Source organism: Giraffa tippelskirchi, chromosome 3, assembly GCF_054371585.1.
Source record: "Giraffa tippelskirchi isolate mGirTip1 chromosome 3, T2T-mGirTip1v1.2.pri, whole genome shotgun sequence".
Lineage (NCBI taxonomy): Eukaryota > Metazoa > Chordata > Mammalia > Artiodactyla > Giraffidae > Giraffa > Giraffa tippelskirchi.
In genome coordinates, this window is record NC_137277.1 from 178,175,423 (window position 1) to 178,432,699 (window position 257,277).

Sequence of the window (257,277 nt, forward strand, 5' to 3'; positions counted from 1 at the left end):
AGGCAGCCTGGGCACTTGTATTCCTCACGTGGGAACTGCATTTGGGCCTCTAATTATAAAAGTAACAGGAGATCTAAGACTGGGCACTTTTTTTTTTTCAGGCAAGGCTTTACTGGGGCCCCTAGGGCAGCAGCAGGCAGCATCAGGGAGCAAGAAGAAGCAACAGGTTTCCTTGCTTGCTTGCTAGCTCCCCCCACCCGCCACCACCCGGGGGTGGGGGGTGAAGCTTGTTCCTTATATGGGGTGAGGGTAGGTGTGTGTCCAGGGCTCTGGTTGGAGGGTTGGTTTAGGTGTTTTGTCCAACCTTTAGGTGGTGTTGTTGGGCGCTTCTATTATAGAAACAGCAAAGGACCAAGAAATAAACCCTATCGCCAGTTCTGTGTTGCTGCTCCCCAGCCAGGAACCTTTCTGTGTCCCCATTTCCCTCTTAGTAAAATGAAGAGTGTAAGAAAACAAAGTACATCAACTCTGTGGCTGCAGCCATGTCCAAAAAAGGAGGAGGGTGGGATCAGATGAGGTCATGGGTGTGGCAGCATTTCATAAAATGCAGAACAGGAATCACAAACTCAGATGCCTACAGAGGTCAGGAAGGTGGTGTAAATGAGTGGATTTATATTATAGTTATATTAGTTTGAGTCAGGTACTTCGCTTATTTTTAAAACTGGATTCTTTTCTTTTACTTTCATAAGGAAATATGTCCTCCCATCTTTCTTCAAACACACTGCCATCTTCAGGCATCTTTAATTTTCTCACTTTGTAATAGAAATACAGTGTGCAAAAATTTTTCATTTGCCTCTTTATTATAAGAACCATAGCACCAGCATGATGATAAATAGCCACTAACACTTAGGTTCATAATCTGAGAGCAATAGGCTGTGAAAGGCAGAACTCACGCCCCACCTAAAGGCGGTGGCCATTACTCAGCTCCATGAGGCCAGGTAAAACCAAAGGAGCCAAATCTTCCTCTTTTCTCAAGAGAAGACAGAAATCTGGAGTTTTATGCAAAACTGCCCCAGCTTTATAAACTGACTGCTAACTCAGTCTATTTTTTTTAATTAATTTAGTTTTTTATAATTTTATTTTTTTGGTTGTGTTGGGTCTTCACCACTATGCAGGCTTTTCTCTAGTTTTGGCGAGCCGAGGCTACTCTCTAGTTGCAGGGGCTTCTTATTGCAATGGCTTCTCTCGTTTCAGAGTATGGGCTCTAGGGAACAGGGCCTTCAGTAGTTGCTGCTCCCTGGCTCTAGAGCACAGGTTCCGTAGTTGTGGTGCATGGGCTTAGTTGCTCCGCACCACGTGGAATCTTCCCAGATCAGGGATGGAACTCGGGTCTCCTGCACTGGCAGGCGGATTCTTTACCATGGAGCCACCAGAGAAGCCCTACTTAATTGATTTAATTAAAGAACCCGCCTGCCAATGCAGGAGACATAGCAGACTCAAGTTTGATCCCTGGGTCTGGAAGATACCCTGGAGAAGGAAATGGCAACCCATTCCAGTATCCTTGCCTGGAGAATCCCATAGAGACAGGAGCCTGGTAGGCTACAGTGCATGAGTCGCAAAGAGTTGGACACGACTGCAGCGACTTAGCACACAGCACACATTTACTTTTTGGCTCTGCCTTGGCATGCAAGATCTTAATTCCAAGAAGAGCAATCAAACCCATGCCCCCTGCAGTGGAAGCACAGAGTCTTCCACTGGACCATCAGGGAAGGCCTTTGGTCTATTTTTAAGACAGCAGTAAGAGCCATCCTTGTAAAATGTGAGTCTCAAAATGGCTCCTGCAGAAGCCCCAGGCCCCAGGCTCCATAGGATCTATCCTCCTCCCTCAGGCAGCCTTTATGTCTCAGAGCTTGTCTCAAGTTTCTGCCTCAGGCTGTTCCCTCTGCCTGACTGCTCCTCCCCTATACCACTTAGTCCCTCACCTCCTTCAAATCTTTGCTCAAAATTCACCTTCTCAGTGAGAGCTTCCCAGTCCACCCTCTTTAAAACTACAAACCTCCCCCAAACATGACATTGCTAATTTCCCTTTCCTTGCTCTATTTTCCCCTCAGCACTATCACCTTGCAGCATACCATACCATTTATTTCTGTGATGCTTACTGTCTTCCCTGTAAGCTCCCCAGAGATCTTATCTAGTGCACAATAAATATTTGTTAAGTGAGTGGATTACCTCAATGATTAAAAACACCTTAAAGGTGAATCAGAACATACAGCTCTTGAATCAGTAGCTGTAAAAAGGAAAAGGCAGTCACCCTTATACAGTGGGAAAGGAAGGGTTTTGGGACACATCTCCTCTCTAGGAGGTTCTGGGTAGGGTGCCCATAATTCTTTGGTGTGGAGGTTTGAAGGGGTTCAAAGAACACATATCGCAAAATATAAGGACCTCCTCTTGGCACCCAACATCAGCAGGGCTGGAAAAAGTTCAGACATCCCTTCATCCCTCCCACCTTTTACCCCAAATCAGGATGCCTCAGTTTCCATCTTCTGAACATCCACTCCCCCCAGCAAGGAAAAGGAGACTGGAATGGGGAGCAGAAAAATGTACAATCTTCGCCAACAGATATTTATTGAGCTCCTTATGTATGCCAACACCAAAGAGGAGCACACAGAGGTATTTTAGTTAAGTTCCCAGCCCTCAAAGAGCATCTTGATGACCAGGGGAAAGGGAAAGGGGACAGGGAGAAGTAGGTGTTAATCACAGGCCTCTCTCCTCTCTTTGGTGGTCTTGGAAGTCAGGGGGGTGCCCAGAAAGGGACAACTTGGACAAGTGTCCAAGACATATATGCACAGGCCACACATGTACAAGACACATGTGCAGAGCCCACCCAACTACAGATCCCGTGTACAAGACACGAGAAGTGTATGTGTTGCACGTGGGCGGGATTCACATGCTGAGTCCAAATGTGCATAGACCACATGGGTATGACACAGGAACTGCCCCTCCCCCAGCCAGGTTGGCTAGATGGTGGGAGGGCTGCAAGCCCCAGTCACCTAGGCCCCTCAGGGTTGGGGTTGGTACTGGCCCTCCGTGGCCGTGAAGAAGTCCTCTAACACGCTGCGCAGGTAGTCAAAGGTGGGCCGGTCCTCCGGGCGCTCCTTCCAGCACAGCATCATAAGCTGGTACAACTCCTCCGGGCAGTTGTCAGGTCGTACCATGCGGTAGCCTCGCTCCAGGTTCTGAATCACCTCAGGATTGGTCATCCCTAGAGGTTGTTGGGAGAACTGACATCAACGCTCCAGGCTTTGGAAGCCCATAGGCAGGGTGGTGGTCAAGAAGATATTTGACAACAGGTATGGTGTGAGCACCAATCCAAAGGGATCTTGGTCTTCATGGATGATAAGGATGGTAAGGCTATACTGGCAGTACCTACAAAAGGTCAGTCATGCCACTTGGAGTGTCTGCTATGGCTTAAACATGCAACAACACACACGTGTTTGGCTGTGAGGCCTTGAGTGACCCACTGCACCTCTTTGAGCCTCAGTTTCCTTATTTGAAAAATGGGATAATAGAAGCTCCTACCTCCTAGAGATGTTGTGAGGATTAAATGAGAAAGTGTGTACGCAGCCCTGACGATGGTGCCTGGAGGAGGAGACGGAGCATAAAGAGCGCCTGTGATGATTATTATTTGGTGGGGAAGGATGGAGCAGGATGGGGGCCCACAGCCAGGACAATGGGGAAGTTTCTCCAGCTTTGGGAACATGCATATGAAATGCTGCATCAGGAAGCCAGGTGGATCCTGGGCCTTAGCCAGGCAGACCCTGCATGAGGCATAGAAGATTCACTAGACCCCTTTGTGACCCAGAAGAAGTCATCTTTGGACCAGTTCCCTTGCTTTGTACTGATCCTGGCCCCACCAGGGAGGCCCATTACATGTGGACGCAAAAAAATGCTGCTCTGGAGAACTGAATGGTCTCCGCAGAAATAGGCTCCCTGTTTCTAAATTACCTGTGTGGCCTCTGGTTTCTCCTTCACTCTCCTGAGAAGAGACGCCTAACTCCTAGACGTCCTAGCAAAACAGTAGTTTCACTCCTACAAAGCTTCAAACTGTAACCTAGTCAACAGAGACCTCTCTTCCCCAGGCCTTGCCCCTGGGGAGCCTCTAGCTATGTGTCCCTCACATTTAAAAATCAGGGCACAGAAAGACGTAGGCTAGGAAATGACACTCGTGGATCAAGTCAAGGGTGCAAACCAATTGGCTACACCCAGCCTAAATATAGCCCACAGACAGGCCCACTTTGGCTTGGCTCCTTATTGTGTTTTTAAACAATCTGAATCATCACCAATATTTGGAAATGGGCAAATTTTCCTAAAACTCCAAGCTTTGGCTTCCCTTGAAAAAACACAGCTCTGTTTTTTGGGCCCCTGTGTCTTAATAGCAACCATCTGCTGGCGCAGACGCAAGTTTACCCAGGTCCCCATTACTCCCCATAGTCTCCCTGACCCTGAAACTATGCGTCAGTTGCCATTTATCATTGTGCTTTCATTGCCTTTTTTCTTCTAGTAGAAAAATCCTCTAAGAGAGCAGTGTGAGCTCTTGGCAGGATGACAGGAGTATGTTTCTAGCCCCAGTGCTGCCCTTGAACTCTTTGATGGGGCAAGTCCAGACCAGGGAAGGCCTGGATACTCACACCTAATTCTAAGGTGTTTTTACCTTCCCAGGAGCAAAGTTCTGTGCACACTGCTCAGGATGTGCGAAGCTTCTGCCAGTCTGGCCACTGGGCTGCACACCCTCCAGACCCTGTCTTTGTGTTCTGTTTCCTTTCCCCATAGTTTTCTAGCAAGTTCCTTCCAAAAAAATTCCATTCCTGTCCTGGCTGAATTCAGCGGTAAAGAACTTCGTCAAGGAGATACAGCGAGGAGTGGAAGAGGGGAATTGGTTGTTTACACATCTCTGTCACTCTACACGGAAGGCTTCAGAGGCAAAGGAAGTCAGTATTTCGTGAGCATCTGCTATGAGTCAAGCTCTTTCAAAAATAATCTTGTTTCTCATATCATGAAACTGAGGCTCAGAAAGGTAAAGTCACCTGCCCAAAGTCACTTGCCCAAAGTGATTAATAATAAAACCTAACACTCTTGAGTGTTTCGTATGGGTCAAATACTGTTCTAACCTCACGTTTTACAACTGGAGAAAGAGGCAATAATCTGATCAAAGTCAAACAGAAAGCATCAGTGGCAGATCTGGTAATAAAAAGCAGGCCTCTGGGAACTTCCGCAGCGGTCTAGCGGTTAAGACTTTGCTTTCCAATGCAGCAGCTACAGGTTTGATCCCCGGTTGGGGAACTAAGATCCCACATGCTGCAAGGTGTGGCCAAAAACTATAATAAAGAAATAAAACTTGGAAAAAAATGAAAAAAGAAAGCAGGCCTCTTGCTTCTCAGACCAGATCCTCTTCTACCTACTAGGCTGCCTGTGTTAGAATTAAAGAAAATTGCTGGGATTATTGAAGGACGAGAGATTCAGGGACAGAAACGGAAGCCAGACCTAGGAGATGTGGCTCCCGATCGGGGATGCACGAGTGCCACCCCTAGGAGGATGGAGGGGAAGCAGCTGGAAAGGTTCATATTCTGAGCCCAGAAAGAAGTAGAAAGACATCAATTTGCTGCCCTTCCCCATCACCCTTTCAACTCCTGCCTGGACCCCGACCTGGGTAAGGGATGCGACCATGAGTGACAATCTCCGTCAGCAGGATCCCGAAAGACCACACGTCCGACTTGATGGTGAATGTCCCATAGTTAATGGCTTCTGGTGCTGTCCACTTAATGGGAAACTTGGCACCTGGAGGGAGGGCAGTGAGGTCACCAGGGTCTGCCAGGCCAGAGCTCGGAGACCTCTGACTTCCCTCATATCCGATACCTACCCTCCCTGGCTGTGTACTCGTTGTCCTCAATGAGGCGTGCTAGACCAAAGTCTGCAATCTTGCAGCTCAGGCTATGGGACACCAGGATGTTGGCAGCCCTCAAGTCGCGGTGGATATAATTCCTCTCTTCAATGAATGCCATGCCCTCTGCAATCTGCAGACCAAGTATAGGTCATCAGCCCTGAGCCAGACATCTGGATCCCATTGCCCTGTGCCCATGCTCAGCCCCTCCCCAGTCTCCTTACTTGGGCTGCCATGTCCAAGAGTTTGTTGATAGTCAGCTTGATGCCTTCGGAGGTCTTGAGAAAATCCACCAGGCTTCCTGTGGACAGAAGCAAGAGTTGCTGACCCAAATTGCCCCAGGGGAAAGCTCCCAGACTCTTCTCCCCTAACTAGGGGTCTAGAAGCCATGTCTGTTGTGTGGAAAGGATGAGTAAGACCTGAAAATGGAGGAGTGTGTGTTCAGAGTAAGCGTGCCTGAGATGTGTGATGCCCTTTTCCTGGAGACTAAGATGCCACTTGGAGGGGTCTGCAAGCTTTTTGTCTCCAGTGGAGTGGAACCTGAACTCCTCAGCCAGGCATCCAAGACCTGCATAGTCCACATCTGCAGTTTCTTCTCTTCCCTCCACTCATGCCTCTTTTACGCCATCTACCCTAGACAATTGTGAGAGTTTTCTCATAGACCAATTGGGTTCCCACTCCAAAGTCTCTCTGTCTCATTTCTTCTGCTACAGATTCTTTTTGGTCATGGCTCAGTTAGACTCTTCCTTTAAAAAGCCTCTCTAGATCGTACCAAGAATAATAAATTGCACCATCATCTACCTGCTAAGACTTTCCTATGGCATAAACTGGTTTTCCTAGGGTGCATAACTAAAGCAAGGTTCCTCTGATAGTCAGATTCTTGTTTTGTCCATCAATATTCCCAGCCCACAGTGCATGCATACTCAGTCACTAAGCTGTATCAGCTCTTTGGAACCCCATGAACTGTAGCCCGCCAGGCTCCTCTTGTCTATGGGATTTTCCAGGCAAGAATACTGGAGTCGGTTGCCATTTCCTCCTCCAGGGGATCTTCCTGACACAGAGACTAAAATTGCTTCTCCTGTGTCTCCTGCATTGGCAGGCAGATTCTTTACCACTGAGGCACGTGGGAGGCTCCTCCCAGCCCACAGTAAACAGCAATAAATGTATGCTGAATATATTAAAATGGAGTATGAAAATAGGTATCATGAGGGAGTGAGCGACCATCTTTCTGGCAGCAGAGGGTAACAAGGAAAATACCAGGGATTAGAGTGGCTGGAACAGAGCTAGTAACCACTGGCCCTTCTCAAGAGATTAAAACCTTGTGTGAAGATGACAACAACCTGAATGTCCCCATTTGAGTGCTGAATTAGTCACTGAGACAAAACCTCACCCAAAGACAGCAAATATGTGGATAGACACTGTCATTCCTCCATTGTGTCCATGGCAGATATTGCTAATCAATCCCAGTGCTCACTTCCAATGAACCTCAGAATCCTTCTCAACACAGAGCTTCAAGAAACTACCAATTGAAGGTGGCCTGCTATTTGCCATTTTCAGAATCCATTAGCCAATTAGCTTTTTTCCCTTCCTGAAAGAGGGACAGATTTTATACTCCCCAAGAATCAAAGCCAGATAACAACAAACTTACTGAGCCATTACTATACAGCAGGCACTGTTCTAACTGCTCTATATGCATTAGCTTTCACCCTCACAAAGATCCTATAAGAAAGTTACTATTGCATTACTATCACCATTTTACAGATGAGGAAACCATGGCAGAGAGAAGTGAAGTGATCAGCCCAAGGCCACACAGTCTTCAAGCCAGGATTCCAACCCAAGCAGTCAGAGCCCTTAATGACTACTACTTTCTGGATAAGCCTGTTTAGATTTCTGCTGGTATTCTTGAGGGAACTGAGCACCAGAAGTGGGACAGAGACATGGCCCAAAGCTGGACCTAGAAATTCCTATTTATTTAAATTCCCCTTCCTTGGGCTCTCAATCTGTCCAACAGTGGACGAAGGGACTGGGAGAGGCTCATCCAGAACTGAAAAAGAGGGCCTTGGAACAGATTGGACCTCCCAATGCTGGGGGCAGAAGAGATAGAAAACGGGCTAGGGACCTACTCATCTCCTGAGATCAAGCATCCTTAGATCAAGATAAGCTTTGAAGAAGGAAAACAGTACTGCAGGTGAGGGAAAATGGGGGTTGAATGGTTTTCCAGAACCTGAGAGAGAGGCCTGGCATGCTGCAGTCCAGGGGGCTGCAAAGAGTGGGACACGACTGAGCGGCTGAACAACCAGAGCCTGCCACCTCAAGCTGGGCTCCCAGATACGGTTCAAACGGCACACCCTCTTCTCCACACACCATCTTGTCGCCCCTGAAGGTGAGTCTTTGAGGGCCCAGCAAAATTCCTCTAGAAAAACCTCAGTGCAGAGCCACGCATATCTCCTCCCCACTCTCGGAGCGGGCAGAGGACACGGCAGCGCCCCCAGCGGCCGCGCACGACAGCGGAGCCCACCGTTCTCCATATATTCCGTGATGATGTAGATGGGCTCCTGGGTGACCACCGCGTAGAGCCGGACCAGCCGCTGGTGTTGCAGCTGCTTCATGAGGTTGGCCTCGGCCAGGAAGGCATCGGGGGACATGCTGCCCTGCTTCAAACTCTTGACTGCCACCTTCGTGTGCCCGTTGTAGTACCCTAGGGCAGGGAAGGGTTGGGAGAGTCACTTCCAGCCCATGCACCCAGAGCCAGGCAGCTGCCCTGAAACAGGGTGCTGTCGTAGAACTCTCAGGACCTCAGTAGACGCCTCCCCTCCCCACCTGCCCGCAGTCCTGGAGGGCCTCACTCACCCATCCACACCTCTCCGAACTGGCCAGCCCCTAGCCGCTCCACCAGCTTCAGCGTCTCCCTGGGAACCTCCCACTCATCCTCCCACCACGGCTTCTGGGGCTTCTGGGTCTGGCAGGGGCGGCTCAACCGTGTGCACAGCCCGTCCGAAGCATCTATGAGGTCCAGGGAGGGGCGAAGGGCTGTCAATAAGGCGGGACTGGAGGGTGGGGGGCTCACTCAGTCCCCACCTGGGGAAATGGACAGGCAGGGGAGGTATGGGGCTGTCACCTGATCCCCGGGGCTACAAGGTACCGCCCCTCACCCACTTGGGTGGGGGTGGGGGGAATGAAGGAGCATGCTGAGAGATGGGCGCGGGGGGGGGGGGACCCTTGAGAAGAACTGGGGGAGACAGGCTGATAGGGTAGGGCCCAGGTGAAGAGTCCTGCCACGCTCACTCATGTAATGGCGGACCAGCTCGTGCAAGCCGGGAAAAGTGATGCGGGGCGAGATGTAGAAGCCGCCTTTGTCCAGGTTACGGATCTTGTAATGTTTCACCACTTCTCCCTGGGTCTGGTCGAAGTCCCGGACCGACAGTGAAAACGATCCTGAACGAAAGAAGGGATGAAGGAACGCAAAAGACGAGTAGGAGTGGCCTCCAGCAAGTCGCCCCTCCGCCAACGCGGCCCTCCCCCCCGCGGGCTCCTCGCACCCCGGACCTCGGCTAGCGGCCCCAGCCTGCGGCCCCCTCCCGACGCCCCGCAGCAGCCCCTCCGCTCACCCGCCGTGCTCTCGCTCTCCCGGATCAGGAAGGAGCCGTGCGTGTTCCCCGGCGCCAGGAGCTGCCTCTCCGCGTCTTTGCGGCTCAGGGTCTTGAAGAACCAGCTGCTCAAGGCAGAAGAGAAGGCTTCTTTGGTCCGCTGGTCCGTTCTTTCTCCATCACCCTCATTCACCGCCACCACCCCTAGCACCTCTCCTCTGCTGCGAGGTCCCTGGATCTGCATCCCACCATTCCCACGACGCGTCCCCACTCACGGTTCGGGCTCCAGGCTGTTCGCTTTGGCCACAAAGTTGAAGGGGATGAAACCTTCCTGGCCCGTGGTCAGGGACTGCGCCTTCCACCACTCGCCGTTCCTGCATGACCGCGGCAGTTAGCATGGTCTGCACAGCCTCGGACTCGGCTGGAAATCCCCCGTCAGAGCCCCCAGTTAGGCCATGCTACCCCACCCTCCAGCTCAGCACTCCGGAGCCTCCCATTTTTGTCTGAAGGGCTCCCATTGCAAGCCGGGACCGCAGGGGTTTGATACTGGAGATACCCCAGGATGGGCAGGGCGAAGGGGGGCACTCACTGCTCCAGGATACGGAGCTGTTCACCCTTCTCGAAGCCCAGGTCTCCGTCGTGAGAAGGCTCATAGCTGTGCAGGGCGATAACCAGGTTGTCTGTAAAGACAGGGGCAGTCAGGGAGAAGACTTGTGGAGCAGACTGGGAGCGTGAGTTCAGGCGTTAGATGGCAGCGGACAAGACTGAGAAGGAGGAAGGACAGGTGGAAAGTCGGGGAGAGGGGAGGAGACGGAGGCTGACAGCCAAGGGTCCACAGGCCATGTCTTTCAGGCCCTGCTGGTTGAGGTCACCTTGCAGTGGAGAAGCTGGGGGGTTGGATCCCTCGTAGGTGACCAGTGGATCACGCACTTCAGAGCCATTCCGCATGGGCAGCTGTGGGCATGGGATGAGAGAAGTCAGAGAGCTGGAGACTGGGTGAGACCCTGGCTTGCCTCCCCACCCTCCTGCTCTCCTTCACTTCAGCTTGGCTGGATCTTCTCACTGAATTTGCCCACCACGTGCTGTGTGACCTTAGAAGAGTCCCTTTCCCTCTTTGGGGTTCTTTTCCTTTCTGTGTGGCAGGGGGGCTCGCTGTCATCTCCAGGACCTGTAGGGATGATCTGTTCCTTTCTCCCCACGCCTACATCCCACCCGACTCCCTCACCAAGCCCCCTGTCTTGCCTCTTACCGTGGTCTTGCTGTCCAGTGGGACTATGGGGTAGTGGCAGTTTTCACATACATCGATGTTTTCCATCCAATCATCTTCTGGGTTTGAGCTGCAGCTACAGCCCATGGTCCCTGGGGGAATGGAAAGGGGGCTGAAAGGGCTCCCCCAACATCAGACATGCTAGGGCCTAGCCCTGGGAACTTCCAGAAGTGCCCGAGATTGTCAGCCCCCCAGCCGCCATTCTCCAGCCGCAGAAAAGCTGAAATGGGGTCCTAGCTCCCAATAAAGTCACACGTGGCCCCCTGCTGAGACCTAAGGCCCGCCCTCCCACCTGGGCTGGGTAAACCGCCACAGGCACCTTTGTTAGTCTAGTTGCCCACTTCCTGCCTCTCCCCCCTCCCACTTTCTCAGCCCATCCCCCAAGTTGGGGGACTACCTACTAGAGATCACATACACTTCCTCCAGCCCTAGGGGAGACCTGAGTTTTGATCCTCCCCTACCAGTGGGGTGTTTGTTTGTACCTCACCTCCTAATTACAAGTCCCCCCTGCTGCCGAGGACACTGAATGAGGGAACTTTTCTCCCGGTCAGCCATCAGGCCTCTGCTCCCCCAAAACCCCCACAAAGTCTGCTTCAGAGGCTTCTTTCTGCTTCTCCCTAGCAGAAAACCCCTCAGCGGCCCTATTTGCCATACATTTTTTAGTATTTGTTTGCTTGTTTTAGCAGTGGAAACTTTTCGTCAGATGAAATCGAGCGGAACCCCATAGATAAAGCAGGTAAAAGTGGAGCTGTTCTGCCTGAAGCAGAGTGGGGACCTCACCCCCAAGTCCCCAGGAGTCCCTACAGTACCTCTTCCCCCAGGGCTGGTCCTCTGGACTGCCTGGAAATACCAGTCCTCAGATAAATTAATTCATGCATTCAAGAACCTTTACTATTAAGATCAAATCCATCTCCTCAGTCTGTTCTGCTACACACACACACGTACACACACACGTACACACACACACACGTACACACACAGAGTCTGTCTTCTGAGCTCCTCTTCCCCAAAAAACTCACACTCTTCTTATAACATGCCTTTGCATGTGTGGTTCACCTGCCGTGGAATACTCTTGCCCATCTATTGAACTCTAGCTCAACCTTCAAGGCTCAGCTCAGATAGCACCTTCTCTGTGAAGCCTCCCCAATGCCCAGCACTCTTTGTTCCTACCACATTCCACTCTCACTAACCACAATCATCAACTTCCACTGAGTGCCATGATGACACTAATTTATGTGTCAGCCCCCCTGCCTTTCCTACCCGCTTGGTGAGATCAGGGATTCAGCAAGAGCAGAAGTTGTGTTTTATTTGCCTGAATGTCCCATCACCCAGGACAATTCTTGTTAATAAATGTTGACTGGTATGTGGAGGGTTAATGCACAGATTCTCCCATTTGCAAAGGTCTTAGAAACCACCAAGTCTAGCCTCAGATTTTAGATGAGCAAACAGAGGACCAGAAAGTTCTTCTCAAACTCAGACAACTATTACGGGCAGAACAAAGCTAGAGCTGCTAATCTATGCTGAGGTCAACTAGAAGTGGGGAGTGGTGGCGGTTTTTTAGTTAATAAAGACTTAAGGACCTATTCAATTATAACTCAATTAAAGAAAGGAAAAAAAAAAAGCTTCAAGGATAGTCCCTGGAGTTATGTTCAAATTCTGGGAATAATACTCATTGTGCCACTTTGCTGAAATCATTCTCCTCACTCTGCCTTTTCTGTCGACCGGGAATTGTCATCCCTTCCTCAGAAGCTTAGATAAATGTTGGCTTGGTTTAGAGCTTAGAAAGATTTCCACGAGTGCCCATTCTGCCCTACCAACCCCTGCTTTGAAAAGTGGAAGAATGTGACTGGTAAATAATCCTCTTGGCTTTAAGCTCACATTTCTTTTTTTTTTTTTTAATGTAATTTTTAGTTTATATTGGAGTGTAGTTGATAAGCTCATGTCTCTTAAACTGAGATACTTATAACCTTTCATGGGTACCGGAAGTCACGGGTGTGTATCTCTCAAAGCATGAGTGTTAAACACATAGTTAAACCTTATTCACATAGTTAAACAAACAGATCTACTACAAATAAAGGAAAATACAAAATGTGCATGAAGTTTTAAGCCAAATCAAGAGACTTTCAAGGAAAGGTGTTTGCGAATATACTCTTCCCCCTCTACTTTAGGAGTCCTGGGGAGACATTTGAGAAATCTTGCTCAGCTCTGTGGCTGCACATGGCTTTTGTATTTTTTTGATTGCTAATTTTATTATGGCTTAGAACTGATTAACAGCAAAAGCCTCCAGAAAAGAACTGTTTACATTCTGGAACCAGCCTCAGATGAACTGACTGTCTAGGGTCTGAGGTCCTGAGCGACCAGTTTTTTGTGATAGTCAAACAGCCCTTGGAAAACCATCAGTTGGCTGTATTATACAGAGAACACCAACATCAGATAAGGTGTCAACTTAGATCAGTAAGTCCCTTCTAGGCCTGACATTCGCAGAGGAGTTGGAAAGGGTAAGAGCAAGATGAGAAAAGCTTGGGGTTGAGAAAATGGGATGAACTGGGGTGCAGCAGTGAGGAGAGGCTAGTAGACAGGCAGAAGAAATCTATGCTGAATCTAGGGCTGAATACTGCACATGGTCCAGGCTAGGGTCACATGGGGAGAGAAGAGGAGCCACCTGGCCTTGGGCGAGGGTCCAGGAAAACATGCAGGCAGGACCCATACCCTGGATAAATCTGGACCTGCCAGAGAGGACAAGATGATGTCCCTAAAGACTGGGACCAGGTAAAAAGAATGAAATGTTGCCATTTGCAGCAACATGGATGGACCTACAATTATGACACTTAGTGATGTAAGCCAGGAACAGAAAGACAAATATTACATGGTATCACTTATATACAGAATCTAAAAACTAATACAAATGAACTTATTACAAAACAGAAACAGACTCAGACTTAGAAAACGATCTTGTGGCTACCAAAAGGGGAAAAGGGTGGGGGAGGGGAGGGATAAATTAAGAATATGAGATTAACAGATACACACCACTCCATATAAAATAAATAACAAGGATTTACTGTATAGCAGAGGAAACTATATTTAGTATCTTGTATAACCTATAATGGAAAAGAATCAGAAAAATATATATATGCATAACTGAATCACTTTGCTATATACCTGAAATTAACACAATATTGTAAATCAACTATACGTCGATTAAAAAAAGACTGGGGCCAGGAGTGAGAAAAAGTCAAGCTGTGTTAAATTAAGGAAAATAGTACTTGGTAACTCTGTTGGGTATCTGACCCTTAGTGTTTCTTCTGTGACTTGTTTAGTGCCCCTGGAGCCCTCCAGCTTCAGGTTTCAGGCCCTGCCCTATACAGAAGTGTGAGTTTTGGAGTATAATACCTGGCAGCAATCAGAAGACCCCAAGATCTGGCAGTGTCAGACATAATTCTGGTGAGTGGCTCCCAGCCACTGGGAGCTACATGCACCTATGAGGCCCCAGAATAACGCTGAAGGCTTGCAGGTGATTTGTTTCTCAGTTTGACAAATTGCATTATTGTTTCTTCAATGCATACTTGGGGTTCCCAGGTGGCTTAGTGGTTAAGAATCTGCCTGCCAATGCAGGAGATGCAGGAGACACGGGTTTAATCCCTGGGTTGGAAAGATTGCCTGGAGGAGGAAATGGCAACCCACTCCAGCATTCTTGTCAGCAAAAATCCCATGGACAGAGGAGCATGGCAGGCTACAGTCTGGGGAGTCCCACAGAGTCGGACTCAACACAGGTCAGACTCTACTGAGCGACTGAACACACACACACACACAATGCATACTTAGTTAAGTCTCTGATTAAAATTTGAACTAGAAACAACAAAACTAGTACCTAACTGAGGTAGTTTAGTCAGCAAAACCCTCAAAATCATGAGAGCCATGGGGAAAGGGGAAAAGTACAACAGGGGAAGGGCAAGTAAGTCCTTGGAGGGAAGAGTTTAGAAGCAAGAGTGTAGGGACTTCCCTGGTGGTTCAGTGGTTAAAACTCCGTGCTACCAATGCAGGGGTCCTGGGTTCCATCCCTGGCTGGGGAACTAGATCCTACATGATGCAACTAAGAGTTCACATGCTGCAACTAAAATCCCAAGAGCCACAACTAAGATCCAGTGCAGCCAAAATAATAAATAAATAAATAAATAAATAAATAAATAAAAGAAGAAGCACTAGTGCAATTCACCAGCCTCATTTTAAAGGTGGAGATGGTGTCAGATCAGAGGAGCTAAGTGGTTTTCCCAATAGGGCGTGAGGGCTCTTGGCAGAGGTGGAATTCCAATCAGGCCCCTACTTCCTCTATCCAAGTATTCTGCTCTGTCCTTCACTTCCTGGCAAGTCTAAAGAGGGTAGGGACTCCTGAGAGGTGATGGAGAAAATGGAGCAGGGAAGGAGGTCTGATAGAATGGAGTTTACTCTCCATCAGAAATGTGACATTGCGCTGTTAACAAGCCTTTCTCTCTAAGACAATTCTCCATCTATCTCGAATGCATGTCTTTGGTTTATTTATTTTTCAGTTTTTTGGCTGTGCTGGGTCTTCGTTGCTTTTTGCTCAGGCTTTCTCCAAGTTGCGGTGAGTGGGGGCTATTCTTCCCTTCTATGTGTGGGCTTCTCATTGCAGTGGCTTCTCTTGTTGCAGAGCATAGGCTCTAGGCGAGTGGGCTCAGTGGTTGTGGTACGCGGGCTTAGTCACTCCTCAGCATGTGGGATCTTCCAGGGCCAGGGATTGGACCTGTGTCCCCTGCATTGGCAGGCAAATTCTTATCCACTGCACCACCAGGTATGTCCCCTGAAATTCATGTTTTTGAGTGTACATTTCCCTGGCTGGTGAATACAAGTTTGTGCCTACCGAGGCACATGAATCACTGAGCATCATGCTATGTGTACATACCCATGGGTGTGTAAGAGTCCATGTATGCAGATGGCTGTACGATGAAATGGGGGCCTGTATGGTTTGTACAGGTCCCTATGTAATTGTGAGGTTATATATGCATATATTTATGCATATGCAAAATGTGGGTCCCATTCTAGTCTGATCAAACCAGGTTAATAAATGAGGTTAGCAAAAAGAAAATAAAAATTAAAGCTTAATATAAATTTCTCATTGAAAGTAAGAGAGGAGAGGAATGAAGAAAGAAAGAAAAAGAAAGAGGAAGCAGATCCAGAGAATCGCCAGGATTCCCAGAATCAGTAACAAAGGCAGATTCTGGGGTGAATGAAAGAGGACATTCTTTCCTCCCAGCTCAAGAATTCAAGGTCAATAGGAGGAACTTTGTAGATTCTAGACCTGCTCTGACGGTGGGTGTCTGTAATGTTCTCGGTCAAACTCAAGATCTGTCCACAGTCCAGAGTGCTTTGTGCCGGTTATAAAGGGCCACTCCTCCCTGGGGTTTCAAACTTGGAGAGTGGAGCAAGGGCTAGATTTCAGGTCCCATCTCTCTTGTCTCTTTTCACAGAGCCCAGCACACACAGTGCCTGCTCATCATTGTTGCTGTTTAGTCACTGTGGTGTCTGACTCTTTGTGGCCCCATGGACTACAGGCTGCCAGGCTCCTCCATGCATGGAATTTCCCTACTCATACTCCGTGTAGAATTGATCAAAAATCCCAGATTTCAGGAAGTTCCTGGACCAAATTTTCTGATCCCAGCGTTGTTTAGGAATCATACCACAGTGAGCTCTATTTTGCACTTCTCTGGTGGTCCAGTGGCTAAGACTCCACTTAGCAGTCAATGCAGAGGGCCTGGGTTCGATCCCTAGTCCGCGAACTAGATCTCACTCGCTGCAACTAAAGATACCTCGTGTGGCAACTAAGACCCAACTCAGCCAAATTAATTCATTACTTTTTAAAAACTAAGAAAACCTGAATACAGTATGAACTTTAGTTAATAACAAAGCATCAGTGTTAAAACAACAACAGTGAAAAAACATAACAAGCTCTGATTCCTGCCAGCTTGTTCACTTTTATCAACTCCATAGACATTGTCTCAACTGACTAGGCCTAGAATGTGTTTTGTCCCCTTAAAATAAAATAAGAGACTTTCCCTCCACCGAACTGTAAACCTATTCATTTACTGAACATTCTGTCCAAAATGTATGCCAGCTTCTTGTCCGAGTTTCTTGAGCCAACGGTATGTCAAGAGCAGGCAGGGTATTCCACTGACCCAGGCCACTGCTGTACTCTGGGCCACATTGTGGCAAAATCTATCAGGATTAATTTAAAGCATTTTCTTGGCCTTTTTCTTCGGTCAAGATTTGATTATTGGTGAAAGTGCATATGTTCAGTGAAGAGCCTGGGCTGTTGGATGCCCATGCTGAACCCTCATCACAGTACTCAAGAATCAGGGTTGACAGGCATGGCAAGTAATTTCTAGTGGGTAAAACAGGGATGCATCCTGAGTCCCCTCCTTTTTCATGTGTTCCTCTTTGATCTAATACCAGTTTGGAATAAATTCTGTGAGTTCACGGAGTTCACAAAAATAGAGAAGAAAAAGATGAGTCTTCTCTTACCTGCAAATAAGATGGATTTAGTCTCATTAACTGGGAGTGATTTGAACACAGAACCAATTCTCCTAGTTAGTTATTGCCATAAACAAGGGCAATAGAGTGATTATTCTAAAGCTTGTATTTTGGGTAGAGGTCCTCCAACTAGTAACTTATATATATTGAGTAATTCCTCTTACTGAGTCCCCTTCCTTATGTACCTCTGTCTGTGTTTTGCATCATGTGGGTTTTATCAGGACAAAGAATTACTTAAAATTTGGCAATCCACACCACTCTATTAAAGTTTCTGGAAATCTGCCGATCAGAGAGGTTCAGGTCACCATGTCTGTGTCATAGTCACCCAAGTTCATTCCCAAGGCCTCCCAGTCATTCACTGACAGAGGGCTTTTGGGCATGTTACTACACCTGTCTAAACCTCCCTCAGAGAATTTCTGGGTGGTCCAGTGGTTAGGACTCTGTGCTTCCATTGCAGGGGGCACAGGTTCAATCCCTGGACCCTGGTCAGGGGACTAAGATCCTGCATGCCTCGCAGTGTGGCCAAAAAGAAAAAGAACATAAACCTCCCTCGGTTCCTTTATCTTCAAAATGGAAATTAAAAATGGACCTGCGACCAGGACTGTTGTGAACATAATATGTGATATATAGATGTCCTCATATAATAAAGTACTTAACATGGTACATAGTAAGGACTAAGTAAATGAAAATTGTTATTTGAGGCCAGCATGGGTATTTCATGACCCCAGCCTTAAACATATTCATTTTCCTTTTTGATTTTTGGCACTTCCACAGACCATTTTTCACGTTTAATATATTTACCTCAAATGAAAACTTTGCTACCATAAATGGAAAACGAGTAAGTAACACGGTAAATCAAGTGTACTTTAACTTTTTTAAAAAGATGGAAAATTAGTATCACCAGCTATAAATGGAAATCAGTATATATTAAAATAAACACATGGTATAATACCTAAATTCACATTTGCACACGTTCATTCATGACCCCCTAAGATCACTCACCTGCATCAATGATGCGGTATTTGGGGAAATGCCGCAGTGTGAAACAGAGCTCTGAGCTTAGGCCTCACTTGGTAGGTTAGAGGAGGCATGACTTTCTTACTTGGCCAGCCTACGACTACAATTTAACAGGTATGTCTTATGTGCCAGCCTCTGATCTAGAGTTGGGGACACATAGGTGAACAGTCAGAGAAGTTCCTGTCCACTTGACTCTGCCCTCTGTGACAGAGGCGGGTGCCCTTCTGGTGGGTCACTCTATTTTCACAGCAGGCAGTAAGATCTGTCTTTAGCTCACTGATCAGTAATGTCTGGGACTCCTGACAACACTAACAACACCAAACAATACTGTCCAGGAAGCAGCATCTTAAAATCACCACATTGCCCATTAACCAAGTTAACGATATTTAGCTAAAACCACTGAAAAGGTGAGGTAGATCTCCACACAGACATGGAAAGATGTTCCAGAAATAACATGGCAAGTTAGTCACAGGACAGAATGTAGACTATAAGCCTATTTGCATTTATTTTTTAATATTATATTTATTTACTTGTTTGTTTATTTTTGGCTGCACTGGGTCTCTGCTGCTGTGTGCAGACTTTCTCTAGTTATGGAGAGTGGGGGCTACTGTCCATTTGCCCAGCGCATGTGAAAGCAAACATGTACGTGGACACAGGGATAGAACCTGTGTCCCCTGCATTGGCCGGCTGATTCTTAACCACTGGACCACCAGGGAATCCCCCTATTTGCATTTGAATTTGGATACCTAGGGGATTCTTTTCAGCCAGACTCTGTGCTAAGCCTTCATTTGCATGACTTCATGTTATTCTTATAATAATCCTATCAAGTAAGTGCTATTATTATCCCCATTTCACAGATGCAAAAACTGAGGCCCAAACAGAGTAAAGCTATTTGTCTGAGGCCTCATAACAAATAAGTGATAGAAATAAGTAGCTGAACCTCAGGCTATCTGCCTCCAGGGATTAAACTCTTAACTAATATGCTTTTCAGTGGCCACATAGGGGAAAATCTGGAAGGATGTACACCAAACTGTTCACAGTGAGCATAGCCCACGAGTGAGATTGGAGGGAGCTGCATTTCTTGTATTTCTGTATATGTCTCTGTACTGTTTAACTTTTTTTTAATATTTATTTATTTTATTTAATGGCACTGGGTCTTAGTTGCGGCATGCAGGGTCTTTAGTTGTGGCATGTGGGATCTAGTTCCCTGACAAGGGATCAAACCTGGGCCCCCTGCACCAGGAGCACAGAGTCTTAGCCACTGGATCACCAGGGAAGTCCCTACTGTTTAAATTTTTAGAAGCAGCCATGTGCTAATTTTGTAACTGAAAAACAGAAAACAACCAAGCCCCCACCAATGCAAAAACTCTGGTAAGAGACACAATCCTTTGAGAAGAATCAACCTTACAGCTGTCCTTCCACTGCTCCCCTTTTCTCTGGGGGTGCAGGCAAGGAACTTGGGATACAAGAAAAAAGGTTCTGCGACCACTAAAGTCTGAGAAACACCGGGTTAGACAAAATCAAACAGCCACCTTCTCTGGGGAGACTTTCAGAGTTTCCACAAGCTAACATTGATAGTAAATTTCACATGGGACACTTCATATCTGAGACCATGTTGATTTGGACCCAGAACTGTTTTCTTTCCGGGCGCCTCGTAGGACTAGCATTCTTTAGACCAAGCATTGGAAATATAGCTCCAGATACCTTCCAACCATCACCTGGATGGAGGCCCCACTCGCCTCCATCCCACCCACGAACTCAGCTCCCCTCAGCATTGCTTTCATGAATTGAGCTTGGCCTTGAAGTCATCAGCTTGTGGGTGTGTGCATGGATTTATAGGATCCCACTGTGGTGTTAGAGAAGACTCTTGAGAGTCCCTTGGACTGCAAGGAGATCCAACCAGTCCAGCCTAAAGGAAATCAGTCCTGAATATTCACTGGAAGGACTGATGCTGAAGCTGAAACTCCAACACTTTGGCCACCTGATGCGAAGAACTGACTCATTGGAAAAGACCCTAATGCTGGGAAAGATTGAAAGCGGGAGGAGAAGGGGACGACAGAGGGTGAGATGGTTGGATGGCATCACCAACTCAATGGACATGAGTTTGAGTAAGCTCCAGAAGTTAGTGATGGACAGGGAGGCCTCGTGTGTTGCAGTCCATGGGGTCTCAGAGTCGGATATGACTGAGCGACTGAACTGAACTGGACTGAACTGATGTGTGATGTATATGTGGTCCCTGACTCTGCCTCTGAACATCCATGCACACCTACATTTTCCAGTTTGGGCTAGGGAGGGAAGGATCGATCGTGTGTGTGTGTGTGTGTCTATGTGTCTGTGGGAAGGTATGTGTGGGACCCTCCTCCAAGATAGACTCTGTGGCCCAGCCTAGAGTTCTCACACCCACTAGAACACACAGGAAACAAGCTCATTTGCAAAGCTACACCACAAGTGTGAAGGAATGGGCTGCCCACTGGCCTGCCAAGGTGCTGAGTAGGAGTAATTCCGGGTATGGACAGCCCCCCTGCAACACCCCCACCACACACACACCCTTGGGTACACCATTTGCAGGAGAAGTGGTTGCCTAACCTCTGTTAAGCACCTACTGCATGCCAGGTACTACCCACAGCACATCACAGCCATTTTCTCTTTGATTTCCCACCAGCACTCTCTGGTGGGAAATCAAAGAGGATTTATTATTGCCTCTTTACCACTAAATCAACTGGAGTTTGGAGAAGTGAAGTCATTTGTTCAAGGAAATGGCAGAACCAGAAGTGTGCCTGGGTCAGCCTGACTGTGAAATGCATGTCCTTCGTGCTACACCAAACCCGCTGGCTCTTTTGTGTTTGGTCTTGCCCTGAGGTCTCTGGCCTCCTGGGATCCAAGGAACAACCCAGAGACAGTGACCCTGGCTGCATATCCTAGGTACTCTGCAAAATGGGCCTTTGTTCTTCTCAGAACCGCCTGACTCTTCCAGGAAGCCTTCCGATCACCCAAGGGAAGCCTCCTCTCGACCTCCGGAGCTTCCGCCCATTCTCATGCTCCATCACTTGGCCCTTTTTGCCTTTGAGAAGTGCCTGTGTCCCGGAGCCTTGAGGGCGAGGGACCCTGAATCATCCATCAGCACAGCCTGGGGTGGGGGACGGCCGATGCCGGTCCAGCGTCTGGAGGAGTCTAGAGAAGACCCAGCTTGTTTTCCAGGCCCCACAAGAGGCTGCAGGCCTTGGAGCTGGGGACGAAAGAAAGACTGCGACATGGGTGACTTGTTGGAAACTGTTTCAAGAAAAATTCCAGTGGCGGTGGGGGAGGCAGGGGAAAACCTGGAAAGTGTGGCTCAGGTGGGGATTTACCCCATGAACTGCAGGCTGAGAGCTAAAAGTGAGGGGGTGGACAGGGAACTGAATCTGCCTCCCTGGGCCTCCACCTTTCTGGGGTCTGAAGCAGGAACCAGCAGGACCCACTGGCCCTAAGCAGCCAGCAGCAGGGGCGGGGGTGGGGGGCGGGAGGGAGCAAAGGGAAGAAGAAAGGACATCCTGTGGATACTTGGCAGGGGCAGGAGTGGCAAGTTTCCAGATGGAAGTCCAGACGGTCTTTGCCCAGGGCCAACAGCACCCCTGTCCAGAATAAAAATAGCCCTTCCTCTTCCCTTCTCCCATCACCCTCTCACCCCCCAACTTCCCGGAGTCCTGTCAGATACTTCCGCCCCAGGCCCCATCCTAGATGATAAATGTCCCCTTGTATGCCCATCCATTCCCAAAGGAAGACCCCCTCCTCTCAAGCAGTGTGGGTAGAGGCTAAAGTCACTTCTCACGTGTCTGTCCGGATGCTCTGGGTGATTCCCCTTGCTCTCTCAAGAGAGTCTTGTCATTGGGGTCTGCACCAGCAAGTGGAAGGACTCTTGGGACTCTTGACTCAAGCCTGTCCATCACCTTGCTCCAGGGGGGAGTCACATCCTAGGCCATCACCTCTTCCTGGGTCATCACCCTCTCTGCCTCTGCCTTGCTGACATACTGTGGGAAGGGAGTGCTTTGCCCAATCTGGGGCTCAGGAGGCTTATCCATCATGGGATGAGGGGCTGGATGTAGGGATTTCTGAAGACCCTTTCAGATCCACAAGAAAAAACCTCCCAGTGAGGTGGGCGCTGATGGCAGGCAGTATGGCGGAGGCAGGAGGCAACAACTACACAAGAAAGAAGCGATCTGGCTGTTCAGCTTGCCTCCCACCTGACCTCCAGGTGTTTCTGACCCAGCCTGAAGGACTGCTGCATCCCGGGGGAGCCTGACCCCAGGCCCAGCTGCAGTCTTCTGCTCTCAGGTCCCACACCCAGCCCTTAGGCCCCGGTTCCCGGTACTCCTTACCTGCCCAGCCCAGGAGCCCCCTGGCCCCATTCACATGGTCTTCCTGGCCTAGCCCTGCTGCCCAGACACAGCTTCGGCTCCCCTCAGTGTCGTAGCCACCGGCTGTCTCCCCGCGCCCACGTCCCACCCTGACTTCCTGCCTCCTCCTGAAGGCTCCTCAGCCAACCGGGCCCCAGCAGCCCAACCGCAAGCCTCCAGCACCCCAAGCTTCCTGCTGCCATCGCCCCCTGCCTCTCAGCCCTCAAGGGTCCTTTCACCCCAGTCCAGGCCCCATTCACCCCGAAGGTGGCACCTGCAGGTAGAGGAGGATATTGGATGGAACTTTCTCCGCTCCCCCCCAAGGGAGTACCTGGACCAGAGATTTGAGGGCCGCCTTGAAGCCCCAGTGAGCAGGAGGCAAGTAGACACCCACTCAGCTTTCAGTGCAGGGCAAGCTGCACGGATGTCAGTCTGAGGGCCAGGTGACCCTTGCATTACAGTCAGAGGGCAAAAGTAACATCACCTCAGAGTCGGGGGGAACAACATCCCTGTAAAATTGCTGGAGAGCAGATACGATGCTAGATAGTCAGATAGATACCAGGAGCACACAGCTGCTAGACACACAGTGGAACGACAGCTATGCCATCTCAGGGCATGGGGCAAGAGCTTTATTATTTGCAGAGGGGAGGCTAACACCCCTCTTACAGACAGTCCACTGGACAACAGGCTGTTCAAGGAAGCAGACAGGACAACCCGGTGTCTTTAAGGGAGCAGAGTCACAGCCTCTTTTGTGGGCAGAGGTTCAGGACAACACCCCCTAATTATGGTTGGAGAGTAGGCAACCCTTCTAACCCAGGTAGAGACGAGGCCACAGCCCCTGTCAGAGGCAAAGGCCTGACACCACCTCCTGCAACAGGTGGGAGACAGAACAAACACTCCTGCCCAGGTCCCCAGTGCAGGCGACAGACTGGCGGCACTTTCTGTTACAAGCAGGAGGCAGGGACCCTGTCACAAGCACTAAGCAGGCCAACAATCTCCCTTTCCCCAGGGGCCAGGCTGAGGGTGGCATATGTCAGAGGCTGAGGGTCAGGTCACCAGTGTTACGAGGAACTCTAGGTGGCCTCGCTCAGGCCCAAGAGGTGGGCCTTGACCCCACCCATCAGAAAACATGAACCTGTTGCCACCGCCTGAGCCTGCACTGAGGCAGCAGGTTGGGGGAGGGGAAGCCCACAGAGCATTGTTGGGGTTTGTGAGGTGGAAGCTGATGCTGTATGCACCTTCAGCTGCTGCGGAGAGAAGGGGGAGACAGGAAATGGGTGGGGGGAAGAGGAAGCCTGAGTTGGAAAGTCAGACAAAGAGGGTGACACAGAAACAAAAGTTGAGAAACACGAAGTTTTTTTTGAAAAAAAAAAAAAAAAACAAAGAAAACAGCCCTACAGAATGACACAGAGCCCAGAGTCCTGGCTGCAGGCCCCAGCTCCCCTTGCTATGAACCTGAGGACTTCACAGTCCATCTCTGGGCCTCAGGACCACAGTAAGAACACGACTGGGGCTAGTGATAATAATGCACATTTTATTGAGGACTTACTGTACATTATCTCACTTAAGATGTATCTAACTACTTGTGGAGTTGGATTTCCATTTTAAAGATAAAGAGACAGATGCAGGGGTTAAGAGACCTCCTCCAGGTCTGATAGAATCAAAGTTGCAGCTGGCACTGAACCCACGTCTACAAGATCCTGCGTTCTTCAGCTGCTCATCTACATTTATCTGAGTCACATTCCATAGGGGTGATTTAGCTGTTAAGCTCTTTTCTAGTCCTGATCTTGATGAGACAGAGCGATAGAAGTGGAGCTGTGGGGGAGATGAGGATCCATCAGGGCTTCTCTACCCGCAAGGCCAGCCTCCTCTCCCGAGGTAGAATCTCTGGCCCTAGCAACCAGGAGACAGTGAACCCGGGCCTGAATAAAGGACTGCAGAGACCTTGATGGGAAACAGAGATTTACTGAGGAGACTGGGGGTCTGTGAACTCCTCCCCTTCCTCCAAACCGCCCTCCTCCCCCATCCGGGCAGTAGGGCCCCAGGATGCTGGCGCTTTAAGCTCCCAGAGCGCTGAGCATCTCCCCAACTCTACCCCGACCCTTCTCCAGGTGCTGGCTCCTCTGAGGCGCCCCTCTCTTCCTTCGTCCCGGTTGGGCTGGGGAATGGGTAGCGGGTGGTGCAGGAGACAGGCAGGGATCCCTTAGCAGAGGGTGAAGCGCCGGGCGCTGATGTTCATGCGCGTGAGGCCCAGGTGCCGCAGCGGCGGGGCCAGGGCCAGGCCGGCCCCGGGCTCCAGCTCCAGCTCCATCTCGGCCTCGTTCAGCAGCTCTTGGTGCAGGTGACAGACTTGGTCCACCTTCAGCCGGTGCAGCTGGGCCCGCAGCCTGAGCAGCTGCCCTGCCAGCTGCCGGTCCTGTGCCTGCATCTCCCGCTGCGGCCGAGAGGGGGCGTGAGCCCGCCGAACCTCCATTCTTCCCTTCCGGTCAACGCCCCGGGGGCTTTGCCCTGGCTTTGTCCTTCCCACCCTCATACCCGGGCTCTATACAGCCCATCTCATAGGTCTTGCTCTAAAACCAAGCTAAACAAGTACAAGTACCTGGGGCCTGATCTTAGATCAACTAGATGGAATCTCCAGTCTGGAGGCTGGACATTTTTATATTTGCACATACTGGATTAAGAGCCACCTAGTTAATACTGGCTTCCTCTGGGGACAACGTGGTTAGTGCCTCCTTTGTATCTTTGGGGTATAGCAATTTGCAGAGGAGACTGGGAGGCCATGCCTTCCCCAGCTCTCCCTGGTAGCCCCCAAGGGCAGGACCCACTCTGTCCTCTGAGACACAGGAGCACAAGGTCAGTAGACTGATGGACTCCTTCTTCAGCAAGGCTCCCTAAATAAAACACTGGACAAGTCCATTCCTGGCTCCTCAACCCTGGGACAAAGCCACAGGAGAGGGCAGTTGCTGGAGGCAGGGTCATTCTCATCCCCTCCCATACCCGGGGTCTTGGGCCCTGAGGACTGCCCTCAAGGCCCTCTGCAAGGCTGCCCACCCCACCAGACTCACCAGCTCCCGTCGGAGCCACTCAAGGGCAGAGTCCATTGAGTCGAATCCGCAAATGACCCCAGGTCCCGCAGGCTCGGGTCTGGCTTGGGCCCTGCGCCAGGCCTGGCTCTGGACCCGGGCTGTCCACTCCAGGTATGAGGGCCGCCGTGTCTGCAGCTGCAGCTTGGCCGTCAGTGCCTTCACAGAGTCCAAGCTCTCTGCTTCCTCATCCTCCTCATCTTCTCCCACTGCCTGGAATTTTAATGGTCCCAGGGACATGGTAGGAGGTGAGCAGCAACAGGGCAAGGCTGCAGCTCTGGGGTTAAGGAAAGGCTGGCAGTATTACCCAGGGAGAGGTGGGAGAAGCTGAGAGTGAAAGAAATGTGCCAGAGAGTGTGCGATGGTGAATGTTCAAGGTGGGTCAGGGAGGCTTGAGTGTCAGGGTAAGTAGATGGGTGTGGGAAGCTGAGTGTGCAAGGGCTGGGATTTTCCTGGACTGCTATCCCAGGAGCCACGTGATGCCCATCCGGGTGGGGGCAGGAGGAGCCCTGCGCCTCTGGCCCCTTGGATGAAATTTATTGTCTTTGCCCAAAAGGAGACACCCAGTTCCCAGAAAGGAAGTTGCTCCAGGATAAGAAAAGCATCGTCCATACCAGAGTCTTGGCCCTCTTCCCAAGACCCAAGTTAAGGGATTGGGGAGGGGATAGGAGGCTGACAAGCTGTCCCCAGTCCTCACACATGATCGTGGCCCTTCAGCAAAGGAATAGTGTCCAGATCCCCAACTTGGGAGTCAGGAGACTTGGGTTCAGGTGCTGGCTCTATGGGACCTTGGACAAGTGACTGACTCTTTTGGGACAGATCAATGATTTCAAGCTATATTCTAAGGAACTTTAGGTTCCCTTGGAGATCACACAAGGACTGTGTTTGGGGTAAGGGCAGAGCTGTGGATGGGCTCCTCGACCTTCCTGTCCCTGCCCCTCCCAGGGCTTCAACCAGAGCATTTCCCTTTTTAAAACTTTGTATTGAAATATAACACACACCCAGAAAAATTTACATGTCATAAATATATGGCTTGATGAATTCTCCCCAACTGAACACACTGATGTAAACAGATCAAGCAAAGGAGTATTACCATCACCCAGGAAGCTCCTTTGTGTTGCTGGTCTAGAACAACTCTCCTAAGGGTAATGTAACCAAGCATAGGTTGCTCATGTACCTACAGTTCAGAAAGCCAAGCTCTGACAGGGTGTTTGCAGCAAAGTAAGGGTTTATTGCAGAGGGCCAAGCAGGAGAGTGAGAGACAAGTCTCAGATCCACATCAACTTGGTCTTTGAGTGTTAGGTTTTTGTTTTTTGTTTTTAAAGGGGAAGAACTGGACTTCCCCAGTGGTCCAGTGGTTAAGACTTCCACTGCAGTAGGCACGGGTTCAATCCTTGGTTGGGGAAGTTCCGCATGCCACGTGGTATGGCAAAAAGAAAGAAAGAAAATAAAATAAAAAGGGGAAGAACAAAGAGGCTGGGATTAATCATCACCTTGTGATGTTTCTGTGACATTTCTTAATAGTAGTTTCAGAGTCAGAATGTCTCTGGTTTATGATTATCTGGCCAGGTGGCCCATGGCTGGGGGCTGATGAGCTGTTATCTCATCTTGTCCTAGAGAAACAGCTTGAATTTGTATGTTAATGATGATACCTAGGAAAGTAATTTCAGTACATTAATGATATTGACAACAGCAATTTTAGACATCTGACTCTGTGGGGTTATTTTGTTTGTTTGGTTGGTTTTCAGCCTAGGCACAAGGCATGGGGGATCTTAGTTCCTCAACCAGAGTCTTAAACACTGGACCACCAGGGAGTTTTCCGACTCTGGTTGATTAGTGTTCATCTAGCACAGAATTGAAGTCAGTTCAGTTCAGTTCAGTAGCTCAGTCATGTCCGACTCTTTGCAACCCCATGGACTGCAGCACACCAGGCTTCCCTGTCCATCACCAACTCCTGGAGTTTACTCAAACTCACATCCATTGAGTTGGTGATGCCATCCAACTATCTCATCCTCTGTCTTCCCCTTCTCCTCCCACCTTCAATCATTCCCAGCATCAGGGTCTTTACAAATGAGTCAGTTCTTCGCATCAGGAGGCCAAAGTATTGGAGTTTCAGCTTCAGCATCAGTCCTTCCAATGAAAATTCAGGACTGATTTCCTTTAGGATGTACTGGTTGCATATCCTTGTAGTCCAAGGGACTCTCAAGAGTCTTCTACAATACCACATTTCAAAAGCATCAATTCTTCGGCACTCAGCTTTCTTTATAGTCCAACTCTCACATCCATACATGACTACTGGAAAAACCAAAGCTTTGACTAGACAGAGGAAATAAAAAAGATGGAAAAGTTTTGGATAGAGATATCAATCATAAACTCAGTAAGGGAACTTGGTTTCTGGGGAACCCAGTTTCAATAATACTGCCCCAATTTTTGACAGCCTTGATTAGTTTTGCCTTTTTGTATACTTTCCAGTGTTTCTCAGTCTTTAACATGGATCCTAATCCCCTGGAAACTTATCAAAATAGACTGCCCCATTCCCAGAGATTCAGATTCAGTATGTTTGGGGTAGGGCCTATAATTTGCATTTTTAATGAATTCCCATCCCAGCTGATGCTGCTGGTCTGGAATTTTACAATTTATACTCTTTTATATCTAGTTCCTTTTATAGAGCGGTTCAAACTTTGTGTTCATATTATGTGTGTGTGTGTGTGGGGGGGAATCCACTTATGATTTCATTATTTGAAAGAAAGGTTTTGCACACACACAAAAGCCTGGAACCTAGTAGACCAGAAGGCTCTTTAAAGGCAGGCGTACCTCTTGTTTTTCTTAGTGACCAGCACTTAACACATTGTAGGCATCATCGTTTAAGAAATAAAAGAATATTTGGATGGATGGGTCTTCCAGTAAATAGATTTAAACTCTTGTAATTTACCAGCTTAAGTGTGTCTCTTACCAGACTGAAAACCCTGTGAATGGAAGCTTCCTCAGCCACCCTTGGGTCTCTAGGGCTCAGCTCAGTGTATAGGCAATTCCCCTTTGGTCAAGGGATGGAGTGATGAGGGATGGAGCTCCAGAGGGCAGAACTATACCAGAAGTGGCCCCCGTAGAGGGCGCCCTCAGGCAGGGACTGCCAGCTGTGGTGGGGGAGGGGTGCCAGCTACACAGCTGCTTGCATTTAAGGTGGACCCAGGGATTTCCCCACCCAGCCTCAGTTGTAGGAGAGGATGCAGACACTTCCTAGTTTCACACTAACCCTTTCTACCCCTCCCACCAGGGTACAGGAGAAGAGACGGGTATTTTTCTTCGTTTTTTAAATCGGTGGGAGTGCCAGCACCTTAAAGATTCTTTTTTTTTAATTAATGCCTCCTGCGACCCAGGCAGGAGGTCTTAAAGGACTTTGGCAGGATTTTTCTCCCCCATTTCACAGATGCTGAAATTGAGGTTTCCCTAACAGGTTCTAGTCCCGGGGTCCTCACTAAGAAGAGCTAGCAATGGGGTGGGGGTGGGGGAATTCCTGTGAAACTGTGCGATCTCTTCCTCCAAGGGGCCTCCTTAACAGCTGTCCTGCCGGCGTCGCCAGCTGCCCAGCCAGTTCCTGTCCCTTTCGGAGCCCGCGCTCACCCCGCCTGACGCTCGGAGTCAATCCCTGCCGGGCGTCAGGCCCGTCGCTGCAGGAATGGAGTTCGCGGAGCTGATCCGCACCGGCCAGGCCCAAGCCGAGCTCCTGCGGGGCCCAGAGGAGCCCCCGCTGCGTGGCACGCTTTGCATCACCGGCCACCACCTGCTGCTGTCGCCAGGGCCCCAGGCGACTCCAGACCTGTGGCTGCTGCTGTTGCGTAACGTTGACTCCATCGAGAAGCGGTGAGACGTGGCGGGGGCGTCCCCGTAGTCGGGGAGCGCGTGGCTCGGCAGGGAGAGGGGAGAGGGCTAGCGCAGTTGGAGCTGGTGCCCCGCTGCGTAACGTACAATCCTAAGAAACTCCTTTCTCCTCACCCTGGTGGGGGTCAGTGGACATTAAACCTAAGCTTGTGCATTCCCAGGGTCGCGGGTGACTCGGGCACCATCACGCTGCGCTGTAAGGACCTGCGAGTGTTGCAGCTGGACATAGAGGGCGTGGAGGCGACGCTGGACATCGCCCGCTCCATCGAGGTACGCCAAGGATGCGACGGAGGCACTTAAGTTGCCCTATCCCGTAACGGGAGGAGTCAGCAGGGTTTACTTCTCAAGGGGGCTCAGCATCCAGGGTTGTCCCGGAGCGGAAGGGGATGCAGGGTGGTCTGGAATGCGTAGAGAGGCAGGAGCTGCGGGACGGAGGGCTGGATTCCGATCTTTTCCAGATTCCTTGACTTCCTTCCCCAGGCGCTGTCCTCCCTGGAATCGGTCATCACCTCCTTTCCGTTCTTCTACCGTCCCAAAGGTTTGAGGTTGGGCGAGGCCTGGCACTTCCACCCTCCCGAATGTTACTACAAGCGAGTAGCTCGCGAGGTGGGCACGGTCGTGCGGGGCTGGGGATGTGGAAGAGCCAGGTCTGGAAGGGGCGCGGGGATCGGGCACTCATCGGGTGCCCTGGACCGGGTCTTCACTCGTCTCTGTGCCGCAGACCAACGCGTGGCGGCTGAGCGAGGCGAACGAGGACTTCAGCTTGTGCCCCAGTTACCCCCGCGCGGTGATCGTGCCTGGCGCCGTGGACGACAGTGCCCTGGCGCGTAGTGCCCGCTTCCGCCAGGGAGGCCGCTTCCCTGTGCTCAGCTACTACCACGCTCCCAGCGGAACCGTGAGCCCCGCCCCTCCCCAGACCCCACCGCTAGGACCCTCTGCCTCCCTGTTTGGCTCCACTCTGCACTGGCCGGCTCTTCTGTGGTCCCGGCTCCAGCCCTGATGTGGCCCCGCCCCCTCGGCTCTAGCTTGCCTTCACCGGTGCTGACTCCGCCCCTCTCCCCAGTTTTGAAGTCTCTCCTGCCTCTGGCTCCGCCTCCGGCTGGTCTGCCCCCACCCCCTGAAGCCTCTTCTTTTGTCCACCCGTGACCCGCCCACGGCCTACTCTCGGTCTCTTCCCACTCTGGCCAGAACCCATCGAGACCCGATTGGAAGCCCGTCGGGTTCCTGAGCTCCATCCCGCCTGCCCCAGCCAACTCTAGATCTGCTCCAGCGTGTAGACCCGGCTTAAGGGATGCCCTGAGCGAAGTTCCTGAACCAGGACTGGGTGGGTACAGTTTCTGGAGCTGGATCCCTGTCTGCAGGTGCTGCTACGTGCCGGTCAGCCCCTGACTGGGCCCCAGAAGCGCCGTTGTTCTGAGGACGAGGAGCTGCTGAGAGCTGTGCTGGTGGGGGCTCGGCCTGGGGCGCGGGGCTTCATCGTGGACACGCGCTCGCCCCAGGCCGCCAAACAGGCCCGTATGACTGGCGGGGGCACCGAGCCCAAGGCTGCCTACCCTGGCTGGAAACGACTGCACCGGCCCCTGGAGAGGTAAGGGGCTTTCTCATGCCCTCCTAGGTTCTTTCCTGCAGGACTCTTCATCGATGGGGGTGGGGGCCTGGCGTCTTCTAGGAACTTCCAAGACTGTTTGGTCTTTCCTGGTAGCCATCCTGCCAGGTGGGCATGGCCACTTGCAGGCACACACTGACAAAGCTCTTTCCTCTCTAGGCATCCCAACTTTGCCTGGAAAGAGAAATCTCTTCTTGACATTAAACTGAAATTTGTCTTCCAGGAACAACTTCATCATACACACACACACACACACACTCATTCTCTCTCTGCACTGGTTCCGGCCCTGCCCTGAGGGCTGTACCCGCACAGTTATCTGTTCCCACTGTCTCCAGGCGCTGGTAGTACCAAGAGGAGGTCCTGAGGGACTTTTGTGCTTTGAGGGGAGTGGACTGCTCCCCTGTCCTGAATACAAAACTGTTTATTCATTTATTTGACCGACATTGACCCAGCACAGAGGCTGAGATGGTGACCAGCCCAGACATGGCTGGCAGATCAGCAGTAACGGGGCAATTAGAGTTCAGTGTGATAAGTAGCAGCACTGGAGGCGCTCCCCTCTTAGAATAGGTCATCCTAAGAAAGCTTCCCTGAGAATAGGGTGCTTTAGTGAGATCTGAAACACGGGAGGGGTAAGCCGGAGGGTGGGAGAAGGACATTCCAGGTGGAAGGCCCTCCAGGTGTGTAGGAGCAGGCAGCCTAGTCAATTGTCCTGTTTTGAACTCAGGTGGTGCTAGTGGTAAAGAACCAGTCTGCCAATGCAGAGATGTGGATTCCATCCCCGGGTCGGGGAAGATTCCCTGGAGGAGGGCATAGCAACCCACTCCAGTATTCTTGCCTGGAGAATCCTATGGACAGAGGAGCCAGATGGGCTACAATTCATGGGGTCGCAAAGAGTCAGACACAACTGAGCGACTTTGCATGCACAGCACAGTGCGGTGGGAGTGTGGAGTGTGAGGTGGAGGTAGGGAGGCTAAAGGGGCAACCCGGGCCAGAGCAAGGGTCTTGAGTGCCATGATTATGGGCTTAGATTTTATCCTAAAGGCAATGGGGAGTCACTGAAGGCTTTTAAACAAGCCTGAAAAAAGTACCAATTAGATTTTCTGGCAGGAGGTTCCTGGTGAGCTAGAACAGAACAGTTCCTGGGAAGATTCCAGAATCCAAAGAGTATTCTGAACCTCTTGTCAGACTGGTTCTCCCAAAGGGAGTACTGTGTAGCTCCCATTGGGCTGGGGTGCATCAAGGGGACTGTGACACCTTCATCAAATTGGGAGTTTCCCAGAGCATTCTTTCTGGAGCTATTAGTAATTGCCCTCCGTTCTCCCCCAGGAGCATATTGGATACCTTCCAACCTGGGAGGGTCATCTTTCAATGTCTTTATCTTTTTGCCTTTTTATACTGTTCATGGGATTCTCGCAGCAAGAACACTGGAGTGGTTTGCCATTCCCTCCTCCAGTGGACGTTTTGTCAGAACTCTCCACTGTGACCCGTTGGTCTTGGGTGGCCCTGCATGGCATGGCTCATAGCTTCATTGAGTTACACAAGCCCCTTCACCATGACAAGGCTGTGATCCATGAAGGAGAAGGGGGAAGCACAGAGGATGAGATGATTGGATATCATCACTGACTCAACGGACATGAACTTGGGCAAACTCTGGGAGATAGTGAAGGACAGGGAAGCCTGGCATGCTGCTTGGGGTCACAAAGAGTCAGACATAACTTAGCAACTAAACAACAACAGAACATTCTGTTTCTCCAGGAGGCAATGCTATGACTATCCAACCGACTAGGTTTCCCCAAAGGGTCTCCTCCGGCAGACTGGGGAATCCTCAAAATTAGGGAGTCACTTCCATCATATTAGGTGGGTTCTCCAAAGGATCCTGTGTCCCTCTTGTCAGATGGGCTCCTCTGAGGGCTCTGAGGGCTCATTGGCCTGGAGCCCTCGTTCCAAGGCTGTGCTCACCAGAGCTTTAGGCTGGAGGAACAATGACCAGACTCCCACTTGTGCAGGGGGCGGCCCCTACAGGAGAGCTTCGTGCGCCTGGTGGAGGCCTGTGGGGACCTGGAGCAGAGCATGGACCGCTGGCTTAATCGACTAGAGAGCTGCCGCTGGCTGTCACATGTGAAGGAGACTCTGAGCACTGCCTGCCTAGCAGCCCAGAGCATGGAACAGTAAGACCACCACCCTACAAGATAGGGAACAGGGCAGGGTGGGCAGGGCTCCATGCCTGGATGCGAAGCCATGTCTCAGTAAGCAAGCAAAGGTAGCCTTCAAATGGGCCCATTCTATTCCTGACCTGGCCACTCCAGGCAGGGAAGAACAGGCCACTGTTAATGAGCCCTGGGCCCACAGGGAAGGGGCCTGCGTCCTGGTGCATGGGGCTGAAGGCACGGACAGCACCCTGCTCATCACTTCACTGGCCCAACTCATCCTAGACCCCTTGAGCCGAACCATGACTGGATTCCAGGAACTGATAGAGCGAGAGTGGATCCAGGTGAGTGGCCACCCAGCCCAGCCCTACCCCCCTCTATCCAGAAACTCCACTTCCTCATGCCCATCACTCTGCCCCCTCCCCAGGCTGGCCACCCCTTCCAGCTGCGCTGTGCTCACTCAGCCTTCTCCCACGCCCGCCCCAAACACGAGGCACCCACCTTTCTCCTCTTCCTGGACTGCGTGTGGCAGCTGGGCCGCCAGTTCCCGCTGTCGCTGGAGTTTGGGGAGGGGATGCTATTGGCGCTGTTTGATCATGCCTATGCCTCCCCTTTTGGCACCTTCCTGTGCAACAACGAAAAGGAGAGGTGAGCTAAGGGGGTGTCCAAGTGGGCCAGAGGGCAGGCACAAGACGGGGGCGGGTACCTACTTCCTTAGAAGACATCTTTGGGAATTCCTTGGCGGTCCAGCGGTTAGGACTCAGCACTTTCACTGCTGGGAGCTGGGTTCAATCCCTGTTCAGGCAACTAAGACCGCCCCTCCTCTCTCCCCTCCAAAAAGAAGGTATCTTTCCCTTTTGAGTTTCACTTTTAGAAAAACCGTGTGTCCTCTCCTCTCCTGCCTCCGGATCTCACATGTTCCCCTAACTTCTCCAAGGCTAGTGAGTGGGTCCACGATCACTCCTTCAGACTTACCCACCCTGTCCACAGCCAAGAACCATGCACTCCTAGCTTAAAAACGAGGACTGAAGGGGGAAATTGCTGCCAAAATCGTTTCTGGGGCTCTCTACCACTTTGCAGGGTTGATTCTAGTGAAGCAATGGATTGGAGGTTGAAAGCTGAGCCAAATTCTGGCTGATCATTCACCTGATAGATGATCAAAAGCAACCCTGAGTCTGTTTCATCAGTAGCAAGGAGGTGATCATAATAGTCACCATAATCTAGAGGTGGGCTATATGTGTGTGTGAGAGGATTAGCTGAGTTAAAGCATAGAAAGTGCTTAACACTGTGCTTGGCACAGTGGGCACACAAGTGGTAGTTACTTCATTTGGTTGACTTGTTGCTCCCATTAGCCATCTTTCTTTCATCAGACTGAGACAAGGGGAGGGAGGGTTCACTCCTCTCTGAGGAGGTAGAGATCATATATTTAGTTATCTTTTCTTGCCCAGTGGTCTCCCCACCATGTTGTCTCCACCAACTCTGCTTATCCAGGTTAGAAACTTTTTACCTCTCTCCCCATCCTTCATATTCAGCTTTTCTTCTAACAATTTCTTATCTCAGTCCTTTCCCATCCAAGGCCCCTTCTACTTCCCTAATCCAGACTTTCCTTTCCATGTAGACCATTGGAATAGCTTCCTCACTGCTTCTAGTATCTTCACTTTCATCTATTTTTTTTTTCTCTTTTAAACTCATCAGTCTAGACCTATCAGTATTCACATTGGGCCCTTTCCCACTTTCTTGCTTTTGCTCTTGTATTTCCATGTTTTTGCACACCTGGTGAATTGCTGCTAGAAAGTGAAAGAAAGAATTGCTGCTAGGCCCAGCTAAAATGGCACATTCTTTTTTAAATTTTTTCATTATTCATTGGGCTGCGTCAGGTCTTAGCGGCAGTGTGTGGGATCTTTGTTGCGTCATGATCTTTTGTTTGTGGTTATGGCACGTGGGCTCCAGAGCATGTGGGCTCATAGTTGCAGTGTACAGGCTTAGTTGCTCTGTAGCATGTAGGATCTTAGTTCCCTCACCAGGAACTGATCCCACGTCCCTGGCATTGAAAAGCAGATTCTTACCACTGGACCGCAAGGGAAATCCCTCAAATGGCACATTCTTAATTAGCCTTCCATGATCCTTTCAGGCAAAGATAAGCAGAACTCTTTTTAAGAACTAGGACTTTGCCTTGTTCCTGCTTTATTGTAGTTCAGGATCTGAATCCCAGTAACATTTGCAGGAGATGTTATCACTGCCCTGGGGGAGCGGTCACCCTACTAACCAGGGCCCCCACCCAGAATCCTAGAATACATAGTGCAGTCTGGAAGCTCATGGTCTCACTCCCTCCAGATGCCTGTGTGAAGTGAGAACTCGAACACACTCCCTGTGGTCTGGGCTCAGTCAGCCAAAAGAGCAACGAAAGCTCCGGAACCCGCTCTACGTCCCCAACCCTCTGGCTATCTGGCCCTCAGCGGAGCCCCAGAGCTTGCGACTGTGGCAAGGTGATCCTCCTCCTCCTCCCTGGGGGAGTTCTCGCCTCTGCTCAGCTTCCTTACCTGTCCTCCTCCTCCTCAGGCCTGTTTCTGCGCGGGACCCATCCGCCTGAGCCTTCAGAGGTAGCGTGGGAGAAGGTGTGGCAAATAGTGACAGATCAGGAGAAGACAGAAGGCTCTCAGCCAACAGATTCAGCCTCTGAGCCTGGACCCTAAGTACTGGTCCTTAGATGGTGGTTGAGATGTTCCTGGAACCTCTCCAGGCCCCTCAGCACCTCTGGATCTTGGAAGACAGTGCCTACAACCCAGCCCAGATCCACGTTTGAAGTATCCAAAGTGTAGGCGGAAGGTCCAAATAATAAAAGCATCCATGATTGGTATCAGCTGGCTGGGGTGTCACTGAGAAGGGAAAATGATCAAATATCTGACCAGAAACCATTTTCCAAACTAATTTATTTCATAGAGTCCAAAAGCTTCTGTGACCCTGGCTCAGATGGAGATCCAGCTTCTTTGTGTGTGTGTGTACAGCCGCATGGCGAGGCTTGCAGATCACCCGCGCCCCCTGTAGTGGAAGCGCAGTCTCCTAACCACAGAACCGCCAGGGAATTCCCAGAGATCTGGCTTATTAAGCTTCAAACTCAAATTCAAAGTACTGTGGGTCGAAGTAGTGGATGCGGACGTAACCATCTTCACCGCCACTGCTGTAGCTGGAAAGAGACAGCCAGGGCCCACTCAGAGGCCTGCCCTTTGGGAAGCAGGCCTGGGGGACAAGACGTGGGAAAGGAGCAGAGGTGGGCAAAGCAGGGCTGGGCTCAGCTCCCTTCACCAGGCCCTACCTCTTGCCATCAGGATGGAAAGCAACACTATTGATAGGTCCGAAGTGACCCTTGACTCTTCCAAACTCTTCTTCAAAGGCCAAGTGGAAGAACCTAGAGGAAAAAGCAGGGTGGGAAGCAACAGTTCATTCAGTCTCCACCTCCTACCAAGACACGTCAAAGGGAACCATTCCCCAAACAAAACTATAAAGCAGGGAAACTGGGATAAGGGGGAAATGAATGCAAACAAAACAAGATGAAGTTGGGAGAAGATTGGACCCAAATGTCTTCCTTACTATGTGCTGGGCAGTGCTCTTAAGAGCTTCACAACTATTAACTTATATATAATTTGCACAGTGTTATGAAATAAGTATAATATCACTGTCCCCATTATATAGTCAAGGGTGACTGGGCACAGAGAACTCCAGTGATGTGCAGGGCCCAAGAGCTCATGCTCTCAACTGCTGTATCAGACACTTGTCACAGGAGGGCCCCCAATCTGGCTGCACTCCCTGGCAGTCAATGAATTAAGGAAAGTTTCCTCAGTTATACGGTTTTTGGCCATCATGAGAGACACTTCAGGATGTTTCTGTTTGGAAGCGCTCCTTCCCCCTTTACCTGGCCTCGAACTTGCCAATCCTGGTGGAGGTGGTGGTTACATCCATGGCTTCCTGACCACCGCCCAGCACCACCTGAAGGGAAGAAACTAGATGGGCCCAAAGGGCAGGCAAGTCCATTTCCCGTTTCTTCCCCCAACCCTATAAGCCTTTAGGATCTCCTGCATCAGACTGGGAAGATATTAAGGGTAAGGAACAAACATCCCTCAGCCACCTCCTGCCCTGCCCCTGGGGCTTCCCCATCATTCACGCTTGTTCCTGCTGAGATCTCCTCTCTGCCTGACACTATTTTCTCCCAAAGCTCTTTTCTTAATTGCTAGACAAACAACCAGATCCTGGAAACATTCTGAGTCTTTAGCAGGAAGCTCGGGTGGGTTTCCTTACATGATCGTAGTTGGGAGAGAGGGCAGCTGAGTTGACAGGTCGTTCTGTCCGGAAAGTCTTCTGGTGTTCAAGGGTTGTGGAGTCGAAGAGCTAGAGAGAGAAGGCAGGGGAGATGTCTGTAAAAGGAGTCTTCTTGGGGGAAGATGAGAGCCATGCGGGAGGGTGGGAGCAGGCCCGCCAGACCCCTTGCCCAGGCTCACCTTGGCAGTGTTGTCCTTGGATGCAGTGACGAACATGGTCATATCCCTGGATAACTGGATGTCATTGATCTGCCGGGAGTGCTCCTTAACATTCACCAGTACCTCCCCAGACTGCAGACAGAAGAGGGAGGCTCTGACCAGCTCCATTCCCACTACCCCAGGGTCAGCCAGGATTCTGGACTGTTTCTCGTCCCATGAAGGAGAGGGGAGGTCGGGTTGGGCCTGCCTTAGTATCCCCTGAAGCAACATTTACTCCCACTACCAAGCCCAATCTGGCCCAAGTGTGCAGGTTTCATAAACACTGCCAGTCCACCTAGGAAAACACACACTTATGGTGACAAATTTACACACCTATTAATCATCATGTAACAGTAGAACAGTTCCCATTTAATCCTTCTTCCAAAGAATACTGAATGGCTACTATTTGCCAGAGGCAAAGGATGAGATGGTTAGATAGCCTCACTGACTCCATGGACATGAATCTGAGCAAACTCTGCAAGACAGTGGAGGACAGAGGAGCCTGGCGTGCTGCAGTCCACGGTGTTGCAGAGAACTGGACACAACTTAGTGACTGAATAACAACAGCAACGCTATTTGCCAAGCATTGTGCTAAGCACTTAACAATGCTTATTTTTTTTAATCCTCACAACAATCCTGTGAAATGGGTATTTTAACAGAATTTTATAAGGAAGAAACTATGGTTCAGACAGGTGGTGTGACTTGAAGATCTCAAAATCAGCAAAAGGCAGAACCCACTGGCACCTCCTTCCCTCGCAGGGTCTTGGTCACAGTTCATGAGGACCGATGCTCATCCAGCCTTTTTTCAGGTCTTCTCAAAGGGCTCTTTCATTTGATTTCCCTTCCTACTTACAGAACCTGCTAGACTATGTAGAAGAAAGAGTTTTAGAGTCTGCCATTAAAAGTACTTCTCTGTGGGAGTTCGCTGGCGGTCCAGGGGTTAGGAATCCATCTTACAATGCAGGGGATGTGGGTTTGATCCTTGGTTGGAAAACTAATATCCCACATGAAGACCGAGAGCCACAGCTAGAGTTCACACACTCTGGGGTGCCACCACCCAGACCCGATACAGCCAATATAAAATCAATCAATAAATATTTTAAAAAATAAAGAGAAAACCTGATCATCTATAACCATTTGAAGATTCCCTCCTGCCTAAGGGAAAATCACAGCTCCCTTATCTCTGGACCAGCAATCTAGTCCTGGTCCCCTTCCCCAACACCACATTCCAGTGAGACCAAACTCCCATTCCTGAAGAATCTGCCTACTCCCTTAACTCTGTGCCTCCGCACACACTGCTCCTGTGTCTGTGGAATGAACCTCTCTTCTGGCTTGAAGCTCCATTTATTCTTCACAGGTTAATGTACATGCCACCTCCTCTGTGACAGAAGACACTTTCTGTACTTGGTTGAGACCGCAATAGTGGCACAGCTCACAACCTGACCCATGTGCTAGCTGTTTGCTAGCCTGTCTCCCGGAGGGCAGGGTCCATGTCTGAGTCCCTTCTTAGTCCTCAGAGTCTAGCATGGAGCCTGTCACTCAGTGGGGGTAGGAAAACACTTAATTGTGATCACTGATAACATGTCCTGAGTACTCTATGACAAGTTTTTCAAATACCTGAGGTCATCTGATCCTTGAAACATCTTACAGATAAACAGGCTCTGTTAAGTTATGTAATACAACCAAGATCACATACTTAGAAAACAGTGATGTTTGTGTGAATCTGGCCTTCGCCCTTAACCCCCGGGCTCATCCTGCCTCTCACAGAGAATCATTCTGATAGGTGTAGGCCTCACCCACCTTGGTGGTGGTGGTTGAGTCGCTAAGTTATGTACAACTCTTGCAACCCCATGGACTGTAGCCCCGCCAGGCTCCTCTGTCCATGGGATTCTCCAGGCAAGAATACTGGAGTGGGTTGCCATTTCACCCACCTTACCTTGGCGCTATACTGGTTGAGCTCTCCACCTTCGTGGCCTGCAATGATGCACTCTCCCAGAGGTCCCCAAACGGCACTGGTGATCTTGGAGTCGTTGCAAGGGATCCTCATGTAGGGCTCGTTGCTGTCTGTGTGGGGCAGCACATATCAGGCTCCAGGCTCTGGAGCTGTGCCCTTCACCTCAACCCCAGTCCTGAGTCCCAGCCCCGGCTCACCGATCTGGCTTGGATCCCGCAGGTCAAAGAAGCTCACGAAGCACTGGTAGCCCATCTGCTTGTCTGTGGAGAACATGATGATGTTGCCCCCAAAATCAAAGCCACAGGTCCGGACTGCTGAATTGGTCTTGAGCAGGGCCAGCTGCTTCCCTGGGAACAGGCAGAGTCTGGGTTAGTCCCTGCCCCTGCTGATTCCGGGAGGATGCTCTCTACCCCTGCCTATCATCACAATGCACTGTTCCTCCTACACTGGTGACTCTAAGCCCCCCACCCCATCTTCTTCTTCACTGCTGTGCTTTGGCTCAAGTCTTTTAACTTCTCCACACAGTCCCTCCTCAGACACCCCACCACTGTGGCACTCACAACAGACTACATTTTATCTGTCTCCACCTCTGTGGAGAATGTGCTTCTCCATAGCAAAGACCTGCTCTAATTTCTCTGCATGTCACCAGTGCCAAGCAAAGACCTGGGAGAGATCTGGGTACCCAGAAAATATTTACTAAATGGAGCGGTTTAATAGGCTCCCCTGTCTTCTGTCTGTTTCTGCAATGCTCCCCACTGCTACCTGGGCTTGCTAAAGCTAAACATGCTTGGGGACTTCCCCAGCAGTGGTTAAGACTCTGCCTTCCAATGCAGGGGGTGTGGGTTTGATCCCTGGTCAGGGAACTAAGATCCCACTTGCCACAGGGTGTGGCCAAAAATTAAAAAAAAAAAAAAGAAGAATTAAACACGCTCTTCCCAGCTCAGGGCCCTCCACAGCGTGCCACGTCCTACAGAACAAAGTCATGTTCCTGAGTTCACATTCAAGGCCTGTTCTGGCCCTAGCCTGCCTCAGCTTCTCCACTGCTGTCTATTTCATCCCCCAAGCAGCAGGAACTCCCGCCAGATCAGATGACTCGGACATGACACTCGCTGTGCATGGGCCACAGTGATCACCTCTCGTATGACACTTACTTTGGGAAACCTTCCCAGGCTGATCCCATCCCCATTTCAGGCCTTCAGTTGCCTCCCCCTTGGCTTTCACAGTGCACTGTGCTACCTCTAACAAGGCTTATAGCTCACTGGAGTGCCTCTTTTCGCCTCTGTCTTCCTTATTTTCTTGTCTCTTTTTCCCTAGACTGGGAACCATCTCTGGATTTATCTCTATTTCCCCAGAACCTGTTGGCCTCAATAAATATATTGTAGGTCCTCACTGTTTGCTGAAAAAGCGAAGGATCCAGGCTTACCTGTTTCACAGTCCCAGAGACGACAGCTGTTGTCAGCTGAGCCGGTGAGGACATGCTTGGTGTCCCCTGAAGAGGGTGTTAAGAAGCATGACAGAATTCACCTAAGCCCTTGTGCTCTTGGAAGGCCAACTGAATCATCTCCCTGTTCAGCACCAGAGAGCCTTTCTTCTCTTATCCTAACCTCCTCATTGAGAACTGGAAACTGTCCTAAATGTTCCTCGAACTAGTGAACAGACCAAGGAGTAGGAGGTAGGTAGCATCATTCTCCAGACCCCACCAGAGCATCCCAAACTCCCAGCTTCAAGTCAGCAGCTTCTCCATTGCTGGCAGACCCTGGGAGCACAGACTCAGAACAAAGATAAGGATACAGTCAGCGTCCACACACCACACAGCTCCAGTATGGCCCATGTAGGTGCCCAGTCTCTCACCATTCACAGAGTACCATACATTGACAATCTGGAGGATCAAGGACAATGTGACAGGATGACAGGCATCACAGGCAGAGCCATGGCCTATTTTGCCCCAGAAGCTTCTAGCCAGGCCAGATTCTGCCCTTCCCTGCTGCTCATCTCTTGGGGAAGGGCAGGTTGCTGGTAAAAAGACCAACTCCTGGATTCTCCTCCTTCTTGCAAAAAAGTCTCCATCATACCAGCCTTTCCCCAGACTCCTAAACCCTTTGAGGAATAAAAGGTCAAGCTGAGTATCAGCCTAGTAAAACAGTAGTGTTTTGGTGTTCTGTCCAAACGGGAGCAGTTGGTAGGAGGGAAACCTGGGTTCCAGTCCCTGCTCTGCTACTATCTCACTGTATTATCTCAAAATTTGTGCTTCTCCTGTCTGAACTTCAGTCTTCCCATGTGTAAAATGGCCAGGACAATAATGCCTTTTTCAAGGGTAGCTGTGAGACTCCAATAAAATAATGTCTAAGGAATTTAAACTGTAAGTGTCTAACATTAATATGGTACTCACAAACACTCCTTATTCAAGTAAGCTCCTTACTTGAATAATCTCATTTAATCCTAAAGACAACCCCACGAGGGAGGTACTATTGCTACCCATATTTTGTAAAAAGGGGCACTTAAAGTTTATAATGGTTAAATGTAATGTTCAAAGTCATACTGCTAATGAACGCAGGACTCAGGATTCAAATCAGGTCTGTCTGGTTTCAGAGCCCCAACGTTTAGCCACTAGGGTTAACTTTCTCCATATTTTCTCCATATGGAGGTGCCTCAAAAGGCAGTACTCAGAGGGGCTGTTTGCAGTGAGTGAGTGGCAGGAAGAGGAACGACTGAAATGATACCAGGGACACCTTTAAGGCCTCTATCCCTCGCCACCCCAGGATCAACTTGCCCCTTCTCCAGGTGGTCTGTTCCCCTATCCTTGTAGAATAGTTTTGTTCTTCCCCGGAATGAGCTGCTCTCTGTCCCATGAGCAAGCTGACCCACGTCCCCGTCCCCTTTCCACAAGGTCCTTTGCTTTTCTTCTCCCTGGCTACTCCCTCCTCCTATCAACAATGGAGTCCTTTCCCACCTCGATCGGTGTAATGCTCACGCCCTCCAAACCCCGGGATGATCTCTCCCTACTTCTCAGAACGGGGCACTCCTTGGTTCCTCTAGCAGCAAAACTAGCTTGTCCACCCTTCGCCCCGGCAGAATGAACTCGCCCGCTCCCGGGCCCCCTCCGCACGGTCCCGGCGGGCCCGCCCTTCGGCCGACGCTCACAGGGTCCTTGGCCACCGTGAAGAGGAGGTCTCCCTCGCGGTTGTACTTAATCTGAGTAATGGACCGCTCATGGCCCTGCAGCAGGATCGGCTTCTGTGGGGACAGGACGGCAGTGTCAGCGCCCAGAATTGGCCCCTGCCCCAGCCCGGACCCCCACGGCAACACCTTTAACACAGGGTAACTCACCATCCCGGCGGTGACGCGAGGAAAGCGGCAACGTGAGTAGAACCGGAAGAGGCTTTGGCGCCACTTCCGGATTACGAGTCTCCGCCCTCTTCGTTCCCGGAAGTGGAGAGAAGCGGCGTTGCCATGGCGGCGACCCTGGGTAAGCGGGCCCCGCCCCTCCCCTGGCTTCCAGACCTCTACCCGGAGTTCATGTCTTACTCCACCTCCGCCACCTAACCCCGACCCCTGCTACAACCTCGAACCTGGACTCCAGGATCTATCTCCCCGGCTTCCCGGGGCCTGTCCTACCCGGCAACCACACCTGGGGATTCGGAGAGCAAAAAAAGGATATGGGAGCGGCTGGGTGGGAATGGGAGGCCGGAGGGCTACGGCCGTCTGGTGGGGCGGCGGGGCATGTCACTCGTATCTCCATCCAGGGCAGGTGCTGGCTCTGGTGCTGGTGGCCGCTCTGTGGGGTGGCACTCAGCCGTTGCTGAAGCGGGCCTCCTCCCGCCTGCAGCAGGTTCATGAGCGGACCTGGGCCCGGCAGTTGCTGCAGGAAATGAAAACCCTCTTCTTGAATCCCGAGGTGCGTCTGTGAATGACCCCTCTCTAGCGGGTAGCAGCTAAGAATTTGGTCTCTGGAGTCAAACAGATCAGGGTCAAAATCTGCACTCCACCACTTACTCGCCAGAAGCTCTTGGATGAGTCTCTTGTCTGTCTTGAGTCTCAGTTTTGTCATCTGTAAAATGGGGATAATAAGGGTAACCATCTCATGGGGGCAGTTGTAAGGATTAAGTGAGGCGAGGCACATAAAGCACTTAGCAATGGGCCTTGTACTTATTATAATTAGGTCTCAAGTCTATGATGCTCTGAGCCACTATTAATATTTTATTATGGTGATCCTTTCAACAGACTTTTCCAGACGGAGGGCTTAGGGCTCAAATTGGCCCTGGGGAGGAGGGGATAAGGAAGAATCTAGAGAACTACTTCTGAGCTCAGTGCTGCCAGTCTCCGTTAGTGGGAAAGGCAGGACATAGACACAACCGCCTCTCAGGGCTAAGGGCTTTGAGTGAGGTACAGATAAAGTGCTGCGTGTGAAAAAGGAGAAGAAAAAAAAAAGAAAAAGAAAAGAAAAAACAAAAAAACAAGTAAAAAAAAAAATAAGAAAAAAAAAAAGTGCTGCGTGTGAGTTCGGAGGAGGGAGGCTGGAGCTAGGCGACTGAGGGAAGGTTTCTTGGAGAGAGGAACACTGGAACTCAGGGACTTGCAGGATGGGGAGGATAGAAACCAGCCAGGCTGAGGGGGAGGGCATTCAGGGCAAAGACATGGGGTTCAGTCAGTGATGTTCCCTCTGCCTTGAAGGGTCCTTTTCAGATGGCTTAGGCCCTAGGCCCTTATAGCTAGCTACCTCTCCCTCCAAGGAAAGGCTTATCTCCAAGCCCAAGGAAGGCAGCCCTGCTCAGTTAAGCAATCACACTGACTGCAGTTTTCTTCTGTTTCCAGTACCTGATGCCCTTTTCTCTCAACCAGTGTGGCTCCCTTCTCTATTACCTCACCTTGGCATCAACAGGTGGGTCTCTGGCTTCGAACTGCTATGCTTAGGGTGGAGGGAGGGTGTTTTAAACATCTTGTTGCCATGAGTGAGGGATTGGTTCCATGTTGCACCTCTTCTCTAGGCAGTAGGGTATGGTGGGTTGGTTATGAGTATGCTGCCAGGCACAGGGTTGGTTGGAAGCCTGGCAATCTTGTGCAGCAGCAGAGAAAGAAAGAAAGTTCCTTTGGCTGTGTGAAGGGTTTTCATTTTGGTGTGTGCACCGTGCAGTTTATGGGATCTTAGTTCCCTGACCAGGGATCAAACCCAGGCCCACTGCAATGGAAGCACAGAGTCTAACCACCACAGCAAATTCCCCAAAGGCTGCCTTTGACACTCTTGCTTCCACTGCTTACTACCTGCCTGACCTTAGGAGAGTCTCTTATTTGAACCTTGACTTCATAGCACTGAGAAAATTAAATTCAGTATTGAGAAGCATCCAGAGCAGTACCTGATGCACAATGGACTGGAGGAGCTCAATAAGGATAAATTTCCTTTTCCCTATTGTTGTGTGCCCTCTGCTGCATCAGATACTGTTCTAGTTTTACACATTTTAAAAAATTCTCAGCCCAACCTTATAAAATGGACATGATTGTCTCCACCAAGGCAATGAAGTGACAAAACTTTGGGCAACTTATTTCATCTCTTAAGTCCCACAGCACGTCAGTGCAGAAGGATGCGAAGCCATCTATTACTAAAGTTTATGCTTTTGAACTTTGCTATGAGAAGTTTTTGCTATAACTTTGCTATAACTCACCTGGAGTCTCACCTGGGCCCCCCCAAGGGATTTGAGGGGAGTTTGGACCCCAAATAGCCCTGGGAAACCCTTCAGAAATCATGGGAAGGGATAGGCCGACCTCCAGATCTGCCATGTCAGCTTCAACTAGCATCACTCCACTTTCATCTGTTTTACATTTTGGGCTTCTCATAAGGCTTCATTTAAAAGAAAATTTGAAAGCCTCTGGCACTCCCTGCTGCCCAGAACGCTGAGTGCTCTGGACAGATGCCTGCAGTTAGCCATTTACCAAGTTTTGAGCAAATTGGAATTTCAGCATCCTCTTATCTCACCACTTACCCTGCCTGTATCCTTTAAGGTCTACCATTCTAATAGTCAGAACAGTGGTCAGTATTTATTCAGCCAAGGATATACACACAGTATCATATTTCATCTTACCAGAGCCCTTTTGTGAGATGATGCTGTTATCTTGCTATCACTGTTTTTCAGGTGGGGAACAGGCTCAGAGTGTTTGAATGACTTAGCCAAGATCACATAGGGAGACCTGGGTCTGCCTCACTCCAGTGTCCTGTTCTTCCCTCCCACCATGCTGCTTCCCTCCCCCATCTACTGTTGCAAACTAGTCTTGAGCAACCACTGCATTCTGTGTTGTATAAGGTTAAGGAAAGAGCTCTGAGTAGGTGGCAGTTGTGTCAGTTTCTTGGATGGCTAATACCAGCCATGGCAGGGCCTCACAGGGGATGAGCAGCTGCACAGTTCTCTCCTCCTCTACCTGGAGCAGGTGAGGCCTGGGAGGGCTGGTAAAGAATGTGCTGAGGAGCCAACGTGCACAGCTTCCCTGGCAGTTAAGAGTCTTGCAAACAAGTAACTCAGCTTCTGATGTATCCATTAGGTTTTTTTTTTTTTTGGTATGTGTTTTAAGAACACAACATAAAAGCTGTCTTCTTAAAAAGCTTCAAATGTACAAAATTTAAGTGTAATAAACTTTAAGTTAAGAGTATTGTTAACTCTGTTAAGTCTTTTTGAAGTTTCGTTTGTTGAAGAGCTTCAAAACTGAGCAACAGATCCTGGACTGTGGTGACCTGTACTTAAGGCCCAGCCCTGTCCTGTACCTGTTCCTACCTCTGATGTTTTTTCTCTTAACGTAATTCCATGAGGCCCAAGCCCGAACTGAAACGGAAACAAAAGTGCTTCACCTGCTGTTTTGTTTTGTCCTTATCCATTTAGTTCTACACCCTTTGGAATCAGGCAGACCTCGGTTTAAATCCTCAATTTGCCTCCATTTATGTGGTGTCTTTGAGCCTTTGTTTCCATTATGATGCTAATGTGCTTCTTGCATTGTTGTTATGAAGATTGATTCGATGTGTACACAAAGCACCAGGCATATAAAGTGTGCTTGATAAGTGGCAGCTGTGTTTGGTGTTACTGCACTCATGCTACTGCATGCTTTAGGTTTTGGGTACCTGTCTGTCCAGATGTCCTTGAGATCACAGTAGTTCTCCTTGAGTGCAAAGACCTCATCCTTACCAGCAAACCAAGATGGTCCCAGACCTTGTAGTTTAGGTCTTCTTGCTGGAATCCTGAGGGAGCACTGTATTTGAAGTCGGGAGACCTGAGTTTGAATCCTGAGCTTTGCTGTGACTTTATCTGAAAAATGGGGTCATGAGACACCTTTTTTAAAACTGTCTTGATGATGTAAGGAAAGTGTTTTGTCCCTAGAAAGAGGGTTTTGTTTTTTTTTTGCATCTCAGAGATTCTTTTCATTCTGATCATTCAGATCTGACCCTAGCTGTGCCCATCAGTAACTCTCTGGCCATCATCTTTACACTGATTGTTGGGAAGGTCCTTGGAGAAGATATTGGTGGAAAACGTAAGTCAGGACACTGCAAGTTCGGGAAGCCACTACTTGGATTTTGACACCCCTGGGTTAGTTTTTTCCAGAGTCGGCTCCTGTGACCAGGTGAGGAGAGGCTCTTCCCTCATCCTGCCCTTTCCTTTGTAGCTCTCCTGCTGCCTTGTTGCCATCAGAGTTCCCTTCCCCTGGGTAGTTCCCATCTGAGTCCTTCCCTCAGCCCTGTGTCAGCTCCTACTGGCATGGCTAGTCTCAAAGTTCCTCAATTCCTACCTATTATCCCAGGAGCATTTGCTGGCATGGTGCTCACCGTGGCAGGAATTACACTCTGCATCACAAGCTCAGTGACCAAGACCCAAGGGCAACCGTCTGCACTTTGAGTGAACCAAGGCCATCTCCAGCTCTGCTATCTCCAGGAAACCCTTGGGCTATGAGGTAGAGGCAGTGAGCCTGGGAATTAGCCCTCCCACCCCCAGCCCCAGCCCCAGCCCCAGCCTCAGCCTCAGCTTCCTCACCTCCTGGGATAATAACTACCTCATGGATCGTAATAAGAGAACAAGAGTAAAAGGGTTTTGTAACTTTCAAGTGCTGTTCAACCACTCAGACTTAGCACAAGAGACTTCACCCTCACCCTCAACAACCCTTGTGCCCCAGCAGCACTCTCTCTGCTGTCACGTCAGGTCCCCAGACCCGCCACTGTTACTATGGCCTGACCTGGACTATCCCAGCAGCTGGGTGGTGGACTGCAGAACCCCAGCTGCAAGGAGAAGGCCAGCTACAGCCTGTGAGCCAGAAATGCAAACAGGAGGCCTCCAGGGCTCAGCCTTCACTGAGGAGGGAACTGAGGGGAAAGTGCGTAAGAATGGCAGATGATGTGGGGGAGAGGAGCTGGCTATTAGCCTCGCCCGTCCCTCCCGTGAGGTGGGTGTAAATCCTCAACTGCCTGCCCCTCTCAAACGCCTGTGGGCCCCGGCACTGCCCAACTCCAGCATGTGGAGCGATGCTGGGTGAGCAGTTGTTGTTGAGTCGCTAAGTCAGTTGTCTGTAATAAATCTGTAGTAAACAGATGGAGGTTAGTAAGTATTCTTTTATTGTGACAGACCTGCTCCCATGTTTGTGGTCTCTCCCCCAAACCCAGCTGGCTACTCCTTTCTCTGGCCAGAGACTCTCATAAGGAAACGGCCTCTGTAGCTGGGGCTTCTCTGCTTCGAAAGGAAAGGAAGATGGGGGTGTAGGTTTACGAGCAGAAGAGCTGGACTGAAGGGGTTGCATCATACCATGTGAGCCCAGAGGAGATGCTGGGCCCTTGAGAACAGGCTCCTGGAGGCTGAGAATAAAAGGTGACTGCAGAGTGAAGGTCCCCAGTTCCTGGCTGGAGCTCCGGATCTCAAGATGGTGGAGCAGGCGTCAAGCTGAGATAGCCGGTCCAGCCCCAGGCTCGTTTTCCAGGAACAGGGCCTCTTCCACTATCTGTGCTGCCCGCTGGAGGAGGAAGAAGGCCACAGAGAACGGAGCCATTAAGCACCCCAGTCCAGCCTCCAGCCTTTAGCCTGGGGTTTCCCAGCCCCAGGAAAGGAAGAGACCAGAAATCTGGATCTACCATCTCATTTAGCATAGGAACTCGGGCTCTGAGAAGGTTAGATTTATTCACAGTCACAAGGGAGAATTGTTTCTGGGACCCAGGGCTGTTGGATTCCAGCTCAGAACTCTTGTCCCAACATGTGGCCTCCAGGGACTTCCCTGGCTTCCAATGCAGTGGGTGCGGGTTTGATTCCTGGTTGGGGAACTAAGATCCCACGTGCTGCAGAGTACAGCCAAAAAACAAACCATACAAGCAAAACAAAACCCAACATTAGGCTTCCAGCCCCAGCCCACCTGATCCAAGGGCTCCTCTGTCTGGGTGTCTTCATCATCTGCTACTTCCCGGGCTCCTGCCGTCTCCTTCCTTGGGTGGGGAGCCCCATACACTCCCTTGGTTCCTGATGTGGAAGGCAAGAGACCAACGCCGAGGCTGAGGAGCCCTCAGCATTCTTTCCTTAGACTTTCTCTATCAGCCCCCTCCCCTCCCCCTCCCCTCGCTCATGACCGCAGAGGATGGAGGTTAGTTCAGGGGCAGGCCTTTGGCCCCCATCCCCAACCCTTCCAAATCCCACCCCTGAAATGTCATGGCTTTGAGTTTCCACGTGCTTCTTTTCATAAGCCAGGTCCCCGTGAAAAGGCAAAGAACTGGCTATGCACATGAAGGAGTAGGAGACAGTTGTGCTGAAGTCAAGACCAGCTCTGAACCTGGGCCTTCTGCCCCTATGGAACTCCCTCACTGTCCTGTGTCATCCCCAGCAGGCACCGTCCTATGTCACTGTTAGAGGTTGGCTGAGAAGGCCTTGAATTCTGGGGTCCCCTCACCTGATAGAAATGAGAGCGTGGGGAGCATGCTTCTTGGCTCAATAGCTCGTTGGGGTCTGGCATAGAAAGCAGATGGCTCGATTTGTCTGGCTTCATTTGGAGAGGACTGGCTTGTCTGTGCTCTATGGCCCTGGGCCTGCAGAGGGAACGTTGAGCTTGGGCCATGGTTGTAGGTTGTCCTTACCTTCTCCACTCCCAGTCCAGGTGTGAATGCCTCTGATGCCTTTGGGAGCCTGGGAGAGGAGAAGCCATCCATCTTCATAGCCTGCATCTTCCCTCGCTGCTCCCTCTTCCATCAGGCTGCTTTATCCGGGGACATAGTAGATGATGCCTGGTATTCTAAATGCCCAGTGAAACCAGGTTGTATCCTCCTACCCTCAACTCACTGGCTCATCTCTTGGGAGAGCTCAAGCCTGAGATAAGATGGGAAGCTGATAAGCATTTTGGACCCTGCTATGCCAAATATGCTGATTTTCCCAGCATCCAATCTGGCATCAGGTCCAGCAGCTCAGAGTCCTGAAGATCTTCTTAGAGCCCAGATAAGCTGGCTTTCAGACCCAGTTCTGGTCTGGCTGCTGTCTGTAACTGTGTTACCCTGAACAAATCACTTCACTCCTCTGAACTTCAGCCTCTCCTCTGGAAAATGGGAATAACAATCTTTATTTCACAAAATTATTGAGAGGATACAGTACAATAAGGTCAGAGCCTCAGCGGGAAGCTAGTCACTTTCTTCTTTCCCACCCCCCACAACCCCCTGCGTCACCTACCACATGCTTGTGGGGCCTGGACTTTGGACCTGGGGGATGCCTGCAATGACAAAAGAGAAGGCTTATGGGGGCAGAGCAGGACATGGAGTCAGGGTGGCTTCCTTTGCTCTAACCTGCCACCCCTCCCCCTCATACATACACACCAGCAGCCCCTGGGCAGTGAGGGGCTGGGCACCAGCAGCTCCAGATAGGGGAGGGCCTTGAACTCATCCTCTCCAACGGCCACATTGTAATGGCCGCTCACCAGAGCCTCCCTTGCTGACAGTGGGAGCCCATCCAGGGTGCAGAGCCTGGGAGAGAGAGGTGAGTACATAAGGGCCAGTGAACAAGGTGGATCTTGATATTCAGCAGACTGTGAGGGGGTGGGTACAGCTCTTCCAAGGTGCCCGGTGGCTGCTGGTCCTCCGGGCACCAGGGCCAGTCCCCCAGGCTCCACCCTGGCTCCAGGGGCTGGGCCGGAAGGGCCTCTCCCCCTGGCACAGAAAGAAGTCCCCTTTGGGGAAACATACTTTCCTTTGGCCTTTTCATCCTCCAGGACAGCCAGAACTAGTAGGGTGGCTCCCTTTGGGGACATTCCAGTTTCCGTAGTCCCCAGACTCACTTGCGCACAGCCCCGCTCTGTAATTTCACCTTCTCCATCAGGAGCTTCAACACTGCTTCCCAGTCCTCGCTGGCAGCTGGGGACAGCTTCAGGCTGAACGGAGGACTTAACAGGTCCCCATTCCTGAACACACTGGGACAGAGAGCAGCCCGGTAAGGGAAATGGTCCCCAGAACTCCTTACATGTGAGAGGATGAAGGATGGTGCTGGGGCCAGAAGACAGTCTAAGACCCAGTGCACAGGTCCCCCTTCACCCAGTAAGCATGTTGGACTTTTTCCATCCCCACCAGTCACCAGGGGCTCCTGGAACAAATACACCCACTTTTCCTTGGTCTCACTGAAACAAAAATCTATGCCCCCGCCTCCCCGACACAGGCACTCACTGGATGTAGCAGGGCGAACTTGCAGTTAGCTGCCGTCCAAGGGCCCCTTCACACAGCTGCCGAGTCACGGGAGGACCCTGAAACCCATCAGGTCCCCAGATCAGGAGCACGTTGAGACCTTTGGTCAGGGGTAGGTCAGTCCAAGGTGGGTAGGGTGAGGGAAAGGAACCAGACTGGGGTGGAAGAGGGGTGAAGGAGGGTGGGACTGGTCACACCTTTTACCACACGGTGCTTCTACCTCCCTAAGTCACATTCTTAACCCCCTCCCATCCGTCTCTTTTATAGTATCCTCTTTCCTTTGAGGACCACAGCCTGGAGATGAAAGGTTGCAAAAGGTACAGGGAATAGCATTTTGAAATCCTGCACCCTGGGAAGGCTAGCAGCTGGCTCCAGAGTAGGTGTGGAGAGCGGCAGATCCTGCTCCTGCTGCAGATCCTGCTGCTTCCGGGGCCTCTGACCTCCCAGACCAAAGTGGGAGCTGTCCCAGGGGAAGGGGAGAACAGAGGGCTGGGGGCTGGCCTGCCCCAGTACTCACTGCCAATCTGCTGCTCTTCCCACTTGGATCCTTCCCTCCAGGGGGTAAATAGCTGAAAGGACAGAGAGGTCACAGGTCATCTGGGGGAGCCAGGGGACCTCAGCAGCCCAGCAGCTGCCAGAGGGCAGGGCTGGGGCCCAGCTCACCAGGTCTCCTTTCCCAGTGAAACAGTCTCAAGTCATCTCAGACCAGAAACAGATACTGACACTTGAACCTGCCTTAGGCCCTGCATGTATCAGGCTGCACATCCAGTCTGGGGTCTCAGGCACAAACAACATAAAGGTCAAAATCCTCCTGTATCTCAGAAATGTTCTCATTCACAGGGTATGTGATTTCATCTCATTTTGTATGAGACAGAACAAGGACTCCCTAAGTAACATGGAAGTGACCAAGCCCAGATTCTAAGTCTGTCTAGCTCCCAACTCCTGGCTCCTTACATTACAGCGAGCAACCTCTCAGCTCACTGAGAGTGGAGGAAGACTTGGAAGCCAGATCTGAGTTGGAAGCTCAGACACTGAAATTAGCTCCCATCTTGGAAAGCACAGCCACACCCTGTAAAGGGTGATCCCAGCCTACTGGAGAGCATGGGATGCCTATGGATGGATTTAGAGTATTTGGTGGTGGTGGTGACGGGGCTGCTAAGGATCTAATCATGAAGAGCCTTTGGAAAAGGGGGCTCAACTAGCATGAGAATGTCATTCTTGCCATGGTTTGGTCCTGGCTGGATAGGCATGATCATCAGTGTCAGACTCTTGAACTGTGGCTCCACTTGTGTTGTCCACTCCTAGGCAGCTTAGGACTATCTTGATTTGCCCTTCCAAAGAACAGGGATAAGACCATCCGCCTCACAGGACTGTTAATGTCCCATCAGTGAGCCACATAGTCAGTACTGAACACTTGCTGTTGCTGCTGCTATTACCTCCCTCCCCAGCCTCTTTGACCAGCCCCAGCCCACTCACGGGAGCTTGTGGAAATGTTCAAAGCCAGCAGCCACATACAGCCCTCCATTCTGCAGGTCTGCCAGGTCGGTGACAGGGTGGCCATGACAAGGGGTGTAGAGAGCACGCACGGCCACTGGGGCCCGCACAGCCGATGTCACCTCAGAGAGGAAGGTCTCCAGGGTAGGGAAGCGGCGTTGAGTCACCACCAGCTGGCGGCCTGGGGAGAAGGGGTCCCCGTTTCGGTACACCACTACCCTCTTGGCTGCTGGACCGCCACCCACCATTGTGTGTCCCTGGCTAGAGACACAGAGCTGTTGCCAGGCAACTAAGGCAGGGTTGGGAGCAATGCCAATCAGAGGTGGAGTCCTGCCTTCTCACCCAGGAAGGCCGGAAGAGCCTGCATAGGAGCATCTGTCTGCATGCAGGGTTTCATCCAGTCTGCTCTTGGTAGGGCCGCACAGGAGTAGGGTGGGTCTGGTCATTAGGTATGAAGAGCTGGGGATCAGTGAGAGGGGCAGAGGCAGAGATCACACTGAAACACAGATGTTCAGTATAGGGTCGGGGCAGGGATTCTCAAGAGCCTCCCTACTCTGTAGCTCAACAGCTTTGGGGGACTGTTCCCCAAGGATGCTAGTCTGCTCCTGGGCTGTGGCTCCCGGCCAGCTCTGGAGAGGATGCCCCAAGTCAGCAGGAAGTGAACAGGAGGTCCCATAAGTTTGTCCTGACCAGGGGCAGAAGATAAATACAACCAGGCTCAGAATCTAACGAAAACCTTTATTCTCCATCTTTATTTATTCTCAACCTTTATTCTCCAACTTGACTTGCCCCAGGTGGCTCCCTATCCCAAAATGTGAGGTGGGCCTGTTCATCCACGGCAGAGGATGAAAGTAGCCTCCTACCTTCTCCCTCTACTGGTGCCAGCTCTGTGCTCCAGCTTCTCTTGGCCTCATTAGCCACCAATACCCAGGGACAGGGGCAGGAGGTACAACTGGAACCAGCGAGCTAGGATGAGGTCCTGTCTCCCTCACTGCCCTTTCATAGCATTGCCCTTTGGAACCTAGTCCTCCCTGGTTCCCCAGGGTCTAGTCTGCTGGTCCTGTTTTCCACTGTCTGCCCCTCCAGTGATCCTCTCCTGTGTGGTCTGACCCTGTGGACCGTTTCTCAGGTGACCTTGATCTCCATGGTACAGTCCTCTGGTTTTGCCATCCTTCATGGCTAGATTCACTGGAGGGTCTATCTATGGAGCTTTTATCACTGGGGGTCTGGCCCTTGGGTGGCTTATTCTTCCAGAGATCCAGGCCACCATGCTCTGCCAAAGACCCAACCCAGGTGACATGATCCTCTGAGACGCCCAACTCTTGTGACCCAGCTCTTTGAGAATCAGGCTCTTTTTGGCATGGCCCCCTGGGAGAGTTGTCTTCAATGTTTGGGTCCTCACGGAGTGTGGGCAGCTGTGTCCTGGCCTTTCCAGGACAGGAGCCCTTAGATTTGAGCCCTTTGTGGGTTTCATCCTCTAGAAGTGTTGTCAGCTGTAGGTAGGTCTCTCCAGAGACCTCTTCTCCACAGTCCGGCTCTTTGGTGAGCCTCTTCCCTGTGGCCTGGTATTCCAATGGTGTGGGCAGCTGTGGTCCAGGCCATCTGTAGCATGGGTCCCTGTACTTGGCCCCAGCAGTGGTTTTATCTGGAGTGGCCAGTCTTTCTGTGAATTTGTGGGGTTGTGATCTGAGCATCCAGCAGGAGGCATCCACACGGCCTGGCTCTCCAGAGGTCCTGCCTCTGTAGAACTGGTCTTCCAGTGGTGGGCCTGGTTGTGATCCAGCTTTTTCACAGCTCTGTCCCCCATGATCTTGGCACAAGCTGGGCTCATGTCTGTTCTGGTTCATTTCTGGGGATCTCAGTGTTTGTTTGAGAACTAGGTACTGTTAGAGAAAAGAACAGACACTGTAGCAGGCAGGTCTGCTTGGGCCTGGCAGGAGGCTTTTCCCTAACCCCCACCCTTGGCCCTAAATGTGCAAAAAAGGCTCCAAATTATGCCTACCTCCTTACGGCTATTGATGGCCTGTTGTAGCCACAGTAGCTCCATGGCCAAGTGGCTGCGGTGGTACTGGAGCTCCTGGAGCTCAGTCTGGCTGTGGGACAGCCCTGGACTTGCAGCTTCTGTGAAGGAGAATGAAGGGACAAAGCCTTGAGGGGACAGACACTGGGTATTGGCTTAGCCTTAGACCCTGGCACCCTCTCCCTGCCCACCCATAAGTTGCCCCCAACCAGACAGAGGGAAGAAAGGGATGCAGGTTATCTAGCACAAGCCTTTCACTTTTCAGATGGGAACGCTTAGGCCCAGAGGGCAGAGGCTTGCCCTGATCTAGGTAGAGGTGTACCTGGGTTCTCCAAACTTGACATGTCTCTGGCCTCTTCTTGGCTCCGTTTCCCAGCCCTCCTGCTCTGTTCATCCTGAAGCCAGGGGCTGTCATCTCTGCAGGGAAGACTGCTGGAGTTTGTGAAGCTTTCTCCTGACTTCTTCAGTATCATCTCCTCCCAGATGGCCTCTTTTTCAGTCTCTTTACATGGGAAGCGGCTCCATTGCTCCTGCTCTGGGTTTGGTGCCCTCTCTCTGGCTTTCCAGGTCTGATGGGATTTTGCCTTCTGAGAAATCACAGGTGTGAGAGCCCCGGAGGCTAAACCCTCCAAGGATCTGGACGTTCTAATTTAGCATACCAATTGATGAGGACTAAGGATCGGGGTGTGAGGAGGTGAGTCTGCTGCCTTTTCCATTAAGAAAAGCTTGTCAGCAGGTAAAAAGGAATCGCTTTGCCTACGTCCCTCTTTCTCTTCTACCTCTAGGGTGTGTAGTACCTTTGGGAGAAATCGGGGCCTGGGAATCCAGCCCTCGGTCCACTGAAGCGTGCCCAGATCACCCTCGATCTCTCGTACAATAGCCTCATACTCAGCTCGAAGACTCTGGAACTGGCGTCGGACCAAGAAGCCCCGGATGCAAGCCTGGAGTGGAGAACGAGGGAAGAGAAAACCCTCATCACAGCAACATGGGGATATCTTGGGGAACGCTCCTGGAGAGGTCATCCGCGTGACTGCAAGAGGGGACCCGGCCCCAGGGGAAGGATAGGTGACGCTGTGCGTTGGGGCTCCGGGGGTTCGAGGGAGTGTGCTGGACTGGATCCAGCACAATTCTACGACTGAAGGCCCTTCCCACCCTTTCCCTGATCCCGTAAGAGCTTCTGGTGGCAGTGGGGGGTGGGGGGGGGCGCGTGAGGATCCGTGGGGTCCCCACGTTCTTCAGGCCGGTGGGGTGGGTCGGTAGCTTCGGACGTGGGCACGCGGTCAGGTTACTAGACGTGAGAGCCTCATCTGGCCCAAAGGTCCCACCCAGTCCGAAAACCCGTGGGGGGAAATCACAAGGCTAGCCGTCCGCCCCGCACCTGCAGCGCCGTCACCTTCCGAACCAACCGCTCCCGCTCCATCCGGGCGCAAACTGACCCGCCCGGCGCCTGCGCAGTGCGTCACCGGCCTGCGCTGCGGGCCGATCGGCTCAGGCCCCGCCCCGCCTTCTCCGTGGCCCTCTTTGGGCTCCAGCCAGGACCAGGCGCGACCCGGCGGTGTTCCTGGAGCAGCTCCGGGGAATGCAACCGCCCGAGCGGGACCTCCCAAGCCAGAAGTGTGTTGCGCAGGGGCGCCCCTGCCGAGTAAAAGGCGCAATAAGAGAAGATACAGACCGCTTTCTTTCCTTCTGGTTTAATTCTATTCAGTGCCCCCCTCTCCCATAGCACCTGGGGGGGCCCGCGAAACACTCGAGTCCGTAAAAAAGTCACAGTTTGAAAGAAATGAGAAGGGACAGTCAAGGCCTGGGTCTTACACCTACACCGCTGACGGCTCCTCAGGCTCGGCGTTCTCGGCCAGGTGCAGCTTCTGTCTGTGCGGGTCAAGGACTGTGATGCTCTGGACCCCAGATCCTTCCAGCCCCAGCCTGCACAGGCTTAGTTTCCCCAACTGTGCAAAGGGGCGGGGTTCAGGGACTCTGGGGGTGGTCCGTGATCTAGGGTTGCAGCCCTTGCTGGCCCCTCTTGCCAGGTGCCTTACCCCCTTCGCTTTTGGTTTAGATCATGCAGGTGTGTGTGCACTACTTCTGTTAGGACTAGATGCGAGATAATATAATCAGTAAAAATAATTGTTCAGTGCTGAAAGAATAGGGAGACATCAGACAAGCTTTGTCATAGATTGGTGTCAGCTAAAGTGCCTACAAATATTTTGTTAAGTAAGTAGAACATATTCCCTGCAACCACTATTCTTTCACCTGACATTTGGGGAATTCTTTCTGCACCCTCTACCAGGGTAGGGGGAGTTTGTGGCTAATTCTGTAGGTCTGAAAGGGGTGAAGATGTTGGTTATCTGTAAATACTCCTGCAGGGTGGTGGGAGGCGGAAGCTGATTTTATATCTGGGAGGGAAGGACACCCACTGTCAAGTCCCCTAGAAAGGATACATAGAATTACTAAGATCTTCTAGCTGTCAACAGAAAGAGAAAGGGGGGTTTCTGTAAGGAGGGGCACCAAGCCAAACTCTGGATGTTCTGGGGCTCATCTTCTGGTGGGGGTTGAGAGGCCCAGAGCTTTTGCCTCCATGCACCCCCAGTTTTTCACCTAGGGGCCAGGAATGGTCTTGGAAGCATGTACCCTCCCACCCCCTGGTGCCCTCAGGAACCGAAGCCCCCAGCCCTGACCCACATTGCTAAGCAGCTGGTCCAGGTTGCGGTCAGCCATCGTCTTCTTCTGCTCCTCAGGCAGCCCGTTAGTCACCCCGTCCTCTTCCTCCTCCTCTTCTTCCTCCTCTCCACACACATCTAGGCTGAAGTGCAGCCGGGCCAGCTTCTCCTGCATCTCCCGCACGTGCTCCAGCTGCTCGAAGGAGCATTCCTTCCCTGGACAGTACCTGTCAGCTCTGGGAGCAAGCTTGGGACCACTGTCCCAGCCTTGCCCCCCAGAGACCCAGCCCTCCGGCCCCACCCCCAGGACTCACCGAAGGCCTGCAGCCGGCCTGAGTGGAAGTCATTGAGCAGGTTCAGCAGGCCCCCTTCCATTTCATAGACGTCGGTCACCTCGGTCAGGAAAGAGTGCTGCAGGGGGGTGCCTGCAGAGCCGCCTGCACCTCCTGCCAGCACGGGGCGGCATTTCTCCTTGCCTACCCTGAGTGAGTGAGCATGGCCATGGTCACAGGGTTGGGGAAGCCAGGTACCCCCAAGGTCTTTTGTGCCATCTGTCTATGCACAAATTCATCTTTCTATCTATCCATCAACATAAGTGGATGTTTGTTCTTCTGACCCTGTCTGGGGCACTAGGATGCATTAAGGGAAGCGAGTGGATGAAGGGGGTGAGGGTGAGAGGTCAAAAGAAGTCGTTTTCTTCCAGTGGTACAGCCAGAACCACGCCTGGAGCAGGGCTCTTGGGTTCCTGTCTCACCCCTCACTCATTCCTCCTGTGATCACTTGTCCTCACTGGTCCTCAGTGAATTTGGGGACAGTTACTTCCTTATTGCCATGAGAGCCATTTTACCACTTCCAAAAACATTTTTCTGCCCCTCTTGTATATAAAAACCATTTTTTGAATTTTCCATTGCCCACAGGAGAACATTGAACGACTTTCCCAGCTTGGCCTCCATACTTCTCCAACCGCATTTCCTACTATTCCTGTCCCAGCCCTGAGCTTCAGCAACGCTCACTTGGCAGTGTCCAAACATGCCTCTCAGGCAGGTGGTGCCAAAGGCACAGGGAAACATAGTAATCAGAGAAAGAATGTGCGTTTAGTGGGAACACTATAGGGTAGACACATTACAGGGTAGGAGGCAAGTTTTCAATCATTAAAAAAATTAAGTGGAGAACTCAAATTGTTTACTTGAGTATCCCCTCACCATTTCCTGCCCCATGACACTCTGGGACCACCAAACCACTTAGGATTCCTGGAACCTTGCAGGCAATATTTTTCTTCCATACTTCTGCCAGGCAGGCCCCTCAGCTTAGAACAGTCTCTGTCTCCAGTGGGCCCAACAGCCTTCTCTGACTCACTTCCTAGAAGTTTGCTCACTCCCTGCTCTGAGGTGCATCATCACACTGGGTGATCCCTGTGACCCACCTGGTCTTTTCCCAACACACCTGAGAGTAGGGACTGTGTCTGAATTCTCAGGGGCCGTTGGAGGGAGGGGGAGCCCCAGGGAAGGCATGGATTCCTGCTTAGTAATTACAGGCTAAGCCCCCCTTTACCTTGCTGCCCACAGGGCTCAGCCCAGAGTTAGGGTCCCTCCCTCCTTGCCCTGCTTCCCATCTGTACCTACCTCTTGAACTTGGTCCGCTGTTTGGGGGATGGCAGATGAGGGAGTCCCAGGGCCAAGGAGCCACTGTGGCTGGTGGGCACTGGGACCCTGCGTAGTGTGCCTGGGGGCTGGGCTGGCTGGGTCAAACAGGGCTTAGGACTCCTTTTCTTCTTCTTGTCCTCCATTGGATGCTGGCTAGGCCTCAGGCCCTGGGAGGGAGGCAGCCCCACTGAGGTGGTGTGGGCAAAGCCATCCCTCCACCCAGCTATCCCCGAGAACTGCAAAGGATGGCCCCAGGACCTTCTAACTGTCCTCATAAGTCCAGTATGGGCAAGGCCAGGTGCCAGCACCTACTGCTGAGATCACAGATGTGTATTCGAAAGACCCGTGGCCCAGTCCACGTCTCCTCTGCCCTCTAGCTTTAGCCTGAAAACCTAGGTCCTGCCTGAAAGGACTGGACCAGACACTATTCTCGGGCTGCAGCTGCAGCTCCCGGGGTTCCCTGTCCCTGTAGCTGAGGGGGTGGAGCCGGCGGAAGAAATGTAGGGGGAGACAGGGTGGATGTGAGCTGGCAGGAGCCCAGCTGGGGATTAGGGTGTCTAAATTAGACTCCGGTTCTATTTATCAACTGCCTGGACAGACCCTGACAAACCTCAGCATGGAAGGGGATCAAGACGTGCATAGGATCACCTGGGAAGACCCCATGTCGGACCCCTAGAGGATGGGCATCAGTGGTTGAGCTGGCAGGGCTCAGTCCCCGCACTTAGACACTAGCATCCTTTCCCTTCCACCCCACCCCCAACGGTAAACACCAGGAGACTCCCATTAGTTCCCTGGGACAGACTTCTAGCTGCTTCACCCTCCCCAGTCGGGAAGTCCCCTCTTGGCTGCAGCTGTAGTCAGAGAGGGCCGGGTGGTCCGGCAGGGCAGCCGGCAGCCTAGGCCTCCAACAAAGGCTGCGCCGACGCTTGCACCGCTCGGCCTCCCTCCCGGCCCGCCCCCTCGGCTCCAAGTCCGCGGAGGTCCCTCGGCCTGTGGTCTGGAGGCCCTTTACGGGGTTTCCCCAAGCTGCTTACTCCCAGCTTCCACCACTAAGCCCGACTCTGCACTCTGGGGTGGCGCCTGGGGCATAAGCATTTAAATTGGCATGAAGCCGGCTGGCACTGAGGGGGTGTGGTGCTGGGGAAACAAGCGCGTCAAATGCCTGGCCCAGCAGCAGCTTAGTCCAATTAGAGACGCGAGAGAAGAATTACAGCGGGAGGCCCAGCTCCCCAGGAATGCGTGGTGGCGACCTGGGATCTATTTTCCACAATCAGTCTCAAAAGCCGCGTGCCAAATGGATCTCTCAGCTCGGGAGCCAGGATCCGAAATGGAGCGAGAGACGAGAGTCATTCCGCCTCTGCACCCACCCCCAAGGGGGAAACTAACCTGAAGATTCAGGGTCTGGAGTGATGCTTCCGTGCCGGTTCCCTCCGCCTTCAGCACTCTCCAGTTAGGGAACGGAATGGGTGGAAGCTGAGCTCGCAGTAGGTAATTTGCATTTAAAGAGAAACTGACCTTTTATAGAGTGGGATGGAGTAAGATGGGAGGAGCATCTCCACATTTATCGTCCCTTTCACTCGACTTCACGTCTCCATTTGAATTAAGGTGATGATATTGGTTATGTGAGGACAATCCAAAAAACCCTTTCACTGCCCATCAGTTTAAGAGAGAAGCTACAGTCCCTTGCAAAATGGTGGAAGCTTTGTCAGAAATGGAGGAGAGAAGGATGTGGGGAGCTGGGAGAGAATGAATGAATGTGTATATATATATATATATATATTCATATAAAATACATAAAAGATGATGCTGTTAAAGTGCTGCACTCAATATGCCAGCAAATTTGGAAAACTCAGCAGTGACCACAGGACTGGAAAAGTTCAGTTTTCATTCCAACCCCAAAGAAAGGCAATGCCAAAGAATGTTCAAACTACCGCACAGTTGAACTCATCTCACATGCTACCAAAGTAATGCTCAAAATTCTCCAAGCTAGGTTTCAACAGTAGGTGAACTGAGGGCTTTCAGATGTTCAAGCTGGATTTACAAAAAGGTAGAGGAACCAGAGATCAAATTGCCAACATCCACTGGATTATCGAAAAAGCAAGAGAGTTCTGGAAAAACATTCACTTCTGCTGTATTGACTATGCCAAAGCCTTTGACTGTGTGGATCACAACAAACTGTGGAAAATTCTGGAAGAGATGGGAATACCAGACCACCTGACCTGCCTCCTTAGAAACCTGTATGCAGGTCAAGAAGCAACAGTTAGAACTGGACATGGAACAACGGACTGGTTCCAAATTGGGAAAGGAGTATGTCAAGGCTGTACATTGAAACCTTGCTTATTTAATTTATATGCAGAGTACATCATGCGAAATGCCAGGCTGGATGAAGCACAAGCTGGAATCAAGATTGCCGGTGGGGGGGGGGAGAAATATCAATAACTTTAGATATGCAGATGACACCACCCTAATGGCAGAAAGCAAAGAGGAACTAAAGAGCCTCTTGATGAAGGGGAAAGAGTGAGAGCGAAAAAGCTGGTTTAAGACTCAACATGCAAAAAACAAAGATCATGGCATCCAGTCCCATCACTTTATGGCAAATAGATGGGGAAACAATGGAAATGGAAACAGTGACAGACTTTATTTTCTTGGGCTCCAAAATCACTGCAGATGGTGATTTCAGCCATGAAATTAAAAGACACTTGCTCCTTGGAAGGAAAGCTATGACAAATCTAGAAGGCATATTAAAAAGCAGAGATAGTACTTCGCCGACAAAGGTCTGTCTAGTCAAAGCTATGGTTTTTCCAATAGTCATGTATGGATGTGAGAACTGAACTGTAAAGAAGGCTGAGCATCAAAGAAATGATGCTTTTGGATGTGTTACAGAAGACTTTTGAGAGTCCCTGGGACTGCAAGGAGAAACCAGTCAATCCTAAAGGAAATCAATCTTGAGTATTCATTGGAAGGACTGATGCTGAAGCTGAAGCTCCAATACTTTGACCACCTGATGGGAAGAATTGACTCATTGGAAAAGACCCTGATGCTAGGAAAGATTGAAGGTAGGAGGAAAAGGGGACGACGGAGGATGAGATGGTTGGATGGCATCACCGACTCAGTGGACAGGAGTTTGAGCAAGCTCTGGGAGCTGGTGAAGGACAGGGTTGCCTGGCGTGCTGCAGTCCATGGGGTCAAAAAGAGTTGGACACAACTGAGTAACTGAACAACAACAAATATGAAACACAAAAAGCAGCAGCAGAAACTGCAAGAGAAGACAACCATCTTTCAAGTGAGTCCAGGTCCCCTATTTTGCATTTTATGTATCCTTGTAACGATCCTGAAGGAAGGTACTCATTGTCCCGTTTTACTGAAAGTCAACAATACTCTTGTGAGGGTAACACCACTCCCTCCAGAGCACCCATTCTGGTAGGCGATGGGGGTGTATTCAGACATTCATGAAATGACAAGACCAAGCCTATCCTCTCCCCACCCTCAGGCCTAGGGGGCACGTTTGGGGAGCATCAGGTCAGAGCAAAACCAGTGCGATTACCCAGCACTTGACACCAGCCCCTAGGAGGGAAACCTGAGTGTCTGCTGAAGGCTGAGCCAGCGCTGCTGGTGCTGCCCCAAGATGCCAGATCAATGGGGCAGCTATTAAAAGACCAGTCAGAGGCTCCCAGCTCAGGTCCCTTGAGAAGCATCTGATTGATGCAACAGGAAGCTGCCCTGTAGTCTCAGATAACTGCCCCAGGGCCAGCACACCGCCACTGCACCTACCTACCCCCACCCCCCCTCACCCCACTGAGCAAGGAGCATCTTTCTTGGGCCTGGGCCTCACTGAGTTCCAGAGGGGTGGGCACCCTTTCCAAAGGCACCTCATCGGGGCTCTTTCCCAGGTGCTTCTAACATCTAGACGGCTCCAGAAGGGAAGACATTAAGACTTCTTCAACAATCAGTGTGGACATATAAGCCCGTGGAAGCCTGGAGGGAAGGACACTTGTCTCTGCCATGTGGCAGGTATTCATATGTAATTCTTTGGGCCAGACCAGCCCAGTTGGAGAGAACAGGATGCTGGGTGAGGTACCAGTAGGATGTCTCCCTTACAGGAATTTCAACTTTTACACCTTGCCTTGGGGTGGGTGAACAGGAGTAAGAAACACATCCATTCATAAGCATTAATGGTCTGGTCTTGCAGCTTCTGGTCTTGGAATGGAACGTATGAAATCAAAGGGACCTGGAGGTTCCTGTGTATTCTCTTGGGTGGGCCAGTGCCAGAGATACAACCCATGGTGGACAGCCCCAATGGCAATGGTGACAGCATCCACTCATCTTAATCTGGGCCCTCGCTAGTTGGCCTATGCCAAACTCTCTCGTCTCTCCACTTTGTGCCTTCCTCATAGACTTGACTGATTTCGTATTTAAACAACTTCAGTGGTTCCTTCTCTCAGTCTAGCCCGAATTCCTTAACCTGGCAGAGGCTCATGGTGGTTTGGCTGGTCTCATTTCCTCCCAGTACCCTCCAGTATACCTGCTTTGTCAAATCAACCACTTCCTCACTAAATGTCAAACTTCCACTTGTCTTTTGGGTCCTAAGGCTCTTCTAGGATCCAACTCTATCCCCTTGGTGAAGGGAACAGGACCTCTTCTCTGCTCCCACATCACAACCAACTTTTTACAGAAAAGCACCTAAGGTGCATCTAAAAGCACCTTTCCCCCTCACTAGCCCATGAACTCTCAGAGGCCAGGGACAAGTTTTGATGGGAAAAAAAATCATATATATATGATGAGCATCATGCCAACTTTGCCAAGGGCTCTGCTCAGGCAGCTGAAGTGAATCTGCTAGTGCCCTAAGCCTGCGGTGACTGCTGGAAGGCAGGGGGGCACTCTGGAAGGTGCGCGATACCAGGGTAGAACCAGAGATGTCACAGATCTGGACACATCAGTGATGGGCAGGGTGGATCCAGAAGTAGCAAAGGACCACGAAGGTTGGAAAAGAAAAAGTAAGGCAACAGACTCTTTATTTAATGTGGTTTTAAAATACATCAAGTCCCTGGCTGTTGTGAATACTAAAAGGAGACAAAAAAGCTGTCAGCACAGCTTCAAACAAATCTGGACGGCCAGGCTGGGCCATAAGGGAAGCAGTTACAGGGACAGAAGGCAGCACCCCTCCCCCAGGCAGGTGCCTGGCTGTCCCTAGGGTGACCTCCTCTGTGCTGTGCAAGGTGGGAGGGCTGGAGCAACAGCAGAACTACCTCAGCAGGCCTGGGCCCTCCCCTACAGACACCAGGGTGGGGGTGGGGGCGGGGAAATAACCATTGTTTACAGACCTAACATTCTCTCATAGAAAGTGCCTGAGCGCAGCCCATGGTCCAAAAACCTCACAGAAAACAGATTTTTACAAAAGTGCTGCTGACACCTCTCAGAATCTGGTGTACATGAAGCTCTCAGCTGGACAAGACCCTGAACACAAGTTACTGTCAGCAGAGCCTCACCTGCAGTGGTCCCCTGTAGGAAAAGCTAGCAATCTAAGAAACCAACACAGCTCTTGGTCATGGGCATGAGACCTGCCCCAGTGAGGAAGGAACTGGCCTTCATTCATGGATAGGCCACCCCTTCATCCGGCCCAGGACCCTGGCTGGTGTGGGCAGCACCCAGGAACCTGGGCTGACTTTGGAAGGCAGAGCAAGCAGAGCAGCTGTAGTGACTGAAAAGATTTGGTCAACGGAGAGAATGGGACCCCACCTACAGCCTGGCCAGGATGGCTACAGGACGGCTGAGCTGAGAGCAGAGCTTCTACCCTGCATGGCTGGGGCCACCTTGCTCACCAAGCAGCTAGACTTGGCTTCTGAGGACTGTAACTTGCCATACCATACTGGGCTCTGGCAGTCCCCTCCCTGCCAACACTATAGGCTTCAAGAGGTAGCTGAAGTGGGGCAAGTGATCCTTTGGGCCACTGCAGGCCTCCCTGCTCTTTGAAGGGGGCAGGCAGAAACTTCTGCCTCTTCCCGTGCTTCCTTAGCCCAGTAAACCCCGCTGGCAACTCTTCTGTTACTCAGCAGAGCAGGATCTCAGCCAGGGGTGGCAAATAGGTCTCAACACTCACACTGGCTGCTGGGGGAATCTTGAGAAATGAGGGTGTACCAGGAATGTAGCAGGAAATTCTTGGAAGCAGACTAGTGGTACCACCCATGGATGAAGAGGGGAAATGGTGTGTCATTCATTTGCCATCTCTGGTCTAAGTCCTAACATAATTCAGGAGTACTTCACACTCTTTATGAACCTAATCACCTGAGGGATTTAAGAGCTGTTAAGAGCGGGCTATTTGTGGAAGATGAAGGGAGCTATAAGACAATGAACTAACTTCAAGGAAATACAGCAAGAAACAAAAACTCATCCACTCAATCCATCTTGGTCTATGGATTCCACAGCTACAGTGAAGCTGAGGCCCAGCTGGAGATGGGGTTATGGTACTCCCAAACCCAGCATAGCCCTGCTTCCTGATGCAAGACTCATACATTCTGCTGTCCCAGAAGTGTTCTGTACAAAGACTGGCTAATGCTCTGGCAAGTTTGCAAACAGTAGGTCTTTCAGAGTACAGAGTAGCATGTGTGAGGAGTGGGAGTCGGGGTAGAGAAGGAGCAGACACAACTATCTGTAGCCATTCTGCGGACTTCTGGGGCTCAGTCAATGGCTGAGTCTCTTTCTTATCCATTAGCTGTTGAGACCTGGGGGCTCTCACACAGGAACAAGTAGGATGTCAAGGAGGGCATATCTCAGCTCTTATTAGGTGGGTTAACAAAATTTGGGCAAATCTCAAAGAAGAATGCACACTGTGGGCATGGATATATGAAGCAGACTCATCAAGCCAAGGGGACAGTTGGACCCGGGGCCCAGCATCTGCTGCTTGGAGACAGTGGTGATGGCATCAGCGGTGGCCACCAAGGACTGAAGCCACAGGTAAGCTTGTGGCAAAGCCATGGGGACCCTTTCCTTTCTCTTACTATAAACAATCTGACTTCACCAAGCAGGAAACCTAAGCACCTATGTGGCAAAGGTGCCAGGGAGGGTGCTGAGGGGGGTGGGGTGCTAGAGGCCAGGAATCCAGGCACCACTGCTATAGCACCCCTTCCTCCTCAGAAGATTCTCAATACAAACAGTTTTGCACTGTCATGTGCAAAACAAAAACAAAGGAAACAAAACCCCAAACCTTCAGAAAGAATCCTTTGGGTGATCTCTTGTCCATCATTTGTGCAGGCTAGAGAGGCACCTGTGAATGATAAGGCTACTGCGAAGCATCATTGGCCTGGTCCTGGTACCACCAGCACGCAGGGGAAGCGGCACCTGAGGGGCTCCCTACCAGCACATCACCCTGCACAGAACATGCTCCAGGTCCCTTGTCCTAGGCAGGGAAGCAGTCCGATCACCAGCTCCAAGTGCTCTGTCAACGCTCTGCCTGGAGACCCCTTTTCCAGGTCAAGGGAAGCAAAGGAGCTTCCAGGGGAGCTAGGAGAGCTGGAGCTGCCCAAGCCCCGCTAACAGGAGAAACACAGTCATGGCCTGGGCATGTCACCTGTCATGAGCTCTGAAGGGCAGGGAGGGAGGGGTGAGCCTCACATCAGGCAGGGAAAAGCTCAGACACTTGTCCTGCCAGCTTACTGTGACGGCAGCTCCCCTTTAAGACGCTTCAGCTCACAGAAGAGCCACTGACTTGATGTGTACATACCCCCACCTCTGATGCAAGCCCGTTTTACACTTACAGATATATAAATGTATGAGGCCTTGCACATATGCTGTATGTATGCAAAACTGACCCATAAAATCCAAAACTGCAAAGTCAGACGTCAGCCAGGTCAGAGCACCCTGGGACTCAGCGGTGGGAGCCTTGCACAGGCCGGGCCTGGCTGAGCGGCTCGCTCTCTTCCCAGAGTGCCCCCTGGCATGGGCACCCTAGGCGGTGATGGAAGTGGGTTCCTGGGGCCCCGATTGGCGTGAAGGGTCTGTGCTCAGTGCTCCGGGGCAGCAAGGAGCTTCTGTGGCCCTTGGGGAGCTCGGTGTTTGAACCCTGGGCCCCTCGCCACCCTGTTCCTTCGAGGCATTGGCAGCCTCCGCCCTTCGCTCAGGGCCATTGTCAGCGAGGGGAGCCTGGCCTCCAGCACTCAGGTCCTGCACCCTCTTGTTCAGGTCATTGCGCTCCGACTGCAGCGCCCGGCACAGCTTCTCCAGCCGCTGGATTTTCACCTGCAGGCCCTCCAGCTCTTTGTCCCGGAGTGTTTTCTAGGGAGAGAAACGGGGCCTTCAGTTCCATGTCATCAACCACCCACCACCGCCACTTGGTAGAAAACATTCACTATTCACACTTTAACAATGCTGGGCACTGGCCAGAGTCAAAAGCTGGCCCCTTTCGAGTAAACAGTCCTGATTTATGCTGAGACATGGCTGCCAGTCAGAGACAGGTGTGGTATAGAGAAGGGGCATGGCTTGGACATGATGGATTCCTCCGTTTATTCACCAGATGGCCTTAGCAAGTGCTTGGCTTTTGAGTTTGTTGCCTTATCAGTTAGCCTGGACTACTAATGTCACCTCACAGATCTCGAGAGAGCTCAATGAGCTGGCGCATCCACACACTCAGCAGGGTCTGGCACGCAGCAGCTTCTCCATCAGTTACTTTCTCCTCATTCACCTCAAGCCACAAAATCAAATTATCTGCACAGCTCTGCATGCCAGCTGCACACACACTGGCACCCCTTGCTTTTTCTGCTGTTTCCTCCTTTCTTCCATTTGCTCTCTTTGCTTCCACTACAGACCTATCGCTAAGCTCACTACCTCCCTTGAGGAGACAGCTGGTGCCTCTGGACTTGGACAGACATGCGCATGAATCCCAGCTCCACTTGGGGCTCACTGCATCCTTCTTGGTAGAAAGTACAAGAAAGGGCCAAGGACTTCACACACCCCCAGCCCGGCTGCACACCGTACTCAGCCCACCTCCTCGGCCATCTCAAGCAGGGCCTTGTTGCTGCTCTCCCACCGGGACCGGTACATGGTGGTTTCTTTTTCCAGCTTTTTGATCTTCTTAGTCATCTGGGTTATGTGACACATAGAAGGAAATGGTCAGGGGGTCAGGCTATCTGTGCATCTGTGTCTCCAAGGTAGGAAACCGTCCCAAGGGGGCGAGCTCAGTGCTTTCTGAGCCACCCCAGGGTGTATCCAGGTAAATACGGCCCACTCTTCCCCACCCATGGTATCAATCACATATTACTATAAACAGCGCCATATGAAGCACTCCAGGGATGGGGGCTTCCTGAAGGCATGCCTAGTGGTCAGTTTAGAATGAAGCTGCCTGCACCCCCATAACCACACCCAATTTGGACCACGGTTACCTTTTCCATCTCCTGTTTGAATGTGGTGAACACCTCACTGCTTTTGGAAAGAGTGTTCTGGAACTCCTCAAACTTCTCAGTGTATAGGGCAAGCTGGGTGAGAGAGAAGCCCACAACTGAGACTGGGCTTTTCTGGAGGGCACTTCTGGTCAACACACTCAGACCCACCCTTAGCCCTCTGACCCAACAATTCTGTTGAGATATGTTTTCCTTAAAACAAACACCACATATTTGGAAGCATATAATCTAAAATGTTAAGCCTAAAAAGTAGGACTGGGGGTGACATATTTCCTGTAATGTTCATTTTCAAACTTTTCTTCCAGAATGAAGTCTAATTTACATAATTAAAATCATCTATTCTGTCTCTGCCTCCTCAAAAGGAACACAACACTTTGGACCAGGAACAAGTCCTTCTAGCTTGCCTACCCACCTGGTCACCACCATACAGGTGCCAGCCAGGCCCAGAGAAAACAAAGGCTTGGCAAGGTCACACTGGAGTCAAGGTGGGCCTAGAATGAGGGTTCCATTTCCTCCCCCTAGATGGGGCTCAGCTTGGGGACCGTGGAGGCACAGGGGGAGACTAGTCTTACCTGCTGTTTCAGGTGGGTCTCTTGCTGCTTCATCAGCTCGCACATCCTCTGGGACTCCACAGCCTCTTTGAGGAGCTATTTCCGAGACAGGACCCCAGATTCCATCAGAAGCCCCTAGAGGCTGCATCTGGACTGTTTTAGCCATGTGTACCATGACCCCCCCGGAGGCTTCCTGCTCTCAGATGGTTTCTGAGCTAGCAGTGCCCTGGCCTAACCAAACAACCTCTCCCAGGCACACTTAGCTGTGAGCTGAGCCAGAATCCGACCCACCTCCTCCCAGAACCCCCACCCCTGGGGCCTGAGCCTCACAAAATCCTTCTCCCGCTGGTGCCTCTCCTCTGCCTCCTTCAGCATCTCCTGGGCCTGCTGGAGCTTGGCGTCCACCAGCTGCTGCTGCAGATCCTTGTGTTTGAAGACCTTGTCGATGTGCTGCAGGAGAGCATTGTCGGCAGGGGGTGTGTGGTTTCCATCTGTTAGGGGCTTCTCCTGGGGAGGCCCAATAGCTACCGGATGCTCCACATGCAGAGATCAGGGCACTGCCCAGTCTCGCACTTCAGTGTGACATGCTGGACTCCTATGTGTCCCATAGGTCGTGGGCCCCAAGTCCCTGGAAGGTCTACTTCCCTACCTCACCTTGTTTCTTTCCCACTGAGTCGTCTGGCATGAGCGCAGGGATGAGATCACCTCCCAGGAAGCCAAGTAACAGATAAACTCAAACCTTCAGCCTCATTACTCCACTGGACTGAGAACCTGCACTCTTGTAGCCCAACTCCCTAGTAAATGGGAGTACCAGGGGGAAAGGAGAGGGAAGAGGAAGAGGGCCCTTCACTTGGCCCAGAGAGGTCAAGTGACAGTGTGCAGAGACCCAAAGAGAGGGATTCGAGTGCTTGGGACAGCAGTCAACACCAGTCAAGGGAGGGTTGGCAGGGGCAGCAAAGCAGCAAGTAATTGGAGGGCACAGCCCCTAGAGTTGATCACTGAACACAGTTCCAGCTCCTACCCTGTGATTCCAAATTCTAAAATACTCTGAAAACTGAAATTGTCTTAAGTAGGCAGAAAAATTTGACCCATATCACTGAAGGGCTAATTATAAACCTAGGTGAGAATACTCACAAGTTTAACTATATAAACATTAATGTGTCTGATTTGGGGTGCTGCCACCAACCCCTGCTGGGGTGTGACAAAATACATGATCCATGAATATAACTCCAGTCTAGAACATGGACAGTTTTATTCCAAAAGACACCTGACCCTACAGTTTAGGAAAGGGCACTGTGGATCCAGTTGTGTGGTCACAGGCAAGATTCCTCTCATCATCTCAGTTCCTTATCTATATCCCTCCCGAGGTAAGAAGGGAGAATGGGTGAAGGGATGAAGCCTGGAAAGTGCTGCCTGGTGCTGGCACCCACCCAGACTCCTCAGTCCCCTGGCGACCCCTCACCTCCTCCCGCAGCTCATACTGCTCAATCAGCTTCTTGAGCCTTTCAGCTAGCTCCACGTTCTCCTGGCGTAGCTTGGAATTGCGCTCATTGTGCTGTTCCATCTGCAGCTGGATGTCATTCAGCGTCACCTGGAAGTGCGAGGTCACTTCCTTGCGTTTCTCCTCCTCCTCTCGGGCCCGCTGCACGCCTTCTTCCTGGGCAGAGAAGTCACCCCCAGCTCCATCATCCACCGCCCCCCAGCCTCATAGGGCTCTCCCACCAGTCCAGGGATGGTCTTTCCCAGTAGCCCTCCCTGCTCTCCCAGTGAGGAGTAGCCAGGCTCTAAAGAGATGTCAAGCAATGGGGGCTTCTAATGGACCCTCTGTAAACAGGTGACATCGAGCCAGAGACTCCCTAGAAAAATGTAGGTATACAGGTAAGTGCCTTTCTAAAGAAATCTAGATCTCCTGAAGCCTACTTTTCCTGGCCTCAGAATAAGTTTGGGAGATCTGTTAGTCTCAGTTAAATGTGCTTTTATCTGTGACCGCCCCCCTCACCCTGACCAAGTAGTTAAAATTCAGTAATACCCAGGGTTGGTAGGGTTGTGCAGAATTAGGCACTTGGACACTGTTGGTGGGAAGGCAAAATCTACTAAAATTAAAATTTGGTACTCTTTGACCTAGACATTTCACTTCTGAGATTCAGCCTATGGATAAATCCTATATAATTAGCCAGGGATGTATATAAAAAGAATTTTCACTGTAGCGCTGTATCTGTAACAGTAAAAAATTGGAAACAACACAGAACACACTAACTAGGGTACTGATTAAATGCAGTATATCCATATAATGCCACTGTTAAAAAGAATGAGACAGGCTTATATAAATGATAGGGAAAGATGAGGCATTGAGAAAATGGAATAGGCTGTGAAACAATACATGTATAATAATTTCATTAAAAAACAAAACAAAACTATGTTATATTTTATATTCAGGAAACTTAGAAGGCTATGCTTAAACTTACATATAAGTAGGTTTGTTTCCCATTAGTTTCTACTGGGGCTGGGGTTGAGGATGGTAGGCAATAATTACCTTTGATTTGTTAGACTTTTGTCACCTTTTACTCTCTATCACATCTATATTAAATTTATAACATTTTAGAACAAACAATAAAACTGAGCAAAACAAGTTGCAAAATATATTTACTGATGCAAACTTTTAAAGAACCACAAAGGGTGTATTTAATGATCTGGAGGTCACAGTACTGACCAAGCCTTAATCAGACTGACCCCACCCTAGGAGAAGCACAGCAAGGACAAAGGCCTGAGTGACAGCCCTCCGGGAGAAGAGCTGCTCCCCTGGACTCGATGGAATGGAGAAACCTGAAGCCCCTTGTCTGGGTTCCCTCAGCACCTTAACCTCTACCTCACCTAATACAAGTGCACGTTAAGTGGTCAAGCAGCTCTAAGGCACAGCGTCACTGAGGAAATCTCTTTCTATCCCAAAGCCCGTGCTACTTTTAGGGGGAAAGCTACTGAAGACGAGTGAGGGCAAGGAAAGCGGATGGCCCACCTTGAGGGAGCGGTTATGGCGCTGCAGCTCGCGGCAGAGGCTCTCGAGCTTGCTGCGGGCCAGGACGGCCTTGCTGTGCTCGCCACGCAGGTGGTCCTTCTCCTGCACCAGCTGGCTCTGCTTCTTCTGCAAGAGCTTCATCTGCTTCTGGGAGTTCCGGTGCTCTTCCAGCTGGAGACAGTGACAGAGGAAGAGCCCCGTGGGGACTCAGGGTCTCCAGAGTTGACCCAACTCCAGCCATCACAGCTCAGGCTAGACACTATGAGGGTGCTTCACACACTGCCCCCGATAACCCCAAGGGCCCCATATCAAGAATACAGAAATGGACGCCGAGGACCAAGCAGCAGAGGCTCACAGCCAGCAGATGCCAGTTTCTCACCAAGCTATGACTCCAGATTTAAAGCTCGTAAGACTCCAACCACAACATTCGCCCAACTCTCATGACAACCTGTGTCCACAGACCAGCCCACCTGCTACCCTCTTCCTTATATACAGCAACAGACCCTGATTCCCCATTTCTCTCCTCAATATGATTCTGAGTATCATGTTGGCCTTTTTTCATTATTGACAGACAATCCTTCTGCTTCCTGGCCTCACAGACTTTCACCTCCTTCTTAGACCCTGTCCTTTCCCAGCAAAGCTCCCCTCCCATGAGCCTATTCAGCGCCTTAGGAAGAAATATAATGCAATTTGGGGTAATTAAAATTGTCCCAACCTCCCAGGGCAGGGAGGGTGTAAGAAGGGGAAGCACTGACCAGCTCAGCATACTTCTTGCACAGAGCCGCGAGCTTCTCCTCAGGGGTACTCAGCGTGTTTAGAGTCTGCATCAGTAATGTGATCTCCTTTCCTGCAAAGCACAGGGAGCAAAGGCATGTACCTCCTTCTCTGCAGGCCCCCTTTGGGTCTGGGCCCACTATTCTCGCCTATCAGACTTTACATTTCCATTTGCTGACCTGGCTGCCTTCCCTGCTCCTCTGTGTGCTTCAGGAGCACTGGGGCACACTCGGTTCTGCCCACCAGTATAGCCCCAGTACCGTCCTGAGTGCCTATCACAGAGGACACACTCAACAAATACTTATTCAGTGAAGGACTGAGGGAGTTCCCTGACAGTCCAGTGGTTAGGATTCCACGTGTTTACTGCCAAGGGCGCAGCTTCAATCCCTGGTCAGGGAACTAAGATCCCACAAGCCACACAGTGCAGCCAAAACAATCAATGAATCAATCCACCAATTACACACAGATCTTAAAAAACAAACAAAAACAAGAGTCTCTATGAAATCTCAGAGGTGAGCACCAGGAGTGGGAGAAGGAAAACTGCCTGCTCTACCTACAGGTGAAAAAAAGGTAGCCCACCTGTGAATTCAGTGCTGCTTCAATGCAAAGAAGGGTTTCCTTGATGGTTCAGCGGTAAAGAATCCGCCTGCAATGCAGGAGACCTGGGTTTCATCCCTGGGTTGGGAAGATCCCCTGGAGAAGGAAAAGGCTACCCACTCCAGTATTCTGGCCTGGAGAATTCCATGGACTGTATAGTCCATGGGGTTGTGAAGAGTCGGACACAACTGAGCGACTTTCACTTTCAATGCAAAGAAAGCCCTTCTGAAAGGGGAAGGACACAAAAGGAATAGGTCTCCTTAAGAACACTGCACTCCAGTCAACAGAGGCAGCCAACAATGCACTTTAAAATGACTATACCCCTGCCAATAAATAAATATACCTTTCAATATCTGATCAGATTAAAAAAAAAACCCAGACCCTTCTTTAAATTAGGATAACAGGGAGGGGATGGGTGAGTAGTGATCCCATAAGATGTGGGTATAATATCACCTTTGCTTCTTTAACCCACTCACTCTCCATCCTCACCCAAGTGACTCCTCCACTGCCTGTGCCTGAGTCAGAGGGGGCCACCATGCACAGCACTGTGCCAGGTTCCTGAAGTGTCAAACCCTGGAGGCTCTGAGAGACCAATGCAGAGAATGCAAATCGTTGGCATACAGGCCAAATCCAACCCACAGATGGGTTTTGTTTGGCTCCTATCCTATTAGTTGCCAACTGTTACAAATCTAGAGATTTCACATAAACTCTATATTTCTGGCTAAAAAAAGCAGCCAGCTACACTTCTAACATACTATCAACTCACTGGGACCAGGTGGCAGTCAAGCCTTTGGATAAAGGAAGCATTCTCTTGGTCTCCTGGTGCTCTCTGGCTAAGCTTAACTTATCTGAGTTTACAACTCTGGTCTAGTCCAATTCTCTTATTGTGTAGAGAAGTGAAAACTAAGAACAGAGAGGAGAAACGTCTTGCCTAAGGTCACACAGCAAGTTAGAAATGGTGATAGCACAGCATGCCTACTGATGACTCCTGCTTTCCATCTTCTCAAAGAGTGTATTGGACTTTGGTTTCCACTTGTTCCCTTAATGCAGTGAACAACCACACACCTCTACGTGATGCCCCACTGTCCCAGCTTTGATTAGACTATGTGGTTTGGCAGCTCTGGAAGTCAGGTTTCTTCTGAATCCTCACAGAGCAGGCTAGCCCAGGAATGTCAGGTCCAAACTCCCTCCCCTCACAAGCAGCTGCTCTCTGCTCACCGAGACCCTTGGCTTTCTTCTTCTCCTGTGGCCTTCGGTGGTCTCGGTCTACGACCTCATCACTGGTCCGGATCTCATCCGGGCCCGGCTCCCCCTTGGAGATTTCCTTCTCACCATTGACTATTGGAGTCTCTGGCTCAGGCTCCCCATTCCTTGAGGCATAGGTCCGGGACTTCTCTGCATCTTCGGGTTCAGCAGGCTCACCCTGTGCCACATCCTCGCCTGGGCCCCCCTGACTGTTGTCCACACAGTACGTACTGAGGATGTCTTCCAGCTGGCGGCTCAACTCCTCAGAGACATCACGGAGGGCTCCAGACTGAGCACTCTTGGCTTGTGCTCCTACAGGAGAGGATGAAGGGCAGATAGGGAAATGAGATAGTTAGGCTGCTGGTTGGGATTTTTCAGGCCCAAACATACTGGTTTGGGTTAAATGTTGCCTAAATTCTCTAAGCCTCAGTTTATTTCCCTATAAGCCAATGTAACTAAAAAGAAATCAAGTGAGCAGACCATCGAACACACAGGGGTGCCATCATGCAGCAGGAACTCTACGTCTAAACTCTAAGTCTAGTCCATTCCCTTCTCCACCCTGCCAGTGTTGTCTCTTGCTATTAAAAAAGTTCCAGGGAGTTCCCTGGAAGTCCAGTGGCTAAGACTCTGGGCTTCATGGGGTGGGGGGAGGTTCCATCCCTGGTAGGAACTAAGATCCTGCAAGCCACCGGGTGTTGTCTAAAAAAAACAGTTCCGGAGGAGACAGTGCTTTGGGAAATCCAGTTTTCGCTTTACCTTCTTCAAGTAATAAATCCTTCCTTCTCTGGGAGAGGGAAAAAAAAAAAAAAGCACCAGAAATGCCTCAAGTATAAACATCAGTTACCCACTGGTGAATGAGGTGTTTCTAACCTGGATTTGCTGGCTGGGAGTCTCATCTGACTGCCAACCTCAACCTGACTTAATCCTGTCAGAGCCTTGTTTGGAGGTCTGCCCCTGTGCTTTGAATGGGAGGCTCTATCCACTCCCCAGCGCCTGGTGGGGGTTGCGCAGACTCAGCGCTGTCCTCTTCTCCACATTTCCTCTCTGCTGGGTAAACACTGGCCTGGGCCTCTAATTCCAGAAGCTAGACCAGCACACCACAAACTCCTCCCCCTGCGCGTTGGAAAAGCAGAGCTGGCACACACCCTGTGCCTTCCCTGCAGCCTGGCTGGTGGAACCTTCAGCTTCTGTCGCAGGGGCCGACTGGCTGGGCCGCCCCTGGGCTCCCTCAGGTCCTGCTTCCGGTTGCCCCGGAGTGTTTTTGGGGTTGGAAGTGTTGCCTGATTGCTTGGCAGGGCCATTCTTTTTGTCTTGGTTCTTCATTGTAGTTTGCAATGTCAGGTTAGAAACAGATCCTACAGAAACAAACACATTGCTATTTTCCAGACTTGAAAAGGTCTCCTCAGCCTGGATCAGAAATCCCAATATGGGGGGGGGGGCGCAAAGCTGGAAACAAACCGGCAGGCCTTTACCGGAGGGAGTCAGCGGTTCTCCCAGTCTCTGGTCAGTCCGGTGTGCCCAGCCAGGCCTCCTTTTTCCAGAAGCCACTTCCCGGCACAACACTGGCCCCTCACCACAGGCCGCGCGCGGGACAGGCTCAAGGCCCGGGACTGACGTGGCGGGACGCAGGATTCCCGGTCCCTCCCCGCCCCCCAGGCCCCACGTGGGCGCACCCCCGTCGCGCGCGCGCGCGCAGCCACCCACGCCCCGCGCGCCCAACAGCCGCGCGCGCTCGCGCGCGCCGCCCGCGCATGCGCACAGGCCACAGCCCTGCGCCCCCCAGGCCCGAGCCCTCAGATTGAACCCGCGCGATTCCTCGCACCGGCCAAAACCATCTGAGACCACAGACCCTCTGCTCACTTTGTTCCCCTTAGCCGCCGCCGTTCGCACCCCCACCGCCGACACCTCGACGGCTTCGCCCGCTCTGGCCTCGCACCGGAAACCCTGGATAACTGCTGCCGGCAGAGCCTCCTGCTAGCGCCGCAGCCAATCAATAGCCGGCGCTAGCGCGGGGCTTGCTGGGAAAGATGAAGCGAAGGCGGCCTCCGAGGAGGGTGAGTTGGAAAGGCGGGGGAGGGTAAAGGACTACGCGTCCCTCCATGCATCGGGGCTAACCCCCGACTCCCAAGATGCAATAGGGCTCCAGTCCTCGGAGCCGCAGACCCAGGAGGTCCGAAAGGAGCTAGTCATTCCTGCCCAAATACTCACGTCAAGACTCTTGTGACCCCATAGACTGTATGTAACCTGCCAGGCTCCTCTGTCCCTGTGAATATTTATGACTGTCTAGGAACTCTGAGGAGTAGGGGGAGAATAATGGGCTGGGCATCAGACCTATATTCCGGTTCTAACTTCATCACTAGTTTGCTGTGTGACTGGGCATTCTTTTCCCTGCCAGGGCTTCAATTTCTGTATTCAAATAGAAGTTTTTAATATATATATATTTTAACGTTAGTTTCCCCAGTATCTTAAATACTGTACCTTTTGTTAGTCCCAATTTACAGCTGAGGACCATAAGACACGGGTTAGGTATCTTGTCCAACGTCATCGCTAGTGACTGATGAGGGCAGATTCAAAGCCAGGAAGTTTGGCACCCATCCTAACTACTGGACTACTTGCCTTACTCAGAATAACCACCCATGGTAGGCTTTCCTTGAAGATGAATCAAGATAACTTGGAAAATAACTTATTTTTCCATCTTCATTACCAGCTCCAGTCGCTCTTTGGGAGGTACTGATGGGGCCCTGCAAGGGGAATTTTGGCCTCAGCAGATTCCTGAGCGTTTTCTCTGCCTGGCACACTGTCTACAAAGTTCCAGTTGCACTGGGGCTAAGGAGGAAAGAAAGCCAAGCTTTTCTCCTTGTGAGACCACAAGACAAATGTGAGACGGACTGCAATACTTGATCCATTTGTGTATTAGATAGTGGAATAAAAGGCAACAACCTGTGTGCCTGGATTAAATGCCTAACTGGTATGGCTTCTGTTTCCAGCCAGTCCTATCCATGCCCTCAGCCTTTTTTGTTCCATCTATACTTTTAGTATTTCCAGGACTTCCCAGATTTTTGTAGGTGCTGTTCTACCTTACACAATTCCCTTCTTGGCAAAACAAAATCTTTTGAGGCCCACCAAACTAAAAGGCCACTTCAGAGCCTTTTCAGTTCTGTGCAGTTTATTTTAGCTCTCTAGGTCTGGACAGAGTTCTATTCCAGCATTAGTGGGGAGGTGTTGAGATTATTTGCTTACGAGTCACTGAACATCACAAGAACTGTTGGCTAAAAGCTCTAGTCCTAAAGCCTAGCATCAATCTGGGGGCTGAGACGGCAGAGAATATTTTTAATTATTTTGCAAATTGGGCATTGTTTTAGAGGTCTTCAGTTCAGTTGCTCAGTTGTGTCAGACTCTTTGTGACCCCATGAACCGCAGCATACCAGGCTTCCCTGTCCATCACCAACTCCTGGAATTTGCTCAAACTCATGTCCATTGAGTTGGTGATGCCATCTAACCATCTCATCCTCTGTCGTCCCCTTCTCCTCCTGCCTTCAATCTTTCCTAGCATCAGGGTGTTTTCCATTGAATCAGTTCTTCGCATCAGGTGGCCGAAGTATTGGAGTTTCAGCTTCAGCATCAGCCCTTCCAATGAACATTCAGGACTGATTTCCTTCAGGATTGACTGGTTTGATCTCCTTGCAGTTGGAGAAGACTCAAGAGTCTTCAACTGTCACGACAGTTCAAAAGCATCAATTCTTCGGCGCTCAGCTTTCTTTATGGTCCAACTCTAACATCCATACATGACTACTGGAAAAAACATAGCTTTGACTAGATGGACTTTTGTCAGTAAAGTACTGTCTTTGCTTTTTAATATGCTGTCTAGGTTGGTCATAGCTTTTCTTCCAAGGAGCAAGCATCTTTTAATTTCATGGCTGCAGTCACCATCTGCAGTGATTTTGGAGCCCAAGAAAATAAAGTCTGTCACTGTTTCCATTGTTCCCCATCTATTTGCCATGAAGTGATGGGACCAGATGCCATGATCTTCGTTTTTTGGATGTTGAGTTTTAAACCAGCTTTTTCACTCTCCTCTTTCACTTTCATCAAGAGGTTCTTTAGTTCTTCACTTTCTGCCATAAAGGTGGTGTCATCTGCATATCTGAGGTTATTGATATTTCTCCTGGCAATCTTAATTCCAGCTCATGCTTCATCCAGCCTGGCATTTTGCATGATGTACTCTGGATAGAAGTTAAATAAGCAAGGTGACAATACACAGCCTTGATGTACTCCTTTCCCAATTTGGAACCAATCTGTTGTTCCATGTCCAGTTCTAACTGTTGCTTCTTGACCTTCATACTGATGTCTCAGGAGGCAGGTAAGGTGGTTTAGTATTCCTATCTCTTTCAGAATTTTCCAGTTTGTTGTGATCTACACAGTCAAGGCTTTGACATAGTCAGTAAAGCAGAAGTAGATGTTTTTCTGGAACTCTTGCTTTTTCTATGATCCAGTGGATGTTGGCAATTTGATCTCTGGTTCCTTCCTCTGCCTTTTCTAAATACAGCTTGTACATCTGGAAGTTATTGGTTCATGAACTGTTGAAACCTGGCTTGGAGAAGTTTGAGCATTACTTTGCTAGTGTGAGATGAGTGCAATTTTGCAATATTTTGAACATTCTTTGGTATTTCATTTCTTTGGAATTGGAATGAAAACTGACCTTTTCCAGTCCTTGGCCACTGCCGAGTTTTCCAGTTTTGCTGGCATATTGAGTGCAGCACTTTCACAATATCATCTTTTAGGATTTGAAATAGCTCAACTGGAATTCTGTCACCTCCACTAGCTTTGTTCATAGTGATGCTTCCCTAAGGCCCACTTGACTTCTCATACCAGGATGTCTGGTTCTAGGTGAGTGATCACACCATCGAGGTTATCTGGGTTGTTAAGATCTTTTTTATATAGTTCTTCTGTGTATTCTTGCCACATTTCTTATCTTCTGCTTCTGTTAGGTCCATACCGTTTCTGTCCTTTATTGAGCCCATCTTTGCGTGAAATGTTCGCTTGGTATCTCTAATTTTCTTGAAGAAATCTCTAGTCTTTCCCATTCTGTTGTTTTCCTCTATTTCTTTGCATTGATCTCTGAGGAAGGCTTTCACATCTCTGCTTGCTGTTCTTTGGAACTCTGCATCAGATGGGTATATTAGAGCTCTTAAGATGTTAAAATATTTTTCCCTAGTTGGAGAGACTTCAGGGCAGTGCTCTTCCCCACCCCTTAGGCAGTGTCTACCAAGTAGCATTGAGAGGCAGTATTGCTATAATGGTAAAAGGTGGAACTCAAGCTCAAAAAGGTTTGGAATTCAGGTCTCTCAAAACCAAGGCCCTCATTATTTCCAGAAAAGCATGTGGGAAATCGCTTGAGGTAACATATGAGTCAGGCTTTGATAGATTTCCATAAGAATAGGGTGTTCTAGGCAGAGATAAAAAAACAACAGAACAAGGTATGCATGGGGTGAGAGGAGTGATGTACGGAGAAGGGTCAACAGTGGCCTCCAAGGGCCAGCTGTGAAAGTTGCTCAGTCGTGTCTGACTCTGCAACCCCATGGAATGACTATACAATCCATGGAATTCTCCAGGCCACAATATTGGAGTGGGTAGTCATTTCCTTCTCCAGGGGATCTTCCCAACCCAGGGACTGAACCCAGGTCTCCTGGATTGCAGGCTGATTCTTTACCAGCTGAGCCACAAGGGAAGCCCAAGAAAACTGGAGTGGATATCCTATCGCTTCTCCAGTGGATCTTCCCAACCCAGGAATCGAACCAGGGTCTCCTGCACTGCAGGCAGATTCTTTACCAACTGAGCTATCAGGGAAGCCCTGCTAGGTAATGAGTAAAACACAGGCAAGGAATAAGAACATTTGATAGAAAAATGGGTTAAAAAGTTCCTTTTTCCTTTGCTATAAGAGAAAATGGGACTAACATTAATATCTGCCAGGTAGCCCACTGGTAATGGCAGTGCAGTCACAGAACTCCTGCAGATTCTCTTCAAGCAGAAACTCAGGCCCAGGAGTGCCAGATATTTGAGGGTGGGGAGGCTTTTTTCTCTCTCTAGTTGTGGCGCACACTGGCTTCACTGGTTGCCAAGCACGGGCTCTAGAGTACAGTCTCAGTAATTGTGGCACATGGACTCTCTATTTGCGGTCTGCAGGCTTAGTTGCCCCACAGCATGTGGGATCTTAGTTCCTGGACCAGGGATCAAATCTGCATTGGAAAGCAGATTCTTGACCAGTGGGCCACTAGGGAAGTGCCAGGTATTTTTAATACAGCTGCAGCTTTTAATGTTGGCAATGAATTAAAATGTAAAATGTACTCAAGCCAACCAAAACCCTCCTTTTGAGCTGTATCAACTTTTGGCTACTAGTCTAATTGCTACATTAGGAATTGATGTAAACCAAAGTGAGTAGTTTGTGAACTACTTTGGGCTCAGTAGGCTGTGAAGTAGTGATGAAATGATGTTAAAATCTTATAGATAAGAGACACAGATGCATAGAACAATTTTATGGACTCTGAGGGAGAAGGTGAGGGTGGGACGTTCTGGGAGAATAGCATTGAAACATGTATATTATCATATGTGAAACAGAACACCATTCCATGTTCGATGCATGAGACAAGGGCTCAGGGCCGGGGCAATGGGATGACCCAGAGGGATGGGATGGGGAGGGAGGTGGGTGGGGGGTCCAGGAAGGGGAACACATGTAAACCCATGGCTGATTCATGTCAATGTATGGCAAAAACTATTACAATATTGTAAAGTAATTAGCCCCCAACTAAAATAAAAAAAAAAAAATCTTATAGAAACTCTAGAAAATGCAAACTAAACCAGAGTGAGACAGAACTCCCATCAGTGGTTGCTGAGCTTTAGGCAGAAAGGAGGGATTCCCAAGGGGCATGTGGTGATAGGTATGTTCACTATCTTGATTGTGGTGATGGTTTCATGGATGTAGATTTATCAACACTTAACAAATTGTTCATTTTAAATATGTTTACTGTATGTCAGTTATATTTCAATAAAGCTGATTTCAAAAATTCTTTGTAGCAGAAGCAAGCTGTTACAACTCTTAATTCCACTTGTTAGGCCACAAATTTAAACACCTTCACTTCATTGACTTCCAAGAAATCCAGTCTAGGATCACTCCAAAGAACACAATTTAGAACTTTGCAACAGGTTTTTATTTTTGCTTTATATCTATTACAGTGTTTGAAACCTAAAGAAATACATTTTCTCTTCAAATTTGGATGTGTATATAAATATCATTTGTCTGGACTCAGCACACTCAATGCCATGGTTTCTTGGCCTATATCTGCTCTGAAATTATCAAGCTTTGTCTGTCTACCCAGGCGCCCTGAGAACATGGAAAACAATAGCTAGAGTTTATAGTTCTTAAAAGCAAAGTAAATTTGGAGAGAAAAACCAGTGAGGAAACAGGTTTGATTCACCTTCCTAGGGTCTGTAGCTGGGAACCCAAGATGTTTTTGAGGGACATCTGCTCTGTCTTGGGTAACTGGGGCCTCACACCTTATTTGCTTCTTTAGTGGTCCAACCAAAGGCAATTCCCACAAAAACTGGCTGAAAGAGCCAATACCCAACTCCAGGGCTTCAGGATTCTCGCCATGGCAATTTTCTCTTCCCAAACCCAGAGGCTGAACACCTGACCTAGGTAGGGATGCAGGGCTTGAATTTAGCAGAGGGGTTCAGGTATGTGCTAACGTGTACAGCAGCAGTCAGGCTGGCCCAGAAGTAGTAAGGTGGGCCCGAACACACTGAAGGCCTTTAGGATACACTACACAAACCTTTTTCCTGGGGTGTTCTGGGTCCAAAATTTAATGGTGCTTCTTCTAACTCACAGCCAGGTTTGATTCTGCACATAGCCCAGGCCTGATGCAAAACGCCCTCTCAGGGGAAAACTAACAGCTTTAATTTACAGACTTATTTGGTTTGTACTGACCTCAAAATTCTTCCCTACCATGGTCTTCTTCTGGAGGTGGGGCTAGGGAATAGTCAGTGGGATGACTGAATCCTTTATGAAGGCCTTGGCCAAAGAACAGCTATTGCCTACCACATGGATCCCTGCAGGGCCCAATTCTCAGCTTGCTGGCTTAACAAAAAAATACAAAAGTTAAAGACAGAAAAAATACTGGACAAGATTGGTCTAAAATGTGCAATCCTAAAATAGCTGTGGAAGAAACCTACTCTGAGCAGTTTCTCAAGTCTCACATGTACTTATTTCTAGGATAGTCCTACCTGGAAGGTGTTGCTAGCCTTTCCTATGGTTGTGAGCCTTTCCTATGGTTCGTGCGCTGAGCCTTGCACCCTTCCCCAGCCTGCCAAGGAGGCCCCCAGGCAGCACCCTATGGGTCCCTGTAGTGCCTGCAGAGACCTGCAGAATCTGGCTCCCGGCCTTCAACTGAGAATCCAGAACCCAAGCCCAAAAGATGTATCTACTGAGGAATATTCAAGATGATGGAAACCAAACTAAGTGAGTCTTGGGGAGAAGAGACGTGGCCTGAACAAATGAGCTGAGAGGCCTTCAAAGAAGGGGGCATGTGGGAGGAGGAAGTACTGACAGGCATTCATCTCCTTCCCTTCTATTTTGCTAGAAACAGGTAACTATATAGGGGAAGGCAGGCAGACATGAGAAAATGGAAGTCCAGTTCATTCTGCTAGAGTTTTCATATTAAACTGGTCTGGCTTGAGGGCAATGGAAAGTCAGTGCCCAAGAGCCTTCTTTTGCTCTTCCCTGACTAAGCATGGTAGCAGCTATAATCTGTGTAGTTCAGCTCTAAAAAAAATAGGGCTGTTGGAAAGTCTTCCAAGGGAAGAGAGAATAGGAGTAGATCTAGGGGTTCTAGGTAAAGGGGAACACAAAGGGCCCCTGAAAGCTGAAGTCATCAACACCTGTTCCTTGGAAGGGTCCTTTGTACTCACTGCCTCAAGTAACCAGGCTGGCCAGGTGAGGATGGAAACTCTGTGGTTCTAACAAGGTTGCAGCCAATACCAAGGCCAGCCAGTCACTGGGGATAGCTCAGTCTTCTAAGACCAGAAAAGGTCCTGTTAATACTAGCGAAGATGGGTGGGTGTGGGATGTCCAGAAGGGCTGGCAAAAACGAACAGCTGTTCAAAACTACTTGAACACTTTAGCTAAGAAAATGGCTCCTTGTCCCCTTACTTGACACCTAAACATCACCAACCCACCAGAGATCTTAAAATGCAAATAGCTGTGTGCTGAAACGTTAACCTTCCAAATACACATTTTCTCAGGCTATTTCCTACAGCAGGCTGGGGAGCCCCTCCGTCCCTGTAACATCCAATCAGAAATCTGTCAGAAAGCTCTGCCTTCACCTGGGCCAGGGTCTGCCGTCAGATGAGGGCTGTCCATGAAAAGTGGCCGTCAAGCCTGGGCTAAAAAGAAACAGTATTTTGCTTCCCAAGATGAACAAAGGAGAGGGGGACACAAAAGATGATGTTACCGTCTCTGGGGGCTGGAAGAACTTCACCTGTTAACTGAAAGGGAGGTCAGAGGAATATAATGGGAAAACACAGTCTGAGGAAGACACTAAACAAAGGAAAGCTCCTAGAGGCCATGTTTATTTGATGAGAAATTTGTCCTCATGTTGTGCTCTGGGAGACACGTCAGCCTTTGGAGTCCTTGGAGAAAGCAGCCTTCAAGAAGGAGCTGATAATCAGAAGAGTCTTCTATTTAGTACATGGCCCAGATGTGAAGCAAAAGTAGGAACAATTGGGGAAGGCAGGATGTGTATGTCTCACAGTAAGACTCTGGCCCCAATGTCAGGGACTTAACTATTGCTAGAGATACAAAAAGTAGTTCTTATTAAAATGCTCTGGCTGTTGGGCAACGTCACGGGGTGGGGGGTGACTTTCTTTTGAACTGTAGTAGGAGTAATGGAGTCACCAGGCCAAGTGAAAAGGGTCCTGCCCCTTGCCTACCAGGGAGAGTGGGGCTTGGTAATTATCATGCCCAAACTGAAGAGTAGCATCTGACTCACTCAGGTGGTATGGCACTGCTATCACTTTTCAGTGATAACCACTAATCCCAACCATTTTTCTCAGAAAATGCCTCTGGAGTTGGATCTCAATACTCGAAAAAGAGGGCAGATTCAAAACCAAGGGGCAAAAGGACCTGAACTTTTTATCTATAAGCAGAGTGGCACAGATTTCACCTGAGCCAGAGGTGGGATACGCAGGAATGGGAGCAAGAATGGCATTGTTTCTGGGGAAGGGAAAATATAGCTTGGACCAGGGCATCTCCAACTGATCTCTGTGGGGAAGCAGCGAAGGGCAGACAGAATGTGCCTTCAGCTCCACCGCTGGCCTACACTTTAGCCAACAACTTCCTCCACTCACTCCATCAGCTGGGCTTTACTTCATTACTATGTAACCCACTGACGCATACAGGCAAGCCAGTGAGGCACTGCAGTAGCTCTACTCAAAGGGAAAAGGCAAGGCATTGGGATTGTAAGTGTCACAGGAAGGGCAATATCCAAACCATGTATAGGGATCCCAATCCAGAAAGATATCAGTCACTCTCAAAAAAGTCCTGAGGCTGCTGTATCTCTGTAGTAAGAGGAGAGGCAGCCACCTGTGATAACTTACGTGGACAAGGGCATGTGAGACTGACTCTGAGGAGGCAGACTGCTGTCTGGGTTTCCTGATGCAAGCAGGATGCTCAGCAGTAAGGACTAGAGTGGTAGACTTCACCAAGCCCTGGAGCCCTTGCTCCCTTCAGGTACTGGGACAATCAGACCAGGCTGACCTGCGATATAAAGGCTCCAGAGCTAAGGGTTTGTCCAGGTGGTGGCCTGGTACCCAAGCAGACAGATCAAGGTCAGGCTTCCTGAGCAAAAGAGCTTCCACATCTCTTTTTGGTCTTCCTCACGGTATCCTACTTACAGAAGTTACAGAGACAGTTCTTCCTCTTGAGACCAATTAAGATTGACCTACCTAATATATAGAATATAAAAAAATACAGAACTTTTTGACATTCTCTCCTTTGGAAGTAAAATATACATGATCCAACTACAGAAGAGGAAGAAGGAGAAGAAAGGCCAAAGGCAAGGATACCCTGGCTATCCCAATACATGACACTCACTCCAACCTCCTTTGCAACTTATGGGTCACCGGAGCAAGGACTTTCTCCTCAGGAGAAAGCAAGGACCACAGCCCTCTGTCGCGTGCTTAGGAGAAAATACAGCTACCTCAGAGGTTCATTTCAACTCTGAGGGGAATTTTCAAGTAAACAAATGAAGTCAGGTCGCACCACTGGAAGGTGGGTAGGAAACATGGGATCAGTAGCGACACATGGGAAGCCCTGTCTGAAGGCCTGTGTTCTTCCTTGCTCACTCCCACTGGTGTACATGCCCCAGGAGAGTGAAGGGGATCTCCCAAACTAAAGAGGTCTGGGCAAGGGGTTAGAAGGAAGGAGGGGCCTTTGTCTCATGGTGACTTTCCCCTCAGTCTCTAGTCCCAGACAATGCTGGCAGCTGGGTTTCCTAATACCAGGAACTCATGGCTCTGGGAAAGAGCAATCGTAATACAAGAAAAAATGTGCAAAAGAAAAAAATTAAATAACTCAATCCAAGCATACAAGATTAATATTCTGTCAGAGCAAGAACACTTTGTTTTGGATTTCTCCCCTCCCCTCCCACCCCCCCACCTCTGGAATATTCCGTCTGCTCAAGTACCCAAGATAAGAGTTACACAGATCAGGGCAGAGGACTGGGAAGGATGAAGGAAGATAATAGGGAAGGAAGTCACCACTAAAGAAGAAAAAAATAAAAATTAAAAAAAAAAAAGGTGCAAAATTGGTTACCTCAGTCCTCCTTTGTCTACCCCTGGGCTCCTGGGTTAAAGACATATGTGCAGCCAAAATATAGTGTAAGGAAGAAAAACCCAACACGTCCCCTTCTTGTCACAAAACCCAAACGTGAGCCTCAGATGGTTCTGTCTGTCCAGAGGGTGCTCCCTCCAGGGAAGGGGTCGGAGCAGGTCAAGAGCACAGTTTCCAGGGCAGCAGAGGTGTGTGGTGGCTGATGGTGGGAGGGCTGGTTTCCCGCCCACCAGAGGGCTGCTTTTCCGCTGGTTGGTGGTGCTTCCCATCCCCTCCCCTCCCTGGAGGCAGACATTATAGCTGGAAGCCCTCCATGGGGGCCTCGGGCTGCTGGAAGATGAACTGCTGTTGCGTCTCATCCACTTGGGGAGCCAGGCTGCTATCATCATCTTCTACGCCAAAGTAGTGCTCGATGAGGTCAAAGGCCTTCTGGTAGATCTCCTGGTTCTCATGGCTCTGGAGAAACTCAATTTTATCCAAGCCTATGATGGCAAGAAGGAAGCAGGGAAAAGAATGAACTTGGAGTGCTTTAGTATGGGTCCATAAAACGTGAATGTATTTTTTCCTTCCCTGAGGTATATTAGCATTTATAAACACAAGTAATATGGTCAGGTCTCTCTTTGATCTGAAAGAGCTGTGATCTTTACTTAAAGTTACATAACCCCGGGCCGGAGGTAAGGGACGGCGGCTGCGCTTTGTTGGAGCAGCCGTGAAGAGAGACCCCGTGTCCAAGGTAAGAGAAACCCAGGTAAGACGGTGGGCACTGAGAGAGGGGATCAGAGGGCAGACAGGCTGAAACTACAGTCAGGGACAACTACCCAGTCTGATCACATGGACCACAGCCTTGTCTAACTCAATGAAACTAAGCCATGCCGTATGGGGCCACCCAAGATGGACAGGGCATGGTGGAGAGGTCTGACAGAATGTGGTCCACTGGAGAAGGGAATGGCAAACCACTTCAGTATTCTTGCCTTGAGAACCCCATGAACAGTATGAAAAGGCAAAAAGATAGGACACTGAAACATGAACTCCCCGGGTCAGTAAGTGCCCAATGTTACTGGAGATCAGTGGAGAAATAACTACAGAAAGAATGAAGGGATGGAGCCAAAGCAAAAACAACACCCAGCTGTGGATGGGACTGGTGATAGAAGCAAGATTCGATGCTGTAAAGAACAATATTGTATAGGAACCTGGAATGTTAGGTCCACGAATCGGGGCAAATTGGAAGTGGTCAAACGAGATGACAAGAGTGAACATTGACATTCTAGAAATCAGTGAACTAAGATGTACTGGAATTGGTGAATTTAACTCAGATGACCATTATATTTACTACTGTGGGCAGGGATCCCTTAGAAGAAACGGAGTTGCCATCATAGTCAACAAGAGTCCGAAATGCAATCTCAATGCAATCTCAAAAATGACAGAATGATCTCTGTTCGTTTCCAAGGCAAACCATTCAATATCACGGTAATTCAAGTCTATGCCCTGACCAGTAACACTGAAGAAGCTGAAGTTGAACAGTTCTATGAAGACCTACAAGACCTTCTAGCACTAACACCCAAAAAAGATGTTCTTTTCATTATAGGGGACTGGAATGCAAAAGTAGGAAGTCAAGAAACACCTGGAGCAAGAGGCAAATTTGGCCTTAGAGTACAGAATGAAGCAGGGCAAAGGCTAATAGAGTTCTGCCAAGAGAATGTGCTGGTCATAGCAAATACCCTCGTCCAACAACAAAAGAGAAGACTCTACACATGAACATCACCAGATGGTCGACACCGAAATCATATTGATTATATTCTTTGCAGCCAAAGATGGAGAAGCTCTATGCAGTCAGCAAAAACAAGACCAGGAGCTGACTGTGGCTCAGATCATGAACTCCTTATTGCCAAATTCAGACTGAAATTGAAGAAAGTGGAGAAAACCACCAGACCATTCAGGTATGACCTAAATCAAATCCCTTGTGACTATAAAGTAGAAGTGAGAAATAGATTTAAAGGACTAGATCTGATAGACAGAATGCCTGATGAACTATGGACGGAGGTTCATGACATTGTATAGGAGACAGGAACCAAGACCATCTCCAAGAAAAAGAAATGCAAAAAAGAAAAATGGCTGTCTGAGGAGGCCTTACAAATAGCTCTGAAAAGAAGAGAAGTGAAAAACAAAGGAGAAAAGGAAAGATACCCATTTGAATGCAGAGTACCAAAGAATAGCAAGGAGAGATAAGAAAGCCTTCCTCGGCGATCAATGCAAAGAAACAGAGGAAAACAATAGAATGGGAAAGACTAGATATCTCTTCAAGAAAATTAGAGATACCAAGGGAATATTCATGCAAAGATGGGTTCAATAAAGGACAGAAATTGTAGAGACCTAACAGAAGCAGAAGATATTAAGAAGAGATGGCAAGAATACACAGAAGAATTGTACAAAAAAGATCTTCACGACTCAGATAACCACGATGGTGTGATCACTTACCTAGAGCCAGACATCCTGGAATGTGAAGTCAAGTGGGCCTTAGGAAGCATCACTACGAACAAAGCTAGTGGAGGTGATGGAATTCCAGTTGAGCTATTTCAAATTCCGAAAGATGACGCTGTGAAAGTGCTGCACTCAATATGCCAGCAAACTTGGGAAACGCAGCAGTGGCCACAGGACTGGAAAAGGTCAGTTTTCATTCCAACTCAAAGAAAGGCAATGCCAAAGAATGCTCAAACTACCGCACAACTGCACTCATCTCACATGGTACTAAAGTAATGCTTAAAATTTTCCAAGCCAGGCTTCAGCAACACGTGAACCGTGAACTTCCAGATGTTCAAGCTGGTTTTAGAAAAGGCAGAGGAACCAGAGATCAAATTGCCAACATTCGCTGGATCATCAAAAAAGCAATAGAGTACCAGAAAAACATCTATTTCTCCTTTATTGACTATGCCAAAGCCTTTGACTGTGTGGATCATAAAAAGCTGTGGAAAATTCTGAAAGCAATGGGAATACCAGACCACCTGACCTGCCTCTTGAGAAACCTGTATGCAGGTCAGGAAGAAACAGAACTGGACATGGAACAACAGACTGGTTCCAAATAGGAAAAGGAGTACGTCAAGGCTGTATATTGTCACCCTGCTTATTTAACTTATATGTAGAGTACATCATGAGAAACGCTGGGCTGGAGGAAGCACAAGCTGGCATCAAGATTGCCGGGAGAAATATCAATAACCTCAGATATGCAGATGACACCACCCTTATGGCAGAAAGTGAAGAAGAACTAAAGAGCCTCTTGATGAAAGTGAAAGAGGAGAGTGAAAAAACTGGCTTAAAGCTCAACATTCAGAAAACAAAGATCATGGCATCCAGTCCCATCACTTCATGGCAGATAGTTGGGGAAACAATGGCAACAGTGGCTAACTATATTTCTGGGCTCCAAAATCACTGCAGATGGTGATTGCAGCCATGAAATTAAAAGACGCTTGCTCCTTGGAAGGAAAGTTATGACCAACCTAGATAGCATATTAAAAAGCAGAGACATTACTTTGCCAACAAAGGTCCGTCTAGTCAAGGCTACTGGTTTTTCCAGTAGTCATGTATGGATGTGAGAGTTGGACTGTAAAGAAAGCTGAGCACCGAAGAATTGATGCTTTTGAACTGTGGTGTTGGAGAAGACTCTTGAGAGTCCCTTGGACTGCAAGGAGATCCAACCAGTCCATCCTAAAGGAGATCAGTCCTGGGTGTTCATTGGAAGGACTGATGTTGAAGCTGAAACTTCAATACTTTGGCCACCTCATGCAACGAGCTGACTCATTGGAAAAGACCCTGATGCTGGGAAAGATTGAGGGCAGGAGGAGCAGGGGACAACAGAGGATGAGATGGCTGGATGGCATCACCGACTCGATGGACATGGGTTTGGGTAGACTCAGGGAGTTGGTGCTGGACAGGGAGGCCTGGCGTGCTGCGGTTCATGGGGTTGCAAAGAGTCGGACACAACTGAGCAACTGAAATTAACTGAACGTAACCCCAAAGGAAAACAACTAAAATGTCAGTTATTAATCAGTGGTTTAACCTGGGCAAACTGTTAACCATTCCGAATCTCTTGGAGATGAGTAGTAAGTCAATCCAGTACCCCTAACAGAACTTGCCAAGGAAACCATAAACAAAATAAAAAGCTAACCTGTAGAATGGAAGAAAATATTTGCAACTGATGCAACCGACAAGGGCTTAATTTCTAAAACATACTAACAGCTCACATGGCTCACTAAGAACAACAGAAGACCCAACCCATCAAAAAATGAGCAGAAGACTTACACAGACGTTTCTCCAAAGACATACACATGGCCAAGAGGCACATGAAAAGATGCTCACCATCACTAATTATTAGAGAAATGGAAATTGAAACTATAATGAAGGTATTACTTCACACCAGTCAGAATGGGCATCATCAAAAAGTCAACAAGGGAATTCCCTGGCAGTCCAATGGTTAGGACTGAGCGGTTTCACTACCAGGGCCGTGGGTTCAACCCCTGGTCAGGGAACTAAAATCCCGCAAGCCAAAAGATATGACAAATAAAAAATCAAAAACAAACCAAAAGTATACAAATAATAAATGCTGGAGAGGGTTTGGAGAAAAGGGAGCCCTCCTGTACTGTTGGTGGGAATGTAAACTGGTGTAGCCACAATCGAGGTTCCTTGAAAAACTAAAAACAGACCTACCATATGATCCAGTGATCCCACTCCTGGGCATATATCTGGAGCAAACTAATTTGAAAAGATATATACACTCCAATGTTCATAGCAGCACTACTTACTATAGCCAAGACATGGAAGCAACCTGAGTGTCCAGCAACTGATGAATGGATAAAGATGACGTGGTGGATATTTACAATGGAAAATTACTCACCCATAAGTAAGAATAAAATAATGCCATTTGCAGCAACATGGATGGACCCAGACATAATCATACTAAGTAAAGTAAATCAGACAAAGACAATTATCATATGATATCACATATGTGGAATCTAAAAAAAACTGATAGAAGTGAACTTATTTATAAAACAAAAAGAGACACACTGACATAGAACACAAAATTATGATTCAGTTCAGTTCAGTTCAGTCGCTCAGTCATGTCCGACTCTTTGCAACCCCATGAATTGCAGCACGCCAGGCCTCTCTGTCCATCACCAACTCCCGGAGTCTACCCAAACCCATGTCCATCGAGTCGGTGATGCCATCCAACCATCTCATCCTCTGTCGTCCCCTTCTCCTCCCGCCCTCAATCCTACCCAGCATTAGGGTCTTTTCCAATGAGTCAACCCTTCGCATGAGGTGGCCAAAGTATGGGAGTTTCAGCTTCAACATCAGACCTTCCAATGAACACCCAGGATTGATCTCTTTTAGGATGGATTGATTGGATCTCCTTGCAGTCCAAGGGACTCTGAAGAGTTTTCTCCAACACCACAGTTCAAAAGCATCAATTCTTTAGCAAGGGGAAAAGGTGGGGAGGGACAATTATGAGTTTGGGATTAGCAGATACAAAGTGTGTGTGTCTGTGTGTGTATGCACACGTGAGTTGCTCAGTAGCTTCCGATGGACTGTAGCCTGCCAGGCTCCTGTCTACAGAATTTTCCAGGCAAGAATACTGGAGTGGGTTGCCATTTCCTCCTCCAGGGGCTCTTCACGACCCAGGGATCAAACCCGCATCTCTTGCATTGGCAGGCGGATTCTTTACCATTGTGTCACCTGGGAAGGCTTAGATACAAACTACTATTAACAAATTAGATGAACAAAAAGGACCTCCTGTACAGCACAGAGGACTTATCTAGTATCTTGTAATAAGCTTCTTTATAATGGAAAAAACAAAAGAAAGGAACTTGCTACAAACTCAGCTGAAACATGCCTTCCAGCTCCTTATCCTATTATCAATTCTGGAGCTTTATTTTTGCATCTGTACCATAACCTACTTACCGGGTACAGACTATCACAAAGAGAACTGATCCACTGCTCCTCAGAAGAGATGGAACTTGTGGGATAAAACTTTGCATTCAATGGTGACCACACACCCTGACATACATATACTACTTCAGAGGTTCTGAACTAGAACTTATGGTTCTGAACTTGACTTATGGCAGACATTAGTTTGGGGAGAGGGCACATACCATAGGCTTCCTCAATGAGGCCACAGTAGGGATTGACCCCTGAGCCACTGCGCTTGCCCTCTTGCTCTCCAAGCCGAAGGATGTTCTCCAGTCCATTGAGGGCCACTTGCACGATCTTTGAATCCATCACAGTCAGCAAGTCGCACAGGGGTTTGATGCAGCCCAAGGAGACCAGGTACCTGAAGGGCAGAGGCCAGCTAAGTTCTAAATCAAGACGAGATAAGGGAGGTGCCAGGCCGGTGCTCTGGGGTCCCTGGGTCTCCTTCACACATATCAGTGCTCTCAGCAATTCACTCTGCTTGAGCCCGCATAAACACGCAAGCTTCATCTCAGTCTCTTCACTCTCTCAATACCACTGGTTTAGTGCATTTCCATGTAGAAGGCTGCCACAGATTCCTCCTCCTGGTCACTAATGTGTTCCTGCAGCAGTACTACCTACTCTGAAACATCATTTCCCTGCTTAAAATTTTCACAGTCCAAGCTCTACTCTCAATATAATCAGGCTCCTAAACTTTTTTAGCTTCATCTCACATGATTCCCTTCCAAGAATACTACATTCCAGTCAAACATGTGAAGGTCTCTAGGTTTCTGATTTTTGTACTTATGCTTTTTCCTGTCCAAAATGCCATTCACAACCCTATATCCTCAAAAGCTTAACTCAATGGCTATCCTTTCCTCCTAAGGTTTTATAATATGTTGAATATACTCTCCCTTCCTAAGCTACAAGCTGAAGGCAAGGCACTTCTTTAATTCCCACCACTCCAACTCAAGTTCATAATGGAAAGCAGAATCAAAGAGCATCTTCACACAAAATAGCTTTCCTATTTACTTCTCCCAAGTATCATTGCCAAAAATGATTTCCCAAGGAAACTGCTCTGAATGAGCCATTGCATGGTTCTCTTTCATTTGTATGAGTAATTGTGAATTATATACATTTAAATTCTCTTGTGGGTAAAAAGAGGCAGAGGAGAGATGGATGTCTGTGTCGTAAGTGTCCATGCTCTAGGAGGGAAAAGAGGCTACACTCTAGCAGCTTATCAGTTAAACCCTACTGAACAGGGGCAGACCTATCTCAGCAAAGGCAGTTTAGAGATCATATGTAACATAAGCTGAGTGGTAGAGTACACATATCACTCAAACAATGGGAAGGACTGTGGTACCTGATTTGTTCAGGGGTTCCTCCTGATGTGGCATTGGTGATGGCCCAGGCTGCCTCTTTCCTTGTACGGAACTCTGCTTTCTGAAGGATTTCAATCAATACAGGGAAGATGTTTGCATCTATGACAGCCTGAGAAGAATTGGGGGTTCGGGGGTGGGATATGGGGAAAAAAAAGTCACTTAAAGGAGAATAAGCAAATCCAGAACACAAATCAGCTAAGATTTAGAAACATTCCCCTTCCTCATAGTTCTCCTTTGTCCTCATATACGTAAGGTGGTGCAGAAGAACCTGGCTTCTGCTCCACAGAATCTTTGACCAATAGCATACATTGATCCCAATTTCAAAAGAGAAACAATTTTTTTCATCTAGAAGGCAATATCCCACAAAGTCTCATGATCCCAGGCCTTTCTACCACCACTCCCCAACCTCCCAACTGCTTGTTCTACCTGTATCTGAGCCCTGTTGCCAGCAGTGATATTTGAAATGGTCCAACAAGCTTCCTTTCGGATTGACTCCTTGGAGCTACTCAGGAGATGGAGGAGGCAAGGGAGGGCTGAACAGTTAAGAATGACCTAGAACACCAAAAGCACAGGCAACAAAAGACAAATTAAGATAAACTGGACTTAATCAAAATTTAAAACTTCTGTGCATCGAAGACATCTTTCAACAGAGTGAATTACACTAGTCACAGAATGGGATAAAGTATATTCAAATCTTATATCTGATAAAGATGAATATCCAGAATACATAAAAAACCAAAAAAGCTGAACATAGTTTAAAATGGGCAAATGATGTCTCTAGGGTAGCTATTCTTAAAAAATCCAGGCAATCCAATTGTTGGTAAAGATGTGGAGAAACTGGACCCTGGCACATGGCTGGTGGGAATGTAAACGGTACAGCCAGCGTGCTGAACAGTGTGGTGGCTCCTCAAAGTCTGTAAACATAGAACTACCCCATGACCCAGTAATTCCACCTCTGGGTATACGTCCCAAAGAACTGAAAACAGGGGCTCAAATAGAGATTTGCATGCCAATATTCGATGCAACATTACTAACACTAGCCAAAAGGTGAAAGCAACCCAAATGTCTATCAACAGATGAATGAATAAACCAAATGTGGCACATGTATACCAAGGAATACTATTTAGCCACCGAAAGGAATGAAGGTTTGACATACTAAAATATGAAATGAACTCTGAAAACGTGCTAAGTAAAATAAGTTGAAACAAAAGAACAAATATATATGGTTTGGTTTATGTGAGGTTTCTAGAGGAGTCAAACTCCCAAGAGACAAAAAGTACTGTGGTAGTTGCCAGGGGATGAGGGGAGGGGGAAATGGGAAGTTATTATTTAACGAGCACAGAGTTTCAGTTCCGAATGATGCAAAAGTTGTGCAGATGGATGGTTGTGATGGTTAAATAACAACATGAATGCACTTAATGGCACTGTACTATACTTAAAAACAGGATATTTTAAGTTATGAATATTTGTTTACAAGTCGTGCTCACACACACAAAGAATGATCTAGAAAATGAGTGTGGGTTTGAGTGAGATTGCTCACCTCATTTTGAAATTTGTTAAGAATCCCACAGAATTATGCAGACTACTGAAGACTCAAAGAATAACCAGCTCTCCAGCCTGTGTATACAGAAACCTTGCATACTGCGCCCTCTATGGAGGTATTAGTAACAGAGGACTAACATGAGGTAAACCATGGGATCCCAAAGGTTTAGTTAGGAAGTAGGGGTGAGGGTCCATAGATTTTAGTATTTCAACGGTACCATAACAGAAAAGCTGTTAACAATTCCTTTACAATGTCCCAGGTGGTAAGTCAAGTTATTCCATTTAGTTTTTCTTCAATAGCACCCAATGGATAATGACTTGCTTCCAATTTATATAAAAAACGAAGGCAACCAAACTGCCCATAAATCATACGGAAAGTGGGAGAGTTGGAATTTTTCCTTTAAGCCTATGCTTTCTTGCCTAGATCACACCGCCTCCCACCAGGACTAAAGTCTACAGCAGGGAAGGATTTTGCCAACAGACAGCTCTCCTCCACCTCCTTACCTGGGTCTGGATGTCATCCCCGGTGACGATGTTACCCACAGCTCTCAGAGCAGGAGAAGCCACTTTGTTATCATTGTGCCTATAGAAGAGGGTGATCTGGTCAGTAGAGGGCCAGCACCAAGCATTCAGCTCTGCTGAATGCACCAAGGCCTGCAGCACTCATGGGTCCAGACCCTTGCACAGGGTAACAGACTGCCAACTGCAGTTCTGAGCTTGGAATCTGTACCCTTTCTAACTGGGATTACTCACATGAGAAGCTCGACCAATCTCCGGCAGACTCCAGAGTCTATGACTGCCTGGATCTTCTCATTGGGGCCATCAGACAGATAAGAGAGGGCCCAGCAAGCATCTGCCAGCAAGTCTGAGTCGCTGCTGAAGAGAAGGCGAGACAGCACGGGCAAACAGGGGGAGACCTATTGGAAGCAGAGAGGGATTCATAGAGGGACACGGTTACATCACCTCTACCACTAACCCTAACATGTTCGAGCCCTCCTCGACTGAGTAAGTCTAAGACCCAGAGATTTCTACTACATTAAGCCATCAGGCCCACATTTTCACTTTACCACCCTGGCACATGAGATCACCTACTTCACTGATGATTGCCTCTTTCAGTTTCCCACGGATCGAGACTCTGAGGGTTCCCCAAAGACTTGAAAACTCCCATGTCAAAATTCCTCCATATGAAGGAACCTGCTATTACTCAGGAACTGGTAAGAAGCTCTCTTACCTTTGCAAACTCTGGGGGTGGGTTCTTCCCTCGGCAGAGGTTTGACAGGGCCCAGACCGCATTCCGGGTCATTGTCAGTCGTGTGGACTTGGTAAGGAGTCTGAAGGAGACAGAAAAGCCAGATCCTGAGCAATGATGCCCTTTGCATAGAGCTGTTGTCTATGAACCCCAGGAGCACATTCAATCAGACCCCTACGACTCTAGTCGCCTCACTGTATTTTCCTACCCATAATTTAAATGAGTTAGTTTGGTCCAGGAGGCCAATCTACATCTTCATAGGGGATTAGGACCAGCTGTGGTTGTTAAGCCCATGGCTAATAAGGACGGAGAGCTGGACCTTGAATAAGCATGCTAAATGAAGTTTTAGTGTGAGGGCTTTAGCTATGCAGTACAGATTGATTTTCTGTGACAGGCCCACAAATGAGTTCTAATAGTAGCTTACGAGGTTGTGACTTCTCAAGAATAACTCCTTCCTCTGCTTTGGTTTAGATGTAGCTCTACTTTAAGGGCATGGAGGAAGGGATGGGAGCATCCATATGACCCTGCATGGGGTCTTAGATCTGTGGTTTACAACAGAGGTCTCCGATGTACCTGTGCATAAACCCATAGAAAGTCAATGAGTTTTGCAGAGAAGGTTAGGTTTTTCTAGATGGGCTATTCCTTCCTCTCTCCTCTGGCTCAGCAATGAGCCAAGTATGACCAACAGGAGAGTCTACAGTGCTGTGAAGCTAGAAGCACAAGAACAGACCAGTGGCACAATCTTCCTACTCTCAAAAGATAACCTTTTACTCTGTCAATCAGAATGCACTTTTAGCATTTTGGGATTTACTCATCATCTTAAGGTAAACTGTCCCCCAAAGATCTGCTACCTGGCTGCCCTACAGATGCCCCAGGTGCAGATGATAGTAATTACTCACGTTAACAAAGGATTGAGGATGGAACAGTTTAAGACGTAATCTCGGCAAACGGAGCTGTCTCCAGCTATGTTTCCCAGTGCCCAGACTGCCTGAAAAAGGGAAGATGGAACTGTCACCCACAGAGCCTAGTGGCTTCTGTGAGTACTTCACACTCACAACTACAGAGTGACACACAGCAGTAACCAGCACGAACATCCCATCAAGCCCTGAAATACACCAAACAAGCTCAGGTACCCTCCTTGTTGACATTCTTATTGAGTTCCTGCTCTATGAGGACTTTTCCTCTGAGAATTCCTGGGTTTGGGAGGGAAAGCAGGCTGCCACTGTACTGCAGCCAGAGAAGCCAAACCAAAGCCTCCTTATCCTTACCTCCTCATCCCCCATAAAAGGAGAAAATGATGGGAAACTTGCCTTCTTGTACCCTCATAGGACCAACCCTATATGTATTAATAGAGGAAAAATCCTCAGTACCACTCCACTTCTAGTCAACCAGTAAAACTCCAGCGGAAGAAATGGAAGTAGGGTTTTTATGATCCATAGATGTTGAGAAATGGGTACTGTGGTTTCTTTTTCCCAACACCACCTGACACCCAACATGTGGAGTTTTCTTCTACATCAATTCTCCGATACCGTGTCAGTGAAAAGTGAAAGTCACTCAGTTGTGTCCGACTCTTTGTGACTACATGGACTATATATAGTCTATGGAATTCTCTTAGGCCAAAATATTGGAGAGGGTAGCCGTTCCCTTCTCCAGGGGAATCTTCCCAACCCAGTAATTGTACTGGGGTCTCCTGCATTGCTGGTGGATTCTTTACCAGCTGAGCTACCAGGAAAGCTGTGTCAATTCAATAGGTAGGGGCTCAGTCCCACAAGACTGGCCTCACTTAGATACTAGCTGCAACTCCCAGGTGCCACCTATACTTCTTACCAACTGGCTATAAATTCAGGAGTTCCACATTCTGCAATGATTCACAGAACTCAGGAAAACTGTACTCATGTTTACCAGTTTACTCTAATAGATACAACTCAGGAAGAGCTAAATAGAAGAGATGCAGAGGGCAAGGTATGGGGCGAGGAGCAGAGGTTGCACAGAACTCCTGTGCCCTCTCCAGGCATGTCACCTTCCCAGCACAGTGAGTGTTCACCACCCCAGCAGCTCTCTGAATCTCACTGTTCAAGACTTTTTTATAACCCAATATTTACTCCCTCTAACATCCCTAGGGAAGTTGGGGAGGAGGGGTGGGAAGAATGGGGGCGGAGCGGGGCTGCACGTTCCTATTCTCTAATCCCAAGTTTGGTCTTTCTGGTGACTAGCCCCCTCTTCCTGAAGCTATCTAAGGCCTCACCCTGAGACATATCATTAGCACACACTCAGGTGTGTTGCAAAGGTGCTCTTTAGGAATAACAGAAGACGCTTGATCACTAAGAAAATCCCAAGGTTTTTAGGAGCTCTTTGCTCTTAACCTCTTAACTGGGGATAAAGGCAAAATATATTTTTTTATTATACCACTGACATCATCAAGAATTAAGTCAAATTTGGGTATTACCTGTTCCTGTACATCCTCAAAGTCCGAGTTAAGCAGCTCTATAAAAATGGGGACGGCCCCTGCTTCAATGACAATTTTGGTCTGCTGAGAGGTTCCAGAGGCAATGTTTGTTAGAGCCCAGGCAGCTTCAAACTGAAAGTGAGATTAAAGCCATGACTGAGAGGTCATTCCAGACAGAGCAGCTGTGCCTACCAGCTGGCTCAGAGCAGTTAAGTCTCCTGCCCTGACTTGAAAAACAAACAAACAAACAAAGCACACAAGCCTTTCCCTCTTCTCCTTTAAATGAAAGGAAGAATTACGGGCAGTGACATAACATAATAGGAAGACAGAACTAGGTTTCCATGGTCCTAGGTCTAGTCCTGCACTACCACAGCCCCCATGAGTCCTTGGGCAAGCCATGTTTTGTTTTTGTTTTTCCTAGAGGCAAAGAGGAAGAGAGCTTGAAAAAGTTAGGAGAAGGAGAAAGAATGAAAGAAGACTCATGAAGAGTAGTGAAACCTGGGAGCAACACCAAATCTTTACTATTCCCCCCACCACCTCAATTGGTTGTCGTTGTTGAGTCGCTAAGTCGTGTCCAACTCTTTTGCGACCCCACAGACTGCAGCCTGCCAGGATCCTCTGTCTGTGGGATTTCCCAGGCAATAACACTGGAGTGGGTTGCGGCAAGCCATGTTTTATTTACTGAACTTCACTTTATTCATTTCTGAAACCAGGATAAAAGTGAGATGGGTCTCTCAAGGATCCTTTCAGTCAAGTTTCTAGTAAGTTCTAGTAGAGTGGCTCATTACTCATTTGTGAGAAGAGAGGCCCAGAGAAGCAAAGGGGTTCACTCCAGAATTAGAAATGGACTAGAACGTTTTATGTATGTATGTGTACATACATACATGTATATATACTTATTCTATATCATAACCTCTGAATAATGAATCTGTCATATTCTGGTATCTTTCCTCTGAGCCTGTTTTCGGGAAGAGTTTGTGGCTCTCTTGCTTGAGGTCAAGTCCTCTGAGGTAACAGCATCTCCTTAAATGTTTCATCCTCAGAGATGTGTCTGTAGAAGCATGCCATAGCAATTTCTTGGCAAAAGGGCGTTCATCTGGCACCTCTCCACCCCAGGCCTCACCTGTAATGTACAATTCTCATTCCTCTTCAGAAACTCCACAAACCGATCCACCACTCCTGGAGTGTTGATAACTTCGTCTATTGGAGGACTGGGCTCTGGGAGAGGGACAAAGGAAAGAGAGAAGTCAGGAGAAGGGCTGGCTGATGCATTCACTGGGGTCAGTCCACCATCCTTCCTAAATACTCCTGACCATCCTTATAAACACTCCCAAGCTTCCTTTTGGTGAGGTAGTTTTTAACAATAGCAGGTCATTTTTGAACTATATCAAATAGTTGAGAATTTAGTAAAGCCAGTCCTAATTTAAGTACGCTCACCTTTGGCTTTCTAAATCTAAGCAAGTAAATAACCTTACTTAACTAAGCAAGCAAGAAAGTAAGGGAGAGATGACCAAAGTAGGTGCAACACTAAACACTTCCCTTCTAAGGTCAGCATTCTTTTCTTGGGAGGAAGAAAAGTCCTCCCAAGGTCAAAGGACAAAAGTCCTTGGGAGAAAAGAAAATATTTTTCCCATCATACAGCAAATTTTTACTGAGCAAAAAATGTGTGCCAGACGTGGTTCTGGGTACCAAGAATACAACAGTGAACAAAACCAAAAGTCCCTGTCCTCACAGAGCTTATATCCTAGTGAGAAGAAATACTGTTATGTTTGAAGGTAGTAAGTGTAATAGGAAATAAAATAGGTAGGGCAAGGTAAGGAGATTAAAAATGCTGCAGGGGGTGGGGGGAGCTGCAATTTTAGATAGGGTGTCAGAGTAGGCTTTGCTGAGAAAGGTAGGATCCAACCACAGAAATGAAGCAGCTGTCACACAGATTGTTGTTCTTTAGTTGCTGAGTTGTGTCTGACTCTTTTGCAACCTCATGGAATATAGCCTGCCAGGCTCCTCTGTCCATGGGATTTTCCAGGCAAGAATAATACTAGAGTGGGTTGCTATTTCCTTCTCCAGGGGATCTTCCCAACCCAGTGATCAAACCCGCTTCTCCTGCATTGGCAGATGGACTCTTTACCACTGAGCCACCAGGGAAGCCCTGTCACACAGATATCTGCAACTAAAGGGTATCAAGCAGAGGGAATGCCCATGCAAAAGGTAAGAATGTGCCTGGCTTGTCCAAGGACGCCACAGCCAACAGGGCTAGAGCAGAATGAGTGAAGGACAGTGGTTGATGAGGTCAGTGAGAGAAAGCAAGAGGCTAAGTCATGCAGGGCCTCTCTGGGGAAGTCTAGGCTTTGTACCTTTGGAGAGCAGTTTCCGGAATTTCTGTGTGGTTGCTAACTGCAGGTCAGGATCATCAGAAAAGAGCATCTCCACCATCTCTCTTGTGATCACACTCTCCTAGGACATAAAACAGGTTCATGACTTTGCAAACCAACACTAGAGCCAGATATAAGCCCATAATTCTGTTTGGCATCCTGCTTTCTAAAGACTTGAGGGCAGGGCTTCCCTGGTGGTCCAGTGGTTGAGAATCTGCCTGTCAATGCAGGAGACATGGGTTCAGTCGCTGCTCTGGGAAGATCCCACATGCTGAGGAGAATTTAAGCCCCTGTGCCACAACTACTGAGCTTGTGCTCCTAGAGCCCATACATACTCTGTAACAAGAGAAGCTACTGCAATGAGAAGCTCTTATACCCCAACCAGAGAGTAGCAGTCACTAGAGAAAAGCCAGCGTATAGCAATGAAGACCCGGCACAGCCAAAAAAAGACTTGAGGGCAAGAGGAAGGCACAATAGCAGGCTCAGATGTTTAATCCATAGCTGCTTCAAGATGGAACATTTAGAAGTGATTCTTAACATCTGAGGCAACTGAAAGCTCCTCTTAAATGTTTCCTCTGGTGTTTTCACCAGAGACAAATACCTGTTGACTCCTAAAGCTGACTGGGTATTAGGTTGATGCAAAAGTGATTGCTGTTTTGCATTGTTGAACTTTGCCACTTGATATTGGAATACATTCTTAAATAAAGAAATGTGGTTATGTTATACATCACTTTAATGCGCATTTATCACTTTGTTTTTTTGCTAATGACTTATTCAGTTCAGTTCAGTCACTTAGTCGTGTCCGACTCCTTGCAACCCCTCGGACCACAGCCCGCCAGGTCTCCCTGTCCATCATCAACTCCCGTTTTACTACTTGTTGTTTACTTTATATTTATTTTAGACTAGAGAAATGATGTTAGACAAAAAGCAAATTTGAGTGATTTTCTTATTTGAGTTCAAAATGGGTCATAAAGTGGTGGAGACAACTTGCAACATCAACAACGCATTTGGCCCAGGAGTACAGTGCGGTGGATTCAAGAAGCTTTGCGGCCTGGTGCTTGCCAGGAGTCCACACCACCAGCCCCTTCTGTCCTTTGCTGCTGCTAATGACAATACGATGACCTACTCAACTATTCGAAAACTATTTTTATGTAATGAATGTGTGCTTCCTTGTTTATAAATGTCCGATTTTTTTTTTTAAAGAAGTTTTGCAAAGGAGATGAGAGCCTTGAAGATGAGAAGCGCAGTGTCCAGCCATTGGAAGCTGACAACACCAATCAAAAGGATCATCGAAGCTGATCCTCTTAAAACTAACTACATGAGAAGTTGCTGAAGAACTCAATGTTGACCATTCTATGGTCATTTGGCATTTCAAGCAAATTAGAAAGGTGAAAAAGCACAACAGATGGGTGCCTCATGAGCTGACTGCAAATCAAAAAAATAGTTGTTTTGAACTGTTGTCTTCTCTTATTCTACGCAACAACAATGAATCATTTCTTGATCAGATTGTGATGTGCGATGAAAAGTGGATTTTCAACTGGTGACCAGCTCAGTGACTAGACCGTGAAGAAGCTTCCAAAGCCACCTTGTACCAAAAAAGGATCATGGTCACTGTTTGGTGGTCTGTTGCCTCTCTGATCAACTGTAACTTTCTGAATCCTGGGGAAACCATGACACTGAAAAGTATGCTCAGCAAATCGATGAGATGCACTGAAAACTCCAATGCCTGGAGCAGGCATCGGTCAACAAAAAGGGCCCAATTCTTCTCCATGACCATGCCTGACCGAACATCGTACAACTAATGCTTCAAAAGTTGAACAAATTGGGCTACGAAGTTTTGCCTGTTCACCTGACTTCTCACCAACCAACTACCACTCTTCAAGCATCTCTTTTTCCAGGGAAAATGCTTCTACAACCAGCAGGAGGCAGAAAACACTTTCTAAGAGTTCGGCAAATCCCGAAGCACAGATTTTTATGCTACAGGAAAAAACAAACTTATTTCTTGTTGGCAAAGACCAGTTGATTGTAATGGTTCCTGTTTTGATTAATAAAGATGTGTTTGAACCTAGTTACAATGATTTAAAATTCACAGTCAGAAACCGCAATTACATTCGCACCAGCCTAATATGAAAGGGCCAATGGAATAAAGAGATTAGCATGGTTGTTGGTAAAGCTACTAGATGATGTGAATGGCTCAATTTCTGTTCTGTAGAAGCAAGTACTTCTCAAGCTTGCCTGAAGCACGTGCAAGGGTCTTACCCCAGTGGTAGAGCTCACATAGGAGTCCATAAGAAGACTATCGAACATGGCGGCTTCTTCATTGATCAGCTCCACGTTTCTTCGTTTAAAAAGCTGAAAGGAAAGAGAAGAAATGGTGTACGGAAACAAGGAAACAAAGAATGACCTAATGTTAAATTACGGCATGACTGTCAAGGAAATGCTAGCATATGAGAAAATGCCAAACTTGATCTACTGATATGGAAAGATATTCAAGGGCTTTATTTTCTATGTTACATCTAATTGTTTATATTTTTGGAGAACATTTTTATAAGCAAATCTTTTAAAATTTCTGTGCCCTTTGTATAAAAGGGCACAGATATACGTATATATAATATATATATACATACACCCTATACACACACACACACACACATACGCCCTTATACACATATATATAAAAGGCTTCAAAGAAGAAAAATAAGGGTGGGTAAAAGCAGGTTAGCATCCAGACCTGGGCAAGGAACCAATTTGGTGGTGATGTGTGGCAGAGTACAGATGATGAAGCATTAATACAGTCTCACTATTAATTACAGTTCTAGAGAGACTTACAAAGAATGAACTCAGGAAATAGAAGGCAGCCCAGAATGGCTGACAAACTTCTTAAAGGGCCAGGCTTCGGACTGGGCCTTGAAAGCCAGGCCTAACAGTGACTACTAAGTAAAAACAAGGGGTTAGCAATAGAAAGTTATACTGAAGACAATTAAAATGATCCAAGTTGTATGAAATTATGGAAAAGGAATAAGGGACAGCTCTTTCTCAAAGCTTCCAACATTTCTTCACAACAAATGAAACTGGGTGAGTGGCCCACAGAGCAAAGCTACTTTCCCAAGCAGAAAGTGAGAGTGTAAGGTGGAAGGCAACCATGGTGGCTAAGCCACCTCCCTAAAGAGCACATTTGAGAACACTGAGGTTAACACACTTGTTGCTCCCGTTTCTGCTTCCGGAGCTGAATGCCCTCTTCCTCTCTTCTTCGCCTCATTTCCTCAGGGTTTAGGGCATTGTTCTTGTAACTCTTCATTCGATAATTGTCTTTCCCTGGGCTCGCCATGGTCTCTGGAAGAAGGGAAGATACAAACACACTGGCAAAGGCTCTTAAAAGGACAGCATTTTCTGCTCTCTGGCTTCTTTCCCCACCCACCCTCCCCTACTCAGGGGGACTCACAGCTTCCCAGTGAAGCCTGATAATCTCAAAAACTGCCCCTGAGATCTCTATTACCACCCCCACACCAACAACACAGTTTCCTTTCATCATAACAAGTTTATTAAATAAGTGCTGTTATAGCAATTGATACAAGCTTAGTAGTTAAAAGGTGTAGGCCCTGGAGGCAGATTGTACAGATTCAAATACCAGCTCTTCCCTTTTTAAATTTGTTTATTTACTTGGCTGCCCCAGGTCTTAGTTGCAGCATGTGGGACCTAGGTCCCTGATCAGGGATAGAACCGGGGCCCCCTGCCTGGGAGCATTAAGTCTTCAGGCACTGGACCACCAGGGAAGTCCCAGTACTGGCTCTTCTACTTGTTAGCTGTGCAACCTTCAGTAAGTTTCTTTAACCTCTGTGCCTCAGGAGCTCATCTTTTAAAACACAGAGCTGTTAGAAGGATTGCATAGCTTAACACATGTGAAGTACTACTTAGACCGAGAAGGAAATGGCAACCCATTTCAGTATTCTTGCCTGGGAAATCCCATGGACAGAGAAGCCTAGCGGGTTACAGTCAATGGGGCCACAAAAGATTTGGACACAACTTAGTGACTGAACAACAACTACTTAGAACAGCACTAAGCATATGGTAAATGCTCACAAGCTACGATCACTTCCATGACTAGAGAAAAGTTATATGACTTGCTGAATAAATGCAAATATATTTAACCTAGCAAGGTGAAATATAGTGTACCCAATTCAGTGGAATACCATGTATATATATATATATATATATATATTTTTTTTTAAGAAACTCATATGGCCACCCCTCTACTTTTTGAAGAAATTTAAAATTTTATTCTGTAATATTTGCTACATACAAAAAAGATGAAACATGCTAAGTTACCAAGCAAAATAATACAATGAGCATCTGTCAACCTACCACTAAATCCAAGAACTAGATTAATATACCTGAATCTAGTAGTAAGGTCTCCCCCATCCCAGGCTCCTCCATCCCCATTCCAACTCCAGCCAAAAGAAAACTGCTGTTATGAATTGTCATTATCTCTGCTTTCATTTTTATGAATCACATATATGCACACCCCTAAATACTGCACCATACTATGTTCAATCTACTGAGAATTATACCCCCTCCTTTGGATTTCTAAGATTTACCCATGTTTTTGCATGAAGCCTTATTTCATTAATTTTTCCTATGTTATATTATTTCACTGTATAAACACATAATCATTTGCATTTCCCCAATGATTAGTGATGTTAAGCATCTTTTTCATGAACCTGTTGGCTATTCGTATGTCTGCTTTGGAAAAGTGTGTATTCAGATCCTTTGCCCATTTTTACTTGCAATATTTGTGTTTGTTTGCTATTGAGTTGTATGAGTCCCTTATCTTGTTGTTGCTGTGGAGTTTTTCAGTCGTGTCTGACTCTTTGTGACCCCAGGAACTGTAGCACACCAGACTTCCCTGTCCTTCACTATTTCCTGGAGTTTGCTCAAACTCATGTCCATTGGTTCGGTGGTGGCTGATTTGAAGATGGTTGGATGGCATCACCGAGTCCCTTATATATTTTGGATATTAATCCCCTAATAATCTGAGATTTATAGTTAGGAAATATTTTCTCCCATATATTGCCTTTTCATTTTGTTGACCATTTCTTTATTTTTAATTGTTTGACTCTGCAAAAATCAGAAGGCACTAACAGGCAGCCACCCAATTCCCATGATGCCCTGAGTGAAGACATGTCAGCTTAAATATATGACAGGCTAAAATCCCACTACTTAAGTCTCCAAGCAGTGAGAGAAGCAGCCATCAAATGCTGACCTTTTTTGGCAGGGCGGGGGGTGGGTGCTGTGCAGAAGCTTTTAAGTTTTCTAGTTTAAGCTTTCTAGTTTATAGGTACTACTTGTTTATCTCTGCTTTTGCTGTTTGTGCTTTTGGTGTTATATCACCCCCCCCACCCCAAATCACTGCCAAGACTAAGGTCTTTTTTCCTGTGTCTTCTTATAGGAGTTTTAACGGTTTCAGGTGTTACCATCAAGTCTTTAATCTATTCTGAGTTGGCAAATAACAACTTGGACTTCACTTGCCAGGCCTTCTGAAATAGTCTGCAGGACACGCTTTGAGAACTCCTGTTTTAAGGCATGAATTGCTGGGTACAGGCAGGTAAATGTTAAACTTCATCAGATAAGTACCATGTTGCCTTCCAATATGATGCCAATTCATATTAGCTTAGTAATACACAACGAGCTCCCATTGATACACATCCTATTACTCAGCACTACCACTTTTGCCAGTCTACTGAATCTAATGTACTTCACTAGGATAAAGATTTGCATTGCTAACAGGGTTATTAGATTTTATGTTAATTAGCCATGTTTCCCTTTCTGTGAAAAATGTCTGTTTATGGTACATCGAATATTTTTCCATTGAATTACTTGTCCTTTTCTTATTGATTTATAGTTCTTAAGATATTCTAGTTATTAACTATTTGTTGATTATTCATATTACAAATATCTTCTAGGAATTTGTATCTTTTCATTTTTTTTCAATTTTCACTTTATGGAGTTCTTTAACAAGTTCTTAACTATAATGTAAGTTTTGCTTTAATACTTAGCTCCTTCTGTGTGTCTTGTTTAATAAATCCTTTCATGCTCCCAAGGTCAGAAAGATACCTTCTCATGTCTTCTGAAAGTTTTAAAGTTTGCCCTTTACATGCCAGTGTTTCATTTGCCTGAAATTTAATTAACTGTATATAAGCCTTAGGAAGTTAATATACAGTCTGAACATTAATGACGTAGGTACACAAGTTAGGGAAAAAAAAGTAGAAAGGAGAGAGAAATCTTACAGTAGAGAGAATCAACAAAGGCAAAACTTAGATCTTTCAAAAGACTAAAAATAATCAAGTCTCTGGTTAGATCTCTCAAGAACAAAAGAGGACACAAATTTTAGAAATGAAAAAAGAACATAACTACAGATAACTAAAAAGATAAAAAAAGGGAATATGAACAACTTTATGCTAGCTAAAATGTTTGAAAAGACAAACTCCTAGAATAGTATAACTTGCTAAAAGTGACTCAGAATATCTAACTAGCCTTGTAACTATTAAATATACTGAATCAGTACTAGAGAATATTTCCACAAAGAAAATGCCAGGTCTAAATGGTTTTACAAATGAAATTAAAAAAAATTTTTTTTTTTTTTGGCTGCAATATGCAGCTTCTAGGATTTAAGTTCCCTGACCAGGAATCAAATCCAGGCCCTTGGCAATGGGAGCTCAGAGTCCTAACCACTGGACCACCAGGGAATTCTCGAGTTTTACCAAATTTTTGAGTTGTTTCACTCTTACATATACTTCCTTCTGGAAAAAGAACATTCTTCTGATAACAATACCAAAGAAGGATAAAATGAGAGAAGGTCCTATAATTTTCCTGTATCGCTTATGAACAAGGATGTGCATGCTCACTTGCTCAGTCGTGCCTGAAGCTACAAAAATTCCAAATAATACTAGCACAAGATAGGGGAGAGAAAAATTAGGAGTCTGGGATTAACATATATATATACTACCATATATAAGGTATGTAAACAACAAGGAACTACTGTGGAGCACAGGGAACTACACGCAATATCCTGTAAAACCTATAATGTAACCTATAATGGAAAACAATCTGAGGGACTTCCCTGGTGGTGCAATGTCTGGGACTCCGCACTTCCACTGCAGGGGACATGGGCTCAGTTTCTGGCTGGGGAACTAAGATCCCACATGCTACATGGTGCAGCCAAAAAAAAAAAATCTGAGAAAGAATACACACACACATATATATAACTGAATCATTCTTCTGTACACTTGAAACTAATACATTGTAAATTAACTATACTTCAGCAAAAAATAAAATTAAAAAAGGATAATGAAATAACATCATTAATTGTACTTTAAACTTTTTCAGACAAACAAAAGCTGAGAGTCCGTCTCTAGCAGACCTGCACTGTGCACAGTCATGTATGACCCGTATGATTCTTTGCGACCCCATGGACTGTAGCCCACCAGGCTCCTCTGTCCATGAGATTTTTCATTCAGGAAAACGGGAGTGGGTTGCCATTTCCTCCTCCAGGAGATCTTCCTGACCCAGGGATCAAACCTACATCTCCTCTATCTCCTGCACTGCAGGTGGATTCTTTACCCACTTAGTTATCAGGGAAGCTCTAAGACCTGCACTAAAGAAAGTCTAAAGTTCTTCAAGTAGAGGGAAAATAATACCAGAAGGTAACTCAATCAACAGAAAAGGAACCAAAAAGAAATTCTGGATTTGAAAAATATAATAGCTGAAATGAAGAATTCACTAGAAGGGTTCAACAGCAGATCCGAGTAGGCAACAGACAGAAGTAGCAGGCTTGAAGATAGAAAAGTTGAAATTATACAGTCTGAGCAGAAAGGGGAAAATAATGCAGAAAAATGAATAGAGAGCCTAGGGATCCATGAAACTCCAACAATCAAATCAAAAAATAGGCATTATGGGAGTCAAAGAAATGGGATGTAAAGGGGAAAAGAATTTTGTAGAAATAATGGCAAAAAAAAGACATCAATGTACACAGAGAGATACTCAATTTCAAGGAGAAAAATTCAGATCTACATCTAGAAACATAATCAAACTATTGAGAGCCAAATACAAAAGGAAAATCTTGAAAGCAGCAAGGAAGAAGTGACTCATCACATATAAGCGTTTTTCATCAAAAAACCATGAAGTCCAGAAGGCACCGAGATTTTTAAATTTATAGATATTTAAAGTGCTGAAAGAAAAAAACTTTCAAAGAATTCTGTATTTGACAAAACTGTACTTCAAAAACAAGGGAGAAACTAAGATACTCTCAGGTAAAAACTGAGGGAATTTGTTACCACTAGACCTGCTCTATAAGAAATGCTGAAGGCAGTCCTTCAAGTTGAATGAAAGGACATTACACAGTAACTTGAAGCCAGAGAAGGTAACTACATGGGGAAATATAAAAGCCAGTCTTCTAGGATTTTTGGTTTGTAAGGCCACTTTTTATTTTCTACATGATTTAAGAGAAAACAGGACTGCTCTGGTGGTAGAGTGGATGAGGATCCCCCTGCTAATACAGAGGACGTGGGTTTGATCCCTGGTCCAGGAAGATTCCACATGCTGCGGAGCAACTAAACCTGTGAACCACAAATACTGTCTGGGTGCTCCAACTACTGTGTGCCTAGAGCCTGTGCTCCTCAACAAGAGAAGCCCCTGCTCGCCACAAATAAGAGAAGCCTGCGTGCAGCAAGGAAGACTCAGCGCAACTAAAAATAAGGAAATAAATTATTTAAAAAAAGACATGCATAAAATAATAATGAACAAAAGTTTCTGTATGCTATTGAAGTTAAGTTGGTGTCAATTCAAACTACATTGTGATAAATTTGGGATGTTAAATGTAAAGCCCACAATCTTTCTCTCTCTATATATATACACACACACACACATATATACACACACACAAAATAAAAATATACACAAAGGAAATGAGAAGTGAATGAAAATAAGTCACTACAAGAAACCAATTAAACACAAAAGGCAGTAATACAGGAAGAGAGGGACAAAAAGGTATAAGAAAGAAAGAAAAAAGAACAAAATGGCAGAAGTCTTTCCTTATCAATAATTACATTATACTTTCTTTTTTTGGCAGTGCCAAGTGGCTTGCAGGATCTTAGTTCCCTGACCAGGAATCAAATCTGGGCCCCCAGCAGTGGAAATGCAGGGTCCTAACCACTGGACTTATTGCCAAAATTCAGACAGAGTGCCTGATGAACTATGGACAGAGGTTTGTGACATTGTACAGGACACAGGAATCAAGACTATCCCCAAGAAAAAGAAATGCAGAAAAGCAAAATGGCTGTCTGAGGAGGTCTTACAAATAGCTGTGAAAAGAAGAGAAGCGAAAAGCAAAGGAGAAAAGGAAAGATATACCCAATAGAATGCAGAGTTCCAAATAACAAGGAGAGATAAGAAAGCCTTCCTCAGTGATCAGTGCAAAGAAATAGAGGAAAATAATAGAATGGGAAAGACTAGATATCTCTTCAAGAAAATTAGAGATACCAAGGGAACATTTCATGCAAAGATGAGCTCAACAAAGGACAAAAATGGTATGGACCTAACAGAAGCAGAAGATATTAAGAAGAGATGGCAAGAATACACAGGAGAACTATACAAAAAAGATCTTCACGACCCAGATAATCACGATGGTGTGATCACTCACCTAGAGCCAGACATCCTGGAATGTGAAGTCAAGTGGGCCTTAGAAAGCATCACTACGAACAAAGCTAGTGGAAGTGATGGAATTCCAGTTGAGCTATTTCAAATCCTAAAAGATGATGCTGTGAAAGTGCTGCACTCAATATGCCAGCAAACTTGGGAAATGCAGCAGTGGCCACAGGACTGGAAAAGGTCAGTTTTCATTCCAACTCAAAGAAAGGCAATGCCAAAGAATGCTCAAACTATCACATAATTGCACTCATCTCACACGCTAGAAAAGTAATGCTCAAAATTTTCCAAGCCAGGCTTCAGCAATACATGAACTGTGAAATTCCAGATGTTCAACCTGGTTTCAGAAAAGGCAGAGGAACCAGAGATCAAATTGCCAACATCTGCTGGATTATCGAAAAAGCAAGAGAGTTTCAGAAAAACATCTATTTCTCCTTTATTGACTATGCCAAAGCCTTTGACTGTGTGGATCACAACAAACTGTGGAAAATTCTGAAAGAGATGAGAATACCAGACCACCTTACCTGCCTCTCGAGAAACCTGTATGCAGGTCAGGAAGCAACAGTTAGAACTGGACATGGAACAACAGACTGGTTCCAAATAGGAAAAGGAGTACGTCAAGGCTGTATATTGTCACCCTGCTTATTTAACTTATATGCAGAGTACATCATGAGAAACGCTGGGCTGGAGGAAGCGCAAGCTGGAATCAAGACTGCCAGGAGAAATATCAATAACCTCAGATATGCAGATGACACCACCCTTATGGCAGAAAGTGAAGAAGAACTAAAGAGCCTCTTGATGAAAGTGAAAGAGGAGAGTGAAAAAGTTAGCTTAAAGCTCAACATTCAGAAAACAAAGATCATGGCATCTGGTCCCATCACTTCACGGCAAGTAGATGGGGAAACAGTGGCAGATTTTATTTTTCTGGGCTCCAAAATCACTGCAGACGGTGACTGCAGCCATGAAATTAAAAGACACTTGCTCCTTGGAAAAAAAGCTATGACCAACCTAGTCAGCATATTAAAAAACAGAGACATTACTTTGCAAACAAAGGTCTGTCTAATCAAGGTTATGGTTTTTCCAGTGGTCATGTATGGATGTGAGAGTTGGACTATAAAGAAAGCTGAGCACCAAAGAATTGATGCTTTTGAACTGGAGTGTTGGAGAAGACTCTTGAGAGTCCCTTGGACTGCAAGGAGATCCAACCAGTCCATTCTAAAGGAAATCAGTCCTGAATATTCACTGGAAGGGCTGATGCTGAAGCTGAAACTCCAATACTTCGGCCACCTGATGCGAAGAACTGACTCATTGGAAAAGACCTTAATGCTGGGAAAGACTGAAGGTGGGAGAAGGGGATGACGGAGGATTAGATGGTTGGATGGCATCACCGACTCAATGGACATGAGTTTGAGTAAACTCCAGGAGTTGGTGATGGACAGGAAGGCCTGGCGTGCTGCAGTCCATGGGGCCGCAAAGAGTTGGACACGACGGAGAGACTGAACTGAACCACTGGACTGCCAGTGAACTCCCAAGTAATTATATTATACTTACTGGGCCCTGGTGGCTCAGATGGTAAAGAATCTGCCTGCAATGCAGGAGACCCAGGAGATGTGGGTTTGATCCCTGCGTCAGGAAGATCCCCCGGAGAAGGGAATGGCTACCCACTCCAGTATTCCTGCCTGGAGAATTCCATGAACAGAGGAGTTAAATGGATTAAACTCTTTAGTCAAAAGGCAGAGATGGGCAGCGGATTAAAAAACCAACAACCATGATCTACTACATGCCGTCTGCAAAGACTTACTGTATATCTGAAAACGCAAAGAAGTTGAAAGTAATGGGTGAAAAAAGATATTCATGCAATGGTAAGCAAAAGAGAGCTGGAATGGCTATACTAAATATTAGATAAAAATTTTTAAGTAAAAAACTGTTACAACAGTCATAGTAAAGGAAAAAACAGTTCTACAATAACATTTAGAGACTTCAGTACACTACTTTCAATAATGAATAGAGCCTAGACAGAAGATTAATAAGGAAAGAGGACTTTTACATATATAAATCAGTTAGATCTAAAAGACACATAGACCACTCCCACCCAACAAGAGCAAAAAACATCTTGCCAAGTATGAATGCATGGAATATTCTCCAGGATAAACTGTATTAAGGCACAGAGTCTCAAGAGATTCTAAAAGATTGATATTAGACAAATTATCTTCTTTAACCACATGGAATGAAACTAGAAATAAACAGTAAAACAAAACTGGAAAATCCATAAATATGTGGAAACCAAACAACAGACTCTTAAATAAGTTGAAAGACTCACACTTGCTGACTTCATAATTTACTATAAAGTTACAATAATCAAAACAGTGTGATGCTGGTGTAAGGATAAACAAGAGAACAGAATTGAGAGAGAATTCTATAATCAGGAGAAGAGAATTGAGAGTCCAGAAATAAACTCATACATCCATGGCCAGTAAACTGATTTTTAAAAATATTTTTATTTATTTATTTGGCTGTGCTGAGGCATGTGGGATCCAGTTCCCTGACCAGAATCAAACCCAGGCCCCCTGCATTGGGAGCATGGAATCTTAGCCATGGGACCACCAGGGAATTTCCCCAGCCAACTGATTTTTGACAAGGGTATTAAGTCCATTCAATGGAGTAAGAATAGTCTCTTCAACTGGTGCCGGGACAACTACATGTTCAGATACAAAAGAATGGAATCAGATCCTTAGCTTACACCATACACAAAACAAAACTTAAAATGAATCAACAACCTAAATACACAAACTGAAACCATAAAACTTTTACAATAGAACATGGGTAAATTTTTATGATCTTGGATTTTGCAATGGATTCTTAGCTATGACATCAAAAGCACAAGCAAAAAAAAAGACATTAACAAGGAAGTAAAAAGACAACTTACAGGAGAAATAACTTTCAAATCTATCTGATAAGGGTTTTAATATTCAGAATATATAAAGAATTTCTACAACTCAACAGCAAAGACAACTCAATTTGAAAATGGGCAAATGGGGGCTTCCCTGCTGGGCCAGTGGTTAGGAATCTGCCTCCCAATTCAGGAGACACTGGTTCAATTCCTGGTCCAGGAAGATCCCACATGTTATGGGGCAACTAAACCCATGCTCCACAACTACTGAGCCCACGTACCATAACTATTGAAGCCCGCTAACTCCACTCCACAAGAGAGGTCACTGCAACAAGAAAACCACACCACCAAGAAGAGAGCAGCCCCCTCTCTCTGCAACTAGAGAAAGCCCCTGTGCAGCAATGAAGACCCAGAGCAGCCAAAAAATAAATGAAAAATTAAAAAAAACAAAGGATAAAAAGTAAAAATAGGCAAATGGGACTTCCTGGTGGTCTAATGGCTAAGACTCCGTGCTTCCAATGCAGGCGGCCTGGGTTTGATCCCTGGTCAGGAAATGAGATCCCATATGATCCCATGCATACTGCAACTAGTATGTGGTACAGCCAAAAAGAAAATAATAGATAAAAATAAATATTTTTAAAAAGACATTAAAAATAAATGAATGGATTAACAAAATGTGGCATATACATATGATGGGATATTACTCATCCATAAAAAGGAATGAAGATTTGACACATGCTACATAATTGGGCTCCAAAATCATTGTGGATGGTGACTGCAGCTATAAAATTAAAATATGCTTGCTCCTTAGAAGGAAAGTTATGACAAACCTACTAGACAGCATGTAAAAAAGCAAAGACATCATTTTGCCAACAAAGGTCCATACAGTCAAAGCTATGGTTTTTCCAGTAGTCATATATGGATGTGAGAGTTGGGCCATAAAGAAAGCTGAGCGCCAAAGAACTGATGCCTTCAAATTGTGGTGTGAGAGAAGACTATTGAGAGACCCTTGGACTGCAAGGAGATCAAAGCAGTCAATCCTAAAGTAAATCAACCCTGAATATTCATTGGAAAGACTGATGCTCCAATACTTTGGCCACCTGATGAGAAGAGCCGATTCACTGGAAAAGACTGATGCTGGGCAAGACTGAAGGCAAAAGAGAAGAAGGCGGCAATGGATGAGATGGTCAGATAGCATTACTGACTCAATGGACATGAATCTGAGCAAACTCTGGGAGACAGTGAAGTACAGGGAAGCTTGGTGTGCTGTAGTCCATGGGGTTGCAAAGAGTCGGACACAACTTAGCAACCGAACAACAACACTGAAGAACCCTAAAGATAGTATGTTAAGTAAAACAAGCCAGGATAAAGGATAAAGAAAAGGATAAAGATTACATGATTTCACTTGCATGAGGTACCTGGAAACTTATAGAGACAAAAAGTAGATTAGAGATTATCAAAGTAGACTAGAGATTATCAGGTACAAGTGGAAGGGAGAAATGAGAAATTATTGCTTAATGGAACAGAGTTTCTGTCTGGAGTGATGAAAAGCCTGGAAATGGATGGTGGTGATGGTTGTACAACATTGTAGATGCAACTGATGGTGTTTAATAATGATTAAAGTGATGAATTGTGTCACATTTTACCACAAAATTTTTTAAATAGCAGCATATCTCCTCCAATTAAATTAACATATAATCTCAGTTAGTTGGTTTTTTTTTTTTTAAGATTTTGTATTTGTCTACTTGTATTCATTCATCACAGGGCTGATTATACTCTTTTATTTTCTGAGTTCCTGATATTTTGCCATTTGGGAGCCTTACAAACCCAGGAGAGATCAACATTCCTATGGCTAGCTAATTCCTACAGATAACATGTCTAAGAGCAAGCCTTTGTAAAGGAACCAGCCCACAGTCATACCTCCTTTATCTTGCCTGTACACCCAGGAGGCAATATTCCTCTGCTTCATCCCATGGCCCCAAAAGTAGTAGGTAACTAGAGACTACTCTTATAGCCCAAAGCCCTCCAGAATTATTCAAATTGGCCTATACTAAACTGTTTATTCTGCCCTGCTTTCACTTTCCCTCTGAAACTGCAATAAAGGATCTGGCCTAAACCTTCTGCTTGCTCGTGCCCCTTCTGCCCCCTGACCACCCTGGTGTTTTCCTCTGTGACCCTGTGTGGCAAGTGGTAACCCACCTCCCACAGCCTGCGGACCCATAATAAACTTCCTCCTTCTAAGCCTCATTTGTGTTTCCTCCTGTGGCCTCAGTGACTTTATCATATCTTACTCAATATTTACATTTTAAAAACAACCTCATTATTTAAAAAACTGATAAAAGTGAAGCCGATTATGTTGAAACATGAGTAGAGGAAGCCTTATTAAATTGGTCTTCCCTTTATAGTCATTTTTCATCCTTTAAATTTCTAATCTGAAACAGTTACTAAAAGTATTGCAAAAGGGATGAAAAATAAATTTTAGAGGCGCACAGAAGGGGACAATTAACTCTAATATCACTTTTTGGGGAGTGGTTTGGGGTGACCATGATGAGAGCTTAAAAAGAAATCTCCCAAAGGTAAGATCAGGGCTAGTTCTTTGAGCAGGAGACCACCTTCAGGGTTCAAGTGCAGTAAGAAAGTACATTAAATGTGAGGGCGGAGGGGAAGTAGTCTGTTAAGAGAATCTGAATGAAAGAGAAATCAAAATGCAAGCAGTTGAGGAGAGAGCTGAATTCTGGAGCTAGAGATACTGAGGAAATGAAACTTCAGGAAAGGTGCCTCTGTTCATTCTGGAGAGCAGCGAGGCAAACCACAGCAGCAGGAGAGGGCTTATGATATGCAAGTTTCTACATCCACTTAGCAAAGCCCAAGACAATTTCTGTTAAAAAAAAAAAAGTTCTAGGGGAATGCAGTGGCCTCCCCTTGGGGTCCCTGATCACCCCTATGCCTGGAGACTAATAGGCACAGGACAAATTCCTAAAGGCTCCACCATGGACTGCTGTCCCCCAATACCTGACACGTGGTTTTTCATGACTCTGAGCCTGAGCTCTCCCAGAGGGCTGTCTTTTCCTTCAAGCAGAGCTGACAGTGAAGCTGAAAGAAGAACTAGGCTGTGCTTTAGTCACCATGGTGACAAAAAACTATCACAAATATTTGCTTATGACTTCACTGGAGAAGCCAAACAGGGGAAGTTAGATTGGAAGGAGGAACATTTGCAGAAGCACATCTGGAAGCAGCAACCAAAGGAATGCTGGACTCTCATTCAGGGACTAGCAGGCAAAGGGGCTTTTTTCATCATGCACTCCTTTACTTGCTGAGCCTGGGTCAAGAAATCCACACTACAAACATACCTTTTCAAACATCTGACTGTCTCAGGTAGACTTTGAGTTTTCTTAGTTGAAGAACTCTCTGAATAGGTCCCTGAAATTGCACCTCTTGTTTCTAGGAAATAACTGCTACTGTTGCCATGCATTTCCTAAGCTCTTAGAACCAAGGAACTAGCAAGAATAATACAAAGTAAGTGTGGACTCTGTTATGGCCTGAATTGTACCTCATCCTCCACCAATTCATATGTTGAAGTCTTAAGTCCTAATACCTCAAACTGTGACTGTACTTGGGAGACAGTTTTTTAAAAAAATGAGGATACTGGAGTAAGGCCCTAATTCAATATGACCAGTGCTTTTATAAGAGAAGATTAAGATACAGATGTACATAGCAGGAGAACACCATGTGAACATGAAAACAGCTATTTGAAAACCAAGAAGGGTCTCAGGGTTAGTCAATCCTGCTAACATCTTGATCTTGGACTTCTAGACTCTAGAACTAAGAGAGGATAAATTTTTGTTGTTTAAGCCATCCAGTCTGTGGTATTTTGTTATTCAGTCTTAGCAAATTAATACAGGCCCTTATTGATACACAAATAACCTGAGTCTAAGGTCACACACTAAGGGAGTAGCCAGATTATTGCAGTACTCCATTTAATCAATGGTATGTTTAAAATTTTTAAGATTCATAAAATTTTAAAATTATGCGTTTTCTCAGAAAAAGACATAATACATATAGCCAACAGTCCTGTGTACAGAATGGGAAAGACACTACTACACCTTAAAACTCACATCCTGGACAGCCACTGGGTCTAGGACTTTCCCAATCTATGTCTTACATTCATGGTCTGTATTTAACACTATGAAGCAATCATTCAGCCTTTTAAAATTATTTCTTAGGGTTAAAAAAAAAATTATTTCTTGGGAAAATTTCCTGGTGGTCCAGTGGTTAGGATTCCATGCTTTCACTGCCAAGAGGGCGGGTTCAATCCCTGCTCAGGGAACTGCTGCTGCTGCTGCTAAGTCGCTTTAGTCGTGTCCGACTCGGTGCGACCCCATAGATGGCAGCCCACCAGGCTCCCCCGCCCCTGGGATTCTCCAGGCAAGAACACTGGAGTGGGTTGCCATTTCCTTCTCCAATGCATGAACGTGAAAAGTGAAAGTGAAGTCGCTCAGTCGTATCTGACTCTTCGTGACCCCATGGACTGCAGCCTACCAGGCTCCTCCATCCATGGGATTTTCCAGGCAAGAGTACTGGAGTGGGGTGCCATTGCCTTCTCCAGCTCAGGGAACTAAGATCCCACAAGTCTCTAGGTGTGGCCCAAATAAATAAATAAAGTGACTTCTCTTGTCCTGGTGCTAAACTGAGTGAGCACTTCTCTTTGTGGAGGGCAAGTTTCCAATAAAATATTATTGTACCGTCTCAGGCACAGAAAATGAGCTAAACTTAGTGTCTCTTCCTTCAAGAATGTAAGAAACCTGATTCTTCCCAGACTGAAATGGCTTTTCTCAGCTTAGGTACCTCACTTACTTCTCACTATGAATTCTCCATCAAATATGCACTGGCTGAGCTGCACAGCTTACAGGATCTTAGTTCCCCAGCCAGGGACTGAACCCTCAGCCACGGCAGTGAAAGTGCCAAATCCTAACCACTGGATTGCCAGGGAATTCCTAAGGAGTTAATGATTTGTAACAGGACAGTTATAACAGGACAGCAGGGACTGTACTCACATTCAATTTTTACAACATTGCACCAGACAAACAAAATTTAATTTCATCAAGAGCTAGGGGGAAATCAGCTGTTAAACAGCCCTTCATTTGCGGACAATCAAATAATCAAATAAACCCCAGCATTATGCCTCTCTTTTCAAAAAATGTTTCCATTTACAACATCTAATTGACCTCTACCACAACCAATGAGAAATATTAGTCAATTGGAGCACATCCACTTAACAGCTAGGAGATCAGGTTCAGAGGTGCTATGACTTGCACTGGATCATTTAGCTATTAAACTGTGAAGCTGGGACTGAGACCTAGACTCTCTAATTTCATAGCCTCGTTTCATCCAGGCTTGAAGAACTGCTTTGTTTCAATTCTCTGAAAAGACACATAATTCTATTCAATTTGGCTCCTGACCTTAGACTAGGTTCTATCCACCTTGATCTATTTACTCACTTTAAGAATTACTGACCAATGACTAATTTCCATTCAATTTTTATCTTGTTTAAAAAACAAAAACAAAGTTACTGGCAATCAATTCTCTAATAAGTGCATAAGAACTAGTACTAAAGACATGTGCATAAGAGATCTCCCCCCTCTACCCACCATATGACTTTTAGAAACTCAACTTCATAATATAGGTTTTTCTTTTGTAGTGAGTTCTTTTCCTAAACCACAAATCCAATCAACCCTTCCAATCATAAAATCCACCCTTCCAATCATAAAATCTAAAGTACATGTGACCCTTTGTGAACACCTGTACCATTGGAATTCATGAAATCAAAACTCCTCCGAAGTGTATAAAAGCTACTATGATGCTGGGATTGGAAGGGTGGGAAGATAACAAGTGATAGATACAGAGACTAATAAATGCAATCATTTTTTAAAGATGTTCTAAACTCACATGGCCCCGTTTCTTATCAACGATGCCGTAAGAAAACAACACAGACTGGCTTAAATTTTGCCTGTCTTCTTGTTGGTCTACCTAGCAGATAACTATGGTGAATGCCTATAAAGTTGATGGTAAAATTTTGGTACTTTTAAAAAATTACATCATTATTTCAACATTTGGTCACTTTTAATCTACAATGTCCCTGTCCTCCTTTCCCCCAACCCTTTTGCTTACTTGTGTTACTGACTCTGAAGAGACTGGTTGCCTTAACAAATGCCCCACATTCTAGCTTTGTGTCATTAATTTATACCCTTATGCCCTGTTTTTCCTGCAAAAGGGAAGTTAGGTCTAGAGATTAGAACAGATTTAAGTTACAAATATATTTGGGGAAGAGGACTTTCCTAGTGGTCCAGTGGTTGGAAATCTGCCTGCCAGTTAAACCCCTGCTCCAGGAAGATTCCACATGCTGTGGGGCAATTAAGCCTGGTGCTGCAACTACTGAAGTTGGCATACCTAGAGGCAGTACTCTGCAACAAGAGAAGCCACCCAATGAGAAGTCCACTTACTGCAACAGAGTTCACCACAACTAGTAGACCTGTTCACGGCAACTAGAGAAAAGCCAGAGCAGTGACAAAGAGAAAGCAGCCAAAATAAATAACAATTTTTTTTTAAAATGTATTTTTTTTTCTTTTTGGCAAGAACACAGGTGATATTTTGTGCTGCATACCACATCACATCAGGAGGCATCTAATGGCAGGTTGTCCAGGTGATACTAAATCTGATGGTAATCAGATCTTTCTTCTTGAAAGTCATCTACATACCCTAACTCTCCATTCACATACAATTAATGTAACATGTTTCTTGAATATTACACATTTTACATATAAGATATAACAACATAATGAAATAACCAATTTTAAAAAACAGGCATTGCCGGGCTTCTCTGGCGGTCCACTGGCTAAAACTCCGTACTCCCAATGAAGGGGGCCTGGGTTTGATCCCTGGTCAGGGAACGAGATCCCACATGCCACAGCTAAGACCCAGCAAAGTCAAATAAATGTCAAAGAAAAAAAGGCGCTGCCAATACTGTAGACTCTGTGTGCTTTATTTCACTCTTTTAACTCCTCAAATCTGACTTCCATTCCTTTTACTCCAAAGAAAAACCACTTTTATCAAGGTCACCTACAACCTCCACATGGACAGAAATTTCTGTCCTCTTTTTTTAATTTTAAAAATAATTTTATTTATTTACAGCTGTGCTGGGTCTTCATTGCTCCATTGTGGGCTTTTCTTTAGTTGTTGGGAGTGGGGGGCTACTCTCTAGCTGCAGTGAGTGGGTTTCTCATTGAGGTGGCTTCTCTTGTTTCTGAGCACAGACACTAGAAGCAACTAGGCTTCAGTAGTTGCCCCCTGGCATGTGGGATCTTCCTGGATCAGAGATCGAATCCATGTCTCTCGCACTGGCAGGCAGATTCTTTACCACTGAGCCACCAGGGAAGCCCCTCTGTCCTCTTAACCCCTCCATAGTAGTTACTAATCCCTTCTCTCAAAATACTCAATTTTCTTGGCACCACTCCCAACTCATCCAATATTCTCAGTCTCTCTTGATGGCTCCTCCCTCCTACATGTACATACTAGTATCCATCTTCATTCCCAAGGTGATTCCATCCATTCTCATAACTCCCAAATTTACGTCCCCAGCCAAGTCCTTTCTCTTGTGCTACAGACTCACATATGCAACGACCTACTGATGCTTTCAAACTGTGGTGCTGGAGAAGACTCTTGAGAGTCCTTTGGACTGTAAGGTGATCAAACCAGTCAATCCTAAAGGAAATCACCCTGAAAGTTCATTGAAAGGACTGATGCTGAAGCTCCAATACTTTGGTCACCTGATGTGAACAGCTGACTCATTAGAAAAGACCCTGATGCTGGGAAAGACTAAAGGCAAAAGCAGAAGAGAGTGGCAGAGCATATTCATGCTCCCATGCTGACTCAATGAACACGAATTTGAGCAAGCTCCAGGAGCTAGTGAAGGACAGGGAAGCCTGGTCTGCTGCAGTCCATGGGGTCGCAAAGAATAGGACATGGCTTAGTGACTATACACACACACACACATCAAAATCTTCACTTTGGTATGCGAAACTAACAATTTCTAACTCCCCCAACAGCAAGAGTATTTACAAACTACTTAATCCAAACCCTAGGTTAAAAAAAAAAAAAATCATCCTTGATTCCTTCTCTTCTCACATCTCTGATCAAATCTACTGACAAATCCTGAATGTATCTTGAATGTACTTATATCTCTCTCACCCCTTCCCTAGTAGCTCAGCTGGTAAAGAAATCTGCCTGCAATGCAGGAGACCCCTGTTTGGCTCCAGGGTTGGGAAGATCCCCTGGAGAAGGGATACGCTACCTACTCCAGTATTCATGGGCTTCCCTGGTGACTCAAACAGTAAAGAATCCACCTGCAATGCAGGAGATGGGTTCAATCCCTGGGTTGGGAAGATCCTCCAATCCTCTGGAGGAGGGCATGGCAACCCGCTCTAGTATTCTTGTTTGGAGAAACCCCATGGACAGAGGAGCCTGTGAGGCTACAGTCCGTGGGGTCACAAAGAGTCGGATATGGCTGAGAGATTAAGAACAGCACCCCTTCCCAAGTCACCCTTCCCAAGTCATCTCTTGCCTGGCAACTACAACAACTCACCCCCAATCCAACACCACAAAACAAAACCAGACTATACCACTGCTCCCATGTAGAAGTAAAATCTTCACAATTTAAAGCGCTGCCTATATCTTCATCTCATCTCATTCAATTTTTTACCCTCAGTCATCAAATGCTCCTGTCACAATGGCTCTCAGTATTCGGAAATTATCAAGCTGTTTCTGGACTCAGTCTTCACATTTCCTGTTTTCTTTCAGCCAACAATTCTCTTCCCTAGCTCTTAGAATTGCTAGGTCCTTCCCCTGTCACCACAAAGTAAGCGACTCCATTTTTGTCAGAACACCTGTTTTATTTCCTTCATTACACTATTTACAATCTGTATCTGTTCTCTTCCATAAGCTGTGTAAGTTCTACAAAAACTTTTGTTGTATTTCCAGTATCTATGCTATATACAAGTGTTTGCTGAATGAATCACTGTTCAAATACCTACTCAATACTTACTGAATACCTACATTGTCCCAGACATATGGTCTAGCCATAACAGTTGCTTAACACGTGTTTGCCATCAAGTTTAAGGTAAGGGAAGAAATGTACAGCAAAGGAATCTTCGTTGGGACTGGGGGGAAGCAGATCTTCTAAAAGCAGAATTAAAAAGACTGCTTCCTAGAAATCCAGAAACCATAAGTTTCCTCAAGAATGGGTCTGAAAATGGAATGGGTCTGAATGGAAATGCTCTGATGGAAGGACACACACACACACACACAAATGAGAAATAAGCTTAAAAGAAAAAAGATTTCAGGACACAAATGACTCAGAAAAAGACATTTTAGACAGCTACATCCAGTAACCTTGTCAGAATTCATTGTATTTGACTTTCTAATTTGTCACTGACAGTCACCTTTGCCTTCTTGAAACTCTACCCATGATTCTGATGGCACCACCCTCTACCAGTTCTCCTACCTTTCTAACTATTTCTTCTCCGGTTTCATAACACCAATCCCTCAGTGTCAGTGTGTATCTACCTTTAGTCCTCTTCTCAGCAGAAGCAGCCTCCTTTCCCAAATGGTCTCCCTTAGCTTCAGTGTCCACTTTTACACCAAGTACCAAATCTCTAGTGTCACAATCTGTCAAGTGTATTTTCAAATGCCTAACTGGCTAGCTCCACCTCACTTTCTGTCTCCTTAAACCAGTTACTTCCCCTAGCTTCCCTAGTTCAGAATTCATGCCATTACCATTCACCTAGTCTTAGTGTCACTCATGAACTTTCTATTCCCCTAAGATGACAGGCTGGTAAACTGATTTTCACTTGTACCAAAGATTCTGTCCTTAACTAAACTCTATCCAGGCTCCTCTGAACCCTTTTTAGATGAAGTTCAACCGTGGCCTATTAAGATGTGAATAAAAAACACTAATAGTTTCTAACAGCTCAAGGTCACATTGTTAGATGACCCCAGCCACACTTAAAAGTGCCTGCTGGGAAACTCTCAAGGCTGCTGAATGAATTTGCTGTTTCAGCTAGCATCTGAAAATAGGGTTCCTGTTTCCCAGGCTCTGTGGGAGGACAGGAGACTACTTTCAATAAGCACCAGTAGCAAGCCCGGCTGGGTTTCATGTGAACCACCTCCCCTTCCTTGCATTTTGTAATTTTTCATTTCCCTGACTGTATGGAGTTCTCTCTCACTCCGACCCTTATTCCCTCATCCTTTTTTTTTTAAAGTTACCTCTGTACAAATCAAAGGTGAAATCAGTTCACACTTTTCCTTATTGCAATAGTATATAACTGCTTAAAATCTGTCCTTACCACTTTAACTAGTGTCCAGCTTTGTTTATCTGTGACACCTGTTACCATAAATTGGTTCCCACTGACAACCATCAATGACCCTGTTTTAGTACAACTTATCACCTCTCATTTCCAGATCATTAAATCTTTGAGATTAAGAATCTATAGCACAGCGCACAGCACATAAATACTCTCAAATATTCAACATTTTTAAATTTTAGTTTTCCAAAAGATCTGAAGTGGCTTACAATAAATTCAACAAAATAAAAATACCAAACCCCAAATCTGGAAAAGGAATATACACATTTGTATAGAAAATGAGAAAAGATGAATGTAGATAAGCAGAACCCAAGAATCATTTAATTATTAAAACTGACTTGCATTTTGATGTGTCAGCTACCTGTCAGCCAAACTAAAGCAATTATGAGTGAGCACTTACATAATTCTTATTATCCATGACTGTGTCCTTTGAAGCACAAAAGTTTAAAATTTTCACTAAGTCTAATTTATCTTTTTTTGGGGGGTGGGGAGTGAGGGGTAGCTTGTGCTTTCAGTGTCATATCTAAGAAAAGGCTGTTAATCCAAAGTCATAAAGATTTACTCCTATGCTTTCTTAAAAGTTTTATAGATTTAGCTCTTTACATTTTGTAAGTCTTTGTTTTTTTATTTTTTATAAATGTATTTATTTTAGTTGGGGGCTAATTACTTTACAATATTGTAATAGTTTTTGTCATACATTGACATGAATCAGCCATGGGTTTACATGTGTTCCCCTTCCTGGACCCCCCACCCACCTCCCTCCCCATCCCATCCCTCTGGGTCATCCCATTGCCCCGGCCCTGAGCCCTTGTCTCATGCATCGAACATGGAATGGTGTTCTGTTTCACATATGATAATATACATGTTTCAATGCTATTCTCCCAGAACGTCCCACCCTCACCTTCTCCCTCAGAGTCCATAAAATTGTTCTATGCATCTGTGTCTCTTATTCCGTCTCGCATATAGGGTTATCGTTACCATCTTTCAAATTCCATATATATGCATTAGTATACTGTATTGTTGGTTTTCTTTCTGGCTTACTTCACTCTGTATAATGGGCTCCAGTTTCATCCATCTCAGTAGAACCGATTCAAATGTATTTTTTTAACGGCTGAGTAATATTCCATTGTGTATATGTACCACAGCTTCCTTATCCATTCGTCTGCTGATGGACATCTAGGTTGCTTCCATGTCCTGGCTATTGTAAACAGTGCTGCGATGAACATTGGGGTACACGCGTCTCTTTCAATTCTGGTTTCCTCGGTGTATATGCCCAGCAGTGGGATTGCTGGGTCATATGGCAGTTCTATTCCCAGTTTTTTAAGGAATCTCCACACTGTTCTCCATAGTGGCTGTACTAGTTTGCATTCCCACCAACAGTGTAAGAGGGTTCCCTTTTCTCCACACCCTCTCCAGCATTTATTGCTTGTAGACTTTTGGATAGCAGCCATTCTGACTGGTGTGAAATGATACCTCATTGTGGTTTTGATTTGCATTTCTCTAATAATGAGTGATGTTGAGCATCTTTTCATGTGTTTGTTAGCCATCTGTATGTCTTCTTTGGAGAAATGTCTGTTCAGTTCTTTGGCCCATTTTTTGATTGGGTCGTTTATTTTTCTGGAATTCAGCTGCAGAAGTTGCTTGTATATTTTTGAGATTAATTGTTTGTCTGTTGCTTCGTTTGCTATTATTACATTTTGTAAGTCTTTGATCCACTAAGTTAATTTTTATGTGTAAGGCAGGAGTCCAACTTCATTCTTTTCCATATACATACTTATTCTTTTTAGGCATTATACATAGCAATAGCATGTTAGGGTAATCCTGTGATTAACACAAGTCCTTGCTTAATGAATTTAGCACTGAGATGCCTTCAAAGTTTTTGTGACAGAACCAATCTACTAAACTAACAAATTATTGCTGTATATAAGTTCCTTTCATGTGTCATGCTACTTATTTCCATGTCCTGCTAGGACACTTCTGTCAGGCACCAAGGCAGGCAAGGATCATGATGCTCCTGCTGAAAATTACACATCTGTGTCCTCATTGCTTGATGTGAATGAAGCACTCTTTTCAAGTCCAGTCCAGAATGTTTTCCAAAGCTTCTAACCATGGTGGAATATTTTTATCTATTAAATCTGGACTATAAGTCAAGATATCCCTTTTGAAAGTTCTTTCAAAATGCCAAAGTCATCTCTAACCTCTACAGAGGGTATGTTCCCAGGGAAAATTCAAATTTGATTGGTAATGACTTAGTAATAATTCACTTAGCTTTTAAGTCTAAGCTCATATAAAACTCCCATTTTAGAGGTGAGAAAATAGAGGCACAACTTGCAGAAGGCCCTAGATAATAGTAAGTGGGATACACTAATCCAGATCTTTCTGACTAAAGTCAAAGCTCTATTACATATATTCTACTTAACAGCATACTAGCCACAGGGAACTCCTTTGTTATTTCTTGGAAGAAATGTCAATGTTCCTCCTTAGATTCTACCACCCTAACCATTGCCTATCTAAATCCATCAATGAGATGTGGTCCAGTTCTTGCCAAGATTAGGGAATACAAATATCAGAAGATACCAACACAGATACTAACGGAAGTAGAAAATTGTAGGGACTGGCAGGTAGTTAGGTAGTCATCTGAAGGCTGTATGCCACTTTAAAGGAAAAACAAAAACAACCATTTGAATTAATCCTCCCACTTCTGGTGTAGGGCTTGAAATCTATTTTAAAAATTCAACATTATGTGAATGGGTAGACTATCTCCAAGGGTTTATAATAGAAATACTTAGGCTGAGAGAAGGCAGCTGTGCTGGATGGACCTCCAGCAGGCACACCAGGAACAGACTATCTGATTTCTGGTCTGCTATTTAACAAGTGTGCAACCTTGGGCGTCACTTATCTGGATCTCAATTTTCCTACCCTTACCTTCTCTACATCAGAGTTACAGTGAAGGTCCTATAAGAATACACACGAAACTGCTTTGTGAAAAATAAAATACTATTCTGGCAAGGTAGGACTGGGTTTGGTAGTAGTTTTCCAAACTTCTGGAATTTCTCTCAGAGCTCTATGACCAAGCAATACTGCAAACAAGAAAACAGTACTGAAACAGTCTGACAGAATGAGGCTCTCAAGGGGTTATCTGCAAGCCTGTCAGAACTGCTAATCACCAAGACAATGGGAGCGACTTCTCTATAGACAATTGGATTAGTCCATAATGGAGCCATAATAAGGCTGCTCATATTCTGGCAGATCCTCACAGGACTGGGCTGAAGAATGATCACTCCAGGAAACAAAGCTGAATCTATAAACCAGGAGGTCTGGCTAAAAGATCATGTGGGAAAACTATTTTTTTGTACACAAAACTAATATATTCAAAGCTCGAGACCTAAGAGAAGCATGGCACTCTGAGGTACTGAATCAACCAGACAGTTGATAGTCCCAGTTCTCTAGTCCTAATTCTCTCCTAGCATTCATTTACTAGTCCTTTTAGCCCTTGAATCTATATATATAAGTGCAATGCTCAGACCTAGGAATGGGGAAGTAAGGGGTGGCGAGAGATACAGGTGAGGTCTACGATAGCTACAGGCTCCCCTGGTGGCTCAGTGGTAAAAAATCCGCCTGCCTATGCAGGAGAAGTGGGATGGATCCCTGGGTCAGGATGATTCCCTAGAGAAGGAAATGGTAATCCGCTCCAGTATTCTTGCCTGGGAAATTCCATGGACAGAAGGAGCCTGGTGGGCTACAGTCTATGGGATCGCAAAAACAGTCAGACACGACTCGGCAACTAAACAACAGGATAGCTGTAGTCCAATTTCTCCAAAAGAAAATTTCCAAATATCCCTTGTAGACTGTGCAGAATCTAAAGGTTCTTACCTTCCTAGGGACACCCCACTGCCACTACCACTAGCTGCCATAAGAAACTATAATGAATTACTTAAAAGCAGGAAAACCAAAGCACTCACCTTACACTTAAGTCAATGCCAAAACATTCACTGAATAACTCTCAAGTACTCATACTGCTCAAGAAATCAAGGGGGGAAAAAATCCAAATGGTTAAATCTCTCAACTGACTCATATAAACAAGTGATTTATTATTCACTTAATAAAATGTATGTGCCAGGCACTCTGCTAAAGTTTCTGCCTTCGGGAAGCTTTACAATCTAGTTTAGTTTCATACCATCAAGAACCAAAAAGGACTTTCCTGGCGGTCCAGTGATTAAGACTCTACAGTTCTTCTTCAATGAGCTCAGGATCAGAGAACTAAGATCCCACATGCCAAGCAGCAGGGCCAAAAAAAAAAAAAGGAATCTAAGTGTGCAATGACATCACAGGGTGGAAGTGAGAACTATTTTTACTGTATGGTGACCTCTGAAGTGGTCTTTGAAGGCTAGATGGTTATTATTTCTGAAGGCAATTAGGTGGGGAGGGAGAGCAGTTCAAAACTAAGAGATCAGAAAGCCCAAGGCTGGTTGGAGGAACAAGACCAGTTTGGTTAGAGAGATATAAATACAAAGGTCCACAAGCAGAGTGTTTCTGAGACAACAGTGAACTGCTGGTCCCTGTTCTGCAGCACTGCACCCCTTCATCCCCAGTCTTCCAACAAGGAGGGTTCTGCATTACCTGTGGGAGAACTACACAAATCCTTCTGATCAGGTCTTCATTTCAACCTTTGGTTAATAGGAGAAAGAGCTTTTCCAACAGCCATTCTGACAAGTTAAAAGTAGGATTTCTCTAACCTGTATATATTAATCCAAAAAGAAGGAGCTGGCTTTGGAATGTGATCTTCTGAGGCCCTGTGTACAAAGAGCCTGGGACAATGTTGGGAAGAGCCAGACTAAGAGGCCACACAAAGGGAATCCTCTCTGTCCTCATTAGACGTACTACAGACAGACACTCAGTGTGCCCCTCAAACCCTGTCAGCTCCTTCCAATATGATATAATGAGATAGAGCACTGATTTGGGAGTCAGCTGAACGGCTTCCCATCCCAGCTGAAAAACCATGGGCAAATTACCCACTACTTTGAATCTCTGCTTCTCATTTTAATAATAAACTTTATAGCCCCATATGACTGATGAGGTAATGTGAAAGGGTCTAGGGCCTAAATGCTGAATCAGTGGTATTTCCTTTTTCATCCTAGATCCTACTCTGAAAATCTTCAATTCCCCATGAGGGCAATTTCCCGGAAGTTAGAGTCAAAAAGAACAATTCTATTTCCTTGCTCTCCATTAATAGATGATTTTTCCTCTTCCTTTCTCCTAACACTGTAGCTCCTTTCTCTTAATCTTTACCTTCTATTCCATCTTCATTCCTTCCAAAGCTAGGCTGTAAGAACCAATGAGCCAGATTTTTTAAAAAGGGCTGGTTCTCATTTACCTCACTGCAAAATAAGCAATTTTAATCACGTCTCATTACAATTATTGCTTCTTTGGAAGATTTAAAAGCTGATGACTTTCAAATCCACATCTGCAGTCATACCTAACACTCAAGGTGTTTCTTCTACCCATGTTACATAAGCACCTCAAATGCTTTAAACAAAATTTTTTTAAGTCAGCATTGTCTCCATAAACCTGCTCCTCATTCATTCTTTATACACTTCATTGACCACAACACCTTATTTGGATTGCTGGAATCAAAAGAGCACTGAAATTAAGAATGTTTTTAGTATATATAACCTCAAAATATATTTAAGCAACAAAACCTGAATAAACTAACATGAGGGGACTTCCCTGGTGGTCCAGTGGCTAAGCTCCCAATACAGAGGCCAGGGTTTGATCCCTGGTCAGGGAACTAGATCCCACATGCTACAACTAAGACCTGGCACAGTCAAATAAATAAATAAATATTACAAACAAAAACCAACATGAGACTACTTACAACCCTTATTAATCTCACTCAACGTTCAAATGCTTTGCCAGAAAAGATTAATAATATTTGACTATACGGGGCTCTACCCCAGACCCTGCTGGAGGTGTTATACACTCAAAAGGGTGAAACTGGTTAATGAGAGAGGGGAAGAACTTAGATTTTACAATGGTATGTGGCCCTCCAAAGCTCAACCTTTATCAATAATGCTTTATTTCCTAGTATCTAATTTTTCTTGCTGGATTTTCTTGAGTATGCCATGAGCAGCACTGACACTGACTTCATGAAAGGCTGACAAAAAAAAAAGTATCTAAGACCCGCACTACAAAGCTTTGGCAAACAGATGGCCATGACTGGGGGACTTTCTCTTGACTGATGGCTGAATTTTGAAGTCATATGACAAGAGGTGGTCTGAGCAATGAGCATGCCTGTTATGTGGATGTTATTTATGTTTGATCCCCAGTGCTTTTGTATGTGACATGGGTTTTGGCAATTAAAACTTTACATTTTATTATTTAATCCTACAAATTAAAATTTGTCCCAATTAATTACGCTAAGTGCTAAAAACAAAGAATGTTAACTATATGAATGACTTTCTAGCAGCTTGTTAAAAGTTATTTTCTCATATCAAGCAAAAGTTAAAAAGTTTACTAACAATAATTTCAGAAACTGACTTTTTCTACTGTTTCACTTTTGCTGCAAAATGAACAGCTTTAAATAATTTTTAAAGTTTTGATTAGTTTGTTTCTGTATTTATAAATACTAATTTGCATATGCAATTTGATATAACTTATAAGTAATTAAATCAAAGTTACCCAGCAAATACAGCTATAAAATTTAGCTAAATGTAAATAGTCTTTTAATTTAACTTTAACCTAAAAATCTTGTTCAGTCACTTTTAACCTTGCATTGAATATAAAGTAAGTTTTATGTTTACTCTTTTTATGTATAAAGCATAGACATACTTACTGCATATAAAAAACCATAGAGTATATCTGTGTTTTAAAATTTCCTGGGAGGGATGCATTAGGTAAAAAAAATATCTAAGAAGGCTTCTTAGGAAGGTGACAATAAATGGAAAGGTTGAGAAAACACTGATTAAAGGGATTAAGGATCTGTACCAGTCAGTATCTTCTCAGCTTTTCAAGACAGAATCTTGTGAGTCACCCTTGACAACTCTTTTTCCCGTATCCTCATTTCCAATCACTAAGAATAGTGGCTTTATTTCCTAATTATTTCTGGACTCTGTCTCTTTTTCCTACTGCCATTACCCTAACTCTGATCTTCATGATCTCTTGCCTAGGCTTTACAAGAGTCTCATTAATCTGCTTCTTTTCTCTTTATTTCAAACTTCTTGAAACAGTTTGTCTCTCCTCTCTCATCTTAGTCCACTCCAATCTGCTTCCATGCTGTCAAACTGTTTTTGTAAAAGACACTGAAGGAGTGCATGATGCTAAATTCAATTTCAGTCCTTATTTTGCTGGTCCTCTTGGCAGCACTCAATTCTGACAGCCATTTCCTTCTTCCTAAAACTCTTCAGATGCCCCTGGTGATCCAGTAGTTAAGAATCCAACTGCCAATGCAGAGGACACAGGTTTGATCCTTGTTCCAGTAAGACTGTGCATGCCTCAGAGCAACTAAGCCGGTGCACCATAACTTCCGGCCCACTGTCTGGAGTCCATGCTTTGAGAGAAGCCATGGTGATGAGAAGCCTTCACGCTGCAACTCGACAGGAGCCCCCACTCTCCGCCAACTACAGAAAGCCCGCTGGCAGCAACGAAGACCCGGTGCAGCCAAAAATAAATAAAATTTTATAATAAATAAAAAAAGTACTCTTTTCCATTGGTTTATGAGACATCAATCACTCCTTAACTTTCTTCAAATTATGGCTGCTGATCCATTTCTTCCTGCACATTAAAGGTTCTCTTGTCAGCCCATCTCCTATGATACACATTTTCCATAGGTACTATCAGTGATTCCCGCAGTTTCAGTCACCACATAATAAACAGATGATCAACCCTCTATCTCCAACCCCAAGCCCCACTCTTGAGTTCCAGACTTCTCTATCCAGTTGTTTTTTGGACATCTTCCCTTGGAGGTCACAGAGATTGCTCGAAATGTCTAGATTTAAACTCAACTCAGTTAACAGCAACCCTATCCACTCTGCTGCTCAAGGCAAGAGGCCCAGGGGTCATGCTTAATCCCACCCCTGTCCCCCAACCACTTTCAGCCTCCAAATGAAACAATAACCAAGCTTGGTAATTCAAAGTTTCTACTGTGATCAGAAGACGACTGCTTCTTGACAGGAAAGCTATGACAAACCTAGACAGTGTGTTGAAAAGCAGAGACATTACTTTGCGGACAAAGGGGGACAAAGGTCTGTATAGTCAAGGCTACAGTCTCCCCAGTGGTCCAGAGCTGGACTGTAAAGAAGGTGGAGTGCTGAAGAATTGATGCATTTGAACTGTGGTGCTTGCTGGAGAAGATGCCTGAGAGTCCCTTGGACAGCAAACCAGTCAGTATTAAGGGAAATCAACCCTGAACACTTGTTGGAAGGACTGATGCTGAAGCAGAAACTCCAGTATTTCGGTCTTCTGATGCTAACAGCTGACTCATTGGAGAAGTCCCTGATGCTAGGAAAGATTGAGGGCAGAAGAAGAGGGTGTCAGAGGACGAGATGGCTGGATGGCATTACCGATGCAATGGACATGAACTTGGGCAAACTCGGGGAGATGGTGAGGGACAGGGAGGCCTGGCATGCTGCAGTCAATGGGGATGCAAAGAGTCAGACACAATTGAGTGACTGAACAACAACATTCTCTACTGTAACTATCTCTCAATCTCTGTGAACATCTCTTGCTAGGACTACCATACTACTTAAGAACTAACTACTGGGACTTCCCTGGTGGTCCAGTGGTTAGGAATCCGCTTGCCAGTGCAGGGAACTCGGGTTTCATCCCTGGTCCAGGAGGATCCCACATGCCGAGGCCCATGAGGCACAACTGCTGAGCCTGCACTCTGGAGCCTGCAAGCAGCAATTGCTGAGCCTGTGCACCCAGAACTGGTGCTCTGCAGCTGGAGAGGCCACCACAATAGGAAGCCTGATCACCACAACTAGAGAAAGACTTCGCTCAGCAGCGAGGTCCCAGCACAGCCAAAAATAAATTAAAAACAAAACAAAAAAAACCCCACCAACTACTTAAAGAATCTCCTGGGTAGAATCTTCTAGCAGTCTTAATTTATTCTCCCCAGAGCTTTCAAGTAATATAAATAAATAAATTTGATCATGTCACTTCTGAGATTAAAACCTTTCAATAGCATTTCACTGTCATCAGGCTAAGGTCTAAATATCATTCCCCAAAATGCTACCAACCACCAAGCCTACCAATCTTTTGCTTGTGAAACCATTTCCACCCTGCTGCTGACAAATCACATCCATAGGTCAGGTCTCATTAGCTTAACGCTTTCCCTGACTCCCCTAGGCTGGGGTGGATTGCTCACTCAAAATGTTTATTCCATAATGGTCTCCAAAGTATGAGATACAAAATCAACTGGGACATAGGAAGAAAAGCATACATGTATATTTTTACTAATATATGATATAATATGTACTTATACATTAGTAGGGCTTACCTTTATTATATATTAGCCTATTAATACTCGCAATTTTTATCTGTTATTATATATTAGCCTATTAATACTGGCAACTTTTATCTGCGGGTGAAGAAGTTCATTCACATTTATCATACTGCATCACACTGTGGTTTGCATCTCGTTAAGTGGATTTATAAGATAGTTGGTTTTAACTAAATTAACATTTACAAAATAAACAGCATAGAGTTCTGTCAAGAAACTGAATGGAAGATAATGTTAATGATGCAACAAAGAGGAACAAAGAAACAGCAGAGCTCATGTCTCTGGAAGTAAACGATCCTAAGTACCAGAATTTTACTTGCCACATCACAATAAAACAACACAAAATAACATAATGACCAGCTAATCAGATCTAAGGAAGCCAAAGACTTAAAATTATCTTAAAGATTATTTTTTTTTTTTGGCCACACATCAAGTGGGATCTTAGTTCCCTAAGGGATTGAACCTGGGCCACTGCAGTGTAAGTCCCGAGTTCTATCCAGTAGACCACTCAAAAATATTTTTTAAATACACAGAATATGGTAAAATACATAGACTACTTGAGACAGTTTATAAAATACATAGAATATTAATGAAGGCAAAACTTATCAATAAGACAGGCAGTTTGGGGGCTATATTTGGCCTCAAATATTCTTCTATTTTTGGTTAGCTTAATGTTTTTAGATTCTGTTTCTTAAAAACATTTATTTATTTATATTGAAGTAGATATTCTTAGATTTATCTGTTTATTTACTGGTTGCATCAGCGGCTTGCAGAATCTAAGTTCCCCAAACAGGGATTGAACTCATACCCCTTGCAGTGCAAGCTCAGAGTCCAAACCACTGGACCACCTGTTGATTTCCAAGATATTTTTAGATTTTAAAAATTAGCTTGCAACATCTAAAAATGTTTAATCTATTAAGAAATCATATTAAAATTCAGATTTCCAACCTCTGGGGAAAAGGACTATGGAAAGACCTGGGAAGTTATGCAATAAGGCAACATTAGACCTACATTCTGTAATGGCAACAACTGGCTGGAACTCATCAATCAGTAGTTGGCCTGTCAGTTTCCATTTGGTTAATTTTTCTCAATTACCCATTAGAATTTAAACTCTAGGATTTCATTAGAAAAGTATACTTTTGTCTGCTTCATTCACTGCTATATTTCCAGGGCCCAGAACAGTAGCTGAAACACAGTAGGCATTCAAGAAACATTTGCTGAAATTAATGATGAATAACTGCTGCCTGACTCATCATGTTTCTGACAAGTGTTCATAATATTTTTGCTTTCTGGGCTTCCCCGGTGGTCCAGTGGTTAAGAATCCACCCTGTAATGCAAGGAACACCGGTTTGATTCCTGGTTTGGGAAGATCCTACATGCCGTGGAGCAACTAAGCCCACGGACCACAACCAATAAAGCCCGCACACAAGGAGGAGTAGCCCCCACTCACCACAATTAGAGAAAAGCCTACATTCAGCAACAAAGACCCACCACAGCCAAAAATAAACATAAATAAATCTTAAAAATATTTCTGCCTTCCCCTAAAAGACAAATTGATTACTCTTTTATATTTAATACAAGGCCCGACACATACTAAGTACTTTATTTGCTCACTGAGTGACTAATAGCAATTAGTTATCATTTACTGAGTACTCATGGTGTGCTAAACACCATGCTAAAATGCTTTACAAGCACTCGCTCATTTAATCATCCTAACACTCCTATGAGGCAGATATTATTATCATCCCTGTTTTAAGCGATGAGGAAAATTAAAAAAAATTAAAAATAAATTAAAAAAAAAGAGATGAGGAAAATAAAGCTCTGGAGATTAAGCAACTGGTTAAAGCTCTAATGCAATTACAGAATGAAATAGCTGTAACGCAAGATAAAATATGAAAAGGACTATATGAAAGGCAAGAACAAAGTGTTACAGAATTCAGAAGAATAGTACACTTCAAGTTTGGAAGGCATAAGGTACATATTTCGGAAAGGTCCCCGAGGGAGGTAGCCTTTAAACCAGATCTTGTAAAAGGTGCAAGATTTCTATAGGAAAAGATGGGTTGGGGAAGAGATTGCTTTTGTCACTTTCTCTACCAGGAAAGCTGAAATCCATACCTGGGAGGTCGTCTGAGTGGAATGCAGGATATGTGGATAAATATTAAATGGAGTCAGTAGGAAGGCCTTCAATACCACACCCTAGGGGTTATGATTTTATCCTGCAGACAATAAGGAGTCCATGAAGGTTCCTAAATTAAGGAGTAGGGTGACAAGATCTAATGGGTGTTTTAGCAATATTGCTGCAGCAGTAGTTGTGGTATAGGACGTTACAGAAGAGATTTAGAAAGTTCCTGAAATAATGACACCTTTACAACTTACAGTATTTTCTAACATCTAGTATTGATACTTCACTGATACTTCATTAACCACATTAATAAACAGTATTATATTTTCACATCAAGGAGCCTGAGACTCAGCAAGTTTAAAGACCACAGAATTAATAGTCTTTTTGGGACTATGCTCTGAGAAAAACATACACAAAACAATTTAGGGATGATGGAAGACATCAGTAAGAGGATCATAGCATCCAACAATTGCCAATAAAGGAAAGGAAGAAAACAGTAAGGAACCAAAGAAGGGTAAGATTTCTCTTATGCCCTAGTGTCTGGACCAATGGTCTGACCATTAACAAAAAATGCAGGAAAGGTATCCCACGCAGGAGAAGTGAGTTTGACGCTGGTGGGACACTTAGTTTAGTGCCTTCTCTGTTGCTGTTATGAACTACAGGGTGGGTGGGGAGGCAAGGCTGGAAGGAAACTAAGAAATGTTCTAAATTACTTCTTTACCTGGAGGGGTTATCAGAAAGGTTTTGTTACTTGCAACAAACTAGAAGCAAACTTCAGTATCCTACAGGCCAATGGCAATGACAGTTCCAAAAACATCACAAAGAGATCAGATTCTTTCCCTCTTGAAAGTGAAAGTGAAAGTGAAGTCGCTCAGTCGTGTCCGACTCTTTGCAACCCCATGGACTGTAGCCTACCAGGTTCCTCCATCCATGGGATTTTCCAAACAAGAATACTGGAGTGGGTTGCCATTTCCTTCTCCAGGAGATCTTCCCAACCCAGGGATTGAACCTGAGTCTCCTGCACTGGAGGTAGACGCTTTACCGTCTGAGCTACCAGGGAAGTTTTCCCTCTTGACCCTCACTCTTAGAACTGCCTGCTCTTTATTTATAAAATCTGCCTCATGAATTTGCAGCATTGTGAATGGCAATTTCAGAGTCAGAAAAGGGCTCCTTCCTTTCCAGAGGCAGAACACAGTCCTTAATAGCCCATATTTTGGTTAGAACCATACTGCCTGAGGAAGTGATTCTTCTATTTACTAGCTCTGACCTTGCATTATTATTGAACCTCTTTGTACTTTAGTTTTCTCAACTAGAATGTGAGAATCTGAGAAATAAATTAGTATTACAGTACTTACTGCCTAGAATATAGCAAGTTCTATAGAAGTATTGGCTATTACTATACCTTTCCCATTTCTTTTTTTTTTTAATTCTCAAACTTTGGTGAGATACCTGGGTTAAAATATAAACTGGCAAAAATGAATAAAACTTGGCAAATAAGAAAGGCTTTTTCAGAAGTCCTCCAGGCTTTCCTTCACACCTAATTAGCCAAAATCTGTATCACCTGCCTATGCCTAAATCAATCACTGTCTAGAGAGATAGAATTATGATTGATTTACAGTTTATATCAATCAAGACTAGTGGGCTATATCAATCACCCCGGGGCTGGGAAGGTGCTGCCAGATTCCCGGTTAGCAGGATGGTAGGAACCTGATAAAAACAATCACTGTCTGCCAAGACTTAGTCTTGAGAGTCTGTAGTCTCTGCTAAGGAGGGTTAAAACAAGTAACTTCCAGAGCTGCAAGCATCACCCCCACAAAATTCCTAATAGCAATGAAATAACTACAAAGGTCTGTTAAGGCTAGTGAAGTCTGGCACAGAAGAAACAATATAGTATATAGGCCAGAGCTTGAGGAGAGTATGCCGGTCAGGCAGTGAAATACAGCAGGGTCTAGACATGGAGGTGTGACGTAGGCTGTGTTATAAGTGTCCCCAGTCCTAGGGCTTAGATCACCAGCCTTGGACTAAACACCAAATCTTCTCAAAGCTTGTTTACGCATTTATAAATGGGGATAACCAAAACCACCTTCCCAGGTGGTGCTAGTGGTAAAGAGCCTGCCTGCCAATGCAGGAGACGTTAAGAGATGCAGGTTTGATCCCTGAGTCAGAAAGATCCCCTGGAACAGGGCATGACGACCTACTCCAGTATTTGTGCCTGGAGAATCCCCATGGACAGAGAAGCCTGGCAGGGCTACAGTCCATAAGATCGCAAAGAGTCAGACACGACTGAAGTGACTGAGCACGCACACAAAACCATCTTGGATTTGATGTTAGCATTAAATGTAAGGATACATTTCACTCTGTGGTATAAGGATCAGAAAACAAAAACAACCAACCCATACATAACAAAACAATAACCCACAAAACCCATATAAAACATCACCACCAACAGCTGAGTATTCAGAAAGACAAAGTGCAAGGTGTAATGGGGTGTTGGGAGGGGCCTGAAGTGGAGTTGCAGAGAAAAAGGGGAAGCTACCTGACTCTAGACTAAAAATCCCCTTCAGGACCCTGGTCAGGTTTTGCTACTCTATTGAAGAACTTCCATCTCAAAGTGTACCAGAAAAAGACTAACGTGATTCTACTTAGAGGTTTCTCTGCAGCAAAATGGGTAAGAATCTCACTTCTGGATTTGCTGTAACTAGTGTGTTCTATTCTCTGAAGCGGTTTCCCAATCTGTAAAAATTGAGTAAATCGTGGCCAAATTTACTTTACTGGGCTTAATAAACTAAATATTAGCTCCTTTCCTTTTGAAGGAGCAGTGTTGCTGAAACTGAAGGCCAATACAAAATCTATAACATAAAAGTCCCTAAAATTTTTCATTCATTCATGAAGTTGCAGTTACAAAGACAGGCCTATCAGCCTTAATGGAGGATTCTGGAAACCAGAGTGCTTAAAAGAAAGGAACAGACATAGAAGGTGAAAGAGAATCTGTTTTGATATTTATAGAGCTCTTGTTGTGCTTGTGTGCTCAGTCGTGTCCAACTCTTTGTGACACCATGGACTGTAACCTACCAGGCTTTTCTGTCCATGGGATTTCCAGGTAAGAATACTGCAGTGGGTTCTCATTTCCTTCTCCGGATCTCCCTGAACCAGGGATTGAACCCATGTCTCCTGTGCTTCCTGCACTGCAGGCAGATTCTTTACCCACTGGTGTAAGCCATTGGGGAAGCCCTACTAGTCTCCAGACACTGTGGTATCTCATTTAATTCTTAAACACCTGGATAACACTGTCCTCTCTCTCTCTCTAGAGATGAGGAAAGGCAGGCTCAGAAAGGAAGGAAAATAACATTTATTGTGAACTGTGCTAGATGTTTTCCATATGCATTACTGCATTTGACATTTAAGTGACTTCTCTGGATGAGAGCTAGGAAGTAGTAGGCAGGATTATAATACCAGATCTGATTCTAAACTCATAACAATGCAGCTCAAGGGAATAATTTATGTTTCCTCAGGATCAGGGATCTTACAAAACTCAATTCTAGAATCTCCTTTAGCTCCCCACCCCCAAAACACCCACAATAGTTGGGGTTAGCAATTCACCTTGGAGTTATTCAGTTTCTTTCAGATTAAAGATTTCAAAGTGGGCCCACTAGCAAACAAAAACAAAACAGCTTTACAACTCTTGCCTAGGATTAAAAGCTTTCTTTCCCTCTTTTCCAGCCCAACCACTAGAGGGCCAGGCCACAAAAAACAGCAGCTATAAACTAGAGCTCTGGAGTGATCCACCTGGTTTTAAGCCACTTACTGTGTGACCTTGCCTAAGTTACTTTACCTCCCTAAGCCTCAGTTTCCTTATCTGGGATAATAGTAGTATCTCAATAGACTGTGAAAATTAAATAAAACGTGACATGTAAAGCAATCAGAACAATGCCTGCACAACAGGAAGAGCTTAGCAAATTTAACAGCTTTTATTGCTGGAGAAGAGGTACCACTGATGGTTCTGTCCGTTAAGTCCAAAGACTTCGCTATCGTAATCTCTCTGAGCACTGGCTTGGCTGGCTGGAGTCCCTTTAGAAAGAGCAACAGGTCGCTCCTTTTCTGCTAATCAGGGCCAGGCCCAGAAACCTAAAGTCCCCTACCTATACATGACCAGGAGGTCTTGGCATTGGTTTTCTACCACTACGAAGGCTGTCACTCTGAACCCAACCGAACCACCCCATTTCCGCCTCGGCTCGGGAAGTTCTCCAGGCCTTCAGCGGCCCAGGCTGCTTTTGGCATGGCTGCCCCTGGTTACCAGGCCTCGAGCCGGATCGCCTGGCGTACCTTCGCCAGAGGACTTTCTCTCTCAGACGTAGGCAGGATTTCCCTAAGTTCAGGGGAGTCAGTGAATCCAGTTAATAGGCGCGTCGGTCAGACACACGCCTGGAGAGGGCTCCCTCTGCGTCGCCCGGGCCTGCCACCCGGAGCCCGGCCCCCAAGCCCAGGCTCGGCACAGACCAGAGGGTCGGCCCCTTTCTAGCCTCCGGGAACGCGTGCGATCCGGCCCAGGGCCACCACGTGGGGGTTCCAGAAGTGACAAGGTATTCCCGGAACCAACCCCCAAAGACTGCTCCCCGCGTGGGCCCTAACCCGGCCCCAAACTGGCCTGAGCGGCAATCCCGGCCTGGCTTCTCCCCTCAAATCTATTTGGAGGAGATTCAGACATATTCTACAGCCTGGAGACAGGTTCTCGCCAGACTCCAAGCCCCGAGACTGTCTCAGCTCAAATCCCCAATTGCCTGGTTTCCTTACTCACCCATCGCGGCTCCGCTCGCTTCTACTTGGCGGCGGCAGCGGCGGCAGCTTCAGCGGCAGCTTCAGCAGACAATATGGCGGATCTGCAGGACGGCAGCCCAGAACGGACAAACAACTTAACATTCAGTCCCAGGAAGAAACGCGCTTTCGGCCCCAACGCCTAGTTCACACAGACGAGCTCGTTTAAAGAGACCGCAGCTGCTAAAGGCGGGGAACTGGGATGAGATATGAAACGAGTGGGTGGAGGAAAACTGGGAGGGACACCCGCTAAAGAAAGTTAAGCTGCTTAAGATTTCTCAGCTTCTTCTCCTACTATTTCCTCTTTGTAGTGAGGTCTCCTCCCCTAGAAACTTTTTCTTCCAGAAAGGTATTCCTTCCTTTTGTATTAATAGTTAAAACCATGCATAGACCCTGCACTGGATATGAAGGAGTTATCCGGCAAGGTAAAGTGACTTGCCCAAGGATATAGAGATAAGGAAATGAAGAAATCTAAAGTAAACCTGATTACAATCCTATTGGGAGATAAGTAGAAAAATAACACTGGTGCCAGGCTTTGTAGTTGACAGAGCGCTTCATTTATCCCTACTACCAGCTCTCTGAGGGCAGAGGTCGGTTCTGTATCCTTTATTACTGCCCTTCAGCACCTAGCACAATATCTGGGACAGGGTATGTGCTCCATAAATATTTATTGAATGAATAAACAAACGAATGAACAGATCTGTGAGTTACACAAAACGAGGAATATGATCTCGTTTTTTTTTGAGATGAGGGAATTGAGGCTCTGAGGTTCAAGTGTCTTTTGTTGTTGTTGGCTGCACCCTGTGACATCTGGGATCTTAGTTCCCTAACCGGGGATCGAGCCCTCATCCCCTGTAGTGGGGAGCCTGTAATCTTAACCACTGAACCACCAGGGAAGTTCCTTATGTGCCTTTTGAATCATGAAATTTATGGCTGGTACACGTTAGACCTCCCTTTTTGCATAATCGCATTCCAGTCCTCCTGTTCCCCACCTCAACACACAGAGGAAGGCTATGTCTTTAAGTCATGGATCCCAAGAAGGAGCTATCTTTCGGGAGCCGAGGTCCTGTCACAACAAATTGCCTTCTCTAATTGTGTACCCAGCCCATTGAGGGAAGCAACTCAAAAAGCCAGTTCTAGGACTCAGGGTCAGGAAAGGGTGAGTTATCTTTCTCTTCCTATTGCCACTGCTCAAGGTCAGACCCCTTCATTCTCTGCTGGTCTGTTTTACCTGTCTCCACACTGGTCTCCTGTGTCCAGGTTCTCCCACTTGCACCCACTATTTGGCTGTGGTGAGTCTTAGTTGTAGCACTTGGGATCTTTAGTTGTGGTATGCAGAATCTAGTTTCCTGACCAGGGATCGAACCCAGACCCCCTTCATTGGGAGCTCAGTCTTAGCTACTGGACCACCAGGGAATTCTCCCACCGCACCCCACCCCCCCACCCCGATCTCTTTAAAAGCAGAGACCTTATCATGTCAGGCTGGTCCTTACTGGGTTCTTGGGCAACTCCCCACCAGGCAATCCAGGCTCCATCCATATTTGGGGAAACACATTTCCCCATTGTATGTGCCTATCTTTTTTTGTGCCTTTCCATACGCTTTTTTTTAAAGTATTTTTGTTTTATTTATTTATTTATTTTTGGCTGTACTGGGTCTATCTTGCTGGGGGCCAGCTTTGGTTGTTGCAAGCAGGGGCTTCTCTTTGTTGTGGTGCGTGGGCTTATCATTGCAATGGCTTCTCCTGTTGTGGAGCACCAGCTCAAGGGCCACAGGCTTAAGTTGCTCCAAGGCACGTGGAATCTTCCTGACCAGGGATAGAGCCCACGTCCCTGCATTTTCAGGCAGGGTCAGCCTAGGTCCTCTTTGCTCCCTAGTGCCCTGGACACACATTTTCCTCAGCACTTGGCACCCTAAGTTGTTCACAAGGTGTCTCTCTCTCCTGGTCGTCTATGGAAGAGACTGTATCTTCCTCATCTTTGTCTCTGTCCCAGTGCCTGGCACAATGCCTGACTCAACCAAAGCACCAAAAACATTTGCTGCAGTGTCTGTCTTCTATGCACCACCAAGGGAGCGCCAGTGTAACTTGTGGCTGAACAAGGGCTCAGGGGACATGCTCAGACTACATGTCTATAACTGTGTCTCTTCTCCTGAGCCCCTGAGCCCTCCATCCTGTGCTCCACAGGAAGCCAGGAGGGCTTCCAAGCGGCTTCATTTCCATTCTTGCCCTTGGCCTTGCTCACATCCCCTCCCTTGTTGTTCAGTTCCTAAGTCTTATCTGACTTTTGGGACCCCGTGGACTGTAGGTCACCAGATTTCCCTGTCCTTCACTGTCTCCCAGAGTTTGAGTCAGTGATGCCATCTAACCATCTCATCCTGTCGCCCCCTTCTTCTCCTGCCTTTAGTCTTTCCCAGCATCAAGGTCTTTTCCAATGAGTTGGCTTTGTATCAAGTGGCCAAAGTATTGCAGCTTCAACTTCAGCATCAATCCTAATGAATATTCAGGGTTGATTTCCTTTAGGATTGACTGGCTTGATCTCCCTAGTTTACAGCCATTGATCCTCCCTGATCCAGTCCCTGCAGACCTTTCCAGCTCCAACCCACCTCTGCCCCTCTTTCCTTTCTTATCTTTCCTGTTCTAGGAACCACATCTTGCTTACCTTCCCCAGATATACCAGAATGTTCCAAATCTCTTTGCTATTGCTCTGCTTGAAGCACCTTTACCTCCTCTTGTCCCCCTGCAAAGCGGCTGATACAACTCAGACTGTCCCCTCCTCCAAGAAGTCCAGAGAGCATTGTGTTTCTCCCATGAGCTATTTTGTACCTGGTAACTGGATGTCGTGACATGTTTTTTCCGTGTCTTGGCGTCTTCACCATCTACCATGGTATCTGGCACAGAGCAGGGTCTCAGCAGCTGCGTGCTGAGAATCAGGACGTCACATCAGGATAGCAGTGTCATCTTGCAGAGGGTTTTGGGGGCCCAGCTCTACTACTTCCTAGCTATGTTATCTCGGACAAGTCACTGTAGCTCCCTAAGCTTCTATTTTTCACCGATAGGAGTAAGAGCACCTACCTCCTAGGGTTGTCATAAAAATGGGATTAAGGACAGCCCTGTGCTACACAGAGGGCAGCCTCTGGCATACAGCAGCTACCACGGCTACCTTGATCTCTGGTGTTTCCTCATCTTTTCTCCATTGGAGAAGGCAGAGTTCCTAGGACCCCAGCAGCACACGTGGGGCTTCCTGGCCCAGAATCTCACCTCTGCTTGATCGCTGCCTGACAGGCAAGAGGGGAAAGAAATACAAGACACAGGCTTATTGGGAGTATAAAAATAGGACTTTTTTTCCTCATAATCACATCAATTATCAAAGAAAGAAACAGTATGTAACAAAAATACAAAGCTCTGGTGGATTTTTTTGTCTGGTTTTTTTTTTGCCCCTCACCCATCCCTCCCATACAGCTGCTTCCCAGGGAAACCCCTGGCTACAGCCTGAATGCTGTCCCTGGGTCGCCCTGGGGCTCAGGAGAACCGGTGGTCTAGGTCTCTCTGGGAGTTGGCCGAGTATGAGTAGGCCTTGCCCAATACCAGGCGGTCCCGCAGCAGCTTGAAGAAGGCGTAGTAGTTGCTGAAGAGGATTAGCGCCAGTGAGATGGTCTGGTGCCACTTGTCGGAGGACATTAAGGAGTATAGCTGGTAGACGATGACCGCGCCCTCCAGCAACAAAAGGATGTTCAGGATCCGCAGGGGTTTGCTGAAAAAGAACTGTCCAGGAAAAGAGCAGGCATGAACTGCAAAGTAGGCACCAGAAATCTGCCTCTTGGATGGGGTTCTGGGTGGCCAATGAAGGGGTCAAGCTCTTGGGGCCCCAGGCAGATTTGGGTGGGGAGTCGGACTTCGTGGGGTTGGGTATGGACCTTGTCGCCTCTCTGCCTTTATTTGTGGGCTGCTGCCTCCCTGGGACTTCCTGGTGGTCCACTGGTTAAAACTCCACCTTCCAATGCAGGGGGCATGGGTTTGATCCCTGGTCAGAGAATTAAGGTCCCACATACCGTGGGGTAGAGCCAAAAAAAAAAAAAGAAGACTACATAGTTGCTTCCTACATAGTTGCTTCCTACATAGTTGTTTAAGATCCTGATCAACTTCTACCTTTTCCCAGAAGCTTTCTTGAGAGGTCTGGCTTGTCCTATCAAGCCTTTTTCTGGTTGAAAAGCAGTATGTGACCTTCTGGGTACTGTCAGGCCTGCACAATGTAGTATCTTACGACAGAGATGTGTAAAGTTATTATAGACTCCACAGCCTGAGTCCTTTACTACTGTGTGTGCAGCATTCCTCAGCTAAGCCAGAAGCTTCTAGGGAACACGGACACATATCACTCTTACCTGATGTCCACAGGACAAGGTAGAATATAGAGGACTAAGAAAAATTTTCTGATTAATTTAAAAGAACGATCAATGTCCAGGGATCATGATTCTGTAGGGGCCAAGGTACCTAAACCTCAAGAGCTAATTATAGGATGGGAGGAGGAGTGGCAAGGAACAGGAGTCCAAGAGACCAGCAAGCCAGACTCAGCTCTGCACCTGACAGTTGCAGGACCGTGGGCAGGTCCCCTCCCTATCTGGACCTCAGGTTTCTCTACTGGGAAATAAAGAGATAAGCCCAGATCTATGGTTTTTCAAACTGTGTTCCTTGGAGCCCCAGGTTCCAGGGGGCTCTTTTAGAGCTACTGCAGTGTTGAGCAGGACATGAAGGGAGTTCCAACCCTTTCAAGCAGAGCTGCACTGTGAGGTCCTATATACTGAACTTTAGTTTGACTGTGTTGGAAGAAAGGATTCTGATAGTAAAATAAGTAAATGAAATTCACCAGCCTAGATGATTTTGAGCAGCCCTTTCCATTGTGCTGAGTCTGTGAGTCAATACCATTAGTTCCCAGGTTTCCCAGTAAGGTATCCTTGGAACAAGTTAAACTCTCTTGAGTCAATTTCAATACCTGAAAACTGGGACAGCCCTGGTACTTCTCTCTTACACAGGGTTCTGATGAAGCATGAACGGGAGGGTACATGGGAAGTGCTGACCACAGGGCCTGGCACACAGTAAGAATGATGACTAAGGATTTTCACCACCAAGAACCAGTCCTTTCGTTGTATTATCTTCTCCATCCAAAGTTTTCAAAGATCTGGTACCAAGTGTGCTGTAGTGATAAGTGATCATCTGTATGACTGTCCTTGTGCACTGCACGTGTGCACTGTCTTCTTTTGGATTTGGGAACTATGGAAAATAGCCTTCTCTTGCTATGACGTCACCTTTCTGCCCAGCTGACCCTCCTGCCCTCTAGATCAGGCACCGCCCCTCCTTCCCAGCGGAGGAAACTCACGTGGAACCGGAAGTGGGAGACGTCGGAGGGAATGGCCACGTTGTAGTGGCCCACTGCTTTGTAGACGTTCTTGCTGTGCTTCACCAGCACTCCCTGTGGCCACATGCATTCTTCGGTCCACCTGGAGGCACAGTCCAACAGAACCCCTTATGTCCAGCTCACCCACAAGAGGGGATGCGGACAGACTGGGCATGGGGGGACCACCAGGGCTCTACTCTCATTTCTATCACGTAGATACAATGACTTTCCTTTTCTGGGTCTTAGTTGCCTCTTCTGTAAAATGGGTTAAGAATCACGAGAAATTCACTGCACTGGAGTCAGAAGATTTAGGGCTGACATTCATGTCCCCGACAGATTTCAAGAAAACCCTTTTCCCTCTTCCCTGGGGTCATTTTCTTCATCTAGCCTCCCGTCAGCCTCACCTCGAGCCTCCGGGCAGTCCACTGCACAACTGCCCAAGTGGTCTTTGTAAAACACCAAGCTGAGCCTGACTAGTTTCTCCTCAAAACCCTTTGAAGGGTTTCCGGTGCCGTAGTCAAGCCCCAAGGGTGTGTTCTGGCCTCCGAGGCCCTGGAAGGGCCCCCACCACACAGCGCCTGCTCAAGCCACACAGAACTGCCTCTAGTTCCTCCAGCATACCTGACTGCTCCTGTCTCTCCATCAGGGTGCCCACTCTAGCTGCAATGCCCTTCCTGACACCTTATCCTTCTGGCAGGCTATATGTCATCCTTCAAAACCCAATATCCTTCAGAAAGTCTTTGTCAAACTTCCCACAGAGTTCAGCATCCTTTAAATGGTCCCTGAAGCTACTGCTATTGGTCTGCTTTCCCCACTGTGTTGTCATTTATTTATTTCCCTGTTTTCCTCACTAGTCTGGGAGGGCTGAAGGGAAGGGATGGCATCCAGTTCAGGTCTGTGTCCTCAGAGCACGCCACACAAGAGGCCTGGCACAGAGAGGCCCCCACAGGGCATGTGAAGAAGGTTGTGAGGCCAGTGAATTTTCTTCCATTGTTCTTTGAGATCTCCTAGGAACTCCAAGGGTCCTGGGCCAGTGAACTGAGAATCACTGTCTCCAAGAAGCTCAATCTCATTGAGCTATTGATTCTTTCATTTAAAAAAGTTATCATGTCATTTTGCAGGTTTGATCCCTGGGTTGGGAAGATTCCTTGGAGTAGGAAATGGCAATCAGCTCCAGTATTCTAACCTGGAAAATTCCATGGACAGAGGAGTCTGGAGGGCTACAGTCCAAGGGGCCACAAAAGAGTTAGACACCACTGAGTGCGCACACACACACACACACACACACACACACACACACACACACACACCATGTCATATGTAACAATATGGATGAAACTCACAGAGAATATGCAGAATGAAAGAAGCTGGGCCCAAGAACATCTAATGATTTACTTTATGTGAAGTTGTAGAACAGAGAAAACTAGCCTATGGTGAAATGAAGTGAAAGATGGTTGCCAGAGAGAGGGGGTCCTTGGGAAGGGCCAGAAGGAAATTTTCTGATTGACTGGAAATGTTCTGTATCTTGATAGAGGATGGGTTACATGGTGTGCATGCCTTTCATCAAAACTCAAAGAGTTGTGCACTTTTTAAGACTTATACATTTCAACTGTATGGAAATTTTACCCCCCCCCAAAAAAACCAACTATACACAAAAAACACAAAAAAATCTGCTGTGGACCTATCACAAGCCAGGCATTTTGCCAGGAGTGAGGAGATGGCCAAGTGCTTGACAGACAAGGACCCTGACCTCCAAGAGCTTTAGTCCTGGAATGATGGGCAAGTAACCAAGCAAATACAGCAGAAAGTGTTAGGTGCAATGCTCATGGTTCTGTGGGGGTGGGGGAGCGCAGGCAGAGCAGGGACGCTGAACCTATCCTGGAGGGGGTCAGGAAAAGGGTTCCTGGAGGAAGCCATGTGCTAGAGGATGAATAGGAATTAAGCAGGAAAACAAAGTTGGAAAGGCCATTCAAGGCAAAACATGTATCAAATACAAAAGTCTGGGTATAGAAGTACAGACAGAATTTGAGGATCTGAAGAGACTGGATCTGGCTGGAGCAGAAGATGAGTCAGGTTAGGGGAAGAAATGAGGCAGAACAGGCTGGCAGGAGCCAGTTCATCATGAGATGCCACGTGAAGGAGCTTGGATCTTACCTGCAGACCATGGTGAGCCATGGACAGGTTTATCCTTGTATTTAGCCAGGTGCTATCTTTCTCTTTCCACCTCCTCTCAGAACCTTAAGCTAAGCCATGCCCCACTTCGGCCCATTTGGCAACACTCATCCGCTTTCTGGACCACTTGGATAGAGGAGGGACCTTGAGTGGCATGGAGGGCCAACATCAGGAGGCTGAGCCTCTGTGGCCTCCCTCTATAAACCTGTCCTAGGGGCCTCTTCTCTGCCAGGCCTCATGCTAGGCCCAAGACTCAGATGTGATACAGGAGTGGTCCCAGCTTTTGAGGAGCTTCCAGTCTAATGGGGGAATACAGACAGAAAAATTAGTATAACTGCAGTGAAAATACTATAAAGAAGGGCTGTAGAAATGCCAAGCCCCAGGAAGGATGGGCCAGGCTGAGGGGAGGACAGCCCAGCCCCTCAGGGCTCCTGAGCACGGTGACATTGGCTTCTGATCTGAGTGCAATGTCATCCTGCAGCTGGGCCTCTTTCATCCCACTCAACCTAACTCTTCGTGTACATGGTTATCACCCGCACCAGCCTGGGTACTCCTCAAGGGATCTTATCTTAGCTCTTTCCTCCTGCAGCTCTACTTCCTTGGCCAGGTTATGTCATCAACTAACAAGCACCATATCCTATTAATCAAACTGAGGTTTCTAAGGCACACCTTGGAATGGGCCCCTCCACTGTTCAAAAACCTTCACAGCTCCCCTCTGCTTAGAGGTCAAAGTCCAAGCTCCTTTGTCCAATACACAGCACCAAGCCTGGGATGGATTAGGTAGATGCAATGCTTGCTGAAAGAGTAGATGAGCCAATGACTGGATGGACGAGTCCAGTCCTGGAGGGAAGTAATGAATGAATGAATGCGTGAACAGATCAGCCAATGAGTGAGTATGTAAGTCAGCAAATGAGAAAGGCGATGAGTCTATGAATTTACCACCTGCCCCCTTCGTATCTCCAAGACACTGCAAGTTACCCAGGGACAAGGGGCATGTCCTTCCTGGGCCCTGCCATATTCTACTCTGGCTACGAGGCTTAGCATACAAGACATGCTCAGTAACCATTTGCTGACTGATGAATGAGCTGATGGCGAGGGCAGGGGGGAGCTGGGGTTGGGCAGAGAAGGGCAGACTCACGGATGCTGCAGCACGTTGGAGCACAGCGCCGGGTCCACCTTCTGCCAGCAGCCCAGGTGGGCAGCGGCCTTGTGCAGCAGGTCGCAGTAGCTGGCAGGCAGCAGGTGCTGCATGAGGATCACCGAGGTGCTGATGGACACCAGTAGGAAGAGCTCGCAGGACCAGCGCTTGTCATAGTAATGTGTGTTCTGGAGGAAGTGGGAGGTGAGTGAGACTGCAGACACCCATAATGGCCTCACGCCCTCCCCTTCCCTGACTCCCTCTTTCCTCAGAGATCAGGACAGCCCTAGACAGACCTCGGGGTGGCCTGAGACCAAAGATCAAACACCTAACAAAGGCAGCTTTATCATGCGCTTAAACCCTGTGCCCACTACTCAGCTTTCTCTTTCTTTTTTGGGGGGTAAGTAGATCTATTTAGAGAGAAATACACTTCACAGAGTGTAGGCCAACCTAGAAGGCAAGAGGCCTCAGTTTTCTACAAAGAAAAATTACTCTCACTCTGAGCCAGAGGACAGGTCCTGGGATTCAACAGAAATGAGCTCAAATCTTGGCTCCACTGCTTAGTCACTATGTGACCTTGGGCAAGTCACTTTACTTCTCTGCAGCTGAGTCTCCTCATCTGGCAAATGAGGATAAAAGTAGCCACCTTTGAGAGGTGTGAGGAGGATACTACTACTCAAGAAAGCTCTAGCATGTTGCCCAACAGACGTGAAGTCTTCTCAACCCCCAATCCGTCAGTGCAGCCCATCTTGGGAGAAATGCGACAAGCCGGCTAGGGATGTGCCTTCCCAGAAGGCAGCACAAGCCAGAGGGAGCACAGGCTTTTGGAGTCACCCAGATCTGGATGAATCTGGCTTTTGGACTTAATGATAGAGTGGGATGCTATGACGTCCTGGGCCGAAACAGCCACACTGGAATACAAAGTGACTCCTTTCTGTTTTCAAGTATCATGAACAACCATGCCGTGTGTCCCTCACTGGCTGGGTAACCTTATGCGGGCCACGTTCATTTGGCAAGCCTTGTTTTTTCCACTCTGAGATGGAGGCATGAGGGATTGACAGGTATGTCCTGCTATACATTTAAAATGGATAACCCACAAGGCCCTCCTGTGCAGCACAGGGAACTCTGCTCAATGTTACATGGCAGCTTGGATGGGAGGAGAGTTTGGGAGAGAAGTGATACATGTGCATGTATGGCTGAGTCCCTTTGCTGTCCCCCTGAAATGGTTGCATCATTGTTAATCCACTATACTCTAATACAAAAGAAAAAGTTTAAAAAATAATAATAATAAATAAATAAATAAAAGGCAGGCAGTAGTCACTCTGGCCCTCGAGAGAACAGATGGGAAGCTCATCAAGAGCAGCAGCCTCGTTTCTGCGAGCAGGAGGGCTCCCGGAGCACAGGCAGCAGGTGAGGCCCCAGGCAGATCCCTCCCCTCCCTGGGTTAAGCGACATACCTTCACGAACCAGACAGGCACAAAGGCCACATAATAGGCACTCAGCATGGCGCTGACCAGCACCTCCTTCATGCGCCAGTTGAAGTCCATCTTGAGGAACTCCACCTCGCTGCGGATGAGGCTGGGCGACAGGCAGCAGGCATGGGTGGGCATGGCATCGGGGCCGTACAGCTGCTTAGTGTGCTGCTTCCACGTCTCCCGCAGCGTCAACAGGTAGTCCCGGCTCCGCGCCAGGCCGCTGACCGCCTCCCGGGGACCCACGGAGGCCACGTGGCTGAAGAGGTTTGTCTTGCGGAGGTCACAGTTCAGCTGCAGGAATGGAATGTACATCCCAAACCTGCTGGGGAAGACAGTGGTGAGGGCAGGCCTGGCCATGGGCCAGGATCCCAACCCTTAACCACCCAGGGAATCTTCTTTCCTCTCTGGGCTTTAGCTGTCCTGGCTGCTCCGAGGGGAGATTCTCCCTGTCCTTCTAGCTAGCCAGCCTCCCAGCCAATGATCAGTCACTCAACACCATGTTAGCCCTGAGCACGAACAAGCCCTGTATGGAGCGGCGGGAATACTGTAGGAGGCAAGACCCGAGTCTCAGCCCTCCGAGTCTGTTGCTGTCCAGCAGCAGTCATAATAGCACACATTCCCTGGGCACATCCTGTGCTCCAGATACTACACGAACTGCTTTACACGCACTCTCTCCTCCTTCTCCTAACTCTGTGTTAGTGAAGTTGCTCAGTCGTGTCCGACTCTTTGCGACCCTACGGACTGTAGCATACCAGGCTCCTCCGTCCATGGAATTTTCCAGGCAAGAGGACTGGAGTGGGTTGCCATTTCCTTCTCCAGGGGATCTTCCTGACCCAGGAACTCTGTGTTAGGTACTGTTATTTTGTGCCCTTTTCAGCAGAGGAAGCTGTGGCTCAGTGAGGTGGAGTGGCTTTGTTAAAGTCACACAGTTAGTAAGGAAGTAATAGAGCTGGGATTAAAATCCGGAACTGTCTGGTACCCGAGATCAAGACAGACACTCAACAAATACTAAAAGCAATTCATTAATTAAAAATGTACATGGTACAACAAAAGAGAGGTAGATGTGGCCAAGGGTGCCTATAAGGGCAGCTCTTAAGTTTACAGAGGGGGACAGTTTAGGAACAGTATCTGTTGTGTGTCTTTTATATGCTGGGCACTGAAATAGGCCCTTAAACAGTATAAACCCCTTCCTCTGAGGCATAACCTTAAGTTAAGGGATGGAGTGTGTGGCTAAGATAATTTAAGGAGAAAATTAGACAGACTCTTAGCTAGGAAGAGTAGATAACTAAACCAGGTAAGTGCCAAGCACAGCACATGGAATGTCCTCATAGGTGCTCTTTGCAGGCATTCTTTGTTTTAGCTTATGCTATGCTACATCACTTCAGTCGTGTTGGACTCTTTGCAACCCTATGAACTACAGCCCACCAGGCTCCTCTGTTGATGGGATTCTCCAGGTAAGAATACTGGAATTGGTTGCCATGCCCTCCTCCAGAGGATCTTCCCAACTCAGGGATAGAACCCATGTCTCATTATGACTCCTGTATTGGCAGGCAGGCTCTTTACACCTAGTGCCACCTGCCAAGCCCTTAGGGCCTCTCCATTTCCCCAGGTCCTCAGACATAGCTCCAGAAGGGTCCCTGGGCTGCCAATGAGAATTCTACTCTTTCTTATCTATAGTAATGTTCTCTTTCTTTATTCTGAACTTCCAAGAGGGGATATAGTGTTCTTGGGCACTCACACAATTAGCCTCTTTGGGTTTTCCTTTCTGATCTATCTAATGGGAATGCTACTATTTTCCCTGCTTTAAGGTTCAAGTAAGATAACAGATAGGGCTTCCCTGGTGGCTCAGATGGTAAAGAATCCACCTGCAACGTGGGAGACCTGGGTTCGATCCCTGGGTTGGGAAGATCTCCTGGAGGAAGGCATGGCAACCCACTCCAGTATTCTTTCCTGGAGAATCCCCATGGACAGAGGAGCCTGGCAGGCTGCAGGCGATGGGCTCGCAAACAGTCGGACATGATTTAGCGACTAAGCACAGCACAGCACAAGATAACAGAGGATTTTGGTCAAGAGCATAATCTTTGGGATCAAACAGGCCAGTGTTAAAACCCCAGCTCTGCCACTTACTAATGCTGTGATTTAGGGCAAACGATAAACGTCTATGAACCTCAGTTTCCTTAACTTGCCTTAAGTGACATAGCTTGTATTGATTCTCTATGCTCAGTCAGGCATTATGCTAGTGTTTTCATAATACTCTTTAATTGTTAATTTTTGTAACAATGCCCAGCATGGTGTCTGGCCCAGAGTAGAAGAGCAGTACAATTTTGTTTAGACAAGAAAGAGGCCAGTGGTTCTGTGGGACAGAAAAGAACACTGAAATGAGATTCCCAAAACACTCCTCAGGATACTCGGTGGGAATGAGGGGGTGGGCACCTACATGAACACACAAGGGCTCAGACTCAACCTTAAGGACAAGTACTTAAGAATTGTCCTGGCTTTGCTGCTAAGAAGAAGCGCAGATACAGTTACATTATTTGATAATAGCAAATGGCTGCCCTGACAGGTCAAAAGTTAGAAACATCTTCACATGCAAGATGGCAGTTTCTCTTGCATCCTCTCCATCCAAGATGTGACAGTATCAGTGTAGAAAGTAAATAAAGAAAACTAGAAAATAAATCCATATCAGCAAAAAGAACAGGAGTGGGGGTTATCAGTACATAAGTGATTCTGACAAATTTAGATGTCAGATGGAAACATGTTGACAAATGGGGAAGGAAGTCATCATCTACAGCAGCACTGTCCAACAGAAATATGAGAGTCACATATATAATTTTACATTTTCTGGTAGCCACATTAAAAAAAGAAGAAATTAATTTTATACTCTTTTATTTAACCTAATATATACAAAATATTATCATTTCTACATATAAAATAATTATTTATGATATATACATATGTGATATATATGAGATATTTTACTTCCTTTTTTGTTTTTCTGTGATAAGTCTTCAGAATCTGGTGTATATTTTACACAAATAGTACATTTCAATTAAAACTAGGCCTATCTTAAATGTTTAATAACAATAGGCAGCTAGAAATGACTAAACTAGATGGCGTAGGACTAGATGTGTCATGAGAGGGCTACATTGGGGGCAGGAGCTGATCTGTCCAGAGTGACCCAACAGAGACTGGCTTGAAGTAGGCACCTCTGATCAACGGTAGAAGTGGGAAGCAGGGCTGAACAAACTGGATTAAAAACGATCTGTATTCATGAGTCATTCCCTTTATAATGCTGCACAACTTACACAACCCATCCTGAAAAATTCTTCCTTAAAGAAACTGAATAAACTGGGAATTGAGGTCTTCAATGGGGGCTGCTACTGCTGCTGCTAAGTCGTGTCAGTCGTGTCCGACTCTGTGCGACCCCATAGACAGCGGCCCACCAGGCTCCCCCAACCTTGGGATTCTCCAGGCAAGAACACTGGAGTGAGTTGCCATTTCCTTTTCCAATGCATGAAAGTGAAAAGTGAAAGTGAAGTCACTCAGTCGTGTCCAACTCCTAGCAACCCCAGGGACTGCAGCCTACCAGGCTCCTCTGTCCATGGGATTTTCCAGGCAAGAGTACTGGAGTGGGGTGCCATTGCCTTCTCCTCAATGGGGGCATTCCAGAGTAATACCTCTCTCCCCTTTCTCGTCTATGGGGGCCCATAGCCTAACAACTAGCACCTTACTCACTTGTCCTAAAGCAAAGTCTACCAGTCAGTGTGCCCTGCCCACATACTCAGAACTCCTAGTCAAACCTCCCACTCAGGTATACAATGGCAGAGGGAGAAAAAACGCATTCCAAGCTACACAGTCCTCCACTTTTTTTTTTCAGGTAAGAAGTGGATTTACTTCGAGAAAAACACTCCACAGACAGAGTGTGGGTCATCTCAGAAGGCAAGATCAGCCTCCACTCTTAAATGTAACCAGACAACCAAAGAAACTAACTACACTTAGAAAACTAGTGGCAAGAACAGAAAAACTGATTCCGTGGAAAGACAAAATTGAAGGGACACAAGAGATTTTAAAAACAAGAACAGAATGCTAAGAGAAAAGATCAATCAGAAAACAAGAGGCCTCAGAGATGAAAAATAAGATTGCTAAAAAAAAATCTCGATAAAAAAGCTGGAAGATAAAGTTGAGAAAATCCCCCTAAAGGCAAAGTAAAAAGAGAGAGAGAAAGACAGCTAGAGAAAGGAGAGAAATCAAGAGGGGAGGGAGGAAAGGAGAGGAAGAAAGGGAGAGAGATGAAAAGTCTGATGGACAATATAAGAGAAACAGATGACCAATCTATGAGGTCTACCATCCGATGAAGAGAAGTGTTAGAGAGAACAGAAAAAAATGGAAGGGGAGATATTATCAAAGAAATAGTAGAAGACAATTTCCCCGACTTGAAGAGATGCCCAAACCTCAGGGTTAAAAAAATTCCTAAAGTACTGATAAGATGGAACGACAAAAGGTCCACATCAGACACATTCTTGTGAAATTTCAAATAATCAAAAGAGAAACAGAATATTTTTAAAAGCTTTTGAAAGGAAAAAACAAGTCTTCTACAAAGTAACTGGAATCAAAGTAGCATCAGATTTCTCATTAGAAACACTGGCTGCTAGAGACAATGCAGCAACATCTTCAAGATTCTGAGAGAATATGAATTTGAACTTGGAAATCTATATTAGGCCAAACCATCAATCAAGTATGAGGGCAGAATAAAGATATTTTTAGACATGCTAGGAAAAGAATGTATATACCTCCCACATACCCCTTGTTAAGGAAATTACCTGATAATGCACTCCAGCAAAATAAGGGAGAAAACCAAGAAAGAGGAAGACATGGGATCCAGGAAACAGTGGATCCAACGCAGGAGGGCAGCGAAGGAAAGTCCCAGGCTGAGAGCTGTACAGCAGGCCTAAAGAGCAGCCACTCCAAACTGGAGCAGGAGGAAGGAGGGCTCCAGGAGGGATGTCTCTGGGGGGAAATAAGGACTCTAGCAACAGGTAGCATGACTGACAGGCTGGATAAACTTGAGGATATGTTGAAGGCCCATCATTCTTTGGTTAATGAGAAAAAAGAAAGGCAATTAGAAACGCCAAGAAAAATAAAAGCTATATGAGAAAGTTACAATCTAAATATGAAGCTAACTAAAATGTGGCATGATTTCAAGCAATTGATGGAATGTAAGAAAAGAGAAACCATTTGCCCTTGACACTAGGAACATTCTTTTTTTAAGAGGCCCAATATAGAATTCAGTAACTACAGACAAGGAATATCTTTCTATGCACACTACTCAGTCCTGCAGTAACAGCTTCATACTTGTAATAATATCAACGCCACTTATTCATTTTTAATCTTTAGTTAGCCCAAAGAATGGAAGACTTAAAATGTGGCTATGTAGGAGAATGTGAATGTCCAATGTGACAATATAAGAGTACAGCTGCCAGGAAGTGATAGGAGGAAGAGGGGAGGAAAAGCTGATGGGTAGGGCTCTGAATACATTATTCTTACACAAAAGGGATTAAGAAACTGACTACTGTTGATAGAATAAAAAATACTGGCATACTCGTATTATTGAAAAAGAGGACCAATAGGAAACTGAAAATAATAATAATTGTCAAATACTAACAACAGCATGGATAGAAGGTGAATTAAACCTTCATCTGTCATTGCAAGAAATTGGTGTACATGTGCATGTAGGAGTGTGTATGTGTGTGTGTATGGTATGCTTGTAAATACAGAACATTTATTTCCAGGATATATAAGAAACCAGAAACACTGGTCGTTATCTCTCAGAAGGGAAACTGGGTATTAGCTGGGAAAGAGGACTCAAAGGAAGGATTTATCATTCTACATTCTTTTATACATTTTGCAATTTTAATGATGCAAATCTATTACCCTACTACAAAATCAATCAATATTTATAGAAATAAACAAAAGCACAAGGATATTAGAATTATGGAGGTGACTCAAAAAACACTTAAAACCAGAAACAGTGAAGGAGGTTGTCTATGAGAAGTGGGACTAAAAATCTGGAGGGTAGAGTTATAGGCTGTTTTCCATCATAAGTTGTTTTTAGCTGCACTGCACGGCTTGCAGGATCTTAGTTCCTCAAACAAGAATTGAACCTGTGCCCTTGACAGTGAAAGTGCAGTCCTAACCACTGGACCACCAGGGAATTCCCATCATCATCAGCTTTTTAGCACTACTGGATTTGATCATACATCTAATATACTTGTCTCATATCAATAAAAACTCAAAAAGTTAAATAATATAAAATAAAGCAAAACATGAACACTGGGTGACATTTGAGTAGTGTCCAGAAAGGGTCAAATTAAGGCAATTTTTAACATTTCTTTCAGTACAACCCTGGAGGACCATTTGTTACTATATATCTAAAATGTAAAACATGCCTTTTGGTGTAGTAATTCTACTTCTGGGAATCTGTTATACAGAAATATTGGATAAATGTGCAAAGATGTACGCAGAAGAATGTTCCCTGCTTCACTGTTTTCAACAGAGAAAAGCTAGAAACAACTCAAAAATCCACCAATAGAATCAAAAACAAAACAAACTGTGCAAAGTCTATTCAATGGAATACTCTGAAGTGAAGAAGTAAAGTCGTTCAGTTGTGTCCACCTCTTTGCGACCCCATGGACTGTAGCCTACCACTCTCCTACATCCATGGGATTTTCCAGGCAAGCGTACTGGAGTGGGTTGCCATTTCCTTCTCCAGAGGATCTTCCTGACCCAGGGATCAAACCCGGGTCTCCTGCACTGTAGGCAGACGCTTTACCATCTGAGCCACCAGGGAAGTCCCATGGAATACATATAGTGCCATGGAAAAATATCCACCTTATATGACCATGTGAAAATGTAATAAATTATACAATATCATGCATAGAGATTAATCCCCTTTCTGTTTTTAAAAAACGTATGTGTGTGTACTTGCACAGGAAAAATATGGAAGGACACACTGCAAAATATGGTTTTCTAGAGGACTGAGATTATGTGGGGCTTTCATTTTCTATGTTAAAAGCCTCTGTAAAGTTTAATATTTTTATATGACACACATATCTCTGACAATTAAAACCCAGTTATAACTAAAGCAAGTGTGACTGGGCTCCGGTCATGACAGTGCCCTTTTGGTCATGCAGGGGAGAGAGAACGGAGTGTCCAGCTCTGAAAAGTTTCCCAGGGAACAGAGATGGACTGGCCTGAAGAAGTTCATGACCCAGAAAGCCCAGGGGTTGGGAAATGACTGTGAATGCCCCGGCAGCCAGGAGCCTGCCCCAGGAACAACCAGGGTGGAGATCTTGCCAAAGCTCTCCTCGACTTCAGGCCAGGAAGTGGCAGGCCTGGGCTTCTCCCAGGCACTGTCTTCCCATCCTCAACAATCTGGGTTCTTGCAAGATGGAGGAAGAGGGTGAGCAAAGTAGACACCCAGACAGACATACAGGTACGCATGTGAAGACAGACATGCATGCGCACACATGCTTCATTCACAGACATCCACACAGAAACATGCACACACACACAGACCTGGGGGAGGCACCAAGAGGTTACACAAACACTAAGATGCACAAAGAAACAGAAAGAAGCAGAGAGAGAGGAAAGGAAGAGAGAGCAAGACAGAGCCCGTGCATCCCTGCTCTGGAGCTGTGGGCGACACATCCAGTTCTGAGCCCCCTTCTGACCTCCCCACTCGATGGCACCTTGGGGAAATTAGGCCTGCCGTCTCAGTTTCTGCTCCTGCAAAAGAAGACTAATCATCCCGATCTCAGCGCGGTGCTATCAGACAGTGTCAGAAGGTTCTGTTGCTGCCTGCCTGTGTGTCGGCTGGCTACAGGGAGCCCAGGGCCCAGCCTCTCTCAGGGCAGAGGTCAGAAGCAGGTGCTGGGCAGTGAGGGGTGAAGTGAGGAGTACTCACGGATAGCAGAGGAACAGGAGGTTCAGGAAGGAGTAGGTCCTGAAGAGGTGAATGAGGGAGCGGCACAGACTCCAGCCTGTTGCCGTGAGAACGGTGAAACGGGTGAGGAACAGCAGGATGGAGCGAAAGAGGGTGACCTTCCCCCTCTGAGAAGCCTGGGTCAGGGGAGACAGGATAGGATGGGGCCTTGGATGGAGGTCATAGGGGCTGTGCCCAAATCCCACCCAGCATGGCCCATGATTCCCCCCTTGCAGGGTGGGCAGAACCTGTCAAGGCAAATCCTTTCCCTGGACGCCCAGGCAACTCCAAGAGCCAACGGGATGAATACTCTTCAGCCGAGTTCAAAGGGAGCCCCCAAAGAAAAGCCTCACGGATCAAGGGCTGGGTATGCCTCCGTGGTGCCCCCAGGGGGTAAAGGGGAGTCCCAAAGTCCCCGGGCCAGCCTCTGGGACCCAATCACCTCCTTCACGATGGACCCAATGAAGCGGCGGCCCAGAACGATGGTGGTCACCATCAGCAAGTTGAAGTCGATCAGGTGGAAATTCTGTTGGGGGCAGAGGCTGGGGGTCACATGGGCCCCCTGCCCGTATATGGGCTTTTCACATACCCACCTCCCCCTACCCAGTCCTTTCCATTGGGACTGTCCCCACTCTCTGACCTTCACAGGCCTCCAGCTGAGTCAGACCAGGAAAATACCTAGAGGAGTGGAACAGGACCCAGAGGAGGGAAGTGGGACAGTCCCTGGAGACAAGAGAGTGGTGTGTGAGCCCTCCTGCTCTGCTCACCTGGCCCCTGTCCCGCTCCTGCACAGAGCTCATTCCTCTCCTTGAAATAACCATGTATGCCTGCTTCCCCACAGGACTTAAGACTCTGTGCTCCTTGACACAAAATCTGAGTCAGATTCATCTCTGCTGCCCTTAAGATGTATGGTGTGGTGCTGAGCACATTCGGGTGAGTGTTCAGAAGTCATCGGTTCCTTTTTACACCTCCCATGCCCAGTGCGAGGCCAAACACACAGGGTGTGGGTGAGAGATACTAAACTGAAACCAAATGTGACACACATACACACACACACACACACACACACACACACAGAGCAGGGCCTAGCTGGGCACCTACCAGGGAGGTGTGGGAGGGTGGGTGGGAGGGCGGATACCACCACACTGTCTTGTAGATGTTGATGTAGTGGACAAAAAGGGCTATGAGCTGGCAAAAGAAGAGCTGCAGTTCAAACAGAATGCTGGCCTGGACTGGCAGCTCAGGGATCTTGCAGTGCTGCAGGGGCACGACCGTCTGGGTGGCCAGTGGAGGGCTGGAGAGGCCCGTCCCCGAACTGCTCCTGGGGGTGAGAGGGCACGACATCAGGAGCTGACCGGAGAACCCTACCAAGAAGGGCTTCTGAGGCACAGGACCGTGGGGCAGGCTCAGAAAAGCAGCCCACAGCAAGGATGGATGGAGTTCTCCTACTTCTGCCTTTCAGACAAAGAAGCTGACAGAGCCTTTGCCTATCCCTCATCTTATTCAGGCTTTCCAACATTCCCCAGAAAGGAAAGGAAAGGTGAGAAGAAGGGGGCCCAGAGAGGGGAGACAATTGTCCAAGCCACCAGTGAATTAGGAGCAGAACTGTAAGTGGACTCTAGGCCTTTGGGTTTATTACACTATGTCCCAAGGTATCTGTCCCAGGGACCGCCCTCACCCAGGGACTTTTCTGCTGCTCCCTGCCCTTTAAGCCCCCATCTGGCATCTGGGGTATCACATCCTAGAGCTCAGTCAGGGAGAGCTCGGTCCAGACTGCTCCTCTGAGCCCACAGGGAAGTGCAAGAGACAGCAAGCAGTTTACCTGGTGCGGGAACGGACACTGGTGACTGATGCGCTGGAAGTGTGGCCCCCACCCGAGCCCCCAGAGGATCCTGGCTCACACAGTGGATTTCGACAGTAGGATGTCCTGTTGGGACCTCTTCGTCCTCCTGCGGGGCTCAACATAAGGTAGATCCTCAAGCCAGAAGGCATATATCAAGGATAACAACCTGGTGTCTCATTTCATCACTCAATCACAGAGACCCATGATTGGTTTCCCCACCTACCTCTTCAAATACATCTCCTACCATTCTCTGCCTCGACCCATGCTTCAGCCAGCCTGGTCTTTATCTCCTTGAGCAAACCAAACTTACTGCTACCTTCTGCGCTTGCCGTACTCTCTAGAGAGCCATTCCCTGCCATTCTGTAGATATCTGCCCCCTTAACTCTCTATTTTATTTCCATTTTTCTTTTCACAGTTCACTTCTCATCTTATTCATTTGTTAACATATTTACTGCCTATCTTTTCCACTGGAATGGAAGGTGAGTGAGGTCTGTCTCTTGCACTGCTGTATCCCCTCCTTCTACCACAGTGCCCAGCATAAGAGTTAAGTGCTCAATAACAACATGTTGATGAGGGAATGAATCCAGCAAGGTAGATTACTCAGATTAGTAAATTCAGTTTACACAGAGTAACAGGTGGTATGGGGGTCTGGGTCCTGTGCTCTTCGAGCCGGTATACACAGCTCCTTTGGGATACTACTACAAGTCCCTGTAGGCTTAGGATTCCTCCAAGACCCAAGATCTGGCTTAATGGGCATCCCGAACTCTCACAGTCAGGATGCAGGGCCTGAGCAAGTGTCAAGGGAGAACTGCATGGCCGTGAACCTAAAACATAGACCTACAACTTCTTTCTCTTGGCTGAGCAATCTAGCCCAAGCTCCCAGGTCCTGCAAAAAGCTCCTGCACAAAGCTCCTAGGCACCACCCCAGTCCCAAAGTTATGTGTGTGCTCAGCCACTTAAGTTGTTTCCGAAAGTAAATGTGTGTGTTCAGTGCGACCCCACGGACTGTAGCCTGCCAGGCTCCTCTGTCCACAGAATTTCCCAAACAAGAATACTGGAATGGGTTGCCATTTCATTCTCCAGGGGATCTATCCAACCCAGGAATCAACCCTGTGACTCCTGCATTGGCAGGCAGATTCTTTACCGCTGAACCACCTGGGAAACCCAAAGTTAAAGCCTTGTTCATACCTCCTCACTACCGCACAGCAGCCTCCACAGACACACACACCCCTTGCCCTAGCTTCTCGGCCTGGAAGCTTTTCCCCATCGTCTCCAAAGTTCTTGTCCAGGAACTCTGCCCACAACCAACCCCAGCGCCAAAGCTTTGTTCATGTGCTACTGTACCTGGGTTAGAAAACCCCACACAGGCACCCTCAGTCCAAATGCTCTACCCACACCCACTCTCCTCTCTTTAGAAGCTCTGCACCCACATATAGCCTCTCAGCCAGAAGCCCCGCCTACACACAATTGTCAGCTCAGAAAACCCGCCCACAAGCCAATAGAAGCTCTCTCTGCCCAGAAGCCCGGCTCCAGAGTGGGCTCCCTTCATCTGGAAGGTCTCCTTTCCACCCCACCTCTCCAGTACAAAGCCCGTACTGCCCAGAAAATTTGCCCCTGCACCAGGGCCTACAGGCTAGAAGCTCCGCCCTTAGCACGAAGGCCACGCCCACCTCCAGCCCCGCCCCACTCTAGCCCGGGACAGTGGGTCCTCATCAAAGCCCCCAGGAACCTCCGTATTTTAGAAGCCCCGCCCACCCCTCCAATGTCCCGCCCCCACAACAGAAGCCCCACCCGCAAAACAACAGGAGGGGGCGGGGTCCCCCTGGGCCCAACATCCCCTCCCCCTCCCCTCGCCGGGATCCTGTCCGCGTGGGGGAGCAATTAGCAGCCTGGCCATCCTGATCCCGGAGCCCGCCCGTTCCCGGGCCAAGCCGGACCCGTGCCGCTCACCCATCTCCTCCCCCCGGCGCTCTCCGCTTCGCCGCCGCAGCTCCTGCGGGCAATATGTCGGAGGCGACGGCGGCCGGGAGAGGACTAACCGCCGCAGCCCAGTCCCCGGGTATCAGCTGCGCGCTCCCGCCTCGCCGCCAAATTTGCATACAAGGCGGGCTAGAAGCTGGGAGCGCGCTTCTTAAAGGGGCCGCCCTGGACAAAGGCAGTGCCGCGCGGTCTTTGTCTCGCGGTCTCCCACGCCCTTCCTGCAAATGCTGTTGGAAAACCCGAGAGGGAGGAGAACCTATCTCCATCTCTTCCCTTGCCTGCCTTCTCCTAGCACCTTTTCAGGGCCGAGGGAGAGGGCCAGAACCTCATCTTGGTTCCTGCATCCATGAGTGGTCCACTGGCTCCTCAAACTGATCGCATCCCAAATTGGGCTTTCATCTTTCTCTTTGGCCTTACTGCTCTTAGTCCATCCCAGTCAAAACTTGGGAGTCATTTCCCCCTTTTCCTTCTACCTCCATATCCAGTCTTCCACCTAGTCTGCCTGACCCACAGTTCAGTTCAGTCGCCCGCCCAGTCGTGTCTGACTCTGCGACCCCATGGACTGCCGCTCGTCAGGCTTCTCTGTCCATCACCAACTCTCGGAGCTTGCTCAAACTCATGTCCTTCGAGTTTGGACATCGAACCATCTCATCCTCTGTCGTCCCCTTCTCCTTCTGCCTTCAGTCTTTCCCAGCATCAGTGTCTTTTCTAATGAGTTAGCCCTTCGCATCAGGTGGCCAAAGTATTGGAGCTTCAGCTTCAGCATTATTTCTCACTTCTGAGAATATGTGAGGAAGAATATCCCTCTTTCACCACATTAGTTCAAATCCTGATTCTGCCAGTTCCAAGACTTGGAGTCCTGTTTCTTGCTCTTTACTGGTAACTTTCACCTTACACGGCTTGGTAAGGATTAAATGAAATAATGCATGCAGAACAGAGTCTGTTTTAATAAATGTTAGCCGTCATTACTATTAAGATGTATGGCAAGCACTTAACACAGAGGGAGCTCTCAATAAATGAGCTGTTACTAGTAATTGTTATGATTTCTTCCCTCATAAGACCTCTAAGTTGTCTCCATCATCTGGTATCTCCATCAGTTAGCACCGTGTTTGGCACATAATAAACAACAATATTCAATTAATTAAATGATTTAGGTATTTAATTAATAGAAATTCACAAAGCTTACAGTTAAGTGGGAGGAGATGGGTATAAAAAATATAGTAAAAATCATTAGAAAGGAATGATTGCGGTGGAGGAAAACAGGAAAGGGGGATGGGAGGTTGCAACTTTAAATACGGTAGTCAGTAGGTTTCACAGAGGTGACTTTTGAACAAACACTTGAAGGAAAGAGTGAGTCAGTCATGTAGATATCTGGAGGAAGGGGGCGGTCCAGGCAGACGGGAAAAATCATTGGAAGGGCCCTCAGGTACAAGCACCGAGAATGCCTGATGTGTTTAAGAAACAGCAAGGAGGCCAATGTGGCTTGAAATGGAATAGACATGAGAGTCAGACATGAGAAAGAATGGACCTGTGGCTTTTACTCTGAATGAGATGGGAGCTACTGGAGGGCTTGAACTTTCTTTTTTAAAGAATCATTCCACCTGTCCTATGAGAATAGACTGTAGGGCAGAGGGGTGGAATCAGGCAGTGATCGTAGCAAGAGATATTGATGGTTTGTACCAGACTGGGTGAAATGAGTCATGGTTGGAGTCTGGATTTGAAGGTAAATTCAAGAGGATTTGTTGACAAATTTGGATAGGTGTGCGAAGAAACACAAATAGGTGTGCGAATGGAAGAGAAGATAAGGATTGCTCCATGGTTTTTAGCCTAGGCAAATGGAAATATGGAGTTTAACATATATACGTCTATTAAATTATAGAGCTATATTAATAACAAAGAGGCCTTCCTTTCTGGGGAAAAAGAGGCTTAGGAAGGGAGATCAACCGCATCACAAAGCAGGTCACAAAGTAGGGTAGAAACCAGGGCTGAGATTTCTTTTTCTAGCCAAAGAAATTCTGGTTAGAAGAGCTGGTTCTGAGTACTGAATTTGATGTGTATCTTGTTAGTTACTGAATCCCCAACACCTGGCAACCACCTGGTATGTGATAGGCATTTATTTGGGATCAGTTCAGTTGAACTGAGGTAGTGGCAAACTAGCTCTTTAAAGGAAGCCAGTTAGGAAGGGAAGCTAAATGATTTTGGGAATATTCCATAGACAATGACTGAAGCTGGGCCATTCCCGGGAACTCATTTTAACTCTGGTCAATAAACATTTCTGAGCATCTATTATATGTTGGCCACCGAGGATACAGAGGTGCTGCTCATTAGTGGGAGAGAAACAGAGGAGAATCAATAAATTATGACCCAATGTGATAACAACAGCAGTATGTACCAAGTTCAGAGGTGGATGGAAGATGACTAACCTTGACAAGGGAGGTAATCAAGGGAAGGTTTCATAAGAGATGACATCGGAGCTGGTTTCTGGGAATAGGAGTTTGGCTGTTACATTCCTTAGGGTGGAAGCAATAGCTTGAGTCTGGTAATTGCCTTACTGGGGCTGGTGGCAGGGGAATGTCTTGCCGTGCATCTACTATGTGGAAGGTACTTGACTTTGTACATGGCAAATACTCAGGAAACGTTTGCCGAATTGATTTTTTTAAAACATTTAAAAATTTTATTTAGTTTTGTTTGCACTGGGTCTTCATTGGTGCTCATGGGCTTTCTCTAGTTTTTCCTCTTCTTCGGGGTGCATGGGCTTCTCATTGAAGTGGCTTCCGTTCTTGTAGAGCATGGGCTCTAGGGCATGTGAGCTCAGTAGTTGCAGCTTATGGGCTCTAGAGCAGGGGCTCAGAAGTTGTGGTGCACAGGCTTAGTTGCTCTGTGGCATGTGGGATCTTCCTGGAGCAGGCAAATTCTTATCTACTGTGCCACAGGGAAATCCTGCTGAATTGATTTGAGGGCGTTCATTCAACCCAGGGGAAGGGGCTAAGAGCATTCAAATGTACCACTATGCATGCAACCCATTACCTGTGGCTCCTGCTCACCTTGTAAAGGTCGACTACTTATTTTACCTGCCCAGCATCCATTCCTCTATCTTCTGATATGAACACTGATTTTCCCTTGGGAATCTACCCTTCCTCCCACTCTCTCTGTCCATGAGCTTTAGGGTGGCTGCTTTAGTCTGCAGTTCCAGTGTGTGCAGATGCCCCTGGCCTGACAAATCAAAGCATTCCATCCCTGCCACATCAGGCTACAGTGACTGGCTGGGGTGAGGGTGGAGGTATGTCAGTGACCCAAGTTAGGCCAAATGAGGTGCAACCCTAGGACCTTTGCCACAACTATTGGGAGATAAAATTTCCTCGCTGTGAGATGGCTAAGGAAATAGAATATAAACTTGAAGTTCTTGGTGGTTATCTTGCCACCTTTCGGGGAGAACTCAGCTGACAATGAAAGAAACACGGAAAAGACAGAGTCAGGAGTCATTATCTTAACAGCATCATTTGATCCAGGTATATCTGAAGTCTTTATGGACTTTTCTGTTACAAAAAACCAGTTTGGTGTCTGACAATTGCTACTGAAAGAATCTAGAACAATATACACTTCCATCTCAGCATCTACTAGAAACATCTAGGGCCTTAATCCTTTTACGTTTGCCTCCTACAGGCTCTGTGGAGAAAATAACCATACGATGGCAGGATGTTTGTTAGGTTTTTGTCCTCTAGATCTGTGCCCACACATCTCAGCTGTTTTGTGACCCTGAGGCCCTCACTTGCCTCCTGTATGTCTTCATTTCCTGATTAACTTCCTCTCTATTGGCTCTTCCAGGAGTCTTGAGTTTTTGAGGAAATGCCACTGGCTCTGGGCCAGCCATGTGTCATTGGACGTCAGGAGTTGGGATCTCTTCCTTGGTTCTGTTATTCTGGAACCAAGGTTGGTATGTCTGTCCTCAAGATCAGTAGTTTTCGGCCTGGATTATGCAGACCTCTGGGGGTCCTGAAACCACAGCATAAAACACAATACTGCTTCCTGGAGGGAGTGTCAGTTTTATTCATAGCAATGTAAGGCAGTATTTTCAATATTAAAATATAGTTATCCAGAGCACCTTCTCTGAGCCAGACTTACATGGAATCAAATCCTGGCTCTACCACTTATGAGCTGCATGACCCTAAGAAATTACTTAACCTCTCTGTGCCTCAGTTTCCTCAGTATAAAGTGAGGATACTATAACTCACAGATGTAGAGAACAAACTAGTGGTTACCAGTGGGGAGAGGGAAGAGGGGAGGGGCAAGATAAGGGCAGGGGATGAAGAGGTACAAACTGCTATGTATAAAATAAATAAGCTACAAGGATGTATTATACAGAACAGAGAATGTAGCCAGTATTTATAACTTTTTGGGTACGCTGGGTCTTTGTTGCAGTGTGTGGGCTTCTCTTGTTGTGGAGCATGAGCTCTGGAGTGTGTGGGCTCAGTAGTTACAGCACAGGCTCAATGGGATCTTAGTTCCCTGACCAAGGATAGAATCCACATCCCTTGCATTGGAAGGCGGATTCTCAACCACTGGACCACCAGCTAAGTCCCTGCTTATAATAACTTTAAATAGAGTATAATTGATAAAAATTTTGAATCACTATGCTCTATACTCTAAAGGAATATATCATAAACCAATTACATTTCAATTGAAAAAATATCAGTACCTATTTTAGGAGATTATGGTGAAGATCAAGTTAGACAGTGTAAAGTACTTAAAACATACCTGGTGTATAGTAAATGCTATTTAAGTATTACCTATTATTAAAACATGGATATATTATGAAGTAACAAGATAACTAATGTGAATTTAAGACTGATGACTTTTGAAGAAATGTCACCTAAATTTCTGCCTCAGTTTCCCAGAGATTTGTCCTTTTTGCCAGCAAGAATACTTACACCTAATTTTTTTTTTTTTTTACTACAAGAGATCCAGATGTCTTCATGTTCTTTTAATTTCCTGGGTTATTCTGACTTCCACATATATGTTAATCTCCCCATCCAACCTTCTGCATCTCAGAGACACTTACCTACTTGTTCTCAGACATTTGTTCTCATCCGGGTCTTATCTTATTAGAGACATAGTTATGTGCAAGCTTGAGAAAATGTTGTATTTTGTTAGTTTTCCCAATACAGATGGATTTGGTATGTAACATACTGGAAGGATGGGGGGATGGCAACAGTGAAAACAGCATGAGCAAAGGTCCAGATGTAAGCTATAGGCTAAGTTCATATCACTTGAGGGTCTTGAATGCCACACACATGCTACATACAGTGAAGTGTTTAGATTTGATTTCACCTAAGTCTGTTTCATCTGTAAAAGTAGAGTAATTCCCATGTCATTGTGAGGATTAATGACAGAGAGAAGTAAACATACGGGAGAGTTGTCCTACATAGGAAATGGAATGGCTGTCACTAGGAGCTGGGGTCAAGGAGCAGAACTTTATTAAGAGCAAATCATCCCACCTTTCAGGGTGGTCTGCGATTTAGTCTTATTTCCACGCAATGCACATCTCAATCACCAGAGGGAGCTCAATACAAAGGAATCCGAGCTTCCAACTACACACAAAAACTGGTGGGCAGGGCTGGGCAGGGGATGTGGAATTCTGGACCCAATCCAGAGCTTCTCCATGGTAGGGAATAGGGCATGGAGCCAGGGACCCCTCTCTCTGGCTCTTTTGTTTCTTAGAGCCATCCCAAACAGGATGGGGCATGCTGCTGAGAGTTAGAGCTTTGCAACTATTCTGATTTAGATCTTTAGGATGGGGTGGGGGATTGGGTGGGCGGGGATTAGAAGAGTAAGGGCCAGATTTAGTTTCTGTATTTCAATCAAAAGAGGCTTTCTTTCATTAACTCTGTTCATAAGGACCAAATTCCTTAGAATTCCCTGTGCCAGTCATCTAGCTAGGCCTGGGCACCTGAGAAAAGGAGCTGGGGGTAAAGCATGAAGAATAGGGGGCACAGGGGAGAATGGGAAGCTGTGACGTGTCTGTCAGCCTTTAGAGGCATCCACATTGCCCTGGGACCCCAGCCCGTAGGTCTATCGGATAGGGCTGTGGGTCCTAGGCTTCTCCAATGGCGACTTACTAACTGAATGTGTTTCGTATGATTTTTACAAAACCTTATCTTCTCCACCTACTGGTGAAATGGACTTTTCTGTTACAGTTGTTGAAATGAAGGCCTGGAGATATACAGCAATTCACCCAAGATCAAGCAGTGCTCAAGGGCGGAACTGGGCCTGGAAAACAGCAGGAGCCGCTCTCAGGGGCCTGGGAGAGGGAAGGCAGGCAGAGTAACAGCCTTCAGAACTCCTGCAGCAAGCGCTGGCTCTTGGCCAGGCCTGTACCCGCCCCTCCAAGGCCCTCTCTCCAGCTAGGCCCCAGGCTGCAGAGCCCCGCCTCCACACTCCCACCCCAGTCCCCTGAGAGTCCATCACCCTGGCAACAGCCAGAGAAAGGCCCAGCTAAAATATTTATGGCTCAAAACAGTCCAGAGGCTTCAGATGGGGAGAGAGGGGGAAAAGCTGATGTCATTCCTTCTCTGCTTGCAGGGGAGGTGACTGACATGCTGGGCAGCTGGGTGGGTGGGCCAAGCCCACTAGGTCAGGGCTCCCTGAGGAAAATCCCTAGGGCTGCAAGGGGTAATGGGAAAAGGGAGTATGTGACAGACATGACAGGTGACAGGACTGGGTAAGAAACACAAGCCAGGAAAGGAGGAAGGACACTTGAGTGTGGAACAGTATTATGCACAAACCCTGTGGGAAGTATTTCACACACATTTCAGTTGCTTTTCAGGTCCCGTTCAGTGGATTGGTATTAGTATCTTACTTTTATGGAGTGAACAGACCCAGAAAAATACACAGTTAAATGAGGAGCTAGGATTCGAATCCACATCTGTCTGGCCCTGTAAATCCATGGCTTCTAAGTACATATCCTGTATCTGGGGGTAGGTAGGGCTGCCTAGAATCTAGCACTGGTTTCTCAAGTAGTGACCCAGACTCTGCACCTCCATTTTCCATGATGAAGATGATAACCATCTGATTCCTGAACCCTTCCGCCCCAAATCCCTCCTTTGCCTGCTGGACTGTAGCAGGTCCTCAAATGCTAGACGAAGAACCTGGCCACAGATGAGGCCTAAGAGACCAAGAAATCAGGGAAAATGAAGCCTGAGCAGCCAACCCTGGATTGAAGGTCTCTGTGCAAACATAGATTGACAAACTCATCTCAGTTTGCCTGGGACTTTCCTGGTTTTAGGACTGAAAGTTCAACATCCCAGGAATCTTCTGTCTTGGGTAAACAAGGATGGTTTGTCACCCTAAATAAACCTCTCAAACACAATGTTTCACTGTTTCAAAGTACTTCTAGCTCTAAGAGTTACAAAAGGTCAAAAAAGTAGGGACTTCGAAGTCTGATAGCATGTTTTCTTTTTAACCTGAGGCAAGTTATTTATCCTCTTTGAGCCTGTTTCCTCATCCATAAAATGAGTATAGTGGATTGGAGGATTGAAATAATATTGTTTAAATGGAGTTCCCAGGAGGCACTAGTGGTAAAGAACCCGCCTGTCAATGCAGAAGGCGTAAGAGACGGGGATTTGATCCCTGGTTCGGGAAGATCCACTGGAGTAGGAAAAGGCAACCCACTCCAGTATTCTTGCCTGGAGAATCCCACAGACAGAGGAGCCTGCTGGGCTACAGTCCATAGGGTTGCAAAGAGTCGGACATGATTGAGCACCACCACCTTCTTCTGTTGGTGGACCATGGGATGTTTCCACTTTAACTTCTCAAGATGCCCTCTGTAAAATCAGCCTACGGGCCTATGGCACTGGCACAGGAAACCAGAAGTGTAGCAAAGGCTGCCTTTCCCATCCTTTAAGAGAAAACGTTAGGATAAATAGCTAGCCCAATATAGCTGGAAGGAGAGTGGGAGTTAAGATAGGGCACCTCCCTTGGCTCTCTCTCAAAGCTGATAATAGCTACCAGAGTGGGACTCTTCATCACTTGACTGAACCTTTACTGAGCTCCTCAGTGCCAGGTGTTTGCTGGGGAAGAGACAGAGTCCAGATGTTAAGTGGGAAAAGCCCTACTCTATCCTTCAAGAGATTTTTGGACTTTAGTTATCAACAAAGAGAAAAACAACAGGCTCTGAGGCTAAAGAACCTGCCTTTTCAAGTACATGAACCTTCTTACATGGCTTTTCTTAGCCTGTTACAGAGGTGGTGACCAGCCACTCTCTGGGAGACCTCTGCAAGTGTCCAAGGCTGGCACCCATAACACACGTGGCAGGATGGGAAATAGAAGGTGATGGGTGCTCCAGCCAGTTCTGCTGGAGACTAAAGGGAAGCAGGCAAACTGGGAATGACACAATTGGAGTTGCCAGTTTATTCACATCTAGGAGGCCATGCTGAGGATACTGTTAGTCCCCTTCAATCTTTCAAGTCCTGAGCAGGTTTAATTGTTAGCATCACAATCGATTGCCCTGTTGCCCTAAGGACTCCATTCTGGGCCTAGAGACTCTTAGGGGACTCTAGCTGACTTTCTGTGGGTAAATCAGACAGATCAAGAGGTAGGTGGGAAAAAGACTGTTGATCTCCTCTCCTGGGTTTCTCTGTGCTCAGCAAATGCCCTCAGGCCAGCCTTGACACAGTAGGCAGCTCTCCTGGTTTCCGGAGTCCTCTGATGGCTGCAAAGACATAGGCAAAAAAATTAAGAAGCATGAAGCTGCCATACTGGGGGGCTTCCCAGGCTCCCATTTGACCACTCTGCCTCCCTTACAATCTCCCCACCCTACAGCACAACCCCAGTTCGTTGCATCCTGGACAAGGTTTTAGGTACACAGATAGGTAGAAAAAGAAGTCCGCAGTCTATGAGCTCTCTTTTTGCTGTCAGTCAGGCAATGAAGATAGAGCCTCACACTTCCCATCCTTGGCCATGCCTGAGAGCTGAGTGATCTGGGACAGAAGCAACTAGACCTTCAGGGCCGTTAACTACACAAGCATTGGAACCTCTAACCATATAAAGAAGAAAATAATTTCTACTCTCAGAGATGTGAAAAAGATAAGATTAACAAAAAGTTTTAAATCCTTTGGAAGGGAACAGGCATCTTCTCACAGCTATTATTAGTACCTCAATCCTAGGCTCAAGGGTCCACTTTTTCTGGTTCTTACCAGCCGCTGATTCTCGGTGTTATCCACTGAGAATTGGATAGGAGAGACATCCTAAGCCTGGGGCACAGGCTAGGGCCCTAATCTCATGCCAAAGAATGTAACTGTGCTCCTCATCTTAAAAAAAAAAAGAAATGGCACTACCATCCCCCAGTTGTTCAAGCCAGTATGTTGGGGCCCCTTATTAGTATGTCCCTGTTCTCTCACACCTAATCAATCATCAAATTATGTTCATTCTCTTAGAAGTTCTTGAATCCATTCATTTTTCAACACTTTCACTGATGTCACCCTAGTGTAGGTCTTCCTCAATTCTTTCCTTGTAGGTCTCCATAACCCATTCTCCACTCAGGAGAAAATGAAGCTTAAAAAGTTGAAATCTAATTGTGCCACTTCTTACCTCTGACTACTGAATTCAACAGTCTTCAGTGATGACCACAGCATAAGGCCCAGATTTCTACCCCACCCTGAAGCTGCCTCAGCCCTACCCTCTGCCTAGAATGTGTTTCATGTCCTTTCCCTAGACCATCTCCCAAACTCTGTCTAGTTAACTCTGCCTCTAGATGTCAGCTTAAACATTGTTTCCTCAAGGAAAATCTCAGAGCTAGGTTAGCCCCTGTTTATGTCCTCACAGTACCCATTCTTTTCTTTCATAGCACTTATCACAACTTAGGTGATTTATGCTATTTAAGAGATTAATACGTTTAGTGTCTGTGTCCCCAGATATACTATAAGCTTCACGAGGTCAGGGACTAGTTTCATGTTACTTACTTACTACTGACTCTCCAGTGTCTAGCACATAGTAGGTGTTCCAGTTTATAACAGTGAATGTATTAAAAAAATAAAAGAAAAGAATGAGGAGTCATTTATACTGATCTCTGAGAGAAGCTTATGAAGAATCGTATCGGAACACCAGGTATTTCTCTTTTTCAAAGGCAGATGCAGTTTGGTTCCTACATTCCAACCCCAGAGAGCCTGAGAGACTGGGAGCTCTCATTTTGTACCTAAAGCGAGGCTGTAAGCAGGAAGCATGAAGGCTGAAGGAGCCCAAAGAGAGCAAAGAATTAGCTCTGTATCTAAACCCCACATCTTCCAGCTCAAATGCTTTACATATCTGCTGAGGAGACTGGCTATCCTGAGGTGGTCCAATGTAGGCTCCAGAGCTAATTCAGGCATCTTAATGCAGTATTAAGAGCATAAACAGTATTCAAATTTCCAGCAATGTGTTCTACTTTGGTGATTAATCTGGGCTGACAGCCTAGCTGGACTCTGTCTGGAAACACCCCAAATGGGCTGTCTTTCTTCAGGAGTCCCCACAACCTATCCCAATCTGACTGGGAAATGACAAGGCCTCTTTGAAGCAAAAAGCTCCCCTGGTCTAGGTGGGGGAGAAGCACTGTGATAGCTTGTGTACCTGTATGAAAATTCCAACCTGCCCATTCCTTCCTGAGACACAGCCAAAGACAACCAGCACAGCTTATGCTGGGGGTGAGAAGTACACTTACTGCTGAGAAGCTGCTGGATTTGCAGTCAAGGAATATCAAGGAGCTAACCTCCAGCAGCATGGTTATGAAATTCAAATCCCTTCCAGATATAAAGTTCCTTCTTTTTAGAAAGAGAGCTACAGCTGGTAGAACGCTGGAAAAGAACACATCCTCAGCCCCAGAGCCACAGCAGGCTATTGAGTAGAAGACATACAGCTGGAGGGGTAGAAAATTGATTTTAGAGGTCAGTGAATATATCTGCTCCTCATTACTCCAAACAAATGGGTTTGGTCTACTGCTTGAATGCAGCCTCACTGGGAGCCATCAGGCCACAACAGGACTAGGGTGCAGTGCCCACCATAGGTCTTTGCTCCCAAGGGGCCTATAAGGGTAAAGCCAGGGAACAAAAGAATGCTAGTCAGGCAGTGCACTGTGATTCCTTCCAACAGCTGTAGCCTCACACAGCTGTATGCAGCTTGTCTGCTCAAGGCTATTAAATATTCATCAGATGCCTGCTAGCTCTAAACACGCAGTAACAATCCAAAGAGCAAGAGGTACATGAGGGTCCAAAGAGAAAAAGGGAGGGCAAAGGAGGATCTAATTTTTTTAACTTTAGGAATCTGGAAACCAAGCTAGGGGTATCACCCATCCTGTGTATCAAAGCTGGGAACCACTTCCAGTGTAAGCTAATCTTTTGGTGGCCACTGTAGATACAGAGGAAAGACCAGGAGCAGAGAGACTTGGGTCTGAACTCCAGCTCGTGGACCCTGTGGTCACCCTAACATGTGCATATCAGTTTTCCAAGATAACTCTCACTTCACAAGGTTGTAAGAATTGCCCTAGATGCTGCAATATGATACTCCCTGGAGAGTTAGCTCAGAAATGGTGGCAGAGACTTCATTCATTCAAGACTTGAAAGTGGTTAAGCAAAGCCTTGCTTAGTAATTCCTTTAGAGTGTGGTTTTCATCAGTGGAGACTCAAGAGTTTTGGTCTCTAATTCACAGGGTGGGTGAAAAGGACAGTATATAGCATGATGCCCTCAACGTATGGTGAAGGCCTAACATGCCCCCCTCAAATAGCCCAAACATCTGAGAGGAGAGATGGCTCTTCTTTCTGAAAAAGGCTTTTAGGTAAGAGGGAGCAGAAGCCAGGCATGAGGAGGGGAGAACACTTCCTTTGCTCTCCCACAAAGGAGTGATGCATATATGGAAGGTATTTACCTTCTGCTTCCCTTACTTTCCCAGCTCACCAGAGCAAGGGCAAACACAAGTGTGCTCAAGTCACTTCCCTGGTTAAGGCCTTAAAGTACTTCCCTAAACTTTAGGAGAATGTCCAAATTCCTTGACTACAATTTAGCTTTTCAAAATCAGCACTAACCTACTCTCCCAGCCTCTGTTTACAGCCTCTGTTTATATAGGTGCTTAGCTTTATATCGGTGTTTTATACACATTAACTCACCCAATCTTCACAACAATGTAAAGTAAGTATTAAATTTTAAATATATAATTGTAAAATAAATATTATCCTCCCATTTTACAGATGATGAAACTGAGACTTCGGACGTCCCTGGTGGTCCAGTGACTATGTCTCCGTGCTCCCAGTGCAGATAGCCTGGGTTCGAACCCTAGTCAGGGAACTAGATCTTGCATGCTGCCAACTAAAGATCTGTATACCGCAACACAGATCGAAGATCCCGCATGCTGCAACTAAGATCCAGCGAAGCCAAATAAATAAATATTAAAAATGAAACAAAAACTGAACCTTGGAGAGGATAACCCACCAAAGGTTCCAAAGCTAGTTATCACTATGTAAAATGTGTGTTAAACTGTGTGAAAATGGGATAAAATAGCTACTTCACAGGTGGAGAAGATAGTGAATGGCATATAGTAAAGAATGTTAGAATTGACAAAAATGCAATAGTAGCTAAATAACTTAGATTTTATCATTTCTGAAAGCAGGACTCATCTTAACACTCATGAAAACAAATCACTGTGTCAGTTTAACTGGCAGTATTTTTTCTTTCTGTGCACTATTTCATAACGTATCTCATAACACATGCCCTCAGTGTCAATGAAATATGGTGTTTATCTTAAAGAAGCAGCATGCTTTTGGCACAGAGAATGGGTTTTGGTGTACAAAATGCTAATGGGCACCTCCTCCATGACTTGTTATGCAACTGTGGTAAATTACTTCACCTCCCCTAGTAACAGCTGCCTCATTTACAAAATCAGACATACAGTAGATACTCAAATTAAGTTTTTTTCTCCCTTAGCTTGGCAAAGCTGCCTATTTTCTCTATGTCACTTTCTCTTAAAAAAAAGGAGGGGGGGGGAGATCAATGGGGCTATCTGTGGTGATGCAGTGGATAAGAATCTGCTTGCCAATGCAGGGGACATGGGTTCGATCCCCGGTCATGTGGGAAGATCCCACATGCTGCAGGGCAACTAAGCCCGTACGCCACAACTATTGAGCCTGTGCTCCAGAGCCTGTGAGCTGCAACTACTGAGCCCACACACAACTACCAAAGCCTGTGTGCCTAAAGCCTGTGCTCCACAACAAGAGAAGTCACTGCAAGGAGAAGCCCATGCATCCCAACTAGAGAGCAGCCCCCGCTGGCTGCAACTAGAAAAAGCCCATGTGTAGCAACAGAAGACCCAGCATAGCCATAAATAAATAAATGATTTTTAAAAATGGGGTCAAGATCAATTAATGAGAATAAAGAGAAGCCCATGCATCCCAACTAGAGAGCAGCCCCCGCTGGCTGCAACTAGAGAAAGCCCATGTGTAGCAACGGAAGACCCAGCATAGCCATAAATAAATAAATGATTTTTAAAAATGGGGTCAAGATCAATTAATGAGAATAAACAAGTAATAAAATGAGATAAAGTTAAAATGTATATTAAAATTAATAGTAACTCTGCTGGCAAACAGAAGCCTGTACAGACTCACACAAAGCATGAGAACATATCAAGAAAGAGGGAGTCCATGTGCTGCCTGATGTATTCTAACTCAAATGATCTTTGGGTGACATATAGCTTCAGGGTTTGAGGTCAGGAAGGAATTACTTAAGGTTCAAACACCTGAGCAAAATATCCACCAGCACCACCCTTATCCTCCTAGTTCATTTGGTTCAGGAGCATGCTGCACATGCAGTCAAGAAGACTTACAAGCCCTAAATCTCAGGTTGCTGTTTCTGAAATAAAACATGGTCCAAGTCTGTTTCACTCTTGGTGGTCAGAAAGCCCTAGTGGTTGCTAATGCACCTCCACCTACATTTGTCTGGGACAGGAGGTGGGAAGCGGTGGGATAGAGAGCAAGAGTGGACAAACCCTAAGGCTATTTGAAGGCTGCCATATCCCTAGATAAGGAAGGGTGAGAGTTCCTTTAGCAGCAAGTGTCATTGATAAAAGTACCCTGGAAACCCTGGAAGGAGATGGGGAGAGGAGCAAAGGAGGCTGATGGTGGGGCAAGGGCATGTAGGGGCTCAGCCTCTGAGCCTCTGGAGAAGTACATACAGCCAGGTATGGTAGCTAGAACAGCCTTGTTTCCATGTTAGCAGCCTGCAGCGTTACAGGCATGACTTAGTCATCCATACGTGGGATCCAATGCCAGACCCATCAGTGATGAGCTCTTAATGATGCCAAAATAATCTAATCAGCTATTGGGTAGCTGCTGTATGCCAAAAATTTTATTAATCAGTTTAAGTAATACCAACTTCAAAGGGGATAGATCTATACCTCTATGGTCAACTGATTTTCAACCAGGATGCCAAGGTCTTTAAAGGGGAAAGAAAAGTCTTTTCAATAAATGGTGCTGAGACAACTGGATATCTACATGCAAAAGAATATGAAATCCCCACTTCATATACAAAAATTAAAGCAAAATAGATCAAAGATCTAAATGCCAGAATTAAAACTATAAGACTCTTGGAAGGAAAAAGATATAAATCTTCAGGTCCTTCAAAGAGACAATGGCTTCTTACCTACGACACGAAAAAGCATAAGCAGCAAGAGAAAACAACAGACAAACTCAACTTCATCAAAATGAAAAACTGTTTCATGTTTCAAAGAAAATAAAAAGACAATTCATAGAATGGGAGAAAATACTTGCAAATCACATATCTGATAAGGGTCCAGCATCAAAATATATGAAGAAATTACAATTCAATAATAAAAAGACAAATAGTCCAATTTAAAAATTGACAAAAGATTTAAATAAACATTTCTCTAAAGAAGATAAGACAAATGGTGGGTAAGTACATGAAAAGATGCTCAACACTGGTCATTAGAGAAATGCAAATCAAAACCACAATGAGATACCAATTCACATCCTATAGGATAGCTATAATAAACAAAAAGAAAAATAGTAAGTTTGGTAAGGATGTGGAGAAATTAGAAACATCATACATTGTTGGTAGGAATGGTTTAGTCTCTGTGTAAACAAGTTTGGCAGTCCTTTGAAATTAAACAGAGTTACCACATGACCTAGCGATTCCTCTCCTAGATTTATACCCCCCAAATTAAAAACATATGTCAAAAAAACCCACAAGAAACGTATGTCCACACAAACTCTGTACATGAATGTTCATAGCATTATTCATATTGGCCAAAGCAGTAAATAAAATGTAGTACATGCAAATAATAAGACAGTATTTGACAAAAAAGGGGAAGTATTGACAACATGCTGCAACATGGATATGGCTTGAAAACATTCTCAAGTGGAAGAAGCCAGTCATAAAAGATTATATATTGAATAATTCCACTTTATGAAGTGTCCAGAATAAGCAAGTTGATAGAGACAGAAAGTAATTAATGGCTGCTTAGACCTAGAAAGGATAAGAGGACTGTGGGAAATGGCTTAATGGACACGGTATTTCTTTTTGAGGTGATAAAGACGTTCTAAAATTGATTGTGGTGATGACTGTACAACTTTGGATATACTGAAAACCACTGAACTGTACACTGAGCAAGTGAATAGCATGGCATATGAATTATATCTCAATAATCCTAACATGTCTTTTAATTTGTATTAATAGGAGCTAACCTATTTGCAGAAGCTGCAAACTGGCAAGTGATGGGCAGCACCTGGGTTGCACAGATGTTTTACAAGGACTGACACAAATCTAAGCAGACGGTAAACAACTGGCAGTACATAAAATCCAAATTTCTAGCTTTTCTTGAAAATCAGATCTAGCAAGTCTAACAAGTAACTTTTAAAGCTGGGGAAGAAACAAATGAAAATGATCTTCAAATACACGATAGGATATTCTTCAGTGGTCTAAAGTAGAATTATTTAAGTCACTAGAATGACTCATTCAAAACGAAGGAAAAGTTCTAATATGTGGAGCTATCTTAAATGAAATGAGTGGCTTTGGGAAGTAATATGTTACCTATCACTGTATATATATGAAGTACTAATATATGTACTATAATATGCATAAACCACCTGGCACAACCATTTTACAGTTAGGATAAAAGTCCAATATCCTTAATAGAAAGCCACCTTAACATACCTGACAAGGGTCTTCACTACCCATTCTACTTCAGGAAATGCCTCAGTTTTCAACCACCTGAAAATGGAGAAGTAAGAGATCAGTATTTTGAAGAGGAAGTTTTTAAGACATACAAAATAAAAGATAGAGATCCTGCATGCAGTTTACACATTACAGGAGAGAAACATGCAACTTTAAAGAAATTTTAAGTAACATTTCATTGAGAATATCAATATGGGGACCTAATAGGGGATAGTCCTTGTACATTTTAAAATAGCTGAGCAGAAAGCTTTACTTTGGGGAGCAGCAGATCTAAACTACAGTCATTGAAATTTTACAATGTGTCATTTAAGATGTCAGACTTTGTGCCCAGGTTACATTACAGTTCACTTGTGATGGGCAGGATTATTAAAGAGTTATGGCTAATTTATGCGGCAGCATATGGTTTTTCTTTTTACAGCTATTTTTATTAAACAAGTTTTGCAAAGTTTTAACATTAAAATTAACAGCTAAAGAATTATTTATGCAAGTTGCTGTCACAGTTTATGTAAAAGAGAAATATGTGCTATTAAAATCAGACATTTAGGTTACCTTTGGTTTTTTGCGATGCATGTTAGCTTTACACATCCTGATTCTCTTGCGATAATTTTCCTTTAAAAAGGGGGGTATAGAGTGATCTCTTTTCATCAAAACAAGACATAATGCCCTGAAAGCTGACTTCAAACCATGGTTGAAAATTCAGTTATTTACACTTTATCACAATCTACAAATACATTTTTTTTGTTGGTGTGTTTTAAAAAGAAAAAAAAAATGTCCATCATGCACTGCTGCAGGCAGCTTGGCACTTCATACAAGAGGATTTTTCACCCCCGAGCAGTTTAGGTTGCTCCCTTAGGGAAGGTATGAGAACTCTAAGAATTAATGTAGAGGAGCGGAAACAGGGTCAACCAATTCCATCATTTCCTCTCTTGGTCTCAGAAGGTTCAGAGCCAGGCTTCACACCAGATCCTGCCCCAGCCCAGTTCTTTCATTAACAGCATTTCTGGGATTGGAAGGGAAACCCTTAAGGGCACCCAGGGTTTGCTGAATTGTCATCATCTAAAGACAAGTGCTATCCCTTTCCAAGCTCACATAGATGATTTGGTGTCACACTTAGGGCCACCTAGGGGCTCTACAAAAGGTGCAAACTAGGGTGACTGGCATTTTAAATATCGAGGCCTACGTATGGAAACCAATCCAAGTTTTAGCTTAGTTTGATTCTTCTCTCCAGAAATCAGAGCTTGTGATAAGGATTGGATAAAACTTTTTTAACAACTTCCAGGGGGTGAAAAAGCTTTGGTTATTTTTAAACTAAAACTTAACAACTCATAAACTTTTTTTTTGGTAAACTTAAAATAAAATCCCCCCCAACCACTTTTAAGAATGTCTCCAACTTTTAACAAGCCCATTAACTTTAGAGTTAATTTAAGTTTATTTGAAAGAGAAAACTATTTTATTGTCCACCCAAAAAAATGACAATTCATCACATTTACTTTGATTAAAAAAGGACTAAACTTTATTGACAAACTGCTGCAGACATTTTGACATAAGTTTAAGCTACCTATTTAAGCAGACTTACACATGTAGCATTTAATCTTCCAAGAACAAAATGGGAGGACGGTACAAATCCAATTAGGACTTTAACTTATGTACAAAGTGGATTTTGATTCCTTTTTCATTCAGCTGCAGTGTCCCTTTTTATATCATGCTAGTGTTGAGACATACTCGACTAACTTCCTTGGGAACAGTTCAATATTGACAACTGTCAACTTAAGGAAATCATCAGCTTTTGGCCCCCGTGTCCAAGTGAGTTTTTCATGGAGTGTAGGATCTCAGATGGACAAAATACTTTGTCTTTTGAAATACTGAAATGTTAATTATTAGAACTATTACTGAAAGGTTGTTCATGACTAAAAAGCTCTGCATCAAATTCAATTCAAGTGGCCAGCCCTCTCCCCAAATCAACCTCTTTACAAACTACTTCCCGCTAAGTATCTCTCAACACTGTATGTCTGGGGCTAGATTTCAAAACCCACATAATGAAAAATTCAGTTTTACGAACCTAATTTTGTTTTTGTTTTTAAATCAATTAACGTTAAAAATTGCATCAACTATTTAATTCATTAGGATCTTTCATATTAAAATTTAACCTTAAGATTCAACCGCCATGTGCTTTTTTTATATAAAGGAAACATTTTTAGAGACATCTGAGCTCACTTTTACATGGTGGCACCTACTGCCGTTAACATTTGTGATTTTAAATCTTAAACAGCCCTGAATTTTGAAATGTAGCCTAGTTTGGGATTCTGCAACTACAACTTTACGGGATGCCTCAAATCAAAACTAAGAGAAAGTTAACAAGCCTTAACTTCAGAACCTTTAAGCAAGCAATGTCACTTTTGAAACTAACAGGTTTGTTTTTTTTTTTTTACTCAACTTCTTTTTTATTATAAAAGGTACATTTCTGTTTATATTTAAACAACAACGAAAAAAGCATCTACACACTTAAAAAATTAATTCGATATTCCTAAATCTATTTTAACTCATTTTAAAATACTACATACAGAAGCCAGAATGCAGAGTTAAGAATGGAGTAAGGTGGGGAGAAGAAGGGGACCACGAAGAAAAACACTTAGACAATTACTTGTCTGTTGTGGGTAAAGCAACAGGAATCCTGGGAGATACAAGAAATCAGTAACAACTTTGCTCATAACTGATATTTTCCCCTCATGTTTGTTTTTAATAACGTCCATATGGGTGCTCTCTGTATGCTCCCTTCACCGGCCTAGCTGGAGGGGCCTTCAGCGACGGCCTGGTCCCATTCCAGTCATCTTGGCCTGTGGAGAAAAGCAAGAACAGTTTATAAACCATGTGCCAATGGCATTTTGGAATGGGCAGGTGTAGGTCACCTGGTAAAGATCACCAAATATGCTGCTTTGCTTCCAATGCCTTGCCACCTCCTCTGTGGTTCTTACTTCTTTACTCTGCTTGGCCCTCCCTCCCAAGCAGCTTAGGCAACTTCCCAGGTATAAGGCAGTTCTGAGTGGATGGCCAGAAGGAAACAGTTCAGAAAGGACTTGGGGTGATGTCCAGGAAAGAAGCTGATCATAGGCAACATGCATGATCTATACTCCAGCCCCCAAACCTGGATAAACCCAACACCTTGCTTCGGACAGTGAGAAAATCAATCTCATTGGGGCTGCAATGCCCTTTCCTATTTCCAAAGCAGTTCAGGAGAGAGCCTCAAGTAAGGTGACAACCTCTGGAAGTCTTTCAGATTGAAAGCAACAGAGGTAGCTCCCTTTCCATGCAAAAGCAAGTCAGATTTGCCTGTGGAGAAGTATGCTCTGGCTCCCTGGGAAGAGGAAGCAAGGGCTACATTTCAAGAACCCTCCACCAGCAGAGCTGGCCCACTGCTCTGGCAGTGGGAAGTACAATCAAATGTGTCAACAGCAATCATTAGGAGAATTCATTATCTCATTTTTGTGCCAATAGTCCAAAGAAGCTAGACAACATGACTGCTATCCTCAAATGGTTTTCCTTTGTGACAGGGAAAAGCCTACAGCAAAAACAGTCATGTACTTTTAGAGTTGATCTCTCATGAACACAAGTTGTGTTTGTAAGTTTATTCTTTCCGCTCACCCCCAGACTTTACCCAGGCCTGTTATTTTTCTAGCTGCTTGCATTCACAAACATCTGCTTCCATCATTCTAGGTCTAAAATCCCTACATGGATGTAAAGTTGCTATCTAAGCCTGTTTATACCTCTAGTACAGTAGGTATGTCCATCACTTTCTAAGTGACTTCTGGGTACCAATAAGACAGTATATTTTTCTAACTCTGTTTATAAAGGCAGGAATCAGAACAGGTTAACCATGGCAGCATCATACCAGGAGCACAAGGAGCAGCCTGCCTGTTTCATGCAGTCTTTTTTCTAGCAAAACAGAAATGTAATTTAGTCAAACACTTACAGAGGTCCCATCGTACTGCTCACGGATGATGGGAAATACCCTGGGGCAATCATACCACCCTTCTAAACAGTGGCATATGAGCAGAGCAGTGCAGTGTTACAGATGGCAACTGTCCAGAACCATTTAGCTAGACCTGGTAGAAACTGTTCCCCTGGACAAGCAGCTGACTAGCTGCTACATACTATGCTGAGGAGGTGAGGAGTCTATCTGTGGGAACCCTAACAGGCTCTTTCTTCTTTTCAGTTAGGTGTAAGGGAGACTGTCAACTACTATCTTAAATTGTCAACTGCTGAATCCCTTGCCAAGGTTCCCACAGGTATGCTGGAAACACTTCATATTTAAAAGGCTGTTCTCTCTGCATCTACTGCCACATGGCACTCCCTCTGGGGCCCATTATCACAGGGTCATAGCTGGCTCTTGAGGATACCTCTTGAGCAATGTGTTTTTAACCAGGCCTCAGGAAAGGCAGTTTGGTCCTGTTGCCATTCCAGCATCTACAGCTCTCTTGGGATTAAGGACTAAGTTGAGATATCTCTAAGACAGTAAGGAAGTTGAATTGTCTTGGAATGGCTCCAGTCGCCAGTTTCTGACAGGCACTCTTCTTGCCCTCAAACTGCTCTTGTCATTAGGTCTCTTTCAGCTAGCTTTTCCTCTATACTGAGATTGTTTACAATGAGATCCAAAATTGTTTTTAAAAATGAGGTGGGTCAGAAGAGTTGGGTATGATTCCATTCTTATTATCCACCAATGTGGCCTAGTATCTTGCAGCAAAGGCTCAGCAACACAACCCAGGTCGAGCCATCTCCCAGCCTAAAGCAGAAACAAAGTCAGCATCAGCCGAAAAGCCTGCTGCTCCAACCAGCCAACCTGGACCTTAGCCCTAGTTTAGGACATCTGCTTAGCCATCCAAGAGTTAACAGCACACTTAACTCATTTCAATAATCTTTCTTTCTACTGCACACCACACAATTTAAGTAAGAACAGGATTTCTAGTGTCACATCTATCAACATGTTGATCTTTTTATGAGGTTTCTCCTTAGGTGTATGACTGCCTGACCCCCAATAATCCAGTCACCAGCATTCTCCTGGGCACTTACTTGCACATTTTGTCCCACCACAGAAATAAAGACATACCATATGCTTCATAAGAATCTTGAACCTCCCCATGTCCATAGTCATAATATTCTGAGTCCCTGAAAGCCAAAGACAGAGTATTAGAGCTATACAGCCATCATGTTTCAGTTTTACCTTTCTCCCAAATGCTTCCATATTTCAGTCATTTTACTGAGGGTGCAAAACAAACACAAAAAAGTTCCTTCTACCTCCATCTCCAAACTGTAAAATATTTCCAAAACATGTATATACTAGATGCTCATTTAAAAATTATGACGACTATAGCAAAGAAAAATGAATAGCACACAATTTAAAGTAAGAAAGCTCAACCCAAAAGCTCAGTCTTAACCACTGTACACACACGCGTTCACAGGGCTCACTGGAAGAGAATAAGCAAATATGAAAAGAACTGTCCTGTCCCCACTGCAGAATTATGAGGCCTTTCCCATCACAGTTAAGATACATATATACACATACACAAAAAAATGTTTTTTAAAAAAAGAGCAGAAAAGAACCCAAGTTAAGTAGTGGGAATCTAGTACCCTTTTAAACTTCTAGCAACTTTAATGTAGTTGTGACATTTTAAAATAACAAATCAAAACCATTTTAAGGCATTTTCCCATTGTTCCCATGTAGTCACAGCTAAGGAATTTTTCATATGCTAACCCCTGATTCTACATTATAATTTAAGATTCACAGTTATCCAAATCTGCAGATCCAAGTGTGCGCCTTACAGATGTCAAAAGCAGAGGCGACACCCTGAAAAGGTGAGCCACCTGCTCCTTAATCTCTCGGTTCCTCCAACTCCCTCTATATCCCAAGGCCATGAAACAGCACTTTCACTGCCTGACTCACCCTTGGCTCTGGCTGTAATAGCCTTCGTAGCCTTCGTAACTCTGTTCTGCGTATGTATCATCATATCCCTACAAACAAAATGAAATAGAAAAAGTCAGAATCACACAAAGCAGGTAAGGTAATATGGAGGGCTTCTGAATGAACAGAACATGGAATTTCCCTCCAAAGTATTAACATCTGTTGTAGAATAGTCAAGAAAGAAAGGATTCAAAAAAGAAACGAAAACGGTCAAATTAAAAAGCCCTTTCAGCATGGGCAGGAAATAAGGTTCAAGGTTCAACTTAATCAGCATCATCAGTAGTAGTAGGGGGAGTCCCCTTAGTAAAACACTAAACATCAAGGCACAGCTTATTTCCTGTTTCATCTATATATGTATACAGTAAATCATATTTAAAATGGAAAAATCTTCTCTCATAGTTTAACAATCACTGCAACAGAAGAGGGCAGATTCTAAACCTTATAGGCAGTTCCTGCCACCTACATCAAGGACCAAGGCCCTGTCACTCAACTTCCTTTGACAACCTGTTAGTTATTAAGAAACGGCACGTTGTCCAAACGTCTTACATATTCTTCATATGTTTCTGGTGCAGGCGGTGGAGGCAGAGGTATTCTCTGGATGCCTGCTGTCCGTGCTCTTGGTGCTGGAGCACCCCTCACAGTAGGTGGGGGTGGCACTCCTCGAGTCACCGTGGCACCTCTGGTGATGGCTCCTCTCACTGGTGTACCACGCACTAAAGCCCCCCGAGGTGGTCCAACGCCACGGCCCCTGCAAAAAAAAATTTTATTGTAAATGGATATTTTTAATAAATAGGCTACTTTCATGTTCAGACTTGTCTTAAAATTCTGGAGCTAGGTAGATTTTATGATGCCTTAAATTGACTATTATCAAAACAGAGGAATGGGGACTTCCCTGGAGGTCCAGTGGTTAAGGCTCAGTGTTTTCACCGCTGTGGCCAGGGTTCAATTCCTGGTCATGCAGCTAAGATCCCACAAGTTACGCACCACAGCCAAAACAAAACAAAACCACAGAGAAATGTGTAGGTGGGTAAAGGACCCATTCTGGAAGGTTCCCCAGGCCCATGGTGGACCTGCTAATATATTATTAGTGGAGAGTCTGTCTTAAGAGTCTGAATAGTCCATAAAGGTCAGTCAGCAAAGGTAAAATTCTAAAGTCAGAGACCATGTAAAAATGCTGAAAACAGTTCAAAAGTAAAACAAAAAAAAAAGTTTCAGCAGGACTGCTGCACCTGCTTACAGCCAAAGTAACCAAGATCTAAAATTCTACTTTTTTTTTTGGCTGTGCCGCATGACTTGCACGATCTCAGTTTCCCTGACTAGGGACTGAACCTGGGTCACAGCAGTGAACGTGCCAAATCCTAACCACTAGACCACCACGGAACTCCCTAGAACTCCACTCTTGATGCAACATACACATCCGGAGACCCCTTCTAAGCTGGAGATAAGAGCAGCAGTAAGATAGAAATGGCACTAGCAGTCAAATTTACATCCCATTTCTAGCTGTCTCCATTATTTTCACCTGGGAACAGGTGGAGGAGGAGGTGCAGCTCCCCGGCCTCGCACTGGCACCCCACGTCCACGGGAGGGCTCTGGTACTCCATTCAAGTAGGAAAGCTCTAGAAATTGCTCCTGGCAGATATCATCCATCATATCCTGTGGATAAAAGAGAATGAGAAGGAGTATTGTGCAACATCTCTACCTTCTGCTGATAAGTCATCTAGCCCACACGAGCCTTTGATGCGAAGAACAACTTTGAAAGCCCAGATGAAATCTCAGGTTATTCATTCTCTGAAGTCAAATGGCACGCTACCTGTCACCTCTTCGAGGAAAATCTTGATGGCAGGCCCCTCATCATTCAGATGAAGTTCTTCATGATGTGGTCCCTGCCTAGCTCTCTAGATCACTTCCATCCTCTATCCATGTATAACCTCCTTTCAAGCCATGCTGAACACCTTGCAGTTCAGAACATGGTATACTCATACACATCCATTCTTGCAAACAGTTTCCTTTTCCTAGAATAATAAAAGCCACTACCATTATTTAAGCTCTACAGCTGAGTACCATATAATAAGCCTTACATACGGTTTTCGGTTTAATCTTCAAAATAATCCTGAAGTAGGCAGATCTTCCCATTTGGGAAAACAGATTCAGAAAGCATAAAGCAATCAATATAAGGACATAGAGCTAGTGAGTGGCAGATTCTATATGTTAATTCAGAATTACTTATCTCCAAAATCTAGGCTTTGAATCATTAATGTATCAATTACTCAATATATTATCACCTTTTTTTGTCCACCTGAAGGACTCTAATTCTTACAAGATTTAATCAAAAGTATTACCTTACCTCTTTTGAAAAACCTTCTCTTGATGCCAACTCCTCACTCTCTCCTCTTTTCCTATAGCACAATGTAATTTTCTCTAAGCACTTATCACATCATTTTAAAAATGTCTGTCTGTCTTTCTCACTAGGTTATAAGCTCTTCAAGAGCCATTCTGTAACTTCAGACTCAAGCATAGTATTCAGCACCTACCAGATACTTAACAAATGTTTGGGATGAACAAGGAAACTGAGGCTCAAAAAAGTGATATAATAACTTGTCCAAGATGATTCAGATAAAGCTCCCAGTCCAGTGCTCTTCCTACTGTACCAGGTTCTAAGGGGAAAACGGAGGGCTCTGGTCATGGAAGCAAGAACAGGCTCATTTGTTTTCTTCACAAGGACGAAGAACTCAGTCAAATGCCATTTGTAAATCTTTCCACATATTTCCTGATGAGAGTCATTCAGTCTCAATACTTAGTGCACTTTTATATATCCCAGATGTATACAGCTTCTAGAAGATTCTAGTCGCCACAGAGATGCTCCCTCCACCTCCTGACTCTTCACCTCTTCCTACCTTACACATTTCTACTGCTGGAGACTCACATTAGAGAATCAAGTGACCAGTGATGGGCCATTTGCTCAGATTTCTCTAGCTGCCATAGCAACACTGAGGAAACCCAGATCTCCTTGGTAGGCTTCTTTTTTGAAGACCCACTTACATGGAAGTCTTGTAAATGTAGCTCTTTTCAGAAATATGCTGAGACTAATGATAAAGAGAAGATGGGCATTCCCCTGCAGTTCTTCAGAAAACGGATGGCTCAGGATGCTTCAATACACACCTCAAAGAGTAAAGAAGCCCCTCAAGGGAAAATTTACCAGCTCTGAGTTTTTTCTAGGGTATTTTAAATATGCTGTTTCAAGTTGAACATTCTAATGATGACATACTTAGAAGCAGAGCAGCTGCTTAGACATTTGAGACAGTGCTGGAATCCCTGGAGCTCAGCATTATAGGGACATACTGCCTATAAATTTTTGCTCTGCCAACTCTCACATTCCCTGACAGTTCCAACTCCCTCATTTTACATATATAAGAAAACCAAGAACTAAGTATCATCTCTTCTCAGTGATGAGACTATGATGCTTACTCAATTCTAGTCGAATAGTACTCCAAATGCTTCCCAAGGCTCCAGAGTCTTCTTTGGTTATTAAATATTGAACAGTAAGCAGTATGTTAATTCTGAAAACTACCAGGTCTTGTCCAAAGGCAAAAACTCATCATTCCTACTTATTCAAAGAATGAAACCTCTGACCAGGTGGTAATAAGGAAGACAGGTAACCTGGTCTGTCCCAACTCTTCCAAGGCCTTAATTACATTCTGAAAGGAGCTATACACTCATCTGTTTAATGTCATCAACAGTTAAGCCTACAACCATCATGCCTCCTTCAAATCAACTCTACTTGAGTAAACTCCTCCATGATAGAGTCTTGAATGCACCCAGGTCAGAATTTAACCCATTAACACTGGAGGCCAGATAACACTCTCAAGAGTCTATACTATAACCCCTTAAGTGCAGGGGATTACAACCACCTTCAGAACCATTTTCCTATCATAACCTCCTGGTTCCATACTAGCACCAAAATACTTAATCTATTGAAGACCTTGTTAAATCTTTGTTGACCAGATGTTAGAATGCAAGACACATTGTGGATCCAAGATATTGACAAAAGATACTGGCATACAACTAAAATCACATTAGACCAGGAGTGGTAGAGTGGCCTCGGGACACAGTGGTTTGAGAACTAGGTACAAGTAATGGACTACCTCAGAAAAATGAACATAAATGCAGAATTGGATATGCAATTTCAGGTTATGCAGAGACCCTGGTTAAGAACCCCTGCCTTAGCAATAAGCACAAGATCCCAGTTTTCTCTTGCTCAAGTGATACAGGATATGGATTTCCTTACTGGTACGAGAAATTTCTTGACTTCCTCCATAGCATGGGCCATAAGAGCATAAGCCTCGCATGGGGGTCCAAAGACTTCAATGAAGACATGTAGATCCATATTCAAGTGGGCATATTTGGGGTCTCCACCTTTGCGCAACTCTTCCTCCTGTGGAAAAATGCACAAAAACATCACTATCACTTGGACTACGGAGAAAATGACACCTTTACCATTAGGCCAAAGGGACAGTAAGAAATGACTCCAACACCTAAAAAAAACACAGTAAAGTGTAAGAAAAAAGTAAAACAAACCCTGGAGTATAGTAATTTACACAGTCTGCTAAACCTGCAATTGGTCTGCTGCTAAAAGCTAACTGTTGTTCCGAATTGCTGGTGTATTCATTGGAGCTCTTATTAGAAGGTAAATAAAAGACAAACTTAATTCCAGTCTCCATTCGGATAAAAGCTGTTTGCCAAGCATCCATCCACTCATTCATTAATTGCCAAGCATTTGCTTTTATTAATAAATCCCAGGTAGAGCTGTTAAATCACCAGCTCTTTTGATCTGCTTGTATAGGAAGGAAAAAAGTCAGGACAGAGAGAAGAAAATCTCATGTACACCTCACTAAATAAAGTATGATACTTCAGGCCTAATTGTATTCATCCAGTGAGAAACGTGAGAGGAAAAAGAGGATCTGAGAAAATGTTCATCAATTAGGCTGCATACAAGGAGGCCTGAAAGAGTTAAGTTTTTAGGCTGGAGCAGGTTATGTCTCATCTAAAAAGCTGACTCTAGAAAGCTAAGACTATTCTACTTTGGTGGGAAGTTTCTCCATACTTAGAGTATAAAGAATACGGGGCTATGGCATGGGAAAAAATAAGCTCTGGATTCTATCATCAGGATTATTCATGGTTCCTGCTGTAACATCTTCCTTTAGCACGCCTCACATTCCAGCTGGCTATAAAACAAAGCAGCCAACTAATCCTCAAACTCACCTGCACTCACAACACTATTGCTCACACTTTTCCACACTACTGGAAACAGAATGTGCTCTTCACATTTTAGTGTCTTTAGTCTGGGTAAGTTTCAGTACATTCAGCCTCCCCTTCCAAGTTTTCCTAGATAAGCTTACTAAGGCCAAAGCTGCTACTGCTATTTCCATTACTACACAGTGAAGTCAGAAAGAAAACAATTACCAGGGCATACCAAGGTTCTTCTGGGGTTGCCAAAGTAAATTAACTGGTCTATAATCTCTCACATCCAGTGCAAATTTCAGGGAATCACTTTCAGCACACACATAAGAACTAGCTTCCATAAGGTGTCCATACTGGACTCTAGGCTACCGGAAGGCATTAGGGTGTCTTCTTGCCTCATTAATGTGAGCTTACCTTGGCTTTGTCTCTCATTGAGCCCTTTCCCAACACAGAAATCTTTGCACCAGTCTCTTCTTGCAGTCTTTTGATTGTGTTTCCTTGTGGTCCAAGGATCTTTCCCACAAAATTGAACTGATAGAAAATAAAGACAGATTTCTAAATGTTTATGTTCCTATAAAATATTTACACATGTATTATTTATCTTCAATAATCCTGTAAATTACGTAGAGTACTAACCACTCCCATTTTACTGAAAGATATACTGACGTGGTACTGATAAAATTGATTGGCCAAAGGTTATACAACTGGAAAGAGGCTTCCTGGGTGGCTCAGTGGTCAAGGATCCATCTGCCAATGCAGGAGATGCGGGTTCGATCTCTGGGTTGCAAAGATCCCCTGGAGGAGGAAATGGCAACCCATTCCTGTATTCTTGCCTGGAAAATCCCAGGGACAGAGGAGCCTGGCAGGCTACAGTCACTGGGGTCACAATGAGTTGTACATGAGTGAGCAACTGAGCACGCCATGGCACAAAACTGCCAAGTGGCAGCTCTAGAACCTGAATTTCCTGATGTAGTGTGGTGCTCTTTCCGTATTATCACACCACAACTCTTTGTAATTTAACATACATAGACGTTTTTAAGGCAGTTACTTCAGAACAGAACAGACATATGGTACCCTTTGGTAGTACTGATCTGACTGACTAAAACTAGTTGTTTTCAAAAAAAAAAAAAAGGAGGAGGAGTAGGAACCATTTATTTCAAAGTAAAACTTTGGGAATTCCCTTTAGGTTCACTGGTTAAAACTGTGTGCTTCTACTGCAAGGGTCACAGGTTCCATTCCTGGTCAGGGAACTAAGATACCACAAGTAGTATAGCCCAAATCAAAAACAAACAAGAGCAAAAAATTCTGAGTAAGAAATAAAATCAACTTATTCATTGTGTCACAAGGATTTGTGTTATATTTTCTTTATTTAAACTTCAGCTCAATCTTTTGACAAAGAACAATTTCAATTTTTTTCCTTTAAACTTGAAGCTAAACAAACATTTGAGAAGGAAATTCCTTTTTTGATAATAAAAAGATGATCATATTTCCTTCCTGGCTATAGCTATGCTATTAGTTATGGACCTGTATGTTTCAACTGCTAGATACAGTCATTACAAGTATGGGACAGAACCTTTACCAGGTTCACAATTTCTGTAAATCTTTTGTTACAGCCTGTGCTACAAGACACACCACATACTACATACTGTCACACTACAAAGACAACTCAAAGAAATGAGGCACTCTTTCCCTTACCTTGGGATACTGCTTGACAGGTATCAGAACCCTCTCCTTCAGCTTCATATTCTTGTGAGAAAATAAATCCAAGTAATTTTCCTCATCGTCCTTTTTTGAATCCCCTTTCTGAATCTTCTCAATTTCTGAATAGGACAAACAGAAATTTAATTTAGCTTTGTTCTTTTAAATAAAGGCAAAATTCTGAGTCTACTTAAAGCAGTAAGACGGAATAGTGTGTAATGAGACCAAATATTAATGAATAGTTCAGATGAATAGTGCCTTAATTTCAAATAGAGACTGGGTGAAAGCACCAAAGCTAGATGAAGTTGACTAGGAAACTGAAACCCTGCTTCTTTTTATTTATTTGGCTGTGTTGGCTCTCAGTTGTAGCATGTGGGATGATCTCTGAGTCATGTGGGATCCTTCAATGCACAAGACATTCTAGTTTTGGCTTGCAGGCTTAGTTGCTTCGCCATATGTGGGATCTTAGTTCCCTGACCAGAGATTGAACCCACGTCCCCTGCATTGGAAGTCTGGAGTCTTAACCACTGGACTACCAGGGAAGTCTCAAAGCCTGCTTCTAGTATGAGCAGTTTGCTCTTCCGCTTTCAGCTGAAACCTCTACAGAGACAGTCAAATGTTCTCAAGAAAAAACAGACAGGAGTGAGATGGGGAAAGGGGGATAAACAAACTTAAAAAAAAATTAAAATCTGCATCAAGAAAAAGTACAAATCCAAATCTTTATTATTATTATTCTATTTATTTATTTTGGTCGCACTGGATCTTTGCTGCTGCACTTGGGCTTTCTCCAGTTGCAGTGCCTGTGCTTCTCACTGTGGTGGCTTCTCTTGTGGAGCACAACCCCAAGGTGAGTGGGCTCAGAAGTTCTGGTGCACGGGCTTAAGTTGCCCTGAGGCGAGTTGAGTTTTCTTGGACCAGGGATCAAACCCATGTCCCCTGCATTGGCAGGTGGATTCTTAACCACTAGACCACCAGGGAAGTCCCCAAAGTTGTATCTTAATGAAGAGACAAAGTTAATTTAAATACACAACTGCTGCTGCTGCTAAGTCGCTTCAGTCGTGTCCGACTCTGTGCGACCCCATAGACGGCAGCCCACCAGGCTCCGCCGTCCCTGGGATTCTCCAGGCAAGAATACTGGAGTGGGTTGCCATTTCCTTCTCCAGTGCATGAAAGGGAAAAGTGAAAGTGAAGTCGCTCAGTCGTCCGACTCTTAGCGACCCCATGGACTGTAGCCTACCAGGCTCCTCCGTCCATGGGATTTTCCAGGCAAGAGTACTGGAGTGGGGTGCCATTGCCTTCTCCATACACAACTGAGAGTCCTATTAAAATTTTGTAACAGTAGTGCTTTGGATAGTAGTAGTCCTTAAGAGTTTGAAAGACTTGGGTTTTACTCTGCCACTGACTAGTTGTGTGAACTCTGAAAAGTTTAACTGCTCTAACTTTGATGCCCTCATTTGTAAAATGGAGGCAATATCTACTTCAAGAGGTTGCTATAAAGACAGAATAAAATAACATGCAGGGACTTCCTTGGTGTTTCAGTGGCTGGGACTCCTCTCCCAGTGCAGCGGGGCCTGAGTCTGATCCCTGGTCAGGGAACTAAATCCTGCATGTGGCAATTAAAAAGATCCTGTATGCCGCAACTAAGACCTGACATAGCCAAATAAATAAAGTAAAATATGCAAATATGCTAATTAAAGCCCATTTCTTTCTTTCTGTTTTTCCTTTTGGCCATGCAGGATCTTAGTTCTGCCCCCTGCAGAAGTATGGAGTCTTCACCACTGGACCTCCAGGGAAGTCCTAGAAGCACATTTCTTAGGAAGTGTTTTAATATCTACTTAACAGACTTCCCTGGTGGCTCAGAGGTTAAAGCGTCTGCCTCCAATGCGGGAGACCTGGGTTCGATCCCTGGGTCGGGAAGATCCCTTGGAGAAGGAAATGGCAAACCACTCCAGTATTCTTGCCTGGAGAATCCCATGGACAGAGGAGCCTGGTAGGCTACAGTCCATGGGGTTGCAAAGAGTCGGACACGACTTCCCTTCCTTCCCTTCCCTAACACTCTCTAGCCCAAATTCACTCAGTGTCCTAAAGGAAAAAATGCACCAAGGTAATTTCAATTCACAGGTTAAGATAGTTTCATCAGCTAGAACCTTAGTATCCCAGAAGTTTAGGGAACTCCATTCATTCATTCAGCGATTCCAAGTGTTTGAGTGCGGGAAACAGTGCAGCATCAGACTTTATTTTTTTGGGCTCCAAAATCACTGCTGATGGTGATTGCAGCCATGAAATTAAAAGACGCTTACTCCTTGGAAGGAAGGTTATGACCAACCTAGATAGCATATTGAAAAGCGAGACATTACTCTGCCAACAAAGGTCCGTCTAGTTAAGGCTATGGTTTTTCCAGTAGTCATGTATGGATGTGAGAGTTGGACGGTGGAGAAAGCTGAGCACCGAAGAATTGATGTGTTTGAACTGTGGTGCTGGAGAAGATTCTTGAGAGTCCCTTGGACTGCAAGATCCAACCAGTCCATCCTAAAGGAGATCAGTCCTGGGTGTTCACTGGAAGGACTGATGTTGAAGCTGAAACTCCAATACTTTGGCCACCTCATGTGAAGAGTTGACTCACTGGAAAAGACCCTAATGCTGGGAAGGATTGGGGGCAGGAGGAGAAGGGGACAACAGAGGATGAGATAGCTGGATGGTATCACCAACTCAATGGACATGGGTTTGGGTAGACTCCAGGAGTTGGTAATGGACAGGGAGGCCTGGCGTGCTGCGATTCATGGGGTCGCAAAGAGTCGGACACAACTGAGCTGAGCTGAGCTGAACTGAACTGAACTATGGTGAGGCACATGAAGGGACAGATACAGGTATGATCACTAAGCACCATGGAAAACTTACTAAGGGCCAGGCACCTGGCCCTGTAAAGTACAGGAGAAACCACGTAAGTCAGACATGGTCCCAATCTCCACTATGTTTATATACAAGGGGTCCCAGTATACGAAGTTGGCAATGAAGAACAGTTAACAGCTACAACAGGAGTACTAACAGAGATGGGGGCAGGGCATGCAGGCAATGAATACCAGCAACTAAAATGTTATACTATGGTCCACTGAGAATAAAAAAAATTTTTATATGCCCTAAAATCAGTGGAACACTCTGACTAACACAATGTTCTCCTTATACAACATTTCCAGTGTTTCTATCTTCCATATTTTTAAAAACTTTTTGGCCATGCCAAGGGGCACGTGGGATCTTAGTTCCCCAAGCAGGGATCAAATCTGTGCCTTCTGCACTGGCAATGTGGAGTCTTAACCACTGGACCAGCAGAGAAGTCCCTATCTTTTATAATTTTAAGATAAGGGTTCTCAAACTTGACCCAATCCCAGTCTGGGATTGCATTTAAGATTGTGTTAGGAATCTGCATTTAAAACAAATGACCAGGTGATGCTGATATTGCTGCCCTAAGGTTCACACTTTGAAAACCACTAGTTCAATATATGGGCTTCCCTTGTGGCTCAGGCGGTAAAGAATCCGCCTCAAATGTGGGAGACCCAGGTTCGATCCTTGAGTCGGGAAGATCCTTTGGAGAAGGAAATGGCAATCCACTCCAGTATTCTTGCCTAGAGAGTTCCATGGACAGAGGAGCCTGGTGGACCTTCAGTATATAGACATAATACTTCATACACATTCTGCAAATCTAAACCTTTAACAAACTTTAAAAATAACTGTTTAGACTAAATCGAGCTATGATGTACACAGATGACGGAAAGTTACTGAGACTCATAGAGTTCAGAATTCCAAACTGAAGGCTTCTCTGTTTATTAAAAAGCCTAAATTGAGATGTTATACACTTACAAGAACCGTAAATGACAGTGCTCTTTGCACTCCTATTTTTCACTGCTTGGTGTAGAAAGCAAATTTGACCTTACAATCAACAAACTAAATGCTTCATTCAACACCCTATTTGTTTACTGTTTCACTGCTGGTGTATCCTGACCTCCACCCCTTCCCACTTACTGCTAATATTAACTTTGCAGTCACTGGTTTTGAGCTACCATCTCTGAATACACCTCTTCTAGAGCTTCTGGGCTGGTAAACTGGGTACTTTATATCTTCAAATGTCCTACAGGAACAAAGATGCCACATTTCAAATCTGAATACACCGCTGAGGAGCTCTAAAAATGTGGAACAAGTTACAGACGTCATCTCATCTACGTCTCTGTGTGTTCTAATTGCTGCCATCTAGTTAGGCCCTTCAGCTGTACTTTGTGCCACTTTCCAGAAACTTTAATCGGTCAGAACAAGAAGCTAAGACTTGAAATCTGTTAATCTGGATTCCCACAAGAAGCAGGGCTGCAAAAATTGAACCCAGTAGAAAGGTTTTAATATCAATGAAATGTGCCCTGTGAATATAAGGCCTTTCTAAAACATGGACCTGGGACTTCCCTGGTGGTCCAGTGTTTAAATAAGACTCTCTGCTCCCAATGCAGGGGGCCCAGGGTTTGATCTCTGGTCAGGCAACTAGATTCCACACACCCTAACTAAGACCTGGGACAAACAAATAAAAATAATAAATTAGCAAAAATTTAAAACACAGATCCTTCTGCTATGTTTTGAACAAGGTAGATTAGGATCCCCTTGTCCACTTACCTTATGATTTAAAAAATAATGTTAAAGCATTTTTTAGAGAATTCAGAGAACAATGATTTAAATAAAACAGGATTGAAAAGATAAATCAATCAGAGGGTTAGCCTAAAAAGCAAAAGAAGCATTTTGAGACTTCAAAGAGGGTCACCTTCCACTTTTGGAAGGGGAAGGACCAAACCTTTATTCAGTGCCTACAATGTATCAAATTCTATACAAATATGACCCCATTTATACTCAAACATTACTGGGTGAAGCAGCTGGTACTATCCCTATTTTACAACTGAAGAAACAAACTCAGAGAAGTTAAATCTCTAAGTTAGAAAGCTGTTGAAGTAGTACCCAAATAAGGATTAAAACCCAGGCTTTCTCTAACTTCAAACCTCATGCTTTTATTACTGCCTCTCAATAGGGAAAGAGGGGCACACTTTATTTAAGCCAAAAAAGAGCTGATTTTGTAAAGTTTTGGGAAGTTCAGCTTATACCCCCAAACACTGTCATCCAATAAATGCAACAAAAGGGCTCTATCAACACCTCAGATGTTCAGCTGCCTGATCTTTTTCTTTTTCAATTTTTCTTCTTGGCCTCACTTCTTGTGGAGAGCTAACAAGCAGGCTGTAATGGGAAGGAAAAAAAAATAAGGTGAAGCTTCCTAAAAATGCCTTACCCACAGGCAAAAGTATTTCTAGACAATCTTTGTGAAACTGACTCCTTTAAAAGATCTTTGTTTGGGCCTCTGGAGACCTTGGATGTCCCAAGAGTCAAAGAAAGAAAAAGTATCATGTAAACAACACAGAGAGGTGACCCGTTTGGTACAGAGTCAGATGCTGACAATAATCATTATCTTACCCTTTTGGGTTCCTCTTTGTCTTTATAATGAGGATTATCCTCACTTAACAGGTGAAGAAATCCTGTCCAAGATCACAAAATTAATGACAGAGCAGGTATTTAAGTCCAGGTTATTCCATATGTCAGTCAGTAAATTCAACCAGTCTTGTGGCATTTCTTCTACTCTTTTACTATAACTTAATCTTTCCTTTTTTAGTAGGCCTTATCACAACCAGATTGTACATGCCAAAGGATGAGAACTGCTTCTTCAATGTATGTCTGAGAGGAAAGAACCTGAGTTTTGAAGCTAAACAGAACTGGGTGTGAGTCCCAACTCTGCTACATGCTTGCTGTGTGACCTCGGGCAAGTTGTTAAACCTCAGTCTTCCTTCTTACTTTTAAAAAGAAAGATTTTTTTTTTAACAGAAAAAAGATTTCATGAACATAAAAATATTAATACTAGAGAAGTTTGAAAAAATTATATACAGATTTTATCAATTGCACTGGCTTAACTAAAAATGACTATCACGTACAATCCATTAACTGAACATTTAATAAATGCTACATAAGGAGCAAGACAGTCATGATTTTCTGACTAAGGCATCCAAAGATAGTGTTTCTAGAAGGGCAAGATTCACAGGGTATCCGCTCCCAAAGGTCAGGTGTCATGCCCTCTTCCCAGACTATCAATGTATTCAGGTCAAACATCTAACAACAGCACTCCTTTCCCTGCTATCAACAATTTCTGGACCCCTTCATCACTGAACTATCTGCCATTTATAATACAATGCCTACTAGACAACAGGCATCTATAAACATATATTAAATTAAAGAAATATACCATTAACACTCCCAACTTCCCTTAACAGTTCATATAACTTTACCATTCCCAAGTTTATAGTTCTCTGCCCTGTATCTTGTCTGTTGGTAAATCCTTTTGGATTCACAAGTCCAGAAAGTTTATTAACTTTGTATAAAGCCACTCCATTCTTTTCATTTTTCAAATTACTTATTAATGTAAAGCAAGAACACAGAGCTATAGATTTTAATTTTATTTAGGGTCATAAGCCCTTACAGACTAGAAACAGCCCTTACAGAACAGCCCAGAAAAACAGACACGGTACTTCATATACAATGTTGACTAATGGTGGGTATTGGCTCAAAAAAAAAATCCTTCAAAGCCTGAGTTAAGAGCCCTCTAAGAGGGGTTCAATTCCCATATTCCAAGATAGTGGCAAACTCTCTCATGGCCTATTGACCATGGTCTCCCAATCTCTTTCTTAGGGTACAACTTACAGTTTAGGGCTTTTTTTCCTTTTAAAAACAAAACAAACAAACCACTTTATCTTAAGATAATTGTAGATATACATGCAGTTTTAAGAAATAAGAGATCTCCTATATCCTTCACCCACTATTCTCTATGGTAACATTTTGCATGTCTATAATACAATATCACAACCAAAAAATGCAAGTACAATCTACTGACTTTATTTGGATTTCACCAGTTTTGCATGTATGTGTGTGTATGTGTGCATGCGTGTGTGCTTAGCTCTATGCAATTTAATCAGATTCATGTGACCACCACCAGTGTCGGTGCAGAACAATTCCAGTACAGTAAAGAACACAGTACAGAACACAAAGATCCCTCATGCTACACTTTTCTAGGCACAGTTACCTCCCTTCCTCTCTTCTTCACACTGGCAATCACTGACGTTCTCTAACTCAATTATTTTGTCAAGAATGTTAAATTAATGGAATTACACAGTATGTAATCTTTTGAGATTGGCTTTTTCATTCAGCGTAATTCTCTTGAGGGAATTCCTTGGCTGTCTAGTGGTTAGGGCTTGGTGCTCAGGGAAGCACAATCTTACAAGCTGCGTGGCCTGACCCCCACCCCCTCAATTTCTTGAGATATCTTAAGTTGTTGCATTTGTTAATAGTTCATTTCTTTTTTTTACTGTTGAGTAGTATTTCATGGTATGGATGTACCACAGCGAAACTATTCATCAACTGGATACATATGGCTTATATCCAGCTTTCGGCTATTATGAACATTCATGTACAGGTTTCCTATGAATGTGAGTTCTAATTTTTCTGGGATAAATGCCCACAAGTATAATTGCTGAGTCGTATGGTAAACACATGTTAAGTTTTGTTAAAAACTGCTTTATCTGAAATTTATGCATGCTAACAATATTTTAGTTAATTTTGTTGGTATCACATGTTCCATAAAAACAATATTGTACCACGTGGATGAAGCCTTATGGGATTGACCTTTCCACCTAACATTAGATTTCTAAGCTCTCTCCATGTTGGGGCATTCAAGCATAGTTTTCATTTTCACTGCTCTGTAACTATTTCATTTCGAAAACTTCTTAGTATCCAATCAATGATGAAATAAGGTACACCATTTTATTACTGAGGCATTCACGAACAAGTTTGAGCATATTCCCAATACATTCCTACTTTCCTAAATAAACAACCATGAAGTTGTTGCAAATGGTAAATTCTGCCTCTTTCTTTCCTAGTATTTATATTCATACCTACAAAGACATCCCTCAGTGTCCCAAGATTTGTCCCAGGACCACACCTCCATACCAAAATAAGAGGATTTCAAGTACCTTATATAAAATGACATAGTACTTGTAGATAACCTACACACATCCTCTTGTGTACTTCAAATCATCTTACTTAGATTACTTATAACGTCTAATACAATGTAAATAGTTGTAAATACAAGGTAAACCACTGCAAAGCCAATTCAAATTTTGTTTTTTGGAAATTTTGGAATCCCCCTACCCCCGAATATTTTTGATTCACTGTTAGTTGAATTCACATACATGAAGAAACTGTGGATATAGACAGCCATTATTTGGTCCATAGTTCCTCTGCAATTCCACTTTTTGGGTTTAATAGGTCTTGTTAGAGGTCTGTACAATCATAGCTACAGTTTTTCCAGTTGTCATGTACAGATGTGAGAGCTGGACCATAAAAAAGGCTGAGTGCCAAAGAACTGATGCTTTCAAATTATGGTGCTGGAGAAGACACCCGAGAGCCTCTTAGAATGCAAGGAGATTGTACCAGTCAATCTTAAAGGAAATCAACCCTGAATTCATTGGAAGGACTGAAGGTGAAGCTCCAATATTCGACCACCTGATGTAAAGAGCTGACTCACTGGAAAAATTCCTGATGCTGGGAAAGATTGAGGGCAGGAGAAGGGGGTGACAGAGGATGAGATGGTTGGATAGCCTCACCAACTCAATGGATGTTGAGTTTGAGTAAACTCCAGGGATAGTGAAGGATAGGGAAGTCTGGCTGACTGCAGTCCATGGGGTCGCAAAGAATCGGACATGAGTTAGGTGTATTTAAATACATCAAAAAAGATATATTTCTATAGCACATTGTAAATAAAATATAGAAATTAACTATTTTGAAATTTCAATAGGTTTTTGTTTGGAAATATTCTGAACTGACGTGGGTTTTTTTTTTTGGCCTTGCCATGCTGCATGCAGGATCTGTTTCCTAACCAGAGATCAAACCCATGACCTGGGCAGTGGAAACGTAGAGTCTTAACTACTGGACCACCAGGGAAGTCCCTGCACTGGGTGCTTTTGGAAAATGAACTGCTGAGTATCCTTTCAAGATCATCCGGGGATTGTTAATTTATTCAAAATGTTTACTTATTCCTGAATCATTTATACTCACTTGTATTTCCCCATTTATAAAAAGTAGAAAAAGAACACTGATATGTATAAAAACATCTTATGTTTATTATGTAAGCATTTAACACAAATAATATGATAAATTATCTGTTTCAGAAAATAAGCATGGGTACCCTGAGAGTCCTTGCACATCTGCAAAAACATTTAATTGTCATCATAGTTGATTATCAATTTGGCTAATATAGAAATCTATATTCAAAATCAAAATCCTTCAGAATTGTGTTGATATTTTTCCATCATGCAAGGAAGATGAACATTCATTCACCAACTATTAGTAAGAGGCCACTCTGTGCAGTACTCTTAAAGGAACAGAAGATACAGCCGTGAACAAAGCAGACAAAAGATCCCTGCCCTGGTAGAGCTGACATTCTGGTCATAAAGAAGGGGTAGCCAACAAGCAAACACATTTAACTAAAACATATGGTGTGTCAGATGCTGATAAGTACAAAATAAGGTTAAGCTGGGAAAGGGAGAGGGAGGGCTGGGAAGGCAAGAGTGGTCTGGGTCTTGAGGCACCTCTTGGGAAACCGGCAGAGTTGCCTGGAGGAGTAAAGTCCCAAGTGTTCTGTTCTCTGGGTTTCCTCTTTCTTCTGTGTCTTGGTCTCGTCACCTTCACTGACCTGTTGGCTAGACTATGATGTGTTCAGATTTTCTTTTAATATTTTAGCACACACAAAGAATTTTTTTGAGTACAGTTTGTTACAGGTACTATAGTGAGGGATGGGGAAGTGGTGAGCAAAGAGGTTTAGGTGTGAGATCCAGACTTAGACTGACTTCAAATCTTCCTTATGCTGTTTATTGATTTTGTTATCTTAGGCAAATTATTTAATCTACTTGCCTTGGTTTCCTCATATGTAGAAATAAAGACAAGAGTAACTTCCTCTTAGTAAGGTTAATAGTTGATGTAAAGTGCTCAGACCAGTGTCCAGCATCCAGCATAGTGTTAGTTATATTTTTCCTACACGTATCCTCATCACAGAGCTTAACTACTCGTCTTCTCAGTCTCATTTCCTCACAATTGGTCAACTTTACTACAATCCTTTTCCAGATCATTCAAAAATATATTCAACTTAAAAAAACCTTAAAAGCTGGGTCCAACATATATCAACATTTATCCATGCTAAGGGTCTTCCCGGGTAGCTCAGCTGGTAAAGAATCTGCCTGCAGTGCAGGAGACCCAGGTTCAATTCCTGGGTCTGGAAGTTCCCCTGGAAAAGGGATAGGTTACCCACTCCAGTATTCTTGGGCTTCCCTGCTGGCTCAGACATTAAAGAACCCGCCTGCAATTCGGGAGATCTGGGTTCGATCCCTGGGTCGGGAAGATCCCTACAGGAGGGCATAGCAACCCACTCCAGCATTCTTGCCTGGAGAATCCCCACGGACAGAGAGGAGCCTGGCAGGCTACAGTCCATGGAGTTGCAAAGAGTCGGACACAACCGAGCCACCAAGCACAGCACATCCATACTAAGAAGTATTCACGTTTCCCAAGTCAGTTCTCTCAATGAGCCAGCATTACCTCAACCCCCTTTCTCCAATTAAAATTCAATTTGGTTAAAGAAAAAAAAAATAAGAAAAGCTTGAGACTTCTCTAGTGGTCCAGTGGTTAAGAATCCATCCTGCAATGCAGGGGACCCAGGTTTGATATCTGGCCCTGGGATCTAAGATCCCACACGCCACAGAGGAATGAAGCTTATTGGTAGAAACTAAGACCTGACACAGTCAAATAAATAAATTATATATATATATTTAAAAGTGATAGGGGAGAAAAAGCTCAAATTAAAAAAAAAAAAATTAAAGCATGCTCTCTTGTGACAAAAGTTAAACAGTAAGAGACAGGTGAAAATTTATCTTACAAGGATTGGGCTTCCCTGGTGGCTCAGATGGTAAAGAATCTGCCTGCAATGCAGAAGACCTGGGTTCGATCCCTGGGTAAGGAAGACCCCTGGAGGAGGGCATGGCAACCCACTCCAGTATTCTTTTCTGGAGAATCCCATGGACAGAGGAGCCTGGTAAGCTACTGTCCATTGGGTCACAAAGAGTCGAACACGACTGAGCAACTAACACCTTCACTATAAGGATCAAGTTTTTGATAGCTATCCTAAGAAACTGTATTTTACTTAAAAGACTAGACTAGCACTGGACACCTGATGTGCACAGAATGGCAAGAAAAATTTTGCATTTTCATCCTAACTCAGTATCACGAATTTACAACTAGGAGAAAACTGGTGGCAAGTTATTATCTAATGATTATAGGTCAAAAGGAACTGTGCCAGAGCTTCTTATACAACATTTAATCCTCACAACTCACCACCCCACTTTACAGATGAGCTTAGTGAGATTCAGAAAGTTTCCCAAGAGTAGATGACTAGTCAAGAGCTAGAATTTCAAACCCAAGTCAACACCTTACAGTTCTAAAGTTTGTTATTTTATTCTCACACATTTAATCTGGACTGATTGAAGATGCAAGAAAATAAAAATACCAGAAAAAAAATAGAAAAATTTATTTTATAGAAAAATAAAAGACCCAGTCAACTTATACCATTGTCTGAGGTTCTTGAATCTACATGTACTTGCTTTCAGATTCAAACAACTGGTATTTGCTATATGCAAGACAATATGAAAAACATAAAGATTAGAAAAGCTTTCCTTGCCCTCAAAGAGTTTGCTAGAAAAACACAATGAACGGTAATGTTTCAAACAATCCCACTGTGTTATAGAAGAGCAAAGCACAGAGTTGAAAACGTAAGCAGTATTTAAATGTTATTCTTGAATGTCTCGGGCTTTGTTCACTGCTTAAAAGTAAAGATCTTCTTTAATGTTGGGAGATAGAGAACAAACGGAGGGGAAAAGATATTTTCATATGGGACCTGTCGATTATTTCAATCCGGCCAAAGAGTCCAACTACTCACTCAGTGTTGGAAGCTTTTGAATTTTTATTTGCTTATAAAATTTAGGTATCATAAGACACTCTTATTAAACCGTTTTAACAAGAAGAGAGACCAAAATAGGCGGCTTTCGGGAGAATTCAGAGCGACTAAATGATGGCCAGTTTTGAGCAAAAAAGGAGCGCTAGTCTACAGACAGAGAACAAAGACCACTATTCCTTATCTATTTCACTACTGAAAAGAGCGGGGGAGGAGGCCACGAAAACTTCTGTCAATTTTTTCCCCCATCTTACTGGGAAAGTCACGCAAACCATCCTTAACCTCCCTCTATCATCCCCTTTCACTGTCTCTAGGTTTATTTTTTTCCCTTTCTTGAATGCAGAACACACATTATAAAATAGAGGTTCCAAAACGTCTGGCTCGGCAGCTATGACCATCTTATCTGCCGAGGTCGGAAATATGATTCGGAAAACCTCAAACTAGGATTCCCACAGGTTGCTCCTGCCTCCAAGCAAGTCAAGCTCCAGTTACCGCTAAGTCCGACCCGGCTCCGGCGGCCGCGGCGCGCTGCACAGGGCACCCCAGTCTCACCCCATCTCACCTCGGCCCCCCCTCCCTCTCACGGTCCCTCCCGGCTCAGGCTGTCTTCACCTCCTACACTCTCAGTTGAGGCGCCGACCGCCACCCGCGATCAAACAAGCTTCTCCTTTGGGGGAAGGGGGAGATGAAGGTTCCTTTCTGGAAGAATCTGAGCACTCGGAGCGCAGGGCAGCTGCAAGAGGGGAGGTGGAAGTGTCGCCCAGGGGGCGGGGAACGCGGCATTTATCCATCAAGATCTTTGCTCTAAGAGATCGCCAAGTTCCCTCCTGGCCTCCACTGCAGCCTAGAAATTCTCCCTCGCACTCTGGGCCGGGATGGGAACGTGGAATCTTAAGCTTCCGAAGATGAGGATGAGAGGAGTCCACGACTGCCTGGGTTCTAAGGGGACGGGAAGCAAGAGGAACAAAGCCGCTACCACCCATGCCCCCGGGTGGCCGGGCGACCCAGAGGGACCCCGGAGGCCCGCTTACCTGCCGTCAGCAACTGCATGGCGTGAGTGAAGGACGGGTCGAGCGAGTCCTTCTCGGCCATGAGTTCGGGCAGATACTTGTTCTCCGGCTCCATCTTGACGGAGGCAGTGGCTGAGGGGGGCAGCAGCGGGGTCGGCGCTGGACCGCCCACTGTCGCGTCGGGACCGGTGGCCGAGGGCGGCAGCAGCGGTGGCGGCTGCGTGGCGGGCGAAGCCCGGGCGCCCCCGCGAGACCCTCCTCCGCCTCCCCGGGACCGATGAGGCAGCGGCGGCTGCCGAGGGGGCGCCTGACGCACGGAGGGGTGGGCACCTGAGGGGTCCATGGAGCCGCTGCGGCCCGAGGACCGACTCATGCGCGCAGCGGGGTCGTCCCGGCGCTGCATTGGGGAAGATGTGCGATTAAGGGATCGAGGAAGCGACGCGGTAGCGGCGGAGGCCCGAGTGGCGGCGGCCCGAGCGGCGGTTGGCGGGGGTGGGAGAGCGGGAGCGACAGCGACCGAAGCCGACCCGAGCGACCCAGCGAAAGAGAGCACCGGAAATGAGGCGGCGCGCGTGCGCAGCCAGCCACCGGCACCGCCCTTGGGTCTCTGCGCGGAGAACAAAGTCCCCGGTCGGGCCACGGCGCCTGCGCACCGCCGCGGAGTCCGAAGAAGTCGCCTCCCGCTCCCCTTTTCCCTGCGAGCCCTCCAGGCCTGGGACTTGTGCGCGTGCGCGGGAGGCCGCGGGCCTTTCGTTTCTTTTCCACGTGACTCGGCGCTAGCGGGACACGTGTCTCCTCCCACTTCTGGCCGAGCGCGCGGAGAGGGCGGGGGCTGTGGAATGTCTTTGTCTGCGCGCGAGCCCGCGGAGTGTGGGGCGGGAGACTTGTTACTCGCGGGGCCACGCCTCCTCCAACGGCTGAGCTGTGGTGGTGGTGGTGGTGGTGGGGAGGGTGCCTGTACTCAGTGGGGTGGGTCAGGGGCGGGGTGGGGAGGGGGGTGGTTACTAAAGAATGAAAGGAGACCCTCCCGGGGGATGCGGGAGGAGAAGGAGAGAGAATTGGGGCTGACTGGGCAGAAGGATACTAGGGTGAGAGGCACAAGGGAGATTAGAGTGAAGAAGGAACGACTAAGGGAGAGTCTGACGTAGGGTTGAGGGGTGGAGATGCGGCCAGACTTGGAGGGGGCCTTTGAGGAAGGACTGGTCAGTGGAAAGACTGAAGGCTATGGGAGGAGTTAAACTAAGAGGGAGGGTTCAGATCGAAGACCTGATAACCAGCCAGGAAAAGGGCCCCAGACCGAAGCAGGGAATCCAAGAAGTCGTATCCTGTCGTTTCCAGTATAGTAGGTTCTTAGACATTAGCCGTTGTTGATCAGAGAAGTCGTCTGAAAGATGAAGCATTCTAACTCTCTGCATATAGTACTGCTTTCTGCAGATTGTGTTTCTTTCACAAAAACGTGGGGTAGAGACCAGCTCCTTAATCTGTGGTGGTTGCATCATTCGGGTGGCTCCTTCTACTGATGTGAGTGCTCATCCTCCTGCTCCTCACTGTAAATCATCTTTCCACACTTGCTCAGAGATAGACCCTTACCACAGCTCTCAAGGCCAGGGTATTATAATGGACAGTCTCCCACAGCGGTCTCCTTATCCTGGGGTGCTATATGCAAATGAAGGCTAGGTCTTTACTTTCCATAAACTCTAACACTTGGTACCTTCTCTAACCCTTCCCCCCACAGATTTTTTTTGCTTCTCTCATTCAAAGCATTCGCTCTCATCCCTTTTCCTTCTGGATCTCTTCCCCTGATAAGCCCACACTTTCCAAAAGCATTTCTGGAAATTGTCTTCTGGGTGCCTAAAAACTGCTGATTTTTAGATTTGAAACTTAGAAGCCTTCAGTTTAGGGACCTTTAGGGCTTGGCTGCCTTCTTGAGGGTAGGGAGATAAATCACCAGCAGAAATGAGAACAAAACACAAATCTCTCCATAAATTACCACGTATTTATCTCCACTGTCTAGGCAGTACTTTACGGTCACATAGATAGTTTATAATCAAGGAGGAGGAAAAAAGAAAGGAATGTTTTTGGATAATTTTAATGAAGAATGTAATGTGACAAATGCCCAAAGATAAGTAAATATTAGGTGGGATTAGAGTTGAAAGTGGAAGATAGATTTCAGCCAGGTGAGAATGAATTCCAGGCAAAGGAAAGTGTGAATACATGAACAGAGATGAGAATATCACAGATGTGTTTAAGGTATGGGAGTAATCCATTTGTGGACTGTGAAAAAATAGATGAGAGAGCGAGTGTATGGAGGAGGGGGAAGGAGGTGAAGAGGATTTATAGCTCCCTTGGGATTAATTTCTGCTGCTGTCCTTGAAAGTCCTGCTTGGGTGGTGGTGTTACAAATGTCTGAAGTGTCCTTGCTCTGTAATGAGATGCTCAGCTGGAGGTACCTTGAGCTGAGGCTAATAAAACTTTGATAAAGAAGTGTCTGAGAAGGCGCTGGGTAGTGGTATCTGTGGGTTTCTAGACTAGACTTAACATTCTTTCTGGGAAGCTGTTAAACCTTTACTTACTTTGTCTAAAGGTGGGGTTGAAGAGAAGTTTGAAGGTATTATAACAGCATGGCCTTGTGAAGAAACTGACTTTGGAGTGAGGCAGACAAATTCAAAGCCAGCTATGCCTTGTCCTTGCTGTATACTGTTAGTAAAACTATAACCTGTCTGAGCCTTAGTTTCTTCCACTCTAAAGTTGAGTTGATGACATCTACCTTGCAGAGTTGTTGTGAACTTTAACAAATAACAGTGTAAACCTCCTGGGTTTATAAGCAGAATCAGGATAGTTATTATTCCATTTAGCGCCTAGTGAAGATTTTTGGGTGTTTAATGTTAGCTGTGGATCTGAAAGGCCTGTTCTCTAATCTGTCTCATTTTCACTGACTAGACTGTTTTGGAGGTGGGAGAGAGAAGTTTCTTCTACCCTGTTTCCTCCCTGCATCCAGTTTCTATAGTAGGATTCAAGATTAATTGAGAGCATTGTGATTCAGATGGAGTTAGGTCCAAATATGGCTTACCTGCTGGATGATTGGGTGCATCACTTAAACTTACTCAGCCTTGCTTTCTCCTCTTGGATAAACAAGGGGTCATAACAGTACCTACCTTGGGGCTGTTAGGATTAAACGGACGGTGTTTGTAAAGCACTCAGCAAGGGAACTGGCAATTAGCAGGTGCTTGATAAGCGATAGTGGCCCTTGTTATTATTTTATTGAGTACCTTATTGCCTGTTTTCACTTTCATGTGAGTCCCTAACAGAGGGGCTGGAAGGAATTTTTTTTTTTTTTTGCACGTCGCTGCTTGACTTGTTCTTGATCCATGAATGGAGGATCTGCAGGCCCCGTCTGCCTTCCCTGCTTTGCAGTCGGTTCCCAAGAGTTGAAGGGCTCCAGCCTGGAGCTCTCCAGCTCTCCCTGGACCAGAGAGTTTCTCTTCTAAGAAGAGAAACTATCCATCTGTTTAAGCTTAAACATCTATGGTGCCAAATATATGGAAGATGTGGAAGCAGATAGGGAGACCAAAATTCAATATTTAAAATTTTTCTAAGATTAAAATTTTTTTTGTTGGAGTATATTTGATTTACAATGTTGAGTTAGTCTCGGACACACAGTAAAGTGAATCCATTATGCACATACATATATCCATTCTTTTTCAGATTCTTCTCCCATATAGGCCACCTACAGAGTATGGAGTAGAGTTCCTTGTGCTATATAGTAGGTCCTTATTATCTATTTTGTGTATAATAGTGTGTATATGTCAATTCCAATCTTCCAGTTTATCCCTCCCCTGCCTAAGATTTTTTAATTATTAAAAATCTATGCTTTGATTATTTAGCATCTCTGTGCTTCCTTTTTTCTTTTATAAAATGGGGTTAGACTACACCTGCGACTTCCCTGGTGGTCCAGTGGTTAGATTCTGCGTTTCTGCTGCAAGAGGCATGGGTTTGATTCCTAGTGGCGGAGCTAAGATCCCACATACCTTGTGGTACAGCCAAAAACAAAAGGACAAACACAAAAAAAATACCCCTACTACCTACTTCATAAGGGTGTTATGAGGACTCAAAGGGCACATTTATACGAAGTAGAGTAATGCCGAGATTACAAATGTTAAATAAACAGCACATTTTATTATAAAAATACTATGCTTCTAGTTTTAAGGAAAATCTAACCATAAGAAAGGAATAACGTGAAAAGTAAAATTCCCCTTAAAACCTGGCCCATTCACGTGACTGTGCTTTTCTAAATATATCCACTATTCAGTGGTTGCTTATGTAAACTTCTAGACATTTTTAGGCATCTATATGTGAGTCTGTCCTTTTTGTTTTAAACACAAACTGCAATATACTATATGAACAGTTTTTTTACTTACTTTTAAAGGAAACATTCTATTCAAATATCCCTTATCAGTGTATGTAAATCTTCATTTTTCATGGTAGGATATTATTCCACCAAGTACTTCTCATTACTTTCTGATGGAAATATAGGTTGCTTCCAGCTTTTCAGTATTACAAATGATACTGCAATGACCATCATCCTGCAGAACATCTTTGTGCACTGATATCAATATACTCACGGCATATATTGCTAGAAATGACACAATAAAACTGTACCAAGCAACATCCTCTTCTCCCACCTCCTCAATCAATTCTGGGTATTCTTGTCCTATAGTTTTTTTTAAACCTGATTCATTTTTTCATGGAAAGGCATTTTATTTTAAATACAGCAGTGTGTAATGTCAATCCCAAACTCACAATCTTATCCCCCACTGCCCACTGCCAGTAACCATAAGCTAGTTCTCTATTTGTTTTGTAGATAAGTTCATTTGTATAATTTTTAAAGACTGCATATAAGTGATATTATATGATATTTGTCTTTCTCCGTCTGACTTACTTCACTCAGTATGATAATCTCCAGGTCCACCCATGTTGCTGCAAATGGCATTATTTCATTCTTTTTAATGGCTGAATAATATTCCATTGCATATATGTACTACATCTCCTTTATTTTCCTTCCCATAGTTTTGGTCTTTGCCTGTGTGGTGGATGAAAATGGCATGAAGGCCAACACTGAATAAGAGTCCATGCCCTCAAAGAGCTTACTGTAGAGTGAAGAGGACAAATATGTAAATCAAGAGTTATCAGGCAGTGTGAAAAGTGCTTAAACATAGAGGACTATACCAAGGGCTGCTGGGATGCACAGGAAGGAGTGACTGGCCAACTGCCAACATAAATGAGGGAAGGTGAGATTTGGGTGAAAGTTGCCAGGTGAAGTGGGGGCAGGGCATTTTAAATGTTGGGGGTTCAGAGCTGGGTCCTGTGCCTAATATTCCTACTCCATGATCTGGAATTTAGATCTCTAACCCAAACTTCTGTGTTCCAAATACAGATAGCCAATTGCATCCCTATTACATCCCCCTATTGATGTCCCACAGACCCATCAAACTCACCGTGTCCCCAGTAGAACTCAAACTTGCAGCACTAGCAGTGCTGCTTCAGGGCTCAGATGACTTGAGAAACTAACTCCTTCAATTAGACCCAGGCTTGCTCCAGCACATGAGAGCATCATGTGCCAGCAACACTTAAGGAGGAATCCACTTCCAGGGCCAGGCTGCTTGTTTGCCTCACTCTAGTCCAGGGGTGCTCTTAGCATTCCTACAGAAGGCATTGCTAGGGGCAGTGGGCAGGGACAAAGGGGCTCAGAGTGGGGTTGACATGGCCAATGACTTGGCCCCACTGCTTAATCTGACAGTCACTTGTGAAAAGTCCCTAGAAATGTCCCCAAGATACTTGAAGGGAACTTCGTAGGGGCAACAATAGGAACTTGGAATGATTATTGTTCATATGGCTTTGTTTGAGTTCACAGGGTTATGAGGCCTGTGTAATATTTGGATTATAATAATTTTTTATGCCTGTCCCCCTTGTGTGCAGAAACTATTTCTGTCTTTATATATAGACAGAGGCTGGAACAGAACAGGCATTTGATAAACATGTATTGCTAAACTCTCTTTCTCCCCCTTGCCTTCACCACCAGCCTGCTTCTCCTCCCAAGTTCCCTGTCTTAGGGAATAGCACCCCCAACTCACCACACAGCGAGAAATTTGGGAGTCATCTTTAACTTCTCTCTATTGCCTCATTGCTCTACGCCCACCCTATGCAATCCATGCCTGAACCTTTTTGTTGTTTACTTCATAAATATTGCCTCTCTTGTTTCTCTGTCTCCACTACCTGTGTCTCCATCTTAGGTACCATGATGCCTCACCTGAACTTCTGCAACCTCTGAACTGGTCTCCAACTTCTCCTTTTGCTCCTGCCCCTCTTCTTTATTTCTCTACCCAAAAGCCAGCATAGTGTTTTCCAAATGCAAATCTGATCATGTCTGTCTGTCTGTCTCATACACATACAAACATCCTTAGTTAAACCTCTTCAGTGGCTTGCCATTGTCCTTAGAATAAAGACCAGAACCATTACCCTTACCACATCTGATCCAGCCCTGCCTGCATGGTGAGCCCTGCCTGGCTTTCCCGCTTCATCTCATGCCATTCTTCTCCTCAGTTCCTGTGCTTGGCAACCCGACCCTTTTTCAGTTCCTCAAACAAGCCAGACTCAGGCCTCCCCCAGACTGCACACTTTCTGGTTCCTTCTCCTAAACTCCAAATATGTCTTCCCTCCCCTCACTCAAGTTTGCCTGACTCTGCCTCTTTTCGTTGTTGTTGCCGTTTAGTCGCTAAGTCATGTCCAACTCTTTGTGACCCCAAGGGCTGTAGCCCACCAGGCTCCTCTGTCCATGGGATTTCCCAGGCAAGAATACTGGAGTGGGTTGTCATTTCCTTCTCCAGGAGATCTTCCTGACCCAAGGATTAAACCTGCGGCTCCTGCTTGGGAGGAGGATTCTTTACAGCTGAGCCACCGGGGAAGCTAATTCCTATCTATCCTTCAAGCTTATGAAAAATGTCATTTCTTGAGAGAAGCCTTTCCAGATCTCCAGGGCCCATCAGCTTAGCTTTCACTGTTACATGTTCTCAGGGCTTCATGCTTAACACTTAACCACATTTTAAATTTACTTCTTCATGTGATTATTTGAGTAACATCCATCTACCTCTGCCGGTTGAATGTAAGCCCTATGAGGGCAGGAGATTTGTCTGTCATGCTTACAGTTATGTCCTCAGCAACCGGCACGTACTGGATTGGCTGAGTTGGCTGATCAACAAAGAGTGGTTGACTCAGTGACTAAAGAAATAGGAACAGCACATACAGAGATATGAAAGCATTACAAAGCTTGGCATGGGGCCCTGTAATGGCAAGTCACATGATATGATCTAGAGGGGTCTGTGGGAGGTGCATGGAAAATGGCAGGAGGTGTTTTAGGCCCAAAAGGTAGTTCATGTCTTGATGCTCAAGTAAGGAAATAGAATGCCCGTGGGGAATATCAGGGTCAGATCATCAGAGATGAAGAGCAGAGAAGAAAACCAGTGACTCACAAGACATATTTGGCCTGTGCATGTATTTTAATTGGCTTGCCTAACTTAAAAATAGCAAATAGAAGGGGAAAAAGTAGCAGTGACAAATTTGATTTTCTTGGGTTCCAAAGCCACTGCAAACAGTGACTGCAGCCATGAGATTAAAAGACACTTGCTCCTTGGAAGGAAAACTATGACAAACCTAGACAATGCATTAAAAAGCAGAGACATCACTTTGTCAGTGAAGGTTTGTATAGTCAAAGCTATGGTTTTTCCAGTAGTCATATATGGATGTGAGAGTTAGACCGTAAAGGAGGCTGAGAGCCCAAGAATTGATGCTTTCAAATTGTGGTGCCGGAGAAGACTCTCGAGAGTCCCTTGGACTGCAAGGAGATCAAATCAGCCAATTCTAAAAGAAATGAACCCTGAATTTTCGTTGGAAGGACTGATGCTGAAGCTCTAATACTTTGGCCACCTGATGCAAAGAGCTGAATCATTGGAAAAGACCTTGGTGCCGGGAAGGATTGAAGACAAAAGGAAAAGAAGGCAGCAGAGGATGAGATGGTTAGATAGCATCCCCGACTCAATGGACGTGAATTTGAGCAAACTCCAGGAGACAGTGGAGGACAGAGAAACCTGATATGCTACAGCCCATGGGGGTCACAAAGAGTCGGACATTACTTAAAGACTGAAAGAGAACAACTTAAAAAAACTTCTCTAAATATCAGCTGTTCTAGGAAAAATGGGTTTGTACTCCTGCAAGCAATAATTAGTTTCCACCTTTAAAGGGCATTGCTTCTAACTGCCTGCACCTTTTTCTACCAGCCTGACTCTCTAAGCATTTGAGTTGTGACCCCGTTCTAGAGGGATCATTCCAGTAGGGGAATGGAAGAGGAGATTGGAGAGGGTAGAGTGCAGGTGGGGGAAGGCAATGGCAGTGGGAGGAACTGAGGGAGTGGAGGGAGTTCATGTTCAACTTGGAGACACCGAAGCCCAAGGGACCCTACATCTGGACTCAGTCAGTTGAACTCAGGCTTGTGGTTGGGAAGGGGAATGAGCTTCAGATCCTAGGGCCCTCCTTCAGCCATTAGAAGCTTTGTTTGGATTAAGTAATGTGTTAGTGTTAATCACTCCGTCATGTCTGATTCTGCGATCCCATGGACAGTATCCCACTAGGCTCCTCTGTCCATGGAATTCTCCAGGCAAGAATATTGGAGTGGGTTGCCATTCCCTTCCCCAGGTAATCTTCCTAATCCAGGGGTCAAACCTGGGTCTCTGCGTTGCAGGCAGATTCTCTACCAACTGAGCCACCAGGGAAGCTCTTTGTTTGGAGTCAGTTCAATTCAGTTCAGTCACTCAGTCGTGTCTGATTCTTTGCAACCCCAAGGACTGCAGCACACCAGGCCTCCCTGTCCATCACCAACTCCCGGAGCTTACTCAAACTCATGTCCATTGAGCTGGTGATGCCATCCAACCATCTCATCCTCTGTCGTCCCCTTCTCCTCCCACCTTCAATCGTTCCCAGCATCAGGATCTTTTCAAATGATTCAGCTCTTTGCATCAGGTGGCCAAAGTATTGGAGTTTCAGCTTTAGCATCAGTCCTTCCAATGAATATTCAGGACTGATTTCCTCTAGGATGGACTGGTTATTTCCTTGCTGTCCAAGGGACTCTCAAGAGTCTTCTCCAACCCACAGATCAAAAGCATCAATTCTTTGGTGCTCAGCCTTCTTTATAGTCCAACTCTCACATCCATACATGACTAATGGAAAAACCAAAGCTTTGACTAGATGAACCTTTGTTGGCAAATTAATGTCTCTGCTTTTTAATATGCTGTCTAGGTTGGTCATAACTTTTCTTCCAAGGAGCAAGGGTCTTTTAATTTAATGGCTTCAGTCACCATCTGCAGTGATTTTGGAGCCCCCCCCCAAATAAAGTCTGTCACTGTTTCCATTGTTTCCCCATCTATTTGCCATGAAATGATGGGACCGGATGCCATGATCTTAGTTTTCTGGATGTTGAGTTTTAAGCCAATTTTTTCACTCTCCTCTTTCACTTTCATTAAGAGGCTCTTTAGTTCTTCTTCGCTTTCTGCCGTAAGGGTGGTGTCATCTGCATATCTGAGGTTATTGATACTTCTCTGGGCAATCTTGATTCCAGCTTGTGCTTCATCCAGTCCAGCATTTCTCCTGATGTACTCTGCATATAAGTTAAATAACCAGGGTGACAATATACAGCCTTGATGTACTCTTTTACCGATTTGGAACCAGACTGTTGTTCCATGTCCAATTCTAACTGTTGCTTCTTGGCCTGCATACAGATTTCTCAGGAGGCAGGTCAGGTGGTCTGGTATTCCCATCTCTTTAAGAATTTTCCACAGTTTGTTGTGATCCACACAGTCAAAGGCTTTGGATTAAAGAGAAGATAGGGACTTCCCTGGTGGTCTAGTTGCTAAGACTCAGCACTCCCAATGCAGGGGGTCCAGGTTCAATCCCTGGTCAGGGAACTATATGCCACAACCAAGAGTTCCCACGCCACAACTAAAGATCCTGCATGCGGCAACTAAGACTCAGTGCAGCCAAATTAATTAATTAATTAAAATAAATATTAAAAAATAAAGAGAAGATAAAAACAGGAAAAACAGGAAATCTGCTGTGATCCTGGCTGATCTGAGAGTAAGTGAATGGATACTGGAGTTTTAACAAGATTAAAAACTACCTTCTTCTGGGCCTGTCCTTGCCCTCTCCACATCTCAGAGAGATACAAGATAGATAAGACCATGGTCTTTAGTACAGAGGAGATTGACAGTCTTGTTGGGGAGGAAGACATTTAAATAATTAAATAGTGCTAGGTAATAGAGAGGCATTCATTCACTCAGCAAACATATTGTGAATCCCTATTGCGTGCCAGATACTGTGCTAGGTGTTGGGAATACAGTCTTGGAGAAAACAGACATGGTCTCTGCCCTCATACAGTTTATACCTAGGTGGTTTGGGAGATCAGAGGATGATGGAATTAATTCTGAAGGATCCAACTCTCATAGGCAAACATTTGGGCTAGGCCTGGAAGGAATAATAAAATTTTACTGGGACTTGGGTTGGAGCATGGAAAGTCCATTCTAGTCAGAAAGAAGAACAAGAAGAACTGGTGAGAATGCGTGAGATTTTTATGTGAAATAGAGAAGTGTTAGGTTGGAGTGATTTTTATAAAAGAGAAGAAAGCAAATTGTTTTAGACCACAAGTTGCTCTTTAATCTAAATACCACTGGGTTGTTTTCTAGAAACTAAATACTTTAAAATGGAACTACTTCAAAATAACTAAAACAAGAAACGAATCCAGAGGTGAAAACATCGTTGTTCCATTGTATGAGGTTTCACTGTAAAATAATCATTTTAAATCAGCATAACACTCTAGAAATTACCCATTGAAATCAGAGGCTTTTGATTCCTCTTTTCAAATTGCCTTCAGAGCCTAAAGCCCATTCTTCTGACTATTATCAAAGGTGACAATTTTGTTGTTGTTGTTGCTTATGTTTTTGCTTTTGACTCTTTGAGTTAACACACATTCAATTTATGCAGTAATAAGAATAGCATTTAACATTGAAGCTGACAACTTTTTATGCTTGAGGGTAAATTTAATTTTGAGAAACAAATAATTCAGAGCCAAAGTTAGCAAACAAGCTAGAAATCAAGTTGGGATAAAGATTTCGAATAAAGGATTCAGTATGACTACAGAGTAGTGAATCTGATCTACTTGTATAACTTTTAAAGTGATCCTCAAACATTTTTGACCGATGATAGCGCTGTCAGAAGAAGGGGAGACTCACCCACCCAACACATCTATTTCAAGAACAGCACTTGATAGACAGGGTCCCTGCTTTTGTACTTCTTTATAAATAGGGGAGATGGATAATCACCGAGTAAACTAACAAGGTTGAAATAAGTTTTAGAAAGACCATAAAGCAAGATACTGTGATAGAGTGACTGAGGTGGGGATGGAGGGCTGGATACTTTTGGTGGGATTGTCCTGGGAGATCCCTCTGAGGGAGAAGAGGCCAGTCATGGCCAGTGTTGAGGGAAGAACACTCTGGTGAAAAAAGACCAGCAAATGCAGGGGCCCTGAAGCAGTAACTGGTAGAGTGAATTCTAGGAACAGAAAAGAACCAAATGGTTGGAGAGTAAGTGAGCACAGCAGGTAGCTATAAGAGTGAAGTGGATGAGGTAGGAAGGGTCAGAATCCAGCACAGCCATGCAAGTTGCAGTAAGGCGTTTTCTCTGGCTTCTATTCTTCTAACACAAAGACCAATAAATAGGCTATTACAGTCAATATTCGATGAATTTTTGATTATTTAGTACAGAAATTAACTTGTGTTTTATTGTTATTGATTTTTTGTCCGGCTTTATTGAGATAAAACTGACACATAACACTGTATAAGTTTAAGGTGTACACCATAATGATTTGACTTACAGGTAATGATTATCACCGGAGAAGGCAATGGCACCCCACTCCAGTACTCTTGCCTGGAAAATCCCATGGATGGAGGAGCCTGGTAGGCTGCAGTCCATGGGGTCGCTAAGAGTCGGACACGACTGAGCGACTTCACTTTCACTTTTCCCTTTCATGCACTGGAGAAGGAAATGGCAATCCACTCCAGTATTCTTGCCTGGAGAATCCCAGGGACGGCGGAGCCTGATGGGCTGCCATCTATGGGGTCGCACAGAGTCGGACACGACTGAAGCGACTTAGCAGCAGCAGCAGCAATGATTATCACGGTAAGTTTAGTAAGCATCATCTCATAGATATAAAATTAAATAAATAGAAAAAGTTCTTTTCTTATAATGAGAATTCAGGATGTACTCTGAAGAACTTTCATATATAACATACAGTAGTGTATGTTATATATTAATATATACATTAATTATATTAATCATGTTGTACATTATTTCCCTAGTACTTTCAGTTCAGTTCAGTTGCTCAGTCAATTCCAACTCTTTGTGACCCCATGGACTGCAGTACACCAGGCTTCCCTGTCCATCACCACCAGCTCCCAGAGTTTGCTCAAACTCATGTCCATTGAGTTGGTGATGCTGTCCAATCCTCTCATCCTCTGTCATCTCCTTCCCTGCCTTCAATCTTTCCCAGCATCAGGGTCTTTTCTAATGAGTCAGTTCTTCGCATCACGTGGCCAAAGTATTGGAGCTTCAACTTCGACACCAGTCCTTCCAATGAACATTCAGGACTGATTTCCTTTAGGATGGACTGTTTGGTCTCCTTGCAGTCCAAGGGACTCTCAAGAGTCTTCTCCAACACCCCAGTTCAAAAGCATCAATTCTTCGGTACTCAGCTTTCTTTATGGTCCAACTCTCACATCCATACATGACTACTGGAAAAACCATAGCTTTGACTAGACAGACCTTTGTCAGTAGAGTAATGTCTCTGCCCTTTCTTCCCCCCTTATTCTTTTATTTTTTCTTTTTTTTTAAATTTATTTTAATTGGAGGTTAATTATTTTACAATATTGTGGTGGTTTTTGCATACATTCACATGAATCAACCATAGGTGTACATGTGTTCCCCATCCTGACCCTCCCTCCCACCTCCTTCCTGTCTCTGCTTTTTAAAATGCTGTCTACATTTATCATAGCTTTTCTTCCAAGGAGCAAGTGTCCTTTAATTTCATGGCTGCAGTCATCACCATCTGCAGTGATTTTGGAGCCTAAGAAAATAAAGTCTGTTACTGTTTCCATTGTTTCCCTGTCTATTTGCCATGAAGAGATGGGACCAGATGCCATGATCTTAATCTTTGAATGTTGAGTTTTAAGCCAAATTTTCACTCTCCTCTTTCACCTTCATCAAAAGATTCTTTAGTTCCTGTTCGCTTTCTGCCATAAGGGTGGTGTCATCTGCATATCTGAGGTTATTGATGCTTCTCCCAGCAATCTTGATTCCAGCTTGTGCTTCATCCAGCCCAGCATTTCTCATGATGTACTCTGCATATAAGTTAAATAAGCAGGATGACAATATACAGCCTTGATGTACTCCTTTGCCAACTTGGAACCAGTCTGTTGTTCCATATACAGTTCTAACTGTTGCTTCCTGACCTGCATATAGATTTCTCAGGAGGCAGATCAGGTGGTCTGGTATTCCCATCTCTTTCAGAATTTTTCACAGTTTATTGTGGTCCACACAGTCAAAGGCTTTAGCATAGTCAATGAAGCAGGTGTTTTTCTGGAATTCTCTTGTTTTTTCTATGATCCAATGGATATTGGCAATTTGATCTCTGGTTCCTCTGCCTTTTCCAAATCCAGCTTGAACATCTGAAAGTTTTCGGTTCATGTACTATTGAAGCCTGGCTTGGAGAATTTTGAGCATTACTTTGCTAGTATGTGTAATGAGTGCAGTTGTGTGGTAGTTTGAAGATTTTTTGGCATTACCTTTATTTGGGATTGGAATGAAAACTGACTTTTTCCTGTCCTGTGGCCACTGCTGAGTTTTCCAAATTTGCTGGCATATCCCTAGTACTTATTTATCTTATAGCTGGAAGTTTGTACCTTTTGTCCACCTTCTCCAATTCCCCCTCCCTCAATTCCTTGCCTTTGGTAACCACAAATCTGATCTCTTTTTCTATGAGTTTATTTGTTTTTGAAATATAATTGATCTACAACACTATGTTAGTTACTGTTACACAACATAGTTATTTGATATTTCTATATATTTAAAAATTATCATGTAGGTCTAGTTATGATATGTCACCATACAGAGATACTTCAGAGTTATTGACTATATTCCTCACACAGTTTATAACCAGTTTATAACCGTGACTCATTTATTTTGCAACTGAAAGTTTGTGCCTCTTAATCTTCTTTACTTTTTCTTTCCTCCCTCTTTTCCCCTTCCCCTCTGGCAACCACCTATTTGTACTCTGTGTCTCTAACTCATTTCTATTTTGTTATGTTTGTTTATTTGTTTTTTAGATTCCCCATCTAAGTGAAATCATACAGTTTTTGTCTTTCCCTGACTTATTTTACTTAGCATAATGTCCTCTAGGTCAATCCATGTTGTCAAAATGGCAAGATTTCATTTTTTATGGCTTAGTAATATTCCATTGTGGGGCTTCCCAAATAGTGCTAGTGGTAAAGAACCCGCCTGCCAATGCAGGAGATGTAAGAGATGTGGGTTTGGTCGCTGAGGGGGGAAGATCCTCTGGAGGAGGGCCTGGCAAACCCACTCTGGTATTCTAGCCTGGAGAATCCCATGGACAGAGAAGCCTGGCAGGTTACAGTCCATAATGTCACACAGAGTAGGACACGACTGAAGCGACTTAGCAGGCACACAATATTCCATTGTATATCTTTACCACATATTCTTTATCCATTCATCTATTGATGGGTACTTAGATTGCTTCCGTATCTTGGCTATTGTAAATAATGCTGCAATGAACATAAGGGGTACATAGTTCTTTTCTAATTAATGTTTTTGTATTCTTCAGATACATACCCAGGAGTGCAATCACTGGATCATATGATAGTTCTTTTAATTTTTTTGAGGAATCTCCATATTGTTTCCATAGTGACTGTACCAATTTACACTTTTTGATGTTGAATTGTATGATTTCTTTGTATATTTTGGCCATTAACCCCTTATCATATATATCATTTGCAACTATCTTTTCCCATTCAGTAGGTGATCTTTTCATTTTGTTGGTAGTTTCCTTTTCTATGCAAAAGTCTTTTAGTTTGATGTAGTCCCATTCGTTTATTTTTGCTGTAGTTTCCCTTACCTGAGGACATATAGCCAAAAATTATTACTGAGAACAGTGTCAAACAACTTACTGCCTATGTTCTCTTGTAGAAGTTTTATGGTTTTATGTCTTACATTTAAGTCTTTAATACATTTTGAATTTATTTTTGTGCATGGTGTGAGAGAGTAGTCTTCCATTCTTTTGCATATAGCTGTCCAGTTTGCCCAATACCATTGAAGAGGCTTCTTTTCCCCATTGTATATTCTTTCCTCCCTTGTAATAGATTAACTGCTCATATAATTAACGCATGGATTCACTTCTGGGCTGTCTATTCTATTCCACTGTTATATGTATGTGTTTTTGTGCCAGTATCATACTGTTTTTTTATTACTGTAGCTTTGTAGTATAGTTTGAAGTCAGGGTCAATAAATAGTTCTTGAGCATCTCCTGTGTGCCAGGAACTGTGCACGTTGCTAAGGACATATAATAGTAGTAAGATGTGGGTTGCTGTCCTCAGGTTGCCAAAACAGTGGGGGACACAGACAAATAAACTGGCAGTTGCTTATCAGTATAGTATCAGTAAATGCTAGAAAGGGGTAAGGTACAAGGTGCTGTGAGAGTACAGAGGAGAGGCGCTGGTCTGAGGGGTTAAGGGATGCTTCCTGGCAGAGGTGTCATTTAAGCTGAATTTGAAGGGTCTCAAGAATTAGCCATGGGAAGGGCTGGAGAAGAACATCCCAGAGCTTGAGGGAGCGTAGAAGGGAGCAAATTCTTGGTGAATTTGAGGACACACAAGGAGTTTAGAATGACTGGGTCATCGAGGTATGCATCCTGTAAAAAAAGAAATTGGCTTTAAATTTTGTGTTTTTTAAAATGTAAAACTTTTTGAATTTGTATAAGAAAGACTTTCAAAGGTTTTTCAGCAGCAGGATGGCATGGTTCAGGGGCCTGGCCAGCCCTCAACTGCTTCTCTCCCTAATATCCTTAAATCAGTCTTGAAAATAATCTGTTGAGCTGTATTATACTCAGTGTTGAAAAGCACAAAGCACATTGAACACCTCTGTTCTCCCCTAACTAGATGAAAAGGAACAGAGGAGGGAAAAATCATTACTCTCTGAGTAATGGAAAAGACCTACCTTCAAAATTGCCAGAGACTACTTAAATCCTACCATCTGTGAGGTCATAGCCTGGGGGTGCAGTGTGGCAAAGAGACTTAGGGCCTACTTTAAGCTTTTTTATGGAAGCTTGACAAATCCAGCTTATTAAAGAACAGGACCAGTCAGTTGATTCTGTGCTCCAATAAGCTGACTCGTTAAATTTGTCCCTAACTTCTAGGGTAGTTGTACATAAAACGATTCCTTATTGTCACAGTTGGCTTGCATTTCTTGGGATAATGGGTCACTGCCTGTGTAATCAGACTTTTTTCTGAGACAAACTCACTAGGGCACTTTTCAGATATCTTTTCTGGTAGGACATGCTGTTCTTTACTGTGGCCTAGGAACTTGAATCACAGAAGTAAGAAGTAATAATAGCCATCATCTTCATTTGTTCAGTTTATTGAATTCTCACAATGGTCCTTATGACACTGGTGCTCTTATTCCTATTTTGCTATTGACAGAATAAAAGCACAGGAAGGTTAATCCCTTGCTCAAGGTTACCAGGGTGAACCTGGGTAGTCTGACTCAAGAGCCCAAATTCTTTTAAAATTAATCTTTACTGAAGTATAGTTCAACAATACTATATAAATTACAAGTGTATAATACAGTGATTCACAATTTTTATTACTTATTTATTTATTTTGGCCATGCCACACAGCTTATGGGATCTTAGTTCTCTGACCAGGAACTGAACCCGTGCCTTTGGCAGTGAAAGTGTGGAGTCCTAACCACTGGATCAGCAGGGAATTTCCCACAATTTTTATTTTTATTTTATTTTTTCTTTTGAGCTGTGTCGCACAGCCTAGACTATTTTTAAAGGTTATGCTCCATTTATAGTTATGATAAAATGTCAGCTATATTCCTTGTGTTGTACAATATATTCTTGTAGCTTATTTATTTTATACAGAGCAGTTCATACCTCTTAATCCCCTACCCTTATCTTTCTCCTCCTCCCTTCCCTCTTCCCACTGGTAACCACCAGTTTATTCTCTATATCTGTGAGTCTGTTTCTGTTTTGTTATATTCATTTGTTTTCTTTTTGAAACCACATATGAGTGAAAACATACAGTATTTATCTTTCTCTGTGTAATTTAAAATGGCAAGATTTTGCTTTTTGTGACAGAGTAATATTCCATTTTCTATATATGCCTCACACATCTTCTTTATTCATTCATCTGTTGATGGACACTTAGATTACTTTCATATCTTACCAACTGTAAATAATGCTGCTATAAGAAGTGGGGTACATGTATCTTTTTGAATTAGTGTTTTTGTATTTTTACAGATATATACCCAGGAATGGAATTCCTGGGTCACATGATAGTTCTATTTTTAGTTTTTTGAGAAACTTCCGTAATGTTGTCCATAGTGACTATACCAATTTACATTCCCACCAACAGTGCATGAGGGTTCCCTTTTCTCCACATCCTTGTTAACGTTTGTTAGTTGTGGTCTCTTTGATGATAGCCATTCTGACAGGTTTGAGGTGATATCTCATTGTGATTTTAATTTGCATTTCCCTGATGATTGGCCATGTTGAGCATTTTTTCATGTGCCTATTAGCCATCTGCATTTCATCTGTGGAATAATGTCTGTTCAGGTCTTCTGCCTATTTTCTAGTCAAGTTGTTTGTTTTTTGATGTTGATTTGTGTGAGCTGTTTATATATTTTGGATATTAATCCTTTATCAGTCATATCATTTGCAAATATTTTCTCCCAGGTTGTCTTTTTGTTTTTTCAATGGTTTCCTTTTCTATGCAGAAGCTTTTCAGTTTAATTAGGTCCTATTTGTTTATTTTTGCTTTCATTTCCTTTATTTTTAGGAGACAGATTAAAAAAAAAGTACTGCTATGATTTATGTCAAAGAGAGTTCTGCCTATGTTTTCCTCCAGGAGTTTTGTGATTTCTGGTCTTATATTTAGGTCTTTAACCTATTTTGATTTTATTTTTGTATGTGGTGTTAGAGAATGTTCTAATTTCATTCTTACGTAGCTGTAGTTTTCCTAGCATCACTTATTGAAAAGACTGTTTCCCATTGTATGTTCTTGCCTCCTTTGTCATAGATTAATTGACCATAAGTATGTAGGTGTATTTCTGGGCTCTCTATTCTGTTCCTTTGATTTGTGTGTCTGTTTTTGTGCCATACCATACTGTTTTAATCACTATAGATTGTAGTATCCTCTCAAGTTAGGGACTGTGATTCCTCCAACTCTGTTCTTTTGAGAGCACAGAATTCTAAGCACTGCACCATAAGTGTGACCAATTTAGGGATTTAAAGACCACGATACAACCATAAACTCCTAGAATTGTGTAAATTGGTAAATTTTGACCTCTAGTTCTATAAATTGGATGTAATTATAAGCAGAGACATTACTTGACTGGCAAAGGTCCATGTAGTCAAAGTTATGGTTTTTTTCCAGCAGTCATGTATGGATGTGAGAGTTGGACCATAAAGAAAGCTGAGCACCAAAGAATTGATGCTTTTGAACTGGGGTGTTGGAGAAGACTCTTGAAAGTCCCTTGGATTGCAAGGAGATCAAACCAGTCAATCCTAAAGGAAATCAGTCCTGAATATACATTGGAAGGACTGCTGCTGAAGCTTAAGCTCCAATACTTGGGCCACCTGATGCGAAGAATTGACTCATTAGAAAAGACCCTGATGCTGGGAAAGATTGAAGGCAGGAGGAGAAAGGGACGACAGAGGATGAGATTGTTGGATGGCATCACTGACTTGATGGACATGAATTTGAGCAAGCTTTGGGAGTTGGTGATGGACGGGGAAGCCTGGCATGCTGCAATTCATGGGGTCACAAAGAGTTGGACAGAACTGAGTGACTGAACTGACTACTGAATTTTGTGATTATACAGTGGCATTAGTATGATGCCTACCATAAAACATTTCTAAAGCATAAAAACAGAATTTCCTTGTAACATTGCTGCTGCTGCTGTTAAGTCGCTTCAGTCGTGTCCAACTCTGTGCGACCCCATAGACGGCAGCCCACCAGGCTCCCCCATCCCTGGGATTCTCCAGGCAAGAATACTGGAGTGGGTTGCCATTTCCTTCTCCAATGCATGAAAGTGAAAAGTGAAAGTGAAGTTGCTCAGTCGTGTCCGACTCCTAGCGACCCCATGGACTGCAGCCTACCAGGCTCCTCCATCCATGGGATTTTCCAGGCAAGGGTACTGGAGTGGGGTGCCATTGCCTTCTTCATTTGTATCATTAGGTTAGCCTAAATTGAATTAATTTGTTCTCAAATTATATAATGTATTATTATATAATAACATTCAGTTGCTATGATAAAGCTTATGTTAAGCAATTGTGTTTGCTTTCTTAAAGTTTATCAAGTCTTTTGAGGGGGCAGGAGGAGAGGGAGAAAATGACTGAAGCATCTAAAGAGGCAATCTACAGAAAACTTAGAGTGTTTTCCTCCTGGTAAATATTCCTATTGCAAATCTCTCTTCTCAAATCTTTCATTCATCTTAGAGCCCAACACCTATAATGCCAAGTATGTAAATACTACAAACCACAATTATTAACATTTTTTAAGGACTTAGTATATGCCAGGCTCTGTATAAACCTTTAAGCCTAGGAGAAAGGACTATGTTATGGTCACTTTACAGAGAGGAAGAGCTGAGGCTCAGAGAGTTTAAGTAATTTGCCCAGATCACAGAAATAGTGAATTAGGTGTGGAGCTTAGGGTTGCCTGAGTCCAAGCTCTTAAACTGTAAATAGTTGTAGAGCTTCACTCCAAGAAAAAGATACCTACTGAAATACATGAGGATGATTATTATAATGAGGATGCTTCTCCTACTGTTTTGAACAAGTCATACTCTTCTTTCATCCCAAACTGCTCCTTAGTTTAATCTAAGTTATCAGATCAAAATATGAGATGAGACGCATTTGGGGACATTATCTTTTTTCTTGACTTCAATACAGGGCCTACTTGACACTTTTTGATGTATTATAGAGCATATCGCATTTTATGATGCCACGTAATTATGAGGTTGTTATCAGCAATGGTTCTTAATAGGAGATCTAAAATATCCCTGTGAAATTGCTGATGTAGGCCTAGCAGACGTGTTCTCCACTAGATGGGGTGAGGCAACGGGAGATGAGAGATGAGTGATGATCAGGCATCAAAGAACATGGCAAAAGCCAATATCTTAGGTAGGGTCTACCTGTGTAATCTAAAAAAATCATTATGGAACAAGAATGTTTTTATTTTCTTGGTTATTTTGTTTGTTTGGGTGATAAAAATACAAGGTGTTCTCAAATAACCAATATACCCATTTCATAGAAAGATTGTAAAGGACTTCCCTGGCAGTCCAGTGGTAAGACTCTCTCGCTTCCACTGCAGGGGCACGGGTTTGATCCCTGGTCAGGGAACTAAGACCTACATGCCACATGGTGTGGCCAAAAAAAGAAAAGAAAAGAAAGATGGTAAAAACACCAGCAAAAAAATCTAATTCGGATGTCACACCTTACATATTAATAGATGTGTACTAGTAAGCCACAGGCAGGTATTTCTGGGAATGCGATCTAGCAGGCAGCAACCTGCAAAGTTGGGGTAATGTCAAAAGATATGATACATGCCCTAAGCAAGCAAGCAAGCAATATATCATGCCATCTTCTCCATGGCTGAAATACAAAGGGTCAGGGTGAAGTGGGAGTGATCCTTCTAACATTTATACTTAATAATTCACTCTTATAAACTTTGCTTTTTGTCCCTGCAACTCTGGGTTCAGTGGGTTTTGAGGTTCTGTTTCTCAAGGAATGCTTCCTCCAGATAACTCAGGAAAAATAAATTGATTCTGTTAAATTGGAAGCTGACATTTCCCCCTGGTCATCTTTTGTGAAAGTGTGAAAATCACTCAGTCATGTCCTACTGTTTGTGACCCCATGGACTATACAGTCCATGGAATTCTCCAGGCCAGAATACTGGAGTGGGTAGACTTTCCCTTCTCCGGGGGATCTTCCCAACCCAAGTATTGAACCCAGGCCTCCCGCATTGCACCAGCTGAGCCATAAGGGAAGCCCAAGAATACTGGAGTGGGTAGTCTATCCCTTCTCCAGGGGATCTTCCCAACCCAGGTATTGAACCCAGATCTCCCACATTGCACCAGCTGAGCCATAAGGGAAGCCCAAGCATACTGGAGTGGGTAGCCTATCCCTTCTCCAGCGGATCTTTCCAACTCAGGAATTGAACGGGGGTCTCCTGCATTGCAGGCAGATTCTTTACCAACTGAGCTATCAGGGAAGTGGTCATCTTGGGCTCCTCATACCTTGGTAGGATGACCCAAACCTTCATTTCCACAGGATTCATGCCCTTCGTGTTTCTGCCTTTATTGCTTTACTGTGGTTTTACATTGATGGCTATTAGCCATGGGACTATTAAGAGGTAACTTGGGGAAGCCACTGGAAGCAGACAGAGTTCTCCTTACTGCTATTGGTATCAGCAACCTAGTTTCCACTTGATAATCAGAACCAGTTGCCCTATCCAATCTTGTAAGCCCCTTTTCTGCTATTGACTCAAGAGTATACGGTCATGGGCTCCTACAGCTTGGCATGCAGGAAGAGAGAGTTCTGGGGGTTTCCTCCTGCTCTGTGCCACATTTTCATATTTTCTGGGAGTGGCTGCTTCCTTCCAAGATATCAGCTCCTGTCAGCAACCCCTCTTCTATGGCTCAGGGTCTCACCAGTCATGGGCTCCTCATACTATTGAGTCAATGGCAGAAAAGGGGCTTACAACATTAGACAAGGCAGCTGATTGTGATTATCAAGTGGAAATTAGGTTGCTGATACTAATAGCAGTAAGGAGAACTCTGTCTGCTCCCAGTGGCTTCACCAGGTTACCTCTTAATATTCCCATAGCCAATAGCCATCAATGTAAAACCATAGCAAAACAATAAAGGCAGAACCACAAAAGGCATGAATCCTGTGGAAATGAAGGTTTGGGTCATCCTACCAAGTAAAGAATCCCTTCCAGCCAAGGTGCTGGCAGAAGGTAAAGGGAACATGGAATAGATGATGGAAGAAGACAGCTATGAGTACCAGCTTACCCTCCTGACTGCCTACTGAAGCAAGGTCTCTAGCTACTGTATCTTATATCTTGATTATTTCTCCTTCTGCACTTTCCTACTGTCTGGCATGAAAAACACTAGTGGCTAACTTTGCAATTTAGGCTCCAGATGGAAGAATAACTGAGCTGACATCACTCGGCAACAAGGCAGTTGGTAACTGGTGGACTGTGTGCCTCTCTGTGTTACCCACCCCCATCCATTCTTTGCCCTGTTTGCCCTGTGCCCCAGGAAGCTAATCTCCAAGGACTGTATCATGCAGGCTCATCACTCACTTGAGTTCCATCAGTGGAAGGCACTGGTAAGAGCGTGGTGTGCAGGAATAGAGAGCTCTGGGGGATTTCCTCCTGCTCTGTGCCACATTTTCTTATTTTCTGGGAGTGGCTGCATCCTTCCAAGATATCAGCTACTGTTAGCAACCCCTCTTCTATGGCTCAGGGTCTCACCAGTCTCGGGAAACTCCATTTCCTTCCCCTTGCCTTTTCAAGCAAGCCTGGTAATAATTTCCTGCTATTGCTGGCCTCTGGCTACCTCAACCTCCCTTTTTGGTGCTCACGTTTCTTGAATAGTCCCTTCATTAAAGTTTCTAGAATAATTTGAATTAGTTCAGTTTCCTACTGAGGCTCTGACTGATAGCTGAATCATTTAAAGGTGAGATGCAGAATTCTCAAAGGAAATCTATTTATTATTAAAAAATAAATCAAGCCATAAATCATTTTTAAAAGGGTGGGAGATGAAAGTCGTTCATTTTTAAAACATAATTTATTTTTAATTTTAATATTGGTTTCTTTTTTTTTTTTTAACATTTATTTATTTGGCTGCACCAGATGTTAGTTGCAGCCTGTGGGATCTAGATCCTTGACCAAGGATGGAACCCAGGCTGCCTGCACTGGGAGCGCAGAGTCTCAACCACTGAACCAGGAGGGAAGTCCGTGGTTTCTTTTTTATAATTTTATGCATTTATTTATTTTTATTTTTGGCTGTGCTGGGTCTTTGTTGCGGCTTGGGCTTTTCTCTAGTTGCGGCGAGTGGGGGCTACTCTCTAGCTGCTGTGTGCAGGCTTCTCATTGTGCTGGCTTCTCTGGTGGAGCACAGGCTCTAGGGCACACGGGTTCAGTAGCTGTGGTGCATGAGCTTAGTTGCTTTGAGATATGTGGGATCTTTCTGAATCAGGGATCAAACCACTGTCTCCTGCATTGGCAGGTGGATTCTTTACTACTGAGACACCAGGGAAGCCCCTAAGGATAATTTATTATTAAATGAGGAAGTCATAAAGCAAAATGAAGTAGGATAGAAGTCAAAGATAGATTTTAAAAGGCGTTTTCATCAAATACTCTCCCTAAGGTTAGAAATGGGAAGCATATCAAGTGAGAAGGTACTTATTCTTTTTCAAAGGCCTGTAATTTCAAAAGAAAACTTTTCTCTGAAAATACAAATCATCCTTATTACATAAAAGACATAATTTAAGAGTCTGAGAAAAGAGACTTCTTAACTCATAAGTAAGTGGTATTTCTCAGTCATTTTTAGGAATGTTTGTCTTTAATCAGTGGGTTTAAAAATCATCTCTTCCACCTTATAAACCAACATGAATCCACCACTGATCTATGACGTTTGATCCACGTCTTCACATGCTTCCTTTTCTGCAACTTTCAGAAAATCAGATTTGGAGAAAAAGGAAGGATTTAAGAGAACTACAGGTGGGTCCCTAGTGAATACCCTAACAAAACAGAATCTGCTTTTCCATTCACATGACACATCCACAGTTGCTCACTTCTACTTACCTCAATTATGTATTTCGTATAAAAAAAATATCATATGTGCATCTCAACACAGGGCCATATTCAAAAACCCTATTCTCTCCCCAACTTCTCTCCAGCCACACTGCCCACGACATTGTCCTGAGCTCATCAAAGGTCTCAATTGGGTCAGAGCAAAACCTTGGGAATTCTCTTACCATGGTTTAAAAATTACATTTACCACTTGTCTTAAATGACAAGATTATGAAGTCAGAGGGAAAACCCCCATTTTTATCAATAAATGCTGTGTAATTTACTCTTCCAAATGCAGAAGACATTTGCTGCTCTGCATGATGACAGGAGACTATGGGGTCCTGGAGTGCCCCCTCGAGCGGTCCCCCTGCTAAACTTCACACTGGCAAACTTGGGACCACAGAGCTGATCACAGGCTCCACAGAAGGGATGCTTTCAATCAGGTACATGATGAGCTGCTGCTGCTGCTGCTAAGTCGCTTCAGTCGTGTCCGACTCTGTGCGACCCCATGGACGGCAGGCCACCAGGCTCTGCCGTCCCTAGGATTCTCCAGGCAAGAATACTGGAGTGGGTTGCAATTTCCTTCTCCAGTACATGAAAGGGAAAAGTGAAAGTGAAGTCGCTCAGTCGTGTCCAACTCTTAGCAACCCCATGGACTGTAGCCTACCAGGCTCCTCTTTCCATGGGATTTTCCAGGCAAGAGTACTGGAGTGGGGTGCCATTGCCTTCTCCGGCATGATGAGCTAAACACTATCAAATCTGAAGAAGACAGCAGACCATTTAGCCCTCCAGGCTTCTGATAACTTTAAATGACACTGATTATCATCACACCTGCCCTCCTCATAACAAAAGTCTCTGCTGTGGCTCCAGGGTACTCACAGAGCTCTCAGTTCAGCTTTCAGGACAGATGGAAGCCATCAGCAGAAATCCAGTGATCTAGCAGGAGTCCAAGCGTCCAGGACTCTGCAAGCCCCAAGCACCTGACATCATTTGGATGCCTTCAAAGGAAATACCCACAGTTTTGTTCTCTCTGATATCAGAAGAGCAAAAGCCATCTGCCACTTTCTTTACTCAAAATCCACAGGGACATGTATGTATGGCTGAGTCCCTTTGCTGTTCACCTGAAACTACCATAGCATTGTTAGTTGGCTCTACCCCAATACAAAACAAAAAGTTTAAAGTTTGAAAAAAAATCCACAAGGATTGGCAGGAGAAAGAAGTAAGGGCTGGCTGAGGCAGTGTGGGATGGGGTGTGAAGCAGAATGGGCAAGCAGCTGAAGGCCAGAGGCAGCCTGGCGTCTGTGGCCTCCTGGCCTGGCCCAGCCTGTGTCCCTGACTCTGTGGCCCCATCACCTGAATTCACAAAGTTTCTTCTGTTCACACCCAATGCCCTGACTGTTGCACTAAAATGAACACATAAATGCATACGCACAGTCATCACAGCACCCAGGTTTGGTGTTTGACGTGTGACATCATTCACTTGGGTTGGGGGCAGAGGTGCAAATTTTCTGTTTTTTTTTTTTTTTGCTTAGACCCCAGGCACCAGCAGAATTCCTCTGCAGTGTTGACCCAAGGTCACTGGAAAGGACATTCACCCTGATGAACTAAATTATCAGAAACATCTGTGTCCACCTCCTCCCAGGAGGCATCAAGTCCTAGGTGTGGCTGATGGCTCCCACTGTGAGTGAAACCCTCCTCATGGACTCCCCAGAAAGTGTTTTCCCTAAGGACTTTTTCAAAATGCTGTTTTTATCCAAAGGGACCTCTGCTGTTTTGCCTTATGAGAAAATCAGGGAAGTATTTGGAAACCCCAAAATACATATCAGGAGAGTTACACAAGCCCGTGGAGACATTACCAGATGCCAAGAGTTCAAGGCATGACACCAGAGCCTGAGCTTGGAACCCACCTGTGGAAGGGTGGGTTCCAAACTGTTGCCCCCAAACTCAGCCACCAGCTGACCTCACCCCACTGTGAACAGGGTGAACTTTTCCTTTCTTTCTTTCTTGAAAGGCATCTTATATTGTGGTTTGGGGTTTTTTGATATCACAAAAAAGATTTAGAGGATTCCAGGGGTTTTGGTTAACAGGAAATACAAATGGAAATTAAAAAAAAAAAAAACCTGAATGGAACTCGGCTCTCCACAGACAGAATCCACATGGGTGTCACAGTTCACTAAATTAGTACCACTTTTGTAGAAGCGAAGACACCAGAGGCTGAAATTTCTTCAAGCTCACTCTTTCTACCTCAGATAATTTTTCTGCTCTTTCTTTGACAAACTGACCAATGGAAAAAGAGCTCTCCCCTTCTCCCTATTTCAAACTGTGGCCATTTTCCTTTTGCTCTAGCTATTTTTGTACTTTTTCATCATGAGGCTTAGGGCTTCCCTAATAGCTCAGACAGTAAAGCATACACCTGCAATGCAGCAGACCCAGGTTCGAACTCTGGGTTGGGAAGATCCCCTGAAGAAGGGAACAGCTACCCACTTCAGTATTCTGGCCTAGAGAATTCCATGGACTGTATAGTCCATGGGGTAGCAAAGAGCCGGACACGACTGAGTGACTAACACACCTTGGGGGAAGCTATGTTAATAGCAAACTAGGAAATACATTCCTTTTAAAAATAATTGGAAAAATGATAAAAACCAAATTCCCTCAATAATTAGAAGCTATTGTGACATTTGTTTTTATTCCTCGGGCTGGGCTTAGAGGTGAGAAGGGAACAGCAACCCACTCCAGTATTTTTGCCTGGAGAATCCCCATGGACAGAGGAGCTTGGTGGACTACAGTCCATGAGGTTGCAAAGAGTCGGACACGACTGAGAGACTAACACACACTTTCTGGGTTAGACTCTTCTAGGGCTGGAATGACACCCGAGGGCAGCCTTGCCCAACCCTACTTGGACCGGAAAGCTGGCCGGCCTCTCAGCGCGCTCGAGTCAGCTCTCCTCCAGCAGGTAAACACCACCCAGGAACTCCCTGACTTTGAGCTCCACGCTGGACAGGTGCCTCCTCAGGGTGCTGCGGCAGTTGTCATCCAGGGTGGTGGTGGAGAACGCCTTGGGGTACTGGAGATGGAGGATGGTGGTGCTGAGGCAGCGGGCGGGCTCATGGCGGGGCTGGAAGTGCACCTCTGCCTTGTAGATGTGCCACGTGCAACTGGGAATCCAGGAGATGGTCTGGCTGCGGGAGGCCACCGCCAAGCCCAGGGACAGGTGGAGGTCGTCGATAAAGTGCCAGTCTGAGTTGTACTTGATGGAGGATGTGTACCTTACTTCTGCTGGTGGTGAGGGGTCAAACACCACTCCTTCACCAAAGGCCAGGGGGCGTAACCTTGGTGAGCAGCTGGAGACCAGGGGGTTGGAGAGACAGAAGCTGGATTCAAGGCCGTGGGGGCATCCTGCATTAGGCCAGAGCCCCGGGGGCTGGTTCACGCTCCTCACTTCCCCGGGCCCCTGAGAGAGACCAGTGGCTGGGGCTAGGGAGAAGACTTGACTCTGGACTGTCCAGGATACTGTTGCCTTTCTCCGTGTCCGTGTGCTCTGGCACATCCTGCAGGCCAAGCTGGCCCACCAGGGTGGTGCCTGTGGCTGGGCCCAGGCCACTGCCCACCGCCCCCACCCACCCCAGTTAAGTCATTCTTCACTAAACATGTATTGAATCCTTACTATGTGCAAAATTGGTGTTGGGAATATAAAAATGGATGTCAGGTACTGCTCTGGTATAAATCTAGCTGGGAGGCAGAGGTGTATACAAACTGTACAGTGTGATAGGCACTGTCAAATTGCCATGGAACAAATTTGAATTTTACTCATTTATTTCACGACTTGGATTTATTTTAATCCCTTTCCCCCATGGCCTAGAAAATGGTCATTTTGGGGGGCATGTAAAATCTCAGAGAAACACAATCATTTTAAAAAGTTTAATTTATATCCTGTCTTAGTAGACGATATTACTTTCTAATGCAACAGAAAAAGATCTGGAGGGATACCCACCAAAGTGTTCCCAGTTGTTATCTCTGAGAAATAAAACTAAGAGGAAAAAATTTCATTATCACTTTACACCTGTATCATCTTCAGGTTCTTTCTTTGTATGTGTGGGCTCTTAGTTCCCCATCCACAGATTGAACCCACCACGGCAGTGAAAGCCCCAAGTCCTAACCACTGGACCATCAAGGAACTCCAGTTGTTTTCAGTTTTTAATTGAAAAAGTGGTTAAAACTTTATGCAATTAAATAAGTAGTTTAAATGAAAGAAAGGAAATAATATTTATGGAAGATATCAGCAAGGAGACTATTGACTGGGACCTTAACAGCAAGAAGAATATTGACTTGGGCCTTAATGAGTAGGAGGAGCTCATGGAGTGGAGAAGGAGTGTTGGATAAAACATAGTCACAGAATATCTGATCGGTGTTTCAGATTGGTGTAGTATCTCCTTCACACCTGCCCCTGTAAATTAATTTGTTGATAGAATCTTGTCAGAAAACAAATATGTATTGAGTTCCTGCTCTATGCCAGTGTAATAGATACCAAGGCAGTATAAGTCAGAGTTCTTGCTCTTAAAGCATTTACAGTCTCAACAGAGAGTTAAGACATTCTTGGAACAGTTAGAGACAGCCCATGGTTAAGTGCCAACGAATTTGGCCCATGAAAGAGCAGAAAAAGCTGAGTACACTGCCAAGGTTTCAGCCTGGGAGCCTTGGAACAGTGGTGCCATTTATAAAAATGGAAAGTTGGGAAAGGAGAGCTGTTTTGAAAGCAGAGATACATATAGTAAAATATCACAGTCTATGTAAATTACTATTTGGCTATGCAAATGAGTAGGAGTGCATAAGTAATGCTTAGACTGAAAGGTGCCAGGAACTATAATAATCTCTACCTTTTATTGAATGTAGACTGAGTGCCAGGCACTGTGCAGAGTTATTTGCATACATTATCATTTTATCTTCACAACAAATCTATGAGGCCATTATGACCCCTGTTTTTCAGATGAGGAAGTCTGGGAGAGGTTGGTCTTGCAACCAGTGGGAAGGTGACATGTTAGGATGAGAATACGTCTGTCCAACTCCAAATTGCTATGACACTATGCTGTGTCATCCAGGTGGATGTACAAGATACCAACTCTGCCCTGCAGTGTGAGTTGAAGGCACAGGCAGGTGTCCCAGCAGGCATCAACCAACTCTTCAAACAGGCAGAGCTCTATGGCAAGGACCACACCAACATCGTCAGAGAAACTCAGAGAAGGTGATAACTACACCCTGGAGTGGGCAGGGAAGGCCTCTGGGAGGAGTGGAGGTTTGAGTTAGGCCTTAAAGAATGGATCGAATTTTAATAGGGCAGGAAATGGAGGAAATGACACTCTAGACCGAGGAGGCTGCAGATGCAAAGGAGAGAAAATAGAAACGGAGAAGGCGTGCATGTGGTGGAGAATCTGGGTTGGGGCCTGAAGGAAAGTCAAATGTAGAAAATCAGATATGAAAGCCCTTGAGTGCCTTTGGAGGAAGGAAACAGCCTTAATAGAATTTTGAGTGGAGATGAAAGAGTGGTGAAAAGAGACTATCTGGTATGATTAAAGCGATCTTTTCAGGTCAGCTGTAATACTAAGGATAGATTGGAATTAGCCACTTAAACTAGATAAGATCTGGGTTGGTATTGGTCTTTGAATGGCAAGAGGAAAGATGGAAAAGAAGGAGGTACATGTGAGAAATGTTTTGAGGGGAAAATAGAGATGCTTGGCAACTGACTGGATTCAGAAAGACAGAAAAGGAAACAGAAAAGAATCTAGGATTTGACTTGTGGTTGCTGGAAGAATAATGATACCTTTGAGATCAGGATCAAGGATAGACTGAGCTTGCTTTGGTGACTGTGTTGTGGCCTCTCTCAGGGGGATAGAAGGTAGAATGTGGAAAGCAAAGGACAGAAGAATAAGGAATAAGCTAAGGAGGATGAAAAGCCTGGGAAGAAAGAGAGAGAGAGAAGTATCAGGGGATCAGAGTCAAGAAAACCAAGGGGGCAGGCAGGAGTCTCAAAAAATTCAGAAGTGACCACCAAGGTCAAATAGTATAGAGATGGCTAGAAGAATCAACAGAAAAGAGACCACTGGCTTTGATAAAATCCATATGCAGGCTTCCCTTGTAGCTCAGTTGGTAAAGAATCTGCCTGCAATGCAGGAGACCTGGGTTTGATTCCTGGATCAGGAAGATCCCCTGGAGAAGGAAATGGCAACCAACTCCAGTATTCTTGCCTGGGGAATCCCACAGACAGAGGAGCCTGGAAGGCTACAGTCCATTGGGTCGCAAGAGTCGGACACGACTTAGCAACTAAACCACCATATGCAGGCTTTTCTCTTTCAGTGAAAACTACCAAACAAACTAGACAGAGGATGCTGGAAAGAGGGTGATGATTCTGTACCCATGCAGGTAACGTTCCCTGAGCACCTATGTGCTCAGTCTCAGGTGATGGCTGAGCTCTATCCATCCCATTGACAAGGCTGTATTATTCATGTTTTCTTATAGAGGGAGACTGAAGCTCAAAGAAGTGAATTAATTCTCCCAAGGCCTTGAAAGTGAAAGTGAAAGTCACTCGGTTGTGTCAACCCAATGGACTCACCCAGCTCTTCTGTCCATGGAATTTTCCAGGCAAGAATACTGGAGTAGGTTGCCATTCCCTTCTCTAGGGGATCTTCCTGACCCAGGGATCGAATTTAGGTCTCCTGCATTGCAGGCAGATTCTTTACCATCTGAGCCACCTATGGAGGGAGACTGAAGCTCAAAGAAGTGAGTTAACTCTCCCAAGGCCTTACATTGGAAGTAATGGAACTAGATCTCCAACCAGGTCTGCGTGTTTCTAAAGGCCTTCCTGCTTTCCACCTCAACAGTGTTTGTGCTGGAATGTGTGATGATGGTACCATAATAATAATATGAACACCTACCATTTAATGAGCACTTTCTGGCACTATGATAGTTTATGTATATTAATTTTATTTTGTGACACCCTTTAAGTAGGTGTTATTAACCCTAATTACAGCTGGGGAAATTGAAGCTCAGAGAGGTTAAGCAGCATGACCAGAGTCACACAGCTAGAAAGTGGTTGAAGTGGCTTATGTGTGGAGCTGTGGTCTTCTATCTCCTCTTAAAAATTTCTTTTGGCTGCATCACCTGGCATGTGGGAGCTTAGTTCCCCCACCAGGGATTGAACACTGCAGTGGAGGTGAGGAGTCTTAACCACTGGACCACCAGGGAAGTCCCTTGAGAATTTCTTAAAGGAGGACTTCCCTGGTGGTCTAGTGGTTAAGAACCTGCCTGCCTTTGCAGGGGACATGGGTTCAATCCCTGGTCTGGGAAGATTCCACATGCTGTGGAGCAACTAAGCCTGTGTGCCACAACTACTGAAGCCTGCTCTCTAGAGCTTGGGCTCCACAACAAGAGAAGCCACTGCAATGAGAAGCCCGTGCACCACAACGAAGAGTAGCCCCTGCTCACTGCAACCAGAGGAAGTCCGAGCAAAGCAATGAAGACCCAAAGTGAAAGTGAAAGTCGCTCAGTCGTGTCTGACTCTTTGTGACCCCATGGACTATACAGTCCATGGAATTCTCCAGGCCAGAATACTGGATTTGGTAGCCTTTCCCTTCTCCTGGGGATCTTCCCAACTCAGGGATCAAACCCAGGTCTCCCACATTACAGGCAGATTCTTCACCAGCTGAGCCACCAAGGAAGCCCAAGAATACTGGAGTGGGTAGCCTATCCCTTCTCCAGCAGATCTTCCTGACCCAGAAATCAACCCGGGGTCTCCTGCATTGCAGGTGGATTCTTTACCAACTGAGCTATCAGGGAAGCCCAATGAAGACCCAGCAAAGCCGTAAATAAATAAATAAAAGTTAAAAAAAAAATTTCCTAAAGGAAACTTCTACTTGGGCCCCAATAGGTGACTAGCTAGTGCCCCTAGACTATATGTTGTTCGTTGTATCATATGCAGTATCATATACTTCCTGAGTGATTTTCAGTGACTCAAATGCTGAGCTTCTGGTAGCAGACTCCCTGCATAATATCACTTCAAGACTGCCATCCTGAGCTACAGTGCTTTCTCTTTATCACATTCCTTGCTTCACTGCAGGGGTTGAGGACACTGTGTGGCTTTTGAATTTGCTTTTCCTCAGGGATGGAGGAAGCCTTGAGAGTTTGTCCTTTGCCGTAATTGTTAGAAGTGTCTGGGCAGAATCGGACACCCGTGGCTGGCCAGTGGAGCCCCCTGGCAGTCCCAGTGGCCGGCATCACTTTTCCTGTCTGAACTTGGTGGGTAGAGGCTGGCTAGATTGATAGAGGTGTCCATCTGGCCATTGGAGCCTGTGAGACAGCTCTAATTCTCTCCCAGAACCTTCGCTTTGGCCTGGACAAAACCCAAGCACCATCTTAGTGACAGCAGCCTTGGTGGGGAGGAGGCAGACTCAGAAATTTCCCTGTGGGGTTCTGGCAGAAAGAAAGCCAATGATGGGCTGACACTGTGATTGGTGGGCCTGAGCAAGGAGGGGGACAGTAGGCCAAGGATGTCTCTTCCTCTTAGTCGTTAGTGAGGGCCTCAGGGAAAATGTCAGCCTTCCTGATCTGGTATCATCTGGAGCCCCTGCTGTATAACTGAGTGATTCTCTCTGCACATGGTCAGCAGCAGATTTTTCTCAAGGTGAAAGCAATTAGGCCTTGGTCTCCTCCTCCCCTGCTGCCAGAAAGAAAAGGAAGATGGAAAGGGAAGCCGTCCATGCTCCTGCTGAGGTCAGCCAGGCTGCCCTGGCCAGTTCCGGTAATTGGCTCCCTCACCTGCTCACACTTCTCACAGTTTGCCCTGGTCTCAGGCGTTTCAGCGTCGCTCAAGGCTGAGGCTCTGAACAGGGCAGGAGCTGCTGCCTTTCTGCTTATCTCTAGAACAAAGAAAGAGGGCATCTCACCCTGCTCAGGGCAGAGAATTAGCTGGAATACCATGAGCAGGGCCTGAGCAGCACACACAGGAGGGGCTGGCCTGTGTGTGCTTCTTCTCTCTGAAAAACTCCTTGGGAGGTGGAAGAATTTATTCATTCGTTTAACAGCTATGCCAAGCACTCTGCTAGGAGTTCCTGGTGCCTGTCAGTTTGGAGCTGGGGAGAGTACAGTGAGTGCAGGAGGCAGAGGAGAGGGAGAGGTCGGAAGCAGGAATTACAAAGGTCTGAATGTCACAACAGAGGAGGGCAGGACACCTTGGGGACCTGATGGACTATAGCAGTCAGGGAAGGCTGCTTGGAGGAAGAGGCTTTTGAAAAAGAGATAAAATCTTTTGATAAAATATTTGAAGGTAAAAAGTGTAAAAACTGAAAATAAAAGCTTCTGAATATTCCCTACCACTCTCCCTAGTAGTAACAGCTGTTAATACAGTGTTATGTAGTTTTGTAGGAATTTTCCATGTGTAGCCAGTTGTAAATACGTCTTTGGAACTCCTTTTTAAAAATGAGACTCTACTAAGCATCTATTTTGCTGGTTACTTTTTCTTACTTCACAATATATCCTGTGCCTTTTCCCATGTCTATAGAGATTTGCCTCATTCCTTTTGAAGGCTGTGTGTGGTATGAGGAAGTAATTTTTGAAAGGTAAAAGATGAAGAATGTGTGAGGTTAGGAAGGAAAAGGGGTGGTACCCTAAGGAACAGAATCTGGGAAAACAAAAACAACGTAGATCTCCCTAACTATACTTCCTAACATCTCCCTTCCTCCTGTTTTCAGACCTCCCTTCCTTGCCCTGCTGCCACATTTTCCCCACTCTAATTTGCAAAGCAATTCAGCTGCTTTGTCTTGCCTAGCCCCGGGGAGTTTCATTCTTTATGCCAAAGCAACTTATTAAGTATTTTCTAAACAAAGATCCTGTATATCCAGAGAAAAATTATGCCACTCCCCTAACAGACAAAAGCAGCTGCAGGCAGTTGTGGTTTTAAATAGCAATTAAGGGGTGTGTGTGTGTGTGTGTGTGTGAGAAATCTGTTACATAAAGCACCTGGCAGTTCATAAATGGTGGTTGTTTGTTACTATTATTATTTTACATGTGCTGATGGATAAGTTGGCTGCTGTAAGAACCCTTTATCCTGGAGCACTCACCTCTTGGTTGGCAGGTTTTAAGTGTGCAGGGATGGTGTTTTATTTGTCTTCATACTCCCATCTCTCAGCACAGGGCCTGGCACAGAGCAGACATGCCAGAAATAAGTGTTGAGCTGAGCACTCAGGGGCTGGAGTGTGCTGCTCTGAGCAGACGCTGAGTCCTGGATGCTGTGGGCCTGATATAGGTGCTTTGGAACACTAGAGATCAGAATCAAAGACTTCTGGCCCTGGGGGATCTCATCATCAAGCTGGGTCTTAAGAAACATCATCTCATATCACAAACTGTAAAATATCGATAGTCCCCAGATCAGTGCTATCATCATTTCTTTTGTCTTTTGGAGGTGGGGCTAAGCTTCCCTCCTGGTGTTTTAGGCATGAAATAGAAACAGTAATGTGCACAAATCTCTTTTTAAAAAACTTTTCATGGTGTACGGCAGAAACTAACACACTATTGTAATTATCCTTCAATTAAAAATAAATAAATTTAAAAACTTTAAACTATTTATTTTAATTGAAGTATAATTTTTTTATTTTTTGGCTGCACCACACAGCGTGCAGGATCTTAGTCCCCCAACCAGGGATCAAACATGCACTCCCCTGCATTGGAGGCACAGAGTCTTAACCCCTGGACCACCAGGGAAGTCCCTGAAGCATAATTGTGGTATGATATTGTATAAATTACAGGTTCATAATATAGTGATTCACAATTTTAAAGGTTATACTCCATTTAGAGTTATTATAAAATGTTAGCTATGTTTTCCATGTTGTACAAATGCACAGATCTTAAAAATCTTAAATGAACAGTTGGATAAATGTTTATACTGTAAACACCTTTAAAATCACCATCCAGATCAAGATACAAACCATTTTCAGCACCCCAGCAAGCTTCCTATGGCCCCCTTTCAGGTGCATCCCCTTCCACAATAGAAGCTACATTTTATGACCTCCATCACCATCAACTAGTTATACCTGTTTTTGAGCTTTTTATAAATAAAATCACAGTCTGGCTTCTTTCACTCAACATAACTGTTAAGATTCATCTGTGTCAGTACTAAGTTCTTGCTTGTGTGTGGTGTAGTATTGTATTGAATGAACATATAACAAAGGACATTTGGTTTGTTCTTCTGAATACAGCTGTTACAGACGTTCTCTTACAAATCTTTTGATGGCCTTAAGCACATTTCTCTTGGCTATGTGAGTAGAATTGTTAGGTCAAAGCAGATACATATGTTTTGCTTTAATAAATTACTGCCAGTTTTCCAAAATGGTTGTGCCAGTTTACACTCCCATTGGCAAGTTCTATTTGTTCGGCATTCTTGCCGATACTTTCGGTCCTTTCAATTTCATCCATTTTGGTAGGTGTGTAATGATATCTCATTGTTTTCATGTGTTTTCTCTAATAAGTAATGATGTTTTCATATGCTGATTTCATGTGCTTATTGGCCATTTGGATGTCCTTTTCTTTCTTTTTTATTTTTGGCTACACTTTTAAAATTAAAAAAAATATGTTATTTTTGGCTGCGCTGGGTCTTCATTGCAATGTGTGGGCTTTCTTTACTTGTGGTGAGTGGGGGCTACGCTAATTGCAGTTCTCAGGTTTCTCTTGTTGGGGAGCACAGGCTTAATTGTTCCTCGGCATGTGGAATCTTAGTTTCTGGACCAGGGATTAAACCCATGTCCTCTGCATTCACAGGCAGAGTCTTAACCACTGGGCCACCAGGGAAGTCTGTCCCTATCTGTTTCAACGAGTCTGTTCAACCTTGATCTTCTCAGTCAGAAGTGTCTCACCCACACTTCAATGACCATCCTGGAGCTGCCTCCAGAGATTCTGCTCCTAAACCCTGCATTTACATGTCCAACCAACTCTTTGATATCTCTAACAGGATGACCCTCATGCCCCTCAAAAACAACATCCCAAACTGAAATCTTCATTTTCTCCTAGGCCCAAATCAATTTGCCTTCCTTTCTGCTCCGGCCAAGTTCGTGATCCAGGCAATCATCTTCACTCACACTGTCCCTCTTAATGCTCAGACCACAGTTTCACATGGGCTTCCCAAGTGTCACTAGCAGTAAAGAAACTGCCTGTCACTGCAGGAGATGTAAGAGACACAGGTTTAGTACCTGGGTCCAAAAGATCTGCTGGAGGACGGCATTACAATCCAGTATTCTTGCCTGGAGAATCCCATGGACAGAGGAGCCTGGCGGGGTACACAGTCCATAGAGTCACAAAGAGTCGAATATGACTGAAGTGACTTTAACAAACAACACACATTTTCACATATCTCAAGAAACCTACACAACCCGTTTCCTTCTTACCCCTTCCATGCCCCTCCTTGTCCTGAGATGTCCTCAGGTCTCAGCTTACAGTTACTTCCTCTGGGTTAGATGTTTCCTATGTGCTCCTCCAGCCACTTCCTTCCACACGTCATTTATCACACGCTGTTGTAATCACCAGGATCATTGCCTGAATCCCTGGATCAGCCGTCTGTTGTTCTTGCCTACTCAGAATTCATTCCCCGCTTCTTAGTTAGTACTCCAATTTTCCCTGGGCGCCATCCCTCCATCCTAGGTCTGTGTGGTCTGGGTAGGGTTGCACGGAAGGGTGTGCCTGTCCCTCAGGCCTGGCTAGTTGTCATAGTCCATCCTTAAGCCCCATAACTGGGTCGGTGTTAGGCATGGAATCAAGGTAGTTGATCAGAGACAAACTTAGGGTTTTCCCTGGAACAAATGGGAAAGAAAGATTCTTTTTCAGGGGCAGGGGTTAGAGGAGGGATGGCACTGACAGGCTAAGAAGAAAACCTGGAGCCAGGGACAGCCATCATGACACCACCAGAGGGAGAAAAGCTGCCTGAGAATGGAGGAAACTCAGAGGAGAGCAGGATCAAGGTAGGAAGAGATTGACTCCCACTGACATTTTTTTAATTAAAAAATATTTATTTATTATTTCTGGCTGTGCTGGGTCTTTGTTGCTGCGTGGGCTTTTCTCAAGTTGCAGCAAGTGGGGGCTACTCTTTAGTTGTGTGGACTTCTCACTGCGGTGGCTTCTCATGTTGCAGGGCACCGGCTCTAGGATGCAAGGGCTTCAGTACCTGCAGCACGTGGGCTCAGTAGTTGCGTCTCCTAGGCTCTAGGGCACAGGCTCAATACTTGTGGCCCACAGGCTTATTTGTTCCATTGCATGTGGGATCTTCCCGGATCAGGAGACCCCGTGTCTCCTACGTTGGCAGGCAGACTCTTTACTTCTGAGCCACCAGGGAAGCCTCCACTGACATTTTCCAGCCCATGGATCAACCAGCCTGAGACCCACCCTTCCAATCAACTTTTCAGTAAATTGAACCAATAAATCCCCCTTTGCTTAAGCCAGTGTGAGTTGGTTTCTGTCACTTGCAACCAAAAATGTACTAATACACTCTCCCATTAGACTGCAAACTCTGTGAAGGAAGCAGTGCCCGGCATAGAATAGGGATTTAGCAAACAGGGGTTTAAGGAAGGAAAAGAAGGGCTCCTCTTTCTCACTTTGCTAGTCCTTTCTCCCAACTTCTCCCACCTGATGATGCTCCAGCACCACCCTCAAGTGTCCCCTTGCTGATCCAGGGGTCGTTCACTCACCCTCCACCATGGATGTCTGCTCCCTGATTGCTCTCTAGGCTTATCTGCCTGTCCCATAGACATTCTGATGGTTGCTCCTCAGCTCTCTGTTCTCCAGATTTCCTTTGCTGATCAATCCAACCAGCCACTCATTCTAAGTGGACGATCTCTCCTCTGTATTACTGGAGCACATAGATTCTACAATCCTTCATATAGCATGTTTTTCATTTTTAGTGCTTTGATGGATTTTCTAATAATCTTCATTTAGCTTTATTGTCAAACTGCAGAATAGCAGTTGTTAAATGCCTAAGTTCAGAAGGCTGACTCAACGAGTCAAATTCCAGCACTATCACTTGACAGCTGTGTGACTTTGAGGAAGTGACTTAACCTCTTTGAGCCTCAGATGCCCCATCTATGAAATGGAGATGATAATATGATTTACTTTATAGTGTTTTTGTGAGAAGTTAATGAATTGATTACTGTGAAAAGACTTGTTTACACTCCGGAAAAATTACCACATGACACATTTCATAAAGGAAGTGAAAACAAGGCCAATTTTCCAAGTGGCTAAAGATGGTTTGTTGGCAGTGGGAAATGGGGCAGGCTAATAGTGTGAGTGTCTTACCAGTAACTCCTAGTGGGTTCCCTTGTTTTCTGTATTCCATTTGTAATATGTTCTGACATCACTAATGAAATTATCTTCAAGTGTTTGGCATCTCATTAGGGTTTGAGAGCTGGAGTGGTGACCAAATGGATTTAACCACAAAGGGGCGCTGGTGGTGTTTGCTGCAAAAACTTGGGGCATAGTGTTGCTTACACTATATGTGCATAAGTTAGGTTCACTGACTGTGATTCCAGCACATGTACATACATGTTAGAGAGAAGATTCAGGAACTCCTCCGGCCACTACCTAACTCTGCGATTGCACACAGCTGGGCTGCAGTAAAGCATTCAGTTTTAAGAGCTTGGGCTTCACAACTGGTCATCCCTGGGTTTAGGTGTCATCTCTGCCTGTTGCTTACTTGTGTGAACTTAAATTAGTAATTTAATCCTCTCTGAGTCTCAGTTTTCTCCTCTGTAGAAATGGATAAAGTAATTGCTTCTAAGGTGCCAATCTTAGGGGTGCCAGTTCACGGCACATTCTATATTATCAATAGCGCCTATTTCACTAGGTGGTTGTGAGGATTAAGTGAAATGGTTTCCACAAGGCAATTAGTTCAGTGGTGTGCACATAGAAAGCACTTGGTAAATAAGAGTTGCTATTATTAGTTATTGTACATGTAGAAGTCCTTCTGTTATCATCATCGTAATAGCAGGAGAGTGTAGAGTCAGGTGAGTTAATGAGGAAGCCTTTTTGAAGAGACTCTAAGGTTTAAACTGAATTTGAAAGGTAGGGAGGAAACTATTTTGGCTGAAAAGATCAGGGTGAGTTGTTTTGTAAAGGAAGAAGAGGGAACAGGTGTCTGTGTGGCCAAAACGAGACACTTGGACACAGCTCAGCCTTGTCCTCAGGGCCCTCTTGGGCCCCGGCCAGTCATGGGGAATCCCAGAAGCTTCTCTGGCTTGGCTGCAGAAGGAAACAGACATCTCCTATGGAGAGAAAGGGAAGTCACCGAGCTGCTGCCTTGTGGTGCCTGAGATTGGGGCCAAACCAGCTGGCAGACAGATTGCCATGGGGTCAAGGGAGCTGGCGGGGTGAGGGCCTGAGGGTCAGTCCAGGGCTCTGGCCACGTGGCCCACAGGCCTGGTGGCTTCTTTCTCTCTTCAAGGTTAGCATCTTCTTCCCATATGCTCAGAATTCCTATCTTCTGTGTGCCAACCTGGGGGTCTTCTCCAGGGAAAGGAGGTGAGCACTGTACAGGGAACTATGAGAGTATTAAAACTCTGAGCTTCCGAAGTTCTTCATGGGACTTTATGCAAGAGACAGCCAGACCAGGCTTTTGGGCCATCTCCTGTCTGCCTCTCTGGATCCATCTCTCATCCTGCTCTGGTTCTGCCTGGTTTTGCTACACCTACAGGCTCTTTTGCCTTCTGGTTTCTTGCTAGGCCTATTCAATGAGGAGTCTGTGGATGACAGGCAAGAGGAGAGAGAGGTATTTACACCCCTGGCTCCCTCCACAAGCTGGAGGTACTCTGTGATGGACAGCCACTGCTCTTCTACCAAAGGCCCTCCCCTGGGTCCAGGTGACTGTTTTCTCCTCTGTTCCTTCAGGCCTAGAAGTAGTGACAGCTCCTCAGTTGTTACTAACCCCAGGTCACCATGCTTCCCATTGTGGTTCTCTTACACTGAACTTCCCTGGTGGCTCAAATGGTAAAGAATCTGTGTGCAGTGCAGGAGACCCAGGTTCAATCCCTGGGTTGGGAAGATCCCTGGAGAAGGGAATGGCTACCCACTCCAGTATTCTTGCTTGGAGGATTCCATGGACAGAGGAGACGGGCGAACTATAGTCCATGGGGTCACAAAGAGTTGGACATGACCAAGTGACTAACACTTTCATTTTCACTTTACACTGTCTATACCATAGTAAATAAACCCTCATCAAATGATTCTGAGTGTGCCATCTGCTTTCACTTGGGACCCTGACTGATGCATTTGCCAAGTAAGGATTTTTCGGTTCTCTTGAGGAGAGAGAGAATTTGAATTCTTGTCTCATTATTGTTTCATGTACCAGAAGCTTGAGGTGCAGACTTTAGACATGTCTGCTCAAGTCTTTAGGCAAGAGCTCAGAGTTTTCAGGTTTCAGTCTCTTTCCATCCTTCAGCTCTGTTTCCTTTGGATTTGCATGGCACTTGGGCATTCTCTCTACCTAGCAACCCCCAGCGAATCCAAGCTTATATCCTCCCAATGTCAAGTCCAAAGCCAGGTTCATATCTTTCCCAGTGGATTCAACAAAGGTCCAGGATTCTTGCTGGCTCTACATGGGTCACAAGATTACTCTTTAAAAACAAAACAAAACTTTAAAATTTATTTTGGTGGTGCCAGGTCTTGGTTTTGGCACACGGGATCTTCTGTCTTTGATGTGGCATGCGGGAATTTTTTTTTTTTTTTTAGTTGTGGCATTCGAACTCTTAGTTATGGCATGTGGGATCTAGTTCCCTGACCAGGAATTGAACCCAGGCCCCCTGCATTGGGAGTGTGGAATCTTAGCCACTGGACCACCAGGGAAGTGCCACAAGTTCACTCTTGAACCAAGTGCTGTGACCAGGAAGATGGGATAAGCAAATGGCCAGATCTGAGTCACACACCATCCCTGAGAGCTTGAAATAGAGGTGTCAACTCCACCCAGATCACAAGGCCTAAGGGTGGGGGAGGGTGGTTCTCCAAAGAGCGAAGGTTCTCTAACCAAAAGAGGAGGTATGGATGTTCAGCAAGACAAAACCACAAGAGTCTATTCTACTTGGCTATGTGAATTTGGATAAGTAACCTAACCTCTGGAACTTTTATGCCCTCTCCTCCAAGAGTACTAAGAATATCTAGCGACTCTCAAGCAGTTACTGTGTGCCAGGCCCTACACTAAGGGTTTTAGATCAATCTTTGTTTAGTAATGACCATTATTTTCCTCCTCTTTACAGTAAGATAAAACAGCTTTCCCAGGGTTCCAAAAGCCTAGATGTGGCAGAGATGGAACGTGAGCCCAGATTTGTCTGATCCAAGAGCACGTACTATTATACCCTGGTAGCTCAGTTGGTAAAGAATCTGCCTGCAATACAGGAGAGCTGGGTTTGATCCCTGAGTTGGAAAGATCCCCTGGAAGAGGGCATGGCAACCTTCTCCAGTATTCTTGCCTGGAGATTCCCCATGGGCAGAGCAGCCTGGCGGTCTGCAGTCCATGGGGTCGCAAAGAGTCTGACATGACTGAGCGACTAAGCACAGTCTCTAAGTCTAAGCCTCTTATTTTATTTTTATTTTTGGCTGCACTGGGTCTTCATTGTGGCGTGTGAGATCTTCACTGCAGCTCATGTGGGCTCAGTAGTTGCGGCTTGAGAGTTTAGTTGCCCCATGGCATGTGGGATCTTAGTTCCCTGACCAGCAATCAAACCCGCATCCCTTACACTGGAACGCAAACTCTTAACCACTGGATTTCCCTAACCGTCCCTGCCTGTTAGTTTAGAGCCCAGCTTGTAAAGTTATGAGGACTAAGCTTGCAAAGTTGTTGTTAGGATTAAAAGAGATGCAATAAAAATGATACAGCCAACGTTTATTATGCTCTTATTATGTGCCAGGCCCTGGGCCCAATGCTCTAATGTGAGTTCATATTTAATCCTTGCAACAACTTTCTCAGCCATAAGAACACCTAGCACAACCCTGCCCAGTATGAATTCAGTGATACCTTCTCTCCCCTTATGCTCCTGACTTTCCTCTTTGTTTTGGTTCAAGCACCTCTGTGATGTGCCGGGGTCTTCAATGTCGTTCAGAGTCTCTGAGCTATTTACCCTGCTGCCTAGAAGCTGAGAAAAACCAGGTTTGGGGCTCACAGGAGATTGGAGAAGTCCTCATGGGGAGACAGGGCTCAATCAGAGGAAAGGGAGAATAGGCCTGAAGGAAGTGATGTGATTAATGTTATAGCATCTGTGTTTTTCCCCTGAGCACCTTTGGTCACTTTTAAACATCTCAGGGGAACTGGGGTTTACTCTTTGGGGAAGTGAGAGAGATAGAGAGTTGATGAGTCCAAAGCTTCCCAGCAAGCTGATGTGAGGACCACATATAAATTCTGGTTTTGCCTCCAGTTCTCCAGACTGTTTCATCCTAGGGTTAGTTGTCCATTATCTTTGCTTTTTTTAAATTTTTAAACATTTGTTTGTTTATTTATTTATTTGGCTGCACCAGGTCTTAGCTGCAGCCTGAGGGATCTTTGATCTTGGTTGTGACATGCAGGATCTTTTTAGTTGTGGCATGTTGGGATCTAGTTCTCTGACCAAGGATCAAACCCAGGCCCCCTGCATTGTGAGCATGGAGTCTTAGACACTGGACAACCAGGGAAGTCCCTATTGTCCATCAACCAGGGAAGTCCCTATTGTCCATCATACTTGACTCTTCCTTTCTTCTCTTTTTTCTATTAGGTGCCAGGACCCGACGTTTCTCCCAAATGATTATTGTTACCTGAAAGATTGTTGAAAACTTTGACCAAGTTTTCTCCATTGGGATCAAGGGCAGGGACTGTATCTTTCATTGTTTGTGTTTCCAGCAACTAAATGCATGTTTAATTGAACTTAATAATACCGATAATTTATTCAGAGCCTCCTGTAAACCAGTTATTTCACAGATCATCACATTTGATTCTCACAACAACCTTGTGTTAGAGCTACTGTTTTTATCCTTATTTTACAGAAGAGGAGTATGTAGCTCTAAGATAGGTGACTTGTCTAAGGTCACAAGGCTAGCAAGTGGCTAAATGGTAAGCCAATGAGTAGCTTGGACGTCTCTTTTGAACTCCAGACTCGTGTATCCAACTGTCTATTTAACATATCCTCTTGAATGTCCAATGGGCATCTGAAAATTAACATGCCCAGGATTGAGCTCCTGGTCCATTCCCCCTAACCCCCTATCAATTAATTGCAACTGCATCTTTTAGTTGTTCAGGACATCAACCTTGAATTATCCTTAATTCTCTCTCTCATACACCCTAGCTGCAGGCTATCCACACACTTGGTCAGCTCTACCTTCAAAATAGCTCCAGAGTTGACCCTTTCTCACTCTCTCCACTACTCCTTTTCTGGTCCAAGCCATCATCATCGTTACTGTAACAGCCTCCTAGCTGGTGGTCTTGCTTTTGCCTTTGCCCTCTGTAATCTATTCTCAACAGATTCAAATGTCACTTCTCTGCTTGAAAACCTTCAGCGGTTAAAATCATGAGTAAAAGCCAAAGTCCGTACTCTGAGCCACAAGGCGTTTTCTGAGCTGGCTTCCTGAGACTTCTCAGACCTCGTGTTCCAGTCTCCTCCTCCCCATTACTTCAGAGCCTTTGGATATGCTGTTTGCTCTGCCTGGAAAATCTCTTCCCCCAAATATGCACATGACTAGCTTCTGGATCTCTTTCAGGTCTTTGTTCCAATGCCATCTTCTTGTGAGCCTTTTCCTGGACATTCTACCCAAAATTTCACACCCTCTCCTGATATTTCCTATTCATCTTTCCTATGTTATTTTTTCTTTTTAGGACTTATCACCATCTAAGATAATATATTAATACGCTCTGGTTTATTATAAGCCTTCTCACTAAAATGTATGCTCCTTTACAGCAGGAGTTAGATTACTATTCTTCAAAACTGACTCTCCAGCTCCTTTAGCAATGCCTGGCACATATGAGGGGCTTGCTAAATGTTTGTTGAATAAATGTGTGAATGAAGGAGAAACGAGTTCTGTTGACTCATCCCATTGTCCATTGTTCCACGCTACCTCTCCAAACTCAATGTCTTTGTGATATACAAATCATTTTTTTTTTTTGGCTGTGCTACACAGAATGTGGGATTTTAGTTCCCTGGCCAGGGATTGAGCCCACACCTCCTACACTGAAAGTGTGGAGTCTCAATCACTGAACTGCCAGGAAAGTCCTCACATGTAATTATTTGATGATATTCACACCAGGGCCCCTGTGCTGCTGGGGTTCTTGGGGATTAATAAATAGCACCCTCTTTGCCTAAAAAAGTTTTGAACCATTTGATAAATAAGATAAAGAAATAAAATACACAGAGACTAAGATAGTTTTATTATTGATAAAACTGATGTTGGATATAGTGGCTTATGTCTGTAGATAGGTTTGCTTCCTAATCTAATACCAGAATTAGTCCAAATTAATCACCCATTCACTGGTAGTGCCTGATGCTGTAGAGACATAGATATAAGGAAGCACGCAGAATGCCTCCTGGAAATCCAGGAGGACAGGAGTGTGCAGAACTACACGTAACAGTTCTTTATCCGGACCTCAGATCTATTGAGTCATTTCTCTGCTTTAGGGGAAGAATGAGTTGGAGGCAGAGAGAAGACAGGGTTGTTGTATCAATGAATGCCTTGCCCATGGAAGGAAAACATCAGGAGGAAATTATGGGTGTTTCCCATTTAATAATCAAGAAGTCCTTTTTTTTAAAACCAGTACCTTTATTGCCATATATTAGGTGAGTGCGAAAGTAATTGTGGTTTTGCACTGTTGAACTTTGCCATTTGATATTGGAATATGTTCTTAAATATGGTTATGTTATACATCATTTTAATGCTCATTTCTCACTTTATGTTTTTTAAAAATATTTATTTATTTATATATTATTATTAGCTGAGTTGGGTCATTGTTAAGGAGCACACGCTTAGTTGCACTCTGGCATGTGGGATCTGACCAGGGATTGAACCTGCGTCCCTGACCAGGGATCAAACCTGCGCCCCTGAAAGCATGGAGTCTTAACCACTGGACCACCAGGGAAGTCCGTCACTTCATGTTTTTTTGCTAATGACTTATTATGTGGGCTTCCCTGGGGGCTCAGATGGTAAAAGCATCTGCCTGCAGTGTGGGAGACCCAGGTTCAATCCCTGAGTCAGGAAGATCCCCTGGAGAAGGAAATGGCAACCCATTCCAGTACTCTTGCCTGGAAAATTGCATGGATGGAGGAGCCTAGTGGACTACAGTCCATGGGGTCGCAAAGAGTTGGACACGACTGAGCAACTTCACTTCACTTATTATGTGTATTTTATATTTATTTTAGACTATGGAAATGATGTTGGACAAAAAGTAAATTTTAGCGATTTTCTTATTTGAGTTCAAAATGGGTCATAAAGCAGCAGAGACAACTCACAACATCAACAACACTTTTGGCCCAGGAACTGCTAATGAACGTCCAGTGCAGTGGTGGTTCAAGAAGTTTTGCAAAGGAAACAAAAGTCTTGGAGATGAGGAGTGTAGTGGCAGGCCATCGGAATTTGACAAGGACCAATTGAGAGCAATCGTAGAAGCTGATCCTCTTACAACTACAGGAGAAGGTGCTGAGGAACTCAATGTCAACTATTTTCTGGTCATTCGGCATTTGAAGCAAATTGGAAAAGTGAGAAAACTCAATAAAAGGGTGCCTCATGAGCTGACTGCAAATCAAATAAATCGTCGTTTTGAAGTGTCATCTTCTCTTATCCTTTGCAACAACAACGAATCATTTTCCGATCAGATTGTGATGTTCGACGAAAAGTGGATTTTACAAGGTAACCGGCGACAACCAGCTCAATGGCTGGACAGAGAAGAAGCTCCAAAGCACTTCCCAAAGCCAAAATTGCACCAAAAACAGGTCATGGTCACTGTTTGGTGGTCTGCTGCTCGTCTGATCCACTACAGCCTTCTGAATCCCAGTGAAACCGTTACATCTGAGAAGTATGCTCAACATACTGATGGGATGTGTTGAAAACCGCAATGCCTGCAGCCTACACTGGCCAACAGAATGGGTCCAATTCTTCTCCATGACTCTGCCCGACCACACGTTGCACAACCAATGCTTCAAAAGTTGAAAAAATTGGGCTACGAAATTTTGCTCCATCTGCCATATTCACCTGACCTCTCACCAACAGACTACCACTTCTTCAAGCAACTTTTTGCAGGGAAAATGCTTCCACAACAAGTAGGAGGCAGAAAATGCTTTCCAAGAGTTTGTCAAATCCCGAAGCACAGATTTTTACCCTACAGGAATAAACAAACTTATTTGTTGTTGGCAAAAATGTGCTGATTGCAATGGTTCCTATTTTGATTAATAAAGATGTCTGAGCCTAGTTTATAATGATTTGTAATTCACAGTCTGCAAACACGATTATGTTTGCACCATTCTCATAATTCACATACAACAAAGTTCACTTTTAAGTATAAAGTGATTTTTAGTATATTCACACAATTGTGCTATCATCACCACACTCTAATTCCAGAAGATTTTCATTGCTCCATTATCCTTTGAAGCAAAAGATTTTCAATATTTACAAAGCCCTGTTTATCTATTTTTTTCTTTTGCTGCTTGTCCTTATCTAGGAAACTATTGCCTAATACAATGTCACAAAGATTTGCTGCTGTATCTTCTTCTAAGAGTTTTGTGGTTTTTAGCTTTAACATTTAGGTCTATAATATATTTTGAATTAAATTGTTTATATGGTATGAGTAGGGATCCAGCTTTGTCCTTTTGCCTATGGATATCCAATTGTTTCCTTTGTACTCTTGTCTAAAATTAATTGAGCATAAATGTAGAGGATTATTTTGAGACTCTCATTTCTATTTCATTTCCTGATGCTGGGAAAGACTGAAGGCAGGAGGAGAAGGGGATGACAGAGGATAAGATGGCTGGATGGCATCACCAACTTGACAGACATGAGTTTGAACAAGCTCCAGGAGTTGGTGATGAGCAGAGAAGCCTGGAGTGCTGCAGTCCATGGGGTCGCAAAGAGTCGGACATGACTGAGAGACTGAACTGAACTGAATCTTATTTTTTTTTAAATATTTATTTATTTGGCTGCACTGGGTCTTAGTTGCAGTGCTCAAGATCTTTGATCTTTGTTGTGGTGTCTTTAACTGTGGTATGTGGGGTCTAGTTCCCTGATCAGGGATCAAACCTGGACCTTCTTCATTGAGAGTGCAGAGTCTTAGCCACTGGACCACCAGGGAAGCCTCATCTTATTTTTTATTCTTATGCCAGTATCACACATTGATTATTTTAGCTATGTTAAGAAGCTTGAAATTTCCCCCAAAGATTGTTTTGACTATTCTGTGTCATTTGCATCTCCATATAGATTTTAGCATCAGCTTGTCAATTTTTGCAAAAAAGCCAGCTGAGATTTTGATAGGCATCGCATTGAAACTGTAGATTAGTTTGGGGGCCATTATCATCTTACTCCCCAGAATCCCATCTGTTCATTCCAATCCATGAACAGATTTCTTTCCATTTAAGTCCTAGGTATCTTTTGGGTCTTTTAATCTCTTCTTTTTCCAACAATCTTTTGTATTTTTCAGTGTATGAATCTTGTACTCTTTTTGTTAAATTTATTCCTAAGTATATTATTCTTCTTGATGCCATTGTAAATAAATTTATTTTCTCAATTTCATTTTCAGATAGTTCATTGCTAGTTATTATGGGCTGAATATTTGTGTCCCCACAAAGTTCATTCATTGACGTTCTAATCCCAAATGTGATGATGGCCTTTGGGAGATGATATGATCGGAGAAGGAAATGGCAACCCACTCCAGTACTCTTGCCTGGAAAATCCCATGGACAGAGGAGCCTGGTAGGCTGCAGTCCATGGGTTCACTAAGGGTCGGACACGACTAAGCGACTTCACTTTCACTTTTCCCTTTCATGCACTGGAGAAGGAAATGGCAACCCACTCCGGTATTCTTGCCTGGAAAATCCTAGGGACGGCAGAGCCTGGTGGGCTGCCGTCTATAGGGTTGCACAGAGTCGGACACGACTGAAGCGACTTAGCAGCAGTAGCAGTATGATCATGAGGGTGACCCCAATGAATGGGATTAGGGCCCTTATAAAAGGGACCCCAGAGAAGACAGCTGTCTGCAACCCAGAAGAGGATCCTCACCAGAACCTGACCGTGCTGACAGCCTGGTCTCAGACTTCCAGCTTCAGAACTGTGAAAAATAAATTTTTGTTGTTTTTAAGGCACCCAATCTATGGTATTCTATGATAGCAGCCTGAATGGACTAAGACATAGTGTATAGAAATTCAACTGATTTTTGTGTATATCCTGTAACCTAGCCAAACTCATTTACTAGTTCTAACAGTTTTGTGTGGGTGTGTGTGGATTCCTTATATGCAGAGTATATCATGCAAAATGCTGGGCTGGATGAAGAACAGCTGGAATCAAGGTTGCTGGGGGAAATATCAATAACCTCAGATACACAGGTGACACCATCCTTATGGCAGAAAGCAAAGAAGAACTAAAGAGCCTCTTGATGAAAGAGGAAGAGAAGAGTGAAAATGTTGGTTTAAAACTCAACATTCAGAAAACTAAAATCACGGCATCTGATCCCAACACTTCATGGCAAATAGATAGGGAAACAATGGAAACAGTGAGAGATTTATTTTCTTGGGCTCCAAAATCACAGCAGATGGTGACTGCAGCCATGAAAACTAAAAGATGCTTGCTCCTTGGAAGAAAAGCTATGACCAACCTAGACAGTAATTAAAAAGCAGAGATATTTCTTTGCCGACAAAGGTCCTTCTAGTCAAAGCTATGGTTTTTCCAGTAGTCATATGGATGTGAGAGTTGAACCATAAAGAAAGCTGAGCGCCAAAGAATTGATGCTTTTGAACTGTGGTGTTGGAGAAGACTCTTGAGAGTTCCTTGGACTGCAAGGAGATCCAACCAGTCCATCCTAAAGGAGATCAGTCCTGAATATTCATTGAAAGGACTGACGCTGAAGCTGAAACTCCAATACTTTGGCCACCTGAAGCGAAGAACTGACTCATTGGAAAAGACCTGATGCTGGGATAGATTGAGGCAGGAGGAGAAGGGGATGACAGGATGAGATGGCTGGGTGGCATCGCTGACTCCATGGACATGAGTTTGAGCAAGGTCCAGGAGTTGGTGATGGACAGGGAAGCCTGGCATGTATAGTCCATTGGATCGCAAAGAGTTGGACACAACTGAGCAACTGAACTGAACTGTGTGGATTCCTTAGGATGTTCTATGTACAAGATCAAGTCATCTGCAAATAGAAATAGTTGTACTTCTTACTTTCCACAATCCCTAACTCTTATCTTATCTTCCATTTATCTCACACATGCTGCTGCTGCTGCTAAGTCGCTTCAGTCGTGTCCGACTCTGTGCGACCCCATAGACGGCAGCCCACCAGCCTCCGCCGTCCCTGGGATTCTCCAGGCAAGAATACTGGAGTGGGTTGCCATTTCCTTCTCCAGTGGATGAAAGGGAAAAGTGAAAGTGAAGTCGCTCAGTCGTGTCCGACTCCTAGCGACCCCATGGGTCTGCAGCCTACCAGGCTCCTCCACCCATGGGATTTTCCAGGCAAGAGTGCTGGAGTGGGGTGCCATTGCCTTCTCAGATCTCACACATAGTCATTAGGCTAATCTTCCTACTGTTTTGCTTTCAACTTAGAGTAGGAGTTGGAGACCCATGTTCCAAGCCAAGTTTCACTGCTGATCCATTTTTTGTTTCTTCAGGTGTAAGATTCTTTTGAAGAAATGACAAATTATAATGAGAAAATCTATATGAAAATTAGAAACATTTTCCCCTGCATCTGCTATGAACCAGGCCCTGTATTCCACAGTACCATCACAATGTTCATATCTAGAGGTTGCGAATAATACAGAAAACAGTATGAATAATGCCCCCCTGGAGTTGGGCAACAAGATTTTCCCAATTCCCAATGCTTATTATCAGTTCTCACAATAATGCCATGAGGTTAATGGTGAAAGTGAAAGTCACTCAGTTGTGTCCGACTCTTTGCGACCCCGTGGACTGTATAGTCCATGGAATTCTCCTGGCCAAAATACTGGAGTGGGTAGCCTTTCCCTTCTCTAAGGGATCTTCCCAACCCAGGGATTGAATCCACATTGCAGGTGGATTCTTTACCAGCTGAGCCACAAGGGAAGCCCAAGAATACTGGAGTGGGTAGCCTATCCCTTCTCCAGTGGATCTTCCTGACCCAGGAATCCAACCAGGGTCTCCTGCATTGCAGGTAGATTCTTTACCAAATGAGCTATCAGGGAAGCCCAAGGTTGATGGTAACAATCCAATTTTAGAAATGAGAAAATTAGAGTTCAGAGTAGTTAAGTGACTTACTTAAGGTCATACAACCGGTTAAGTTTCAGAGTCTAGATTTGAACCCAAATTTTTCTGATTCCATTATATCAAACTGTCTTTTGAAAAATACTATTTAAAAAATTCAGGGCTTTCCTGGTGGCTCAGTGGTAAGATACCACATGTGCACCACAACTACTGAAGCCCACGTGTTCTAGGACCCGTGAGTCACAACTGCTGAGTCTATGTGCCACAACTACTGAAGCTCATGAGTCTAGGCCTGTGCTCCGCAACAAGAAAGGCCACTGCAACAAGAAGCCTGTGCACCCCAACAAAGAGTAGCCCCCACCCACCACAACTAGAGAAAGTCTGCACAGTAACAGAGACCCAGCACAGCCAATAAATAAGCAAATCTTTAAAAAAAATTTAAACAGATTTTATCTTAAAAACTAATACATACACATGGCAAAGAACTTAGTAGTACAAAAAGATATGAAGTGAGATTAGTTCCAAATAGGGAAAGGAGTACGTCAAGGCTATATATTGTCACTGTGGTTATTTAACTTATATGCAGAGTACATCATGAGAAACGGTGGGCTGGATGGAGCACAATCTTGATTCTCCTGGAATCAAAATTGCCAGGAGAAATATCAATAACCTCAGATATGCAGATGACACCACCTTATGGCAGAAAGTGAAGAAGAACGGAAGAACCTCTTGATGAAAGTGAAAGAGGAGAGTGAAAAAGTTGGCTTAAAGCTCAACATTCAGAAAACTAAGATCATGGCATCTGGTCCCATCACTTCATGGCAAATAGATGAGGAAATAGTGGAAACAGTTGCAGACTTTATTCTTTTGGGCTCCAAAATCACTGCAGATGGTGACTGCAGCCATGAAATTAAAAGACGCTTACTCCTTGGGAGAAAGTTATGACCAACCTAGATAGCATATTAAAAAGCAGAGACGTTACTTTGCCAACAAAGGTCCATCTAGTCAAGGCTATTGTTTTTCCAGTAGTCATGTACGGATGTGAGAGTTGGACTATAAAGAAAGCTGAGCACCGAAGAATTGATGCTTTTGAACTATGGTGTTGGAGAAGACTCTTGAGAATCCCTTGGACTGCAAGGAGATCCAACCAGTCCATCCTAAAGGAGATCAGGCCTGAATATTCATTGGAAGGACTGATGCTGAAGCTGAAACTTCAATACTTTGGCCACCTGATGCAAAGACCTGACTCATTTGAAAAGACCCCAATGCTGAGAAAGATTGAAGACGGGAGGAGAAGGGGTTGAC

General features: G+C 45.4%; 13 protein-coding genes, 1 long non-coding RNA gene and 1 other non-coding gene across 55 annotated transcripts; 4 read left to right on the plus strand and 11 right to left on the minus strand.

The window, feature by feature from the left end:
* Nucleotides 1–2,543: 2,543 nt before the first annotated feature.
* On the minus strand, nucleotides 2,544–22,757 carry LCK (LCK proto-oncogene, Src family tyrosine kinase). Of its 3 annotated transcripts, none has more exons than XM_081585913.1 (13): nucleotides 22,648–22,757; nucleotides 10,715–10,824; nucleotides 10,338–10,419; nucleotides 10,055–10,145; nucleotides 9,741–9,839; nucleotides 9,487–9,590; nucleotides 9,164–9,313; nucleotides 8,729–8,881; nucleotides 8,397–8,576; nucleotides 6,103–6,179; nucleotides 5,858–6,011; nucleotides 5,644–5,775; nucleotides 2,544–3,202 (listed from the first exon to the last, which is right to left on the minus strand). In XM_081585913.1, the coding sequence occupies exons 2-13, from the start codon at nucleotides 10,817–10,819 to the stop codon at nucleotides 3,000–3,002; spliced, it is 1,530 nt and encodes a 509-aa protein (XP_081442039.1). In that variant the 5' UTR covers nucleotides 10,820–10,824; nucleotides 22,648–22,757; the 3' UTR covers nucleotides 2,544–2,999. The 3 variants fall into 3 exon arrangements, with proteins under 3 accessions (XP_081442039.1, XP_081442038.1, XP_081442040.1); XM_081585912.1 differs by having other exon boundaries at nucleotides 9,158–9,313; XM_081585914.1 differs by lacking the exon at nucleotides 8,729–8,881.
* Nucleotides 22,758–24,616: 1,859 nt separating this feature from the next.
* Nucleotides 24,617–26,691, minus strand: FAM167B (family with sequence similarity 167 member B). Its single transcript, XM_081585915.1, has 2 exons — nucleotides 25,731–26,691; nucleotides 24,617–25,099 (listed from the first exon to the last, which is right to left on the minus strand). The coding sequence occupies exons 1-2, from the start codon at nucleotides 25,986–25,988 to the stop codon at nucleotides 24,869–24,871; spliced, it is 489 nt and encodes a 162-aa protein (XP_081442041.1). The 5' UTR covers nucleotides 25,989–26,691; the 3' UTR covers nucleotides 24,617–24,868.
* A 2,656-nt stretch (nucleotides 26,692–29,347) lies between these two features.
* Nucleotides 29,348–36,237, plus strand: LOC145543664 (myotubularin-related protein 9-like). 2 transcript variants are annotated; one of them, XM_081585916.1, is made up of 10 exons: nucleotides 29,348–29,609; nucleotides 29,789–29,897; nucleotides 30,108–30,233; nucleotides 30,349–30,522; nucleotides 30,989–31,215; nucleotides 33,240–33,401; nucleotides 33,583–33,724; nucleotides 33,808–34,028; nucleotides 35,715–35,866; nucleotides 35,940–36,237. In XM_081585916.1, exons 1-10 carry the CDS (start codon nucleotides 29,425–29,427, stop codon nucleotides 36,071–36,073), a joined length of 1,632 nt encoding a protein of 543 aa, XP_081442042.1. In that variant the 5' UTR covers nucleotides 29,348–29,424; the 3' UTR covers nucleotides 36,074–36,237. The 2 variants fall into 2 exon arrangements, with proteins under 2 accessions (XP_081442042.1, XP_081442043.1); XM_081585917.1 differs by lacking the exon at nucleotides 35,715–35,866.
* Nucleotides 36,238–36,293: 56 nt separating this feature from the next.
* EIF3I (eukaryotic translation initiation factor 3 subunit I) lies at nucleotides 36,294–43,210 on the minus strand. Its single transcript, XM_081585922.1, has 11 exons — nucleotides 43,173–43,210; nucleotides 42,987–43,079; nucleotides 41,637–41,724; nucleotides 41,269–41,334; nucleotides 40,043–40,192; nucleotides 39,828–39,955; nucleotides 37,874–37,984; nucleotides 37,674–37,763; nucleotides 37,291–37,364; nucleotides 36,694–36,786; nucleotides 36,294–36,564 (listed from the first exon to the last, which is right to left on the minus strand). Exons 1-11 carry the CDS (start codon nucleotides 43,173–43,175, stop codon nucleotides 36,483–36,485), a joined length of 978 nt encoding a protein of 325 aa, XP_081442048.1. The 5' UTR covers nucleotides 43,176–43,210; the 3' UTR covers nucleotides 36,294–36,482.
* Nucleotides 43,211–43,264: 54 nt separating this feature from the next.
* TMEM234 (transmembrane protein 234) lies at nucleotides 43,265–56,697 on the plus strand. Of its 10 annotated transcripts, XM_081585936.1 has the most exons (9): nucleotides 43,265–43,311; nucleotides 43,589–43,740; nucleotides 44,658–44,724; nucleotides 47,259–47,351; nucleotides 47,619–47,768; nucleotides 51,479–51,616; nucleotides 51,772–51,821; nucleotides 55,395–55,712; nucleotides 55,804–56,697. In XM_081585936.1, exons 1-5 carry the CDS (start codon nucleotides 43,296–43,298, stop codon nucleotides 47,711–47,713), a joined length of 423 nt encoding a protein of 140 aa, XP_081442062.1. In that variant the 5' UTR covers nucleotides 43,265–43,295; the 3' UTR covers nucleotides 47,714–47,768; nucleotides 51,479–51,616; nucleotides 51,772–51,821; nucleotides 55,395–55,712; nucleotides 55,804–56,697. The 10 variants fall into 10 exon arrangements, with proteins under 10 accessions (XP_081442062.1, XP_081442065.1, XP_081442061.1 ...); XM_081585939.1 differs by lacking the exons at nucleotides 51,479–51,616; nucleotides 51,772–51,821 and having other exon boundaries at nucleotides 47,259–47,441; nucleotides 55,620–55,712; XM_081585935.1 differs by lacking the exons at nucleotides 51,479–51,616; nucleotides 51,772–51,821.
* On the minus strand, nucleotides 46,370–53,246 carry DCDC2B (doublecortin domain containing 2B). Of its 2 annotated transcripts, XR_014080951.1 has the most exons (10): nucleotides 52,981–53,246; nucleotides 52,022–52,073; nucleotides 51,487–51,563; nucleotides 51,105–51,236; nucleotides 50,647–50,793; nucleotides 50,504–50,543; nucleotides 49,737–49,872; nucleotides 49,209–49,312; nucleotides 48,611–48,815; nucleotides 46,370–47,128 (listed from the first exon to the last, which is right to left on the minus strand). XR_014080951.1 is itself a non-coding variant. In XM_081585921.1 (9 exons), exons 1-9 carry the CDS (start codon nucleotides 53,244–53,246, stop codon nucleotides 48,741–48,743), a joined length of 1,029 nt encoding a protein of 342 aa, XP_081442047.1. In that variant the 3' UTR covers nucleotides 48,403–48,740. The 2 variants fall into 2 exon arrangements, 1 of the variants encoding a protein (XP_081442047.1); XM_081585921.1 differs by lacking the exon at nucleotides 46,370–47,128 and having other exon boundaries at nucleotides 48,403–48,815.
* Nucleotides 53,717–56,467, minus strand: IQCC (IQ motif containing C). Of its 2 annotated transcripts, XM_081585918.1 has the most exons (5): nucleotides 56,397–56,467; nucleotides 55,816–55,959; nucleotides 55,341–55,605; nucleotides 55,001–55,119; nucleotides 53,717–54,881 (listed from the first exon to the last, which is right to left on the minus strand). In XM_081585918.1, the coding sequence occupies exons 1-5, from the start codon at nucleotides 56,436–56,438 to the stop codon at nucleotides 54,045–54,047; spliced, it is 1,407 nt and encodes a 468-aa protein (XP_081442044.1). In that variant the 5' UTR covers nucleotides 56,439–56,467; the 3' UTR covers nucleotides 53,717–54,044. The 2 variants fall into 2 exon arrangements, with proteins under 2 accessions (XP_081442044.1, XP_081442045.1); XM_081585919.1 differs by lacking the exon at nucleotides 56,397–56,467 and having other exon boundaries at nucleotides 55,816–56,040.
* Nucleotides 56,698–56,705: 8 nt separating the features above from the next.
* Nucleotides 56,706–60,763, minus strand: CCDC28B (coiled-coil domain containing 28B). 6 transcript variants are annotated; one of them, XM_081585928.1, is made up of 6 exons: nucleotides 60,705–60,763; nucleotides 59,298–59,485; nucleotides 57,990–58,156; nucleotides 57,698–57,891; nucleotides 57,457–57,479; nucleotides 56,706–56,887 (listed from the first exon to the last, which is right to left on the minus strand). In XM_081585928.1, exons 2-6 carry the CDS (start codon nucleotides 59,459–59,461, stop codon nucleotides 56,833–56,835), a joined length of 603 nt encoding a protein of 200 aa, XP_081442054.1. In that variant the 5' UTR covers nucleotides 59,462–59,485; nucleotides 60,705–60,763; the 3' UTR covers nucleotides 56,706–56,832. The 6 variants fall into 6 exon arrangements, with proteins under 6 accessions (XP_081442054.1, XP_081442049.1, XP_081442053.1 ...); XM_081585923.1 differs by lacking the exon at nucleotides 60,705–60,763 and adding an exon at nucleotides 59,032–59,118 and having other exon boundaries at nucleotides 59,298–60,646; XM_081585927.1 differs by lacking the exon at nucleotides 57,457–57,479 and having other exon boundaries at nucleotides 56,706–56,913.
* A 3,550-nt stretch (nucleotides 60,764–64,313) lies between these two features.
* On the minus strand, nucleotides 64,314–76,833 carry TXLNA (taxilin alpha). Of its 6 annotated transcripts, none has more exons than XM_081585945.1 (11): nucleotides 76,778–76,833; nucleotides 76,033–76,242; nucleotides 74,861–75,199; nucleotides 73,027–73,118; nucleotides 72,272–72,442; nucleotides 70,721–70,915; nucleotides 69,589–69,708; nucleotides 69,280–69,354; nucleotides 68,690–68,782; nucleotides 68,295–68,390; nucleotides 64,314–67,586 (listed from the first exon to the last, which is right to left on the minus strand). In XM_081585945.1, the coding sequence occupies exons 2-11, from the start codon at nucleotides 76,208–76,210 to the stop codon at nucleotides 67,260–67,262; spliced, it is 1,686 nt and encodes a 561-aa protein (XP_081442071.1). In that variant the 5' UTR covers nucleotides 76,211–76,242; nucleotides 76,778–76,833; the 3' UTR covers nucleotides 64,314–67,259. The 6 variants fall into 6 exon arrangements, with proteins under 6 accessions (XP_081442071.1, XP_081442067.1, XP_081442070.1 ...); XM_081585941.1 differs by having other exon boundaries at nucleotides 76,748–76,833; XM_081585944.1 differs by having other exon boundaries at nucleotides 76,737–76,833.
* On the plus strand, nucleotides 76,647–80,558 carry LOC145543675 (uncharacterized). The gene is made up of 3 exons (XR_014080952.1): nucleotides 76,647–76,941; nucleotides 77,595–77,855; nucleotides 78,438–80,558. It is a non-coding gene; the product is annotated as an uncharacterized LOC145543675 (long non-coding RNA).
* Nucleotides 80,559–82,066: 1,508 nt separating this feature from the next.
* On the minus strand, nucleotides 82,067–141,199 carry KPNA6 (karyopherin subunit alpha 6). 5 transcript variants are annotated; one of them, XM_081585949.1, is made up of 14 exons: nucleotides 141,114–141,199; nucleotides 104,893–105,026; nucleotides 103,953–104,045; nucleotides 101,676–101,775; nucleotides 100,445–100,539; nucleotides 99,322–99,453; nucleotides 97,775–97,863; nucleotides 96,858–96,957; nucleotides 96,380–96,543; nucleotides 96,131–96,209; nucleotides 94,511–94,636; nucleotides 94,066–94,193; nucleotides 92,906–93,084; nucleotides 82,067–87,247 (listed from the first exon to the last, which is right to left on the minus strand). In XM_081585949.1, the coding sequence occupies exons 1-14, from the start codon at nucleotides 141,115–141,117 to the stop codon at nucleotides 87,060–87,062; spliced, it is 1,611 nt and encodes a 536-aa protein (XP_081442075.1). In that variant the 5' UTR covers nucleotides 141,118–141,199; the 3' UTR covers nucleotides 82,067–87,059. The 5 variants fall into 5 exon arrangements, with proteins under 5 accessions (XP_081442075.1, XP_081442073.1, XP_081442077.1 ...); XM_081585947.1 differs by having other exon boundaries at nucleotides 97,775–97,883; nucleotides 99,285–99,453; XM_081585951.1 differs by having other exon boundaries at nucleotides 140,642–141,136.
* LOC145544041 (small nucleolar RNA SNORA79) lies at nucleotides 106,797–106,944 on the minus strand. Its single transcript, XR_014081265.1, has one exon. It is a non-coding gene; the product is annotated as a small nucleolar RNA SNORA79 (small nucleolar RNA).
* A 3,246-nt stretch (nucleotides 141,200–144,445) lies between the features above and the next one.
* On the minus strand, nucleotides 144,446–163,191 carry TMEM39B (transmembrane protein 39B). 10 transcript variants are annotated; one of them, XM_081585955.1, is made up of 10 exons: nucleotides 163,078–163,191; nucleotides 161,107–161,233; nucleotides 160,386–160,605; nucleotides 159,925–160,007; nucleotides 159,727–159,810; nucleotides 159,267–159,421; nucleotides 151,286–151,622; nucleotides 149,829–150,016; nucleotides 146,501–146,621; nucleotides 144,446–144,891 (listed from the first exon to the last, which is right to left on the minus strand). In XM_081585955.1, exons 5-10 carry the CDS (start codon nucleotides 159,778–159,780, stop codon nucleotides 144,649–144,651), a joined length of 1,098 nt encoding a protein of 365 aa, XP_081442081.1. In that variant the 5' UTR covers nucleotides 159,781–159,810; nucleotides 159,925–160,007; nucleotides 160,386–160,605; nucleotides 161,107–161,233; nucleotides 163,078–163,191; the 3' UTR covers nucleotides 144,446–144,648. The 10 variants fall into 10 exon arrangements, with proteins under 10 accessions (XP_081442081.1, XP_081442083.1, XP_081442080.1 ...); XM_081585957.1 differs by having other exon boundaries at nucleotides 161,107–161,241; XM_081585954.1 differs by lacking the exon at nucleotides 159,925–160,007.
* An 8,307-nt stretch (nucleotides 163,192–171,498) lies between these two features.
* KHDRBS1 (KH RNA binding domain containing, signal transduction associated 1) lies at nucleotides 171,499–205,878 on the minus strand. 4 transcript variants are annotated; one of them, XR_014080953.1, is made up of 11 exons: nucleotides 205,349–205,878; nucleotides 192,197–192,321; nucleotides 190,916–191,032; nucleotides 189,549–189,695; nucleotides 186,783–186,916; nucleotides 185,810–186,011; nucleotides 185,246–185,313; nucleotides 184,412–184,470; nucleotides 181,952–182,144; nucleotides 179,290–179,346; nucleotides 171,499–171,814 (listed from the first exon to the last, which is right to left on the minus strand). XR_014080953.1 is itself a non-coding variant. In XM_081585964.1 (9 exons), the coding sequence occupies exons 1-9, from the start codon at nucleotides 205,728–205,730 to the stop codon at nucleotides 182,047–182,049; spliced, it is 1,332 nt and encodes a 443-aa protein (XP_081442090.1). In that variant the 5' UTR covers nucleotides 205,731–205,878; the 3' UTR covers nucleotides 180,801–182,046. The 4 variants fall into 4 exon arrangements, 2 of the variants coding, with proteins under 2 accessions (XP_081442090.1, XP_081442091.1); XR_014080954.1 differs by lacking the exon at nucleotides 171,499–171,814 and adding an exon at nucleotides 173,798–173,992; XM_081585964.1 differs by lacking the exons at nucleotides 171,499–171,814; nucleotides 179,290–179,346 and having other exon boundaries at nucleotides 180,801–182,144.
* Nucleotides 205,879–206,215: 337 nt separating this feature from the next.
* On the plus strand, nucleotides 206,216–233,630 carry LOC145543677 (uncharacterized). The gene is made up of 4 exons (XM_081585966.1): nucleotides 206,216–209,090; nucleotides 210,395–210,615; nucleotides 232,422–232,528; nucleotides 232,716–233,630. The coding sequence occupies exons 2-4, from the start codon at nucleotides 210,606–210,608 to the stop codon at nucleotides 233,028–233,030; spliced, it is 432 nt and encodes a 143-aa protein (XP_081442092.1). The 5' UTR covers nucleotides 206,216–209,090; nucleotides 210,395–210,605; the 3' UTR covers nucleotides 233,031–233,630.
* Nucleotides 233,631–257,277: the final 23,647 nt, after the last annotated feature.

Excerpts from the sequence above, each read along its gene's own strand:
- EIF3I (XM_081585922.1), bottom strand. Across the intron at positions 41,335-41,636 it reads GTGGTGTGTGGACGCTGACT|GGGACACCAAGCATGTCCTC; the intron begins GTATCCTTATCT and ends CACCCTCTTCAG. Across the intron at positions 37,985-39,827 it reads TCAACCAGTATAGCGCCAAG|TCTGGGGAGGTACTGGTGAA; the intron begins GTAAGGTGGGTG and ends TTCTGTCTGCAG.
- LOC145543664 (XM_081585916.1), top strand. The coding sequence starts at position 29,425 with ATGGAGTTCGCGGAGCTGATCCGCACCGGCCAGGCCCAAGCCGAGCTC. Across the intron at positions 31,216-33,239 it reads CTGCACCGGCCCCTGGAGAG|GGGGCGGCCCCTACAGGAGA; the intron begins GTAAGGGGCTTT and ends CCACTTGTGCAG. Across the intron at positions 35,867-35,939 it reads GAGCTTGCGACTGTGGCAAG|GCCTGTTTCTGCGCGGGACC; the intron begins GTGATCCTCCTC and ends CCTCCTCCTCAG.
- LOC145543677 (XM_081585966.1), top strand. Across the intron at positions 232,529-232,715 it reads AGTCAGCTCTCCTCCAGCAG|ATGTGCCACGTGCAACTGGG; the intron begins GTAAACACCACC and ends TCTGCCTTGTAG.
- KPNA6 (XM_081585947.1), bottom strand. Across the intron at positions 99,454-100,444 it reads ATGAGAATTGTACATTACAG|TTTGAAGCTGCCTGGGCTCT; the intron begins GTGAGGCCTGGG and ends TCTCACTTTCAG. Across the intron at positions 93,085-94,065 it reads GGAACCCCTGAACAAATCAG|GTACCTGGTCTCCTTGGGCT; the intron begins GTACCACAGTCC and ends TCTGCCCTTCAG.
- CCDC28B (XM_081585923.1), bottom strand. The coding sequence starts at position 59,593 with ATGAGGACAGTTAGAAGGTCCTGGGGCCATCCTTTGCAGTTCTCGGGG. Across the intron at positions 57,480-57,697 it reads TGGACCAGCTGCTTAGCAAT|CTAGAAGATCTTAGTAATTC; the intron begins GTGGGTCAGGGC and ends TTCTGTTGACAG. Across the intron at positions 56,888-57,456 it reads GAAGATCTTAGTAATTCTAT|ACAGAAGCTGCACCTGGCCG; the intron begins GTATCCTTTCTA and ends TGACCCGCACAG.
- TXLNA (XM_081585945.1), bottom strand. The coding sequence starts at position 76,210 with ATGAAGAACCAAGACAAAAAGAATGGCCCTGCCAAGCAATCAGGCAAC. Across the intron at positions 72,443-73,026 it reads GCAAGAAGTATGCTGAGCTG|CTGGAAGAGCACCGGAACTC; the intron begins GTCAGTGCTTCC and ends CACTGTCTCCAG. Across the intron at positions 69,355-69,588 it reads ACCAGCGGGAGAAGGATTTT|CTCCTCAAAGAGGCTGTGGA; the intron begins GTGAGGCTCAGG and ends TCTCGGAAATAG.
- TMEM234 (XM_081585930.1), top strand. Across the intron at positions 43,741-44,657 it reads CCCTCTTCTTGAATCCCGAG|TACCTGATGCCCTTTTCTCT; the intron begins GTGCGTCTGTGA and ends TTCTGTTTCCAG. Across the intron at positions 47,352-47,618 it reads AGAAGATATTGGTGGAAAAC|GAGCATTTGCTGGCATGGTG; the intron begins GTAAGTCAGGAC and ends CTATTATCCCAG.
- IQCC (XM_081585919.1), bottom strand. The coding sequence starts at position 56,040 with ATGACCTCTCCAGGAGCGTTCCCCAAGATATCCCCATGTTGCTGTGAT. Across the intron at positions 55,120-55,340 it reads GTCAAGTTTGGAGAACCCAG|AAGCTGCAAGTCCAGGGCTG; the intron begins GTACACCTCTAC and ends TCTCCTTCACAG. Across the intron at positions 54,882-55,000 it reads CCATCAATAGCCGTAAGGAG|TACCTAGTTCTCAAACAAAC; the intron begins GTAGGCATAATT and ends TTTCTCTAACAG.
- DCDC2B (XM_081585921.1), bottom strand. The coding sequence starts at position 53,246 with ATGGTGGGTGGCGGTCCAGCAGCCAAGAGGGTAGTGGTGTACCGAAAC. Across the intron at positions 51,564-52,021 it reads GGAAGAGCAGCAGATTGGCA|GGTCCTCCCGTGACTCGGCA; the intron begins GTGAGTACTGGG and ends GATGGGTTTCAG. Across the intron at positions 50,794-51,104 it reads CAGAGCGGGGCTGTGCGCAA|GCTCTGCACCCTGGATGGGC; the intron begins GTGAGTCTGGGG and ends TCTCTCTCCCAG.
- FAM167B (XM_081585915.1), bottom strand. The coding sequence starts at position 25,988 with ATGTCCCTGGGACCATTAAAATTCCAGGCAGTGGGAGAAGATGAGGAG. Across the intron at positions 25,100-25,730 it reads AGTGGCTCCGACGGGAGCTG|CGGGAGATGCAGGCACAGGA; the intron begins GTGAGTCTGGTG and ends TCTCGGCCGCAG.
- TMEM39B (XM_081585953.1), bottom strand. The coding sequence starts at position 161,276 with ATGCCTTCTGGCTTGAGGATCTACCTTATGTTGAGCCCCGCAGGAGGA. Across the intron at positions 160,606-161,106 it reads AGTGTCCGTTCCCGCACCAG|GAGCAGTTCGGGGACGGGCC; the intron begins GTAAACTGCTTG and ends TCTCACCCCCAG. Across the intron at positions 159,422-159,726 it reads TTGGGTCCATCGTGAAGGAG|GCTTCTCAGAGGGGGAAGGT; the intron begins GTGATTGGGTCC and ends CCCCTGACCCAG.
- KHDRBS1 (XM_081585964.1), bottom strand. The coding sequence starts at position 205,730 with ATGCAGCGCCGGGACGACCCCGCTGCGCGCATGAGTCGGTCCTCGGGC. Across the intron at positions 192,322-205,348 it reads CATGCAGTTGCTGACGGCAG|AAATTGAGAAGATTCAGAAA; the intron begins GTAAGCGGGCCT and ends TGTCCTATTCAG. Across the intron at positions 185,314-185,809 it reads CAGAAACATATGAAGAATAT|GGATATGATGATACATACGC; the intron begins GTAAGACGTTTG and ends TTTTGTTTGTAG.
- LCK (XM_081585912.1), bottom strand. The coding sequence starts at position 10,819 with ATGGGCTGTAGCTGCAGCTCAAACCCAGAAGATGATTGGATGGAAAAC. Across the intron at positions 9,591-9,740 it reads AACAGCCTGGAGCCCGAACC|CTGGTTCTTCAAGACCCTGA; the intron begins GTGAGTGGGGAC and ends TGCCTTGAGCAG. Across the intron at positions 8,577-8,728 it reads GTTCGGAGAGGTGTGGATGG|GGTACTACAACGGGCACACG; the intron begins GTGAGTGAGGCC and ends TCCCTGCCCTAG.